Genomic DNA, 274588 nt, shown 5'->3' on the forward strand with positions numbered 1-274588 from the left:
TGTTTTCACTCTCAACTGAGAAATTCCTGTTGTCCATCTGGAAGATAAGCTTTGGACACCTCCCCCTGAGGGCCCCAACTTTTGCTCCACAACAGGCCGGTAGCTCAAAGTTCTTCAAAGGAGCCCTTTGCTTGTTTATCAGTTAAATTTAGGTCACTATGAATTACATGACATTATAATTGCTTCACGTCAGAATCTGAGCTTCCCCAGGCCTGGAGAGCCGATCTTTTATGGCCTCACGCCAAAGCAAGAACCTCTCAAGACTGCAGGGAGATCTCCCACATGATAAGACATGGTCATAATCGTTGGACCTGGACAACCAGCTATTATCTTTAGGTCTAAGTGAAAGGAAAGACATTTGTGTAACATAAAAAAAAATGCATCAGTATTCTTTTATAAAAACTTCTAATGTTGTTTGTATTGATTAATCAAACAAAATGCTTTGCATAGAATCATTCCATTTTATTGACATGTGTTCCTTGTAACTGATGTGTGTTTAAGTGTGATCTTTCTGCATTATCAATATGTTGATGGTGAAGTATTCTGTTTATCCAAAGGATGTGTTTAAGTGACTATTAATAATGTGTATCCATTCAAGTGTATTAGAACAAATAGTATACCAGAATAGTTAATGTGTTCAAATAATTGAATCATTTTTGTCTGCCTTTCTAACACCCTAAATGGACGGAGTTTAATGACGCAAGTCCTCCTTTAACAAGTTAGAACAGTGTTTTTCTCGTCCCTTCTCTTGAAACTCTCTTGAAGCACTCTGCAACTCTCTTCCTCTCTTCTTTTCTTAACTATTTTTGGGTCAACAAGGCCCTATGCTAAGCTAAGCTAACCTACCACGTGGCTTCATTGATTCATTGTTATTCCTTGACAAACTTTTAACAAAGTATTAGCCTGATGCTTTAAGGTGCGTCAAGTCTTTTGAATTTTTTAAGAGAACTTCTGAGCTGAACTTTTCAAAATAATAGCGAATTTACAGAAAAGCGACTTTCCTTTTCTGTAGGCCAATTTTACAATGCTGCTCTTAAGGTTTTTACCCTTTTTCCTAAATTCACAAAGACTTTTAATCTGGCTCCAACAAACTTTTTAAAAGCTACCAGAAACCATTTTCAACAAATGCCTTCCACCTTTGGGGCCAAGCACGCTGATGATGGAGCAGATTTCAAGCCATCAGCCATCCTGTTGGTAAAGCCAGCTGACACTGAAGCCTTGGGATCACCTGGGGAGACCACTGAGTTAACCCCTTGACCCAAGTGAGCTCACGTTGCAAAGAGCATCAACACATCAACAGACAGAGAACCATCTCTTCAACGGATCAGCTAAGTGACCCAGTTAAAGGTTCCAGAAAAAGGGTTTTGTTGTCAATGGATGCAAAGTGGCTTCTTTTTAAACATATTCATGTTTGTTTAAATTTCATCACTAAATTCTAATCAGATTTATTTACTTAAAGTCTTTAAGCTTCATCTCTCTTTCTTTCAATGTCTCATGAGTAAGCAAGTTGTGTCCATAAATGAACTTATTTAATCACTGTCTACAAAAATGCCAGTAAATTGTTCACTTCTTGTATAATTGTAAATAAAATGTCAATTTTTCTGCTGTGGTTCATTTTGTGTTCAGAAGGAAACCCTTGGTCAATCATATCGTAGAATTCAGACTTTCAGACCCGAGACTGATTAATAAATTGAGAGTGATTGATTAATTTGAGACTGATAAATTAAAGTACCTATGCTTCAAATAGATGGTGCCCCTAATAATAAGATTCTAATTAAATAATAATTATTAAACCCTAAAATTGTTAATTATGTTGGGAAGGTGTTGTGACACGGACCCACAACAGGGGGCGTTAATGAACGGACAATGGATAAGCAAAAAGTAACAATTTAATGTTGTGAATCGCACAACGAAATACAGACAATAACAATAATGTGGATTGTCAATTATACACAAGGTGACGTGTGGGCAGGCTCGAAGATAGAAGACGTCTGGCAAGAGAAGAGCCGGATCCCACACAGCTTCCACCACCAACGGATCTGAAGAACACCGGAGCCGTGTGAATACACACCCAGCAATCGTGTAAAGCTTAGTTCCTCCAGGAAGGAAAACCTCCACCTCCAGACACAGAATCACCCGTGCAGCTCCTGTCAGTCACTTCCCTGGAAGGAGTGAGAGGTGAAGACGTCACGCTCACACTATCCGCCAATCCAGCTTCAGACTGTCACCACAGGAAAACGGCTGCACACAGAACAATATTCAGTCTCAGAAAATTAACAGCAGAGAAGGTTACCTGGAACGGTAGCTGATTTCTCGGCAAGGAGGTGGAGTTGCAGTCCGGCTTATATGGTGATGAGTTGAACGAGTGACAGCTGGTGCTGATAAGTGACAGCTGTCACTCCCAGCGGCTCCAACGCCCTCTGGTGCTTGAAGCCCGCACTCCAAGCAGGGCGCCATCTGGTGGTAGTGGGCCAGCAGTACCTCCTCTTCAGCGGCCCACACAACAAATTATTTTGGTGACCCATTAAATGAGGTCTAGGCCAATCTAATTCAATTTGAGTGTTTATCAATACTTTCACTACATAAAATTGGTGCCTCGGTGTGAGGTGCCATTCATCCCAAATAATTAATTTAATTTGTTACATTTAATTTTGATGCCCGCGTGTGAAGGCATGTAATTTTGCTACAGCACGTATCATATATGTTGGATTCTTGTTCTGTCACGAAGGTCGTTTCTGTGTGTCTGGTTGCTGTGCACGTTCTCTCCCTGTCTGTGTGGTGGTGATGAGGTGCCGGTGTCCAGATCCCATCGGTTCCACCTCAGACCACAGACTTTCCTTCTGCTGCTGTGTGCCAGCTGTGTTATGTTTTTGTGTGATTTGAGCTTATGATAGTTTTTCTAAATTTGCTTTCATCCGGGATGCTACACCCTGGGAGAGGCAACATACCAATTTTTATTTGAGCATCATTTTTACACTGTTGTTTCAGATGGGTTTGTTTTATTTAATTCTTTAAAACTTACTGAACCCACTAAAAGGAAATTAGTGAGGGAAGCTGCCAAGGCACCCACTGACACTTGCTGACTCCTGTGGCTGTGGTTGGAGAAACTGCATGACTACCTTTGACTGTTGTACCGTCACAGGGGTGGATCTAGGTTTTCTTGGCCGGGGGGGGGGGGGGGGTTGACTGGGGAGGTGTGGAGGTATCTCCCCCCAGAAAATTTTAAAATTAAGGATGTATTTTCCTGCTATCTCAGGCAATTCAAGTATGTATGTTGGGCATTTGGAACAGGTAATTGCTACGATTTTATTAACAAGTTGAGATGGCCCCACCAAAGACTAAAATTCCAACACTGCCTCCAGGTGGACAAAAAGGAGGAGTGACACTTGCACATTTTGGAAATTTACAATTTATATTTGCATTATAGAAATAGTTTGTTAAACATGTTTGTGGTTTTCATAGTTTTCATTTTTTTCTATTCAGATTTTGTGTGAAGTTAGGTTCACTGTATTAATAATATATGCCAGAATGAAAGAAAAACTGTAAAGGCACAAAGGTGAAGTTGTGCTGAAAGAATGACACCAAACAAGGCAAAGTAAACAGTTTTTGAAGGTAAATTATGAAGGAAAAACAAAAAGTAGTCAAAAACAGCCAGTTATACCCCCAGAGGGTTAGGTTTTTGGCTGGCAAGTAGTAACATAGGCATTTAATTTTTGGCGCATGTTCATTGGGGGGTTTAAACCCCTAACCCCCCTTAGATCCACCAGTGCATCAGTTACAGTTTTATGGTGGAGTACAAGAGAGAAGTATTTTAAAACAAGAACAGAGTTCAAATCTAGGCGTACAGTGAGGAAAATAAGTATTTGAACACCCTGTGATTTTGCACGACTTTAGAAATCATGGAGGGGTCTGAAACTTTCATCTTAGGTGCATGTCCACTGTGAGAGACACAATCTAAAAAAAAATCATCTGGAAATCAATGTATGATTTTTTAAAATAATTTATTTGTATGTTACTGCTGCAAATAAGTATTTGAACACCTGTGAAAATCAATATTAATATTTGGTACAGTAGCCTTTGTTTACAATTACAGAGGTCAAACATTTCCTGTAGTTTTTCACCAGGTTTGCACACACTGCAGCAGGGATTTTGGTCCACTCCTCCATACAGATCTTCTCTAGATCTTTCAGGTTTGGAGTTTCAGCTCCTTCCAAAGATTTTCTATTGAGTTCAGGTCTGGAGACTGGCCAGGCCACTCCAGCACCTTGAAATGCTTCTTACAGAGCCCCTCCTTAGTTGTCCTGGCTGTGTGTTTGGGGTCATTGTAATGCTGGAAGACCCAGCCATGACCCACCTTCAATGCTCTTACTGAGGGAAGGAGGTTGTTTGCCAAAATCTCGCAATACATGACCCCATCCATCCTCCCTTCAATACGGTGCAGTCGTCCTGTCCCCTTTGCAGAAGAGCACCCCCAGAGTATGATGTTTCCACCCCCATGCTTCACGGTTGGGATGGTTTTCTTGGGGTTGTTCTCATCCTCTAAACATGGTAAGTGGAGTTGATTCCAAAAAGCTCTATTCTGGTCTCATCTGACCACATGGCTTGGCTATGGTGGACAGGTTGGCGTGTGATTGATTGAGTGTGTGAACAGGTGTCTTTTATACAGGTAACAAGTTCAAACAGGTGCAGTTAATACAGGTAAAGAGTGCAGAATAAGAGGGCTTCTTAAAGAAAAATTAACAGGTCTGTGAGAGCCAGAATTCTTGCTGGTTGGTAGGGGATCAAATACTTATTTGCAGCAGTAACATACAAATAAATTTAAAAAAAAATCATACATTGTGATTTCCAGATTTTTTTTTTTTAGATTATGTCTCTCAATGTGGACATGCACCTAAGATGAAAATTTCAGACTCTTCCATGATTTCTAAGTGGGAGAACTTGCAAAACCGCAGGGTGTTCAAAAAGTTATTTTCCTCACTGTAAGGTACCTTTGGTTACAGAGATGCAGTAAATACGGATGGAACAGACTATCTTTCCAGTAGTTTCTAACATGTTCAATTTGTTCTTCAGTTTTAAATGTTTGAGTTTTTGGATGATTTGACACTTTAGCACAAAATGTTGGGAAGGTGTCGTAGCACGGACCCACAACAGGGGGCGCAAAGGAATGGACAATGAATAAGCCAATGAGTAACAATTTAATGTTGTGACAACACACAACTAAATTCACACAAGATATAAATAGACAATTAACACCAGGTGACGTGTGGGCAGGCTCGAAGATAGAAGACCCCCGACGAGAGATGAGCCGCGTCCCACATGGCTTCCACCACCAACGGCCTGAAGAACACCGGAGCCGCCAAGTCCCGAGTCCCCAGGTGGCCTCTGTCTTCGGCTGTCGACCCTTTTACTGCTGGCAGAAAACAAAAACAGGATGGATGAGTGTGAATTCGCACACTCAGTAATCCCACAGTCTGTACACAGTCAGGAGGGAGAACCTCCACCTCCAAGTAGGAACACACTAGCAGCTCCTGTTACCACTTATCTTTACATCTTTACATAACTATTGTATGGCCTTGCCTTACAATATAAAGCGCCTTGGGGCAACTGTTTGTTGTGATTTGGCGCTATATAAAAAAAATTGATTGATTGATTATCTGGATGGAGTGAGATGCGAAGACGTCGCTTCTCTCACTACATGCCAACCCAGCAGAGTGCACCACAGGAAAAACGGCTGCAAAACAGATCAGACGTAAGTCACAGTAGGGATACAGCAGAGAATATTACCTCTTCGGTAGTTGATTTCTCGGCGGGGAGGTGGAGTTGCAGTCCGGCTTATGTAGGTGGTGTGAATGAGTGACAGCTGGTGTGATGAGTGACAGCTGTCACTTCTTCTGGGTCTGGCGCCCTCTCGTGCTTGGAGCCCACACTCCAAGCAGGGCGCCCTCTGGTGGTGGTGGGCCAGCAGTACCTCCTCTTCAGCGGCCCACACAACACAAAATCCACAATATAACTAAATTGAACAATTCCTTAAATTAATATCTTGCATAAATTCCCCTCGCAGCCATTTCAGCATCCATTTACTTAATTCATTCATTGTAAGCTGCTTCTCCAGGTATGGATTGAGATGGCAGCAGACCCAGCAGCTCCTCCCACACTTCCCTATCCTCAGCCAAACCCTGTAACTCTTCCTGGGGGATCCCGACGTGGTCCAGATCCAGTTGGGAAATATCTCCTTCATCATCACAATCCTCACTGTCTGGTTCAGACTCTGATGATGCGCTGTGTGCTCTGTCTTACTGCAATTAATTAAAAAAACTGAACTGCTTGCTCAGCATTCATAAGAGGCCTCATTTTTACAAAACAAAAACACCACCACACACGCTAAATACTCCACCAAAATAATACACAACTCCAAACATGCTAAATATTTCTCAAATCTCTCAAATACCAAAACTCTAATCGCTGTCTGTATACCCGAAATGCATGCGTACTCAGTGTTTTTACGTGTTGTTGCATTCGTAGATTTGCTTGCAGCTGTGTATGTTTGCTTTTACTGTATGTGTACTGTTGTGTGTTGCCCTGGCCGTACTCCTGCCTTTTTTTTTTGCATTGTACAAATGCGCTCCGTTCACAAAACGGTAAAGCAGATGGCGCTCAGGTTTGAATATGTACAGCGGGACACACTGCTTCTTTGTCAGGGCTGAGAACATCAGATTGCAAAGTTCAGATTCCTTCTGTGGCCCCCCAAAAAAGCCACGTACTGTGCGCTGGACGCTGTGCATATGAAGTAATTATTTAGTGGCAGCTTAATCATTTTCTCTGCAAACTGTCTGGTGAAAGCGGCTCTAATTGCTTCATGAATCACAGAGGAGGCTTCAGCTGGTGCCATACGCGTGCGCCTAACGAGGTGGTTAAAGCATTTTCAGCCGTCTAAAAAGGTAATTATTTGCCATGTTTACATTGTCATGGCTTGGTAAAACAGTTGTGTGTTCTTTCCCTCTGTGTGCAGCTGTTAAAGTAGGTTTATAACAGATTAAATTTCTTGCTATAATCGTTCAGATGAACTTCACTCTGATGTGATCCGCTGACACCATTCGCTCTGTTCACTTCATCTTTACTCCACTTGATGAGCTGCACGTCGTGTTGGAGATTAGATTGCGCCATGTAGCACGACATTTGTGCATAATTTTTTTTTTGAACATTTCGAAATTCTCTGTGCGCAATAGCATGCACCAGCGCCCCTCTCACGTTCAGTCTGCACCCATTAAAGACGACTTTACTCTCCAGCACGACACGGGTCGTGCTAGTGACTGAATCAAAGACATGCTCGTGTCGCTGCACCTTAAGGTGAGAGTGGCTCCTAGAGGGAATCCTAGGCCTTGAAGTTATCCCACTAATAATCTCATGGTTCCTAGCTCTGTTAAAGGGGAGGTAATCCACTGGGCACATGCCAGCCCATCTACTAACCATCCTGGAATTAAGAAGACTATGTGGTTAATTCACCATTGGTTCTGCTGGCCCAAAATGTCTCAGGATATTAAAAAGTATATCCTCGCATGCCCGGTGTGCGCCTCCTACATAGCATCTACTCAGAAACCGTCAGGCAAATTACTTCCCCTATCCATCCCTAAATGCCTGTGGTCGCATATTTGTGGACTTTGCCACTGGACTACCCTTACTTATCTCAAGGGTTCACTGGGATCCTCACACTAGTTGATAGGTTTTAGGTAAAAGTCCGTTTGTTTGCTGCAGCAGCTGTTTTTGCTTGTTTGTTTTTTCAGGTTGTTGGGGGGGCAACCTCCAGATTTTCCACTTCTTAACACAAACCATAGCACTGACACTTTAAACAGCAATCGTTTGCACAAATGTAAAGCTGATGTGGTGTTGGACTTTAACAAGACTGAACGGTTAATTATTGACCACGTTTATGAGCCGTTTTACTGAAGGTGTGATCCTGCTTGGTGTTGTCAAAGTTGTTACCGTTTCCTTCTGGTGAGGCCAGGCTGGAACTTACAACCTTTACTGTGTAGACTTTAGTGCTAATTCAGCGAACTCAATTCTTTGCATGTCACGTGCGTGCTCCCGGAACCTCAGTAAATAGTCAGATGTCTGCTCGTACTTTGACTGCACACCTGAACCAGCTAATCAGCTTATTGCTGAGCAGGGAAATGTGCAGGGGGTTCTCACTCCGGTCCTCAAGGACCCCTGAAATTCAGGTGTCTGTTAAGAGCTGATTGGCTGTGCACCTCAATAAGCGAAGTGCGCAGCGCATCTGCGCATGCGTGTGTCAAATGGGGGCAAAAATTCCAACTACCAAACTCACACCGCTCCCATTGAATTTGTTATACAGTAGCATTAGCGGACTGTAAAAGTTAAGGCTTTTACAGGGATTGTTTCAAAGGCTTTAAGCCTTAAGCGACACATACAATAATGACAGGGGCACATTGTGCTGTTTTCAAATGCTCAAACGGAATTTATAGGCTTGAAAGTTGGCTGAAAACACACGATTGCAAAGCTCCACTGAGTCCACCCAAAGACGGAAAGAAGAAGAAATGTGGTCGTAAACCTCCGTTCATTCTACACAATTTCCCCACAGAAAAGAAAGATCCAGATGGACGTAAAAGACGGACTAAAATTGTAAGTTTCTTGCACACATTTATTTTGTCACTATCCTGAAACTGTGCCAAATTATAATATGGGTGATGACGCCGTTTTCGTACATCGGCTTATGACTGTAATGTTGCGCCATGAAGGACATGGCACATAATATTGTAAAATTGACACATTCTATGAAACGAACTGCATGCATGCACATATCATTCATTGTATGTTCTCCACTCAGATTGCAATAGCCAATCACAGATTAGCCTTTCTGTCCATCATTTACCTGTATTTTGGCATGCTTGGCGCCAGAAAGTTATGTTGGATGCAAAAGGATCCAAAAAGGCTAGGACCAAAAGTTATATTGAATCAGTTCCCACTGTGTTAGAGCTTACTGCCAACAGCTAGCCAATCACAGCGCGGCATACAATTATTCATGAGATGACATCACTAATGACGTAGCGGAGATCAGGAACTTGCTGACAGACGCTGGTTGAAAAAAATGGCAACAAACATGTCAACAACAGCAGAAAATCATCAGCCAGTGAGGTTTGCTGAGTTCACAGAGGAGGAACTGGTGAAAATATTGAACTCCAAGGATGCCAAAAACACTAAGAAGGTAGACAAACACGCTACTGATGTTTTAGAAGCATTCATATGCTGTTCACAACAAAATAAATTGATCTAATTTACTTGACTCTTTGTTGTTTGTTTAATTTGGGAGGGGGGGTGGAGAACATAACGATGGATGGCAAGTCGTCCAACATAGAGAAATATTGGATGAAGAAAAGTTATATTGGACGAGGTGTAGCTGAGTCCAGTATAACTTTTCTTCATCCAATATTTCTCTATGTTGGACTCCTTACCATCCATTATTTGTATAATGTCTGTCAACTTATCAAAACAAATGTGACACCAAAGAGGTTATATGTGAGACCCACCTTCCTTGTCGTCATTACGAAGCCGGCAGAGTAGCGATTTCTCATCCCTGCTTAGCAAATATTCTGCAATATCCACAGTTTCAGTCTATGGACTTCGTTTAACCATCCGTCAGTTGCCTTCAAGGGGTCAGAAATTTGTTTGTCTCCAACTATCAACAAGGACCGGTCATTTTCAACAGCAGCTCTCTCTGCCTCCTTCATCGGCACCAACTGTAGTTTCTGTAACATTGCAGCGTACGCAAAGGCAGCCAGCTCTTCTTTCCGTTTCTGTCCACTGCCGTACGTAGTCCTGGTTGTAACAGGCAATCCGCGGAGCTTATAAAAACACTTTAAATCGTCAACTTTCCAGCGGTTGAAATGATCCAAATCATAGCACTCCTCACTGCTTTCCGCCGGCATAGCATGTGGGTTGGTAGCTGAAAAATTTAGCGTACCCATAATGCACCACGCGGCCTGAGATGTGCACTTCGCTTATTAACAAATCAGCTTGTGTCAGAGCAAAGAGAGATGGAAAATGTGCAGGTTCAGGGGTCCTTGAGGACCGGAGACACAAATTTGCAACAAAACATGTGAATTCATGACGGTTAGGACGTTGACTCATTGGGGAACCACAGATACAGTCACTTGCCCAGTTCCGGATCATTGCCAGTTCTGGATCACTGCTGTAGTTTTGCACCACCATTTCTCATAATCAGCACAAATAAGCTAATACTTGGTACCAATGGAAAGATTGATGTTTTGTCTACAAATGACCACAAGCTCGACCGGATCCAGCCGTCCTTGTGATCAGCAGAGGAATCAAAACGTCTGCGGTGTGCGTGTTTTTTCTGACTCACTCATTCCTGCAAGTTTTAAAGTAACGATCTCTAAAACGTAGCAAAGGTGAGTTAGCCGTTTGGTGTTTTTGGTTCTAGAGTGGAAAAATACTTACTTACTTGGGTAGAAAATGTCAGTATGTTATGTCTTGCTGTTTAATTGCTGCACGCATTTATCTCCGACACGAATATTTGTCGGTTGCGGATCACTGAAGCAGCAGCCTCGTGTTTGTAGTTGTGAGTCATGTGGACTTTGGGGATCATCTCAACATCACGAATGGACATGAATGTGGGGGCTTTTACTTTTTAATTTGGGAGAAATCTCACATCCACTCTTCATTTTTTGCTTGTAAAAATGTATAACGGCGCTTTTCAAAACAAAGTAAATTTTCATTTAATAAGTGTAATTTATATCATTTTGTGTTCAAAACACATTCTCGGGCACAGTGTGTATCATTCTGCATTAGAAGGGCTCCAGCCAGATGCCAGGAATGAACCCAAAGTCAGGCAGAGTGTCGTGATCCGGAACCGGCAAAAGTGATCCATTTCTGGCAAATGTTTGCACCACACATAATGTGGCTTCACACTTTAAGTAGAAGCGCTACTCCACCCAGACTTTATCAGCTAAATAACATCCAAATACCCAATACAACAATACACAATTAAAGGACATTCAGTTGCATTATGGCTCCGTATAGCAGGACTTTAAAAAAGGTGATCCGGAACTGGGCAACCGTCTGTATTGGTTTTACTTTTTTTCTGTCAATGGTAGTTGTCTATTTGACTCCTTCACTTCTAATAGAAGTATTTTTTCCTTTTATTTTTTTTATTGTTGTTTTTCACCAATTACTTCTTACAGAGGTTTTTTTTTATTGTTGTTTATGCGCCAGTGACAGATCAAATTCTTTGTATGTGAGAACTTACTTGGCAACAAATTCGATTCGGATTGTTTTTCAACATTGAACACAGCCTATTTATGCCTGGCAGTGAATGTTGTTTTTCCGAGGAACCCTGAACGCAGCCCATTTATGCATGACAGTGAGAATTTGTTTTTCCGAGGAACCCAGGAACGCAGCCCAGTGGTGCCCTGCAGCTACAGTTCTTGAGAAGCCGTGAACGCAGCGCTGTCGCTCCCTGCAGTCACAGTCGTTACTTTTCCGAGGGGCCTGAAACGCAGCGTGAGTTTTGACAGGCTCGTCGGTTTAGCATGACATCAGGAAGCTAACAGCAGCAGCACTTTGGTGTTTTTATTGACGGTGTCAGTCAGAAAATCACCGGGAAAAGACGTCCGACGACAGGACAGGTCTCCGTTTTTCAGTGACACAGCAGGACCGAGGACAGAAATGTGTCCGAGGTAAGAAACGCCTGAGGACAGTCCTTTGGACGGCAGCACGTCACTGTCTGAACTGGTTTTAATTCATTATTTAGGGGGAAAAAATGGTCACAAACGAAGATGAAGCAGCAGCTTGTGCGAAAAGACGTTCATTAACTGAGGGTGTCTTTAGTTCCGAGTGTTCGTCTCCGATAAAACAAAGGGACCATTTAAGAAGAACCAGACAGCTTCATTTTATTGTTCAGTACCTTTAAACTGTTTCTTATCCCTTTAAACTCATTTTCTGTAGTTGTAAAACAAACTTATTGTCTGTGACGTCATTCTTTTGTTTGCTATGATCCATGCTGGATTATGGCTCCGCCCACACGGCTGATTGACAGCCACTTCATGTTTTGTCTCAAATGTCTCAAACATGAGACATTAAAGGGGCCATATTACACACCTTTTTGCTAAGTTAATAAATGTCACCGCTACAGACAAATGACAGTTTTGACCATTTAAAAACTAAAAAAGGTGTGTATGTTTGGTCTCACTATGTTCTCCTGATGTCTTGTCATCTTTGCAAGAAATACACCAAATAAATGAAATGTCATTTTCATACACACTGAATCTATTCAAACCATAATTGTTAATTTAAAAAAAGACTGGATGTGATGTTTTGGGGGTTTTTTGTGTTTATTTTTGTGTTCTTTTTTGATTGTATATCAAACAAAGTTGGTGCAAAATTTGGAGCTTTAACCATAGAACACACAATCGCATCAGCCCCAATCAGACAGGTAATCAAAAAGCGCACACCTCCACGCCAGCCGCCGTGTCTAAAATGTGTTAGCTGTCTTGACTGGATTAGAGGCTTACGGACACAATAGCTTTGATTAGATATATGGCAGTTCTTTTAATAAAGCAAACATTTGTGTACAGTGGTCCCTTGTTTATCACGGGAGTTACGTTCTAAAAATAACCCGCGATAGGTGAAATCCGCAAAGTAGTCAGCGTTATTTTTTACAATCATTATAGATGTTTTAAGGCTGTAAAACCCCTCACTACACACTTTACACACATTTTCTCACTTTTCTCTCCTGTGTAAACACTCAGTAGAAAAAAAATAGAACGTTTTCCTATAAATAATTATGATGGCTTTTAGAACTAACGAATTTAATTTTAACGATCAACTTACGAGGTTGGACACATACAAAATTATTAATAGTGACTCACCAGTATTTCACAGTTCCTCTGACCGCGCCTCTTCGTCTTCTGCGTCTTTTTTCCACTGAGTGACACCTCGATGCAGGTGTCTTCTTCTGAGTGAAGGCCACAGTTATGGGTAGTTGTTGGCGCGCTTTTTTCTTCTGAGCGAGAAGATTCTTATAAACAGACACACGCAGAACACAATGCGCGTGCCCTTCCTTCGCGGCGATGCCAACCGGTGCCGCGACCGGCCTGCATGATGAGGACGCAGAACACAATGCGCTGTAAAAAAAAAAAAAAAAAAGCGTGCAAAACTGGACTAAAAAAATCCACAAAACTGCGAGGCCGTGAAAGGTGAACCACGTTATAGCGAGGGACCGCTGTAGTCTGAAAAAAGATAGCACTTTTATCTAGAGACCTACTTTTTGGCATTCAAAAATATTAGCGAAGGCTTTTCAAGTATGAATTATTTAACCCCTCCCACATAGAAGGCATGTTTGTGGCAATCATTGGTGTGCTATACTTACCGCCAATATGGTGACTGCCAGCGTGTGTGTGTCTGTGTGTGTGCTGTCTGACTGCTGCCTGTATGTGGAGTTTAACTTAGTGCATCGTCTGATTCTGCCTGGCCAGTGTTTTTTTTTTTTTCTTTGTTTTTTCCATTTTATCACGAATTTGGTGTTTCTGAACAACCTGATGCTTTTCAGTCTGTCAACACAGATAGCATGTGACAACCGTGTGGATACATGTGCTTTTAAACACCACAAACACACCGTCTGTGTTGCTTGTATGTGTCACAGACACAGTCCAGGTTCTGAGGCTGTAGTTATCTTATTAAACGTGTTTGATGAGGCGGAGCGGCGTTCTGTGATGGCTGAGTTCTGTCCACTTGGTTTTGAGATGGTGTGAGATGTTGTTTGCAGCCCCTCAGCCTGACATTATCAGTATTTCTCATTGGTACCTGGTAGCTACTTGACACATTGTGCAGTAAAACCGGTTGTCATTTTTATTTTAATTGATTAATTTTTTATTATTAATCAGGATCATGGCTTGGATTCCACCGAAGCCCACTTCCATTTGATTTGTAGTTTATTTGGTTTCTCTCTGGTCTCTTCCCATTGTCAAGGCGTGCACGGAGCTGGTGGCAGGGAGACTGGCTGTAAAAACAGTCAGAGGTCAAAACCACATGAGGGTGGAGACTGTGGTGTTAAGATGAAGAACCGAGCGATAGTGATGCTCACTGTTGTAAGAGCTGATTTGAATAGCCGTCCGTTTTGCTTCTTTTCTGCCGAGTGTGTTTGGATTATAGAGTTACATATTGGAAAGCTCGAGGGCGGAGTCGCGTCCGGCCGTGTACAGACAAGGAGCATGTGCTGCCATTACGTTAAGAGCTTTTTTGTCATGTGCACAGTAGAAACAGGCAGTTATATCACACAATGAGATTCTTACTCTGTTCACTCTCCCTAGAAAATTTGCATGTAGAAAGTTCAAAAAAGAAAACACATTCTAAAGTACATATTATTATACACAGTTTGGAAGATGTGCAGTTTCTGCAATATTGGCAGTTTTGTGTAGTTTTAAGCAGCATTCCTGCTGTGCAAGAGTCCTAAGGTGCATGTGTGCATAAATAGTGAACAGAGCTATTATAATAACTACTTGGAGGATGATAGTAATGATGATGGAAGAATGACAGTGAAATAACAGTCACTCAGGTGGTGGACGGATCAGTGTGTAAGAGTTATTGAGAAGCATAGTATTAGGCAGAAATTGATCTTTTGGGTGTCCCCAAAAAATTAGGGTGTCCAAAGTAGAGCCCGATCGATATATCGGCCGGCTGATGTTATCGGCCGATATAAGCCCTTTTCAAAGTACTCACTATCGGCCGAAAGTTTGCTGATAGAACGCCGATAATTTCTCATAAACAGAACAGTTACTGAAATAATGTTTGTCGGCAATGTAAAATGTCCTTGCATGGTCTGTCCAGTAGATGGAGCTCTGACTACATTCAACTGAGAGCTGCTTACACCCCTGCTTAAATGTGTTCATCACCGGCCACCGTAGTTCGAAGTCACACTGCACTGATCGGCTGACAAAAGCATACAAGTATGTTTATAAGGATGTTGTTTGTAATAACTTTGCGATTACATTCACCCCACATTTCTCCCGTTTCAGTTCAACTCAGTTTGATTAACTTAGTTTATGTAGTAATGTGTCAAATGTGCTTCATTGCGTTGGTCACGCTTTTTATTAAGCCCACGTTGTGTAGACCTTATTTCTAGCATGAAAAACTTTTGTTTACTGCTAAGACGTTGAAACATTCAGATTCACTGGTCATCCGGAAGGGTTTGGGAATTACTGCCATTCGCCATTAACCCTCTGGGGCCGACGCCGTTGTATACGACGGCTGGGACCAAGCTATACTAAATTTTAAATAACTTTTTAATGATATGAAATAGAAACTTACTTTTTTTTTGCTGAAAAGTTAACTCCGCGGACTTTCGATCCACCGTCAGCCATCTTGGTACTCCTCATAGAAGATGTGTGATGACGTGCAAAGTGTGAGTGTCCAATCGGAATTGGTTCTTCGTCACATGGTTTTCCAAAATCCAGTCGTAGGGCAGATTTACCTCACGTGATATGGCAAAGATCGTTTTCAGGAGTGATATCTTACTAGTTGGCCCATTTGAATAGCCCCCTAACTGCTCCAATTGCATTTTTGCATTTTTTTGAACTTGAAAATTCTTCTTTGTTATAAAGTTAATCCATATGAGGACAACACTTCAGCTTTTAGCTCATACCTTTTTTGTTAAGGGTCCAAAAAAGAACATTTTATTCATTAAAAAAATAATATTGGCTGATTTATCGGCTATCGGCAAATCAGCCGATTTATTGATTATGGGCATTTTTTTCATCCAAATTTCGTTATCGGCATCGGCCTCAAAAAATCCATATCGGTTCAGCTCTAGTCCAAAGTTTTAGGCCCTGACCAGCGTTGCACATACCTAACCCACTGTGGGGTGGGGGTTCCTCCATGAGAATTTTGAAAAAATAGTGCCCGGAGTACGTGTACTGTTTAAAAGACGGAGCATATTTCAGCACTTCCAAAATGCCACAAAAACCACCAAAAAATAAATAGAAGTACTTAATTTACTCATTGGAATCAGTCTGGTTCTGCGGTCTGCAACCTTTACTGTCAAAAGAGCCATTTTTGTCCCGTCTTCAACAGATAAAATTCTTCGCAAACAACAAACTCTTAAAAAAAGGAAAAAAATACATGTACAGGAAAAACTGAACAAAGGCTGATTTGACTCCCATGTTTTTTGAAAATAGTAATGCGAGGTAACTTACTTTGAAATAAATAAAATGTATAGCTGCAGCCTAATAACTAAAAAATAACATAAAAATCAGCAGCTTGTATTTTTATTCTGACTGCAGTTAATTTTTGGGTGATGATGAATTCGTGTTTTTTCTCCTCAGTCATGTTTTGTGCTTGAACATAAAACAATTACATTAAGCTCAAAATAGGTATCTTTGGAAAATAACAGTCTGTTAAAGTTCATTAAAGTTCAGAGTTCTCACCTGCCTAATGTGACGTCTGCTTCTGAAAATCACTGCAGAGTTTCTCCACATCAGTTTTTTTTTTCACACGCGTGTGATTTTTTTTATTTTTTTATTTTTTATTCTATTTATTCATGTATTCTTTTTTTTTTTAAGGGAATTTAGACCATTTATTTCATCTCATAAATTCAGTATAACTGTCACCGACGCGCACACACGGTGTGAACCGGATGTACCGCCAGAATCATGCAGGGAGAAAAAGGCAGCAGTTTTGTTTGTTTTCTTAACATGTTGCTTCACCCGTTCTGCTCTGTGTGCGCTCTCATTTCACTCAGTGGAGTGCTCAAGAAACCCCTGAGCGCTGTTTAGAAGCTGTTCCCCAGCCTAGCACTCCTGGACTTCAGCCTCCTGGAGCATCTGCCTGATGGTAGGAGTGTGAAGAGTGAGTGTTGGGGGTGTGTATTGTCCGTGGTGAGGTTGTGTGTCCTCCACCGCCAAAGAGAAAAGTGATGTCTTAACTGTTTACTGCACAGTTCAATGCTACAAGTGACAGTGTGATCATGCTGTCGTGTTTTTGGATGGATTTTACTCTGGATGGATTTTTCTTGGATTGAACGTATAAATTCATTCTCTTTAATCCCACAGTCAACTCCAGAGTGTGCAGTGAGCATTATTTTATGCTAAGTTGGAAATTTCATGTCATTAGGACTTTGGGACAACGACATCACAAGGAATTATTTGTGGATTTATTTACATTGCATGATGCACTGAGCTGTGTTTAGCGATGTTTGAGTCGTGTGTGTGTTTCCATGTCAGTATTCAAATCTTGTGTCATGATCCCGAAGCCCCACTATTCCTGTCACGAAGGTAAGAAATTGATAATATTAATTTTAAAAAATGAACCAAACAGGAAGGTATGGCATTTATGGTCTAGACTCCTCTCCTGTGGAACCAGCTACCAATTCAGATCAGGGAGACAGACACCCTCTCTACTTTTAAGATTAGGCTTAAAACTTTCCTTTTTGCTAAAGCTTATATACTCAACAAAAATATAAACGCAACACTTTTGGTTTTGCTCCCATTTTGTATGAGATGAACTCAAAGATCTAAAACTTTTTCCACATACACAATATCACCATTTCCCTCAAATATTGTTCACAAACCAGTCGAAATCTGTGATAGTGAGCACTTCTCCTTTGCTGAGATAATCCATCCCACCTCACAGGTGTGCCATACCAAGATGCTGATTAGACACCATGATTAGTGCACAGGTGTGCCTTAGACTGCCCACAATAAAAGGCCACTCTGAAAGGTGCAGTTTTGTTTTATTGGGGGGGGGATACCAGTCAGTATCTGGTGTGACCACCATTTGCCTTATGCAGTGCAACACATCTCCTTCGCATCATCCGTGAAGAGAACACCTCTCCAACGTGCCAAATGCCAGGGAATGTGAGCATTTGCCCACTCAAGTCGGTTACGACGACGAACTGGAGTCAGGTCGAGACCCCGATGAGGACGCTGAGCATGCAGATGAGCTTCCCTGAGACGGTTTCTGACAGTTTGTGCAGAAATTCTTTGGTTATGCAAACCGATTGTTTCGGCAGCTGTCCGAGTGGCTGGTCTCAGACGATCTTGGAGGTGAACATGCTGGATGTGGAGGTCCTGGGCTGGTGTGGTTACACGTGGTCTGCAGTTGTGAGGCTGGTTGGATGTACTGCCAAATTCTCTGAAACGACTTTGGAGACGGCTTATGGTAGAGACATGAACGTTCAATACACGAGCAACAGCTCTGGTTGACATTCCTGCTGTCAGCATGCCAACTGCACGCTCCCTCAAATCTTGCGACATCTGTGGCATTGTGCTGTGTGATAAAACTGCACCTTTCAGAGTGGCCTTTTATTGTGGGCAGTCTAAGGCACACCTGTGCACTAATCAGCATCTTGGTATGGCACACCTGTGAGGTGGGATGGATTATCTCAGCAAAGGAGAAGTGCTCACTATCACAGATTTAGACTGGTTTGTGAACAATATTTGAGGGAAATGGTGATACTGTGTTTGTGGAAAAAGTTTTAGATCTTTGAGTTCATCTCATACAAAATGGGAGCAAAACCAAAAGTGTTGCGTTTATATTTTTGTTGAGTGTAGTTAGGGCTGGATCGGGTGACCCTGAACCATCCCTTAGTTATGCTGCTATAGACGTAGACTGCTGGGGGGTTCCCATGATGCACTGTTTCTTTCTCTTTTTGCTCTGTATGCACCACTCTGCATTTAATCATTAGTGATTGATCTCTGCTCCCCTCCACAGCATGTCTTTTTCCTGGTTCTCTCCCTCAGCCCCAACCAGTCCCAGCAGAAGACTGCCCCTCCCTGAGCCTGGTTCTGCTGGAGGTTTCTTCCTGTTAAAAGGGAGTTTTTCCTTTCCACTGTAGCCAAGTGCTTGCTCACAGGGGGTCGTTTTGACCGTTGGGGTTTTACATAATTATTGTATGGCCTTGCCTTACAATATAAAGCGCCTTGGGGCAACTGTTTGTTGTGATTTGGCGCTATATAAAAATAAATTGATTGATTGATTGTGTAAATCCACTGTTTTTTTATGCATCAAATACAAAGAAAATAGGCACTGTCCAAATTCTTGAAATAGCTGCATACACAAAATTAAAAAGTAAAAGAACATAGAGACTTACTGTATATTATTTACACAGAATAAAAGAAAATAAAAAGTAGGGCAGCTGAACATTGACAGATCAAATTTGTAAGAAACTTGTGTTGAACCATTATTGGATTCAATCATTGATGAAGACTTATAATGTTTTAACTCATTTCTCAGTGAGTAAAGTTTGGTTTTGTCTTGAAAAAATTACATTCATGTATTTAGTTGGATAAATCTTGTTCACTAAACACGCGCGCTGTATTGCACATCTGTGTACTTTGTGTCCTTTTTGCTCTCTTTGGTAGTGGCGACCGTGCCACATGCCAGAGTTACGTTAGCGGGATTAGGAAGTGTGCACTCCGGCTTTCCTATATATAACTCCATGATGTGGATCCAACCTGATGCTGTTTAGTGCCACATCGTAATGTGCGATATATTTAATAATCTGCTCTCCACAGAGTCTGGCACAGTTCTGCTAATTCAATGCGGCAGTGCGTCACAGCTTTTGATTTGCCAGGAGTTACCACACGCATTACATCCATAGTTTAGAAATATTTGAATATCGTCAAAGTTGATATTTTTGCTCTCTGCTAAAAATCACTGGAGCTGAAAGAAAATGATGAATAGGAACTCAGCGTGACAACTGTCTGCTCTTATGTCAGAGAACGTACAGTGCCTAGAAAATGTGTTACTGCCTTTTTCACTTTATCCTGTTTCTTTTGGCAGCAGTCGTATAATCTGTGTTCTATGCATTTTGACCCATCTACTGGATGGCAGTGTGAATAGCCCCAAAATATCACACGGGGGCTGTATGTTGCACTGAATCACACTTAACAAACAGAATTTTCAGTTTTGCAAATGCCTATTTTTTTTTTTTTTTTTTACAAATTAAAAAAATGCTATATTTACGAATACACATTTATTTGTAAAAGCCAACACACACATTAACCTACAGTAACGTGTGTTGGTTTTTAAATAAATAAACCAACCAACCAGTGATGAGCAGAGGCTCATTTTCCCATAATGCCTTTTGGCATCTGCATGTGTTAGTGCTCAAACCTTCAGAATAGTGCTTTACTTTAAAACTAAAAGATGTTATATTTTCACTTTGTAAAAATAACAGAGTTGACATTAATGTCGATAAACTATCTAGATTAATTTGGTTTATAAATCAAACCATAAGTCAAACCTGCTTCGCTTTTCATGTCTACTGCCACACGGCTGTTGATTGTAAATGACTTTTTTGTTTTTTGTAGCAGCCTGGCAGCTAGACTCCTTCTGCTGGGGTAGGGTTGAGCTCAGCTCCTCACAGCTGACTGCTGCAAAACACATAACAGACAGGAACCAACAGGTATGATTTTAGGGTTTACAAACATTTTTGATTGTTTGTTTTTTACTAACTATGTCAGGAAAAAAAAAGTTAGTGGACTAAAAGTTAGCAGAACTAAATTTAGCAGAAGCTAACTGGTCCACTGATGGTTTTCAAAGTTATCTGAAAAGCTACCCTGCTAACAAAAAAAGGTTAGCCTCGGGAATTAGCGGTTAGAGGATTAGCAGAACTGTGCCCACCACTGTCACAGCTGTTGTCCAGAGAAAAGCTTGCTCTTTATTGCAGCTGAAGTTCTAGATTTCCCACGATGAGCTTGATCTTTCTTGTTGCAGTTCACCGTGAGGGGGCACGTTCATGAATGCTTCTTTCTCTGAGGACATATTGGTGCGGCAGAGTCCACCAAACACTCCTTAATGAACTCCCCCTCAGAGAATGACTTTTTTTTTTTTTTTTAGCATATCACAAAGCTGGTCTTGGCTGCTGCATCCCTGGATGTGCAGATCTTGGTAAAACAGCTTGGTTGCTTTAGCAAATTATGGCCTGGCTACATGCCATACGATGATTCCTGAACAAAGGGAAAAAAGTAAAAAAGTCACAAATCGTTGAGAAAAAGTGGACAAATGAGCTTTTGACTTTTCCCATCTCCAAATAGCCTGTGAATCAAGAACGCAAAAGGAACGAAAGAGGAACAAAATGAAACTGAAGCTAACATTTATCTCCATGCTTTAAATGAAACACGCCTGGAGCCACTGCTGGAGCAGTGTGTCTGCATCCCAGGACTCAGCGCTGGGACAGAGCTCTTTAGCGTTTGAATCCTGGAGAAGCTGCAAACAGAAGCGCGTGATCCGACCCACTGTGGAGATCTGTGCGGACGTTGGTGGATCCACCTGCTCTGGTTGCTCGTCCAGAACAAGAGTTATCATCTCCATCATCAGAATCCTCACTGTCTGGTTCAGACTGATGACGCGCTGTGCGCTCCGTCTTGCTCCAATTTATATAAAAAAAGCGTTTGCTCAACATTCATAAGACGCCTCATTTTTACAAAAACAAACAAACAAAAAAAAAAACCACCACCACACTAACCATACACGCTAATATAATTGAATATATAATCAGAGCAGTAAATTGATCAGTCCGTGTGAACGCTGCGCATTGACTCACATGTGCGGTTATTTCCACCAGCTGCAGCTGATCCACAACGTGAATTCTGCCTTCCAGAACAGCTCTTATATAATCATCTGAATCATCTACCTGTTGCCACATGTACAGAAGACACTGGAGATTCCTTCAGAACTGCAGCCTCTATAGCAGTACTCAAGTTTGTAAACTCTGACCACAGAATTGTTGTGGTTTCTCTGAGGATTCAGTTGAAGTCCAGCAGACTGTCATTTTGTGTCCCAGACATAATCTGACTAGATTTAATGATCAGATTGTTTCAGAGACATGTGCCCACGATCTGGGTGGAGGACCTACAAATGTAGACACAGCAGATAACCATGGAGTGTGTGAGTTCTGTCAGTCTTTAAAGCTACTCGTGAATGTCGTTGTCACCAGTGTTTACAGGTGGAGGTGTTTCAGCTCTGAAGGACATCTGAAAATCGTTCAGAGCAATTGTTATTCCGGTGGCCAAATTGAGAAACTACCTACAAAATTACTACTCATATGTATGTTTTGTTAAAACCTGACAACTGTTTGCCCCCCCCCCCCCCCTTTTTTTTCCATAGAAGGGGTCAGGGTCCTTAGAAAACTTACTAGGGTGGTTGTCACTCTGAAATTTGCATCTCATCACTACCCTTGTAACTTAAAATACGTTCTTGACAGTCCAGTCAAAATTGCAGTTTAACATCAGATGCAGTATGTTAAAGTTCTAATTGTATTTGGAGCTTTTTGTCACTGTCAAGTTCTTGTACGAAGTTGAACGAGCACATCCACATGCCCCGTGCAAAACAGCTGTCTTCTTCTACACAGTGCTACTTTCGCCGACTGAACGCTCCCCCCTAAAAATCAGTCCACCCTGCCTTCACTGCACATGCATCATTTCTGTGCGTCAGCGTCAGAGAGACGCTGCACACAGTTCCTTCCAGAGGAGCTTTTCTAGAACTTACAGTTCTCTTATCCACAAACCGTATAATTTTTGACTCATAAATTCACAGCAGTATCAACTTTACTTGAGGAAAATGTATTAATGTCAACAGTGACTAAACAAAATCCCCACATTTTTGGTTGTTATTTGAGATGCAGAGAAAAATCAACCTCAAGTTAGGTTTTAGAGATGAAAACCTGCCTAGAACACATCTATAAGAGTTCAGTGTTAATGTTCTATAGGTTGTCTGTTTTTGATATGAAGCATTAGCTAACTTTGCAGTAACAGAATTGGCACCCGGACTGTTTTGTGTCCAGCTTGGTGGTAAATCTGGGCTGTATGGTGACCTGAGAAAGTGGGTTTTGACTGTACTAAGGGTAGACAAGGTGGCATTTGTCAGAGAATGTGTAAATAGATGATGCATTATGGCTGGCCAAGTGACCTTTAACCTCCTTACAAAGGAATTAAAGCATTGCATTCCTCCAAACCAACACCTTGTCTAAACAGTCATTTAAAGTGACAGCACAACTGGTAAAGGTGGCTCTGCTGTACTGTCCTGTTAGGCCTGCTAGTCCAGACAGAATTCATGAAACGTGGCTTTATTAAAGTTTAACCTGCATTTTCGAGTAAAAGTATTGTTTTTTTTAACTTGTTCAAATGGTCCAGTTCAGGGAGAAATAGGATAGCAAGGTAACATTTTTATTTTTAGCTTCTAAATGGACAAGAAATGTACACAGTACACAAATTTGTTATTTGTGTACAAAGTACACAAATAAATTTTAAGTAAAGCATTCAACATTTTTATTTTCCTGAATTTCATCACGACAGAAATCATGGTACTCTTAAAATGTTGGGTAAACAGAGTGAACATCTTAATTCGTCACTTCTACATGTTCGATGCCATTTCATTAAGAAGTTATAATGGTGTTTGTAATTTGTTGGTTTAACAGTGGTCGTGGAATACCGCTTATGAAGAACAAACTATTAACAAACTGTGCATGTGTTCTGATGTCCAGGTTATGTTTTTTTAAATCATGGCCAACACATAAATGTACATTTGACCAAAATAAGAATTAAAGACAAACATCGTTCATGTCCTGCTGCTTTTGCACAAATGCAAAAGTTATTATTAGATTATTAAACCATATTTAAAATGGAGACAGCAATATAAGGTCACATTGCACATCCTGTACAATGTCATTAGCAAAGGGCATTGGCTGAAACACTGAAATACTATGAAATTTTCCCAATTTAGGAATACATTTCGACATACATTTTTCCAGTGAAAATGCTTATATTTTTGAGCTTGTTATCCATTTTGCCAAGATTCAGGAGAGATTATTCCATCCAAATAAGTGGATACCAACTTCTCAAAAATGCTGCTTCCTGAAAAAAATGGTGGTAAGTGGTCTAGACTAAGCTAGAGGGCTGGACAGTTAAAGGATGTCAAATTGGGATCAAATTTATGCCAATTTTTGTGTTGAGCTTGTACATATTTACCTGATATGGATAGCTTTGACAGCCTATCACAGAGCAGAAAGGCCCCATTTCCCACCCCAAACATTGGCGTTTTTTTTTTCTTTCTTTCTTTCAAAAGAAAGAAAATCTCACCCATATTGGCCTCTCTTCATTGGCTTCCTGTTAATTCTAGAATAGAATTTAAAATTATTCTTCTTACTTATAAGGTTTTGAATAATCAGGTCCCATCTTATCTTAGGGACCTCATAGTACCATATCACCCCAATAGAGCGCTTCGCTCTCAGACTGCAGGCTTACTTGTAGTTCCTAGGGTTTGTAAGAGTAGAATTGGAGGCAGAGCCTACAGCTTTCAGGCTCCTCTCCTGTGGAACCAGCTCCCAATTCGGATCAGGGAGACAGACACCCTCTCTACTTTTAAGATTAGGCTTAAAACTTTCCTTTTTGCTAAAGCTTATAGTTAGGGCTGGATCAGGTGACCCTGAACCATCCCTTAGTTATGCTGCTATAGACTTAGACTGCTGGGGGGTTCCTATGATGCACTGAGTGTTTCTTTCTCTTTTTGCTCTGTATGCACCACTCTGCATTTAATCATTAGTGATTGATCTCTGCTCCCCTCCACAGCATGTCTTTTTCCTGGTTCTCTCCCTCAGCCCCAACCAGTCCCAGCAGAAGACTGCCCCTCCCTGAGCCTGGTTCTGCTGGAGGTTTCTTCCTGTTAAAAGGGAGTTTTTCCTTCCCACTGTCCCCAAGTGCTTGCTCACAGGGAGTCGTTTTGACCGTTGGGGTTTTTTACGTAATTATTGTATGGCCTTGCCTTACAATATAAAGCGCCTTGGGGCAACTGTTTGTTGTGATTTGGCGCTATATAAATAAAATTGATTGATTGAAAAGAGCACTTTGCCTCTTTTTTTTTGAGCTGCAGCTTTAAGATAAAAAAAATCTCTAAGCTTTTCAGAATGGTACTGTCATCACTGCCGAGCCTTTTCACCTTCACAGAAGAAGCTTGTTTTGTTATCTCTGTCTGCAGTCACCTGATTTGTCACACAAAATCTATCACAATAAAAAAACACCTAATCTCTGATATGCACTTTAACAGATGGCCCTGCTAAGACTGAGAACTTTTATCACATACACATTATAAACAAGTCATTAGCCGTTTATCAATCACATCATTTGTGATTGTAATCACAGCTTTTAATTATTTTTAAGTTACAAGTCAGACTTCTGTTGCTTTGTTAAAACAGATAAATAGTTTTTGCATAGTTAAATGTTGTGTGGGGTTTTATTAATTTATTCATTCATTTATTTGGATTCCAAAGTTGAAAAAATAAGCCCTCTGGTTTCTTCAGACTTTAGTCACTGTATTCGTCAAACTGGCAGCATTATCGAATCACTGACTCTTGGTGAGAGGAGGTGAGATGTCTGTTGGTGGGTAAAGTTGTGGAGGTCTATAGTATTGGATCTGAACTTCAAGCAGCTGGCAGTGCTGTTCCTCTGGCATTGCAAGGCACGTTGATCCTATTTGGGAGACTACGATGAGCAGATACACATCTGCAGTTTGTAACTCTGTCTGGGGTAAATCCTTATTTGGTTATTCTGTGTACTCCAGTTCCGTCTGTGATCTCTGCCACAGTGACGCTCTACTTCATACAAAACAAACATTTATTTACAGCAGAGTATTTAACTTATCTGAGCAGGTGCTTACACATACGGGCCATTCTTGGTGGTTTAGTCTTCTTGCCCCCTCGGGTCTGGGGCGGGGCACAGAATACTAAATTACTAGTATGCCTGACTTCAGAACAGACGGTCTGTGGCAGCTGTCCAGATCAACCAGTGGTGTCTGGGCGGCGGCATTCCACATCGAAATACCAGATGTGGCAAAAGTTCCTGTCCCGGCCCTCAGAAGACGTCTTAATGCAAGCGTGTCCCTGTCCTCAGTCGTGATGTCACTCCCAAGTACATTTGCTCAAGTACTGTACAAATATCATGTGCTTGTACTTTACTGTTTTGTTCTGCTACTTTGTACTTATATTTTACTACATTTCAGAGGCAAATCTTGTACTTTTTTAGTCCACTATGTTTATCTACGATCTTGAATTGCCACTTTGTTTGTAAAACCCCAAGTCAGAAACTTGCAAAAATTGCAGTGAGCCTTACATTGACTTTGTCTTCTGCTTTCATTGCAGACAGTATGAACCCAGGATAGTTCATGTTTTGTGTTGTTAACTTCATTTAATTTGTTAATATGCATTCATTCCTGTGCAGCTGCTGTGTGTACGCATGGTCCTGTCAGATCTGAAATACTATGTAGGGCGGGTAAGCCTGGAGTTACAACAGGGAGGGCACCCGGTGTTTTTTTTTTTTTTTTTTTTAAAAAGAAGAAAAACTTGTGCCACATGCCAGTGTGGCTCTGTACTGGTTTCACTGTGGTGTCCCTGAACAAACAAAGGCAGCTGAAAGATGAACAGCAGCCTCCATTCCTGCACTTAAAGGCTGCAAAACATTAAAAACGAGCAATCTGAGATTTCTGACATCCGCCAAGTGCTGACGAGGACTCATAATAAAAGATATGCAATTCATGTCGTGACCCGGACATTACCTGGATCCGGATTCCACAACACAATGCAGTAATTGCACACTGATCCAGAATGTTCCGACTGATCAAGATGTCGCAATTTGATTTTTAATTTACAAGCTGAAACAAAGTAGTGTCTTCTTGTTTTACATTGTGATGTCATATCCGTGAAGTAGTTTTGACTTAATCCTTAAAAGTCTGCAAAGTAAAATCCGGATCCAGATCAGCTCAAACATTTAATGGAGTCTTCCAAGGTCTAACACCAATGTTTGGTGAAAATCTGTTAAATAGTTTGGAAGTAATCCTCAAAATGTTACAAAGTAAAGTGTGCAAATTGAAATCCTGATCCAGAATCTGGATCTGGATCATGTCCACAATTCAGTGGAGTCTTCCATGGCCTAATATCTGTCTTAGTGCAGCAGATAACTGAAACAATCCTTCACATGGCGATACAAGCACCAGATTTGGCATGAAGGTTCTTCATAAATCAGTGTTTGAGAAAAAAATGCTAGCCACGTGAAAATCCAATATGACAGCCAGGTAGGGGTCAATGAAGAATGACACAGGGTCAAAATGTAAAAATGCTCCAATCATATTGAAAGCTATACCAAATTATGTGTCTGATCACAAACATTCCAAAAAGGTATAGTTTGGACTATCTATGACTGAATGTTATGGGGTAAAAACAGCAAGAATGGTAAGAGCAAGAGCTGGAGCGCCTTGGGGCAACTGTTTGTTGTGATTTGGCGCTATATAAGAAAAAAGTTGATTGATTGATTAAGAGGTCAGTTTCAGTTTGCACAGGAGTCAAAAGTTAAAGTTGCTCCAATCTTGGTAGAAAGTGGTGCAAAATATTGGTTGAACTAATAGGATTAATAAATGGAATAGTTTTGACTGTTTTGAATGCTTTGTTTGCAGAGTAAATGTCAAACAATGTTGACGTCCATTGGATTCTATGACATATGATGTATGTTACCTGTAACGTCACAACTAAGCATGACACTTGGTGCAAACTATTCCTTTTTAAACCCCTATTAACTCAACCAGTAATTTGCGTCACATTTTACAAAAATTGGAGCAGCTTTAACTTTTGACCCCTGTACAAACTGAAACTGACCTTTGTCACCATTTTTGCTGTTTTTAACCTCATAACTCCATAACATTCAATTATAGATAGTCCAAATAATGTGTTATACTTTTCAATATGATTGGAGCATTTTTAAATTTTGACCCCTGTGTAATTCTTCATTGACCCCTACCTGGCCACCATATTGGATTTTGAAGTGGCCAGCACTTTATTCTCAAACACTGATTTATGAAGAACATTCATGCCAAATCTGATCCTTGTATGACCAAGTGAACAATTCTGGCCAAAAGTCATACTATCTGTGGCGCAAATTTGGTGAGAATCTGTGAAGTAGTTTTGACATAATCCTTAAAAGACTATATAAAGTGAAATCTTGAGCCTGGATCTGGATCACCTTCAAAATTGAATGGAGTCTAATATCTGTCTGTGGCGCAAATTTCATCAAAATCTGTGCAGTAGGTTTGACGTAATCATGTTAACAGACAGACAGGCAAATAAATAAATGCCAATGATTTTAGTACGTCTTTGGTGGACATAAAAAAAGAACAGTTGGGATGTGAGAAATTTATTCCAAAATATACGGAATAAATCATCCCTTCTACATCAATTTTTCTTGAGACAAATCTTGATGAGCACATGAACATTTCCAAGTCACTGACTATTCCTTGAACTTTATTTACATCAGTCAAGCAATACAAGTGCTATGGTACTGTACGGTAAATCTGTCACTTCACCAGTTCTCAAAGATTGAGTGACTACGTTGGAATTAGATTAGTGAGGGAAGCCACCAAGACAACTCTGTGAGAGTTATAAGCTTTTGTGGATGTGAGTGGAGAAACTGGGAATGGTGCGACATTTGCTTGTTGCATCCCCATTCACTCATGAGGCAACAACAAAAGTTGCACTATGTACAGTTTCTCAAACCACAGAAACTCCGTCAGAGCTGTCTGGGTATCTTGGAGGCTTCCCACACTACTCTCCTTCCAGCATAGTCACTCAGAGAACTGCCAGCTTGACACAGATTTACCACACAGTGGCAGACTGTTTGTTTGTGTTTCTTAATGGTTGAGGCAAATGTTTTGTGTGGTTTAAAAAAAAAAATCCACCCCATGCACAGCTGACGAATCAAAACCTCAGACTTGTGCATCTGTCAAAGTGTCGCACTCAGACAGTGGAAGGAGATTTTAATGTTGAACATGGTGGGTTTTGAATCTCTTAACTTTCGGTTTATCTGATTTAGTGCACGCCTGCTTGAAGATTATAGTGTTCCTGGTAACCTGCAGGTGGGTGACTGGTTCTGTGGGCTGTGAAGAACGATGGCAGCAGGAAATGAAACATAGCTCACTGAGTCGTTATCATACATCTCTGACCTGACGACACGCTTCAATACAAAAGTCAGGTTGTTTGTTTGTTTCTCTGCAGATAATCTCTTGGAGCCACACCCTGACTCCTTCCTAAATCCCAGGTGATGATGTCATCGTCACCGCCGCGGTCTTCCTCCACCTTCCCCTCTGGGGCCCTCGTGCAGCCCTCAGCGGCTCTGGACTCTGTGTCTGTGTCCTCCCTCCTCTCTGGGGATCTGGATGATGACGATGGGGACGGAGGAAGAGGAGACGGGGAGGAGAGAATGCTGGCAGAACTTGAAGTGAACCCATATGACGGTTTACCCTTCTCTTCACGTTACTTTGCACTGCTGGAAAAGAGACGGCGCTTTCCTGTTTGGAAGGTCAGGCAGAGCTTTCTGGAGCACCTGGAGAGTCACAGCATAGTGCTGCTCAGCGCACCCAGTGGAAGTGGAAAAAGCACCCAGGTAACCACGGCAATGGAGACGACCAGTACACCCTGCACAAAGTGGCGCACAGTGCAACTGTCGGTGCAGGTTTCTGTCATTTTGCACACCCGCCACTCACGTTGCTAAAATGTCAGATGTCCTCTGTAGTGCCGTGTTGAGTCTTTACCGTGACGTGTGGTCAAGCGGGCGCAAAACACTCGCTGCCCCGTGCATGTACAGTATATGAGGTCTGTCCATAAAGTATCGTACCTTTTAAATTTTTTTAAACTATATGGATTTGATTCATGTGTTTTCACGTCAGACAAGCTTGAACCCTCGTGCGCATGCGTGAGTTTTTCCACGCCTGTCGGTGACGTCATTCGCCTGTGAGCACGCCTTGTGGAAGGAGTGGTCCCGTCCCGTTGTCGGATTTTCATTGTCTGGAAATGGCGGAATGATTTGGGGGTTTTTTTCCATCAGAATTTTTTCAGAAGCTGTTAGAGACTGGCACCTGGAAACCATTCGAAAAATTTATCTGGCTTTCGGTGAAAATTTTATGGGTTTCACAGAGAATAAGGACTGTAACTACAGCTTTAAGGATGGCCCACAATGGCGCTCGGCGTGCTGTGCTCCGAGCTGCGACGACAGGCACAAACCACCGGATTATTTCTAAACGGATGGCTGTGTGGAGCTGGGACCGTCGTGTGCACTTTCTCTGGTTATCACAAGAGCTGGACATCAACCATTTTCCGGCAGGTTTCACTTTTAACGAGATTTTGTCATGGAAAGCCGCGCGGAGGCTTTGTGCGTCACGACCAATTCGCTGTTCGAGTGAGACAAAGGAACACCTCCGTTTCGGAGTGTTAGAGGACAAGTTGGGACATGCCTATCTCGGCTTTCAATGCTTACCAGTTGAGTGAGTTATAAGAGAAATTGTGGAGAGCTGGTGATTTGGGCTCATTCAGCCTCTAGTGTGATGCAGGTATTAGCATGACAGAGAATATTATTACCCTGGAAATCTCCACATCCCTCAGCCATTTTTTGTGATTGAAAGATCTTTTTTTTTTTTTTTTTTAATACCTGAGACCATCAAAATGTGGCCATCAGGTATTGAGAAGGCTTTGCGTCGGTCTGTCTGTGCTCAGCGTAAGTCCAGTCCTATTACTGCCAGGGTCTTCAAATTCACAGGGATCATTCTTGGGATACAGACCTTGGACAACTTCAAAGATGGCTAACCTTGACCTTTTTTATGAGTTGAAAAGGTCATACTCTCTTATAACCTGATAACACCTCTGGAATGATTTACGAGACATCTCACGAACATCAGTGTGCACATGCTTCACACATGGTCAAAGGAAACTTCTGGTCTTTTGAAAAGCTCATGTAGCTATGCCCACATACACGCCCTCCTGCAGACTCTGTTAAAAGGTACATGCTCGTATTTCCGAGGGTATTTTAGCATTGCATTGTATTTTTAACTTGGGGAAAGAAAATCTAGTTTTGATCTTTGAATACTATTGAACTGATTGTCATTGGTGTTTTTTGTCATTTGTTTTGTTAGATGTTTACAGATGTTTGGGTTGTAGCACATTAACATGTTCAATTGCACTTTTGTTATACTTACACATTTGTAAGAGATGTGGCAGTGTTTTATTTATTTATTTAATGAAAAAGTGATACGTAGGAGGGAGAAGAAACTGGTTAATTATGCACCAATGTTCTTAACATAAAGTCTAATATGAAGTTCTATACAAACTTTCTGTTAGTCATGCAACGTTTGACCTTTTGAAGGTAAAGTTAGCTCATTGGACTAAACTGACCAAAATCAAAATCAAATGTATTAATTTATATAGTGCCAATTCACGATGAAAATGTCTCAAGGCACTTCACACAACATAAAAAAAAACAATTAAAAATTTAAAACACAATAAAAAGACAACCATAAAAGAATACAAGAATAAAAACACATCATAACACTAATGATAAAGCAGGGAAAACAAATGAGTCTTTAAACGTGACTTAAAAGTCTCCACAGTATCCGACTGCCGAATGTGTGTCGGGAGATCGTTCCACAGAGCTGGGGCACGGTAGGAGAAAGCTCTGTGACCGGCAGACTTTTTATTCACCCTGGGAACACATAGAAGTCTTGCACCCTGAGAACGCAGTGCCCGAGCCGGTACATAGGGGCTTACCAGGTCAGCCAGATAGGGAGGTGCAAGTCCATGAACAATTTTATAAACTAATAACAGTACTTTAAAATCCGATCTTGCAGGAACAAGAAGCCAGTGCAGGGACGCCAAAACGGGTGTAATGTGGTCAAACTTTGTTTTGTGTCAAAAGTCTGGCAGCAGCGTTTTGAACCAGTTGAAGACCCCTAATCCTGGACTGTGGTAAGCCAGAAAATAGAGCATTAACAATAGTCCAATCTAGAAGAGACAAATGCATGAATCAAAGTCTCAGCGTTAGCAATAGACAGGATGGGACGAATCTTCGCTGTATTTCGCAAATAGAAGAAAGCAGTGTAATGTCTCTAATGTGGAGATCAAAGGACAACGTAGGATCAAAAATTAATCCAAGGTTCCTCACTTTATCCATATGATGTATAACACACGAACCTAAGCTCTGTTCGAATGGCAAAGCCTCACAGAACCACGTGACTTGGGTGTTGGACTTTGTAGGTCCCTGTTCTAATTGTATACCGAGTTGACTTGGGGTTGTCCTTCAAAATAGCAAAAGCTATGATACTATACCATCTTAATGTATCAAAAAACTCATGGTTGCTGATCTAAACTCGCACATAATATTGTTTCAGTTAACATTTTTCCTAACATTGTTTACTGAATTGTTGAAAAGCTTCTATTTCTAACTGTAAGCCAGAGGAAAATAAGCCGCGGCTCGAGCTCTGCCTACCACCCCGTCATTGGCCTGTTCCTCTTTAGGCTAGGCTGTGATTGGCCTGCACAGTTTGTGATGAGCTTGATGGTGGTTGTGAGAAACAGATTTCAGGCAGATGGTATTTAAAAAAAAAAAAAAAAACACTCTCTCCCCTTCAGAGGAGCAGATTTTAAAAATGCTGACAAACTGTGGACATGCAGTGTCATGTTAAAATGTGATAAACTGTGGACATGCCTCACGCCCTGTCACTCCAGCACCTCCATGACCCTTAAGCCGTGGTCACAACCCGCCGTACTTGCACGTGCGTGCAGTCTACTTGCAAAAACGTGGGCAAAATCTGGAGATCCGTACGTTGTAAGTACTGCCTCCTTACGGTTTTGGGAGCACACAGACACGCCGCAGAGGTTTTACTGCATACAGAACTTTCGCTGCGGTCGAGCTGCGGATTCACCAGGAGTACGGGGGGCGTGCGTTGACGTAGTCCCTCCTTGCTGTTGCTACTGCCGTGGTATCCGCAGAAAACGTACGGCGAAAAAAAAACGCACGGTGGGTTGTGACCAGGGCTTTAATTGGAGTAAGCGGGTATTGAAAATGGATGGACGCATCGCAACATGGTACATGCACATCATAACGTTGAAATCCGACATGGTGGCAGACGGCGTATGTATGTCGTAAGTTGAATCGAACTTTAAATGTTGAGGTAGAGCCAAGAAATGAAAAATAAAAAGCTGTATGTTTTTAAAAAAATGCAGTGAGATGTTTGCAGAGCTGATATTCACAGGACACCACGAGGAGGAGGATTAGATCCAGAGTTCAGCTTAGTTCAGGGTGGCTTAAATACTGATGTTCCACTGAGCACGGAGTTTGTCCAGCGTGTCTGTACCTAACACTCATGGTGTAGGTGGGAGTATCTATTCCAGTCGGGACACGGGTCCCTCCCATCTGCTGACCTGGTTGTCTTTATGTCGGCTATCGAGCTGAAAGGTGGCATCGGTTCACCACAATAGATTTACTCTGATCTGATGTAACCCGACCACTCATCTGACCAGCAAACGCCCTCGGCTCCCGTTTCTGGAACCTTCTTCAGTGTGCACACTTCATGCTAGTGCTGTGTACTTTAATATAGATTTTTAAACCTTTTTTTTTTCATACTGCGACAGAAGTACTCATAAGTGTATTATTGCTTTGCACTTTGCCTGCTTTACTCTCAGCTGTAAGTGATATTAAACCTTTTATTTTAACCTTCACGCAGCATCTGAGATGGTTCAGAATGAAAATGTGCTGTTAAGGAAAACACTGAAAGCACCAGAACTGCATTGGTGTGCGTGTTTTGCGTAATGTGCGTTTCGGTCACAGTAAAAAGACCTAACAGACCTTAGAGACTCCCATCATGAGACTGAGTCCCGAGTTTGATTAAATATTTATTTTAGGCCTGTGTTAGGTGCTTGTTGTCTCTAGTCATCCTGTTAATGACACTGTAGTTGTTCCTCACTGAACTTGGACACACCTACAGCAGTAGAATGTACAAAAGTACATGGATCAAAAATACACAGTGAGTCTGACACAAAAAACATTTTGACATCATCTGCTCTTGATGCTATTTATTTGTTTGATCCAGTAAAAAAAATATAATGTCTGCAGTTACCTTTAAGACCCACAAAGCTGAATTTTGCGAATCCATCACTTACCGCTGATATTATCCTTAATAGCATTTAAACTGCTGCAGTTAAACATCTTTGAAAACCATCGTTTGAGCACTGGTGTGTTGAATGAGACAAACTGCAAACTCCAGTTGTCAACTTTTGTTCAGTGTCTTTTGCTTATGTAGATGTGTAAAGGATGGACAGTTTACAACTTTGCACACATGTGCGCGAGTGCCACATTGCATTATGGTTAATTGCAAAATACCAATTTTCTGATCTAAATGATAACAGCATATCTTGCATAATAAAATACTTTGCAGTCATATGTTGAGTACCACAGGGCTTTGATCTCGGGCCCTTGTAATGTAACACCCGTTGGTCAGCTTATGGATAGTTACTTTTAGTGTTATTCTCAAGATACTCATCTTTGTGTGGATAACGTCTCTCATGTTATGGTAGAGCTTTATTTAACTGCAACAGGAAACTGGGCATCATACAACTAAATTGATCAAATAATCTTTACAGGCCCTGAAGACCATCAGGCTATTGGGTAGTGCAGCCTCGTTTGAGAGCGGGCACTAAAGGAGTAAAATATGACACAATTTCTCTACTTCCAGGGACAGAAACACGGCATGTTCTGTTTTTGTGCAAATGGCATGCAAAGAAAAAGTGATGATGTGTTGTGGTTTGTTTATGACCCGTTGCTCAAACATGTCAAGGCGGTTGTGCAGGGGATAGAACGCAGCTACTCTGGTTAGCTGTGTAGGCTAATACTTACCAACACAACATCTTCCATTTGCCTCGTCTTCCCTTCTCCACTGGGAACCAAAAAAATGGCACTTTTTGTGACTGGTTCAGTAGTTGCAGCCAAAAACAAAGCAGTACCGTTTTCCCATTAGAATTGACGCTGTTTGTGGGAAGAGACTAATACCTGGGTGGAGTGTGGGAGTGTCAGTACAAACCATTTGGAGGACGGGGGTTTCAGCGGAAACCATTTTAAACCATCATGTCTTAAACCGGCAGGTCCACTAAGTGACAGTGACTATGCTTTCAAGTTTACTGAGCTGAATGGTTTGTGCTGAAACTCCCACACTCTGCCCGGGGATTTTCTGCTGTGTTCATGCCGGCTGTCCCCATATGTGGTCAAGTCCCGCGATAACATGTAGGGGTTCAAACGAGACTGTGCTGCCCTGTTGCTTATCCATGCACACCACAGCATTTTGGGGATAAGTGTATGACTCCTCTGTCATAGGCTACTTTCCCAGCCAAAGCCTATTAACAGCTGGGTGGACTGGAGCGATGCAGTTCAAGTGACTTGTCCAAAGACACAAACGGGTACCACGAAGCAAAGGCCTGGAATAGAACTTGAATCTACACCCTTTGTGATCAGTGATGTACTAATCACTTAACAGCTGCCCCTTTAAAATCACAGCGTTGCTCTGTTTACGGTGCACCTTCCTGATATGAATATCTACGCACAGGCTTGAAAATAATAGTTTCAGCTTTTTTTTTTTTTTTTTTTTTGTTTTGTTTTTTTTTTTTTTAGACTTGCCGTGTAGAAAATGGTGTCTGCATGATTACACATCGTGTGCACACACCCAGTTGTAGGATGACACACATTCAGTGGTGTGTCGTTGTTTGATTATACGCTTATTGGCAGCCATGAACTGCACATCTGATGTTCACTACTTTTTTTTTTCTTCTCGTGCAGGTGCCGCAGTGGTGTGTGGAGTACGCGTTGTCGTATGAGTTTTCTCAGGGCCTGGTGTGTTGCTCCCAGCCCTACGCGGTATCTGCCATGAGTCTGGCCTTATGTGTGGCAGATGAGATGGACCTCAGCCTGGGTCTGGAGGTGGGCTACAGGGTGGCACATGATGACAGCTGCACAACCGACACCCTTCTCAGGTTAGGAGCCACGGACAGTGGGACACAATGGATGACACTGATCAGCTCAATCACCACCTAACGGGATGCTTTCACACCAAAATGTTACAGTATTTCAGTTGGCACACTGTTTCCTGATTACATGTATATCTCTGGGGGTTTTCATGACCATAGAAATTTCACTATCTGTTAAAAAATAAAAGTGGGGTGATATTTTGAGAAAATGTACTAGAGAAAGTCAGATTCTCTGAGCTTATGAAGCAGTGGTGTCCAAAGATGCTCCAGAAATGGCCAAGAGGGTGCAGGTTTTGGAGTCAGCCACTGACTCCAGCAGGTACCACTTGATTAACTGATTCCATCTGCTCAAAGTGATATTGATCAGTGAAATCACCCGGTGGAGTCGGTGGGTGCAAATAAAACCTGCACCCTCTTGGCCCTTTCTGGAACAAGTTGCCCACCCCTGATTTCAATTGTAGGTGACACCAAAAATGTGCACAAATAATCACTAAGAATGATTAAATGTTGATATTTAAAAAAAAGAAAAATCCTGAACAATAAAAGTCGTTAAGTGTGCAGGTGAAGGATAAACAACAGATGTCTGAAGCCTGTGCTCTGTTTCATCTCTCAGCTGCGGCCATATTGTTGCTACATCATCACAAGAACAGCACCTGCTGATTCAAGCCCAAATCAGTTGTAAACACAGTAGAGGTCGAGCTGTTTTCAGACAGTTTTTTTTTTTTTTTTCTAGTGTGGGACTTTTTTTTGTTTGTTTGTTTGATTTGTTTGTTTTAAGGTCAGTCTAAATGTGTGTCTGAAGAAACTGTGGAGGACACAGCCATATGGTTTTGAGCCTTATTTAGATGACAGTGAGGGAGACGAAGCCTTGGAGGAAAACCTTCAGTCTGACAACAGTGATTATATTGGCAGAGTTCAAAACACAAAATGGTGATTATAAATAAATAAATACTGCAGGCGATTTCGGGATGCCGGTGGAGGTGATACTTTTTTTGTTTTTTTGTTTTTTACCAGCTCTTTGGTCTAATCAACTGATTTAAAAAAAAAAAAAAAAAGATTTTTCCTGAAAAACGGGTACATTCAGATCTGAAAAATGTCACGGACTGAAAATATCTGCTATTTTTTAAAATAAATAGTTTCCTTCTTAAATAGCTAGTGTACTGTACGTTAGTAGCGTAACATGTTATTATTAAATATTAAAACCATTCACACAAGGAGTAAATAATATACTCTTACCTGTCAGTTTCAGTGAGGTCATCTGAAAACTTATCCACCTTTACAAAACGATGTCTGAAAATAATTTAATTGGTTGTCCTGGCTGAAGAAAAGTCCATGATGGTTCGAGTCTCTGTAGTCGCTGTACTGATCCACGACCGGCATAGTCAGATACATGTGTAAGCTGTTCATTGTGTCTGCAGCTATTGGATCCTCTTGTTCCGCGTGAGCTGCTTTGCGCTGCAGGTTAAAAGACTCGCAGCGCCTCATCTGCTCTTAACATCACAGTCTGCACCCGACGAAATTCCCATGATCCACAGAACAATAAAATAATGTGAAAACAGTCAGTTTTGCCTTCGTGTCGAGTGGAGAAGCTGCAGACACCGTGTGTGTGTGCGCACTCGCCAATATAAGTGTTTCCACCTACCAGTCAAAATGATTCTGCCGGTGAAAACACGGTGTAGCTCCGACCCAAACAACTCTGTGGAAACGGGGATGTCAGTAGCCTGTGAAAATCCATGAATTAATGGGGCTATTAAGATAATGGTTCCAGCGCTGATGTCACTTCCTCCTTCTTCTGCAATGTCGGGACTCGCCAGGAAGTTCAAAATCCGAATATTTCTCTCTTCAGTGACTGCACACCAGATAAATTTCAAACTGTTTAATTTTAGTCTTAAATACTGAAAAAAACATTACATGTTGTCACCTACACTTTAACTTTTAACTCTTTGTGAATTGTTTTTTTTTGGGGGGGGGGGGGGGGGGGGGGGTTTGAACCTAATGTGTTCAGGTTTTTTTTTGCTGTCCGACCATCTGTTTGTTGTTGTGTGCTTGTTTTGTTAGATTTGTCAGTGACACCCTCCTACTTGAAGAAATGATGTCGGGCCCTCTGTTGCATCAGTATGGTGTCGTGGTGTTGGATGAGGTCCAGGAGCGCACCGTAGCGACCGACGTGCTGCTGGGCCTCCTGTGCGATGTCTGCCGCCAGAGGCCAGACAACTTCCGGGTGGTTCTCCTCACTCACCCTACACTCGCACCGCGGCTCGCCGACTTTCTTGGATCCACCGTGCCTCTACTCTCTCTGGACAGCCAAATCAGTAACGCCCCACCCGGGACCCAGGAGGAGGGATCAGAGGTCAGGGTGGAAGAGCCTAGAGAACTAGGAAAGGTGGAGACAGTGTACCGGGAGCTTTCATCTGGGAAGGAACCCACTGCTGCTGCCGCCTGTCACATGGTGTTTGATCTACATCGCAGAGGCGAGGAGGGTGATGTGATGGTGTTTCTGGCGAGCACTCAGGTACACGTTTTATAATATTTACACCAGTGGTGGATGGTTACTTGGATATTGTTGTTATTATGGGGTGAGGGAACAACATCAGTTGCTGTTGGCGAATCCTGCTTTAAAACCGTTCAAGCTAAATGTAGATTTGCAGCATTTCTGTGCAAACACTGAATATGATATAGATTTTAATATTCAAACACACATTCACAGAAAGCAGCATCATGATGAAACAAAGTTACTTTAATAGCTTGGACAACAATGGAAAAACATGCTATTTAACTAAATTGCAGATTTCTGGACAGTAATCATGACTGAATGAGAATCTTTAAAGCAGTTTTTGGGTTATCTTGTCCAAACAGACACGCACACATGCAAAGTTGCATTTGTGTTTTTGCTGATTGTGTGTCAGCTCTCTAAGGAGACTGATAAAACTATACAAATCTTAAAAATGATACAAACAAACTGTATGGAATTCTCCCTGCAGACTCCAGTGTGCACACTCGCATCTTTTGCATTTGTGTAGGTGATCTCTTCTCGGAAAAGTGAATAAAATATCTGGTCATTGTTTGTGAGGCTTGTGTGAAATGTTGCAAGCGGCATCTCAAATTTGACTTGCGGTGGCCTCCAAAAGTATTGAGCCCCTTGGTATTTCACACATTTTAATTTCAAAAACAATAAGTAAATCAGGCTTCTCCAATATAAAAAAAATGTCTAAAATTATCTTCCTTAAACTCAAAGCAAATCTCTACAACTTGATATAAACTATTTTTCAATTTTCAATTTCAATTTATTTTCCTTTATATAGCGCCAAATCACAACAGAGTTGCCTCAAGGTGCTTCACACATGTAAGGTCTAACCTTACCAACCCCCAGAGCAACAGTGGTAAGGAAAAACTCCCCCTGAGGAAGAAACCTCAAGCAGACCAGACTCAAAGATGTGACCCTCTGCTTGTCTATGCTACAAACATAAATTACAGAAATAATTCACAGAACAATTCACGGACGAATATACAAGAATTGCTGTTGGTGCACAGGACAGGAGGATTGCCAACACAAACATAACTCCCATCTCTGGATGGAGCTGCACCTTAAACAGAGGAAAAAAACAGAATCAGGCATCAGAAAGACAAAAAATACTGTATAATTTGCCAGCATTAATCAACAAGAAAAACAGAAGAAATACTAAGGTGATCGCCGGCCACTAGCCCTAAGCTTCACTAAAAGACCCAGATTTTAGGTAAAGTTGAGGCCGCGGCCCACTTCAATTACTAATAACATGAATTAAGAGTAAAAAGCGTAAAACAAAACTGCACCAGTATGCTAGCCATACGAAAGGGAAAATAAGTGCGTCTTAAGTCTGGACTTGAAAGTTTCCACAGAATCTGATTGTTTTATTGACACAGGGGCATGATAAGAGAAAGCTCTGTGACCCGCAGACTTCTTATTCACCTTAGGGACACAAAGTAGTCCTGCACCCTGAGAATGTAAAGCCTGGGCCGGTATGTAAGGTTTAATTAGGTCAGCTAGGTAGGAGGGTGCCAGTCCATGAATAATTTTATAGGTTAGTAGCAGAACCTTAAAATCTGATCTCACTGGGACAGGAAGCCAGTGAAGAGACGCCAAAGTGGGTGTAATGTGGTCGAACTTCCTGCTTTGTGTCAAAAGTCTGGCTGCAGCATTCTGAACCAGTTGGAGACCCCTAATGCTAGACTGCGGTAAACCAGAAAATAGAACATTGCAGTAGTCCAATCTAGAAGAGATGAACGCATGGATGAGGGTCTCAGCATCAACCATAGACAGGAGGGGACAAATCTTCGCTATATTTCACAGGTGGAAGAAAGCAGTCCTAGTAATATTTCTAATATGGAGACCAAAGGACAACGAAGGATCAAAAATTACCCTAAGGTTCCTCACTTTGTCAGTGTGATGTATGACACACGAGCCTAGGCTGAGTGTTAACTGGTCAAATTGATGCTGATGTCTCACTGGACCAAGAACCATCATTTCAGTCTTTTCAGAGTTTAAAAGTAGGAAGTTTCTAGACATCCAACTTCTCACTGATGCAAGGCAATCTTCTAAGGATTTTATGTGAACGAGATTACCAGCAGTTATCGGCAAATATAACTGAGTATCATCTGCATAGCAGTGAAAGGTAATCCCCAAATACCGCAATATAAACTAATTAAGAATATAATGGCCAAGATGATTGTTTGCATAAGTAATTGAACGCTTTGGTATAATACCTGTCAATAATCAGTTTTATAACCACTTTTCTTCAGACCAGTCAGGGGATGGATACATGAACATTTCTAAGTCACTGAATGCGTTTTGGACTTCATTTACATAAATTATGAAGGAATACAAACAGTATGTCACTCTATGGTAAATCTGTGTGGTGCAGACACTTCTCACAAACTATCGGACTGTGCAAGAAGAAGAGTGAGGAAAGCCACCAAGACACCCAGACAACCCAGAAGTTACAGGCTTCTGTGGCTGTGATTGGGAAAAACTGTGCTCAGTGCATGTTTTGCATTTTGTATCACTAGTTACGGTGCATCCAGAAAGTATTCACAGCACTTCACTTTTTCCATATTTTATGTTACAGCCTTGTTCCACAATGGATAAAATTCATTGTTTTTTTTGTTTTTTTTCCTTCAAAATTCTACACACAATACCTCATAATGACAGTGTGGGAAAAAATTTTTTTGAGGGAGAGAGGGAGGTGGAAATTTAGTAAGAATGAAAAAAAGTTAAAAAAAAAATCACACGTACATAAGTATTCACCATCTTTGTCATTGAGCTCAGGTGCATCCTGTTTCCACTGATCATCCTTGAGATGTTTGTACAGCTTAATTGGGGTTCACCTGGGGATTGAACATCTCTGGAGAGATCTGAAAATGGCTGAGCACCAACGCTCCCCATCCAACCTGATGGAGTTTGAGAGGTGCTGCAAAGAGGAATGCCAAAAGATAGGTGCACCAAGCTTGTGGCATCATATTGAAGAAGCCCTGAGGCTGTAATTGCTGCCAAAGGTGCATCAACAAAGTATTGAGCAAAGGGTGTGAATACGTTTGTGCATGTGATTTGTTTTGTTTTAATAAATTTGCAAAAATTACAAAAAACAAAAAACAAAACTTTTTTTCATGTTGTCATTATGGGGTGTTATGAGTAGAATTTTGAGGGGAAAAATTTATTTACTCCATTTTGGAATAATACTGTAACATAAAATGTGGAAAAAGTGAAGTGCTGTGAATACTTTCTGGAAGTAAAATAAATGTAAGAATCACCACACGCGCGCATATATGTATATATGTATGTGTGTATGTATGTAAGTATGTATGTATGTATGTATGTATATATATGTATGTATGTATATATATATATATGTGTGTGTGTGTATGTATATGTGTGTGTGTATATTAATTAACTATTAATTAACTAATTAAAGTTAATTATGGAGTTCCACAAGGTTCTGTGCTAGGACGAATTTTATTCACTTTATACATGCTTCCCTTAGGCAGTATTATTAGACGGTATTGCTTAAATTTTCATTGTTACGCAGATGATACCCAGCTTTATCTATCCATGAAGCCAGAGGACACACACCAATTAGCTAAACTGCAGGATTGTCTTACAGACATAAAGACATGGATGACCTCTAATTTCCTGCTTTTAAACTCAGATAAAACTGAAGTTATTGTACTTGGCCCCACAAATCTTAGAAACATGATGTGTAACCAGATCCTTACTGTGGATGGCATTACCCTGACCTCTAGTAATACTGTGAGAAATCTTGGAGACATTTTTGATCAGGATATGTCATTCAAAGCGCATATTAAACAAATATGTAGGACTGCTTTTTTGCATTTACGCAATATCTCTAAAATCAGAAAGGTCTTGTCTCAGAGTGATGCTGAAAAACTAATTCATGCATTTATTTCCTCTAGGCTGGACTATTGTAATTCATTATTATCAGGTTGTCCTAAAAGTTCCCTAAAAAGCCTTCAGTTAATTCAAAATGCTGCAGCTAGAGTACTGACGGGGACTAGAAGGAGAGAGCATATCTCACCCATATTGGCCTCTCTTCATTGGCTTCCTGTTAATTCTAGAATAGAATTTAAAATTCTTCTTCTTACTTATAAGGTTTTGAATAATCAGGTCCCATCTTATCTTAGGGACCTCGTAGTACCATATCACCCCAATAGAGCGCTTCGCTCTCAGACTGCAGGCTTACTTGTAGTTCCTAGGGTTTGTAAGAGTAGAATGGGAGGCAGAGCCTTCAGCTTTCAGGCTCCTCTCCTGTGGAACCAGCTCCCAATTCAGATCAGGGAGACAGACACCCTCTCTACTTTTAAGATTAGGCTTAAAACTTTCCTTTTTGCTAAAGCTTATAGTTAGGGCTGGATCAGGTGACCCTGAACCATCCCTTAGTTATGCTGCTATAGACGTAGACTGCTGGGGGGTTCCCATGATGCACTGTTTCTTTCTCTTTTTGCTCTGTATGCACCACTCTGCATTTAATCATTAGTGATCGATCTCTGCTCCCCTCCACAGCATGTCTTTTTCCTGCTTCTCTCCCTCAGCCCCAACCAGTCCCAGCAGAAGACTGCCCCTCCCTGAGCCTGGTTCTGCTGGAGGTTTCTTCCTGTTAAAAGGGAGTTTTTCCTTCCCACTGTAGCCAAGTGCTTGCTCACAGGGGGTCGTTTTGACCGTTGGGGTTTTACATAATTATTGTATGGCCTTGCCTTACAATATAAAGCGCCTTGGGGCAACTGTTTGTTGTGATTTGGCGCTATATAAAAAAATTGATTGATTGATATATGTGTGTGTGTATATGTGTGTGTGTATGTATATGTGTGTGTGTGTATACAATGACAGTAAAAGCCACTTTAGATATTTCAGGGAAAAAAAAGATATTCTTGTGCTTGCATGAGGTGGTTTTTTCTTCAAATGACTTAAAAAAAAAAAAAAAAAAAAAAGTCTTTTTCAGCTGTTACAGGTCATATGACATACAGAACGCATCACATGACATTCTAGGATATATGACACTGTGTGTGTGGATGAAGTCAGACTGAGAGATTTTCACGTTATGAGGTGATTTTACAGCAACATTGGACTAAAAAACACCCCAAATGTCAGTATTTAGTGGGACTTACCTGTCCATCGCCATGACTAGAGTGACAGTTATCGTGAGATGACAAAACCCAGCAGTGGCATTCAGTTACACAATGGAAATGCTGGAGTACCTGCTGCCAAAATACACGCCACGGCTGCAAAGCAAGTACGGGTCATCTTAAATTTATGAATAATATATTTTTACAAGCTTCTGAGGTTTGAGTTAAAATCCCAAATCAGGAAAAAGTTTGGAAAATGCAAGGTCAAAAAAGGTTTGAACAATTTATTGCAGTGAAACAGCTCAGTAATACACATTTTGCGTAGGGAATCTGAAGTTGTTAAGCAGTGGGCTTGAGACCAGAGGATCCTCAGTTCAAACCCCTTGAGCAAGGTCCTTAATCCCCAAGTTGCTCCCAGTGTGTAGTGAGCACCTTTGAATGGCAGAGCCCTGACGTGTGTGTGCGTGTGTGTGTGTGAGAGGGAGGAAGAGAGGGGGAGGGAGAGAGAGGCATCACTGTAAAGGCCCAGTCCCACTGGGGAGGGTATTAATTGCGCATGAATTGAGTATACAAATGTTGGGCATTCGTTGTCGTCCGCAACAAAAGTGGCCAAAACTGACAGATGTGTCAGTATGAATTACGGATATATTAATAATGTACAGCGGATATATGACAAACAGTCACGGTTGTATAACCCATGTATTGAGCAAACGGATCGGATGCATTGAGATTATCATGGAGGTATTACAGATGTTTTGACAATGCATTGCGCATGCACGGCATCTGCGTTGCGGTCATAAATGAAGTGCACTCGGGCCTTTCGGCATCACTATTCACACCAACACCACAGCCTCTGGAGCATTTGCTGGACAAGTTGATTGGAGTAAAGAAGCAGTGAACAGGGCGAGTGGTGATGTCAGCGAAACGCATCAGAGTGCAGCTCGTCTGAACGATTATAACAAGAAGTTAATTCTGTTATAAACATAGGAATAAATACTGTAACAGCTGCAGACAAGAAGGAAAAAACATGCAACTGTTTTATCAAGCCTTGACAATGTAAACAAGTCAAATAAGTACCTTTTTATACGGCTTAACGCTTTCTGCAGCTTGTTGTGCACACGTGCGAACATGCCAGCTGCAGCCTCCTCTGTGATTCAGGAGGTGATTAGAGCCATTTTCAATGGCACATTTGCAGAACACATGATTGAGCCGCCACAAAATAATTATTTTATATACGCAGCATCCAGCGCAGAGCACGTGGCAGCCGGTAGAACAAAAAACACCGTCCAGCTGTGAACACAGCGAGTGGGGTCATCAGGACACAGGTCGTGCTGCTGCATGAAGCAAAACATGCTTGTGTCAGTGCGCATTTATGTTGTTGGATGGCCTTTTTGGGGATCCATAACTACATCTGTACATGTCCACAGCTGGACTGGCACTGACTGGCAGGTATGTCGATGTCTGCCATGGTACTTTAGGTTTACGTGGAGTGTTTGTTGTGCATTTGCAAATCGGATGCAAAGCTGACGTAATTCAACGGCTTTCGTGGCCACTCTGTATGCAATCGCTACATCTTATTTTAGTTTGTGATGTGGATGTGATAGGCACGCAATATATCCGTTTTACACACTGTCCCAGTCCGCTGCCAAACCGCAATGCCCCATCAGTTGCGGACAACGGCGGATATACAGTGCATAGATTATGTAAGGCGGATGTCATCCGCAGCCAAAATTTTGTGCAGCTCAAAAATCCTGGCAACAGAAAAACGTGCCTCTGCGGACGTGTGCGGTTGTCAGCCGACTCATACAAGCATGTTTCACGGATATTGCGAATGTTTAGCAAATATGAACCAATTTTGTGTGCAATTCATACGCAAATCATCCTAAACGCCAGTGGGACCGGGCCTTAAAGCACTTTGAGCATCTGAATCAGATCGAAAAGCGTGACATAAATACAATTTATATTAATTTTTTTTTTGTTTCGTTAAACCTAATTATGTAACCTGTAATTATCTTAATTTGATTGATTACTGCAAAACTTTCCAAAAATTACTTGATTTTTTTTTTTTTTTTCTCAGTCAAAATGTTACCACAGCTTTCCCCAACATGAATCTCATTTTAACGTTGGAAAGGAGTAAGGCTGTGGAAGGTGAGCTAATAGTGACTAACTGTATGTTTCCTCTCTCCCCTGTGTTGTGCAGGAAATAGAAGAGTGTGCGGCTCTGCTGGAGAAGGAGTGTGTAGCTTTGAGTCCTCAGCTGGGTCTCCTCCGGATCCTCCCCCTCCATGCTGGACTGGGTGCACTGACCCAGTGTGTGTATGAATCTGAGCCTGAGGAGTCGGTACTGAGGGAGAATGACGGCTCTCAGAGTGCAGGCGGTTGTCGGTTGGCGATCAGGAGGAAGGTCGTGCTTACCAGTACCCTGGCAGAGGCTTCCTTTTCCCTGCCAGGCATTCGCTATGTGATCGACACGGGCATTCAGCTAAAAACTGTGAGTGTGCCTTCGTTAATAATATTTTAATCAAGCCTCCTTGCCAAGAAGCTCATGTGATCATCTGTGTGTTTGGTGGGTTTTTTTGTTAACTGAATAATGAAAAATCTAATGAGCCAGTTTTAATCAAACCTCTTAGGGGGGTGGGACATGGGCCACGGAAGAACCCTTTAGAGTTTGGTAGGGATCTGAATCAAAGCTCTGCAATCAGGGTTGATGTTCAGTGGTCAAGATCTCAGTTCAACAGTCGGGGTCAAAGGTCAGACAAATGTATTGAGTGATCAGGATCTCAGGAACTTCTGTAGGTGTGTGTGTGTGTGTGTGTGTGTGTGTGTGTGTGTGTGTGTGTGTGTGCGCGCGCGCACGCTCCTCAAGCTCAGGTCCTCTACCAGAGGCCTGGGAGTTTGAGGGTTCGCCACAGTATCTTAGCTGTTCCTTGGACTGCACTCTTCTGGACAGAGACCTCTGATGTTGTCTGGAATCTGTTGGAGCCACTCTTCCAGTTTTGGGGGTTTCAGTCCCTAGTGCTCCAGTTACTACTGGGATCACTTTGGACTTCACCTTCCACATCTGCTCCAGTTGCTTCTTCAGCCCTTGGTACTTCTCAAATTTTTTTTTTTCCTCCTTCTTTCTGATGTTACTGTCAGTTGGGATTGATTGACACATCAGTCACAACTGCAGTTTTCTTCCTTGTCAACTACCACTATGTCTGGTTGGTTGGCCAGCAGATGTTTGTCCTTCTGGAATTTGAAGTCCCGCAGGACCTTGGCCCTGTTGTTCTCACCCACCTTTACTGGTGTCTGTCATCGGAACTTGAGGACTTCTAATCCTAGTGATGAAAGTTTTCCGGTGGTGAACGTTTCTGGGTTATTTTTGTTTTCCTGGCCCTCGTCTGATTTTGTCTATGGGCCGGTCATGATGATCGTGTCTGTAAAATCTTATGGCAATGTCTCAGATGCCACAGCCCAACGCATAACCACTAGACCATCACCTCCCTGGTTATTTTGCAATATACCGGAGCATTGTAGCCACATCAACCACAGTCTGTGGAAACAAATGCCGTACTGTCCCCACAGAGGGGATGCCGGTGATGTTTTTTTGAATAGATTGTCTACAGGCGGCTGTTAAGACATCTACTCCTCACTGATATGATGGACAGTGACTTTCTGTCTTTGCTGCAGCTCTTGTCATGTTAGTGGTGGTTTCATAACATTTGATTTCTGTTAGTTGATCCTCTAGTAGTTGCATGGATACTAGCTTCATCACATTATCCAAAACCAATCCACTAACATCATAGCTGGAGTTGGCCGCGACATTTGACTGTTGCTTTTACTGCAGTCTGACTGCTGGGCACTAGCCTGTGTTAATGTATGTATGTTATCGGTCATTTATTTCAAACAGATGTCCCACTCCGTTATTGTTCGAATGTGTGACGTGCTATGTCATAGAGAGATTACTGAACTGGGACAGTGAAGATGAAGTGTTTTCCACTCGCATATACAGGTTGCCTGAAGCACACACCTGGACTGTAGGGGTGCAACAATACAACATGCAACCCACCCCCCAAAAAATAGTAACTGCAATATTTTCACATGTGCGGAACTGAATATCTGAGACTGGGAAGACACCAGGTCATGGAGTACCTGCAGAGCTAATGAAATCCACAGGGTGGTATGGAAAAGCAGCATTACATAAGTATATGGACAAACTGTGAATGGCCAGTGACTGGAAAATATGCTGGACTCTGACGACAGCAGGTGAGAACTGGGTGCTTACTGCTGAAATGTGGTTCTATTTCATTCCTCCTGACCGCCAGAGGGCGGTGCTTTAGCACCTGGATAACTACATGTGCGCAGCACAGAGGTCGAGAATATATACCAACAAAGTCACACCATTGAATGTGACCTGGATGACATCACTGGTTGTCTTTATATACCAGACGCACCCAGCGAGTCTGCGGCTGTGAGTGCTTCACGCTCCGTGCCTCGTGCCGAGTCTGCGGCTGTGAGTGCTTCACGCTCCGTGCCTCGTGCCGAGTCTGCGGCTGTGAGTGCTTCACGCTCCGTGCCTCGTGTTACTATTTACACTGCGTGTGATTCACGCTTTGTCTTTCCATTTGTAACCATCAGGGCTTGCGTTGGCCATCTGCACGCAGTCCACAATGTTGACAGGGCCTTTGTTGCATGGCTGTAGTACCTGTTTGGCTCCCTTGAGCCCAGGTGATGGACATATGTTTTGCCCCTCCTGTCTTGGGATCGGACACCTGAGGGAAGCCCTGACTGGCGATGTCTGCCTTAATTGTGCCAGCATGCCACTGGCAGAGAGATCTGCTAGACTTGCAGCATTGGAAAGTGGAATATCTAGTGCGACTTTGGCCTCCAGCCCCAGGAAGGACCCAAAGCGCCGTAAACGCCCACATGCAGGAGCCCCTTCTGCTAAGAAGGTTACTCATGACCATGCTCTGGCTGAAAAGGTCGAAACGTTGACTTCTGAGTTTGCTCAGATTAAATCCTTGCATCTGAATCTACAGCCTAAGGATGCAGTGACAGTTCCTGCTGTCCCTAATGAGGCTGATCAGACCAATGTAGTTACTCAGCAGGAGGACGATGTCGTGTCTATTGCTGCAACTGATTCTTTGTACATGACAAGTGATATAAACTGTGTGGAGGATGAGGATGAGAGGAGTCTTTCTCCAAGCCATTCATTAGTGGGCTCTCATACCTCCGAGGCAGAGTCCATGCCGCAAACCGAACCTGGACTATCCTTTGTCAAGCAAGCTGTTCAGTTGGCTTTATCCAGGCTTGGGGTCGACAATCCCCCTGCGGAAACCACCGCTTCAAGTGCCTTTTTCAAAGTCACTCAGAAGCCTGAGTTCAACGTTCCAGTTTCACAACCATATATCGAGGAGCTCCACCGATGTTGGGCGGACCCCAAATCATTGACCCATCTGTCACAGGACTGCAGAGCCCTTAGCTCTGTGTGATTCAGCGCAGTATGGTCTGAACCGTATGCCCGCCGTTGACAGCATTATTGCGAACCTGGTTGTGGCTCCAGCTGATGCTGCTCGGCTGGATGCCCGCTGCCCACGCCCTCAGTGTAGGGTCACTGATGACCTCCTCACCAAAAGCTATGACATAGCTGCTCGCATCGGTCACCTAGGCAACTCACTGTCCCATTTAGCCCTTGCCCTCTCAAAGTCTTTGAGGGAGGCAGAGGTTGATGATGCTACGCAAAGTCTTAGTGATGCCTCACTCCAAACCTTTGCTTATATGTCCAGAGAGCTTGGCAGACTGATGTCAACCCTTACCATCACTAGACGTCAGGTGTGGCTTGCGCAGTCCCCCCTTTCCGAATCCTGCAGAGGCACACTCCGTTCGCTGCCGGTTCTTCCAGGCCAAGTATTTGGACCTGCGGCCCAACAAACTTTGGAACGCGCTGTTGAGGCTAGTAAATCTCGGCAACAGTTTGTTGACCTACACCGGTCTTCCAGACCTCAGCCAGTCAGACGTGCTACAGCTTTTCACTCTACATCCAGGCTTCCGCCGACTCCCAGAGCTGCACGTGCTTTTGCAGTTGAGGGCCAGCTTTCCCAGCAGCCTGCCTTTCGTGAGCCTACGGGCAGACCCCCGAGAACTGAACGGTTTTGCAGAGCTTCCAGTAATCGTGCCCAGAGGTCCTCAGGGATGCGAGGCAGAGGTGGTCGGGTCTGACTGCCAATGTTTGGCCCCCAGCCGTTTTTCACAAAATCAACTCAGCCACTGGGAGGCTCAAGTTCAAGACCCATGGGTCATTTCAACCTTGTTCGAAGGTTACAGAATTCAGTTCGGATGTCATCCTCCAAAGTTCAATGGGGTGAGGATGACTGTTGTTTCCAACTCGGTGCAGTCTGCTGCCCTACAACGGGAGATTTTGGAACTCCTGGAGAAGGGGGCCATAGAGCCAGTTCACAGATCAGACCAGCTCAGGGGGTTCTATTCAATTTACTTCCTTGTTCCAAAGAAGGATGGCGGCTTTCGTCCTATCCTCGATCTCCGACGTCTGAATCGTTATATCAAAGTGCTGCAGTTTCACATGCTCCGGACAGTAGACGTCCTTCAAACTATCACACCAGGAGACTGGTTCACAAGTGTCGACTTAAAAGATGCCTATTTCCATGTGCCAGTGGCGCCTCATCACAGGCAGTTTCTCCGCTTTGCTTTCGAAGGTCAGGCATACCAGTTCAGGGTGCTTCCTTTCGGCCTCTCTCTTGCCCCTCGTACATTTACCAGATGTATGGCTGCAGCACTAGCCCCACTGCAAGCTCTTGGATTAAGAATCCTACCCTACTTAGACGATTGGCTTGTCTGTGCTCCGACTCAGGAGCAGGCGCACAACGACACAGCTCTTCTACTGAACCATGTCTCTCATTTAGGACTCATAGTGAACTTTGCAAAGAGTTCTCTTGTTCCCAGTCAACAAACGACCTTCATCTGCATTGCCATCAACTCCACTGGAGTGGACGATGTAATTCGTCTTGTCTCACACATTCAATGGGCTGTGACGCTGCCTTTTGGTTTGCTGCTCCGGTTGATGGGCAAATTGACTGCAGTGTCGCTAGTGGTACCTTTGGGACTTCTGTTCTTACGTCCCCTACAGATTTGGATCAACAACCTGGGCCTCAACTCGACGTTGCATCAGCACAGGCTTGTACGACTCTCCAACCAGTGCCTTCTGTACCTCACACCCTGGGGGAACGTGGACTTCATCTGCAAGGGTGTCCCTCTAGGCTCTGTTCCTTCTCGTCGAGAGGTGGTTGTTACAGATGCATCACTCAAAGGTTGGGGGGCCGTGTGGAATCACAGGATGGTGAGGGGTGTCTGGAGTCCCCAGGAGAGACTCCAACACATAAACGTGCTGGAGCTTCGCGCTGTATGACTGGCTCTCAAGCATTTCCTCCCAGCCCTGAGAGGAAGACATGTTCTTGTCCGGTCGGACAACACGTCAACAGTCTATCACATAAACCATCAGGGGGGCACCAGGTCCAATCACTCATTGGCAGAAACTCGGAAGCTTCTCTTATGGGCGTTGCCTCGCCTTCAGAGTGTCAGAGCAGTTCATCTGCCCGGTGTACAGAACAGCGCAGCGGATTTACTCTCCAGACAGAAACCACCACCGGGAGAGTGGAGACTGAACCCGATTGTGGTCCAGATGATCTGGCAGAAATATGGTGCAGCGGAAGTGGACCTTGTTGCTTCAAGCACCTCGACACATTGCCCACGATGGTACTCCCTCTTGGAACCAGACAGCCCGCTGGGGCAGGATGCATTGGCTCACCCGTGGCCGGATTGCCTCCTTTATGCCTTCCCTCCTCTCCCGCTGCTGATATTGACACTGCACAGGATAGATCAGAGCAGCCACAGGGTGCTGCTGGTTGCTCCATTTTGGCCTGGGAGGATTTGGTTTCCCATGATTTACAAACTCCTCGAGGGAGAACCTTGGGCTCTCCCGGAGAGGAAGGATTTGTTGTCACAGCTACAGGGGAGGATTTGGCACCCTCACCCAGAACGCCTTCAACTGTATGTGTGGCCGTTGAGGGGCCAGACTCCTTGTTAAGTTCTTGTGACCAGGCTGTTGTTCAGACTATCCTTAATTCACGTGCTGCTTCTACCAGGGCTTTGTATGACAACAGATTGGAAGCTGTTTGCGCGGTGGTGTGAGAAACAAAAGTTAGACCCGGAGCATTGCCCTGTGCCTATTCTCCTCAAATATTTACAAGAACTGCTGGAGAAAGGACTTTCTGTCGCTACCTCGAAGGTTTATGTTGCTGCAATCTCTGCCTGGCACGTCTACGTTGATGGCCGGTCAGTGGGTTCACACCTCTTAGTGTGTCGTTTTTTGAAAGGTGCTCTACGTTTGCGGCCTCCAAGGTTTGCACGCGTAACTTCATGGGACCTTCCTCTAGTCCTGGAAGGTTTAAGCTTATCCCCTTTCGAACCAGTTGAAAGTGCTGATCTTAAATGGGTGTCAGTGAAGACTGCCTTTCTACTTGCACTGTCTTCGGCTAAGCGGGTGGGAGAGCTCCATGCCCTATCAGTTGCTGGGGACTGTTTGCGATGGAATTCTGACGGATCTGGGGTTACGCTGTGGCCTGATCCATCCTTTTTACCCAAGAGAATTTCAACTTTTCATGTTAACCAGCCAGTTTGGGTCGTGGATGCCATTTTACAAGTATACAGGTCCAGAGGTCTTCAGCCTCCTAAGGTTACGTGCCATTCTACCAGAGGGGTGTCCACCTCCTGGGCTGCACTGAGAGGTGTCCCTTTGAGTGATATTTGTGCTGCTGCTACGTGGGCTTCGTCCTGTACCTTCGCCCGCTATTACAGACTGAATGTGGCCGCTCCTCCTGCGGTGACTTCGGCGGTGTTGTCTGCCTCCACTCCCCACTGCTGATGCGAGGTGAGTGTGACTCTTCGTGACCTTGTTGGTATTAAGTCATCCAGGTTAAAGCACCGCCCTCTGGCGGTCAGGAGGAATGAAATAGAACGAGAGTTACGAATGTAACTATGGTTCTATGAATTCCAGATGACCGCCAGAGTTGCTTGTCACTCACTCTTGCGAGTTCATTCCGAAAAGAAGCGAGCGCTGGGTGCGTCTGGTATATAAAGACAACCAGTGACGTCACCCAGGTCACATTCAATGGTGTGACTTTGTTGGTATATATTCTCGACCTCTGTGCTGCGCACATGTAGTTATCCAGGTGCTAAAGCACCGCCCTCTGGCGGTCATCCGGAATTCATAGAACCGTAGTTACATTTGTAACTCTCGTTCTGAAGAAGAATGTTGAACATCAACTGTAAAGAGGAAAAAAGAACAAACAGAAAAATCTTTGAACCTTGTGTGAAGAGACAATTGCTTAGAAAGCTGGTGAAAAGAAAGCCAATCCAGATAAAGAGAAAGAGAGGATGAAATGATGGTTTGACAACCTCAAGGAATGATCAAGGACTGAATCTAGTGAAAACAAAGTGTCTGACTCAGAACAGAACAGCCTAGAAGAAGGAGATATGGAGATGTGTTCAGATGGTAGCCAGTCATCAATGCTGATGCGGTCGAAGAGGAAGAAGTTTTGTTCTGTATGTATGATTGACTGAATCAGAGAGGTGTGTCATTGCACTCAGGACCTGTACAGGACTTAATTCTCTACTTACTTTCATATCGTATAAAGCATGGCTTTTGTAAAACCATATCTCACCAGAGTTTACATTGTGACATTCTTAATTCATGAATCAATGAGGAAATTAATTGTCCAGCCCAAGCAAGTACCTATCTTCATGAGTTTGGTGCAAAGGTTACAAGATCGCGCTACTACTAGTTGCCCATGTGCACTCCCCCAAATAATTTAAATGTTTTTTCTGAAGCCTTGGCTTGTCCCCACAAAAATGTCAGATTAAAACTATTTATGAACTGCAGCCATTTTCATACACTCCATTCAGAAGTCACACCTAACATAATTGTGTATGAATATAAGGATTGTTGTTCATATTTGGATGAAAGTCTTTTCTAGTCAGTGACTGACTGCCTGAAATCTGGAGCCCCTCCTTAGTTGCCCTGTCTGTGTGTTTGGGGTCATTGTCATGCTAGAAGACCCAGCCATGACCCATCATCAATGCTCTTAATGAGGGAAGGAGGTTGTTTGCCAAAATCTCGCAATACATAACCCCATCCATCCTACCTTCAATACGGTGCAGTCATCCTGTCCCCTTTGCAGAAGAGCACCCCCAGAGTATGATGTTTCCACCCCCTTGCTTCAGGGTTGGGATGGTTTTCTTGGGGTTGTTCTCATCCTCTAAACATGGTAAGTGGAGTTGATTCCAAAAAGCTCTATTCTGGTCTCATCTGACCACATGACCTTCTCCCATGCCTCCTCTGGATCATCCAGATGGTCACTGGTGACCTTCAAATGGGCCTGGGCATGTGCTTGCTTGAGGAGGGGGACCTTGCTGCCCTGCAGGATTTTAAATCATGACAGCATCATGTGTTACTAATGTAATCTTTGTGACTGTGGTCCCAGCTCTCTTCAGGTCATTGACCAGGTCCTCCTGTGTAGTTCTGAGCTTTCTCAGAATCATCCTTACCCCACAGAGTGAGATCTTGCATGGAATCCCAGACCGAGGGACATTGACAGTCATCTTGTGTTTCTTCCACTTTCTAATAAATAATCATAACAGTTGTTGTCTTTTACCAAGCTGCTTGCCTGTTGTCCTGTAGTCCATCCCAGCCTTGTCCAGGTCTACAGTTTTGTCCCTGGTGTCCTTAGACAGCTCTTTGGTCTTGGCTATGATGGACAGGTTGGAGTGTGATTGATTGAGTGTGTGAACAGGTGCCTTTTATACAGGTAACGAGTTCAAAGAGGTGCAATTAATACAGGTAAAGAGTACAGAATAAGAGGGCTTCTTATAGAAAAACTAACAGGTCTGTGTGAGCCAGAATTCTTGCTGGTTGGTAGGGGATCAAATACTTATTTGCAGCAGTAACATACAAATAAATTATTTAAAAAAATCATACATTGTGATTTCCAGATTTTTTTTTTTTTTTTTTTTTTTTTTTTTTTTTTAGATTATGTCTCTCACAGTGGACATACACCTAAGATGAAAATTTCAGACCCCTCCATAATTTCTAAGTGGGAGAACTTGCAAAATCGCAGGGTGTTCAAATACTTATTTTCCTCACTGTATATCTCAACATATACATACACCCGTGATGATGACAAATACCAAAGAAAGTGTGCAAAATGAGTCAATGAACTAAAATGGACAAAAACCCAACCAGACAAACACTGGCACACACCACACAATCCCGAAAACAATAACAAAATCAATAAGCCTAAGTCTTCAAACTATAACAAGGAATTTTATTATTCTTGTAATGTCTTTTAAAGCTTACTAAAGTACCAAGTACTTTAATATTGTCAGGACAGTTATTACAGATTCCAGAAACACAATGACTTTTAGCAGTAGTTTGGATCCTTAATTTCTCAAAACATAAAATTCCTCTCAAATTATAACTGGTGTTCCTCAGTTTAAATGGATCCTGGACATGTTGTGGCAACAGTTTATTTTTAAGTTTATACATAATTTGTACTGTGATGTACTCAACCAAGTGCCAGAATTTTAGAATATGTAAACAGGCAAATAATGGATTTGTTGGCTCGCAATGTGATTTGTTACACAATTCTTATCTTTCTTTTGTGACAAAAATATTGGATTTGTATTAGTTTTATATGTATTTATGTATTTATTATATGTATTTCCCCATATCTCAATACAATAGGCCATATATGGAATGAGCAATGAATGATATAAAATAGTTAATGAGCATTGGGAAATGAAATCTTATGGTACGGTTTTCAGTTTCAGTATCATTTAATGATAAATTTCTGCAGAAATTCCTGGACTTGTTTCCAAATATGATACACTTTGTTTTACCAAAGTGGAGTGACAATTTTTTTTTGCATCAAACCATTGTTTAACCCTCTGGGGTCCGAGGGCATTTTTTTTTGGACAGTTCACTCGCCTGGCATAAATGTATTATTATTGCTGTTAACAGCTCTCCCTGCATCCCACAATCAAGTTTTACGCGTATGTCTCTTTTTTTCAGGACAGCCTGTGTTTTCAGAATATATATGTTTTTGTTGTGTTTTATAAGTGTAATAAAGGTTTACAATCAAAAATAGGCAAGGACAAAATAAATCTAAAAATAATATTCCACACACATTTATTCAAAACACACAGCAAACTATAATAAACAACTGTTTTGACACTTTATAAAGGTAATTAGAGGTCTTGTGTGAAAGGCTGTACAACAAAAAGGTTCAAACAATAAACACAAATGCACATTTTGAACAATATATACAAAAGGGTCTATGCGTTTTGTTGTCCATTGATATGGTAAACAGTGCTTTACGCAGAGAAAGCAACAGAGTTATCCAGTAACATTCACATGCAAACTAGTGGAGCAATCCTGATAGTTACACACTCTTTGCTTGAGCACGTGAGATTGTCATCAGAGGCTCTCCGTGTGCTCCTGCTTTCACTGATCGCTGTGCGTAATGGCGCAGGGTGCACTGAGTATGTACTAATAGTATGTACTCATTGGAGCACCCAGGGGGCTATTCAAACGGGCCAGCTACAACCCCTGGCAAAAATTATGGAATCACCGGCCTCGGAGGATGTTCATTCAGTTGTTTAATTTTGTAGAAAAAAAGCAGATCACAGACATGACACAAAACTAAAGTCATTTCAAATGGCAACTTTCTGGCTTTAAGAAACACTATAAGAAATCAAGAAAAAAAGATTGTGGCAGTCAGTAACGGTTACTTTTTTAGACCAAGCAGAGGAAAAAAATATGGAATCACTCAATTCTGAGGAAAAAATTATGGAATCACCCTGTAAATTTTCATCCCCAAAACTAACACCTGCATCATATCAGATCTGCTTGTTAGTCTGCATCTAAAAAGGAGTGAACACACCTTGGAGAGCTGTTGCACCAAGTGGACTGACATGAATCATGGCTCCAACACGAGAGATGTCAATTGAAACAAAGGAGAGGATTGTCAAACTCTTAAAAGAGAGTAAATCATCACGCAATGTTGCAAAAGATGTTGGTTGTTCACAGTCAGCTGTGTCTAAACTCTGGACCAAATACAAACAACATCGGAAGGTTGTTAAAGGCAAACATACTGGTAGACCAAGGAAGACATCAAAGCGTCAAGACAGAAAACTTAAAGCAATATGTCTCAAAAATCAAAAAATGTACAACAAAACAAATGAGGAACGAATGGGAGGAAACTGGAGTCAACGTCTGTGACCGAACTGTAAGAAACCGCCTAAAGGAAATGGGATTTACATACAGAAAAGCTAAACGAAAGGCATCATTAACACCTAAACAGAAAAAAACAAGGATACAATGGGCTAAGGAAAAGCAATTGTGGACTGTGGATGACTGGATGAAAGTCATATTCAGTGATGAATCTCGAATCTGCATTGGGCAAGGTGATGATGCTGGAACTTTTGTTTGGTGCCTTTCCAGTGAGATTTATAAAGATGACTGCCTGAAGAGGACATGTAAATTTCCACAGTCATTGATGATATGGGACTGCATGTCAGGTAAAGGCACTGGGGAGATGGCTGTCATTACATCATCAATAAATGCACAAGTTTATGTTGATATTTTGGACAATTGAAAGGATGTTTGGGGATCAGAATTTTGGCTCTCTGTTGGGACTGTTTACACAGAGACTGCTACCTGCTGCTTTGGACTTGAATTAACAGTCTTTTTCAAGACTTTTTTACTTTTTTACCTTTTTACTTTTTTTTTTTTTTTTTTTTTTACTTTTTTACTGTGCTCCAACGCCTAAGGAAGACCTCTAACGGTCGAAACATCGCGACGGAGCACTTTTATCAGCTAACTTTCATCAGCGTTGGCAAGCTAACTAGCTTGCTAACGCTTTCGTTTTTATTTTTTATTTTTTATTTTTTTTTAGCACTGTTGTCGTGCGTTATCTGTGCTGCTCCACAGCGTGTTTAGTCGATTTTTATTTTATTTTAGCACCGTTGTCGTGCATTCGCTGTTGTCGTGCGTTGCCTGTGCTGCTTCATGGCCTGTTTGGTGCCTTGATTGGGGCACTCCTTCTGCTGAATCACCTCTAAATTATTTACACATTATTCACTTTGTGTGTTTTTAGGAATCCGCTAGGTTGCGTAGCTACTAGCTCTTAGCCGATTTAGCATGGCGGCTTCTCCTGTCTCTCCCGTACTTTTCTGCTCTGGGTGTGAAATGTTTAGTTATTCCTCGGCCTCCTTTAGCAGTAACGGTACTTGTAATAAGTGCAGCTTATTCGTAGCTTTGGAGGCCAGGCTGGGCGAATTGGAGACTCGGCTCCCCACCGTGGAAAATTCTACAGCTAGCCAGGCCCCTGTAGTCGGTGCGGACCAAGGTAGCTTAGCCGCCGTTAGTTCCCCCCTGGCAGATCCCGGGCAGTCGGGAAAGCAGGCTGACTGGGTGACTGTGAGGAGGAAGCGTAGCCCTAAACAGAAGCCCCGTGTACACCGTCAACCCGTTCACATCTCTAACCGTTTTTCCCCACTCGACGATACACTCGCCGAGGATCAAACTCTGGTTATTGGCGACTCTGTTTTGAGAAATGTGAAGTTAGCGACACCAGCAACCATTGTCAATTGTCTTCCGGGGGCCAGAGCAGGCGACATCGAAGGACATTTGAAATTGCTGGCTAAGGCTAAGCGTAAATTTGGTAAGATTGTAATTCACGTCGGCAGTAATGACACTCGGTTACGCCAATCGGAGGTCACTAAAATTAACATTAAATCGGTGTGTAACTTTGCAAAAACAATGTCGGACTCTGTTGTTTTCTCTGGGCCCCTCCCCAATCAGACCGGGAGTGACATGTTTAGCCGCATGTTCTCCTTGAATTGCTGGCTGTCTGAGTGGTGTCCAAAAAATGAGGTGGGCTTCATTGATAATTGGCAAAGCTTCTGGGGAAAACCTGGTCTTGTTAGGAGAGACGGCATCCATCCCACTTTAGATGGAGCAGCTCTCATTTCTAGAAATCTGGCCAATTTTCTTGGATCCTCCAAACTGTGACTGTCCAGCGTTGGGACCAGGAGGCAGAGCTGTGGTCTTATACACCTCTCTGCAGCTTCTCTCCCCCTGCCATCCCCTCATTACCCCATCCCCGTAGAGACGGTGCCTGCTCCCAGACCACCAATAACCAGCAAAAATCTATTTAAGCATAAAAATTCAAAAAGAAAAAATAATATAGCACCTTCAATTGCACCACAGACTAAAACAGTTAAATGTGGTCTATTAAACATTAGGTCTCTCTCTTCTAAGTCCCTGTTGGTAAATGATATAATAATTGATCAACGTATTGATTTATTCTGCCTAACAGAAACCTGGTTACAGCAGGATGAATGTTAGTTTAAATGAGTCAACACCCCCGGGTCACACTAACTGTCAGAATGCTCGTAGCACGGGCCGTGGCGGAGGATTAGCAGCAATCTTCCATTCCAGCTTATTAATTAATCAAAAACCTAGACAGAGCTTTAATTCATTTGAAAGCTTGTCTCTTAGTCTTGTCCATCCAAATTGGAAGTCCCAAAAAACAGTTTTATTTGTTATTATCTATCATCCACCTGGTCGTTACTGTGAGTTTCTCTGTGAATTTTCAGACCTTTTGTCTGACTTAGTGCTTAGCTCAGATAAGATAATTATAGTGGGCGATTTTAACATCCACACAGATGCTGAGAGTGACAGCCTCAACACTGCATTTAATCTATTATTAGACTCTATCGGCTTTGCTCAAAAAGTAAATGAGTCCACCCACCACTTTAATCATATCTTAGATCTTGTTCTGACTTATGGTATGGAAATAGAAGACTTAACAGTATTCCCTGAAAACTCCCTTCTGTCTGATCATTTTTTAATAACATTTACATTTACCCTGATGGACTACCCTGCAGTGGGGAATAAGTTTCATTACACTAGAAGTCTTTCAGAAAGCGCTGTAACTAGGTTTAAGGATATGATTCCTTCTTTATGTTCTCTAATGTCATATACCAACCCAGAGCAGAGTAGCTACCTAAACTCTGTAAGGGAGTTAGAGTATCTCGTCAATAGTTTTACATCCTCTTTGAAGACAACTTTGGATGCTGTAGCTCCTCTGAAAAAGAGAGCTTTAAATCAGAAGTGTCTGACTCCGTGGTATAACTCACAAACTCGTAGCTTAAAGCAGATAACCCGTAAGTTGGAGAGGAAATGGCGTCTCACTAATTTAGAAGATCTGCACTTAGCCTGGAAAAAGAGTTTGTTGCTCTATAAAAAAAGCCCTCCGTAAAGCTAGGACATCTTTCTACTCATCACTAATTGAAGAAAATAAGAATAACCTCAGGTTTCTTTTCAGCACTGTAGCCAGGCTGACAGAGTCAGAGCTCTATTGAGCTGAGTATTCCATTAACTTTAACTAGTAATGACTTCATGACTTTCTTTGCTAACAAAATTTTGACTATTAGAGAAAAAATTACTCATAACCATCCCAAAGATGTATCGTTATCTTTGGCTGCTTTCAGTGATGCCGGTATTTGGTTAGACTCTTTCTCTCCGATTGTTCTGTTTGAGTTATTTTCATTAGTTACTTCATCCAAACCATCAACATGTTTATTAGACCCCATTCCTGCCAGGCTGCTCAAGGAAGTCCTACCATTATTTAATGCTTCAATCTTAAATATGATCAATCTATCTTTGTTAGTTGGTTATGTACCACAGGCCTTTAAGGTGGCAGTAATTAAACCATTACTTAAAAAGCCATCACTTGACCCAGCTATCTTAGCTAATTATAGGCCAATCTCCAACCTTCCTTTTCTCTCAAAGATTCTTGAGAGGGTAGTTGTAAAACAGCTAACTGATCACCTGCAGAGGAATGGTCTATTTGAAGAGTTTCAGTCAGGTTTTAGAATTCATCATAGTACAGAAACAGCATTAGTGAAGGTTACAAATGATCTTCTTATGGCTTCGGACAGTGGACTTATCTCTGTGCTTGTTCTGTTGGACCTCAGTGCTGCTTTTGATACTGTTGACCATAAAATTTTATTACAGAGATTAGAGCATGTCATAGGTATTAAAGGCACTGCGCTGCGGTGGTTTGAATCATATTTGTCTAATAGATTACAGTTTGTTCATGTAAATGGGGAATCTTCTTCACAGACTAAAGTTAATTATGGAGTTCCACAAGGTTCTGTGCTAGGACCAATTTTATTCACTTTATACATGCTTCCCTTAGGCAGTATTATTAGACGGTATTGCTTAAATTTTCATTGTTACGCAGATGATACCCAGCTTTATCTATCCATGAAGCCAGAGGATACACACCAATTAGCTAAACTGCAGGATTGTCTTACAGACATAAAGACATGGATGACCTCTAATTTCCTGCTTTTAAACTCAGATAAAACTGAAGTTATTGTACTTGGCCCCACAAATCTTAGAAGCATGGTGTCTAACCAGATCGTTACTCTGGATGGCATTTCCCTGATCTCTAGTAATACTGTGAGAAATCTTGGAGTCATTTTTTATCAGGATATGTCATTCAAAGCGCATATTAAACAAATATGTAGGACTGCCTTTTTGCATTTACGCAATATCTCTAAAATCAGAAAGGTCTTGTCTCAGAGTGATGCTGAAAAACTAATTCATGCATTTATTTCCTCTAGCTGGACTATTGTAATTCATTATTATCAGGTTGTCCTAAAAGTTCCCTAAAAAGCCTTCAGTTGGTTCAGAATGCTGCAGCTAGAGTACTGACGGGGACTAGCAGGAGAGAGCATATCTCACCCGTGTTGGCCTCTCTTCATTGGCTTCCTGTTAATTCTAGAATAGAATTTAAAATTCTTCTTCTTACTTATAAGGTTTTGAATAATCAGGTCCCATCTTATCTTAGGGACCTCGTAGTACCATATTACCCCATTAGAGCGCTTCGCTCTCAGACTGCGGGCTTACTTGTAGTTCCTAGGGTTTATAAGAGTAGAATGGGAGGCAGAGCCTTCAGCTTTCAGGCTCCTCTCCTGTGGAACCAGCTCCCAATTCAGATCAGGGAGACAGATACCCTCTCTACTTTTAAGATTAGGCTTAAAGCTTTCCTTTTCGCTAAGGCTTATAGTTGGGGCTGGATCGGGTGACCCTGGACCATCCCTTGGTTATGCTGCTTTAGACGTAGATTGTGGGGGGGTTCCCATGATGCACTGTTTCTTTCTCTTTTTGCTCCGTATGCATCACTCTGCATTTAATCATTAGTGATCGATCTCTGCCCCCCTTCACGGCATGTCTTTTTCCTGGTTTTTTCCCTCAGCCCCAACCAGTCTCAGCAGAAGACTGCCCCTCCCTGAGCCTGGTTCTGCTGGAGGTTTCTTCCTGTTAAAAGGGAGTTTTTCCTTCCCACTGTGGCCAAGTGCTTGCTCATAGGGGGTCGTTTTGACCGTTGGGGTTTTTCATAATTATTGTATGGCCTTGCCTTGCAATGTGGAGCGCCTTGGGGCAGCTGTTTGTTGTGATTTGGCGCTATATAAGAAAAAAGTTGATTGATTGATTGACGATATCATTTTTCAAGATGATAATGCATCTTGCCATAGAGCAAAAACTGCAAAAACATTCCTTGCAAAAAGACACATAGGGTCAATGTCAATGAGCAGATCTGATTTGATGCAGGTGTTCGAGTGTTAGTGTTGGAGCCATGATTCATGTCAGTCCACTTCGTGCAACAGCTCTCCAAGGTGTGTTCACTCCTTTTTAGATGCAGACTAACAAGCAGATGTGATTTGATGCAGGTGTTAGTTTTGGGGATGAAAATTCACAGGGTGATTCCATAATTTATTCCTCAGAATTGAGTGATTCCATATTTTTTCCTCTGCTTGGTCTAAAAAAGTAACCGTTACTGACTGCCACAATCTTTTTTTCTTGATTTCTTATAGTGTTTCTTAAAGCCAGAAAGTTGCCATTTGAAATGACTTTAGTTTTGTGTCATGTCTGTGATCTGCTTTTTTTCTACAAAATTAAACTGAATGAACATCCTCTGAGGCCGGTGATTCCATAATTTTTGCCAGGGGTTGTAGTAACATATCGCTCCTGAAAATGATCTTTGGCTTTTCACGTGAGGTAAATCTGCCCTACGATTGTATTTTGGAAAACGATGTGACAGTGAACCAATTTCTGTAAATAAAAAAATCTTACAGTATATTGCTTATTTTCAGTTGCATTTGTAATCTGTTCAACAAAATCAATTACAGCCAGTGAAGTAGTGCGTTTTGTTTTTTTTCCTTTTCCCTGAAACCGTATTGCTGCTCGCTAAGTACGTGATGTTTAGTCGTGAAATCATTTGACCTCCTTACAAATACCTTTTGAAAATTGTGGCAACAGTGAGATTGGTCTAGAATTTGAAAAGACATGTTTGTCACCAGATTTAAACAGTGGTATCACTTGAGCTAATTTCATTCTAAAAGGAATTTTCAGTCATTAATGACAAGTTACAAATGTACATGAAAGGCTTAACAATACATTCAATAATATTTTAATCAAACATATCAAAATTATCGCTATCAGTTCATTTTTTTCCCCCTTGAGTTTATGAACAATATCAATTATTTCATATTCATCAGTTTTTTAATGATTATTGTATCCTGAATTTTTATTTTACTGAAATCCAAAGAGCACATTCCAGAAAACAGAATTGAATTTGCTAAATTTTTACCCACTTTAAAGTGATCTGCTGTAGCTTTTTTCCTTAACAACTGTATCAGTATTTGTGTAAAAAAAAAAAAAGCAGGATATTCTAACACCTTTTCTCTTATTTATGATTTCATTTAAAAGCTTCCAAGTACCCTTAACATTTTCCCCAATAAATCACTAAATAGATAGATTTATTGTCATTACAAGTGCAATGAAATTTCTTCACACCGTCACCTTAGACAAAAATACAATTAATCCACAATTATTACAAGTTGAACGTAATAATGGTACACATCAGAATTAGAACAACCATACATATACATTTGATTGTTTATGTACGCTAAACTTTAAGACAGCCAGTCATCCGAATTGAGGCAGTGTGAATGTGGGGGGGTCGCAGCAGTGTCCTGTGCAGCCACGAGCTCGGGGGGATTGGCAGGGCGGAGGCAAGGGGGTGGTGGTAGGGTTGGGGGGGAGATGGGGCATGCGTCATGTGTGCACATGAGATGAGTTTGTATCGGCTTCTGTCAGTGTGTGCATAATGTCTGGAGTTGCCTTGACAACATCAGACTGTCGGGGAGGGCAGAAGATAAGAGGGCAGCCGAATGGTTCACCAAGACCGTAGAAATTCTTCTGGAGGAAAACAGCAGGGTGTTTGACCTTCAGAGGCTGATAAGCCTGCCATGTTTAGGGTTGAGCAGAGAAACACATTTGCAGCTCTTCTGACTGACCATATCCATTTTATGAGTATTCTCTGGTCTCCGACATCTTTCTTTGCAAGGCGTGCATTTGCATATCCAACTTGCGTGCATTTGCATATCCAACTTACGTCTAAGTTCAAAGGTTAACTCAGTCTGAGAATGTACCATCTTGCCCAACTCATTAATCATGACAGACAGGTGAGTGGTCGTGGTTCTGGTAGCATCCGTCTTGCCAATTCTCTGGTAGGTCAGGGCAGCACATAAATCAGTAAGTACCAGCCCTCCCACAATAAAACCAAATATAAATAAATCTTTGACGTCCTATACAAAGAGTGGTATCAAGCACGCAACACGCCACTTCTCCCAGGCATTGAGAACATAAGCCACAGGGTAGGTTCCATCTGGGCACACAGGGTCCCCCAGCCCTGATTTCTTTTTTGAAAAAATGGTGTCAATAGCGTTTAGAGACCAGCTGTTCAATTCCATGGTTAATTCAAATATAGTTTGAAGAATTCACAGTCCAGTGAAGTAGGGACTTTGAAGGTTGGAGCAGAGAGAGAGGAGAGAGGAGGAGATGTGACCGCCCTCGCCAGAGTCCCAAGCTGAAATCTATAATGCTATACTATAATACTGCCTTTTACAAGATCGCATGATGTTTGTTTTTATATGTCTTATATCTATTCTCAGCATCAAATGTCCTTTTCTTTAAAAACTGCTTATACAGAAAATTCTTCTTTTTACATGCATTTTGCAGTTTCTTAGTGATCCAAGGTTTGTCAACATTTTGCTTATTTCCAACTTTTAACACCAAAGGGCAATTATCATATAATTTGGAGATAATAGAAATGAGCAATTCGTAGGATTGATCAATGTCCTCAATATAAAAGTCACCTCAGTTTTGATTCCTTAAATCCATTCTAAAAGTTTCCAAAGTTTCCTCTTATTTTCCCTTTGAAGTTTGCAATTTCAGTATGGTTAATTTTTATCAACTAAAGAAGTGAAAACTACAAAAACTGATCACTGACGTCACTAATAAGTAATCCCCTGTCTAAATTCCCTACGGTAACGTTTGTCAATATGTTATCAATCAGTGTCTGTGTTCGCAGTTATCCTAGTTGGATGGGTAATCACTGGATACATTCCCATACAAAATACAGAATTTATAAATTCAGTTATATTTATTTAACCATGAGGATTTCAGAAGTCTCTGTTGAAGTCTCCGAAAACAAATAAAAGCTTATTATTTTTAATAAAGTTGTACATCTGTCAGCTTTTCCACAATTTTTTTTTTTTTTTTTTTTTATGTTTGATCCCGGTACTCTGTAGACACAACTTACTAGTTATGTTTTTTTGATTTTTCGTGTTTAATTTCCACAGTGACACATTCCGTGATATTTTCCAAATAAAAACACATTCTGAACAACTTCAGTGATAAGTAGAACTAACAATGTCACACTACCACCCCGTTTATTCATCCTATTCGTAGCAAAAAAAAAAAAAAAAAAAAAATCATAACTCTCAAACTGGACAGTGTCAATGTGGTCATCTTTTAATCGCAATAACTGAAAAATGTTAATTTGCATTATTTAAACAATCCTGAAAACTTCTGCTATTAAAGTGTATAATGGAGAAAGTCCTATTTAGCACCAAAAAAATTCTGAAATTTTTCTTCAGAAAAATAATTGCAATGAGGAGTAATATTTTTAAGAAAAAACAATCCGGATCTATATTATGTTCAATAATATGAAATCTGTGTTCAGTGTAATCAAAAAATTTTTAAGTTGAGCTCCTGTGCAAGAGTAAATTGGTAAGAATCAGTTGACATAAAAAAAAAATTCTAATCCACAAACCAAAGATGAGGCTAAACAAAGTCTAGCTGCTAAATATAAATACATACACGGTACACGTTTACATAAAATTTGTCCCATAACAAAAGAAAGACCAAACAAAGCAACAGTCATAACAGAAATCACTCCAAATAAGTGAAAAAGAACCAATAATGTGGTGGCATACAGAGGAAAAATTACAAAAGTCATCACTGTCCAAATACGATCGCCCTCTTTTTATTAGGAGTGCTTAAAAACTAACAGCTGTGAAATTTATTGTCCTTCTCTTGATTGATTGATTAAAGTCTTGCCTGATAGGAAAAAAACCTGTCATTTGTCATGTTTGTATGTCACTGTGCATCAGGTTTACAATCCACAAATAAGAGCAAACTCACAAGTCCTGAAGACGATCAGCAAACATCAGGCTGAAATGAGAACTCAGAGGATCAACAGCCACCTTCCAGGTTTGGCAGACATTACTCACACGGCTCCCATTCTTTAGCTCATAGCACATTCCAAAATTGACACTTTTTGAAGTGCAGGGGTTTCTTCTTTTATTCAGGCAGTATTTTTTATTTTATTTTTTTAAATCGTAGTTAGTAGAGTGATGCAGCAGAGGTCAGCTGGGATTCAAACCCATTTTCATGTCTTCACCCAGAGTTCAAATGATTAATTATTGTATGCATAACTTTACATTAGCATCCTCCAACAATAACTGCAGGTAACATTAGCATATTTCAGTTCACATCACTCTGAAAGCTGTCAAAGTAACAAATATTGTTCAACTAAAACAGTCCATACTGACTGGAGTAGGTTTGAAGATTGAAATGGTAAGACTCATTTCTTAACTTATGTTGTCGCTGGTTTGCCACTTGTGTCTCCCTGTTTGCATTTAGGTTTGTGTGTTCGTCTGTACCCAGAGTCGCTGTACGAGGACGGGATGGAGGAGGCCCACTGTCCAGGAGTGGTGGAGGAAAACCTCAGTCATCTGGTGCTTCTTCTCAAAAGGCTAGACATTGCTGACATGGGACAGTGCAAATTCCTGGACAGACCAGGTACCTTTTTAAATAACAGTATAAAGACCCCCCCCCCCCCCCCCCCCCCCCCGCACTCCATATCAATTTGAGCATTGGCTGTGTTACCACATATAGATGCCAAAATATTTCAAATGTGGTGGTGAAAGTTGATATTCACATTTTTTTTCTTTTCCTAAGCAATATAATGTTCTAGAAACTAGACACCAGTCCTCCGTGAATGAATTCTAATTCATACTGAAAATGTTCAACATACAGTAACATTTCACATTATAACCATCTTTGTACAATAGTGTTCAGAATAATAGTAGTGCTATGTGACTAAAAAGATTAATCCAGGTTCTGAGTATATTTCTTATTGTTACATGGGAAACAAGGTACCAGTAGATTCAGTAGATTCTCACAAATCCAACAAGACCAAGCATTCATGATACACACACTCTTAAGGCTATGAAATTGGGCTATTAGTAAAAAAAGTAGAAAAGGGGGTGTTCAGAATAATAGTAGTGTGGCATTCAGTCAGTGAGTTTGTCAATTTTGTGGAACAAACAGGTGTAAATCAGGTGTCCCCTATTTAAGGACGAAGCCAGCACCTGTTGAACATGCTTTTCTCTTTGAAAGCCTGAGGAAAATGGGACGTTCAAGACATTGTTCAGAAGAACAGCGTAGTTTGATTAAAAAGTTAATTGGAGAGGGGAAAACGTATACGCAGGTGCAAAAAATTATAAGCTGTTCATCTACACTTATCTCCAGTGCTTTAAAATGGACAAAAAAAACAGAGATGCGTGGAAGAAAATGGAAAACAACCATCAAAATGGATAGAAGAATAACCAGAATGGCAAAGGCTCACCCATTGATCAGCTCCAGGATGATCAAAGACAGTCTCGAGTTACCTGTAAGTGCTGTGACAGTTAGAAGACGCCTGTGTGAAGCTAATTTATTTGCAAGAATCCCCCGCAAAGTCCCTAAAAGACATGTGCAGAAGAGGTTACAATTTGCTAAAGAACACATCAACTGGCCTAAAGAGAAATGGAGGAATATTTTGTGGACTGATGAGAGTAAAATTGTTCTTTTTGGGTCCAAGGGCCGCAGACAGTTTGTGAGATGACCCCCAAACTCTGAATTCAAGCCACAGTTCACAGTGAAGACAGTGAAGCATGGTGGTGCAAGCATCATGATATGGGCATGTTTCTCCTACTATGGTGTTGGGCCTATATATCGCATACCAGGTATCATGGATAAGTTTGGATATGTCAAAATACTTGAAGAGGTCATGTTGCCTTATGCTGAAGAGGACATGCCCTTGAAATGGGTGTTTCAACAAGACAATGACCCCAAGCACACTAGTAACCGAGCAAAATCTTGGTTCCAAACCAACAAAATTAATGCCTCTCAGATGTGAAGAAATCATGAAAAACTGTGGTTATACAACTAAGTACTCGTTTAGTGATTCACAGGATTGCTAAAAAAGCAGTTTGGACATAATAGTTTTGAGTTTGTAGCGTCAACAGCAGATGCTACTATTATTGTGAACACCCCCTTTTCTACTTTTTTTACTAATAGCCCAATTTCATAGCCTTAAGAGTGTGCATATCATGAATGCTTGGTCTTGTTGGATTTGTGAGAATCTACTGAATCTACTGGTACCTTGTTTCCCATGTAACAATAAGAAATATACTCAAAACCTGGATTAATCTTTTTAGTCACATAGCACTACTATTATTCTGAACACTACTGTAGGTTTGTGTGACTTATTTGACAAAAACATTGAGTGACCAACATGAAATTAAGCCAATTTGAGAGAAAAGCTGATCAATATAGTACAGTGTGTTCCTATAGAGTGAAAGTCTCCCCAAACTGGCATCTGGTAACTGGTGTTCTGGTTCCGTTGAGTTTGGGCTCAACAAAGAAGAAACTAGGTGTCCTGGTACACTTATGAATGTCTGTAGTTCTTATACTGTAGCTGCTGCATCCAACATCAAGGTGTTGTGAGAATCATTTGAAGCAAGGTTAACATGAATTCAAATGTTTTTACAGTCATCACTGCACAACATCAAACTAATAATGTTACTGCAAAGGTTAACATTGCTAAGTTAGCATGAGATTAGCATAGTCTTTTTCTTGAAACTTGAATGGTGACATTTCATCTGCACTGTGTGAGTCCACCCAGCTGTAAATGGGTACCATCCACTGACACATTTTCATGACATTTGAATCATTATCATTTGAGTTATGCAGGTGACACACACACACACACACACACACACACACACACACACACACACACACACACACACAAAGCTGTTTACAGCAGCCTCGTATCACAGTCGAAGGTGAAAGGAGACAGTCACTCATTAATGTGTAATGCTGCATTCATGTCAGCAGTAAGCAACAGACAGAAAACTAGATGTTACATTATTTTCAAAAATCTGCCACCTCTGGTTGTAATCATGGCAGCTGCATTCCGTCACGGCACTTGCCGTCAAAAGTAAAAAAAAATTGACCTTTTGCTGCTTACGCTGGCATAAACATTAAACATTTTCAGGCACTTGTCTTATAGGACAACTAGAATGAGAGCTCCACTTGCCTGTTGGAGGGTTTGGCAACAGCAGCTTAATAACCGACCACTTTTTCTTGCATAGTTTAATATGAAGTCTTTGTTGCACGCTTCAGCTTCTGAGGGATGTTACTGAACACTCCTTCAGTGGTTCTGTATGGACACATCAGTAGTGTAATTCAGTAACAGAGACTTATGAGGAAATGTAAACCCTGGGGACAGTGGAAGCTGAAGGGCTCTCTAAGCTCTGAAATGCATTTACGAGCAATAAATTGAAGAAATTTTATGAGAAGATTTGAGAAAATGTTATGAAATACAGCAGTCTGAGTATTTATTAGCAAAGTTGCAATTACACATGTTGTGATAATCCAGTAAAAAATAATCATCTTTCCCTAACGGTGGGCCTGTTAAAAGGAATATCGCACACCAATCAACACTTATCTTTAAAAAAAAAATTATACATCTACCAGATTATGAATCATTACTTCCAGCTCTTGTGTGCTTCTGAAAAATGCACACAGATTCAGAGCTATTTTTAGCCGTATCAGTGACGTAACCTCAGGTGTTGACTGTTACCTGTCTGATGGTCCGTCCACCTCTGTCCACTTCGTGACCTACATCAGGACACAGTCAGTCTGGGCTGTTTTGTTGTGTCCAAATGTAATATGGTTTTAATTTGGCTTTCAAATCAAATTGTTGTATTTTGCTATCGACATATGTCCGTCTCCGCCTCTTTATAACCTGCAGTGTATTCAGAAAAAAAACAAAAAAACATATGTCTCAAGAAGACTAATAATGATTACATACTGTGAAAGTGGTGTCTCTGATTTCATTCCTGCTGCTTACACACACACACACACACACACACACACACACACACACACACACACACACACACACACACACACACACACACACACACACACACACAGAGTCCTGTAGAATTATTGTCCCACTGTGTGGCACTGCTGTCGTTTGTCCACAGGAAAACAGTGTTGCTCCTGGTAGCTTAGCTTAGCTGTCTGTTTAGCTCAGCTTGCCCAATAACACACACTGAAGCTGGTCCACGTCCGGCTCTTCTTTGAAGAGCAATGACTCGTCATCACATTCCGTCCGATTCCGTGATCACAGAAGCAGCTTCCTCAGCGAGACTCGCCAGTGTCCTACACCTAGCAGCTTAGATAGCATGGTGTGTTGCGACGCCGCGGCACAAACCACAAACACTTTCGGGAGAGGAAACATACTTCTCCTTGCCACGTGAAATTAAAGAATAAAATCTGTGGTAAGATCCATGTTTTGAAGACCATTGGGCTTCATTCCTGCTTGTCGGAGATGCACTATTAATAAATAAATTAATTAATTAATTTAAAAAAATCTTTGGAAAATCTGTCCACCTAATAAACAATACTAGCCATTTTCATGCATCCTCATGAAACAGAATTTAACTATTTTGACGTATTCACTGCCAAAGTCCACAAAAAACACTGATTTCACACTGTAAAAAAAAGAATCAATTTCTCCCTATTCGTTTCATTGGGGGGGGGCGTTACCGTACATGATAATCATCAAAGTCCACATTCCTGACAGCTTGACGTTTCTGAGCATTTATCAGCAGGAAGTGATTTCCCCATATTTATCGCTTAATTTCTCAGGGCACATGGCACCAAAAATAAAACGCAATACGTCAGTATTTTCATAATTCTTCATTTATTTAGAGTTCAATTCACATTTTATTTACTAATGAGACGCACTTTAAAATTCTTCAATATTCAATTGGACTCATAGGAAAAACACAGTTTGACAAATTATTATACAAAACGACTTAGCAATTAAAGGTTTATAGCAAGTCATGTTTCCAGAGTAATATTCAGTATTTGAATAGAGAAATAAGGTCATATAGCAACATCCATCTGAGAATTACAGGCTATGAAATGATATCAACACAAGTTAGTTATTCTGAGATATTGTACCAATAATAAAGACACTCATTAACAATAACTTAATGAGTAATGAAAATAAGGACCTTTTTGTCTTTGTTCCTGAATGAGAACAAGGTGTCCAGTGCTTTCCAGAACATTTTAAAATGTTTAATTGTTGAATTAAATTGTGACATGAAGAGTATTGGTGAATTAAAAAAAGAAAAGCTCCGTTTGTCGTCTTCTCAGCTCCCGAGGCTCTGATGCAGGCTTTGGAGGACCTGGACTACCTGGCAGCACTGGATGATGATGGTAACCTGTCTGAGGTCGGCATCATCATGTCTGAGCTCCCTCTAGAGCCGCCGCTGGCTAAAGCCCTCATTGCTGCGTGCGAGTACGACTGTGTGAACGAGCTGCTCACTGTTGCTGCTATGCTCACAGGTAAATGTCTGACATTATTTCTTTTGCTGTTTGGTATTTCTACCCAGCTGTGTACAGACACACTATACATCCGGCTAGGGGTGGGCATTACACCGGTGTCTGTAATCACCAGTGTGATATCGTCAACACTGTGACGTTTATGTCTTAATGATTAATTAGACACAACCACAGATTTTCTTTTCTTTTTTTGGTATACATGTAAAACTGCATAAAAAACTGAAGTCGCATATTTGAAAACTCTTGCGCAAATGAGATAATTAATGAAGGGACTTTCGGTATGGCATTTAAATGTTTAAAACGAGGGAGTCCAGCTATAACTTGAGAGGAACATTAGTATTTGATAAATTAAAGACTCAAACTACTGTAAAAAGTCATTGTGTTTCCGTAAAAGGTGTAAAGATTTGCAATAACTGTTCTGATAGCATTAAATTATCTGGTTCTTTAGTTGGCTTAAAAAGATTTTATAAAAATAATATACTTATTGTATGATGAATTAGGTTAACTGAGTTTGTTACTGTTTTTTTTATTTATTTTTTTTATTGTGCGTTGTGCACTATTGTTTGTTCTGTTGTGTTGAGATATTTTAGTTCACTGATTAATTAACCTACAGTAGTGTTCAGAATAATAGTAGTGCTATGTGACTAAAAAGATTAATCCAGGTTTTGAGTATATTTCTTATTGTTACATGGGAAACAAGGTACCACTAGATTCAGTAGATTCTCAAAAATCCAACAAGACCAAGCATTCATGATATGCACACTCTTAAGACTATGAAATTGGGCTATTAGTAAAAAAAAAGTAGAAAAGGGGGTGTTCACAATAATAGTAGCATCTGCTGTTGACGCTACAAACTCAAAACTATTATGTTCAAACTGCTTTTTTAGCAATCCTGTGAATCACTAAACTAGTATTTAGTTGTATAACCAGTTTTTCATGATTTCTTCACATCTGAGAGGCATTAATTTTGTTGGTTTGGAACCAAGATTTTGCTCGGTTACTAGTGTGCTTGGGGTCATTGTCTTGTTGAAACACCCATTTCAAGGGCATGTCCTCTTCAGCACAAGGCAACATGACCTCTTCAAGTATTTTGACATATCCAAACTGATACATGATACCTGGTATGTGATATATAGGCCCAACACCATAGTAGGAGAAACATGCCCATATCATGATGCTTGCACCACCATGCTTCTTCACTGTCTTCACTGTGAACTGTGGCTTGAATTCAGAGTTTGGGGGTCATCTCACAAACTGTCTGCGGCCCTTGGACCCAAAAAGAACAGTTTTACTCTCGTCAGTGCACAAAATATTCCTCCATTTCTCTTTATGCCAGTTGATGTGTTCTTTGGCAAATTGTAACCTCTTCTGCACGTCTTTTATTTAACAGAGGGACTTTGCGGGGGATTCTTGCAAATAAATTAGCTTCACACAGGCGTCTTCTAACTGTCACAGCACTTACAGGTAACTCCAGACTGTCTTTGATCATCCTGGAGCTGATCAGTGGGTGAACCTTTGCCATTCTGGTTATTCTTCTATCCATTTTGATGGTTGTTTTCTGTTTTCTTCCACGCGTCTTTTTTTTTTTTTGTCCATTTAAAGCATTGGAGATGATTGTAGATGAACAGCATGAATGTTTCAACAAGACAATGACCCCAAGCACACTAGTAAATGAGCAAAATCGTGGTTCCAAAACAACAAAATGAATGCCTCGCAGATGTGAAGAAATCATGAAAACCTGTGGTTATACAAATAAATACTAGTTTAGTGATTCACAGGATTGCTAAAAAAGCAGTTTGAACATAATAGTTTTGAGTTTGTAGCATCAACAGCAGATGCTATTATTATTGTGAACACCCCCTTTTCTACTATTTTTTACTAAGAGCCCAATTTCATAGCCTTAAGAGTGTGCATAAGGCACACTCTTGTCCTTAAGGCTCTGTTGAAAGCCTTAAGGACAAGTTGGAACATGTTCTGCCTGTTAAACAATTTCTCATATACTCACTCCACTGAAAGCCATCAAAAGCCGCCTGGATTTTACAAATGGTTATCAACACGGAGGTGTTTTTCCTGTGCCGCCGCACCGCGCCGGCTGCGTCCCGACGCGCGGATCCGTCCGCACGTCTTTCATTAAAAAAAATCTCCTTTAACAGTGGAATATCCGGATAAAATGCTGAAACCGACTTCTTCTGAAACTTCTCTGTTCTCTCACGACGTCCTGGATCAATAGAGCCTGAAATGTGGAGGTTTTCAGCTTGAACAGGCTGACGACGGCGCCTGAGAGCGCTGAGCGACGTCTTGCACCGTGGGAAGTCCTTAAAGCGACAGAATCACCTCAAAATCTCTCATCAGCCGTTAAAATTTTCACTGAAAACCAGCTTAATTTTTCGAACCGTGTCCACTTTGATGTGTCTCACAGGTTTAGAAAAAATTTTGATCAAACAACGCGCCTGTCTCTCAGCAACTTCTCAGACAAAGGAATTCCGACGAGGGGCTGGACGACTCCTCCCACAAGGAGTGCTCACAGGCGAATGACGTCACCGACAGGCGTGGAAAAACTCACGCATGCGCACGAGCGTTCAAGCATGTCTGACGTAAAAACATATGAATGAAATCCATATAGTTTTTGAAAAAAATAAAAGGACCGTTACTTTATTGACAGCCCTCGTATACTGAAAACCTGGATTAATCTTTTTAGTCACATAGCACTACTATTATTCTGAACACTACTGTATGTCTTTCTTATTTCTTAGATCCCTGACAAGTATTGGACCTGATTGAAATGATTGTCATGGGAGCGTGTCTATTATTATTATTATTACTTTATTTTGGAGGGCCTATGGTTGGTATATTTGTGAAGGTTCGGGTTGTGGCACATTTACCTATTTGATTGCACCTTTATTGTCTTTGCATAATAAAATGATCATATAGTGCAAAAATTGTTTTATCTACCTTTTACATTTTCATGTGTTTTGGGACTTAAATATCTCCAAAGTCCTGTAATTCTATTAGTTTTCACACATCTCCTGACATTCACCCCCCCCCCCCCCCCCCCCCCACGCACACACACACACACACACGCACAGTATTGAGAATGAAAATTAAAATTAATTCCATGTACTTAATATATTATCCAAACACATTTTTATTTGCATAAATCCATTTAGATGAGCATTACATTATACAGGTGCTGGTCATATAATTAGAATATCATGAAAAAGTTGATTTATTTCAGTAATTCCATTCAAAAAGTGAAACTTGTATATTATATTCAATCATTACACACAGACTGATATATTTCAAGTGTTTATTTCTTTTAATTTTGATAATTATAACTGACAACTAATGAAAACCCCAAATTCAGTATCTCAGAAAATTATAATGTGAAAAGGTTGAATATTGAAGACACCTGGTGTCGCACTGTAATCGGCTAATTAACTCAAAACACCTGCAAAGGCCTTTAACTGGTCTCTCAGTCTAGTTCTGTAGGCTACACAATCATGGTGAAGACCGCTGACTTGACGTCTTATCTGGGCTGAAGACAAAAAGGACTGGACTGCTGCTGAGTGCTCCAAAGTTATGAAAGTACATTTTGCATTTCCTTTGGAAATCAAGGTCCCACAGTCTGGAGGACAACAGGAGTGGCACAGAATCCACGTTGCTTGAGGTCCAGTGTAAAGTTTCCACAGTCAGTGGTGGTTTGGGGCAATGTCATCTGCTGGTGTTGGTCCACTGTGTTTTCTGAGGTCCAAGGTCAACGCAGCCATCTCCTAGGATGTTGTAGAGCACTTCATGCTTCCTGCTGCTGACCAACTTTATGGAGATGCAGATTTCATTTTCCAACAGGACTTGGCACCTGCACACAGTGCCAAAGCTACAGTACCTGGTTTAAGGACCATGGTATCCCTGTTCTTAATTGGCCAGCAAACTCACCTGACCTTAACCCCATAGAAAATCTATGGGGTATTGTGAAGAGGAAGATGCGACACGCCAGACCCAACAATGCAGAAGAGCTGAAGGCCACGATCACAGCAATCTGAGCTCTCATACCACCTGAGCAGTGCCACAGACTGATCGACTCCATGCCACGCCGCACTGCTGCAGTCATTCAGGCAAGAGGAGCCCCAACTACGTATTTAGTGCTGTACATGTTCATACTTTTCATGTTCATAATTTTCTTCCGCTTTATCTGGAGTCGGGTTGCGGGGGCAGCAGCTCAAGCAAAGCCGCCCAGACCTCCCGATCCACACACACACCTCCCCCAGCTCCTCCGGGGGAACTCCAAGGCTTTCCCAAGCCAGCCGAGAGACGTAGTCCCACATTGTTGGCCAACATTTCTATAAATTCTTTTTTTTTTTTTGCATTGATCTTAATTAATATTCTAATTTTCTGAGATACTGAATTTGGAATTTTCATTAGTTGTCAGTTATAATCATCAAAATTAAAATAAATAAACACTTGAAATATATCAGTTTGTGTGTAATGAATGAATATAATATACAAGTTTCAATTTTTGAATGGAATTACTGAAATAAATCAACTTTTGCATGATATTCTAATTATATGACCAGCACCTGTATGTAAGATAATTGAATGCTCCCTTTGATGTTTGTTTAATCTAGATTTTGTTCTTTTACCAGATGTTACATTAATAAATACTCATATTCCTAATATTAATTATAGGTAATGGCAGTTGTGAATGTGTTCCTTGTTTTTAAAAGATGTTTGTGTTTGTTGTCAGCTCCCTCCTGTTTTGTGACTGTGGAACCCAGCAGGGAGGAGGCTGCCTTCACTCGCTGGCGACCTCTACTGCACACAGAAGGCGATCACATGACTCTAATCAGCATTTACAATGCCTTTGTGAAAAGTATGTGCATGTTACACATCATTACATGCACACCACGCATCATTACACACGCACACACACACACACAGTTGAGCATTACATACTATGGTGGCTCCTTAAAGACAAAATTGATAGAAGAATGAAAGCACAGATCAATCAAATAAAATAGCAATTAAGAGCAGTACAAAATGGGAAAAATCATAGCTAATTTGTTCTGTTTTGTGTGTGTCTGTCAGCACAAACACATTTAGTGGTACTCGACATACAACATCGTTGGAAAACGCTGGAGAATTCGGCAGAACTGTAGGGTCGACAGAAGTGCTCACTTTGTGAATTAGACCACCGATGTGTTGTGGCTTCTCTCAGCAGAAATCATCATCATCATCATCTATTTTATTTGAGCAGAGGATAAGAAATGCAGAAAAACAGAAAACAGAAAAACAATTTAACAATAAATTAATCAATAAAACAATAAATTAAATTTACTATTAACTCAGGTCATTATTTCCGCTCAAAAAGGAGAAATCTCGCAGGGTTCTTTCTGCCTGCTCAGGGCTCAAGATTAAATCTGACTGGACTTCATGGTTAGACTGTTTCTTTGGAATTTGCATGCAATTTGGCTGGAGGACTTGCAAACCTGGACGCAACTGGTGATCTGAATAGGTTGTGGAAGTTTTAATTAATGATGGGATGAACAACACTGGTGCGTCAGCACTGTGCCGAGCACACAAGAGTGAAACCCCGTATTGGTGCGTGTATCGCTTTAAAGGAGACCTGCATTGAAAAAAATGTAGTCAGATGTTTTGAACAAAAAATGACTTACATTTACACATGAGATCCTTCTGAATGTAGTAAAGTAAATCTGCAAGCCCAGATCTGTCATTCAACGGAGAAATCTTCATTTGAAAATGGCAAATTTACAGCTAACATGTAGCCCTCCGCAAATTGTCCCTCTCATCATGGACGCTGCCGACACGTCACGGACAAGACCCTCTCCCAGCATGCATTGCACCAATTGTAATTTGTGGATTTACGTCAGTTTGCATCTGCACCTTTTTCTTGTCTTATACGGAAGGATCTACTTTTTTTAAAACTTCATATTGTCTTGCGGCATGTTTGGTGAGTACACATTTCTTTTATTTGTGCTTGAAAATTATTTTGGGGGACTTTTTCATACGCCCGTTTGATTGAGTGGTGTCGCAGTGAAAATCTGTCTTTCGCCTCCGGTACCATCGCGGGATATGGGGGCAAGACCCGCAAAGAATCCCAGTCATTAAAAATATGTAAACCTCTCTCAGCGTCCATGGAGCTCTGGGGCTCGGATTGCCGAGACGTGCGATGCTGTGGATTTTGCCGCAAGAAGTCTGTCCTTGCAGCAACAGGTGTACTGGCCGCTTCGCATTAAAACAGCGAGCGTAATCTCAGGACTTGTGCCAAGTGTGCTGCAGCTCCATTCAGTAGACAGAGAGGTGATGCCGGTGTTGTGCGCTGAATCTGGCACAACACCGGCTGCAAAGCAGACACGGGCGGTGTGAGTGGCCCGCGTCGGTGGTTAACGAGTTCGTTAACGAGCCTGCAGACTTAATATGCTGTCAGGTCGGTCGCCCTAACTGGACTTGGCACTTAAACTGTGCCTGAGATCGTATCCTGCAAAACACAGTTTCTCAAAGCACAATCACACATAAAGAAGACAACTGTTAGACAGAGATCTCTTTTGTGAGCTTTTTTCAAAGGGGAGAAGCTTCGGAGAGCGCGTACAAACCTAAGACCAACCTTGCTTCTCCTACTCCTCTCCACCGCCCCTCCGGCGCTCTGCTCTTTTATTAGAAAAGAAAAAAATCATAAACAATCCAACATAGCATCAGGGTACATTGTGTTTGGGGAAGGGAGGGGTGAACGGTTGCTTGTGAGTTACGGTTTCCTGTGAAACATGCTCGTTTCTTTCACCGAAAGAAGGGAGTAAGCAGTTAAATTTCGATTTCAACAGAGTCCTGAAGCAATCTTTAGTTCATCACTGTGGCTGAGCAATCATTTAGCTTAAATGCAGCATATATGAATGGGTACATAATTATTATGATTAAATGAGTCAATGAAGTATAAAAGAATATAATTCAGACAATAATAAATGTAGAATCCTTTAACAAGTCAGCTAAGACACATATTCTTTCAGTCTTGTGGCTGGTTTCACTCCCACATCACACAGATAACAGATAGTTGATACAGTTCATTTCACAAGAAACAGAAACTTAACTCAGACTACTTTTGATTACATTGAATATCATGTAAGCAGGCAATGATTAATTAAATAAATAACTCATAAAATCTCCATTTCCCTCCTCTTTTAGCATTTATTTGCAGTTAGCTAGAGTAAAAATAAACGTATTTACAGTGTATGACAATAATTGAGCGTAATTTCACTCATCCATCATGAGCACTTGTTTACACTTTTTCACTCATAACTTCATTACTTTACACTTTCAATTATCATCATAAGTGTCTTGTCCTTAGTCCACATTATCACATCCTTCCTGGGGCTCCTCGAGGTTCAAAAGTGTATAGGTTGGTGTGTGAGCCAATTGTAATTGCACAAACAGCTTGGTTGCCAGCCTGGTTGCCTTAATACAGGGTATGGCACAGCAGGAGAAAACAATCAAAACTCCAATCAAAATCAGAACCGGTGTAAAGAATTTTAGCAATATTTGCCACCAGGAGCCGGAGGTAAACCACCCCCACAGGCTCCATCGTGCTGCTGTTTCCTGAAACTCGGTGGTCATAGTACTTTGCATTTTTTCCAGGACCCTCATCGCCTGTTGTGCCGAATCAGAATTTATCTCATCAGATATATATGTACAGCACGTGGCATTTATCATTCCACATACTCCGCCTTGTGCCGCTGTTAACAAATCTAACACTAATCGATTTTGGAGGACCATCGTATGGTTTTCGGTCAACATTTTGTTTTGGGCTTTGTTGACTACGAGAGACGCGTTTAGGAATACAGCCAATCGATAATTTACTGTTTCTAATTGAAACTGTAAGTTTGGAATACCCAACCAGGGCAACACCGACAGACCACCCTTCTCCCAATCTTTCCAGATCTTAAACTCCTCGGGCACATCATCGCTCTGCCAGATGTGTTTTACCTGGTGAATCTCCACGTCGTCTAAATTCCGCCTCACCCTTTCTGGCCTTTGGGCTCGGCCGCGACGACAAAGGTGTGATCTGACACCTGGGTAGGGGCGCAAATTCCATCCCATCCCAGTGGGAGATTCGGGTACAAGCGTGTACCACAAACCCAGAACACGTCATCCACTGGCCATGTTCTGTTCCGGGCTGGTAACCATAATTTTGCTATCCTGAAGCAATTGTGATCTGTTGGACAGGAGGGTCTGTCCTGAGCCCACTTTCTACAATATAGGGTTTCAGATTTGGTTGTGTTAACTTGAATACACTCTCCAACATTTAGGCGAGTCTCTACACATCTCTTAGCAGTCAACCGTCCCACTGATACATTCCCTTCCTGATGCCTTAATCCTAGTCAAGGTTACTAATTGACTACACGGGTCATAAATTTTCCCCCAATGAGATCCATTCCATCCGCTGTATGCTTTGGACATATATACGTGATCCTCACCAGTCATTGTTACGTACATAGCTTGAACAATACAGTCAGTGACACCATAACTAAATGGCCGTGCCCATAAAATTGGTTGTGTGCTGGATATTGGGATGTATGAACAGACATAACAGTCTGTCTCATTAACTGATTGAGCTACGATTGTTGCATAATTGTACCATGTTTTGCTGTAATGGATTGTCTGTGGTATCGTCTTTTATCTCATCGAGTAGTGCTTGCATCTGTTTAGGTATGTATCTTTTATTGATTTTTGCGAACGCTTCGCTTTGTCTAGCTGTCCCTTGTAACCGGAAATGATGAAGTAAATATATTACCCCTGCTAACAGAATCAACATTATCATACAACAACAAAAACAAGAGCATTTCTTTCTGCTATGAACCTCTCGGATTTCTCCCTTACGTCGTTTAACTTTCTCTCCTCAGCAGGAGCTCTTCGTCCTTCATGTTGACTGGTACAGGCGTCATCTTTAGTGACAGTTCAAAAGGTGCAGTTTGTCTGGGCTTAGGGGCTGAAGGTGACAGTTCACAGTCTCAGTTCAGTTCAGCAAGGGACTGAGGGAATCTGAAACTTTTTTTTTTAATGTTATTTCCCTTCACTTGTAGTGCATAAATCTGTACTGTTATCAGTATGTGTAAGGCATGTTGCAAGTGGACTTAAGATAATGTGTCATATACTCTGTCCTGTGCCCTGTTCTTGACGTTTCTTTTAAACACAGGTGCACAGGATTAGAAAAGGATCGTCTTGTCTCCTGTTTTCAAAGATGCAGTTTCATCTGCTTCTGTCTCCTGGTCTGGTCACGTCAGCTTCAGTGCTCTTATTTCAAGCTTGTAGTACGTCTGCTTCTGATCCTGGTCTGAGTTGACAGGCCTCTCCTTGGTCACAGCTGGTTACTCGTCTGCTTCAGGACTCTGATATTTGCTTCAACCTTTGGTCTTTGTCTTTGTAGTGGGATAGATGCACCCAAGATGACCTTTTCCTCTGGGCTGGATGCCTTTTCCTCTGGGTTGTCCAGGAGTTTTACCAGCTTACAGTGACTTAGGTGGATCCAACTCGACCTCTCAGCGATTTTAACTGCAGTTGGTGTTAGTAACACTTGGAATGGCCCTTCCCACTTTGGGCTGGACCAGGATTTCCTTTTGATTACTTTAATGTAGATCCAATCTCCAGGGTGTACTTCCAGAGTCTGTAAGTTGTGATTGTTGTTGTTGTTCTTGTGAATTCTGCTGTGATGGTTGTTGTACAATTTGTTGTCCAGGTTGTGGTTTCGGCTGTAATGGTGGCTGTTGTCGTCCGGTCACTGTCTCATTATCTTCAGGTCTTACATACATTATCTTGTCTTTCCTTTCTGACACTTCCTGTCATTGATTGCTTTCTATCTCTTCTGTGCCTCATCTAACCATCTCTTCGCTACTTTCAATTCTTCCTCCTTTTTTAACTTACTCTTTCCTGTCTTTGTGGCTACTTGAAGTGTGACGTCACTTACAACCTTTTGACAATTTTCCACCACAAGTTTGTGAAACCATATTTCTTTTTCCAGTCTTTACAGTACTGTGTGGATCCTGGGGAGACCCTTTCCATATATTTGGGGACGCCCTCGAGTTTTAATGTACCCTGTGTGTTTCCCATTTTAGACCACTGAGGGGGTTAGGCCTAGGGCCATCTAAATCAGTGGTATTTCAAGACCCCTTTAATGACTCTGACACGTCAGCGAGGTGCCGACCAAGCTTCTACCAAATCCTTAGATTGGGCGGGTCGACCTTGCCTCTGCTTCCTTGCGGTCGCTGTTGAGTATTTGTGCGTATGGAATGTCACGCAAGCTACACTGCAACCGGAGTTACAGGAATTCGCTTACGATCGTTCCCAGTCATACATTCCATTCATTCATCATTCATTACTCCTTCAGATAAACTTGGATTTTCAGTACTTTTTAAAATGTCCAATTAGAATTTGTGAAATCATTTGGAGAAAAAAAACAATCCTGCACGTTGTCACAGTTGTCTCTCTTTTATGTAAATAATAGTCTTAGAATTGCCCTCCAGGTCAAGTGTTAACTGTCTTCCTGTGGCAAACATCACATCGGGTCAAGAATAAATCTGTCTTCCCGTCACAGGTCACGTGTTAAACGGTCTTCCTGTGTTTTAGTTACGCTGCAGTGATTAACTTAAAGTCTACAATCTCACACAAAAGACTCCTTACTTACGTCAAAATTGTGATTCTAGTGGCTTCGTAGAGCGTCGTCAATCCCTCCTCCGAGCCACAAGTCGACTTCAGTCTAGAACGCCAGCCACGTTTGAAGTGGTGGTCTTTTCCTCCGTCTTAACGGGGTTGCGGCGCGTCGTCTTCTGGTTACGGAGGGAGGATGTGTCGACGCCCCACGTTGGGCGCCAGGAAAATGTCAGGTCCGTCGCCCTAACTGGACCTGGCACTTAAACTGTGCCTGAGATCGTATCCTGCAAAACACAGTTTCTCAAAGCACAATCACACATAAAGAAGACAACTGTTAGACCGAGATCTCTTTTGTGAGCTTTGCGCAAAGGGGAGAAGCTTCGGAGAGCGCGTACAAACCTAAGACCAACCTTCCTTCTCCTGCTCCTCTCCGCCGCCCCTCCAGCGCTCTGCTCTTTTATTAGAAAAGAAAAAAATCATAAACAATACAACGTAGCATCAGGGTACATTGTGTTTGGGGAAGGGAGGGGTGAACAGTTGGTTGTGAGTTACGGTTTCCTGTGAAACATGCTCGTTTCTTTCACCGAAAGAAGGGAGTAAGCAGTTAAATTTCGATTTCAACAGAGTCCTGAAGCAATCTTTAGTTCATCACTGTGGCTGAGCAATCATTTAGCTTAAATGCAGCATATATGAATGGGTACATAATTATTATGATTAAATGAGTCAATGAAGTATAAAAGAATATAATTCAGACAATAATAAATGTAGAATCCTTTAACAAGTCAGCTAAGACACATATTCTTTCAGTCTTGTGGCTGGTTTCACTCCCACACCACACAGATAACAGTTGATACAGTTCATTTCACAAGAAACAGAAACTTAACTCAGACTACTTTTGATTACATTGAATATCATGTAAGCACACAATGATTAATTAAATAAATAACAACTCATAAAATCTCCATCATAAGCGCAGCGGAGGCAGAGAGCGGGAGAGGAAGAACGGCGCCCGCTGTCGATGTCGTTGCTGATCTGAGCACACAGATCTGTATCTCACATTCATTGCAGCTTACTTTTGGAAGTTGAAACCAGAACGTGTATAAGTAACATTACTAACAGATAAAATCAATTTCAATGCGGGATCCGACTGAAGGCGGGAGCGCGTCGTCTTGTCCCTGATATCATGGAAATGATACGGCTGTACAAACTGTTTTCACAGAGGGCTAAATTTTAGCTGCAAATTTGTCATTTTTAAATGAAGATTTCTCCGCTGAATTACAAATTTGGGCTTACAGATTTACTTTACTGCATTCACAAGGGTCTTATAAATACATATCAGCTATTTCTTTCTGAAATCTGACCACATTTATTTCAGTGCAGGTCTACTTTAAGAAAAAAAAATCATGTGACCGATACAGGAACTGTGTCGTTCGATTGTGCCGTGCCAAATTGTGTTTATAAGGAAACAAACTGTATCGACATGTTGCGGATTTGTTGGATGGAGTTTTGCTGTTGGATTTTTGATTGCCCTTACCTTGTTCCACTGACTTCATGGATCGTTCAAAGACGTTTCCCCAGTCTGGAATAATTTTGATCTTTTGACGCCAAATAAGGTCAATCTTTTTTTCCTTTGGGCATTGTTTACTGTTATTTTTACAATTAGATATGTTTCTACTCCTTTACAATACTGGAAGAATAACCAGAAAACATATCCACACCTTTATCAACTCGCACTGAAATTTATATGCTCACCATCTTCATCTGTACCCTGTGAAAGTTTTTTCTAAGGTAGGACACAGACAAGGTTTTAAGCAAATTTTAAACTCTTCTCATGAACAGCTTAACTCGACACACAAATTGAGCACATGAAATTATGCAATGATGAGATCATATTTTAAATAGAGGACTGGCAATTAACTATTTCACAGGCTGATGTTGGGTTTGCAGCACATTAGCTTTTCCATCTTATTTTCATTTTATTTACCTGCAGTGTTTTTATAACTACTGCAGGGGTCAGTATTGAGTGACCAACACAGTATCAATACAGTGCCGACACAGTTTGTGTAGTGTGTCAATACACTCCTTGAGGTATCATCATCACATCACTAGTTTTAATGCAACCAGATTCTGAAACTTGCTGAGGATTCTATTGGAGCCATTAGTGTCCACAGGAGGAGGTATTTCATATTTTAGGATACTCTAAATATTATCCAGAGGAGTCGTGGTTTTTAGGATACTCTTAAATATTATCCAGAGGAGTTGTGGTGCAGGGCTTGATGGAAATGTTAGAATGTACAGGGAGCTGAGACAGCGGGCTGTGATAGCCCTGAGAATGGACAAAGAGGACATTGTTTGATGAATCTGTGATCAGGTGGCACGCCATTTATGGTCTAGTGACCCTCGACCTGCTTACAGAGGAATCAAGGCACCTTGTTCCTCCAGACCTACACCTTATCCCACTGCAGTTATGCCAGAGGATGGTTTAGTCCTGACATATGCCTTTGCTGTACTGTCACGTTGAGACAGCTACTTTGAGCAGTTGTATACGGCTGATCCTCTTGTTGGAATGTTTGACATTTCTGGCACCAGGGATCTTAGAGCTGATTCTCCTGTCAACCGTAAGCCACCAAATCTTGGTGAGATTGCAAAGGTTGTGAAACCACTGATATGGGATTTGTGGCTTTGGAGCTGAGCTCCTCCAGGTGGGTGGAGATGTTGTTCTCCTGGTGTTAGATGATCTTTGTCAATCTGGGAGACAGGTATCATCTGTATAGACTGGAAGAAAGGACTACTTGTCCCGGTCTGGAAAGGGAAGAGTGATCATAGGAGTTGTAACAACTATAGGGGTATCACACTGCTCTCTGTGCCAGGGAAGGTCCTTGCAAGAATTATTCTGAATAGCATTTAGTTCCAGCTACTTGCTGCTGAGCGACCAGGACAGTCTGGCTTCACACCCAAGAAGCTCTGATTGCATCACTTGAGAAACTGAGGGAGGAATCAGTGTCTGGATTTGAGATTGTCCTGGATCAAGACTAAGATTCAGGCTTTTAACGACTTCCTGGACTCAGCCATCAGATGTTTATCTGTATGTTGTGAAAGAGTTGAACTTGTAGAGAAGAGACATTCACTTATCTCGGCAGTGACATACATGTCTCTGGGTCCTCAGTGTTTGAGTTCAAGAGATGCCTGGGAAGAGCGTATGGAGTTGTGAGGTCACTGGACAGAGGTGTTTGGCGATGTTTATCTTTGCAGGAGAATGAAAGTCCAAGTCTTTAGGGTCCTGGTGCTTCCTGTCTTGCTGTGTGGTCCTGAGACGGATACAAACCAGTGACCTAAAGCAACGACTGGATGTCTTTGGTACTAGCTGTTTTTGGAGGATCCTTGGGTACCACTGGATTGACCATATCAAACGAGGGGTTACTAAGAGAGGCTAAGATTAGGAGTGTTACTTGCATTGTGAGGAAGCATCAGCTTCAGCATTTTGTCTGTGTGGCCTGTTGGTCTGTGCACGATGCAGTATGCAGTGGTGAGGACCACAGTAGCTGGAGAAGGTCAAGGGATGCACATATTTCATCTGGCTGCAGCAGATAGATGGTTGTTGTACAGGTGTGGGAGTAGACCATTGCCATCCAGGACCAAAGGTGGTTCTGTGATGTTGTTCAGGTTGGATCACTAAATATTGAAGTAATAAATGTGAAATACAAAATTAATGTGGTTTTAAAAAAATGTTTGTGTCCTTGGACAAGACTGACTCTAGAGACTTTGGTCTTCTACGTCGTTTTTGTGAATTTGTATGCAGACTCTGCATAGTTTACTGAAAGCACATATCTCGTGAGAAATTCTACAGAAACATTATAACACAACTTTCACAATGAATTTCTTGATTTATTCGTGTGTTTTGAATTGAATATGCAATTAATGCTGGGAAATTTAAAGGTAGCTTAATCAGTAAATCCATAACAAAAATATATATAATATATAGAAATATTTAATGAAATATGACTTATTTCATGAGAAACGCATTTTTTTATTATGTACATTTTTTGTTTTAAATACAAAATTGTCCCTCACAATATAGCTGACAACTTTATGTCTATTAACTAATCTAGTGAATTCTAGTGTTTTTGTTGTTGTTGTTTTTTTGCCACCTGACCATGAACTCATCACTCCCCCTAGTCGCCTAGAACTTGTCATTTTGGAGCCTTTTCTTTTTCATGTTTTCCCTTTTATATATGAATGTTAGGGTTGGTATTATTTTGTATTTGATGTGAATTTCCATTGTTCTCATTTTAAAATGTCTGCTGTGTTGTCAGAATTCATTATGTATGTGAGAATTAAAACAATCGTCACAGTTTCGGGAACTCTGAATTAATAGGGAGAATTAGTAGGAAAGTCAGAGTTAGCATAAGTGCTATACAGCATTAAGGTTAGCAGAGAGTAAACATGTTGATGTTTTACACATGATATTGCAGATAATCAGGATGAAGCGTGGTGCACAGAAAACTTCCTCAGCCATGCTGCTTTACGATTGGCTGTGGTGATCAGGGCGGAGCTGCTAGAGGTGATGCAGCGAATCGAGCTTCCAGTTTCACCTCCTGCTTTTGGATTCCAAAACAACTGCACAAATATCAAGCGCGCCCTCATCTCAGGCTTCTTCTTGAAGGTAAACATCAGGTTTTGTTTTTGTCATCGTCTTTCACCCTGCCGATGAACCTCTGAGGTCACTGAAACCCAGAGTTTTCAGCGTTTATGAGGTGCAACCGACTGGTTTTACCACACGACGTGCTGTCTCGGTTAGTATGGATGGCTTTCCTGTCATTGATCTTTTTGTTGTCGTTGTTGTTGTTTTCCTTGTTCAGGTAGCTCATGATGTGGACGGCTCAGGAAACTACCTGCTGCTAACTCACCGCCATGTAACTCACCTGCATCCGTTCTCCTCATACCTGTGTCGCCAGCCGCGCCCCAACCCTCCCAGCTGGGTGCTGTACCATGAATTCACCATTTCCAGGGATAACTGCATCCGCATTGCTTCAGAGATTCACCCTCAGATGTGAGCAAAACTTTATTTATTACCTCAAATATGAATGTAGAATAACATCCAGAGCTGGGAGGTTACACAAAAAAGGACACGTGCTGTAAAGAAGACATTAATGTAATGTTAATTTGATCAGACGAGACGAAACCTTGTGTATGTGAAGCACCTTATGGCAACTTTGTTGTGATTTGGCGCTATATTAAATTAAACCTTTTTTTTCTTGACGAATACAAGACGATAACGACACTACGTCAGTGTTCTAAAACACTTACTAAGACAAAGTAACATGCATTATTGTTGACAAAAAGGATGAGACTAAAATGTTTTGCATGAAATAAAAACTGTCCTCGTTTTCGTCTTTTGAATACGCTGGACGTCCCATGCATTCAAAAATTGGCTTTTACTGTAAAATAACGTCTCCATTTTGTTGGGGGGCATCCTAGCATGTGTTTGAGCATAGATCTGTAAAGCCCACTAGAGTGGACATCAGCCTCCAAAAGGTTAACTTCTTCTTACAAACTAGGAACCTAAAAGCCAAAATATTTGTTTAATGACTGTGTGTTTAAGAAGACAACAGCACTAACTGAATTACACATCATACGATGAGTAAAAAATAAAATAAAAAATAAACATGCTGCAGAGTGAAATGGTAAATGGACTGCATGTATATAGCGCTTTTCGATCTGCATCAGATGCTCAAAGTGCTTTACAATAATGCCTCACATTCACCCTGGTGTCAGGCTGCTGCTATGCAAGGCACCCACTACACACCGGGAGCAACTTGGGGATTAAGGACCTTTCCCAAGGACCCTTAGTGATTTTCTGGTCAGGCTGGGATTTGAACCCAGGATCCTCTGGTCTCAAGCCCAATGCTTTAACCACTATACCATCACCTATAAAAAATTAAATTAATAAATTCATCTGATGCCAATGTCAAACATTTAATGAAAAGCATTTATATTTACACTGTCTGACTGTGAATAGTGTCTGATCAGCTTTCTGAGGCTCAGATTAAAGTTACTGTGTGTATATTTTTGACCATAGCAGCAAACGCTACATCCGTCCAATATAAATTTATTTTTAAAATTATTTATGACTAATGTATAACAAAATGAAATATAACAAAATATAATGTAATATAATGAAATATAACAAAAATAATGAAATCTGAACTGTGCATCATATTTAAATTAAAATGACTCAAGTTGTTGCTCTTATGATTGATAAAAACATTACAAATCTTGAATTATTTTATTTTATTCTGCTTTGCTTTAACAAATTTCCATCCAGTTCTGAGTGCAAATAGAATAACTAGAGCCAACAAATGTTTCATTTCAGAAGACCTGCACCCCTACAGCACTGTGGGTTTACAAGCAAACCAAATGTCTAAATGTATCCGATGGGAAAGCTTCCAGATTAAAATATTGGGGGAAAAACACCACAAGCTTTCAGTAACTCAATAAGTGTATTTTGTCAGGTAATGATAACATTTGGTATTTGAGATGTGTGAAATCAAAGAGGAGGCTTTTGTTGAGGAGGAGCCAAAATCCAGCATACAGTACTTGATAACATACTGGATTGATACAAACATGAAGTATGGGGAAAATATCACAGATTTATTGACTACAGTCAGACAAACCATGTCTTCCACTCAGTGCCGGCCCTAACCAATTTGGCACCCGAGGCAAGATTTTTAATGACAGCACCGCCACCCATCCCCACCCACACACAGGTGGAGACAGCAGGATAGAAACATATGGTCTCATGTGATTCAGAGTGATGTGTGATCGCAGCCCTTGAAACTTTAAGGATTTTTCGACTTGCCAGTCACCAGTGGCTGAAGATTCTCTCCAGTGGTACTTGCTGCCAACAGAACAGTGATCCTCTCTTGCTAGTTTTCCACCTTTGCAAGTGTCACCTCTGATAAAGACTTGGATGGAAGAGTCCTGAAAAACAACCCTGTTTCATCACAGCTGAAGATGTCCTTATCTCCATAACCAGCACAGACATCTTTCAAATGTTTCGACCACTCATTAACCACTTTTTCATCCATGTCAGCAGCCTTACCACTGAAAACTGAACATTTTATGTTGTGTCTGGCTTGAAAACTGAAGCCAACCATTATTTTCACTGAAATCAACACATCCCAACTCCAAAGAAATCTACATCCAGTAACTTAAGCCTGGTTCACACGATAGGATTTTAAAATTATCTTTAGGTTTCCAAAACCTGAGAGACCACACACGTGGAGATAAAAAATCATGGCTCTAACAGGTTTGGTGGTACAATGTGTGGTGTTCAGCCACACGGTAAGAACAACACCACCACACACACACACACACACACACACACACACACACACACACACACACACACACACACACACACACACACACAGATTTCACACACACACACACACACACACACAGATTTCACACACAAACATTTACAGTTCAGACAGGAAATCTCGCAAAATCTCTCGAGATTAAACGTGACTTCAGAATAAACAAACGGAGGTACTTTGTGGACTTTTTAAAACAGAAGGGAAAAAATGATACAAAAAGAAAAACAAAAGGTGTTCTTTAAAAGAGTGGAGACAGCGCAACCACTGGACTTTCTGGTAAGTCAGAACAGCTGTTTTGACTTTATTTTCCGCTCCATGCATCCGTCAACTCACTTTCTGATTGGCTGCACGTCACATTCAGCAGGCTGCGTGCTCGTTTGTGGTCAGAGGACACAACACGCGCTGCGATATCGGGCCAAAAAAATCCAACAAGTTGAATATCCCGATTTACGGTCGGAGCGCTCTTGACACCCTTCTGAGCAGATCAGAGCGCTCTGAACACACCACACACGGCAGGAATATCTAAGATTATCTTTAGGGTCATCATGATTGTCGGGGCGTCCTTAAGATTGCCGGAAGGTGAAGATCGGGTCTGATATCGGCCTAATTATCCTGCCGTGTGAACCCGGCCTTAGCTGCCATGGTTGATTTAATTTCATTTTGAACTTATGGCCATTAATAAGTATGAAATCCTCATTTACATACCACTGCGTACGTCACAGTACCACACACAGACAAATCCAAGTTTGTGTGTGTGCTTCTCTGACAGAACACACACACACAGTTCACACTTCTTCCCACATAGACCTCAAGATATGTATGCTTATTTTGAAACAAAGCCTGAAACATCAGTGACTGTAATTTTCACGAGTTGCGACAAAACAGACTCTGGTCCACCTGTTACATATGGAGACATTTATTCTTAGAGAAACAAATCCGAAGTAAATTGTTAAACTCTTTAAATGTGTCTGACGTTTACAATGAAGCATTTTTTAAGTTCTGTGTAAGAGGAGAAATTTCCCTCTGTGCTGCTGGAACAGTAGTCTGTCAAGCTATATAAATGTTCATATTTACTTGCATATCATTCCTGTAAACACTTTCTAAAAAAGATACTGGCTTGGGAGAAATTCAGGGCTACTAATTCAAGAGTCCGGTCATGTTTATTGTCACTGTGACCTGCGCTTCTGTACAGTCAGAAATGAAATATTGTTCCTCCTACCATGAAGAGTGTACATACATAATTATATAAAAAGAAATGGCTTCAGTTGTAGTAAAACATACAAGTCCCTCACACACATTGGCAGCAACATACTGAGGCAGGTAAAGTGCAAATAGCAGTGTATAAGAATTGCACCAGTGGAGTGTAAAGCACTGTGACGTATGAAGCAGTGCAGAGGAGTGCTGTGATATTGGGGGGGGGGGGGGGGGGGGGGGTTGGATGGTTCAGGAGTGGCAGGGAGAGGCCCGGAGATGGGGGAGCACAATAGTGTTCAGGATCCTCAGCCTGAGGAGCAAATCTGTTGAGGAACCTGGTGGTTCTGGTGCAGTTCCTCCTGTATCTTTTTTGTGATGGCAGGAGGAAAAACAGTCCATGTAAAGGGTGAGAGAGGTTTGAGAAGTGAGATTAAATTATATTTCTGTCAGGTGATGTCAACAGGTGATTGTATTTATAATTTCAGACCATAGAGCTCCACTTCTTTCTGACGGTCCTGCATCATGAATGGTCATTCATCAATAGTTGATATAAGCACACGGACAAAGGGTTACTTTGGGAGACCACACAAAATATGAAAAATATATTTGGTTCAAACTGGCTGCAATGAAATAGAAATCAAAGTAAATTTAAGAATGACAGGCGGGGGGCAGGGCAGCAGGTTTTTCAAATTACTGTTTCCATATTCCATACCGCCCCAAGCTTTTCAGATTCAGGAGTTACAAAATAGGATAATGTGCAGCAGGAGAAAATTGAGTTTGAACATTTTATCCAAGTTGTATGTAAACTTGTGTCCTGTGGCTGTCGTGTCTCTGTTGCAGGTTGGTTGAACTGGCGCCGCAGTACTACCTGGGAAATCTGCCATCGAGTGATGGCAAAGAGCTGCTGATGGAGCTGAGGCAGAGTCTAGACCCTCGATATGGGTCGGACCAGGAAGGAGCGTCTGAGGAGTGCAGCAGGACACACAGAGCCAGAGAGGCTGATGGGAGTTCACAGTCTTCCAATCAATCCACCACTGAGCTGTGCGTGGTCCAGTGACCTCAAGTTGTGACACAGTGATCATGTTTCACTGCATTAGACTGAACTTTGATGGTTTGTGTGATATCCCCCCCACTGGATTTAAAGTTGAAAACGATGTACAGTGATTTGTCTTTGTATATCAGATGTACAGTGGGTTTGAAAAACACCTCTTTATTTTCTCCATTGTTGTCACACTATTTTCTAAATTTTAGAATTTTAAAAGCATTTTTTTAAATCTACGTGGGGCATCTGTTGATTGTGGAGTGATACTCATAGATTATGACATACAAAAAAAAATTTAAAAAATTGTAAATTTGTTGAAAAGCTGAATGAAGGTTGGACGTATGTCACGGGCCGTGTGCCGGTTTTATCAAAACACTACTGCAATAAGTTAACAATGCATCCATGAGAGCACAGATGACTTTTAACCTCAATGTTGAAGAGCCGTGCACAGAAGTGGAGCTGTGCACTTTTTGGTGCTCACTTCTGCTCCAGTAATTACAGAAATTAGCTGTCATGCTTTTACACATGAACAATTTTCCTGCACGTTGTTTCAGTCTCCTGTGTTGGTCGTAATTCTGCGTTTCTCCTTCAACTTAATTTTGGTGATAAACACCCAGGCAGAAAAGTTAAATTTAAATAAAAAGTTGGTTTCATGTCTGAATGATCTGAGTGATGTTTCATTTTAGTGAACTTTTTTCATTCTTTGTTCATGATGGCACAAAAGTGTCGCTGCTTCATTAAGGTTTTTTCTGCCAAACCTGGTATGTGGAAGAAGGTTGGCCTTGGAATTCACCTTAAAGGGTTGATTTGGGCTAACGTCATTTGGGTCAAGTACATGGACTTGGATTTTCATCTCAATTTGGAGCAAATATAGTACACATACCTGTAGGTGGATTACAGAATTGCCCTGGCAAGGTCAGCCAGAGGTCAGTAATTTAAGGGTAGGTCAAAGTCATTTTGGGCAAAATTTGGATTTCCATCAGGCAATGACTTGTATTGTTTACAAGGAAATTATGTCCAAAGGTTATTGTGTAGCAAACTATTAGCGTTAAATATTGGAAATATCGTCAACAGCCTCTAATGGATTTTTGTGAATGTATACAGCGTATCTGAAAAATACTCAGTGCTTCACTTTCTCAACATTTTATGTTACAGCCTTATTCCAAAATGGAGTAAATTCATTTTTATGATTTTTTTTTTTTTTTTTTTTTGCAAATATGTTTAAAAAATAAAATCAATACAAATCAATAAGTATTCACAGCCTTTGCTCGATACTTTATTGATGCACCTTTTACAGCAATTACAGCCTCAAGTCTTCTTGAATATGATGCCACAAGCTTAGTGCACCTATCTTTGGGCAGTTTTGTCCATTCCAAAGAGGAATGGACAAAAGAGGACCATTCCTCCATACCTCTCAAGCTCCATCAGGTTGGATGAGTGTCAGTGCACAGCGATTTTCAGATCTCTCCAGAGATGTTCAATCAGTCAGGTCTGGGCTCTGGCTGGGTCACTCAAGGACATTCATAGAGTTGTCCTGAAGCCACTCCTTTGATATCTTGGCTGTGTGCTTAGGGTCATTGTCCTGCTGAAAGATGAACCGTCTCCACAGTCTGTCAAGAGCACTCTGGAGCAGGTTGTCATTCAGGATGTTTGTATATTGCTGCATTCATCTTTCCCTCAATCCTGACTAGTCTCCCAGTTCCTGCCACTGAAAAACATTCCCACAGCATGATGCTGCCACCAGCATGCTTTACTGTCGGGAAGAGTTCAATCTTTGTCTCATCAGACCAGAAAATTTAGTTTTTCATGGTCAGAGTCCTTCAAGTGCCTTTTGGCAAACCCCAGGTGGACTGCCATGTGCCTTTTTCCAAGGAGTGGCTTCCATTAGGCCACTCTACCATACAGGCCTGATTGGTTGATTGCTGCAGAGATGGTTGTCCTTCTGGAAGATTATCCTCTCTCCAAAGAGGAATGCTGGAGCTCTGACAGAGTGACCATTGGGTTCTCGGTCACCTCCCTGACTAAGGCCCTTCTCCCCCAGTCACTCAGTTTAAACAAGTGGCCAGCTCTAGGAAGAGTCCTGGTGGATCCAAGATTTTTCCATTTACTGATGATGGAGGTCAATGTCCTCAGTGGGACCTTCAAAGCAGCAGAAATGTTTCTGCCTTGAGACAACCCTGTCTCAGAGGTCTGCAGACACTTCCTTTGACTTCATGCTTGGTTTGAGCTCTGATATGCACTCAACTGTGGGACCTTATATGTAAACAGGTGTGTGTCTTTCCAAATCATGTCCAATCAACTGAATTTACCCCAGGTGGACTCCAGTAAACATCTCAAACAGGATGTACCTCAACTCAATTTTGAGCTTCATAGCAAGGGCTGTGAATATGTGGTTTCTTAGGTTTTTTTTTTATTATTATTATTTTTAATAAATTTACAAAATAAAAAAAAAAATTTTCATTATGGGGTGTTGTGAGTAGAATTTTGAGGGGAAGATTAATTTATTCCTTTTTGGAATAAAGCTGTAACGTGGAAAAAGTGAAGCACTGTGAATACTTTGCAGATGCCCTGTCAATCCATAAATAAAATAAAATTTGCAGACTGGGTATGATCTGAACATGGGATTCTATGTTTTTTGATGTGTGTGTGTGTGTGTGTGTGTGTGTGTGTGTGTGTGTATTTGAGTCTAAATCATTTATCACATTGTCTCATATGAAGCAAAGTTTTTCATGTTAAATATTAAATAATTTGTATTATTTCCGTTTATTATATTTATGTTTAACACAGTAGCAACATCTCCCCCAAATCACAATCCTGATTGCTCAGTTTTTTTTATTTGTATTGATTGTTTTTTTAAATAGTATGTGATTTCTTGTACTTTTTTCATACGAAAACTTATATTGGGAAAATGGATGTGTACCAAGTGGAAGGTAAGACCAGAAGCATCGGCGGTTGTTCTACCATGGGGTCTGTAATCCTGAAGGAAATGTAGGGTTCGAGGCCCACCAGCCTGCAGGTCTCTGTGTAAAGCTGTTACATTGGATCTACACACCTCACACTGCTGGTTTCATCTGTGAAGCTTTCATGAAAAACACTTGACAACAAAGGATTAATACAATACATGCAAAATGTGGACAGTCAGGATGGGAGAGAAATCACTGCTCAAATATCAGAATCGAAAATATATAGTAATTTTACACCTACAAAGAATTTGATTGATGCATAAACAATAGGAAAAGAAAGACACTTATATAAGGAGAAAAAACAGACAAAACTATATTCACTGTTAAATAAATAAAACGTAATGGAATAGAATCGAGCGTATATATTTAAAAAAAAAAAAAAAAAAAAATCACACCTGCCCAGTAGACCAACCACGTTGTCACCAGGCTCATTACGCTGCAAAAACTAGTTCTTATGCGGTTCTAATGGTTTTGGTTCTAAAATTTACTCACGTCCATGTACTACATCGTTTAAGACGCTACTCGAAACATATTGAGAACATGTATCCAAATATTCAACAAAGGTTATGTATTAAAAAATAAATCCTTGCATGCGGACTGATTTTTATCAGTGAAGAGGCCAATACATGAGTTGGCGCAACTGGTTTCGCTTTTTTTGGACGGAATCGTCGAGTGAAGTTTGTTTATCATTTTGTCTTCTTGTTAACGTGAGTACACCTGGCAAGATGTATGTAAAATATGTTGTTAAATTTTGTGGTTTTCTATTTTCTTTCTTCTCGAGTTGTAAAAAATAGCTCTAATTGACTGGCTTAAGAACTTTTTCATGTCGGTGTTAGCTGATACAGATAGTAGTAACAGTGTAATCTAATGTTAGCTGTGCAGGTTATACGGCTTTAAATGACATATTAAAATCTCAAACGTTAATTTTGCTCGCTGTAGCAGGTTTCCTAGTTTAGCGCCGGTGTGTCGCATTCCGCCATTTAATGTGCACGTGCCGTCTGCGCCATGACGGAAAGTGAAATTTGCGGGTTTTTTTTCCCGTTTCATTAAAGTCTGATGTTGAACTCAAACATTGTGCTCACTGCTTTTTAGTTTGCACAAACTACAGGTTCAAATAAGTTTATGCTTTGTATTTTAAAATTGAAAGTTTCGTAAAAAAAGAAATCACTTTGCACATCCCTTAACGACAGGTGCGTAAGAGAAGGCACAAAGGCTGCTAAACAAACCAAAAAAAAAAACAAACCAAAAAAAAACTCTCGCACACTGCCTCACTTGCAACACAACACAAGAGTGAATTTAATCAAGCAAACAAGCAAGCAACGTTTCGGCCAAAGGCCATCATCAGGCAAATAATTTCCATCTTCTTCTTTGTATTTCCCTACAGACTACGCACGGCTAGTGAAAATAATTTCCATGAATGAAAAGCCATCTTAAATAGGGTGTGGCTGATTACATCACAGGATGTTGTCATAGAAAAAAAACATAACCTTTTTAATATACACTTCCATAAAACTCATACAATAATGTATGTCACAATGAAACATATTACATAAAAAATAGATATATAAGACAGCTCAATAGACATATACATACATATATACACATACATATGCACACACATACCCATTCATCAAGAGACCTGCCTCAATAAATAAACTAGACAGAGGAAATGGAGCATATACCATAGGACTATAATAGAAAAATGTCATAAGAAGATATTGAGAATCAGTTCATCATTAAGCCCCTTAGGTGCCAAAGTTGGTAATGTTTCAATCCTGTAGGCCTCTCATTTTTTCAAAAGTTTATCATGGTCTCCCCCTCTAAAAGGAGGAGGGACCTGTTCAATGCCACAAAAATGAAGAGTACTTACGTTATGATGTGCATCATTGAAATGAACAGCTACTGGATAATTCCTGTCATTTCTGCGAATTGAACTTTTGTGTTCACTTATTCTTTGTTTTAATTGTTTTATGGTCTTGCCCACATATGCTAAACCACAAGGACAGCGTAAGAGATAAATCACATGTGTGGATACACAAGTTATTACATTCCGAATGGATATTTTTTTACCGCAGTGGGGGTGCTGGAAAAAAATAGTTTCATAAGCATTATTACATTGTGCACAATTCCCACACTGGTAATTTCCATTCGGAATAGGTGCCAGTAAACTCTGGACAGATGTAACTTTAGGGGTAACGTTGGCACGAACAAGATAGTCTCTAAGAGGGGAGGGTATCTAAAAATTGTAGAGAGCTCAGGATCAGATGTCAAAATGTGTCAGTGTTTTTTAAAAATAGTCTTGATGGTAGCAGAGTGAGGAGAATACTGTGCAATGCATGTAACAGAGAATTCCTTTTTCTGTTTCACAGTCTTTTTTAACAGTTCTGAACGTGTTTTCTTCAAAGCCAGGTCATATGCCTTCTCAACCCAAATGGATGGGTAACCCCTTTCTATGAATCTTCTTTTCATTTCCCCTGCCTGTTCGATGAAATTTTCATCAGAATGGCAAATACGCCTAAGTCTGTAAAACTGGCTAATGGGGAGACCCTTTTTGAGCGATGTAGGGTGAAAACTAGAAGCTAACAGCAAAGTATTTCTATCAATCTCCTTCCTATATAAAGAAGTGATGATAGTACCATTAGCTTTCATAACCAGCATATCCAAAAAACTGACTCTTTCAGTACTGTATTGCGATGTAAAAAATAAACTTGATTCAAAGCTGTTCAACAAGTTAAATTCATTGACCTCTTGTGGGCTGCCATTAAAAACACAAAAAATATCATCAGTGTATCTGAACCATTTAAGAATATTACGCATAAACAGATTTTTTTCCTGATTAAACACAAATTGCTTTTCAAAAAATCCAACATACAAATTTGCATAATTGGGTGCACAAATGGTACCCATACTTGTACCAGATATTTGTAAATAAAACTCATTTTCAAAGCAAAAATAGTTGTGTTTCATGATAAATTCAGTGAAATCCAAAATCAGTTCATTTGGAGGACTAGATGAACTATCTCTCTGTTGGAGGTAATGCCTTAATGCCTCTATACCTCCTTCATGGGGAATATTAGTATAAAGGTTAGTGATGTCTAATGTTAACATGAGGACATTCTCAGGTAAATCTTTAAGATCAGAACATTTTTCTATAAAGTCACTTGAGTCTCTTATATATGATGGAAGGGTGTGAACAAATGGCTTGATATAATAATCCACATACGTGGATAGAGGGGACCACAGAGAGTCATTTTGAGCCACTATAGGGCGCCCTGGAGGATTACTCAAAGATTTATGTATTTTCGGAAGAGTATATGTAACAGGGCATATGGGATATTTGAAAAACAGGAATTCAAAAACTTTTTAGACTTAGCTTCTTCAAGATAAAACAAAAGTTTTTTCTGAAAGAGCATAGTGGGATTATGGTCCAACTTCTTATAAAAACGAGCATCTGACAGTTGGAGTAGAATTTCCTGCCTGTATTTTTCATAGTCTTGAATACAGATAGCACCCCCTTTATCAGCCGGTTTGATCACAATATCTTTATCCTTCATTAATTCCTTCAGGGCATCTTTTCTTCTTTGGAAAGATTATGATTATATTTATAAGGTTTATCCACACATTTTTTTAATGTCCTGTTCAATAGCCTACAAAACGTATTAATTGAAGCATTGGATGTATTAGGACAGAAAGTACTTTTACCTTTAAACAATGACTGCATTGGAGTCGATAAACTGATTTTAGAAAAAAAATGTCTCAATTTTATTTGTCTAAAGCATTTAAAAAGGTCCACCTTTAAACCAAATGCGTTGATAGGGCTGTATGGAACAAATGATAAACCCTTATGAAGTACAGACCTCTGACTGACTATCTGACAATAGTTTGGAAGACATATTGATTACCGTGTCTGTGATTGGTACCCGCGCGTCCACGGTCGCCGCGCGGCTGGCGGTTGAGTGCCTCCCCCTCCGGGTTTTTCTTTGCCTTGTTGTAGCCGCTTCTTGCAAAAGGGTCTCTTTAAAAAGCGGGCAGAGTGCAGCATCCTTGGAAATTAGGCTAGGCAGAATCAAATCAAGTCAATTTTAATTATATAGCGCCAAATCACAACAAACAGTTGCCCCAAGGCACTTTATATTGTAAGGCAAAAGCCATACAATAATTACAGAAAAACCCCAATGGTCAAAACGACCCACTATGAGCAAGCACTTGGCCACAGTGGGAAGGGAAAAAACTCCCTTTTAACAGGAAGAAACCTCCAGCAGAACCAGGCTCAGGGAGGGGCAGTCTTCTGGTGGGACTGGTTGGGGCTGAGGGGAGAGAGTCAGGAAAAAGACATGCTGTGGAAGAGAGCAGAGATCAATCACTAATGATTAAATGCAGAGTGGTGCATACAGAGCAAAAAGAGGTGAATAAAAAACACTCAGTGCATCATGGAAACCCCCAGCAGTCTAAGTCTATAGCAGCATAACTAAGGGATGGTTCAGGGTCACCTGATCCAACCCTAACTATAAGCTTTAGCAAAAAGGAAAGTTTTAAGCTTAATCTTAAAAGTAGAGAGGGTGTCTGTCTCCCTAATCCGAATTGGGAGCTGGTTCCACAGGAGAGGAGCCTGAAAGCTGAAGGCTCTGCCTCCCATTCTACTCTTACAAACCCTAGGAACTACAAGTAAGCCTGCAGTCTGAGAGCGAAGCGCTCTATTGGGGTGATATGGTACTATGAGGTCTCTAAGATAAGATGGGACCTGATTATTCAAAAACTTATAAGTAAGAAGAAGAATTTTAAATTCTGTTCTGGAATTAACAGGGACATGGAGTTAATTTGAACATGAAACTACAGCTCTTGTAGAAGTTGATATTCTGTGAATTCTCAAATATCCCATTATTCCAATAGATTTGAAACTCTCAAAATGACTGGCCGGGCACGAGCAAGGGCAAGAGGCCGAGCACGTGGCCAAGAGGTGGCGACTCCTGGTGCGGTAAGTGACGTCTTCATCTTCACACTATTCACATTGCTTCAACACACATTTGACTATGAAATGAGCAGCTGTGGGAATCGTTCAAAATAACATTTATTATTAACATTTTATTTTAGGGCTGGGTGAGTTGTCGATGTAATCTATTATGTTGATTACATGAATGCTTTTTCTTTTTTTTTTATTATGTTTATTGAACATTTTAATTATTTACACACACACACACACACACAAAAGAAATAAACAAAAAACCAATACAGCACAGATGCAAAAACAGATAATAAAACAGGGCATGTGTATACAGTAGTAACAGCAAAAGGAAAAAGAAAATACACAAATTTCACAAGCCAGCCCTCTAATTTTTAAGAGTATCCAGTACTTTTTCCCAAGTCTTAAAATCCTGAGATTTCCCTTTAAGCCGAAATCTTATTCTTTCTAGGTTTACAACTTCCGAAACTAACTTTTTCCAAACCTGAATGGACGGGGCTTCATCCCTCACCCATTTAACCATAATTGATTTTCGAGCCAACATCAATAAAAATTGGATGATCTCTTTATTCTGGGCATTGAAGTCCCCTGGAATGTAGCCAAGAAGACACAGCAGTTGGCTGGGGAGGAGTGACTGTCCTGTAACAGAGTTAATTTCACCACATATCCCCCGCCAGAATGCTTCTATGAGTTTGCACTCCCAAAGACAATGAAATCTGGTCCCCGTGACTAATTTACATTTTGGGCATTTGGGTGACGTCCCAGGAGTATGTTTGCTATAGATATTGGGCGATATATAAACATTATGTAAGATATTGTATTGCATCTCCCTAAATCTATTACATATTGAAATCCTGGAAGGTAGCAGCACAATATCCTCCCATGATTCAGAGTCTATTGTAATTTTGAGAGTGGTATTCCATGTTGTTCGTAGTTTTTCTAGTCTGTCTTTTTTGCATGTGTGCAGTTCCGAGTAGAATCTTGAAATAAAGCGCCCGCGCTTATGACAATCCAAAATTGTGTTTTCAAGAGTGAAACACTCCCCAGAGAGCTCCAGCGATTGCATCTTTGCCTTAATATAATGCCTTAGCTGAAGATATTTATAGAAATCCCTGGCCGACGCCCCCAATTGTCAGATCTGGATTATCTACCAATGATGTTAAAGATGAAAGATTCCCATTCTGTTCAAATATTTTCCTCAGAGCCCCCCAAGCCCTAATAGTGTTAGTAATCAAATAATTATCTTTAATCTTAGGTGACAGCTCCTGAGTACGTTTATCTAGGAGATTTATTGGGTGATATGGTTTACAGGCATCTTTCTCAATCTCAAACCATGGCAAATTATGTTTTTGAGTGGCCCATATTGAAATAATTCTTGCATGAATAGACAATATATAATTTTCAACTTTTGGTAAGCCCCAGCCACCCAGGTTCTCTGGAAGCTGTAAAATGTCCCTTTTAATTTTTGGTTTCCTGGCTGCCCAGATGAAATTTGAGATTGCCCTATTTATCTCAGCCTTGGGATTAGCCTTAGTCCTTGGGATTAAGAAACACAAATAACATAGAAATTGGGTAAATTAATTTTGGGAGGATTATCATTTTAATGAGATTAATCCTACCCAAGAAAGATATAGGGAGCTTCATCCAGCATTTAAATTTGTCTTTGATATGATTAATGATAGGAATAATGTTTTCAGAATACAATTGATTAGATTTGGGCGTAATATAAATTCCCAGATATTTTAACCCTGTAGGGGCCTATCGAAATGGTTTAATAAACTCTGGTTCTCCCTGGTCACAGATATTCACAGGAATTATTTCAGATTTCCCATAATTTACCTTATATCCCGATATCTGACTAAAATTGTTGACACATTCAATTAGAGCTGGAATGGATTGTATAGGTTCTGTTAGGGTCAAAAGTATGTCGTCAGCGTATAATAATATTTTATACTGATTTGTTCCTAATGTTACCCCCCTGATATCTGCTCTTTGTCTAATTGCTATTGCTAATGGCTCTATGGCCAGGGAGAAGAGCAGAGGCGAGAGAGGATTTCCCTGAGCAGTCCCTCTTCCAAGACTGAAAGGTGCTGACAGGAGCCCATTAGTCAAAACAGACGCAACCGGTTTTTCATAAAGGAGTTTCACCCATCTTATAATTTTATCTCCAAATCCAAATTGTTGAAGTGTTTTGAATAAATAATCCCATTCAATACGGTCGAAGGCCTTTTTGGCATCCATTGAGACCAATACACCTGATGTTTTAGTGTGATGAAAATGTTGAATGATGTTAATAAGACACCTAGTATTATTTGATGATGATCTCTCCTTTATAAAACCAGCTTGATCTATCTTAACTATATCAGGTACTACCTTTTCCAGTCTAGTGGCCAGGATCTTAGACAGAATTTTCATATCTACACCAAGTAAACTAATTGGGCGGTATGAAGAACACTTTTCTAGATTCTTGTCTTTCTTAGGAATAACAATTATATTTGCCACATACATTGAGTCAGGGAGCTTCGAACATTCAAAGGAAGTGTTAAAGACCCGTTGTAAAACTTTACTTATTTTCCCTTTTAAAATTTTAAAAATTCGACGGGGTAACCGTTAGCCCCTGGACATTTACCGGATTGGAGCGATGAGATGGCTTGCTCTATTTCTAATATTGTTATAGGTCCTTCTAATGATTTTGCTTGTTCCGCAGATAACCGAGGTACGAGGTCTATTAGATAAGAAACCGACACTTTTATTTATTTTTTTAACTATATGGATTTGAATGACGTGCTATTCCACCAATCATGCTTGAACCCTCGTGCGCATGCGTGAGTTTTTTTTCACGCGTGTCGGTGATGTCATTTCCCTGTGGGCAGGCCTTGAGTGAGATGTGGTTCAGCCCTCTCGGCTGAATTCCTTTGTTTCACACGCTGCTGGAGACGGAGCGTGTTGCTTTATCAAAATTTTTTCTGGACCTGTGAGGAATATCCGAGTGGACACTATTTGAGAAATTTAGCTGGTTTTCGATGAAAAGTTTAACGGCTGATGAGAGATTATGGGGTGTTTCTGTCGCTGTTAGGACTTCCCACGGAGCGGGACGTCGCGCAGCGTTTCCAGGCGCCGTCGTCGGCCTGTTTCGACCTGAAAACATCCTAATTTAAGGCTTAATTCACCCAGGACGTCGTGAGAAAACAGAGAAGATTCAGAAGAGGCCGGCATGAGGACTTTATGCGGACATTCCACTGTTTAAGGACATTTTTTAATGAAAGACGTGCGCGCAAATTCACCGAGTCGTTTCCGTGACGACTCGGTGAATCTGTGTGCGCCGCGACAGGAAAAACACCTCCATGTTGAAAACCATTTGTAAAATTCAGGCGGCTTTTGGTGGCTTTCAACAAGTGACTAACTGAGAAATTGTTTAACAGCTTGGGCATGCTCCAACTTGCCCGTTAAGGTTTCCAATGGGGGTGTTTTTCCTGTCGCGACCCCCGCGGTCGGGTCCGGCCCGACATGCGACTCTGCCCGCACGTTCTTTCATTACAAAATGTCCGTTAACAATGGAATGTCCGAATAAACTCCTCATGTCGACTTCTTCTGAAAGTTCTCTGTTCTCTGACGACTTACTGGGTCAACAGAGCCTGAAATGTGGAAGTTTTCAACTTGAAACGGCGAGACGTTGCCGCCTCGAAGCGCAGATCGCCGTCAGGCGCCGTGGGCCATCCTTAAAGCGACACTACCAGACCAAAATCTCTCATCAGCCCTTAAAATTTTTACTGAAAACCAGCTGAATTTATCGAATGATGTCCACTCAGTTGTGCCTTAGTTTTTGAAAAAATTTTGATCAAACAAAGCAGCAGTCTCTGAGCCATTCCTAAACAATGAAAAAACGACGAGAGGGTGGGCGACTCCTCACTCAAAGACTGCCCACAGGCGAATGACGTAACCGACAGGCGTGAAAAACTCTCGCATGCCCACAAGGGTTCAAGCACGTCTGATGTAATCACACGTGATTCAAATCCATATGGTTTTTGAAAAAAATAATGAGGTCGGATACTTTTCTAACAGACCTCGTATATTCACGCCATTAAAAAAATCCTTCTATTGGTGTGTTTGGGTCAACTTCAGGTGTATATAGTTTTTCATAAAATTGCCTGAAACAATCATTGATATTTTTATTATCCATGTAACGTTGGCCCTTTTCATTCTGTATAGCTGAAATAAAACTAGTGCTTGATGATTTATTTACCAATCTCGCTAACAATTTATTTGATTAATTGCCAAACTCGAATCATTTTTGTTGTGCAAAAACGATATCCTTCTCAGCTTTCTTTGTTATTATATTGGATAATGAGACTAGATATTTTTAACTCCCTGAGCACTTGAACTGATTTAGATACTAAAAATTCTTCCTCAGGTTTTTAAATTTTATTTTCAATATTAATTTGTTCTGCTAATCGCTCTTTCCTCTTACTGCTTGAATATGATATTATTATTCCACGCATATACGCCTTATATGCATCCTACACAATCCTGGGGTCTGCTTCATCCACATTATTGAAGTGTAAATAAAGGTCTGTCTGTTCCTCCAATATTTTAACAAAATCCTCATTCAGGAGTAGCAGTCTATTCAGTTTCCATGAAACATTTCTATCCAGGAGTCTGATTGGTTGCAACACTAGATTAACAGGGGCATGATCAGACAATGCAGTTACTCCTATGTCTGACTCCTCAACTAACTGTACTAAGTGTTTAGAAATAAATATATAATCAGTACGTGACATTGATGAGTGTGGCAAAGAATGAAATGTAAATCTGTTAAGTGAAGGATTTAGATGTCTCCATATTATTAAATCTATTAAAGTCTATTAAGTCTATTAAATCCAATTCCTCTAAAATATTTTTGATTACCTTAGCATTTTTAGACTGTGTATTTTGAGGCGGATACCTGTCCATATAAGGACATAAGGAACAGTTAAAATCACCACCTATGAGCATATTTGAGCAATCCATCTCAGCAATTTGATTTGAAAGTGACACAAAAAAGTCCTCATCACTCACGTTTGGGCCGTAGACACTGCCCAGTAGAATTTCCTCCCTGTAAAGTAAACCTTTAACTAAGATAATCCTGCCCTTCGTATCTTTAAATGTATCTCTGACACTGAAGGGAAGTCCTTTGTGAATTAATATCAATACTCCCCTCTTGTTTGTCGAGAACGACGAGAAAAATACCTGTCCAACCCATTCCCTTAAATATTTTTTGTGCTCCACGTCATCAAGATGTGTCTCTTGTAAACAGGCTATTTGTAGTCTATCTTTTTTAAAGTATTCAATATAGCTTTCCTTTTCGCTGGTTTATTAGAGCCTTTAACATTCCAGGTACAGACCCTAATACTCATCTACAAAAATAAACAATTATAGCTAACACATACTGCACAACATATATAATGTTAAACATGTACCTGATCACTGCTATATTTGTTTTGTGCTGATAAATGAACGAGGTTCCAAGCAAAAACAGAACAAACAGCCTGGACGAACCTTTAACAAAAATATAAAATTACAAAATTAAAAATGTCGAATAGTTAGAAACAAAAGGAAACAGATGGTTAATGAACTTGTCATACCCTAAGTATAGGGTATAGCACGTGGGGTTTAACAAATGAAAATAATAAAATTCCTTCCTCACTGGGCCTGAATATGAATCTCCCTGATAATGCACACTTAGGTTATATCAAAATATCAAAATAGTACCTCAAGACTTAGCCTTCAGCTTTATAAACAAAACAGTCAACATTAAGCATCCTTAGTAATGTAAATAAAAATAGTCACATGGTGTACTAATAAACAGTTGTATTCTTGTTACCTCTGAGTAATGTACAGTCCTCGTTTTGATGCTTATCCTCCATTCTGCTCCACCTTGTGTCTGACAGGGGCTGGACAAAGTCATTTAGTAATTGTTTTAATAAAGTCATTTATTTCTGCCATGTTAGAGAGTGCGCGTGTCGTCCCGTTTTGATTGAAGATCTTAATCACCGCAGGGTACACAAATTTACGCATATTTAATGCATATTATTTACGCATATTTAATGCCCGCCTCTCGCAGCTGACGTCTGGCGTTCGCAGATTCTTGCCTCTTCTGCACAACCTCCGCAGAAAAGTCTGTGAATGCTTTTTCTGTAGCGTGCGTTGAGGTGTTGTAAGGAGGAAGTAATATGTCTGTGTGCTGAGTGGACAAACTCCACAGAAAATAAAGCTAAAGTGCTAACCCACATGATAATCTCAAGTGTGGAAGGGATAGGTACTGAAACTTAGTACTAAACTGGCCCGGGGATAAATGATTAAAACCAGGAGTATTGATAAGCACTCTTTTTCACTTGCTCTCTCTCTGTGTTTAGCTCTGTACTTCTGTGCAGTCTGAGAGTCACTGGTGAGGACCTCGGGCGCACGTGTAGATTTAAGAGTTACAAGAAAATTATTGTGATGTGAAACATCTGTTTTGTGCTTCCATCAGATGCAGGAGGATTGTGAAAACTCCATGGATCTGCAGAATACTGCGGATTTTGTCATGCGGGGGGGGGGGGGGGGGGGGGGGTTGTTTTGTACTCTGCTGATGGTCTGTAATAAGCAAAGTGCACATCTCAGGCTGCGCGGTACATTATGGGTAGGCTAAATTTTTCGACTACCAACCCACAAGCTATGGCGGCAGAAAGCAGCGAGGAGGGGTGTGATTTGGATCATTTCAACCGCTGGAAAGTTGATGATTTAAAGCATTTTATAAGCTCCGCGGATTGCCTGTTACAACCAGGACTACGTACAGCAGTGGACAGAAGCGGAAAGAAGACCTGGTTGTTCTTGCGTGTGCTGCATTGTTACAGAAGTGCCGACAAAGGAGGAAGGGCGTGCTGCTGTTGAAAATGACCGGTCCTTGTTAATAGTTGGAGACAAACAAATTTCTGACCCCTTGAAGGCAACTGACGGATGGTTAGACGAAGTCCAGAGACTGAAACTGTGGATATTGCAGAATATTTGCTAAGCAGGGATGAGAAATCGCTACTCCACCGGCTTCATAATGACGACAATGACGGTGAGTCTTACATACAGTAGTGTTCAGAATAATAGTAGTGCTATGTGACTAAAAAGATTAATCCAGGTTTTGAGTATATTTCTTATTGTTACATGGGAAACAAGGTACCAGTAGATTCAGTAGATTCTCACAAATCCAATAAGACCAAGCATTCATGATTTGCACACTCTTAAGGCTATAAAATTGGGCTATTAGTAAAAAAAAAGTAGAAAAGGGGGTGTTCACAATAATAGTAGCATCTGCTGTTGACGCTACAAACTCAAAACTATTATGTTCAAACTGCTTTTTTAGCAATCCTGTGACTCACTAAACTAGTATTTAGTTGTATAACCACAGTTTTTCATGATTTCTTCACATCTGCGAGGCATTAATTTTGTTGGTTTGGAACCAAGATTTTGCTCGTTTACTAGTGTGCTTGTTTAAACACCCATTTCAAGGGCATGTCCTCTTCACCATAAGGCAACATGACCTCTTCAAGTATTTTGACATATCCAGACTGATCCATGATACCTGGTATGCGATATATAGGCCCAACACCATAGTAGGAGAAACATGCCCGTATCATGATGCTTGCACCACCATGCTTCATTGTCTTCACTGTGAACTGTGGCTTGAATTCAGAGTTTGGGGGTCGTCTCACAAACTGTCTGCGGCCCTTGGACCCAAAAAGAACAATTTTACTCTCATCAGTCCACAAAATATTCCTCCATTTCTCTTTAAGTCGGTTGATGTGTTCTTTGACAATTTGTAACCTCTTCTGCATGTGTCTTTTATTTAACAGAGGGAGTTTGCGGGGGATTCTTGCAAATAAATTAGCTTCACACAGGCGTCTTCTAGATGTCACAGCACTTACACGTAACTCTAGACTGTCTTTGAGCATCCTGGAGCTGATCAATGGGTGAACCTTTACCGTTCTGATTATTCTTTTTTTTTTTTTTTTGGTCCATTTTAAAGCATTGGAGATCATTGTAAATGAACAGCCTATTATTTTTTTCACCTGCGTATAAGTTTTCCGCTCTCCAATCAACTCTTTAATCAAACTATGCTGTTCTTCTGAACAATGTCTTGAACGTCCCATTTTCCTCAGGCTTTCAAAGAGAAAAGCATGTTCAACAGGTGCTGGCTTCATCCTTAAATAGGGTACACCTGATTCACACCTGTTTGTTCCACAAAATTGACAAACTCACTGACTGAATGCCATACTACTATTACTCTGAACACCTCCTTTTCTACTGTTTTTACTAATAGCCCAATTTCATAGCCTTAAGAGTGTGCATATCATGAATGCTTGGTCTTGTTGGATTTGTGAGAATCTACTGAATCTACTGGTACCTTGTTTCCCATGTAACAATAAGAAATATACTCAAAACCTGGATTAATCTTTTTAGTCACACAGCACTACTATTATTCTGAACACAACTGTATAACCTCTTTGGTGTCACATTTGTTTTGATAAGTTGACAGACATACAGTTTGTTTATAGAACATGTCAATTTTACAATATTACGCGCCACGTCATTCATGGCGCGACATTACAGTCATACGCCGATGCACGAAAACGGCGGCACAGTTTCAGGATATTGACAAAATAAATGTGTGCAAGAAACTTACAATTGTAGTCCGTCTTTTCTGTCAGTCTGGATCTTTCTTTTCTGTGGCAAAATTGTGTAGAATGAACAGAGGTTTATGACCACATTTCTTCTTCTTTCCGTCTTTGTGTGGACTCGGCGGAGCGTTGCAATCGTGTGTTTTCAGCCAACTTTCAAGCCTATAAATTCCATTCGAGCATTTGAAAACAGCACAATGCGCCCCTGTCATTATTGTATGCGTTGCCGGGTAACGCCTCTTTGCCCTGAATTACGCCTCTTTGCCCCGACTTGCGCTGGAACCACTTCCTTTCTGCGTCGAGCACAGGACGCCAAAAAAATTAAACAGGTTTAATTTTTCGGAGCCCAACTTGCTTCCTCCTTTGCGCCCTCGCGCTGTTGTGGCGCCGAGCTGCATCGTCTCGGCACTGACTTGCTTCCACGACGCAGGAATTTCTGCGTCAGGTGCGCGCAGCAGGGGGCGGAGAGGAGGTGAGAATGCAGCCTGCAGGTTCTCTGCACAGAGAAGTCAGAGTGCACAGTTTGGCTGCAGACTGTGCACTCTGACTTCTCTTCTACTTGTGCTGAGCTGCAGGGCTGCGCTCTGAGTTCTGTTACAGTTTATCTGTGGAGATGTCTGGAGTTCTACTTGATGTTGACATGTCCTGGACTTAAGTCCTTTTTTAACTGTGATGAGAGAGTTTGAGCAGAGAAAGGAACTAACTGCCTGCAGACAATTTTTTTTTCTTTGCTTTCCTCCTTGGACCGCGAGATGCGCGCATGCGCGAACGGGCCGTCAAGCAAATGTGGAGATGTCTGGAGTTGTACTTGATGTTGACATGTCCTGTCTCAGGACTTATGTCCTTTTTTTAACTGTGATGTGAGAGTTGGAGCAGAGAACAAGGAACAAATGCCTGCAGCCAGACTTTTTTTTTCTTTTAATTATTCACATGTGCGCGTGTGAACGAACGTCCATGAGTGGACTAGAGATGTCCGGACATTTTACTGGATATTTCGGGCAATCAGTCTGCATTTTTTTCTTCAGCGTGTAGTTTTTACTGCATTAAGTACACTGTATAAAACCAATCCTGCGTGATTTATACTGCGGGAACAACGGAACACAGCAGGAATCATAAATTGGCTTCGAGTCACGCTGGGCAATGCCTCTTTGCCCCGACTTGCACTGGAACCACTTCCTTTCTGCGTCGAGCACAGGATGGCAAAAAAAGTAAACAGGTTTAATTTTTTGGCGCCTGACTTGCTTCCTCCTTTGCGCCCCTCGCGCTGTTGTGGCGCTGAGCTGCATCGTCTCAGCACTGAGTTGCCTCCACGCGGCGTCGTCATAATGACGCACGGCGCAACCGGTAGCACCCCCGGTGTGAAAGGGGCTTAAGGCTTAAAGCCTTTGAAACAATCTCTGAAAAAGCCTTAACTTTTACAGTCCGCTAATGCTACTGTATACGAAATTCAATGGGAGTGGTGTGAGTTTTGGAGCTGGAATTTTTGCCCCCGTTTGACCCGCGCACATGCGTTGCGCACTTCCCTAAATGTGATCATCACTGAGTTTGGAAAATGGCAATCAGTGTTCTTTTTTTTTTTTATATATATATATATATATGATATACAACTTTGTAAGTCCACAGACACTGATCTGTATAACAGATACAGATCAGTGTCCTGGGGATTCCATGGAATAAAATGCCTCTCAAATCGTGGGTGTTATGACAGTTGTCGTAAAGCGGTATTGGTTGGTTGCTGCAGCGATGCTGTGTGTCTGCTGCCTGTGCTTCTGCTTCTGTTGTGTATAGTTAGACGCTGTTCTTAAGCTAAAAGTAGCGTGTGGGCATCGCATACTTTTACAGCTATCAAGTTTTTAAAAGAAGAATTTTGCGGTGTTTCTGTGTCACGGACCGATGTTGGACAGAAAGACGGTGTGAAAAGTTTGATAACGAATCAAGAATCCGTGGAATTGGCAATGGATTGGCAATGAATACCTTCACGAACACATCCGAAAGATAAGCTACCAGGTAAAGCTCACTGCATCTTGTGCCCTCAGAAAACATGGTAAGAATTTTTCTCTCCCTGGAAAATCGACATTGTGCTGTTCAAACAGGATTTCACACAAGAATAACAAGTGACTTTTTATTAATGTAGACTTTCTTTCATTGGGAAAAAAGACACTGTGGGTTTTAATGGATTTACAGTAATTCATAGAAGAATGACTTGTTTTACTGTAAGGTGTTATTTATATTTTACCATGATTTTCAAAATATTCTACAAGCTTTAGCTGTGGTTTTTGAAATGCTTCTAGTCTTTTCAGTTTTCATAAATTTCTTGTAGTTTAATTGTTCTGAGTTGATGCACAATTTGGTTTACAATTAAAAGGAAAATCATTCCAGGTCCTACTTCCATGTCACATTCCCCATGGATCACGCGAATGCTGTGTGGTGGTCGTGATGACGCCGCACCATGCTGTGTGGTGCAGGGTGATCACTCTGTGCCAGGCTCTGCTATTAAGCGATGGCGCCATGCCAGGCTGTGTGGCATGCATTACGCAATGGCACAGTAGCAGGCTGTGGGGCGATCGCTCCGTGCCAGGCTCTGCTATACTCCGGAGGACATGCACATGCAGCCACAAATGGCTTGGGAGATGGACGAAGGTCACCCGCAACACTAACTTGATAGAATAGTAAATAAATTATTCTTTAATTTCCAGGTATTTGAGGGCCGGTCCGAGTCAGCCAAAGGGCCAGATACCCAGGTGTGCTCTACAGAATCTGACTCGGAGATCATTCCACAGAACAGGGGCACGATAAGAGAAGGCTATGTGACCCACAGACTTTGTATTCACCCTAGGGACAAAAGGTAGTCCTGGTCCCCGAGAATACAAAGCCCGTAGGGTTTAATTAGTTCAGCTAGGTAGGGAGGTGCCAGGCCGTGAACAGTTTTATGGGCTAGTAGCAGAAACTTAAAATCTGATCTCGCAGGGACAGAAAGTCAGTGAAGAGATGCCAGAATGGGTGTAATGTGGTCAAACCTTCTGACAGTAGCCAAGTGGAGAGCCCTAATGCTGGACTGTGGTAAACCAGAAAATAGAACATTGCAGTAGTCCAATCTAGAAGAGACAAACGCATGAATCAGGGTCTCAACATCAGCCATAGACAGGATGGAATGAATCTTCGCTGTATTTCGCAGGTGGAAGAAAGCAGTCCTCATAATACAACCCCAATTTCACAGCTGAAATATTGATTAAATGTCTGGAATAGCAAACAGCTTGAATGAATTGAATTAATGAATCTTCATTCCAACTTTGCTGAAAGTGTCTTGTTTGTTGATTCAATACACATTTACAAATGATGCACTTGTTCTGATGTTTATTTAATACAACCCCAATTCCAATGAAGTTGGGACATTGTGTAAAATGTAAATAAAAACAATACAATGATTTGCAAATCCTCTTCAACCTAAATTCAATTGAATACACCACAAAGACAAGATAGTTAATGTTCAAACTGATAAACTTTATTGTTTTTGTGCAAATATTTGCTCATTTTGAAATGGATGCCTGCAACACATTTCATAAAAGCTGGGACAGTGGTATGTTTACCACTGTGTTACATCACCTTTCCTTCTAAAAACACTCAAGTGTTTGGGAACTGAGGACACTAATTGTTGAAGCTTTGTCGGTGGAATTCTTTCCCATTCTTGCTTGATGTACGACTTAAGTTGTTCAACAGTCCGGGCTCTCCGCTGTTGTATTTTGCGCCACACATTTTCAATGGGCGACAGGTCTGGACTGCAGTCAGGCCAGTCTAGTACCCTCATTCTTTTACTATGAAGCCATGCTGTTGTAACACATGCAGAATGTGGCTTGGCATTGCCTTACTGAAATAAGCAGGGACGTCCCGTCATCCAAGCAAGACGTTGCTTGGATGCAGCATGTGTTGCTCCAAAACCTGGATGTATCTTTCAGCATTGATGGTGCCATCACAGATGTGTAAGTTGCCCATGCCATGGGCACTAACACACCCCCATACCATCATAGATGCTGGCTTTTGAACTTTGCACTGGTAACAATCTGGATGGTTGTTTTCCTCTTTTGTCCAGAGGACACAATGTCCATGATTTTCAAAAACAATTTGAAATGTGGACTCATCAGGCCACAGCACACTTTTCCACTTTGTGTCTGTCCATTTCAAATGAGCTCGGGCCCAGAGAAGGCCACGGTGTTTCTGGATGTTGTTGATGTATGGCTTTCACTTTGCATGGTAGAGTTTAACTTGACTTGTAGATGTAGCGACGAACTGTGTTAACCGACAGTGGTTTTCTGAAGTGTTCCTGAGCCCACGCAGTAAGATCCTTTACACAATGATGTCAGTTTTTAATGCAGTGCCGCCTGAGGGATCGAAGGTTCAGTGTTGGTTTTCGGCCTTGCCACTTACATGCAGAAAGTTCTCCAGATTCTCTGAATCTTCTTTTTATATTATGGTCTGTAGATGACGGAATCCCTAAATTCCTTGCAATTGAACATTGAGAAACATTGTTCTTAAACTGTCGGACTATTTTTTATTTTTTTTTTTTTTTTTTTTTTCTTCTTTTTATTTTTCTTGACAAAGTGGTAATCCTTGCCCCATCTGCTTGTGAATGGCTGAGCCTTTTGGGGATGCTCCTTTTATACCTAATCATGACACTCACCTGTTTCCAGTTAACCTGTTCACCTGTGGAATGTTCCAAACAGGTGTTCTTTGAGCATTCATCATCTTTCCCAGTCTTTTGTTGCCTCTGTCCCAGCTTTTTTGAAATGTGTTGCAGGCATCCATTTCAAAATGAGCAAATATTTGCACAATAACAAAAAGCCTGTTTGAAAATTTAAATATCTTGTCTTTGTGGTGTATTCAATTGAGTACAGGTTGAAGAGGATTTGCAAATCATTGTTTTTATTTAAATTTCACACAATGTCCCAACTTCATTGGAATTGGGGTTGTAGGTCAAATGACAATGTAGGATCAAAAACTACCCCAAGGTTTCTCACTTTCAGTGTGATGTATGACACACGAGCCTAGGCTAAGTGTTATGCTGCGTTCACACCGGGCGTGATCAGACGCCACAAATTTGCGGGGGTCGCGTGGTGACGCACACGCCACCATCGTCCGGTGTGTCGCTCTGCTTTTTCTGTGAAAATTTGCCCCGGTGCGTCATCAAATAGGAGGAGCTTCCATTCCGCTCGCCGGCTCCGGTTGTCCGTCAAGTGAACATGACGGACCTTGATCACACGGAGCGAGTTGCTATGGAAAGCTCCCAATACAGGGCGTATCATTATTTGCTGCAGGAGCTGCATCTGGATGGCAGCCGCTTTCAGCGGTCCTTCCACCTCTGCGGGACCCAGTTTGAGGACCTCCTCTCCCGTTCACGTGCGCACATGTAAACAATTAAAAAAAAAAAAGAAAAAAAAGAAACTCCGCTGCTTGCTGCGGGGCTGCAGCTCGCTCTTCACCCCAAAAACTCTGTCATAATTGTGTTTAGAAACCAGTCACCATGTGTTTTATTATATATCTGTGTAGTTAATTAATAACATTCTCCACAGACGATTCGCTCGCGCGCGCACGTAAAAAAGAAAGATAGAAACTCCACTCCCCCTGCTGCTGGGCTGCTGCTCGCTCCAAAAACTATCATAATTGTGTTTAGAAACCAGTCACCATTTATTTTATTATACATCTGTGTAGTTAATAAGTAAAATAATCTCCATGGACGGTTCGCTCGCGTGCACGTAAAAAAAAAAAAGAAACTCTGCTGCTTGCTGTGGGGCTGCTCCTCGCTCTTCCCCAAAAAACTCTATCATAATTGTTTAGAAACCAGTCACCATTTGTTTTATTATACATCTGTGTAGTTAATAAGTAAAATAATCTCCATGGACGATTCGCTCGCGCACGCACGTAAAATAAAAAGAGAAAGAAACTCCGCTCCGCTGCTGTGGGGCTGCTGCTCGCTCCAAAAACTGTCATAATTGTGAAATAAAGGACAAAAGAGACATACACTCAACAATAAATATAAACGCAACACTTTTGGTTTTGCTCCCATTTTGTATGAGATGAACTCAAAGATCTAAAACTTTTTCCACATACAAAATATCATCATTTCCCTCAAATATTGTTCACAAACCAGTCTAAATCTGTGATAGTGAGCACTTCTCCTTTGCTGAGATAATCCATCCCACCTCACAGGTGTGCCATATCAAGATGCTGATTAGACACCATGATTAGTGCACAGGTGTGCCTTAGACTGCCCACAATAAAAGGCCACTATGAAAGGGGCAGTTTTATCACACAGCACAATGCCACAGATGTCGCAAGATTTGAGGGAGCGTGCAATTGGCATGCTGACAGCAGGAATGTCAACCAGAGCTGTTGCTCGTGTATTGAATGTTCATTTGTCTACCATAAGCCGTCTCCAAAGGCGTTTCAGAGAATTTGGCAGTACATCCAACCAGCCTCACAACCGCAGACCACGTGTAACCACACCAGCCCAGGACTTCCACATCCAGCATGTTCACCTCCAAGATCGTCTGAGACCAGCCACTCGGACAGCTGCTGAAACAATCGATTTGCATAACCAAAGAATTTCTGCACAAACTGTCAGAAACCGTCTCAGGGAAGCTCATCTACATGCTCGTTGTCCTCATCGGGGTCTCGACCTGACTCCAGTTCGTCGTCGTAACCGACTTGAGTGGGCAAATGCTCACATTCGCTGGTGTTTGGCGCGTTGGAGAGGTGTTCTCTTCATGGATGAATCCCAGTTCACACTGTCCAGGGCAGATGGCAGACAGCGTGTGTGGCGTCGTGTGGGTGAGCAGTTTTCTGATGTCAATGTTGTGGATCGAGTGGCCCATGGTGGCGGTGGGGTTATGGTATGGACAGGCGTCTCTTATGGACGAAGAACACGGGTGCATTTTATTGATGGCATTTTGAATGCATAGAGATACCGTGACAAGATCCTGAGGCCCATTGTTGTGCCATACATCCAAGAACATCACCTCATGTTGCAGCAGGATAATGCACGGCCCCATGTTGCAAGGATCTGTACACAATTCTTGGAAGCTGAAAATGTCCCAGTTCTTGCATGGCCGGCATACTCACCGGACATGTCACTCATTGAGCATGTTTGGGATGCTCTGGACCGGCGTATATGACAGCGTGTACCAGTTCCTGCCAATATCCAGCAACTTCGCACAGCCATTGAAGAGGAGTGGACCAACATTCCACAGGCCACAATTGACAACCTGATCAACTCTATGCAAAGGAGATGTGTTGCACTGCATGAGGCAAATGGTGGTCACACCAGATACTGACTGGTATCCCCCCCAATAAAACAAAACTACACCTTTCAGAGTGGCCTTTTATTGTGGGCAGTCTAAGGCACACCTGTGCACTAATCAGCATCTTGATATGGCACACCTGTGAGGTGGGATGGATTATCTCAGCAAAGGAGAAGTGCTCACTATCACAGATTTAGACTGGTTTGTGAACAATATTTGAGGGAAATGGTGATATTGTGTATGTGGAAAAAGTTTTAGATCTTTGAGTTCATCTCATACAAAATGGGAGCAAAACCAAAAGTGTTGCATTTATATTTTTGTTGAGTGTATGTCCTGCTCACAGGCTGCTACCAGATACAGGACATATTCACATTTTCAGTCAAACTCCAGACATCTCCACATCACTACATATTCAGTCCATGATTGGTCATCGCGACGAGATGAAAAAGTTCAGATTTTTCAAATTGGGGAGGAGGGCAACGCGACATGATGCGACGCAATATCGCGCCAAAAAAACGTGCCAGTCACTCAGAATCGCTTCACTCGTGTCGTTTCATTCACGTCCATTGCATCGCGCTGCGTGACTTGGTGTCGATTCATAGGGATTACATGGCAACCTGTAGCTGCTGTCGCTCACATCGCGCCCGGTGTGAACGTGGCATTAGCTGGTCAAATTGATGCCGATGTTTTACTGGATCACTGGACTAAGAACTATCATTTTCGGTCTTACCAGAATTTAAAAGTAGGAAGTTGCTAGACATCCAGCTTCTCACTGCTGCAAGGCAATCTTCTAAGGATTTTATGTGGATGAGATTACAAGCAGTTATTGGCATGTACAACTGTGTATCGTCAACATAGCAGTGAAAGGTAATCCAAAAAATGCCGCAATATGTGCCCAATGGGTGCTATATAAAGGGAGAAAAGCAGGTGGTGTAAGACGGACCCCTGTGCAACCCCAAATTTCACTAAGGTTAGAGGTGGTGTTATTGTGCAAAACACAGTGAAAACAACTGGTCAGGTATGACGTCAGCCACGCAAGGGCACTCCCAGTAATCCCAAAATGATTCTCCAGCCTATTGAGTAGTATACAAATAATGAATGTTTGAGTTCAATGATATGAATATTTCATGAGGTGAAAGCTGGAACATACCATTCAGTGAGGCGAAGCAAAGTTGAATGGTATGTTCCAGCTTTCATCTTCGTTCCATTGAAAGAATGTAAAAATGTTCATTATTTGTTTTATATAATTCTTGTCTTGTCATTTGCTATTTTATTAATTTATAAACAGAAAAGGGACTTACATTTTGGTGGTACACTGCTGCTAAAGTCCAACACGAAGTTTAAATTGGAGCCCAAATTATGACGTGTCGTCTAGTGATGCTGTGCACTGACTTTGTACTTCCATTAAAAAAAAAAGATTTTGTGTAGTTCCTCAGTCCAGCCAAAAATCAAGTCAGGACAGCACTTGTGCGCGGGTGTAAATACCAAAAGGAAAAAAAAAAACTGCTTCCTCAGTGCAGCGAAAAAAAGTCCAGCTTTTCATCCTAACATCCTGCTAACAGCCTCCAGATGCTTAGTGCAGTGGATTTTTTTGTGTGTGCGCGTGCATGCAGAGTGCAGTGGTACTCAAATGTATGGAATCAAATTTGCACTCTAAATGGAACCAAATTGCACTCTCAGTGCAACACAAATGGGATGAATAATCCATGTCAGTGACATAAAAAGCATCAGTCAAATGACGAGGATCCATTCAGCCGTTGTATAAAATATGATGTTCCACGGTATCAAACACACCACTGAGATCTAACAGCATTTCCTGCATTTTAATGTGAATAATTGCATATAACTTTGTTTCTGCTACATTTTTACATGTTTTTGAAATTTACAAGTTATATTTACATTTTAAGTTATAAAAATGTTTTTTAAAAACATTTCTGATTTTCACAGTTAAAAAAAAAAAAGCTTTTTTCTGATTCGAATTTTGGAAATTTTTTGGTTTGGGGATAAATTTAGGGTCACTGATTTAATGGTGTATGTCAGAATGAACACTTAAGTACATAACACTTAACTAAACTGACAAAAACAACACTCACTGTTAAACTTACATGAACAACAATAACATTTAAAACCATGAACTCTCATGATACATTGCAGCACAATGTCCATTGTTTACTGGTTAGTTAAAATTGCTAATTTCGCAAATATTTGTCCTATCAACCTTCTGTTTTTGCAGTATTCATCCTTGACCCAAAATACAAGGGTAGTCTGAAAAGTTCTAAGGCTGACTATGATGCAGTTGTCGAATTGAACAAATTCAGGGTTATTTTTCTACATAGTCTCCCTGTAACTCCACACACTTCTTCCAGTGGTGCTTGAGTGCTTCGATTCCCTTGGCATAGAAGCTTTCATCTTGAGAGTCAAAAAAGTCCTCAACAGCAGCCATCACCTCATCATTGCTCCGATAGTGCTTCCCAGCCAAGTTTTTTTTCAGGTTTGGGAACAGATGAAAGTCTGAGGGTGCCAAGTCAGGGGAGTATGGTGGGTGATCTACCAGTTCGAAACCACACTCGTGGATAGTGGCCATGGCCACTGTTGACTTGTGAGCTGGGGCATTGTCTTGATGGAACAACACCCCTTTCATCAGCTTTCCTGGTCACTTCTTTTTGATAGCGTCGTGTAACTGTCTCAGTACGTTAGACTAGTACTGTCCATTTATGGTTTGTCCCTTTTCAAGATAGTCCACAAACACAATGCCCTTGGCATCCCAGAAAACTGAAACCATGACCTTCCCTGCAGAAAAAACAACCTTGGCCTTCCTTGTGTTGTGTGTTGGGGGGGCGTGGCTGGCTGTGTTGGTGTTCTTTTCTTTTCTTTGCTCTCCAGGTGGCATGAGGGCCGATTTGTCTGTGGAGAAAGTGCTGGCTGAGGAGTCCTCACCCTTGTTGGCGTCATGTGGAACACCTGTGGCAAGGGCTCACGTGCGGCCTTGAAGACTTGCAGCTGAAGCAGATAATTGGATGGTGTTCTGCATATAAGTCATGTGTGATTTGAGCAGAACTGCCGGGAACTCGACCTTGTGACGTTCGTTTGTGAGACGCTGAGGACCGCGCCTGGGTTTGACATATCGAGCCCGTGAAGCAGGGAAGGGTGAGGACACATGCTGTCAGCACACGCTAAAGGTAATTAAGTGATTAAGTAACTGTTGATAGTATCTTGGTGTTTTGTTACACAGTAAACTGAGATTGTGAAGAGAATTGTGCAGCTTGCTTCTCACTGCGGTGACGTGCAGGATAAGTGATCCTCCACTTGTTGTGAGAGGCTGCTCATTTGTATAAAGTTAAAAAGAAACATTGACCTGAGTGTGTTGCTGATAGCGTGTGTTATGCGAAAGATAGAGTTGTATCTGCTGACTCACCTCACCTTCTCTTTGCCCCACAGAGAATCGGTTCGTCGTGTCCACCTGGGGGGTGTTTGGCGGTGGTAGTGAGTCCAGGAGCGCCGGGCTTTAATCCTTGCGGGCGCTGGAGAACGTGCCACTTATCACTCCACCAGAGGGACGCTTTTTATGTTTTACATTTGTAAGCACAGGTGAAAAATAAATTGTTTCTGTTGGGAACCGCCTTCTGGTTATCTTTACCGCTGGGTTCTGTCAGACGCAGGTCCGCTCCTCAAACCGCGTCGACACATAACACCTTGGAGGTGGTGACCTTGGGTGTTTCCACTGCATTGATTGATTTTTTTTTTTTTTTTTTGTCTCTGGTTCAAAGTGGTGAACCCAGCACTCATCCTGGGTAAGAAAACCTTCCATGTAATTGGCTGGATCCTCTTCAAATTGCGCCAAGTTTGCCTTCGACATGAGTAGCCTGTTGCATTTCTAATCAGTCAGAAGACGTGGCACCCACTGAGCTGACACCTTTGACATTCCAAGTTCTTCGTGCAGAATGTGTTCAATTCTCTCATGGGATATTCCCACAGCATCTGCTAGCTGATTAATCGTCGATCGTCTGTCGTCCATCACCATTTCATGAACAAGGTCAATGTTTTTCTGGGTTGTGGCTGTTGCAGGCTGCCCAGACCTTGGGTCGTCTTCAAGGCTCTCTCTGCCCCTCTTAAATTCAGCTGCCCACTTCTGCACTGTAGATATGGAGGGAGCTTCATCTCCTAATGTAGCAACCATTTCCGCATGAATGTCCTTGGGATTTAACCCCTTCTTATGCAGGTACTTAAATCACACCGCGATGCCAGATTTTGTCCATTTTTGCCTTTTCCCTCTACCACAAACTTTCAAACTTGGCTATGAACCACAGACTACCTCACAACCTAGAAGAAAATAAGTTAGTCATCAGAAGAGTTGAACTTAATGCATGCCAAGTTTTATTGAAATAGCATTTCTCCTCCTTGGTGAGCCTTAGAACTTTTCAGCCTACCTCGTACATAAGCATACCAAACGGCAAATGTCAGCTCTCCCTGGTATCGCTGTGATTGAAGCCATGCACGCATGTACTCAGAAGCCACTTGGCTATTAGACTTTAGATTTTTTTTGCACATCAGGATGTGTGAAGCCAGCTCCTCAGATGGTTTAAGAAAACTTAAAAATTAAGATTGAAGAACTGTTAATTTTAACATCTGTTTATTTCATGTTGCGTTCATAAGGTTTTCTATCGCGTTTTAGCACAGACTGCAAAGCAGGATGCACACCACGCTACAAATGACATTTCTTTCCTGTGGTACTGATGGATAATGGTTTGGATTCAAACAGTGGCAAAATGATCAATATCCTTAACTGTGACATTGTTTGAATCCAACTCGGTGTATACTGTAAAGATTCAGATTTGCAATAAATACAGGAATAGAAACTAAATGTATATTCACATTAGGCATGGGCCTGTATGAGATTTGGATGGTATAACCGTGGGCAAAAATACCGCAGTTTCATGGTATTATGTATAGCTTTAAAATGTGCTTTAACAACATAATGGCTGTTTGCATATGAAGTGCGCATGATTGACACGATGTCTACTGCAACGAGCACTATACCACTGATAACTTTAGAGAAGATATCAAAATGATAGTCTCTATTTTAGACATGTAGCATTTGCCCTGTGGGAAACAAGATTTACTTGCTTAGGGAGAAACGTGGCTGGAATAAGGTCCAGAACTTTATCTAGTATGAAAGCATTATGACGTTAACTAGTTCTTTGAATGTTGAGATTTTAATTGCCTAGTCTTTGAGCCCAATCAAAAACAAACTAAATCAATAAAGTTTTTGTATGAGTTAGGTGTATTTGTAATCTATTGTTGTTATAGGCTGTATATACTCCTACAGGATGGTACGGCATGCCATATTCCATGAGATCACAAGAGAAATTTAACAGCTGTTTCAAGTCCAAATTTAATCCAGATAATGCACCAAAATGCACCACAGGGCACTTAAATTCTTAAAATTTCCTGGGGGGGGCAAACTCCCCCAGACCCCCCCTCCCGCTTCGCCGTGAATAGTTGCTGTCTTTTAATTTACCAAGACTTTGGATTGCTGTGTTTTGTTTTTTTTTTCTTTTCATCCTAAGCATCCATGTAGATGTATTTGTCCTTCTTGACATGTTTGTGGGGAGAAATTTGGTCGACCACATGCACGACTCAAGTTCACCCCTTGTACTTCTCAGTGGTTTCAAAGATGAGATAGTTTACTCCTTCCATGTAATCCTTTGCGGGTATCTTGAATCACTCCGAGTCCAACACAGGCCAAAGCTACAGTGCTTTGTTGCCACCGTTTTTTGATTTGAAGGGCTAGTCCGCGGAAAATAAAACGAAATGCAAACTTGGTTCTTTTAAATGGAGGGAAAAGTTCAATGCAGGCTTCGCCTCCTTCAGCCGTGATGCAGAGCTAGCTAACGTTAGCTGCCTGTTTGTAAACGGAGACAGAGGTGTGCGCCAGGGAGAAGGGAGGCTGCGGCTGCCTCCGCTGTGCCTGTCAAGACTGCTCATAACCTGCTCATACCGTAGGGACTGTATAAGGGAAAATTTTAGTGATTTTTTTTCATACCGCGGTATACCGTGAAACTGGTTATCGGCCCATGTCTAATCCATATTTGCTCTCCTTAAATGTGGACGGGTGCAGTACACTGCAGATGACAAACCAAACATGTCTTTAGTCTCATTCTTTTGGGCTTGCATAATAATGTTCAATACAATTTAGTTACACTGTATGTTGTAATGTCACCTATCGTTTTTAAAGGGTCTATTTTCACATAATGTTGGTCTTGATTTTCCTTATATAAAAGAATCATTATAAAACAAACTTTTATGCCTGTACGTATTAGCCAGAATTCATCAAATGCTTCAGAATTTCCCAAGAGAGTGCCCCCCCCCGCAAGCATCCCTGCACTGTCCCTGTCATGGAAATGTTGCCCAAAGAAATCATCTGTATTTTCACAATGGGCGTCTATAGATCAGAAATGAAGTTTTTTCCTCCTCGCCCCTGTAAAACCTGTTCTTCCAAATCCCCCCTTTAGAAACCAGAAGCACCAGCTGAGGTCCCACCTGCTGAAAGCACACTGGTTGGTAGAGGAAGACAGAAAGCTGCTCCAGGACCTGTTACTGCAGAAGGTACTGTCCAACCCAAAACATATTTAATGTATGTATTTGTACACTTATTTTTTTGTTAACATAATTATGTGGATTAAGGTGTGGATAAGGCATCTGCTGATGTGATGGTGGGATTCATTGAATAACAGCAAATGATTCACAAGAGACTCAAATAACCTCAGAGGAGTGTCAGAATTTTACTGAAAATGTGGACTTTCTATTTATGGTTGGTGAAGTCTTTGGTGCAGGTTACAAGCAGGATATGTGTGTGTGTGAGTGTGGGGGGGGGTGGTAACAAAACCTCAAGTATTGTATAAAAATTTGAATTTTGTGCAAATGTTAGGAGTAAAACTTACGAGGGGGGGGGTGGACCGGTTCACATTACTTTAGATTCAGTTTAAAAACAAAATTGAACCTTTAAATTTATCCGACACTAAAAGCAAGGTTTTGGATTTTAGACCTGCCAACCTGTGTGCATTTCTCATTCCATGGAAGCACGCTGGTAGCATTTGTATCAGAGAGCCCTGCTGGCAAGTAACGCTCACAGTGGCTGCTAGCTGTTGTGGACTGACTGTCCTTTGAGCACTTTATAGCAAATATCTGAGAAAATATGGCTTACTGTGTGGTTGGCTGAACTATCAGACCACGAATATAGACCAAAACACAACCTTGTGGAAGATTAACTTAAGAGAATTTTCCATACCTGCTCTAGTCTTCAGAGAAAAACTTGCAGAAGGAAACTGTTTCAACAACAAAATAGTTGTACATTATACAAATAATGAGCATTTATGCGTTCAATGGTACGAATATTTCATGAGGTAAAAAATGGGATGTTCCATTCAACGAGGCGAAGCAGAGTTGAATATGTTCCAGCTTTCACTGAATCAAAGATTCGTTCCATTGAAAGAATATAAAAACATTCATGAATTGTTTTATATAACTGCTAGAATAGATCTTTGTCATTTGACATTATATGAATTTAGAAACAACAGAAAAGGGACTGACATTTTAGTGTGTGTCACTGGTGCTTTGATGTCAAGAGTCCAACACAAGCTTTAAATAGGAGTCCAAATTGTTCTCAGTCAACTTGTAAGAAGCAGTTATAGTTCAAAAATAATTCTGACGATGGGGTCCGTGATGCTGTGCACAGACTTCATGGACTTAAAAACAACAAAAAAACAACAACAAAAAAAGATGCAAACAAAAAGGGACTATGTACTTCCTCACTCCATTGTGTCAGAAATTTGTCCAGCTTTTCATTCCACCTTCATCATCTTCATCCTAACAGGTCTTCATGCCTCCAGACAGTTTACGGCTTCATGGATTTGTTTCTTTGTTACAAGAAATAGCAACATCAGTTAGCTCATTCAAATCGTCATCTGTTAGCGAAACAAACTCTGCCATGTTTAGCTAAACACGGCTCCCACTAGTGAGTGCGTAGGCGGTGTATGGAACCAGATTGCATGATAAATGGAACCACATTTGCACACTAAATGCAATGCAACAGAAATGGGATGAAATAATCCATGTCACGTGACATACAAAGCACCAATCAAATGACAAGGATCCACTCAGCTGTTATATAATACGCTTTAATTCTTGACATGCAGAGCTTAATACAGTGTTTTTGTTAAATATCATGACCCATTTGCGGAGTGAACTATTATTCTAATGTTTTAGGCACATGTTCCTGCTATATTTGTAGAGTTTTAGATAAAAGTGGGTCCAGTAAATATTTCTGTCTGCTGTGAATATCTTAGTTTGAGGCAATAGTTAGATTATTGGCTGGAGTTTGTTGCTCAAGGCTGCGTGTTGCAGTTGTAGGTTCCTACACTAAATGCAATGCAACAGAAATGGGATGAAATAATCCATGTCACGTGACATACAAAGCACCAATCAAATGACAAGGATCCACTCAGCTGTTATATAATACGCTTTAATTCTTGACATGCAGAGCTTAGTACAGTGTTTTTGTTAAATATCATGACCCATTTGCGGAGTGAACTATTATTCTAATGTTTTAGGCACATGTTCCTGCTATATTTGTAGAGTTTTAGATAAAAGTGGGTCCAGTAAATATTTCTGTCTGCTGTGAATATCTTAGTTTGAGGCAATAGTTAGATTATTGGCTGGAGTTTGTTGCTCAAGGCTGCGTGTTGCAGTTGTAGGTTCCTTGAATTTTAAATTTTTTTTAATAGCTATCCTTCAGGTCTCAACTGGATTTCAACAAGTGAAACTGGGAGAAAGAGGTGGACGCCGTCGGGATTTTCACGATATTGGGGTTAACACCAGGCAGGCAATGGAGCATGTGAAGGACTCAAAATGTGGTCAGTCATCTTAAAATCTCAAGTGCATTGTAATTTATTCATCATGATTATGTGGTTAAATTATTAATCCCCCCCTCCCCACTGCATGTTTGTGCTCTCTCAGGAACCACTGGTTCTGCCATTCAGTTGACTGCCAACTTCTTCCGCCTCCTGTCCCGTCCCCAGTGGGTTCTGTATCAGTACCATGTCGACTTTAAGCCCCCAATGGATTCTCTTCGTCTTCGAGCTCGCCTCATCTTCTGCCACGAAGATACAATTGGCAGAGTTCATATTCTGGATGGAGATATGCTGTTTCTGCCACGCAGATTGCACGGCAAGGTACAGTGGTGTGTTAACAAATCTTGGAGAGAGAAGCAGAAAAATGTGGCCACATATCACAAGTAGAACTGCTGCAGTTGAGTAAGGTGCAGCTAATTCGTCGAAAATGAAACTGACCACATTAACAACAAAATGACCATTACATTCTTTTTTTTTTTTTAGTTAAACAGCTGCAATGCTCACTGGGATTTTCAGAAGGTTTTCTCTGATTGTCTTTCTGTACTCAGCTGTTGTTGCCTGAATTTAATTTGCATCCTCAAATTTCTACTCCCTGCTTCACAGCACATGGTTATAAGGTTTTCCACAAGCTTTGTGTTTATTCCTAATGTTCCCTTACCAATAATTGTTCTTTCACAGTAACTTTTTTTTTTTTTTGTGGGGGGGGTGTCCACGGATTCCCCACAATGTCCATAACCTACCACAAACCTTTTTTTTTTATTTCTGGACCCTGAGAGTTACAAACAATAACTGCTCAGCCCTTACTTCAGACAAGTGACTTCCTGTCTTCTCCTGAAATGTTTTAGGAAACTGTGCTACACAGCGAAACAAGGAGTGGAGAGAAGGTTCAAGTCACAGTTACCCTGACAAATGAACTGCCCCCTACATCACCTGTGTGCATTCAGTTTTACAACATCCTTTTCAAGAGGTTAGTGTGAATTCTTTAGTTGGACTAAAATGTTTGTTGCAGTGTTTTTGTTTTTAAACCATGCAAACTCATTTCTGTAGCAATTGTTTTCTTCCTCATTAAATGCTGTATAAATGTTGCATGAACTTTAAAGGCTGAGTTTTTGTGGTGTCCTGACCTCACTGCAGTAAAGCATCTTTAGCTCCTGGTTGGTCTTTAAAATTTGGTGTAAACCTTAATGACTTTTAGTTTAACACAATTGTGCATACAGCGTGATTGGTAGTGTCGTTCAACCAAACTATGGAGCTTTAACTGTGGCTCGCTTGGTTGACTTCCACTGAAGCTCAGACTCTAAAAATTCCTTTTCTTGAGGATACAGAGCCCTGCGACAGCAGACTAATTATAATCAACTATAGCAGCTTGGATGCAAGAGGAAGTTGTGTGCCTGGAAGCAGAGGGGGAAGCTAGCTGGCTAAGCTAATGCAAAAAGGCCAGTTCTTCATCTTTCTGACCAACATTTGGTCTTAATGATAAAACTGATTTGGTTTCATTGAGACTGAGCATTTATAGACAGATGAGGAATTATTTTCTTTTCACTTCACAGAAACCTGGTTAAACAACTCTGCTTTTCAACTTGATGCTCCTTTGGGTAGATGAGTAATTTATCGGAAAACTTGAGGACAACATCTGGTTGATGCACAAATGCCTTCCTGTTTAGCAGCCGCTGTTCTGAATCAGCCAAAAGTTTAATAATAACATACTCAATGATGGACATTTTCTGGAAATTCCTGGGAATCCGTATTTTTACTTGAGTGGTGAATGGTTCCTGGTTATTTTTGACAGGATAAATAATCCATTAATGCTCGACATTCAAACACTTGGTGGCGGTAATGCACCGTGTTGGTTTGCAAACTGCCACTAAACTAAAAGTTATTTTTGTTATCCGTTCACACGTCTGATTTAGGCGGTGATCTGTCATTCACAAATTGTTTGGAAACTTCTCTGAGACATCACAGTGGATATCAGGTCTCACATTTTCACATCCTGATCCAAGACTGAAGGATAATTCCATGAAGCAGCGAATGAGATGCCGTTACAGATTTTAAAATGAACTCCATGTCTAAACTTCATCAGGAATAAATTCAAATGGGCTGGTTTGAGCTGAAGGACCAAAATGCAAAAGCTTGCGCCACAAGGCGGTGCATATAGCATCCAGGTTGTCTGTTCGTCCCTCTGTCCGGCGCTTGACACCTATTGCTCACAGAAACTTCATATTTGGTGGGTACATGCCTTGGAGTACTTTGCATGGGTTCGAAGGCCAGTGACGTTGACCTACTTTTGAAGGTCACCAATGGTCACAACTGTCATATCCTTTGCTGCAACGTAGCTCGGCACCTTTTGCTCACAGAAACTTCATATTTGGTGGGTATTTTCCTTGGAGGAGTACTTTGCATGGGTTTGAAGGCCGGGGACCTTGGCATACTTTTCAAGGTCACCAATGGTCACAATTGCCAAATCCTTTGCTGCAACGTAGCTCGGCACCTTTTGCTCACAGAAACTTCATATTTGGTGGGTACATGCCTTGGAGGAGTACTTCGCATGGGTTTGAAGGTTGGTGGCCTTGACCTACTTTTCAAGGTCACCAGTGATCACAACTATCAAATCCTTAGCCTGAAATTTGTTCGCTGCAATGTACCTCGGCACCTGTTGCTTGCAAAAACTTCATATTTGGTGGGTACGTGCCTTGGAGGAGTACTTTGCATGGGTTCGAAGGCCGGTGACTTTGACCTACTTTTAAAAAAATTACCAATAGTTGCATTTGTTCGAAGGCTACCAACTTTTTATGGTCACTGTTGGCCACATCCACTAAATAAATATAATGTCAGTCTCCAGTTTATCCACTGTGTATCCCAGTTTACATCAAAGGCGTGAAGGTTCAACCAAATACCTACCCCACACATATTACTGTACTTTACATGGAAAATAGTGCTGCGCGCGGGGCATTTCGTGACGAATGGCTTTAGTTTTAAATAATTTATGCAGAAAAACCCAAGGTAAGTCTCTGATCGTACGAGGTCTGTCAATAAAGTATAGGTCCTTTTTATTTTTTTCAAAAACTATATGGATTTCATTCATATTTTTTTACGTCAGACATGCTTGAACCCTCGTGTGCGTGTGTGAGTTTTTCCCTGCCTGTCGGTGACGTCATTCGCCTGTGAGCACTCCTTGTGGGAGGAGTCGTCCAGCCCCTCGTCGGAATTCCTTTGTCTGAGACGTTGCTGAGAGACTGGCGCTTTGTTTGATCAAAATTTTTTCTAAACCTGTGAGACACATCGAAGTGGACACGGTTCGAAAATTAAGCTGGTTTTCGGTGATGAGAGATTTTGAGGTGATACTGTCGCTTTAAGGACTTCCCACGGTGCGAGACGTCGCGCAGCGGTCCCAGGCACCGTCGTCAGCCTGTTTCAAGCTGAAAACCTCCACATGTCAGGCTCTATTGATCCAGGACGTCGTGAGAGAACAAAGAAGTTTCAGAAGAAGTCGGTTTCAGCATTTTATCCAGATATTCCACTGTTAAAGGAGATTTTTTTTAATGAAAGACGTGCGGGCGGATTGCAGCGTCGGCTCGCAGCCGCCGCGACGCTCCGCCACAGGAAAAACACCTCTGTTGGAAGCCTTAAGGACAAGTTGGAACATGTCCAGCTGTTAAACAAATTTCTCATATACTCACTCCACTGAAAGCCATCAAAAGCCGCCTGGATTTTACAAATGGTTATCAACACGGAGGTGTTTTTCCTGTGCCGCCGCACGGCTCCGGCTACGTCCCGACGCGCGGACCCGTCCGCACGTCTTTCATTAAAAAAATCTCCTTTAACAGTGGGATATCTGAAAAAAATGCTGAAACCGACTTCTTCTGAAACCTCTGTTCTCTCATGACGTCCTGGATCAATAGAGCCTGAAATGTGGAGGTTTTCAGCTTGAAACAGGCTGACGACGGCGCCTGGGACCGCTGTGAGACGTCTCGCTCCGTGGGAAGTCCTTAAAGCGACAGTATCACCTCAAAATCTCTCATCAGCCGTTAAAATTTTCACCGAAAACCAGCTTAATTTTTCGAACCGTGTCCACTTCGATGTGTCTCACAGGTTTAGAAAAAATTTTGATCAAACAAAGCGCCAGTCTCTCAGCAACTTCTCAGACAAAGGAATTCCGACGAGGGGCTGGACGACTCCTCCCACAAGGAGTGCTCACAGGCGAATGACGTCACCGACAGGCGTGGAAAAACTCACGCATGCGCACAAGGGTTAAAGCATGTCTGACGTAAAAACATATGAATGAAATCCATATAGTTTTTGAAAAAAATAAAAAGGACCTATACTTTATTGACAGCCCTCGTATATCATATTTTTGAGGGAATTTATTGTCAATTGATGTTAATTCACACAAATCAAGCTGTCTTTGGGATGAATTTACTTCAGACTGTCTCCATGAAAATGTAATATGTTAGCCTGCTAAATCTGCATGTTATGGTTTCTTCTGTTTCTTCTGGCGTGAAATATTAATGTGGAGGAAAATATGATAAACATTTAATATACTTGTAGAAGTACGATATTAATGTGATAAAGGTTTGTGTCATTTTGCACAACACTTTTGAGTTTCCCAGAAATGCTGATGTCGGCACTGGATGAAAAAAATCAGTAGTTTCCCACTTATGAAAATGAATTAAAATCTAATTTAAAGCCAAATCAGTGTTCTTGAGAACTAAACATTATATTGGTGACTTGTATCAAATTTTATTTTAAGAGTTGTTATAAAAGCACAAATTGCTGAAGTAAAATATTTAGATAAATGTAGAGACAGAACAGTACCCACCCAGAAACTGAACATTAGTGTTAATTTTGTTGCCCATTTTTCAATTTAGTCTTGTCAAAGTTCATTTGTAGTCTTAGTCACATTTAGTCATTCACGTCATTTCTGTTAGTCATGTTTCAAGTCGACTAAAAGTCTCAACATTTTAGTCTAGTTTTAGTCAAACGAGAACTCAAGGTGTTTTAGTCAAAACATTTTAGTCATTTATTTCAGAGATAATTTTTGTTTATTCATTCCAGTTGACTTGTGTTCCACAGCTGAAATATTGATTACATTTCTGGAATAGCAAACAGCTTGAATTAATTGAATTAATGAATCTTCATTGCAACTTTGCTAAAAGTGTCTTGTTTGTTGATTCAATACATATTTACAAATGATGCACCTGTTCTGATGTTTTATATTTATTACAACCCTAATTCCAATGAAGTTGGGATGTTGTGTAAAATGTAAATAAAAACAAAATACGATGATTTGCAAATCCTCTTCAGTCTATATTCAATTGAATACACCACAAAGACAAGATATTTAATGTTCAAACTGATAAACTCATTTTGAAATGGATACCTGCAACACGTTTCAAAAAAGCTGGCACAGTGGTGTGTTTACCACTGTTGCAGTTGTCGTAAAACGGGACTGGTTGGTTGCTATGTGGCTATCGCGCGACGCTTAAGCTAAACATAGCATGTGGACATCACAAACTTTTAGAGCTCTCAAGATTTTAAAAGAATTGTGCAGCATGTCTGTGTCACGGAGCGACATCAGACAGAGGGGAGATGGTGAGAAAGAGTTTGATAAGGACAAGAATCTGTGGAATTGTCGCTGGCTTCATGAATGCACTTGAAAGATAAAAGAAATGGGAAAAGTGAACTGTGCCCTCAGGAAACACGGTAAGAATTTTTCTCAATGGAAAATAAACATTGTGCTTTTCAAACAGGATTTTAGAAAGATTGTGACTTTCTTTCATTCGAAAAAAGACATTGTGGCTTTGAATGGATTTACATGAATTTACACAAGAATGTAAATGAGTTTTTATTAATGTAGACTATTTTCATGGGAAAAAGACACTGTGGCTTTGAGTGGATTTACACAAGAATATGTGGCTTTTTACTATAAGGTATGTTATTTTACCATGATTTTCAAAATATTCTACAAACTTTAGCTGTGGTTTTTGAAATGCTCTAACAATCTTTTCAGTCTTCGTGAATTTCATGTAGTTTCATTGTTCTGAGTTAATGCATAATTTGGTTTAAATTAAAAGGAAAATCATTCCAGGTCCTGCTTCCATGTCATATTCTGTTATTTCAACAACATCATTGACTGTTCAAATGAAAGGTCATTTAAATATGCACTAATTTTGAGTTTTTTCTTTTTTTTTTTCTTTCAGGAGATGCTGAAAATCTGTCATTAGATAAAAAAAAATTAATTTGGTTTCTGGGGCCCCACCAGGCCTGAGACCCCAGAACCTGGGAGCCTACACCCCCTCAGACCTCCTGCAAATTTTCCTAGGATTTCGCTATTTTCATTTCAGTCCTGCTTCTTGTGTAGTAGATGAAAACAAGGAGGGAGGTTTTATTTTTTTATTTCTTGCAAAATATTTTTGTCTTGTTTTATTCATCAATAATAATGCACATTTACAGTTTGTTTTTAGAACGTTGGTGCCATCTCACGAACAGCGGGAGAAGAAGAAAACTAGAAGGGTGGAAATGAGAGTGGGGACTTTGAATGTTGGTAGTATGACTGGTAAAAGGAGAGAGCTGGCTGATATGATGGAGAGGAGAAAGGTAGACATATTGTGTGTGTGCAAGAGACCAAGTGGAAGGGAAGTAAGAGCAGGAGCATCGGCGGTGGGTACAAGTTGTTGTACCATGGTGAGGACAGGAAGAGAAATGGTGTTGGGGTCATTTTAAAGGAAGAGTATGTTAAAAGTGTGTTGGAGATTAAGCGAGTGTCTGACAGGGTGATGAGTGTGAAGTTGGAAATTGAAAGGGTGATGATGAATATCATCAGTGCATATGCCCCACAGGTAGGTTGTGAGATGAAGGAGAAAGAAGATTTCTGGAGTGTGTTAGATGAGGTGGTGGAGAGTGTGCCCAAGCATGAAAGAGTGGTGATAGGAGCAGACGTCAATGGGCTTGTTGGTGAAGGGAACAGAGGTGATGAGGAAGTAATGGGTAGATATGGTATCAAGGATAGGAATGGGGAAGGACAGATGGTAGTTGATTTTGCAAAAAGGATGGAAATGGCTGTGGTGAATACCTACTTTAAGAAAAGGGAGGAGCACAGGGTAACATATAAGAGTGGAGGAAGGTGCACACAGGTGGACTACATTCTTTATAGGAGATGCAAGCTAAAAGAAATCACAGACTGTAAGGTGGTAGCAGGAGAGACTGTCACTAGACAGCATAGGATGGTTGTAGGATGACTTTAGAGGTAAAGAAGAAGAAGAGAGTGAGAGCTCAACAAAGGATCAGATGGTGGAAGCTGAAGGAGGAAGACTGTTGTGTGAAATTTAGTGAGCAGGTGAGAGAAGCACTAGTTGGAGGGGAAGCAGTTTTGGACAACTGGAAAAGTACTGCAGATGTGGTGAGGGATACAGCTAGGGCAGTACTGGGTATGACATCTGGACAGTGGAAGGAAGACAAGGAGACTTGGTGGTGGAATGAAGAGGTCCAGGAAAGCATAAGGAGAAAGAGGTTGGCGAAAAAGTTTTGGGATAGTCGGAGAGATGAAGAAAATAGACAGGAGTACAAGGAGCTGCGGCGTAAGGCGAGAAGAGAAGTGGCAAAAGCAAAGGAAAAGGCATTGCGAGCTGTACAAGAAGTTGAATAGTAAGGAAAGAGAAAAGGACTTGTACCGATTGGCCAGACAAAGGGACAGAGCTGGAAAGGATGTGCAGCAGGTTAGGGTGGTAAAAGATGCACATGGTAAGGTGCTGACAAGTGAGGAATATGTGCTGAGAAGGTGGAGGGAATATTTTGAAGAGTTGATGAATAAAGAAAATGAGGGAGAGAAAAGGCTGGATGATGTGGTGAGAGTAAATCAGGAAGTAAAAGAGATTAGCAAGGACGAAGTGAGGGCTGCTATGAAGAGGATGAAGAGTGGAAAGGCAGTTGGTCCAGATGACATTCCAATGGAGGCATGGAAATGTCTAGGAGAGATGGCAGTAGAGTTTCTAACCAAGATTGTTTAATAAAATCTTGGAAAGTGAGAGGATGCCTGAGGAGTGGAGACGAAGTGTGCTGGTTCCTATTTTCAAGAACAAGGGTGATGTGCAGAGCTGCAGTAACTACAGAGGCATAAAGCTGATCAGCCACAGCATGAAGTTATGGGAAAGAGTAGTAGAAGCTAGGCTTAGAAAACAGGTGAAGATCTGTGAGCAGCAATATGGCTTCATGCTGAGAAAGAGCACTACAGATGCAATGTTTGCTCTGAGAATACTGTTCGAAAAGTACAGAGGAGGACAGAAAAAGTTACATTGTGTGTTTGTGGACTTAGAAAAAGCTTATGATAGGGTGCCAAGAGAAGAGTTGTGGCATTGTATGAGGAAGTCTGGAGTGGCAGAGAAGTACGTTAGGGTAGTGCAGGACATGTACAAGAATAGTGTGACGGTGGTGAGATGCGCAGTCGGAATGACAGACTCATTCAAGGTGGAGGTGGGATTACACCAAGGATCAGCTCTGAGTCCTTTCTTGTTTGCAGTGGTGATGGACAGGTTGACAGATGAGATCAGACAGGAGTCCGCATGGACTATGATGTTTACAGATGACATTGTGATCTGTAGTGAGAGTAGAGAGCAAGTTGAGTCTAGTCTGGAGAAGTGGAGATATGCTTTGGAGAGAAGGGGAATGAAAGTCAGTAGAAGCAAGACTGAGTACATGTGTGTGAATGAGAGGGAGCCCAGTGGAATAGTGCAGTTACAAGGAGTAGAAGTGGTGAAAGTAGATGAGTTTAAATATTTGGGGTCAGCTGTTCAAAGTAATGGAGAGTGTGGTAGAGAGGTGAAGAAGAGAGTGCAGGCAGGGTGGAGTGGGTGGAGAAAGGTGGCAGGAGTGATTTGTGACCGAAGAATATCAGCAAGAGTGAAGGGGAAAGTTTACAAAACAGTAGTGAGACCAGCTATGTTGTATGGTTTAGAGACAGTGGCACTAACAAAAAGACAGGAGGCAGAGCTGGAGGTGGCAGAGCTGAAGATGTTGAGATTCTCTTTGGGAGTGACAAGAATGGACAAGATTAGGAATGAACATAGAGGGACAGCTCAGGTGGGACGGTTTGGCAACAAAGTCAGAGAGGCGAGATTGAGATGGTTTGGACATGTGCAGAGGAGGGACCCAGGGTATATAGGGAGAAGGATGCTGAGGATGGAGCCACCAGGCAGGAGGAGAAGAGGGAGACCAAAGAGGAGGTTCATGGATGTGCTGAGAGAGGACATGCTGGTGGTTGGTGTGACAGAGGAAGATACAGAGGACAGGGTGAGATGGAAACGATTGATCTGCTGTGGCGACCCCTAACGGGAACAGCCGAAAGACAAAGAAGAAGAAGGTGCCGTCTCATTGTCTAAGTCATGGGAAAAGGGTTGACGACGAACATATTTCGTTTCGAAAAATGCTCAGCAGTGTTCATTTCGTCAGACGAAGCGAACACTGAGCATTTTTTGAAAGTTCATGGAATGTTTGCATAGAACATTTGCAAACATTTTCATTCTTTGTTCGTATGATGTTCATACAACATTCTGTTGATTTACAGTGGCCAAAGTCAGGGTGGTATGTCCAGGATACAGCCGCGTATAAACAGAGCGGGAAACAGTCATAACACGCACTGCAATTGAAAAGAATATGCCAGCGGTCTGCATTTTATGGAGAAAACACTCAGACCAGAGCAGCCACATCAGCGTGGTATGGCGTGGCTCCGTTGCTTTTAACGGAATGTGCAGCTCAATTCAAAATATGCCGGCGGTGTGTGAGTAACACAAACGGCAACGAATTAAACATTCATGCCACAACTGTCAAAGACAGTGCGGTATGTCTCATCTATATTAGTGGGGAAACACAAGAATCTTGATCTAAAAATATACTGGCTGTGTGTGACTAGCACAAACACAAGACTTAAACATTAATGCACAGCGGTCAAAGACGGCACAAACACTTAGTGGTAACCAGTTAAGCCACCAGTCGTTTACTCGTAAGCAGGTTTACTCACCATGAGCGGTAGCTAAGGAAAGTACTAGTTGTCTTACAGCCTCTGGAGGGCGTGTTGGCGTAGCTCCAACAAGACAAGTCATCTGAAGTAATCTTGACCTTCTTTTTTCATATGAGATGAAAAAAGGAATGACTGCTGGGTGACACGATCTCATATACTGTTGGCTGAAACCACCCAGGTCATCTAGTGGTCAGGAGGAATGAAATAGAACCGGCTTTTCTTATTTGGCCTCTACTGGTGGTTGGCTCACACTGCGGTATTGTATCACTTCCTGTTCCGGAGCACGTCGGTGTTTTGCTGTATCTGTTAGCTGTTTAATCTGCGTAGTTAGCTTGATCTAGATAACTGGATAACGATTTGTTTCACAGTGTAATCTTCACGTGCCTTAACTAAAGCACTCCCTCTGCTGAATTCACCTCTAAATTATTTACACATTATTCAGTTTGTGTGTTTTTAGGAATCCGCTAGCTTAGCGCAGCTACTAGCTCTTAGCCGGTTTAGCATGGCGGCTTCTCCTGTCTCTCCCGCACTTCTCTGCTCTGGGTGTGAAATGTTTAGTTATTCCTCGGCCTCCTTTAGCAGTAATGGTACTTGTAATAAGTGTAGCTTATTCGTAGCTTTGGAGGCCAGGCTGGGTGAATTGGAGACTTACAAAATCCTACAGCTAGCCAGGCCCCTGTAGTCGGTGCGGACCAAGGTAGCTTAGCCGCAGTTAGCTGCCCCCCAGCGGATCCCGAGCAGCCGGGAATGCAGGCTGGCTGGATGACTGTGAGGAGGAAGCGTAGCCCTAAACACAAGCCCCCTGTGCACCACCAACCCGTTCACATTTCTAACCGTTTTTCCCCACTCGGCGACACACCCGCCGAGGAACAAACTCTGGTTATTGGCGACTCTGTTTTGAGAAATGTGAAGTTAGCGACACCAGCAACCATAGTCAATTGTCTTCCGGGGACCAGAGCAGGCGACATTGAAGGAAATTTGAAACTGCTGGCTAAGGCTAAGTGTAAATTCGGTAAGATTGTAATTCACGTCGGCAGTAATGACACCCGGTTACGCCAATCGGATGTCACTAAAATTAACATTGAATCGGTGTGTAACTTTGCAAAAACAATGTCGGACTCTGTAGTTTTCTCTGGGCCCCTCCCCAGTCGGACCGGGAGTGACATGTTTAGCCGCATGTTCTCCTTGAATTGCTGGCTGTCTGAGTGGTGTCCAAAAAATGAGGTGGGCTTCATAGATAATTGGCAAAGCTTCTGGGGAAAACCTGGTCTTGTTAGGAGAGACGGCATCCATCTTCACTTTGGATGGAGCAACTCTCATTTCTAGAAATCTGGCCAGTTTTATTAAACCCTCCAAACCGTGACTATCCAGGGTTGGGACCAGGAAGCAGAGTTGTAGTCTTACACACCTCTCTGCAGCTTCTCTCCCCCTGCCATCCCCCCAATACCCCATCCCCGTAGAGACGGTGCCTGCTCCCAGACCACCAACAACCAGTAAAAATCTATTTAAGCATAAAAATTCTAAAAGAAAAAATAATATAGCACCTTCAACTGCACCACAGACTAAAACAGTTAAATGTGGTCTATTAAACATTAGGTCTCTCCTTCTAAGTCCCTGTTAGTAAATGATATAATAATTGATCAACATATTGATTTATTCTGCCTTACAGAAACCTGGTTACAGCAGGATGAATGTTAGTTTAAATGAGTCAACACCCCCGAGTCACACTGTCAGAATGCTCGTAGCATGGGCCGAGAGGGAGGATTAGCAGCAATCTTCCACTCCAGCTTATTAATTAATCAAAAACCCAGACAGAGCTTTAATTCATTTGAAAGCTTGACTCTTAGTCTTGTCCATCCAAATTAGAAGTCCCAAAAACCAGTTTTATTTGTTATCTATCGTCCACCTGGTCGTTACTGTGAGTTTCTCTGTGAATTTTCAGACCTTTTGTCTGATTTCGTGCTTAGCTCAGATAAGATAATTATAGTGGGCGATTTTAACATCCACATAGATGCTGAGAATGACAGCCTCAACACTGCATTTAATCTATTATTAGACTCAATTGGCTTTGCTCAAAATGTAAATGAGTCCACCTACCACTTTAATCATACTTTAGATCTTGTTTTGACTTACGTTATGGAAATTGAAAACTTAACAGTATTCCCTGTAAACCCCCTTCTGTTTGATCATTTCTTAATAACATTTACTTTAATGGACTACCCAACAGTGGGGAATAAGTTTCATTACAGTAGAATTCTTTCGGAAAGCGCTGTAACTAGGTTTAAGGATATGATTCCTTCTTTATGTTCTCCATTGCCATATACCAACACAGTGCAGAGTAGCTACCTAAACTCTGTGAGTAAGATAGATTATCTCGTCAGTAGTTTTACATCCTCACTGAGCACAACCTTGGATGCTGTAGCTCCTCTGAAAAAGTGAGCCTTAAATCGTAAGTGCCTGACTCCGTGGTATAACTCACAAACTCGCAGCTTAAAGCAGATAACCCGTAAGTTGGAGAGAAAATGAATGAAGATCTTCACTTAGCCTGGAAGAAGAGTCTGTTGCTCTATGAAAAAGCCCTCCGTAAAGCTAGGACATCTTACTACTCATCACTAATTGAAAAAAAATAAGAATAACCCCAGGTTTCTTTTCAGCACTGTAGCCAGGCTGACAGAGTCAGAGCTCTATTGAGCCGAGTATTGTTGGGAAGGTGTCGTAGCACGGACCCACAACAGGGGGCGCAAATGAACGGACAATGAATAAGCCACAAAGGTAACAATTTAATGTTGCGATAATACACAACGAAACGTACTATAATCTGCACAGTCAATTTAACACCAGGTGACGTGTGGGCAGGCTCGAAGATAGAAGACCCCCGACGAGAGAGAAGCTGCGTCCCACACGGCTTCCACCACCAACGGCCTGAAGAACACCGGAGCCGCCAAGTCCCGAGTCCCCAGGTGGCCTCTGTCTTTGGCTGTCGACCCTGGTACTGCTGGCAGAAAGCAAAGACAAGATGAGTGAGTGTGAGTCCACACACTCAGTAAATCCACGGTTAACGAGGGAGGAAGCACCTCCACCTCCAAGCACACACTCGTGCAGCTCCTGTTTGAGCACTTATCTGGGTGGGAGGTGTTGCGAAGCCGTCACTGAACACCTCAAATGCCACCTCCACAGACGAGTCTCACCGACAGGAAAACGGCTGCAAAGAAGAGTTTAGACAGATATACAGTCTTAAGTTCACAGAGAAATTACCTTGGTAATGATAGTCGATTTCTCGGCGGGGAGGTGGAGTTGCAGTCCGGCTTTTATGGTGGTGATGATGAACGAGTGACAGCTGGTGCAGAGGATGAGTGACAGCTGTCACTTCTTCTGGGTCTGGCGCCCTCTCGTGCTTGGAGCCCGCACTCCAAGCAGGGCGCCCTCTGGTGGTGGTGGGCCAGCAGTACCTCCTCTTCAGCGGCCCACACAACAGGACCCCCCCCTCAACGGGCGCCCCCGACCAGGCTTGTCCGGGTGTCTTGCGTAGAACTCGGCCAGGAGGGCCGGGTCCAGGATGCAGCTCCTCTTCACCCAGGAGCGTTTTTCATGTCCATACCCCTCCCAGTCCACCAGGTATTGGAACCCCCGGCCCTTACGACGGACGTCCAGGAGCCTGCGGACCGTCCAAGCAGGCTCCCCGTCGATGAGCCGGGCAGGAGGCAGCGTAGGTCCAGGTGCACAGAGTGGCGAGCGTGCGGTCCGCCACACCCGGCGGCACCTCCTGAGGTGGGCCTGGACCGAGGGCACACCGACCTCTCCCTCCACCAGTGGGAACAATGGGGGCTGGTACCCCAAACATGCCTCAAAAGGGGAGAGGCCGGTAGCAGACGAAACTTGGCTGTTGTGGGCATACTCGATCCAGGCCAGATGGTGACTCCAGGCCGCCGGATGCGCGGAGGTGACACACCGAAGGGCCTGCTCCAACTCCTGGTTGGCCCGCTCTGCCTGGCCGTTGGTCTGGGGGTGGCACCCGGTCGAGAGACTCACGGTGGCCCCCAGCTCCTTGCAGAAACTCTTCCACACCTGTGAAGAGAACTGGGGACCACGATCTGATACAACGTCCGATGGTATCCCATGCAGCCGCATGACGTGGTGGACCAGGAGGTCTGCCGTCTCCTGGGCCGTCGGGAGCTTCGGGAGGGCCACAAAGTGGGCCGCCTTGGAGAACCGGTCCACTATCGTGAGAATCACGGTGTTGCCCTGGGACGGCGGGAGGCCCGTGATGAAATCCAGGCCGACGTGAGACCAGGGGCGATGAGGCACTGGCAGGGGTTGGAGGAGGCCCGTCGTCCTCCGATGGTCTGCCTTGCCCCTGGCGCAGATGGTACAGGCCTGGACGTAGTCCCGGATGTCGGTTTCCAGGGACGCCCACCAGAAGCGCTGCTGGACTACTGCCACGGTCCTACGCACTCCGGGATGACAGGACAGCTTGGACCCGTGACAGAAGTCCAATACGGCAGCTCTTGCCTCTGGTGGGACGTACAGTCGGTTCTTGGGCCAGTCCCCGGGTCCGGGCTCCTTGTCAGGGCCTCCCGGACGGTCTTCTCCATGTCCCAGGTGAGGGTGGCCACGACAGTGGACTCGAGGATGATGGTCTCGTTGGGGTTCGACAGCCCCGCTTTGGCTTCTTCTTCGTGCACCCGGGACAATGCATCTGGTTTTTGGTTCTTGGTCCCGGGGCGATACATGATCTGGAAGTCAAAGCGCCCGAAGAACAGAGACCAGCGGGCTTGCCTGGGGTTCAGCCGCTTGGCGGTCCGGATGTACTCCAGGTTCCGATGGTCCGTGAAAACTGTGAAGGGCAACGATGCCCCCTCCAGCAGGTGTCTCCACTCTTCAAGAGCCACCTTCACCGCAAGAAGTTCCCGATTGCCGACGTCATAGTTCCGTTCAGCAGGGGTCAACCTCCGGGAATAAAAGGCACAAGGATGGAGAACCTTATCAACCTCCACGCTCTGGGACAGCACGGCTCCTATCCCTGAGTCAGAGGCGTCCACTTCTACTATGTACTGGCGATCAGGATCAGGCTGCACCAGAACTGGTGCAGTCGAGAACCGGCGTTTCAACTCCTGGAACGCGGCTTCGCACCGATCCGACCAGGCGAAGGGGACCTTGGTGGAGGTCAGGGCAGTCAGGGGGCTAACTACCTGACTGTAACCTTTAATGAACCTCCTGTAGAAATTTGCAAAGCCTAGGAACTGCTGTAGTTTCCTGCGGCTTGTTGGTTGGGGCCAATCTCTCACCTCCGCAACCTTAGCCGGATCAGGAGCTACAGAGTTGGAGGAGATGATGAACCCCAGGAAGGACAAAGAAGTGCGGTGGAACTCGCACTTCTCGCCCTTCACAAACAGCCGGTTCTCCAACAACCGCTGTAGGACCTGACGTACATGCTGGACATGGGTCTCAGGGTCCGGGGAAAAGATGAGTATATCGTCCAGATATACGAAGACGAACCGATGCAGGAAGTCCCGCAAGACGTCATTTACCAAAGCTTGGAACGTCGCGGGGGCGTTAGTGAGGCCGAACGGCATGACCAGGTACTCAAAATGACCTAACGGGGTGTTGAATGCCGTCTTCCATTCGTCTCCCTTCCGGATCCGAACCAGGTGGTACGCATTTCTAAGATCCAATTTAGTGAAAATTTGGGCTCCATGCAGGGGCGTGAACACTGAATCCAACAGAGGTAACGGGTATCGGTTGTGAACCGTGATCTCGTTCAGCCCTCTGTAATCAATGCATGGACGGAGTCCACCGTCTTTTTTACCCACAAAAAAGAAACCAGCACCCATCGGGGAGGTGGAGTTCCGGATCAGCCCGGCAGCTAAGGAGTCCCAGATGTAGGTCTCCATTGATTCGCGTTCCGGACGTGAGAGGTTGTACAACCCACTGGACGGGTACTCAGCACCCGGGACCAAATCGATGGCACAATCATATGGTCGGTGCGGGGGAAGAGTGAGTGCCAGATCCTTGCTGAAAACGTCAGCAAGATCATGGTACTCCTTTGGCACCGCCGATAGATTGGGGGGGACTTTGACCTCCTCATTAGCCGTAGTGCCGGGAGGGACCGAGGATCCTAAACACTCCCGGTGGCAGGTTTCGCTCCACTGCGTGACAACCCCGGACGGCCAATCTATCTGGGGATTGTGCTTCACCATCCATGGAAAGCCCAAAATCACTCGGGAGGTAGAAGGTGTTACATGGAACACTATCTTCTCCCTGTGATTCCCAGACACAACCAAAGTCACTGGTTGTGTCTGATGTGTGATTAATGGAAGCAGGGTGCCATCTAGTGCTCGCACCCGCAATGGTGTCGGCAGAGCCACCAGAGGGAGCCCTACTTCCTTTACCCATCTGCTGTCCAGCAGATTCCCTTCAGACCCCGTGTCTACCAGTGCTGGGGCGTGAAGGGTTAAATCCCCACAAAGGATTGTTACTGGGATTCGTGCAGATTTGCGGGGTTTTCCCGCGTGCGTGTTATGGCCCACCCTTAGCCCAGTTTCTAAGGACGGGCGTTGTAGTTTGACCGTTTGGGGCAGTCCTTCTGCATGTGCTCGCAAGAGCCGCAGACAAAACACTCCCCGCGGGCCAGCCTCCTTTGTCTGATATTTGATCTTAATTTGGCCCTGCTCGTGTCCATAGCCTCCTCAGCAGGGGGAGCTGTAGCCACACGGAGCTCTCTGGCAGTGAAGCGTGGGGACGACGTCACCTTGTCGGAACCGGAAGGGGGAGGGACGGCTCGTGCCCGGTCACGCCCCCCGGCCTGCTCCCGACGATGCTCGTTTAAACGGTTGTCTAATCGTATAACTAAATCGACAAGCCCGTCAAAATCCCGCGGTTCCTCCTTAGCCAGTAGGTGCTCCTTAAAGACCGGGGACAGTCCGTTTATAAAGGCGGCGCGGAGCGCAACGTTATTCCAGCCGGACCTTGCTGCCGCGATGCGGAAGTCGACTGCATACTCGGCTGCGCTACGGCGCCCCTGTCTCATCGACAGCAGCACGTTCGAAGCGGTCTCACCTCTGTTGGGATGATCAAACACTTGTTTGAACTCCTGTACAAACCCAGCATAAGACGTTAGGAGCCGTGAATTCTGCTCCCAAAGCGCCGTAGCCCATGCGCGTGCCTCTCCTCGAAGCAAATTAATAACATAAGCCACCCGGCTAGCGTCTGACGCATACATGACAGGGCGCTGTGAAAAGACGAGCGAACACTGCATGAGGAAGTCCGCGCACGTCTCGACACAGCCCCCGTACGGTTCCGGAGGGCTTATGTATGCTTCAGGGGACGGTCGGGGGGTTCGTTGAACGACCAGTGGAACGTCTGATACAGGCCCAGGAGCAGCCAGAGGAGTGGTTGCAGCAGCGCCCTGGTCGCGCGCTTCCACCCTGGCGGTGAGAGCCTCCACCCTCCGATGAAGGAGGACATTCTGCTCGGTCACTAAATCTAACCGAGCCATGAAGGCGGTTAAGATATGCTGCAGCTCACTCAACACGCCTCCCGCTGACGCCTGCGCTCCTGGCTCTTCCATTGGCCGTTCAAGCTCGGGTTGACGCCCCTCGGAATCCATGACGATGGCCGAGAAATCCTGTTGGGAAGGTGTCGTAGCACGGACCCACAACAGGGCGCGCAAATGAACGGACAATGAATAAGCCAAAAAGGTAACAATTTAATGTTGCGATAATACACAACGAAACGTACTATAATCTGCACAGTCAGTTTAACACCAGGTGACGTGTGGGCAGGCTCGAAGATAGAAGACCCCCGACGAGAGAGAAGCTGCGTCCCACACGGCTTCCACCGCCTGAAGAACACCGGAGCCGCCAAGTCCCGAGTCCCCAGGTGGCCTCTGTCTTCGGCTGTCGACCCTGGTACTGCTGGCAGAAAGCAGAAATATGATGAGTGAGTGTGAGTCCGCACACTCAGTAAATCCACGGTTAACGAGGGAGGAAGCGCCTCCAACTCCAAGCACACACTCGTGCAGCTCCTGTTTGAGCACTTATCTGGGTGGGAGGTGTTGCGAAGCCGTCGCTGAACACCTCAAACGCCACCTCCACAGACGAGTCTCACCGACAGGAAAACGGCTGCAAAGAAGAGTTTAGACAGATATACAGTCTTAAGTTCACAGAGAAATTACCTTGGTAATGGTAGTCGATTTCTCGGCGGGGAGGTGGAGTTGCAGTCCGGCTTTTATGGTGGTGTTGATGAACGAGTGACAGCTGGTGCAGAGGATGAGTGACAGCTGTCACTTCTTCTGGGTCTGGCGCCCTCTCGTGCTTGGAGCCCGCACTCCAAGCAGGGCGCCCTCTGGTGGTGGCGGGCCAGCAGTACCTCCTCTTCAGCGGCCCACACAACAAGTATTCCTTTAACTTTAACTAGTAACGACTTCATGACTTGCTTTGTTAATAAAATTTTAACTATTAGAGAAAAAATTACTCATAACCATCCCAAAGACATATCGTTATCTGCTTTCAGTAATGGTGGTATTTGGTTAGACTCTTTCTCTCCGATTGTTCTGAGTTATTTTCATTAGTTACTTCCTCCAAACCATCAACATGTCTATTAACCCCATTCCTACCAGGCTGCTCAAGGAAGCCCTACCATTAATTAATGCTTCGATCTTAAATATGATCAATCTATCTTTATTAGTTGGCTATGTACCACAGGCTTTTAAGGTGGCAGTAATTAAACCATTACTTAAAAAGCCATCACTTGACCCAGCTATCTTAGCTAATTATAGGCCAATCTCCAACCTTCTTTTTCTCTCAAATTCTTGAAAGGGTAGTTGTAAAACAGGTAACTGATCATCTGCAGAGGAATGGTCTATTTGAAGAGTTTCAGAATTCATCATAGTACAGAAACAGCATTAGTGAAGGTTACAAATGATCTTCTTATGGCCTCAGACAGTGGACTCATCTCTGTGCTTGTCCTGTTAAACCTCAGTTCTGCTCTTGATACTGTTGACCATAAAATTTTATTACAGAGATTAGAGCATGCCATAGCTATTAAAGGCACTGCGCTGCGGTGGTTTGAATCATATTTATCTAATAGATTACAATTTGTTCATGTAAATGGGGAGTCTTCTTCACAGACTAAAGTTAATTATGGAGTTCCATAAGGTTCTGTGCTAGGACCAATTTTTATTCACTTTATACATGCTTCCCTTAGGCAGTATTATTAGAAAGCATTGCTTAAATTTTCATTGTTACGCAGATGATACCCAGCTTTATCTATCCATGACGCCAGAGGACACACACCAATTACTTAAACTGCAGGAATGTCTTACAGACATAAAGACATGGATGACCTCTAATTCCTGCTTTTAAATTCAGATAAAACTGAAGTTATTGTACTTGGCCCCACAAATCTTAGAAACATGGTGTCTAACCAGATCCTTACTCTGGATGGCATTACCCTGACCTCCAGTAATACTGTGCCAAATCTTTGAGTCATTTTTGATCAGGATATGTCCTTCAATGCGCATATTAAGCAAATATGTAGTACTGCTTTTTTACATGTGCGCAGTATCTCTAAAATTAGAAAGGTCTTGTCTCAGAGTGATGCTGAAAAACTAATTCATGCATTTATTTCCTCTAGGCTGGACTATTGTAATTCACTATTATCAGGTTGTCCTAAAAGTTCCCTGAAAAGCCTTCAGTTAATTCAGAATGCTGCAGCTAGAGTACTGACGGGGACTAGGAGAGAGCATATTTCACCCATATTGGCCTCTCTTCATTGGCTTCCTGTTAATTCTAGAATAGAATTTAAAATTCTTCTTACTTATAAGGTTTTGAATAATCAGGTCCCATCTTATCTTAGGGATCAGCATCCTGAAGACAGACACCCTCTCTACTTTTAAGATTAGGCTTTAAACTTTCCTTTTTGCTAAAGCTTATAGTTAGGGCTGGATCAGGTGACCCTGAGCCATCCCTTAGTTATGCTGCTATAGACAGACTGCTGGGGGGTTCCCATGATGCACTGAGTGTTTCTTTCTCTTTTTGTTATGTATGCACCACTCTGCATTTAATCATTAGTGATTGATCTCTGCTGTCTTCCACAGCATGTCTTTTTCCTGGTTCTCTCCCTCAGCCCCAACCAGTACCAGCAGAAGACTGGCCCTCCCTGAGCCTGGTTCTGCTGGAGGTTTCTTCCTGTTAAAAGGGAGTTTTTCCTTCCCACTGTCGCCAAGTGCGTGCTCACAGGGGGTCGTTTTGACCGTTGGGGTTTTTCTGTAATTATTGTATGACTTTTTGCCTTGCAATATAAAGCGCCTTGGGGCAACTGTTGTTGTGATTTGGTGCTATATAAATAAAATTGATTTGATTTTGAAATTAGGCTTGATACATTGTGATACTTTTCGCATGTAATACATATTGTGTTGAAAAATGCTGTAAAACCTAAGGCATCACACATGTGAAACGGTTGACCCTCACCTGTGTGTGTGTGTGTGTGTGTGTGTGTGTGTGTGTGTGTGTGTGTGTGTGTGTGTGTGTGTGTGTGTATGTATGTATATATACGAGGTCTATTAGAAAAGTATCCGACCTTATTATTTTTTTCAAAAACCATATGGATTTGAATCACGTGTGATTACATCAGACATGCTTGAACCCTCGTGGGCATGCGAGAGTTTTTTCACGCCTGTCGGTTACGTCATTCGCCTGTGGGCAGTCTTTGAGTGAGGAGTCGTCCACCCGCTCGTCGATTTTTTTCATTGTTTAGGAATGGCTCAGAGACTGTTGCTTTGTTTGATAAAAATTTTTTCAAAACTGTAAGGCACCACTTGAATGGACACCATTCAATAAATTCAGCTGGTTTTCGGTAAAAATTTTAACGGCTGATGAGAGATTTTGGTCTGGTAATGTTGCTTTAAGGATGGTCCACGGCGCCTGACGGCGATCTGCGCTTCGAGGCGGCAGCGTCTCGCCGTTTCAAGTTGAAAACTTCCACATTTCAGGCTCTGTTGACGCAGTAAGTCGTCAGAGAACAGAGAACTTTCAGAAGAAGTCGGCATGAGGAGTTTATTCGGACATTCCATTGTTAACGGTCATTTTGTAATGAAAGAACGTGCGGGCAGAGTCGCATGTCGGGCTGGACCCGACCGCGGGGGGTCGCGGCAGGAAAAACACCTCCGTTGGAAATCTTAACGGGCAAGTTGGAACATGCCCAAGCTGTTAAACAATTTATCAGTTACTCACTTGTTGAAAGCCATTAAAAGCTTCCTGAATTCTACAAATGGTTTTCAACACGGAGGTGTTTTTCCTGTCGCGGCGCACACAGATTTGCCGAGTCGTCACGGAAACGACTCGGCGAATATGCGCGTACGTCTTTCATTAAAAAAATGTCCTTAAACAGTGGAATGTCCGCATAAATTCCTCATGCCGGCCTCTTCTGAATCTTCTCTGTTCTCTCACGATGTCCTGGGTGAATTAAGCCTTAAATTAGGATGTTTTCAGGTCGAAACAGGCCAATGACGGCGCCTTTAAGCGCTGCAGGACGTCCCGCTCCGTGGGAAGTCCTTACACCGACAGAAACACCCCATAATCTCTCATCAGCCGTTAAACTTTTCACAGAAAACCATCTTAATTTCTCGAATAGTGTCCACTCGGATATTCCTCACAGGTCCAGAAAAAATTTTGATAAAGCAACGCGCGCCGTCTCGAGCAGCGTGTGAAACAAAGGAATTCAGCCGAGAGGGCGGGACCACATCTCACTCAAGGCCTGCCCACAGGGAAATGACGTCACCGACACGCGTGAAAAAACTCACGCATGCGCACGAGGGTTCAAGCATGATTGGTGTAATCGCATGTCATTCAAATCCATATAGTTAAAAAAAAAAATAAAAGGGTCGGTTTATTATCTAAGAGACCTCGTATATATATATATATATATATATATATATATATATATATATATATATATATATATATATATATATATATATATATATATATATATAAACAAATGCTCCACTGGAGATGTCATCTCATCTCTGGGTTTTTGGAAAGTGAGGACCCCAATGACAGACTGCTCTGTCAGAGCTAAACCTTTAATGCATCTATCCCATAAACTGCCTCTGAAACTCGAGGCAGTTTTGTGGTGGTGCGGATGTTGTGAAGCACGACAATGCATGCTCCGAGACTTCTTTTTTCTTTTCTGTCATCCTCCTTCCAGGATCCTGAAGAAGCTCGACATGCAGGTTATTGGGCGCAACTACTACAACCCCCACGATCCACTTGAGGTCCCACAGCACAAGTATGTTTGAACCACCGCACACAGGCTGGACAAGGGGGTTGTTGTTGTGTTTATATATGTACTGCTCAAAATAATTAGGTTCCACAGTGTTCCTTTCATTCCTGTGAGCAGTGTGCATGTGTGTGTATATAAATGGCCATTTGTAAATGGATTACAATATAAATGAGTGATTTGTAGGGCTGCAATTTTCAGTTATTTCCATTAATCTAAATTTTGTGTGTAGATCAAAATGTGTGCCGTGCTTCTGGAGTATTTACAGAAGCATATTTATCCCATTTAAACCATATTTATTATGCTGATAGTTTTTGCACAATCATATTGCAGTTCCAAAAGACAGTCTTTATACAAATTTTGACTGACTGAACCTTGGTTTGTGCCATGACTCTCATAGGTTTCTTCGTTGACAAATGAGCAGCTTTATGAATTATTTTACGTTCTGCAGTGAAACTTGTTCCAGTTCAACATGCAGATCCACCTTGGGTTTGCTGTGGCGACCCATAGTGAAAACAAGGAAGCAGCTGAAGGGACTTGGTGTTTAACATGCATAGAGCTTTTTACAGTCTGAATTTACACATCAGTGTAGTCAATTTCGGCTATAAATGAACAGCATTCTGTGTACATGCTCTCTCCAAGGAAAATGTCTAAATCTTGGTAACCACAAGGTACAGAAAAAAAAAATCTATGCACAGGTGTTAAGGCTGGAAAAGAGAGCACTCTTCAACTACTGTATTTTATTTGGAGGTTCTGCAAAATTACCCAGGGAGCCATTTAAAGTTCACTTATTATGTATCCTTTTGAGACCCAGCAATGCATTTTTGTAAGAGATGAATTTCACACCTTTATTTCAGTTTGCTGTAGATCCTGTTGTCCACTGCATAAAAAACAAATTTTGACAGTTATTGTTGTTTTCACCCAAGACAATTTAATGCAAAAATTGCAAATTTCTTTTGTTCTCTGCATCTCAGGAGGATATTTGTTTTATTTATTCTTCACCTTAGCTAAGCTGTGTGTGTGGACAGTCGGTCAGTCAATATTCACTCATTCATTTATTTCTGGGTTATGGGCCTTTCACGCTGCACATGTTCAGGGTGTTAAACACTTTGTGGATCGCTCTAATGCCCATTAATTTCTGTGAGAAGCAACCTCCACCGGGAGCGCACATTGCGCTTGTCGTCAGGGTGCCGCAGTCAAAGTTCAGTGCAATCCACCTTTAACCACTGTGACGTAGTTTGGAACTGTCTAATGGAAACGACTGGCCAAAACACGGAGGACAAATGTATCACAGAACTGTTAATTTATACACAGCAGTTTTCTGAAGAAAATCCTCACAAATGTAGGATTAATTTCTGATTACTGTACACTTTGAAGTAATAAAAAACCCTTACATAAGATCACTAAATTTTTAATTAAAGTGGTTTTAAGTAAAAAAAAAAAAAAAAAGAATCTTTACAAATCTTTGTTCATATGCAAATTCAAACCATAACTTACTGTTGTTTAAGATGAGATGAATTCTTGATTAACATTATAAATAACTTTGGACATTTATTTTTATACATGTGGACATTTTTAAGTCTGGTAGATTAATTCATTTATATCTGCATTTTATCCAGGAAAAGAGACACTGTAAATGAACATATTTATTATAAATGCAACAGGAGATGATGTAATAATGACTGCAGTGTGTCTGTTAGGATTTCTAAATGTGACATAAACCTCATATAATTTTTTATTTAGGCATTTCAACACTTAATTACATCCTTATTGACTATGTGATTACTTTTGTTGTAATCAGGACAGAGTAATTTCTAAAATATGAATTTCACTATTTTAGTGACTGAAAGCTTTCAAATTATGCACAATAGGGGTGGGGCTGCTTCTACATATGCAAATGTATTTCTGACTGAACTTTGACTTCATGGCCATGTTTAATGATTCATTAATTTAATGTTAATATAAAGGGAAATAACCTTTTCAAATAATAAAACAGGTGCTCTTTAAAGCGCCTTTGTTTTATTTAGAAGAATAGCAGCAGGTGTTGATTTTCAGAGACGACAGGTGAGCTGGACTCTTAGGACATATCGTTATCTTTGGCTGCTTTCAGTGATGCCGGTATTTGGTTAGACTCTCTCCGATTGTTCTGAGTTATTTTCATTAGTTACTTCCTCCAAACCATCAACATGTCTATTAGACCCCATTCCTACCAGACTGCTCAAGGAAGCCCTACCATTAATTAATGCTTCGATCTTAAATATGATCAATCTGTCTTTATTAGTTGGCTATGTACCACAGGCTTTTAAGGTGGCAGTAATTAAACCATTACTTAAAAAGCCATCACTTGACCCAGCTATCTTAGCTAATTATAGGCCAATCTCCAACCTTCCTTTTCTCTCAAAAATTCTTGAAAGGGTAGTTGTAAAACAGCTAACTGATCATCTGCAGAGGAATGGTCTATTTGAAGAGTTTCAGTCAGGTTTTAGAATTCATCATAGTACAGAAACAGCATTAGTGAAGGTTACAAATGATCTTCTTATGGCCTCAGACAGTGGGCTCATCTCTGTGCTTGTTCTGTTAGACCTCAGTGCTGCTTTTGATACTGTTGACCATAAAATTTTATTACAGAGATTAGAACATGCCATAGGTATTAAAAGCACTGCGCTGCGGTGGTTTGAATCATATTTATCTAATAGATTACAATTTGTTCATGTAAATGGGGAATCTTCTTCACAGACTAAGGTTAATTATGGAGTTCCACAAGGTTCTGTGTAGGACCAATTTTATTCACTTTATACATGCTTCCCTTAGGCAGTATTATTAGACAGCATTGCTTAAATTTTCATTGTTACGCCGATGATACCCAGCTTTATCTATCCATGAAGCTGGAGGACACACACCAATTAGCTAAACTGCAGGATTGTCTTACAGACATAAAGACATGGATGACCTCTAATTTCCTGCTTTTAAACTCAGATAAACTGAAGTTATTGTACTTGGCCCCACAAATCTTAGAAACATGGTGTCTAATCAGATCCTTACTCTGGATGGCATTACCCTGACCTCTAGTAATACTGTGAGAAATCGTGGAGTCATTTTTGATCAGGATATGTCATTCAATGCGAATATTAAACAAATATGTAGGACTGCTTTTTTACATTTGCGCAATATCTCTAAAATGAGAAAGGTCTTGTCTCAGAGTGATGCTGAAAAACTAATTCATGCATTTATTTCCTCTAGGCTGGACTATTGTAATTCATTATTATCAGGTTGCTCTCAGACTACAAGCTTACTTGTAGTTTCTAGGGTTTGTAAGAGTAGAATGGGAGGCAGAGCCTTCAGCTTTCAGGCTGCTCTCCTCTGGAACCAGCTCCCAATTCGGATCAGGGAGACGACACCGTCTCTACTTTTAAGATTAGGCTTAAAACTTTTTTTTTTGCTAAAGCTTATAGTTAGGGCTGGATCAGGTGACCCTGAACCATCCCTTAGTTATGCTGCTATAGACTTAGACTGCTGGGGGGGTTCCCATGATGCACTGAGTGTTTCTTTCTCTTTTTGCTCTGTATGCACCACTCTGCATTTAATCATTAGTGATTGATCTCTGCTCTCTTCCACAGCATGTCTTTTTCCTGGTTCTCTCCCTCAGCCCCAACCAGTCCCAGCAGAAGACTGCCCCTCTCTGAGCCTGGTTCTGCTGGAGGTTTCTTCCTGTTAAAAGGGAGTTTTTCCTTCCCACTGTCGCCAAGTGCTTGCTCACAGGGGGTCGTTTTGACCGTTGGGGTTTTTCCGTAATTATTGTATGGCCTTGCCTTACAATATAAAGCGCCTTGGGGCAACTGTTTGTTGTGATTTGGCGCTATATAAATAAAACTGATTTGATTTGACATTTAACCAGATGGTCTCCTCTGCAGCTTGGACCACTTGAGTTTTTGGATAGACTTTTCTCACATTCTCATAGGTTCTCTGCACGACAAATATTGAAATGTTCCTGATGTGGGACAAGTGAAGAAATATATTTCTTGAAATATAAAGAATCACAAAACGGTGAAAAAAAAATTCACTGCATTTTATAAATATTAATAAAAGCCATAATGTAATGCCACCTAATATTTAATTAACCAAATCGCCAAAATACCACAAAAACGTAATGTGGTTATTAATCATCAGATGACAAGGTAAAACCTCTGAAATCATTTTAAAGTCAGTTTTAAGCAGAAACAAGGCAATAATCAGTGAGTCGCAACTGGCGCTTTGAACTGACGGAGTTGTAGTGAGCGCAGCAGCAGCTCTGATTGTTTCCTCAGTCTTTTATTATGAAATGATGCTGAATTTATGTGGAAATGGTTGTTGTACAAAAGCTTCAGATATCTGTTACTGACAGATGACTGGAGTGCAGTTTGAAGCAGAAACAAGTTGACACTCGGTGAACTGCGGCTGACGCACAAAAAGGACGCATGTGCAGTGAAGGCAGAGTAGGCCAGTTTGTAGAGGGGGGGCTGTTCTTTTGGTACACAGGGCCTCAAAGCCAGATAGTGACGTAGAAATCCACCCACCACCGCATACAAAGTGTCCAACGTGAGGAGAGGTGTTAAAATATGCAAATAATGTGTGTACTGTGAAAGGCCCATAAGGGGAGGGTTGCTGTTCCAAATGTAGAAGTGCTGGTATGATGGGGCGCGAGATCAACAGACCGAGGACTGCATATGAGGTCCTGCAGACGTCCCAGAATGCCATAATGAAGACAGAGCTGAGGCAGAAGGCGACACTCTCAATTTATTGTGCGATTATGGTTACCAACTGAGGTGGTTTGGTCATCTGGTTAGGATGATCCTTGGTTGTCTAGCTAGGGAGGTCTTCAGGTATTCCCAACTGGGAGGAGCTCCCAGAGAAGACATGGGGCATGATAGAGGGATATTTCCCAACTGTTTCAGGAATGCATCTGGATCCACTTATGAAATGAATGGGCCATTACAGATGTTTTCCTTTTGATGCAGTAACAGTAAAGTTGTCAACTTGTATGTTTTTGATTTCCTCCCAGGTTGACCATTTGGTCAGGTTTCAGTACTGCCATCTTGGAGTTTGAGACCTCCATCATGCTGACTACTGATGTGACCCACAAAGTCCTACGCAGTGAGACAGTTCTCGACATTATGTGCAATCTCAGACAGCAGTTTGGAAACCAACGATTTGCTGAAGTCTGCACAAAGGAGCTCATTGGAGTCACAGTCCTCACCAAGTAATATCTGCTTTCACTACACATTTTGGCTTTTTCTGCAGATGGTGTGGAGATTGGTGCAAGGTTTGTTCGTTTGATTAAAATAATAAAAGTTGGCACACTGTTTGTTGGGTTAAGGCTGTGAGAAATTTTAGTCTCTACAGAGCTGGACCTGATTTCCCTCTTCAAATGGTTTGCACTTTTCTGTGGCTGTCTGTTGAAAGCACAAAAGAACATGGTACAACACAAAAGAACATGGGGAGGTGATGGTCTAGTGGTTAAGTGTTGGGCTTGCGACCAGAGGATCCTTGGTTCAAATCCCAGCCTGACCAGAAAATGACTAAGGCCCCTTGGGCAAGGTCCTTAATCCCCTAGTTGCTCCTGGTGTGTAGTGAGTGCCTTGTATGGCAGCGCCCTGACATTGGGGTGTATGTGAGGCATTATTGTAAAACACTTTGAGCATCTGATGCAGATCGAAAAGCGCTATATGAATGCAGTCCATTTTACCATGTACCTTTTACCAGTGGTGGGCACAGTTCCGCTAATTATGGAAGCTAATATTTTCATTATCAGATTTGCTTTTCAGGTAACTTTGAAAAGCATTATCGGACCAGTTATCTTCCGATCTTCCAGCAGTGGGCAGGACTCACAGGAACAGAAGTGCTGACTTATTGTTTGGGTCTTATTGTTTGCAGCTTGTTAGTAGTTGCATGTGTACCGGAGACAATACTGAAAGTTATTGGTTAGCTGTAGCTTTTGATAAATTTTTGGGTGGTTTATCGGTTTAGCTTTATAAAAGATCATTTTTCAGTTAGCTAATTATCTGTTACCGAAGCTAACTTTTTGGTTAGCTATGCCCACCACTGCCTTTTACCATGGTGAAAACTGGCACCACTTGCATATTTGCGGAGTGTGATGTACAGTGAGGAAAATAAGTTTTTGAACACCCTGCGGTTTTGCAAGTTCTCCCACTTAGAAATCATGGAGGGGTCTGAAATTTTCATCTTATGACCCAGTCACACGGCACACGACGATTCCTGAACGAAGAGAAAAAGCAAAAAACGTTACAATTCGTTGAGAAAAGGTGGACGAAAGAGCTTTTATCACCGAACAGTCTGCGAAGCAAGAGCGCAAAAGGGACGAAAGAGGAACTTAACAAAACCGAAGCTCACGATCTCAACTAAACCACTCAGCGCTGGAACGGAGCTCATAGCCCCTGAGCCCTGGAGAAACTGAAAACAGAATCTGTGGAGATGTCGATGGACCACCTGCTCTGGTTCCTTGTCCAGAACAAAAGAGGGATCATCTACATCATCATCAGAATCCACAAAAAAAAAGTATTCCGTGGTCACTGCTGTATCACAGTATTATGTTCTAAGACATATATATTGATTTATAACAGAAAACTGTCAAAAGGGAGAATAAATATGTAAAGATGATTGAATATATCAGAACAGTAAATTAATCAGTGCATGTGAATGCGCGCATTGACTCGTGCTGTTATTTCCACCAGTTAATCACTGATCCACAAGGTGAATTCTGTCTTCCAGAACAGCTCTTTATATAATCATTTTGATTCATCTGCCTGTTGCCACATGTACAGAAGGACTGGATTGTCATTCCTACACTCAGATTGTTATATTTAATACAAAATAATAAGCGCATGCAGGAGCTCCTGCTGATGCTGCATTCAAGTACCGTCGGAAATTACACAACTTTTTCGTTGTTTCAAATTCAACAGTTGCTTGTGGCAAAATAATTAATTATCCATCCATCCATCCATTTTATTCCGCTTTATCTGGAGTCGGGTCACGGGGGCAGCAGCTCAAGCAAAGCCGCCCAGACCTCCCGATCCACACACACCTCCCCCAGCTCCTCCGGGGGAACTCCAAGGTGTTCTCAAGCCAGCCGAGAGATGTAATCCTTCCAGCGTGTCCTGGGTCTTCCCCGGGGCCTCCTCCCAATGGAACATGCCCGGAACACCTCTCCAGCAAGGCGTCCAGGGGGCATCCGGAAAAGATGCCCGAGCCACCTCAACTGACTCCTTTCGACGTGGAGGAGCAGAGGCTCGACTCCGAGCTCCTCCCGAGTGACCGAGCTCCTCACCCTATCTCTAAGGGAGCGCCCAGCCACCCTGCGGAGAAAACTCATCTCAGCCGCTTGTACCCGCGATCCCGTTCTTTTGGTCATGAGCCAAATCTCATGACCATAGATGAGGATCGAAATGTAGATCGATCGGTAAATCGAGAGCTTTGCCCCCCTACTCAGCTCTCTCTTCACGACGGTCCAATACAGCGACCGCATCACTGCAGACGCTGCACCGATCCGTCTATCGATCTCATGCTCCATCTGTCCCTCACTCGTGAACAAGACCCCGAGATACTTAAACTCCTCCACTTGAGGCAAGGACACTCCACCGACCTGAAGAGGGCAAAGCACCTTTTTCCGGTCGAGAACCATGGCCTCGGATTTGGAGGTGCTGATTTTCATCCCGGACGCTTCACACTCGGCTGCAAACCGCCCCAGTGCATGGTGAAAGTCCTGATTTGACGAAGCCAACGGAACCACATCGTCCGCAAACAGCAGAGACGAGATTCTGTGGTTCCCAAACCAGACCCCCTCTACAACCTGGTTGCACCTAGAAATTCTGTCCTTAAAAATAATGAACAGAACCGGTGACAAAGGGCAGCCCTGGCGGAGGCCAACGTGCACTGGAAACAGGTTTGACTTACTACCGGCAATGCGAACCAAGCTCCTGCTGCGGTCGTACAGGGACCAGATAGCCCTTAGCAAAGGACCCTGGACACCGTACTCCCGGAGCACTCCCCACAGGGTGCCCCAAGGGACACGGTCGAACGCCTTCTCCAGATCCACAAAACTAATGTGGGCTGGTTGGGCGAACTCCCATGAACCCTCGAGCACCCGATGGAGCGTGTAGAGCTGGTCCAGTGTGCTGCGACCAGGACGAAAACCATACTGCTCATCCTGAATCCGAGGTTCAACCATTGGTCGAATTATCCTCTCCAGTACTCTGGAATAGACCTTACGGGGGAGGCTGAGGAGTGTGATCCCCCTATAGTTGGAACACACCCTCTGGTCCCCCTTCTTAAACAGAGGGACCACCATCCCGGTTTGCCAATCCAGAGGCACTGTCCCCGATCACCACGCGATGTTGCAGAGGTGTGTCAGCCAAGACAGTCTCACAACATCCAGAGACTTAAGGTACTCAGGATGGATTTCATCCACCCCAGGAGCCTTGCCACCGAGGAGCTTTCTAACCACCTCGGTGACTTCTGCCTGGGTAATGGATGAGTCCACCTCTGGGTCCCCAGTCTCTGCTTCCTCTTCGAAAGACGTGACGATGGGATTGAAGAGATCCTCGAAGTACTCCTTCCACCGCCCAACAACATCCCCAGTCAGGGTCAACAGCTCCCCACCCGCACCGTAAACAGTGCCGGTGGAGAGCTGCTTCTGCCTCCTGAGGCGTCGGACGGTTTGCCAGAATCTCTTCGAGGCCGACCGATAGTCCTCCTCCATAGCCTCCCCGAACTCCTCCCAGACCCGAGTTTTTGCCTCTGTGACCGCACGGGCTGCGGCACACTTGGCCTGCCGGTACCTGTCAGCTGCCTCTGGGGTCCCACCTACCAACAAAGATAAGTAGGACTCCTTCTTCAGCTTGACGGCATCCCTTACTTCCGGTGTCCACCACCGGGTTTGGGGATTGCTGCCGCGACATGCACCAGAGACCTTGCGACCACAGCTATGAGCGGCCGCATCAACAATGGAGGTGGAGAACATGGTCCACTCGGATTCCATGTCTCCAACCTCCCCCGGGATCTGGGAGAAGCTCTCCCGGAGGTGGGAGTTGAAGACCTCCCTGACAGAGGGTTCCGCCAGTCGTTCCCAGCAGACCCTCACGATACGTTTGGGCCTGCCAGGTCTGACTGGCTTCCTCCCCTCCCAGCGTATCCAACTCTCCACCAGGTGGTGATCGGTCGACAGCTCTGCCCCTCTCTTTACTCGAGTGTCCGAGACACGTGGCCGAAGGTTAGATGATACGACTACAAAGTCGATCATCGACCTCCGGCTCAGGGTGTCCTGGTGCCACGTGCACTTTTGGACACCCTTGTGCTCGAACATGGTGTTTGTGATGGACAAACTGTGACTAGCACAGAAGTCCAACAACTGAACACCACTCGGGTTCAGATCAGAGAGGCCGTGCTTCCCGATCACCCCCTCCAGGTCTCACTGTCGCCGCTCACGTGGGCGTTGAAATCCCCCAGGAGAACAATGGAGTCCCCAGGCGGAGCGCTATCTAGTACCCCTCCCAGGGACTCCAGGAAGGTCGGGTACTCTGCACTGCCGCTCGGCCCATAGGCCGAGACAACGGTGAGAGACCTGTCCCCGACCCGAAGGCGTAGGGACGCGACCCTCTCGTTCACCGGAGTGAACTTCAACACATGGCGACTGAGCTGGGGAGCAATAAGCAATGCAACCCCAGCTCTCCGCCTCTCCCTATGGGCAACGCCAGAAAAATGAAGCGTCCAGCCCCTCTCCAGGAGTTGGGTACCAGAGCCCATGCTGTGCGTGGAGGTGAGCCCGACTATCTCTAGTCGGTATCTCTCAACCTCCCGCACAAGCTCAGGCTCCTTGCCCCCCAGCGAGGTGACATTCCACGTCCCAACAGCCAGGGGCTGTGAGCATGGTCCGGGACGCCGGGGCACCCTCCCTCGACCGCCACCCAATCCTCTCTGCACCCGACCCCCATGGCCCCCTCTGCAGGTGGTGAACCCACAGGAGGGCGGGCCCACGTTGTTCCTTCGGGTTGAGCCCGGCCGGTCCCCAGGGCTAAGGCCCGACCACCAGGCTCTTGCGCGTGAGCCCCAGGCCTGGCTCTAAGGTGGGACCCCGGCTCCGCCATACCGGGCGACGTCTCGGTCCTTGATCTTTCACTGTTCATGGAGGTTCTGAGCTGCCCTTAGTCTGACCCGTCACCTAGGACCTGTTTGCCTTGGGAGACCCTACAGGGAGCACAAAGCCCCCGACAACATATCTCCTAGGATCATCCGGGTACGCAAACTCCCCCACCACAAGGTGGCAGCTAGAGGGGAGATAATTAATTATATCCACACAAAATATCAATTCTGGCCTATGTAATGTGCCTGAGCCCATTGAAGCTGCCCCCCCACAGATAAAAAAAAAAATCCAAGCAAGCAGGCTGAGTTTGCCCTGTAATTTCCGATGGTACATGAACGCAACAGCAGCCTCAGCGCTCACAAACCGGCTTCTGCACTGTGTGAAAATGTTCAGCTGCTCCAACGAAGTCAAATGAAACAATAACGTTACAAAAACTACACAAACAATTAAAAAACGTCAAGAACGACAGCAAAACGAAACACAGACGAACTGAGGTTTTCGTTGCCCTTCGTTCAAATTTTTCAACAGTTTAAAAATCCTGACGAAGCGCCCGCTGCAGGAACGAAGCTGCGCGAAGGTTAAATGATGTCAATGACAGTCAACGAAAGTCCAGATTTCTTGTTTCGTCAGGGCTTCGTCACCCTTTGTTAAGTGCCGTGTGACTGGGCCATTAGGTGCATGTCCGCTGTGAGACACAATCTAAAAAAAAATAAATTCCGGAAATCACAGTGTACGATTTTTTTTTAATAATTGATTTGTATGTTACTGCTCAAAATAAGTATTTGAACACCTACCAACCAGCAACAATTCTGGCTCACACAGACCTGTTAATTTTTCTTTAAGAAGCCCTCTTATTCTGCACTCTTTATCTGTATTAATTGCATGTGTTTGAACTTGTTACCTGTATAAAAGACACCTGTTCACACACACAATCAATCACACTCCAACCTGTCCACCATAGCCAAGACCAAAGAGCTGTCTAAGGACACCAGGGACAAAACTGTAGACCTGCACAAGGCTGGGATGGACTACAGGACAACAGGCAAGCAGCTTGGTAAAAGACAACAACTGTTATGATTATTTATTAGAAAGTGGAAGAAACACAAGATGACTGTCAATCTCCCTCGGTCTGGGATTCCATGCAAGATCTCTCTTTGTAGGGTAAGAATGATTCTGAGAAAGCTCATAGCTACAGAAGAGGACCTGGTCAATGACCTGAAGAGAGCTGGGACCACAGTCACAAAGATTACATTAGTAACACATGATGCTGTCATGGTTTAAAATCCTGCAGGGCAGCAAGGTCCCCCTGCTCAAGCCAGCACATGACCAGGCCTGTTTGAAGTTCACCAGTGACCATCTGGATGATCCAGAGGAGGCATGGGAGAAGGTCATGTGGTCAGATGAGACCAGAATAGAGCTTTTTGGAATCAGGTCCACTTACCATGTTTAGAGGATGAGAACAACCCCAAGAAAACCATCCCAACTGTGAAGCATCGGGGTGGAAACATCATACAACCCCTGGCAAAAATTATGGAATCACCGGCCTCAGAGGATGTTCATTCAGTTGTTTAATTTTGTAGAAAAAAAAAGCAGATCACAGACATGACACAAAACTAAAGTCATTTCAAATGGCAACTTTCTGGCTTTAAGAAACACTATAAGAAATCAAGAAAAAAAGTTTGTGGCAGTCAGTAACAGTTACTTTTTTAGACCAAGCAGAGGAAAAAATTATGGAATCACTCAATTCTGAGGAAAAAATTATGGAATCACCCTGTAAATTTTCATCCCCCAAATTAACACCTGCATCAAATCAGATCTGCTCATTGACATTGACCCTATGCCATGACATTGACCCTATGTGTCTTTTTGCAAGGAATGTTTTTGCAGTTTTTGCTCTATGGCAAGATGCATTATCATCTTGAAAAATGATTTCATCATCCCCAAACATCCTTTCAATTGTCCAAAATATCAACATAAACTTGTGCATTTATTGATGATGTAATGACAGCCATCTCCCCAGTGCCTTTACCTGACATGCAGCCCCATATCATCAATGACTGTGGAAATTTACATGTTCTCTTCAGGCAGTCATCTTTATAAATCTCATTGGAAAGGCACCAAACAAAAGTTCCAGCATAATCACCTTGCCCAATGCAGATTCGAGATTCATCACTGAATATGACTTTCATCCAGTCATCCACAGTCCATGATTGCTTTTCCTTAGCCCATTGTTACCTTGTTTTTTTTCTCTTTAGGTGTTAATGATGGCTTTCGTTTAGCTTTTCTGTATGTAAATCCGATTTCCTTTAGGCGGTTTCTTACAGTTCGGTCACAGACGTTGACTCCAGTTTCCTCCCATTCGTTCCTCATTTGTTTTGTTGTGCATTTTCGATTTTTGAGACATATTGCTTTAAGTTTTCTGTCTTGACGCTTTGATGTCTTCCTTGGTCTACCAGTATGTTTGCCTTTAACAACCTTCCCATGTTGTTTGTATTTGGTCCAGAGTTTAGACACAGCTGACTGTGAACAACCAACATCTTTTGAAACATTGCGTGATGATTTACCCTCTTTTAAGAGTTTGATAATCCTCTCCTTTATTTCAACTGACATCTCTCGTGTTGGAGCCATGATTCATGTCAGTCCACTTGGTGCAACAGCTCTCCAAGGTGTGATCACTCCTTTTTAGATGCAGACTAACAAGCAGATGTGATTTGATGCAGGTGTTAGTTTTGGGGATGAAAATTTACAGGGTGATTCCATAATTTATTCCTCAGAATTGAGTGATTCCATATTTTTTCCTCTGCTTGGTCTAAAAAAGTAACCGTTACTGACTGCCACAATCTTTTTTTTCTTGATTTCTTGTAGTGTTTCTTAAAGCCAGAAAGTTGCCATTTGAAATGACTTTAGTTTTGTGTCATGTCTGTGATCTGCTTTTTTTCTACAAAATTAAACAACTGAATGAACATCCTCCGAGGCCGGTGATTCCATAATTTTTGTCAGGGGTTGTACTCTGGGGGTACTCTTCTGCAAAGGGGACAGGACTACTGCACCGTATTGAAGGGAGGATGGATGTGGTCATGTATTGTGAGATTTTGGCAAACAAACCTCCTTCCCTCAGTAAGAGCATTGAAGATGGGTCATGGCTGGGTCTTCCAGCATGACAGTGACCCCAAACACACAGCAAGGGCAACTAAGGAGGGGCTCTGTAAGAAGCATTTCAAGATCCTGGAGTGGCCTGGCCAGTCTCCAGACCTGAACTCAATAGAAAATCTTTGGAGGGAGCTGAAACTCCAAACCTGAAAGATTTGGAGAAGATCTGTATGGAGGAGTGGACCAAAATCCCTGCTGCAGTGTGTGCAAACCTGGTGAAAAACTACAGGAAACATTTGATCTCTGTAATTGCAAATAAAGGCTACTGTACTAAATATTAGCATTGATTTTCACAGGTGTTCAAATACTTATTTGCAGCAGTAACATACAAATAAATTATAAAAAAAAAAATCATACATTGTGATTTCCAGTTTTTTTTTTTTTTTAGATTATGTCTCTCACAGTGGACATGCACCTAAGATGAAAATTTCAGACTCCTCCATGATTTCTCAGTGGGAGAACTTGCAAAATCACAGGGTGTTCAAAAACTTATTTTCCTCACTGTATTTGTACTGTAACTGACCAACACATACACATCATGCACAGGCGGTAGAGCTGGTCTTGGGAGCTATACACACAATAGAAAATCTGAAATACGAGGTCTGTCCATAAAGTATAGGTCCTTTTTATTTTTTTCAAAAACTATATGGATTTCATTCATATGTTTTTACGTCAGACATGCTTGAACCCTCGTGCGCATGCGTGAGTTTTTCCACGCCTGTTGGTGACGTCATTCGCCTGTGAGCACTCCTTGTGGGAGGAGTCGTCCAGCCCCTCGTCGGAATTCCTTTGTCTGAGAAGTTGCTGAGAGACTGGCGCTTTGTTTGATCAAAATTTTTTCTAAACCTGTGAGACACATCGAAGTGGACACGGTTCGAAAAATTAAGCTGGTTTTCAGTGAAAACTTTAACGGCTGATGAGAGATTTTGAGGTGATACTGTCGCTTTAAGGACTTCCCACGGTGCGAGATGTCGCGCAGCATTCTCAGGCGCCATCATCAGCCTGTTTCAAGCTGAAAACCTCCACATTTCAGGCTCTATTGATCCAGGACGTCATGAGAGAACAGAGACGTTTCAGAAGAAGTCGGTTTCAGCATTTTATCCGGATATTCCACTGTTAAAGGAGATTTTTTTAATGAAAGACGTGCGGTCGGGTCCTCGCGTCGGGACGCAGCCGGCGCGGTGCGCGGCACAGGAAAAACACCTCCGTGTTGATAACCATTTGTAAAATCCAGGCGGCTTTTGATGGCTTTCAGTGGAGTGAGTATATGAGAAATTGTTTAACAGCTGGACATGTTCCAACTTGTCCTTAAGGCTTCCAACAGAGGTGTTTTTCCTGTGGCGGAGCGTCGCGGCGGCTGCGAGCCGACGCTGCAATCCGACGCTGCAATCCGCCCGCACATCTTTCATTAAAAAAAATCTCCTTTAACAGTGGAATATCCGGATAAAATGCTGAAACCGACTTCTTCTGAAACTTCTCTGTTCTCTCACGACGCCCTGGAACAATAGAGCCTGAAATGTGGAGGTTTTCAGCTTGAAACAGGCTGACGACGGCGCCTGAGAGCGCTGCGCGACATCTCGCACCGTGGGAAGTCCTTAAAGCGACAGTATCGCCTCAAAATCTCTCATCAGATGTTAAAATTTTCACTGAAAACCAGCTTAATTTTTCGAACCGTGTCCACTTCGATGTGTCTCACAGGTTTAGAAAAAATTTTGATCAAACAAAGCGCCAGTCTCTCAGCAACTTCTCAGACAAAGGAATTCCGACGAGGGGCTGGACGACTCCTCCCACAAGGAGTGCTCACAGGCGAATGACGTCACCGACAGGCATGGAAAAACTCACGCATGCGCACGATGGTTCAAGCATGTCTGACGTTAAAACATGAATGAAATCCATATAGGTTTTGAAAAAAATTAAAAGGACCTATACTTTATGGACAGACCTCGTATAAGTTGCATTAAAAAGTCAAGTTTTGTAATGTTATTTCTACCTGGTTCTTCTTATGTAAAATTCTGCCCCTTACCAAAAACCAAACCATTGTATTCCTCATTTTGAGTTTATTCAAGGTCACGTTAGAAACCAGGCCTGGGATCCTCACAGACAGTGTCCATCTTGTGAAGAGCCCCTAAAATTAGTCATACAACACTTTTTATACCTTGTGGGTGTTAACATAGGTGTGGTTTAGTCTCACATTTCTAATGTTACTGTCTCCCACTAACAGGGGGAGCTCTCCTCATGTCTGAAACTTGGACAGATGATAGAGTAAAACTTAATAGCTAACATAAAACAGAATTAGCACAGATATTATCTAACAACTCCCCCTCTTGACATGAATCTGTCATGTCAACAATAAAGACCATTTTGGCATAATTCAATTTCCATGTATGATTCGATATTCCAATCAAATCAATTTTCTGCCAAACGTATAGGCACATAGGCAACCATCAATTGACCCCATCCTGATGCTCCTTCAGAACGCCCATATAATACGTCAGGGTCTCTCTGAGACATCGACGTAATCGTGACGTTGTCTCTTAGGTCGTCCCGGGTTTTGAGGTGGGATCTTACACTTCATAAGCCATCCCGCCTTCCATACGCTCCTGACACAACATGCCATCTAGGCAGGGGCAGCAAGGTGTGAGAGGGAACTACCGTTCAACGTGTCACATCCAAATTGTCATTAACCTTTAAATTTTCTAAGACCATTGAATGTGAATTCGATTATCTCCCCAACAATCCCCAAAGATTAATCTGTTATATAATTCTGCACTCAACCAACAACAAATGATTACTGTATTCCCATATCAAATGAAATACGGAAAAGACCACATACAAAAGTTATAAAGACAATAACAATGAAAATAGGGAGCTCACTCGTAGTGTTCATCATAAAATTATCCACACATCCATAATAAAACACAAATATTCTGGATATCCACGTTGATGGAGTGGTCATCAGTTGCTCTTAACGTTTTCCTTGGTCAGTTGCAACATGTTATCATGTAGCAAAAAATAAGTCAGTCTCTCCATGTACGGACAAATCAAATTATAGGCTCTGCAATACCTATATCAATAGCACAAATGATGCATACAGGACTTCATTACCCGACTATATGCAGCAAGGATTCTTCATCGCCCAGTGTATCATACAAAAATCTAGTCACCATATCAGTGAATCAAAATTGAAAAATTAATTGATTTAACAAAAAATAAACACAGAAGACATCTCCACAAAGAACTGTGGCCTATATGTGTTAACACTTAGCATCACAACATTTTAAACAGGCAGTAAAAATACATTGGTCTTCTTTCTTGACTTCTTCTCGGGTCCTCTTTCAGGGTCTTCTTCATCAGCGGAACTTATGGGTATCACTTTGTTAAGAGTGTTGTAACATTTGATGGGGGAAAGATGCCCCTAATTTGGTCTCAGGCAGTGGTGATGCATTTAAAAAAAAAATTCTTATACAGAGGACCAGTACAGGTACTGCTATAGTCAAGTCAGTTTGAATGTAATAATATGAAGGTACCAGCCCAACCATCTGCCAAAATATTTTTACCAACTCAATCAACTATTAGATTGATACCAAATTCATAGCCAATCCCTCAGCACGTCTTTAGTCCTGTCAGGGCTCTGGTTACAGGGCCGTCAGATACAATATTGTTTGGAAGTAAGTTAGAACACTCTTAACCATATGAAATACTCAATTTTATTTTGCTAAAATATATGAGCCATCCATGAGATGGCTACGAATTATTCATATAGTCCAGTCATAATGTCTCTGGTCAGATAATCCGTCTTTGCACATTGAAATAAACATAATGATTCCATCCACCTTTTTGCAATTTAGAACCACCAATTTAGATGTGTCAGGCACCCCTTAAGTACTGAACTGGGATATAATCCAACTATTATATGTGAAATACTGACAGGCCTCCTTCTTACTCTACAATCCCTAAAATACTGAATTAAGTCCCTTCCCATAATATTAATAGAGCAATAAAGAAATGATGGTGGATATTCCATGCCAACCTTCTGGAAGGGTATACATCTTAATGTATGTCCCCCTCAGTACCAATTTAATCAGCACAAACCTTCACTATCTTGGTGGTATAATCCCCCTGAAATTCCATCCACTATTTAGTGTCCCAGGCTAAGTGTTAACAAGGTCCTAAGCATCCCCAATAATTTTAAAATCATACTGAGTCTCATAAGTTATTTTAGCTATTGTAAAATTTGGACCTCCAGCGGTGAAGTCTGCATATTATATCCACCGAAAATATAATCTGGATTTTTCCATCCAGTTTGACGTGTGCCTTTTATGAAGCCAATTTGCAACAAACAATAAAATTAATATAAATATGTGTAAATAGCTATTCTACACCTCCCCCTTTTAGCCACATGGATACTGTGTGGCTAACCACATCAGGTACTTACCAAGGGACCGTACACATCAAGTCACAGAAGCCAACGCCCATGACATTACAAAGGAGCATTGGACCCAAATCCATACCGTGCACACCTCCATGTTTAACGGCGTGTACCAAAGCATAAACACATCAGTTTAAATTCCACAGTGGAGTTTGCATGGTCGCACCCCAGAAACAAATACAATGAAAATTTACACTAAAAAATAACCGTGAAACACAGGCACGTCCCCAGGTACCACAACACCGATGTTTAGGACGTACAACAGAAATGTAGTTACCCTGCCATAGGCACCACAGGCAGACCAATACGCCTTGTCGATGTCCACATAAGCAAGAATAAACACAACAGCTGTCCAACCATGACAACGAGCAGTCAGTCATGTTGTTCACCCTAAAAAAGTAAAATACAAACAAATGTATAGTTAAGAAGAACCGCTCACTGGTAACAATGCCCTCCGGAAGTCGCCCTGAAAAAAGAATACAGAATAAAAGATGTCCACCACTCACATCACACCTCATCCAAACCATCCAAGACAGCGGGAACCATCCACAGTGTCTGCCATTAAAACCAAAACTAAACAAACCCTGAAAAACCCGAACTCCCCTACATGAAATGCATGTTCAGCATCTGGAAACATATGGTCCATAAAGTACCACATATACCCAAATTGCCACGGTATGTCATATTTTTCATCTCTTTCCAGCCTATTGTATTTCTTTTCAAATATGATATATAATTCACTTCAACACAATCCAAGCTAATATCTGTCAGGCAGGCTAAAACAAGTCAAATACAAAATAAATCTGAAATCTTAAACCTGATTCGTACAGTTCTACAAAATACTCACATGTCTCATGGGAGTCAAATTTACAGAATATGTAAAAATTATGTGCATATTGTAAAGCACTAAAGCAGGCCAGTTATTGTAGTATAAAATCCTAGCACATCCAAGAAAGTCCAGCAACAAAAAATGTGCATCAGTCACCATGTCTCAAACCCACTAAACTGTAACAAAAATCCATTAAAACCAAAACACATATCATGTCTTGGTGGTCTACATCATATAGGTCAGCCTCTTTGAGGCTGACCTGTATAACCAAGTGAAAAAAATCTATAAAATCAACACAAAATCCTTATAACCTCCAAATCGCACTAAAATCAGTTTTATTACACTACACACAACCGCATAGCGGTATCGCATAACTGCGTTTTTGTCCACATTTTATGAGTCGCCTCAATGACATTAAAGTCAGGATCATTAGTATTTCCTCAACAGTTGAACTTCAAAACAATAGAGATCTAGTATTCATAACCGAAATAAGAACTGTGTGTCATTAATGGAAAGACAATAAAATCATGAAAAATAAATCAAATATAATGAACAAAATAAAACTCAGAACTTCATCATGTGTATCGAAAATCCCCTGTGAGGTGTTTGAGATGGCCTTTATGATTTGGCGCATTATAAGCCAACTAAATTGAACATTTTATGGAGTCTTAGAGTAAATAAATATGAACTCGATCACTGGATCCTTAAACTTTGGACATAATATCTCTACATGGTGGATCCTAGACATAAACAGGAATAAATAAAATCTGTAGTTTTTGTCCACAACATTTCTTTTCAGACATTATTGGCTTGAATGTCTTTCCATACATCTGAGCTGAGCTCAGTCAGCTATGCTGCACATCAGGATGTAATTCATAAAGAATGCAGCACGCCTTATTTTGGGAGATCGAAAACATTTTAGTCAAATGTAGTTTCTTGTCTGTAATATAACGGTTTAAAGAGGTGTCATTTTATTTAAAGCAGCAATTCATTTTGAAGTTATTAATTACGACCGGACCATCTCGGCCAGAGAGCCGTGCAGCGGTTCGGCTGTGTGAACGGAACGGAGGATGATTCTCATTTCTTAACTGCAACAAGAGTCCCAGTTAGTGACTATAATCCACACAAAAGTGACTCACAATATAGATAATCATATCACCACATCATAAATGTTATGCCGACATACAGAACAAAGTCCGCGCGGATATATCTTAACTCAAACTGAGATCCTAATTACATGACTCTAAGATAATCCTAAGAGTGACCCCCAAACACTGCGAAGCCCACAAAAAATAGTCATAGTTTGAGGGGAAACAAACTGCTATTATACCAACCTTTGTCCCTTCTAGGCAGATCTTTTATTTTACTCCCCCCGTGTCCCCCAACTCTCATTACCTTTACCCTAACTTTCTCGTTGTTTGATATGTTACATTTGACTATAGGAATTCTGGGTTGCGCTATCTTTGCGCTAGCCTCATCCAGGCATTCTGTCTCATGCATATCAACAAACTAAGGTGCCCTGTTCCTCTTATTGTTCCTCTCCGTCTGTCCCTATCATAGATTTCCTTCCACCCAGTTTAAATGGAGGCCCTGAAAAGAATCACAACATCACATCAGTAGTCACATAAAAAAAGATGGAAATCCTGCAGTAGCTCTCTAATACAGGTTAGCCATATCACTTGATTACTCATCTATTGTCATTATTACCTGTACAGGAAAACACCACAAATCATCTCACAAGATCTGAACGTAAGTCAGTTTGTCATACGATTTCCACTGCAATATACGCCATAACAATTTCCAAAGAACATCACCTAGTATTCTACATAATTTCACCTCAATTAATTATTCATCTACTCGGAATGCACTACAGAAGATACAACCAATATCACTACATAAATACTCATATTATAGACAAACAATTTCATTGGTGTGACAAAGGTCGTAGAAGTCCACAACATGTTCCAATACAACTAAATCTACTATTGAGCTAATGTTTTATGACAACATAATGTGCAGGTAAGTCCAATCCAAAATGTCAATGATCCTCCAAGATCTCTGCTGATTTATTTTAGTATGTTCTGTTCTTCAGGAAGAATCAAAGAGTCCCCGTCTCATCCAGACTCCACACTGCAGTCGTCCTCCATACCTGAAATTAAAAACGAAACAAAATTCTCCACTTCCACCTGGCTGGGAGTCGCAGGGCCACTGAGAGGGCGTTTTTCTGCCACAGGAGACAAAGGCGTTTGGCAATCCCCTGATGAATGAATTCAACAAATTAAAACAGTCAGTCCCAAAGAATACCAGGTACTAGTTCACTGGTTGAATTTAATACATTGCAAAGTTCCCCTTCAAATTCCTTGCAAAAAGAAGTTCAAAATCTGAAAAACAAATATGAATGTTTAGTCGAAACATTAACATCTAGACGACACCCATAATTCAATTAAGCTAAAAATTTAGGCATTTCATGCTTTCAATTAACTTAAATCTTTGACTTATTTTTTTCTCAAATAAATTTGTCTTCATCAATTCCACTCAGAAAAGTCGATTACATAATCACTACAATGCCAAAAGCTGAGTGATACAAGTAAGAGATTAACATGAAGAATCAAAAGATAGCAAAGGCCAATTATTCATTTTTTCATTCAACTGTTCCCGTTAGGGGTCACCACAACAGATGAATCGTTTCCATCTCACCCTGTCCTCAGTATCTTCCTCTGTAACACCAACCACTTGCATGTCCTTCCTCAGCACATCCATAAACCTCCTCTTACACCTCCTTCTTCACCTCCTGTCTGGTGGCTCCATTCTCAGCATCCTTCTCCCTATATACCCTGGTTCCTCTTCTGCACATGTCCAAACCATCACAATCTGGCCTTTGACTTTGTCTCCAAACCGTCCCACCTGAGCTGTCCCTCTGATATGTTCATTCCTAATCTTGTCCATACTCATCACTCCCAAACAGAGTCTCAACATCTTCAGCTCTGCCACCTCCAGCTCTATCAAAAGAACAAAATGGAATATAAACAAATTTAATTTTTAATATATATACGAGGGTAGGCTGAAAAGTTCTAAGGCTCCCCATGAAGGAGTAATGCATTAACTGCATTATAGTGAGCCTTAGAACTTTTCAGCCTACCCTCTTACACATACACACATTCACATACTTGCCAAACCAAAGGAGACACAATAAATCAAATTTAAAAATCAAAAATGTCCCTACATATGTATTATAAAAATGTTTAAAAGTCATCGAACGATTAAAACCTAATAAAATGCAAGAGTCTGCCTGCCGATAGATGGCAGCACCTCCCAAAATGCTTGGAGACTCGGAAGGGAGGGATTTCCTCCTCCCCTTCTTCTCGTTTATCGGAGCCGCAACCTCGAGCGAGCAGTAAGAAAGGTTAGGTTAGCTTAACCCGCATGGCTTTGCGCTAATTAAGTTTCAAACGTGTTTTAAAATTTAAAAATTGATGAAATAATTCGATGAGCCAATCCGCAAAAGTTTTGTGACTCAATCGGTACCTATATATACAACCCCTGGCAATAATTATGGAATCACCGGCCTCGGAGGATGTTCATTCAGTTCAATTTTGTAGAAAAAAAGCAGATCACAGACATGACACAAAACTAAAGTCATTTCAAATGGCAACTTTCTGGCTTTAAGAAACACTATAAGAAATCAAGAAAAATAATTGTGGCAGTCAGTAACGGTTACTTTTTTAGACCAAGCAGAGGGAAAAAAAATATGGAATCACTCAGTTCTGAGGAAAAAATTATGGAATCGCCCTGTAAATTTTCATCCCCAAAACTAACACTTGCATCAAATCAGATCTGCTCGTTAGTCTGCATCTAAAAAGGAGTGATCACACCTTGGAGAGCTGTTGCATGAAGTGGACTGACATGAATCATGGCTCCAACACGAGAGATGTCAATTGAAACAAAGGAGAGGATTATCAAACTCTTAAAAGACGGTAAATCATCACGCAATGTTGCAAAAGATGTTGGTTGTTCACAGTCAGCTGTGTCTGAACTCTGGACCAAATACAAACAACATGGGAAGGTTGTTAAAGGCAAACATACTGGTAGACCAAGGAAGACATCAAAGCATCAAGACAGAAAACTTAAAGTAATATGTCTCAAAAATCGAAAATGCACAACAAAACAAATGAGGAACGAAAGGGGAGGAAACTGGAGTCAACGTCTGTGACCGAACTGTAAGAAACCGCCTAAAGGAAATCGGATTTACATACAGAAAAGCTAAACGAAAGCCATCATTAACACCTAAAGAGAAAAAAACAAGGTAACAATGGGCTAAGGAAAAGCAATCATGGACTGTGGATGACTGGATGAAAGTCATATTCAGTGATGAATCTCGAATCTACATTGGGCAAGGTGATGATGCTGGAACTTTTGTTTGGTGCCGTTCCAATGTGTTTTACGTTATTTTAAGATCAGTTAGCATTTTAGCAGCTAACGCAAATAAAATGGGACCTTGCTGAAAACCCCGCGCCGAACCGATCATAAATTATCTTCCGACAGGACAAAGAACAGACCACGCTACCAAGCAACAACCCCGTTTTCTCCCAAATATACTCATTTAAACAGAAAAGACAAAGACTGCAGTACGTAACAAACATTAAAATTAACTTGTTAGTCAGAATGCAATGAAAAGTTTCAAACATATAACACCACAATTAAACAGATCAACATGGATCCAAACCAACCTCACGTGAGTAGAATTTGACATGCATTAAAAGAAACAATCAGAACATCATAATTCATTACTACACAATACTATCAAAAACTAAACTAACCTCGTTGTCCTACACCCAATTTTAACTCCACAGAACCGCACAGTCGCCCCTGTAACATAAGCCACCCCACATTTATGAAAAATAACAAACATTCGAGGCTCATTACCGAGGCGAATCACTCCTAGTAATAGTCTCTCGTCGTACAAGACGGCATGGGGGACCCGCCCTCCCCCACGTCGAGCTCTTCTCCTCCGCATCAGCTGGACAACAAACAGCTGGACTTATTCCCCAACTACTAAAATAACCATAAATATTAGAGGAAAGGAAAAAACATTTCCACCGTGACCTTCAACAACTCCTCAAGTTAACTACAGAAATTTCAGATGGAAACCATCACTTTGTGCAACCAACCTTAATGTTTATAGTATTCAATATTGCAGAAATTCAATTATAACAGGTTTCTTGCTTACCTAAGAAAGGTGCTTTTCTGTTGGTTGTAAAAAGTTCACATGGATCGTCGGCATTCACCGGGAACAGATTACATCCCGAGTTTCGGCACCAATTGTTATTTCTGCCTGGTTGTTTTTATGTAAAATTCTGCCCCTTACCAAAAACCAAACCATTGTATTCCTCATTTTGATTTTATTCAAGGTCATGTTAGAAACCAGGCCTGGGACCCTCACAGTGTCCATCTTGTGAAAGGCCCCTAAAATGAGTCATACAACACTTTTTATACCTTGTGGGTGTTAACATAGGTGTGGTTTAGTCTCACATTTCTAATGTTACTGGCTCCCACCAACAGGGGGAGCTCTCGTCGTGTCTGAAACTTGGACAGATGATAGAGTAAAACTTAATAGCTAACGTAAAACAAAGAATTAGCACAGATATTATCTAACAGTAATTAGTTTGTTGTGTTGTCTGCCTAAAGTCCATGCAGCAGTCTCGTACAGGGTCAGTGATTCAGTATAAATACGGATCGGTACACTTTTGCATAGATTGCTATTTTTGGTGCAAAAGAAGTCAACAAATTCCATTGGTTCTTACAAACATTCTGCATGGAATAATGCAGTTACTTCAGCTTGCTGGCTCACTGCTGCATGAGCACCTGATGGAGTGGGCTGAGCCCTGCCTCCTACAGAAAGCAGGAGACAAGAAGGCCAGAATTATTACGGGTCACCCCGCTGTGTGTTTGTGTCGTCGCTGTAACGACACAGCGACCTCAGTGCAGAGGATTCCAACATATTTTTAACCTTTTCTTTTCTTTCAAACTCTGCTCTGAGTGTCCTTGCTGTGGTTAAACTAAAAACTGTGGCACATCTCCCCCCCCCCCTCCCCCCCCCAAAAAAAATACACCCAAAATCTTTTCCTGAGGATGGCATGACTTAAAATATGCTGACAAAACCTGATTACTTTTCAATCAGGTCATGCTTTCCAGATAAATACACAAATTCCTGCTTGTTCTTGCTCAGAGTGTGTAATAAAAAAGTAGAAAAAGATGTTTTGGACTTTGGAGGGGGGGGTCTCTACCTGAACTCCTGTGTACTCGCCCCTGGAGCCTGCTGACTGCTGGGACAGTGTGTGTCTGCACCCTGCACCAGGACTCTGCACTGGAGCAGACACGCAGTCTATATATATATATATATATATATATATATATATATATATATATATATATATATATATATATATATATATATATATATATATATATATATATATATGAGGTCTGTCTATAAAGTATCGTACCTTTGTATTTATTTTTTTTAAACTATATGGATTTGATTCATATGTTTTCACGTCAGACAAGCTTGAACTCTCGTGCGCATGCGTGAGTTTTTCCACACCTGTCGGTGACGTCATTCGCCTGTGAGCACGCCTTGTGGAAGGAGTGGTCCCGCCCCGTCGTCGGATTTTCATTGTCTGGAAATGGCGGAATGAAAAGGATTTTTTTTCCATCAGAATTTTTTCAGAAGGTGTTAGAGACTGGCACCTGGAAACCATTCGAAACATTTCCCTGGCTTTCGGTGAAAATTTTACGGGCTTCACAGAGAACAAGGTCTGTTAGTACAGCTTTAAGCACAGCTTGTGATAACCAGACAAAGAGCACACGACGGTCTCGTATCCACAGAGCCATCCGTTTAGAAATGGTCCGGTGGCTTGTGCCGCGTCGTCGCAGCTCGGAGCGCGGTGCGCCGAGTGTCCTTAAAGGGGTCCTTAAAGCTGTACTAACAGACCTTATTCTCTGTGAAGCCCCTAAAATTTTCACCGAAAGCCAGATAAATTTTTCGAATGGTTTCCAGGTGCCAGTCTCTAACAGCTTCTGAAAAAATTCTGATGGAAAAAAGCCCAAATCATTCCATTTCCAGACAATGAAAATCCGACGACGGGGCGGGACCACTCCTTCCACAAGGCGTGCTCACAGGCGAATGACGTCACCGACAGGCGTGGAAAAACTCACGCATGCGCGCAAGGGTTCAAGCTTGTCTGATGTGAAAACATATGAATCAAATCCATATAGTTTTAAAAAAAATAAAAAGATACGATACTTTATGGACAGACCTCGTATATACCACATTATTTGTCTGATCATAAAGATTCCAAAAAGGTATAGTTTGGACTATCTATGACTGAATTCCATGGAGTTATGGGGGGGGGGACAGCGAAAATGGTTGACAAAGGTCATTTTCAGTTTGTACAATTATTGGTTGAGTTAATAGCATTTTAAAAAGGAATAGTTTGCACCATCTGTCATGCTTAGTTATGTTACAGGGTAACATGTCATAGAATCCAATGGACATCAACCTTTTTGACCTTTATTTTGGAGACCAAACATTCATCATGGTCAAAACTATTCCATTTATTAATCCTATTTAGTCAACCAAAAGATGCAAAACATCCTGAAGTGTGTTTGGACCACATTTCTCTTGATTTGTTAAAGAACCTTTACTCAGACATTTTATATGGTCCAAAGCATATATGCATCTTCCTGTTTATTAGGTACAATAACAGAACCTACAGGATTGATGACATCGCATGGGACCAAACACCCCTCAACACATTCAAGAGGGGAGATACTGACATTAGCTTCAGCAACTATGTCAAGAATGTAAGTGTCACTTAACTATTTGTGTAACTGAGATGAAACTGTGAAAAATCATTAGTGGCGTCTTTTGGACAAAGCGTCCTGTACAGGCATTCCAGCAAGGGACCACATTAGCAGAGACTACACCTCAGTTGGATCACTTGCCAATTCCCCATACCGGATTTAAGGAAAAATTGACTCCGAATGCATTGCTTTATCAACGTCCACTGTATTTTGGTAGTCGCCCAAATTACCAGTCCCATTGTTTAGTATTTGACTTTTATTTTTACACGTCTACAAGAAAGCCATGCAAATTTGTCTCATTTTTGCAAGTGTGTGACCATGAGGGGGGACTTTGAAGCAGTTACCAGTGTCCATGCTTATTGACTGTGCCAAGACAAATGAAAGAATCAAAAGGGCCAAAGGTGACTATAGCAATCGGCTGGTTAATGAGTCATATAAAAAGTGTAAAGAAGCCAGACTCAACAACAGCATATTTCTGTGACTGCAGTGTCAGAAGTAAAGTAATCAGTATGTGGTTGTTGCAAGGTATGTATTTATTTAGTTTGTCCAGTCACATGGGGTGTGTAGTCAGTACATTGAGTGCCGGTGTCGCAGACCGAACGGTCCCCCTAAAAACTTGTCCACCCTGCCTTCACTGCACATGCATCATTTCAGAGTGTCGGCAGTATTTCACCGACTATCTCCTCGTTTCTGCTTAAAACTGTACTCCAATCATCATCTATCTCAGCGACAGATATCTGAAGCTTTGTACAACAATCATTTCCACATAAATTCAGCATTATTTCATAATAAAAGATGAAGGAAGCGATCAGAGCACAGCAGCCATGACGAGCTGCTGCTGTGTTCACTGCTCCTGTCATTTCAAAGCATCACCGATTATTGCCTCGTTTCTCCTTAAAAGTGACTTTAGAATGAGAGGCTTTACCTTATCTAATGGTTAATAAACCCATTATTCCCTTTGATCGCTTTGGGTGAAGACACTATCTTGGATAAGCTACTGAGCTCTGAAATGACACATGCGCAGTGGAGGCAGGGCGGACCAATTCATAGGAGTGGACCGTTCGGTCTGCGACACTGGTCCTAAGCCCGGATAAATGTGTAGGGCAGAAAAAAATCTCAGCCACACGGGTTGTGCAGTCAGTACACTGAGTGCCGATCTCAAGCAAGGATAAATAAGTAGGGTTGCACCAATAGGGCAGCCGGCACAAAACAAGCCAACCCAACCATGTAGACTAAAAATCGCTTAACAAACACGGTAACACAAATAAAATAATAATAATAAAAAAACCTGATTGCAAGGCTTGTGTGTTCAATCTCCAGCTGAAATGCATGGGCTGAATCGCAGAGAAAGAGGGTTAAAAAAAAAAAAAATCACGCAGGGACCCAGTTCACCAACTTCAAAAAAAAAAGTTCAAATGGTTAAATTTTGCAAGTTCGGGAAAACCAAAACAAAGTCACATCCCATCGCCATTTCAGCAAAATGTGAAGACTTTGGCTTGACTTTGGCTGAGCTCCTGACACCAGGAAAGATCCAAAACTTGTAAAGATGTGAAAAAATAAATGATTACCCAGGAAAACAGAAAAGGATAAACTAAATTTGACAATCTGTGATGATGTGGTGACATTGTTGCTTAGGGAGAGCCCTGGACTGTTGATGCAAAAAAACACAAAAGTACTTTTATCCAATTACTCGATTAATCACCAGAATAATCGACAGAATACTCTATAATTAAAATAATCGATAGCTGCAGCCCTAGTTGGCAGCATGACTGGTAAAGGGAGAGAGTTGGCTGATATGATGGAGAGGAGAAAGGTAGACATTGTGTGTGCAAGAGACCAAGAGGAAGGGAAGTAAGAGCAGGAGCATAGACGGTGGGTTCAAGTTGTATCATGGTGCTGGAGAAATGGTGTTGGGGTAATTTTAAGGGAAGAGTATGTTAAGAGTGTATCAGACAGGGTGATGTGTGAAGTTGGAAACGGAAGGGGTGACAAATATCAGTGCATATGCCCCACAGGTAGGTTGCGAGATGGAGAAAGGACACTTTTGGACTGAGGGAGTTGGTGGAAAGTGAACCCAAGAGTGACAGCACAGGATGGTGGTTTGTTGGATGACTTTAGAGGTAGAGAGTGAAAGCTCAAAAATGGATCAGATTGTAGAAGTTCAAGGAGGAAGATTGTGCGAAATTTAGTGAGCAGGTGAGAGGCACTGGATGGAAGGAAAGCAGTTTTGAACAACTTGAAAAGTACTACAGATGTGGTGAGGGAGACAGCTAGGAAGGTACTAGGTGTGACGTCTGGAAGGAAGATGAGGAGACTTGGTGGTAAAACGAAGATGTCCAGGAAAGCATAAGGAGAAAAAGGTCAGAAGAGATTAGTAAGGATGAAGTCGAGCACCTACAAAGAGAATGAAGAGTAGAAACGCAGTTGGTCCAGATGACATTTCATTGGAGTTACACGGAGTAGAAGTGGTGAAAGTAGATGAGTTTAAATACTTGGGGTTAACTGTCCAAAATAATGGAGAGTGTGGTAGAGAGGTGAAGAAGAGAGTGAGGCAGGGTGGAGAAAGGTGGCAGGAGTGATTTGTGATGAGTAAAGGTGAAAGTTTACAAGACAATCGTGAGGCCAGCTATGTTGTACGGCTTAGAGATGGTGGCACTAACAAAAAGACGAGGCAGAGCTGGCAATGTTGCGATTGTCTTTTGGAGTGATGAGAATAGACAGGATTAGGAATGAGCATATCACAGGAACAGCTCAGGTGGGATGGTTTGGAGACAGAGAGGTGAGACTGAGATGGTTTGGACATGGAGGGACCCAGAGTATATAGGGAGAAGGATGTTGAGGATGGAGCCACCAGGCAGGAGGAGAAGGCCAAAGAGGAGGTTTATGGATGTGCTGAGGGAGGACATGCAGGTGGTTGGTGGAACAGAGGAAGATGCAGAGGACAGGGTGAGATGGAGGTGATTGATCTGCTGTGACGACAACCCCTAACAGAAGCAGCCGATAGAAGAAGAAAGTTCAGTCTGGTTTGCACATATTTGATGTATTTTTAATTCTGGCTGTGCCAGTTAACAGCACAACCGGAAGAACGGCTGACTGTATGTCTCTTCAAAATCAGGCAAATAATGGCATGTGATGTCTGGAGAATTATCAGTGTTGTTGGACAGAGATGCTGAACCTCAAAACTGCTCATGGGGATAAAGATGTAAAGAAAATATTATTGACCTAAAAGTTGAAATTCCTGCACAACTTTAAGGGAAATAATTAGTCTTCAAGATATTATTTCAGTGTACAGTACAAGGACATAATTGTACCTTAATTCATGGTCATTTGGTGTCTGATTTTTCATGAATATCTCTAATTTCTTTTCAGCAATATGGGTTGGAAGTCACTGATCCAAATCAGGTGTTGCTGGCCAGCCAGTTGAAGAGGAGAGGTCCTCCTGGCTCAGCTCCTCTTGGCCCAGCACTGCTCATTCCCGAGTTTTGCTACCTTACAGGTTAACGTCCAATTTCTTCAATCCAATGTTTAAATGCTTCCAACTTCTATGACGTAACACGTTTCCAAGTTAGGTAGGACTGGTAGGATTACACATCACATTGGTGTAAGTTGGATTACACTTTTTGCATTTAATATTTATATATTTAATATGTTGCAGATTTATATATTGTATTTACATGTTTAATAAGCAGGAAAAACCCTGTAGATTTAAAGGATGGCATTCTGATAAATGAAATTGGAGAGGCTCCTCAAGGCTGGTCTGAGCTGAGGAACTACTGTCCCACATATGGTGGGAAATGACTACTTTTTTTTGGGGGGGGGGGGAGCAGTGCAGGCTGTAATTATTAAAAATTTCCAAAAGATTTGAGACATTTATATGTAGTTAGTCTCAACTAGGTTTTCACCTTGTGCAATATCTGACAAAAAATACTTCCATGTGTCACCAAGACCTATCACAATTCATAGATGATGCTTCTTTTTCAGTTCTTTATGGATTTTGTTTCAGGTGATTTTGTTTGCTTCATGAAAAACCAGTGTTCACAATTCTATCCGAGTTTTGAAATTACAATTTTTTTTATTTATATATATATATATATATATATATATATATATTTTTTTTTTTTTAGCAAATATGGACTTTTATGGTGGTGAACATGAATTTCACCCAAAACGTGTGTGCGCGCGTATGTATGTGATTCATCTTTACCCCATCCCCCCAATTTTTTCCTGCAAGTTCTTGATGGATTCTGATAGTTTTGATCGATTCACCTTAGTATTGTTGGCAGTTCCTCTTAACAAAATTTACAATTTTTGGGAAAATGTAGACCAGGGGTCTCCATCCTTTCTGGGGCTGAGGGCTACATGAAGGATGAGAAACTACATGAAGGGCTACTCCATTTAAAAAATTTTCTTAAATTATAGAAGTCTTAACATCTCTATGAAATGTAGGATTATTTACTTTTAATGAAAAACAATCTAAGAATATAAACTGAGATTTAAACATGAAATTTTTTATTATGACAATCATGAGCTCAACATATCAATACTGTTGAGGATTGCCAACTTTTTTTTTTGTTAGTGTCAAATACGTGCTGCATGATTGGTTTGTCTTTCAAATGTCTAAAGCATTTCTGTACTTGAGGAAAACTGCGGAAAACTTTTTATAGGATATGATGGAATATTTACTGCTGTATAGGCGCACAGAATTGGTATTATTGCAGGTAACCTCAACAGATTGTTCTGTAAAAGGTAAACGTTGCTCACGTTTCCTCAAATGAGAGTGTGCAGTCTGTGAAATTGACCTGTTCAGATTGGACTAAAATCACAGCGAAACTTGTCTAATTGCCCTCTTTCCCATATGGATCAAATCTTGTCCATCTAGGACTGAACTACTTATCTTGCCATTATTTCTTGCCACATCAGTCGGTATCATTTTCTCAAATCTTTTCAGACCAAAGACCACTTAACCAGTAAAAGAAGTATCACCTGTATCAACTTCCCTGATATCCAGCAAGTGTTACATTATAAATTACAGTCTAATACTGATTATGTGTTACAGTAGACTTTGGAGTCCTTTTTAAACAATTTTCAAAACACTTTAGAATATTCACAAGCCACTAGGGGTCAGTGATGAGAATTTTCTGCAGATCAGCGGGTTTCAGAGTTTTGTGGGCCATTTCTGAGATCAGTGTAAATCCGTTGAAGGCTAGTTTTTTGGGGGGTGGGGGTGGGGTTGCAGCGAGGGTCATCTGTGCGAGTTAAATCTTTGTTCATATGCATGGTAAACAAAATAGCGCTGTCGAAATGGCAAAAGTTAAAATGAGCAACATCATTGGTTATTTTTTGTACAACAGCGAACTTTAAGCCAATCAGAATCTTTAATATCTAAAGTCACTGAAAGTACCTGGATGTGGGCGTTTTGAGTTTCTGCAAGTCTGGTCTGTCGAGTTACGTCTGTAACATGGCCAAAATTACTGAGAGGACGAAGACCGCGTTAAAGACATCGGTAGTGGTGTTAAAAAGAAAAAAATGTTTGTGAACATGGTTGGAGCGGGGACATAGACAAAGGCAAGAGCTCCCCGGTAAAGCTCTGTGCACGTTAGGTTTTGATTTCATTAACAAAACCTTGGATGAACACAAGATGCAAGATGAAGAAACATGTCATCAAATTAATATTAAATGGACTAATCTACCCGGGTCCAGAGCATGGATTAGGAACAGCAAGCCCCAAAGCCCACGGCACTTGTACTGGCCAGTGACATCCAGTGCTCAGGTGTGTGTCCAGTAATTCTATTCTTGGCCTTGCTAAGTTGGTTTGTTTATATTACAATAATTCAGTTTTAACAAACACAAGATCTGATTTCACCATAAAATTGTACTCAGAATGATCAGAAATTGTCTGGCTTTTTAAAGTTATTTTACACACTGCTAAATGGCATAAACTGGACTTTGTCAGAGGGATGCACCACTATGAGACATTGTGAGATAAATTGGCTAGTTACAGGGAAATACAATAATTCTTTAACTAGTGCAAACATAAATTTCTGTTATTTTTGGGTGGATATTTTAGGTGAGAAATCTCAAATATTAAAGTAGTAATGTGTGTGAAATTAACACATGCTTCAGTAGAAGAATGACTCATGCTTGTAACAAAACTGTTGCAAGTTAAGTTATTTATATCCATCATTTGGGTTAATGTTGGGGCCTGCAGTTAGCCTGGTATTGTCATATCTGTAGGTAGTTTCAAAGACAAATATTTGCCATTTACTAGAACTCTATTTTGTGACGAAGCATAGTTTAACCAGTCGTAGCTAAAAGTGTGCCAAGCATCGAATTCAAGGCAGTAACCAAGGAGCTAATTGTTCCTCCCTGAAAGACAGATTAATAAAGCGTCTGACAGATATTTAGCATGTAAGGGCATGTTTATTCAAATTTACAATTCATGGATCTTTTGTATAAGAGTTATATTGTAGCTTGCAGTCTTTTGATAGCAATTTCAGGGGCACTTCTAAAATGTAAAAACTAATAATAACATAATAAAAAATGGCTGTGCAAAATTTTGTGGATTGTTTTGGGGGGGGGGCTTGGAGGGGGTCTCGCCCGGGGAGTAATTCCGTGTAGAACCGCCACTGGGAAGGCTGATCTGTATTCAGTTTGTACCAATCCTTTGAAACAACCCATCCTTTCAGCATTACCCAGGAGTCCACATGAAAAAGACCACTTAGCAACCTGCTGGACATTGACACTTAACGGACTGTTCAGGATTTTGTCATGTCAAATTGAGTTTCATATTGAAAACGACAGTCAGGGCACAGTCTGTAGGTACGCAAGCGCATATAATGCTTGTTAATTTAATATTGAAAGTTTTTCATATATGACTTAATCAGTGTATGTTGTCACTCGAATTTGTTTTGATGTCTGTCTTGCTTACGCTTGAAAAAATTCAGTTCTACATTACTGTCATAAAATATGTGAAGTACCCAGGAGGGGAAAACAGAAACAACTCCCCTTGGATACCACCATTGTTGTATTGTCCACGTTAACCAAATAATCCACCAGTACTTGTAGTAAAATAAAGTGTATTCCCCTCCACCCCACCCGCAGGTTTGACTGACAAGATGAGAGGTGACTTTACCATCATGAGGGACCTGAGCTCCCACACGAGGCTGAACCCAGACCAAAGAGAGACCCGCCTGAATAGATTTATCACTAATATACACAAGTAAGTGAAATCAACATGTCACAAACTGAAACTTATTGTTATACCACATGGTTAACTGGCAGAAAAGCTGCAAGCACGGTTTTATATAAGTTGAGATATTTGTGCACAAAAGGAATTGGGAATCCAAGCCTTTTGCCTTTCAGACACAAATAGAGACAATTTCCTGTTTGACATAGTCACAAAGTACATGTGTCTCAAGAAATCAATATTGCAGGGATGAGAATCTCCTGCCGATCAGCAGGTCACCTGTTGATTAAAATTTCAAATCTGATGGAAAAAAAACACGTGGAATGTGATGTTAGTGAATAAAATTGGGTCCGATCCGGAATCGGCTTCCGATACCAACGTAACTCAAGTATCGAAAAATACCTGCAGCGTCTTCCGATACTGGAGAGAAGCCACGTCTGTGAAACCTCTCAACTGCTGCTGCATGCTCTCTGCTGTGTTTACTGCTGAGCATGAGGAGGCGAGGGTGGAGGGGAGGTTTCTGAGCTGAAGCCCGGCTGTTTCTTCCGCACCACAACCAAGAGTTTTAAGCCACTGTAGTGGCAAATTTCTGCTCGTCTCTCGGGTTCAAATTGTCTGTGCCGCCCGGTACGGATTTTCCAAAAAATGAACTGAATTGGTACTGAAAAATCAGCGACTTCAATGTCCCGAGGCTGAATGGGGGAGTCCATCAAAATCCTTTATTAATCCAGAGTTCCTTGCTGAGAATTGCTGATAATACATTTAGAGATTTACGGTTTATTTTACAGCTGAAAGGCTTTGTGTTTCCAAAAACTTACAAGTTTGCACAGCAGAAAAACAGCAAGAGAGCGAACAAGAGAGGGAGACAACTTTTTTGCCTCAACACTTGCTTTAACAGTGTAAACGTGTTTCTATTTCATTCCTCCTGACCGCCAGAGGGCGGTGCTTTAGCACCTGGATAACTACATGTGCGCAGCACAGAGGTCGAGAATATATACCAACAAAGTCACACCATTGAATGTGACCTGGGTGACGTCACTGGTTGTCTTTATATACCAGACGCACCCAGTGCTCGCTTCTTTTCTACATTCTAGCATGCTTTAAGGTTGAGAACGCATTTAGCTGCGATTGCTGCTCTCGCTTGTAGCCTCGCAACCCACCTTCAGTTGGAGCTACGTGCACTGCACACGTCCTCCAGAGGCTGCGAGACACGGCTTCACCGTTTTTTTTTTTTTTTATTCTTTGATGCCTGTCGTGAGTACACCTTCCTAAACGCCGGGTGCGCGTCTTTGCCGCTGCCCTGCTGGGTATTTTCCTCTGTGCACATTAGCTGTGTTGTTTCGATGAAAGCTGGCTATTTGTTTAGCTGTGTCACTAACCCCGTTAATTACGTGGTAGTGTGTGTATCAGAACCAGTATAGTGTACTGTGTTGGGCTTGCCGTGAGTGTTTTCCACTCCTTGAAGTACTTCGTCTGCACTGCCGCCATTTGCTAAGTTTAACAGCTCCGCTAGCAGCTAGTGTTGTCGTCGTTGCTCTAAGTAACTTAGCACTTGGGCTGTGAGTTTTTCGGCTGTGTGCATCATGTTATTACTGTGGCTGTGAGTGTTTCACGCTCCGGGCCTTGTATTAGCTTTTACACTGTGAGTGTTTCACGCTCCGGGCCTCGTGCCGAGTCTGTGGCTGGAGTGCTTCACGCTCCGTGCCTCGTGTCGAATCTGCGGCTGTGAGTGCTTCATGCTCCGTGCCTCATCGAGTCTACGGCTGTGAGTGCTTCACGCTCGTGCCTTGTGTTACTATTTACACTGCGTGTGATTCACGCTTTGTCTTTCCATTTGTAACCATCAGGGCTTGCGTTAGCCATCTGCACGCAGTCAACAATGTTGACAGGGCCTTTGTTGCATGGCTGTAGTACCTGTTTGGCTCCCTTGAGCCCAGATGATGGACATATGTTTTGCTCCTCGTGTCTTGTGATCGGACACCTGAGGGAAGCCCTGACTGGCGATGCCTGCCTTAATTGTGCCAGCATGCCACTGGCAGAGAGATCTGCTAGACTTGCGGCATTGGAAAGTGGAATATCTAGTGCAACTTTGGCCTCCAGCCCCAGGAAGGAACCAAAGCGCCATAAACGCCCACATGCAGGAACCCCTTCTGCTAAGAAGGTTACTCATGACCATGCTTTGGCTGAAAAGGTCGAAACGTCGACTTCTGAGTTTGCTCAGATTAAGTCCTTGCTTCTGAATCTACAGCCTAGGGATGCAGTGACAGTTCCTGTTGTCCCTAATGAGGCTGATCAGACCAATGTAGTTACTCAGCAGGAGGAAGATGTCGTGTCTATTGCTGCAACTGATTCCTTGTACATGACAAGTGATATAAACTGTGTGGAGGATGAGGATGAGAGGGGTCTTTCTCCAAGCCATTCATTAGTGGGCTCTCATACTTCTGAGGCAGAGTCCATGCCGCAAACCGGACCTGGACTATCCTTTGTCAAGCAAGCTGTTCAGTTGGCTTTATCCAGGCTTGGGGTCGACAATCCCCCTGCGGAAACCACCGCTTCAAGTGCCTTTTTCAGTCACTCAGAAGCCTGAGTTCAACGTTCCAGTTTCACAACCATATATCAAGGAGCTCCACCGATGTTGGGCGGACCCCAAATCATTGACCCATCTATCACAGGACTGCAGAGCCCTTAGCTCTATGTGTGATTCGGCGCAGTATGGTCTGAACCGTATGCCCGCCGTTGACAGCATTATTGCGAACCTGGTTGTGGCTCCAGCTGATGCTGCTCGGCCGGATGCCCACTGCCCACGTCCTCAGTGTAGGGTCACTGATGACCTCCTCACCAAAAGCTATGACATAGCTGCTCGCATCGGTCGCCTAGGCAACTCACTGTCCCATTTAGCCCTTGCCCTCTCAAAGTCTTTGAGGGAGGCAGAGGTTGATGATGCTACGCAAAGGCTTAGTGATGCCTCACTCCAAACCTTTGCTTATATGTCCAGAGAGCTTGGCAGACTGATGTCAAACCTTACCATCACTAGACGTCAGGTGTGGCTTGCGCAGTCCCCCCTATCCGAATCCTGCAGAGGCACACTCCGTTCGCTGCCGGTTCTTCCAGGCCAGGTATTTGGACCTGCGGCCCAACAAACTTTGGAGCGTGCTGTTGAGGCTAGTAAATCTCGGCAACAGACTCTTCCAGACCTCAGCCAGTCAGACGTGCTACAGCTTTTCACTCTACATCCAGGCTTCCGCCGACTCCCAGAGCTGCACGTGCTTTTGCAGTTGAGGGCCAGCTCTCCCAGCAGCCTGCCTTTCGTGAGCCTACGGGCAGACCCCCGAGAACTGAACGGTTTCACAGAGCTTCCAGTAATCGCGCCCAGAGGTCCTCAGGGATGCGAGGCAGAGGTGGTCGGGTCTGACTGCCAATGTTTGGCCCCCAGCCGTTTTTCACAAAATCAGCTCAGCCACTGGGAGGCTCAAGTTCAAGACCCATGGGTCATTTCAACCTTGTTCGAAGGTTACAGATTTCAGTTCAGATGTCATCCTCCAAAGTTCAATGGGGTGAGGATGACTGTTGTTTCCAACTCGGTGCAGTCTGCTGCCCTACAACGGGAGATTTTGGAACTCCTGGAGAAGGGGGCCATAGAGCCAGTTCACAGATCAGACCAGCTCAGGGGGTTCTATTCAATTTACTTCCTTGTTCCAAAGAAGGATGGCGGCTTTCGTCCTATCCTCGATCTCCGACGTCTGAATCGTTATATCAAAGTGCTGCAGTTTCACATGCTCCGCACAGTAGACATCCTTCAAACTATCACACCAGGAGACTGGTTCACAAGTGTCGACTTAAAAGACGCCTATTTCCATGTGCCAGTGGCACCTCATCACAAGCAGTTTCTCCGCTTTGCTTTCGAAAGTCAGGCATACCAGTTCAGGGTGCTTCCTTTTGGCCTCTCTCTCGCTCCTCGTACATTTACCAGATGTATGGCTGCAGCACTAGCCCCACTGCAAGCTCTTGGATTAAGAATCCTACCCTACTTAGATGATTGGCTTGTCTGCGCTCCGACTCAGGAGCAGGCGCACAACGACACAGCTCTTCTACTGAACCATGTCTCTCATTTAGGACTCACAGTGAACTTTGCAAAGAGTTCTCTTGTTCCCAGTCAACAAACGACCTTCATCGGCATTGCCATCAACTCCCTGACTATGACTGCATCGCCATCCCCGCAGAGAGTGGACGATGTAATTCGTCTCGTCTCACACATTCAACGGGCTGTGACGCTGCCTTTTGGTTTGCTACTCCGGTTGATGGGCAAATTGACTGCAGTGTCGCTAGTGGTCCCTTTGGGACTTCTGTTCTTACGTCCCCTACAGATTTGGATCAACAACCTAGGCCTCAACTCAAAGTTGCATCAGCACAGGCTTGTACGACTCTCCAACCAGTGCCTTCTGCACCTCAAACCCTGGGGGAACGTGGACTTCATCTGCAAGGGTGTCCCTCTAGGCTCTGTTCCTTCTCGCCGAGAGGTGGTTGTTACAGATGCATCACTCAAAGGTTGGGGGCCGTGTGGAATCACAGGATGGTGAGGGGTGTCTGGAGTCCTCAGGAGAGACTCCAACACATAAACGTGCTGGAGCTTCGCGCTGTGCGACTGGCTCTCAAGCATTTCCTCCCAGCCCTGAGAGGAAGACATGTTCTTGTCCGGTCGGACAACACGTCAACAGTCTATCACATAAACCATCAGGGTGGCACCAGGTCCAATCACTCATTGGCAGAAACTCGGAAGCTTCTCTTATGGGCGTTGCCTCACCTTCAAAGTGTCAGAGCAGTTCATCTGCCCGGTGTACAGAACAGCGCAGCGGATTTACTCTCCAGACAGAAACCACCACCGGGAGAGTGGAGACTGAACCCGATTGTGGTCCAAATGATCTGGCAGAAATATGGTGCAGCGGAAGTGGACCTTTTTGCTTCAAGCACCTCGACACATTGGCCATGATGGTACTCCCTCTTGGAACCAGACACCCCGCTGGGGCAGGATGCATTGGCTCACCCGTGGCCGGATTGCCTCCTTTATGCCTTCCCTCCTCTCCCGCTGCTGATGTTGACACTGCACAGGATAGATCAGCGCAGCCACAGGGTGCCGCTGGTTGCTCCATTTTGGCCTGGGAGGATTTGGTTTCCCATGATTTACAAATTCCTCGAGGGAGAACCTTGGGCTCTCCCGGAGAGGAAGGATTTGTTGTCACAGCTACAGGGGAGGATTTGGCACCCTCACCCAGAACGCCTTCAACTGTATGTGTGGCCGTTGAGGGGCCAGACTCCTTGTTAAGTTCTTGTGACCAGGAACAAAAGTTCCAGCATCATCACCTTGCCCAATGCAGATTCGAGATTCATCACTGAATATGACTTTCATCCAGTCATCCACAGTCCATGATTGCTTTTCCTTAGCCCATTGTTACCTTGTTTTTTTCTCTTTAGGTGTTAATGATGGCTTTCGTTTAGCTTTTCTGTATGTAAATCCGATTTCCTTTAGGCGGTTTCTTACAGTTCGGTCACAGACGTTGACTCCAGTTTCCTCCCATTCGTTCCTCATTTGTTTTGTTGTGCATTTTCGATTTTTGAGACATATTGCTTTAAGTTTTCTGTCTTGACGCTTTGATGTCTTCCTTGGTCTACCAGTATGTTTGCCTTTAACAACCTTCCCATGTTGTTTGTATTTGGTCCAGAGTTTAGACACAGCTGACTGTGAACAACCAACATCTTTTGCAACATTGCGTGATGATTTACCCTCTTTTAAGAGTTTGATAATCCTCTCCTTTGTTTCAACTGACATCTCTCGTGTTGGAGCCATGATTCATGTCAGTCCACTTCGTGCAACAGCTCTCCAAGGTGTGTTCACTCCTTTTTAGATGCAGACTAACAAGCAGATGTGATTTGATGCAGGTGTTAGTTTTGGGGATGAAAATTTACAGGGTGATTCCATAATTTATTCCTCAGAATTGAGTGATTCCATATTTTTTCCTCTGCTTGGTCTAAAAAAGTAACTGTTACTGACTGCCACAATCTTTTTTTCTTGATTTCTTATAGTGTTTCTTAAAGCCAGAAAGTTGCCATTTGAAATTACTTTAGTTTTGTGTCATGTCTGTGATCTGCTTTTTTTCTACAAAATTAAACAACTGAATGAACATCCTCCGAGGCCGGTGATTCCATAATTTTTGCCAGGGGTTGTAGAACGAGAGTTACGAATGTAACTACGGTTCTATGAATTTCGGATGACCGCCAGAGTTGCTTGTCTCTCAGAGTCTTGCGAGTTCATTCCAAAAAGAAGCGAGCGCTGGGGCCGTCTGGTATATAAAGACAACCAGTGACGTCACCCAGGTCACATTCAATGGTGTGACTTTGTTGGTATATATTCTCAGCCCCTGTGCTGCTCACATGTAGTTATCCAGGTGCTAAAGTACCGCCCTCTGGCGGCCATCCGGAATTCATAGAAACGTAGTTACATTCGTAACTCTCGTTCAATTGAAATTGAATTGCGAGAGAGACAGAGGCCTTAATTTTATTTTTACTGTAACACATGCTTTGACAATGTCGCTGTTATGCTGAGCAGTGTGGTGTGCACTAGAGGTTTGCCAGAAGTGCTGAAGATGAGCTTTAGGCTAAGTGCTAAACAGGTTCTGTCACAGATCATTGTTTCCAAAATGCACAATGCATCCTGTAATACACAGTTCTTGCATGTGTGATATGGCAGCAAGCGAAAAGAGACAGATGAATGGAACTTCAAACTTGGTGACTTTTTTCTCACAAGTTGTTGCTGCAAGGCTTGGATCTGCAACTTTTGCTGAAATCAGACTGTGAATTATGCACCAAGAGGAAGTGCTGAATAATCATGTTCTCACAGCAAAACAGTGTCCAGGCGGCTTGAACGCACTGAAAATTCAGCAGCAGTTAATAACAAAGCTGGTCTTGGAACAGCCTGCAGCCCTGCAACTGGCTACTTTGATGTCTGACCATATATCTACTGCTGAAGTTAGTACTTACTTAAAAAAAAAAACAACAACAAAAAACAAACAAACAAATGAACTACCATATTTCCTTGAGTAATGTGCCCAGGTTTTTTTTTTTTTTTTTTTTTTCAAACCGTGTGCAGATCCGGTGTCGCAGTCTGATCGGTTCAAAGCTGGCGAGTATTAACAAAATGCTGCTTGCTACCTGCTCTATATTTTATAAGTTGTACATGTATATCCCTGGGTGTCTAGCTAGATGCAGGGATGAAAAATATCTCTTTTTTGGTGGATTTCCACTTTTTTGCCAATTGCCTGATGTCATTTCTTTTAGATCGGTGTGTAGTGATTTTCCATCAGGCATGTTTTGGGCAGCTAAAAAGCCCTCAGAGGCCGTATATATATGTCTGAGTAATATTTACCTTTTTATGTTAAACTGACTTGTTATGGACTTCTGAAACATTTGATGTATTTTATAACTTAAATACGGGAGCGATGCTAACGCCTTAGCATGTCTATGACATTTTCAATGTTAAAGTTGCCATTCAGCTGTTCACATCTTGGCACGTTTATGTGCATTTGTTTTCTGTATAACAATTAATGACTCAGTTTGTTGTTGTAAAAGAGTCAAATTCATGACACATTGCAATTTTTTTATTTATTTTATATATACGAGGGCTGTCAATAAAGTAACAGTCCTTTTTATTTTTTTCAAAAACTATATGGATTTCATTCATATGTTTTTACGTCAGACATGCTTGAACCCTTGTGCGCATGCGTGAGTTTTTCCACGCCTGTCGGTGACGTCATTCGCCTGTGAGCACTCCTTGTGGGAGGAGTCGTCCAGTCCCTCGTCGGAATTCCTTTGTCTGAGAAGTTGCTGAGAGACTGGCGCGTTGTTTGATCAAAATTTTTTCTAAACCTGTGAGACACATCGAAGTGGACACGGTTCGAAAAATTAAGCTGGTTTTCAGTGAAAATTTTAACGGCTGATGAGAGATTTTGAGGTGAGACTGTCGCTTTAAGGACTTTTCACGGTGCGAGACGTCGCGCAGCGCTCTCAGGCGGCGTCATCAGCCTGTTTCAAGCTGAAAACCTCCACATTTCAGGCTCTATTGATCCAGGACGTCGTGAGAGAACAGAGACGTTTCAGAAGAAGTCGGTTTCAGCATTTTATCCGGATATTCCACTGTTAAAGGAGATTTTTTTAATGAAAGACGTGCGGACGGGTCCGCGCGTCGGGACGCAGCCGCCGTGACGCTCCGCCACAGGAAAAACACCTCTGTTGAAAGCCTTAAGGACAAGTTGGAACATGTCCTGCCTGTTAAACAATTTCTCATATACTCACTCCACTGAAAGCCATCAAAAGCCGCCTGGATTTTGCAAATGGTTATCAACACGGAGGTGTTTTTCCTGTGCCGCTGCACTGCGCCGGCTGCGTCCCGACGCGCGGATCCGTCCGCACGTCTTTCATTAAAAAAATCTCCTTTAACAGTGGAATATCCGGATAAAATGCTGAAACCGACTTCTTCTGAAACTTCTCTGTTCTCTCACGACGTCCTGGATCAATAGAGCCTGAAATGTGGAGGTTTTCAGCTTGAACAGGCTGATGACGCCGCCTGAGAGCGCTGCGCGACGTCTCGCACCGTGAAAAGTCCTTAAAGCGACAGAATCACCTCAAAATCTCTCATCAGCCGTTAAAATTTTCACTGAAAACCAGCTTAATTTTTCGAACCGTGTCCACTTCGATGCGTCTCACAGGTTTAGAAAAAATTTTGATCAAACAACGCGCCAGTCTCTCAGCAACTTCTCAGACAAAGGAATTCCGACGAGTGGCTGGACGACTCCTCCCACAAGGAGTGCTCACAGGCGAATGACGTCACCGACAGGCGTGGAAAAACTCACGCATGCGCACGAGGGTTCAAGCATGTCTGACGTAAAATGAATGAAATCCATATAGTTTTTGAAAAAAATAAAATGGACCATTACTTTGACAGCCCTCGTGTATATATATATATATATATATATATATATATATATATATATATATATATATATATATATATATATATAATCATAGTTTTACACTGATCCTCACAGAAAATATCTCAAACTTACCTGGTGCCTCCCCTCTTGATCCCTGAACAATTTCTATATGTTTTTTGGTAAAAAGTTTTTTTGCTTTGTACAAGATCTGTGCTATTTGGAATTTTACTGTCTGTTATGCGCCTATAAAATTTAAGATCTGTAATATGAAACTGTCTTTAAACAGATCCCATGAATTTCTTTATTAATAGCCTAAATGACCGTGTTCTCTCCAGTGGACAGGAGAATACACAAAGTCAATGCATTTCTATTACTGTGTGCTCAGCGTTTTGTGGGTGTGAATGGACACACCCATTACGGGAGTAGGTGGGACTGTAACACATGTTGCGGGTGTGGGCTGGAATAGTCAGAATTTCAGCGGTAGCTGGACAATAATATACTCCCGTGCAGGGCTCTACTCTACATATCCTGACTATTTTCGTTGTTACAACATCACGCTTGTGTAAACTTGGGAATTAATGTGTGCCTCAGTTCTTAACGTTAGCAGATACATTCCATTGAAGCGCACGCCGGGATGCTCCTAACACCTATGTCACATGTCTGAAACCCCCGAGTACTCAACGAGTAGTTTATTTTCGGAAGTCTCCGTAGCTGTTTGCTGCGAATGCCGTATACTTTGAAACCGGTCACGGAAGTGCACAACGTAATCTCGGTGGATCATCGGATGGTCACTAACAGCCTAATCTAACTTGTGATTTCAGTGTGACATTCACCAGCATAGCTCGTTTAAAGTGTGAAAAATTCCGAAATCCCCCCCCCCCATACCCTTACTCACCTACCAGTCTTTTTCCTTCCTGACTCTTATCCCTCATATTGTTAAAGTTGTATGCCAAAAATCAAACAAAAAATTTCAGAGTGAAAAATATATATTTTGACTAGGACTGGGCGATATGACCTAAAACTCATATCGCAGCATAAAATTGAATCCCTTCATGGTAACGGTATATATCGCGATATAAACTTAAGTGTAAAAATTATAATGAAAGTGTTTCTGAATGGGTCCCTTAGCAACGGTAAATTGATAAAAAAAAAATAAAAGATGACGACAAAAAAAAAACAGATATAATGTAATTTTGGGAACATTTATTGTGCAGATCTCAAAACTACAGCTGTAATTTGCCAGAAGGTACATCTAAGGTGCAAGCTTAGATTGAATGTTTTGGTGAAAGAATTTAATTTATTTATTGTTGGGGTCAGTGACTGAAGTTTCATCTCTTGAGCACTAGATAGCACACCCACTCTGAATACATGAACTGTTTTCAGGATGGTCACTGGTGCTTTCTTTCATTTACCAAACTCAACACGACAAAAAACCCCCAATAAAAATACTCAATTTACTCATATTTGAAGTCAGCCTGGGTAAATGGTTATTACCTGGCTGATTTTGTCTTTCTAATCTGGTTAAAAAATTCTTGTTATTAAATGTGGATTTTCTCAAATGTTTGATTCAGGACGCGATGGAGGTTCTTCCTCTGCCCGGCGCGTCCGCTGAAATAAACAGCTTTGAAAATATCAGTGACAGAACTGTTGGACTAAAATACAAATAGTGCATCCAGGTGGACAACAAGAGTGACACTCCTGTGGGTGTGGCCTGTGTCCACGGTCTTGTTTTGGACATGAATTGTTTTTTTTTTTTTTTTTTTTTTTTTTTTTTGAGTTGCACATATTTGTCATCTTATCCTGCATTTTAGTGTAAATAATGCAAATAGTATATTAAGGTGTGTTTACACATAACCAAGACGCGTTATGAATGTCGTTTTTTTTGTCATTCGTGACACATTCCAGACATTCTTAATGTGACTTAACGCAAATGAATAGGTTTTTTTTAATAGTACGTGTTGGTGCGTGATATTCTTTATTCGTGGAGCATGTTTTGCCTGTCAAAAAATCTTCCACAAATGTCACACACCACCCTCATTTCGTCTCACGTCATGGAGGTCACAACTGAGCGTATTGATCCGTCTTGATGAGTAGTGATCCTTAATAGAATGTGACGACATTTGTAGTGGTTCCTGTGATGGTTCTTGGAGCCCAAACTGTCACCCATTATTACGAAGTTTTGACACGACTTGTAACGCGGCGTCACATTTCACTGTGCGCCACGACGAATCAGTTTTCTGTCACGTGCGCACAATTAAACTCGGCTCCAAGTGTTGTTCCACAGTTCCTGCTGAAGCTCCTCAGGACGCTCCTGCAGGTGTTCCACCTGCTGTTGTAACCGATGAGCAGGAAAACAAGTCGGAGTGAGAGGAGACTCACGTGCAGCCAAACATCTCTGCACCTCCTCCAGTCTGGCGGAGGAAGATGCGCGCGTACAATTAAACCCCGCTGCACCGCATTCAGTTTGACTGCTGACACCAAGTTGGCTAAAAGTCTAATTTCAGTGCTCTTCAGCGCGCTCCTGCAGGTGTTCCACCTGCTGCATGTGCCTGATGTTTTGGAGCCACATGAAGCCACACATCTGGCTCTGTCCTCCTCCTCTCTGCACCACTCCATGGCATAGAGCCCAACTACGCATGCAGTCACAAAATTCTTCTGAAAAACTGGAGCGATCTGAATTCGGTTGGATGAATATGGGTGTGTGTGTGGAGACAATTCACCTCGTTCACAACGTGACAGAACTTAACTATGTGCTGTTATGCACAACAACGCGCAACAATGTGGAACACTATTCTTGACTGTACATAATGGTTGTTGATAATTCTCCAGCAACACGTGCCATTAATTGTAACGTGTGGTAACAGGTTGCAGCAGTTCCTGAGGACACCTGACGCCTCTGCCCCGAATCATCACATTCATGATCAGCGGCCAAGAATGCACTTCGTGGCATTCGTGACTTGTCGTTGTTATGTGTAAACGCAGCATAACTTTGCTGTTTGCTACATTTGTACATATGTCTTTGAAATTTAAATTTATATTTGCATTCTAAGTTATAAAATGATTTGTTAAACATGTTTGTGGTTTTCAGTTAAAAAAAAAGTTTTTCTATTTGGATTTAATGCTTGTGTGAATTTAGGTTCATTGTATATCAGAATGAAAGAAAAACTGTAAAGTCATACAGGTGAGATTGTGCTGAAAAAAAGACATCAAATGAGGTAAATTTAAAAGTCAAAAACAGCTAATTATATACCCTGGACTCCTGATGGCTGTGCATTGGGCAATATTGATAACGTCTTGACACAGTTGCCCACCCTTGATTAATTTAAGATGAACGTGTTGACATTGATGACATCTTTGTTAAATATGACATGATGCTAAAATACCCTGAGCTGTATGAGCATTAAACTAGGAAACAAAATGTGACCTTTTGACCTCTTAATAGGTCAAGGTTAGCCATCTTTGAACTTGTCAAAGGTCTATGTTCCAAAAAAATGTTCCCTGTGAATTTGAAGACCCTGCAGTAATGGGACTGGACTTGCACTGAGCACAGGCAATAAAAATGGATCCTCATCATGTATCTGGCCTAATTTCTACTTGCTCTGACAGGTCAGCACGGTGAATTTTGCTCACAGGAGGAATTTACTTGACCTGAAATTTCTTTTGTTCTGTAAAACTGTCTGATCTCTAACCCTGATAGGAGTATTCTTTTTTGCAGAAATGCAGATGCTCAGGCAGAATTGGACACTTGGGGCCTCAGCTTCGACAGACAGCTCTTGAATCTGAATGCCAGAGTTCTACCAGGAGAGAGGATCTTGCAGGGACAAAGATCGGTGCGATGTTCTGCAGGAATTTTGCACCGTTTAATGTTCTTAATTGAGACACTGTTTTAACTGTCTTTAAATTTATTGTGTAGTACGAGTACAACCCCTGGGCTGCCGACTGGTCGAAGGAGATGCGTGGGGTGCCTGTGATCAGTTCACCCCCCTTGAGTAGCTGGCTGATATTCTTCACTCGCCGTAATGGTAATGAAGCTCAGGCACTGGTGCAGAGCCTCCACAAGGTCTCAGGACCCCTCGGCATCCGCATACAGAGGCCTGTGATGTGAGTTTGAGCCAAAGCATGATCTTTCCAAACAGTATTTGTTGGGGTGCTGTCTGTCTGTCTGTCTGTTTGTTTTAATACAGTTCTGATCAAAGAAAAAACATCCACAAAGACTAAAACATGCAACATTCCAGCCTGAACTTTGTTCATGATTTATTTTTTCATCTGCTTACATGCAATATTTATGTAATGTGCAATATTTGTTCATTTCCAAATTTGGAAAATTAAGATTGTGCAGGTTTTGGTTGAGCCTTCTACAGTGTTGGTCCTAATAAATGTGAGTAGGAGGCTGAACTCCACAGGTTACCCAATGACCAACTAAACCAAAGACAAACCAGCAGGTGATCTTTACTCATAATCTTTGACCACAGAGAAAGATTCATCATCATGATCTATTCCATTTTTTTTTTTTTTTTTTTTTTTTTTTTTTTAGAACTGCTGATTATTATGAATTCGGTTTCTCGTGTGTGTGTGTGTCTGTAGTACATGTAAATTTTTATTTCATTCATGTTAACTGTGATGAGGGACTGATGAGTTGCTGTGGATCTGTGGGCTGCACTTTTGTGTGGGCCCTTAACCCTCTGGGGTCGATGGACGCACCGGCACATCTGGCTCTGTCTTGTCATGTTTCGTTTAATAGATCAGTGACCATATGCCAGACTTTATTTCACCACTTCCTGAAACTGCCGTCCTCTTGAAGACGGACCCTCCCACTAACCTGTGTGCCTCATAGAGAATCCCAGATATTTGAGAAGATCACGTCGGTCTCGTCTCCTTTCAGCAGATTTCTCAAGCCTGATTTATGCTTCCACGACTCTAACTCTGCGGACATGAAATCATGTCCACTGGGCATGTCCGTTTCAAAGTTCTCCATCGCGTTGGTGGGCGTCACAATGCAGTTTACCGCCAGTATAGGCAGGGCATGAAGTGAAGAACGAGGCAGGCACTTTGTTTCCGCCTGCATCACCACTGCAGTTATTATTATTTTTTTGACCAATTTTTCCATCAGCAACCTCCACGTCTTTATACAGTCATTAACCTCCAAACTGTTACATCCAATTTCTTTCCATGAATTGCTGGTCACTTGAGCGTCTCTGTAGCTTTTCTATGTTGTAATTGTAATGGTGGCCATATTTGCTGACTTCTGTCAAATGTTCATCTATTCATAATCAGTGTAATCTGTGTGCGCATTTCAAAACCATTTAAATATGATGGGAGATGAGGGAAACCGCAAAAGTGGCCAATCAGCCCGTGCAGTCTCCGTTAATTTGCCGTGTAGTTTCAGTTTTTGGGAGTTGTACATGAGGGACTTGGAAAGGGTTCGCTGCGACACAGAGGGCTTTGTGTGGCTGCGGAGACGGAGTAGCATAAATCGGGTTTCAGTTTGACTCAGAAGGTTGCAAATTTGACAGAACACTGGAAGGAATTCTTATAATTTCAAAATGGTTAAAGTCTACTCAAGTACTTCAAAACATTTTCATTTTTGTTCAGTCTTAAACAAAAGTAAACATGGGAAAACGTGACCCTACACACACACACAGTCACAAGAGGCGCTTTGCGGAAAAATGTGTGGCACACAGGAAATACTAAAATTAAGTCAGGTGCTCGATATTTGTTTTTTTAAATGGCTATTTTTCTGAGCAATACAAGTATTTTTCATATTAAAGAATACTAAGACTATAATCACCCTTTACTAACCACACCAATAATGGCATAGTTGCAGATATATATTTCAAAGAGAAAAGCATGTTCAACAGGTGCTGGCTTCATCCTTAAATAGGGGACACCTGAGTCACACCTGTTTGTTCCACAAAATTGACAAACTCACTGACTGAATGCTACACTACTGTTATTGTGAACACCCCCTTTTGTACTTTTTTTTTTTTTTTTTTACTAGTAGACCAATTTCATAGCCTTAAGAGTGTGCATATCATGAATGCTTGGTCTGGTTGGATTTGTGAGAATCCACTGAATCTACTGGTACCTTGTTTCCCATGTAACAATAAGAAATATACTCAAAACCTGGATTAATCTTTTTAGTCACATAGCACTACTATTATTCTGAACACTACTGTAAGTGTGATGTTGTGTTATGATGACTCGTTCTTTAGTGATAGATGTTGATGTAGTCATGGTTAAAAGCTGCGTCTCCAAGAAGGTTTCTGTGCACCTGCAGCCATGAGTCATAAACACAACCTGTCACTAATCATCTCTGCTCCAGGCTCAGCTTTGTGCACAATTCAGGGTTATCAATAAAATCAAAAAAAAAAAAAAAACTGCTGCTGGTGGAAATTGAGCGTCAGCTGCACACACATAAACACAGCGAGGTTCACAGCACATAGATACACACATTCCAGCTCCAAATTCACACTCTCAAAGAAAAAAGAAATTTTGCCACAAAACACAAAAGCGGTAAAATCCTGAACATGACAGACTTACGATCGCGTTATGGATCGTGTTATTCAAGTGTGATTGTTCCCCGCAGATCTGTGTATATGCCAAGTTGCATGAGACTGACAAAGGTGTGCACGTGAGATTGCCGGCTGCAGCTCTGCCTCAATTGTGGCACGTACTTTCCATTAATTCCTGGAAATAATGTATTCTGACTTTTTTCAATCTAACAAATCCATCTCTGTGTCTAGGTAGTCTGTTATAAAGAGTGTCAGCTGTCTCAATGTCCACATCAGCTTCAGTAACCAGCATCCACACAAACAGCGCGTCACCACACTTTATGCTCCAAAATCTGACACTCTGAAAATGTTGAGTTTCGAGGTGAAGCATGTGGTCTCCTCTCTGTAAATCTGAACCATCACTTTCAAACAGCAGCACAGAAGTTTCATTTTCAGAGGAGCAGGTTTGTTTCCCTCTGTCAGTCAGTCATTGGGATGTTTCTGTTTGCTAATAAGAACGTCACACACTGAAAAATGCCGAGAATTGCAGAGTGAGACGCTTTCCGGAAATGCACCTGCTAGCGCTCAGAGTGAGAGGAATAAAATACATCAGCAAGCACTAATTATTAGCATGTGTGCAGAAACACTTAAAATATTGAGTACTTTTTGTTGTCTTGCTAACTGAGGCGTTAAACATGAGACGTGTCCTTTAACTCCATAGGAAGTTTGCTTTCACTTAGCGGAACTTGGCGTGCACACTGACTAGCATTTTCAGTTTTGTTTGTTTCTCACTATCTTTTACATGCAGGGCTGTACAGTGCGAGCGTTTTGCTCGCATATTGCGCCTAAAATTTGATTGTGCGAGGAAAAAAAATAAAACGGGCGCACGTGTGCGAGAATGCATTTCAACCCTTTCATTCGCATTTTGCTCCTAAAATAAATACAGTGGTCCCTCGCTAACGCGGTTCACCTTTCGCTGCCTATCAAGCCATCCTGCCGTCATTTGAACGTTCAAACTTGGATAAGACGGCTGATTAAAACGGTGGCCGTCTTGTTCAAAGCCGTCTAAAATGCGCAGTTTACCGGAGGAGGGGTGTGTGTGCGTGTGTGCGCGCGCGCGAAGTCAACTCGCTGCAGACTGCGAATGGGGGCACGAGACATTACATTTTGCTGAGTACCATCAGTGCACGTGACACAGGGAGAGAGGATTTTAACCCGAGTGAACATAAAAAAAACAAAACAAAAAAAAAAACTACTTTTCTTTTCTCTGCTCTTTCTCTACCGGTGTGTTTCTGACGGCACCGTCCTGTTTACACCATGTGCGCGTCGTATACTGAATTTATGAGATCATGAGATGAAATAAACGGTCAAATATCCTTAAAAACATCCTTTAAAAAATGAGAATATATGAATGAACTGAGGAAAAATTTCACAAACACTGGATAAAAAAATAAAACCCTGCTGCAGTGATGTTCAGAGGCAGAGATCACAAAAAGCAGGTGAGAACTCTGAACTTTAACAGCTGCTATTTTCCAAAGGTATTTATTTGTTTAATCTTAAGCGATGAGGAGAAATAAATGACTTCATCACACTAAATGAACTAGTCAGAATAAAAATACAAGCTGCTGATTTTTGTTATTTTCCAAAGTTATTATAAGCTGCAGCTATATGTTTTATTCATTTCAAAGAGGGTTACCTCTTATTTTATTCTGATTTATTTATACAAAAATATGGGGAGTCAAATCAGCCTGCATTATATCAGTTTTCCTGCACATGTCCAGGTATTTTTTCCTCTTTAATAGAGTTCGGTGTTTGCATTTGCGCCACAAAGTTTTAAAACACAATAAAATGTTCACACTTTTCTTTAAAGCATTTCTGAAATTACAGAACTGAACAGAAACAACCACAAATCAGAAAAAGTTGGTACTATAAGTAAAATGAAGATAAAAATAAAAACGTTGTGTCTTGGTGGCTTCCCTCACTTGTCTCCTTCCAGCATGGACATTTAGTTTTTGAGAACTGCCTACCTGACACAGATTTACTATAAAGTACCACACTGTTTGTATTTCTGAATGATTGATGTAAATGAAGTCTAAGAAATAGTCAGTGATTTGGAAATGTTGATGTTTTCATCCCGATGTTTCTCTGAAAATGCTGCAGACCTTAATTTAGGAAATTGTGTATGATCCGATCGTTGACTAGTTGACTATCAAAATAGTCCTTTGTGGCAGCCCTATTTTCAAGCCATCTCCCGAGATTTTCAAAAAAAGTAAAAAATAAAATTATAAAAAAAAAAAAAAAATCATGCAAAAAAGCCCATGATAGGGGGGTGATTGTCTGAAGGTTTTCCCTAGATAGGGGGTATATTTTCAACATGGGGAACAAGCATAGGTACCCCCTTGAATTGGGGAGTGGGGGGCCGGGATTTTTCTACTCAGGTTTGAACTTTGAGAGTGTTTACACACGAGAGAAAAGTGAGAAAATGTTCATGCCTGATTGAGAAAAGTGTATAAAGTGTGTAGTGAGGGGTTTTACAGCTTTAAAACGTCTATAATAATTGTAAAAAATAACGCTGGCCACATCGCGGATTTCGCCTATCGCGGGCTATTTTTAGAACGTAACTCCCACGATAAACGAGGGACCACTGTATATCCCATAGAGAAAACCATTCCCACATCTGTACAAATCGACAAGTCTGTATGTGTGTGAGTGTGTGTGCTGTGGACCGTTGGTTGAATGTAGCTAAGCGTAGCAGGCGACCTGAGTATAAAAAGTGGGACGGGGATGTTATGTGTGTGTGAGGGTTTAAAATAATACAAGAAATACACAGCAAAAAGTAATGAAATGGACAAAAGCAATGATGTAAATAATGATAGAAAAGGAAGTAAAAAACAATGAAATAAATACATTAGAATCATATAAAATGTGCATGTGTGTGTAGAAAAGGTACTCTCTGTACAGTATGTGTCTTTGCGTTAATAATAAAATTGTATCAAGAAATTTCACAGTGCTCCTAAATTTTTATCTGTGCTCCTAAATTTTTTCATTTCATGCTCCTAAATGAAAAAGCTAAGTGTACAGCCCTGACATGATATATGACAGAGGATGTAGTTACACACCAACGAAAGTGTTTTGCAGCTAGCTACCAGCTTGTGATGTCACCATGCTAACGTCCATGAAATAAGTTCAGAGGTGTTATTAGGTTCCAAAATGGCATTTTCGTGTTTTAGAAATGTTTATTTCTCTGTAGCTTTTACATAATAGATGAGAGACATGCATATAAACACAAAGCAAAGTGGTTTTGAAGAGACCAGCCACTGATGTCATGGTGCAGCTCTATTCTGATTGGCTGTCATCCCCTGCTCAAAAACAAAGCAGAACAGATTCAAACACAGTGTGACCTTTTAACCTCTTAACATCACTGCTCTGTATATAACACTGGATCACTCATTGGCCAATACTATTGAAGTAAACCGGCCGCCATATTGACACTCGCATGTGCTGCTCCTGAACAGTCTTTTCTGTTGATCTTTAACCAGGCGCAGGCAACTTTATTCTTTCTGATTTTGTAAAAAAAAAAAAAAAAGCCTATGTGCAGCTATAAACTGCACAAATTGCCAGTGAGTATGATTGAAATGGAAAGCAATGAACAATAATTTGAAGAGTTCTATCCCTTATTCCAGCATATAGACATAGATAATAATAAGTGGCTTGTGTGTGGCTGAAGCCACGTTTTATGTTGGACGAACTATTTTAAGACATTTATTAGGTGAACTTGTGCATAGTTTTGGAGCTTTGGGTGTTGTAATTAACTTTATTACTAATATTAGGTTGAAGCTCATAGAACTGTGTGGAATAAATAGTCATTGCAAAGAAAAACCAACTCTCCTGTAGCTTAAGTGGTGTTTTACTATTAAACTAACAAAAACACTATTGCTATGTTATCCATTCAATTTTGGTCTTGTTCACTTTTGTTAATGTGTGTGTGTGTGTTTATATATGTATATATACTCAACAAAAATATAAACGCAACACTTTTGGTTTTGCTCCCATTTTGTATGAGATGAACTCAAAGATCTAAAACTTTTTCCTCATACACAATATCACCATTTCCCTCAAATATTGGTCACAAACCAGTCTAAATCTGTGATAGTGAGCACTTCTCCTTTGTTGAGATAATCCATCCCACCTCACAGGTGTGCCATATCAAGATGCTGATTAGACACCATGATTAGTGCACAGGTGTGCCTTAGACTGCCCACAATAAAAGGCCACTCTGAAAGGTGCAGTTTTGTTTTATTGGTGGGGGGATACCAGTCAGTATCTGGTGTGACCACCATTTGCCTCATGCAGTGCAACACATCTCCTTCGCATAGAGTTGATCAGGTTGTCATTTGTGGCCTGTGGAATGTTGGTCCACTCCTCTTCAATGGCTGTGCGAAGTTGCGACGACGAACTGGAGTCAGGTCGAGACCCCGATGAGGACGACGAGCATGCAGATGAGCTTCCCTGAGACGGTTTCTGACAGTTTGTGCAGAAATTCTTTGGTTATGCAAACCGATTGTTTCAGCAGCTGTCCGAGTGACTGGTCTCAGACGATCTTGGAGGTGAACATGCTGGATGTGGAGGTCCTGGGCTGGTGTGGTTACACGTGGTCTTCAGTTGTGAGGCTGGTTGGATGTACTGCCAAATTCTCTGAAACGCCTTTGGAGACGGCTTATGGTAGAGAAATGAACATTCAATACACGAGCAACAGCTCTGGTTGACATTCCTGCTGTCAGCATGCCAATTGCACACTCCCTCAAATCTTGCGACATCTGTGGCATTGTGCTGTGTGATAAAACTGCACCTTTCAGAGTGGCCTTTTATTGTGGGCAGTCTAAGGCACACCTGTGCACTAATCATGGTGTCTAATCAGCATCTTGATATGGCACACCTGTGAGGTGGGATGGATTATCTCAGCAAAGGAGAAGTGCTCACTATCACAGATTTCGACTGGTTTGTGAACAATATTTGAGGGAAATGGTGATATTGTGTATGTGGAAAAAGTTTTAGATCTTTGAGTTCATCTCATACAAAATGGGAGCAAAAACAAAAGTGTTGCGTTTATATTTTTGTTGAGTGTATAAAGCTTGCTGATGATTACACAAAACTTGTATAAACTTTGATTAAAGAATGATCATTTTTATGCTTGCTCTGCGAGGCGGGGCATATAGCATCTGGGTTGTCCGTCCGTCCTTCTGTCTGTCCGAAATTTGTTCGCCGCAACGTAGCTTGGCACCTATTGCTCGCAGAAACTTCATATTTGGTGATACACGCCTTGGAGGAGTACTTCACATGGGTTCGAAGGCTGGTGACCTTGACCTACTTTTCAAGGTTACCAGTGGTCGCAACTGTCCAGTCCTTCGCCGCAACGTAGCTTGGCACCTATTGCTCGCAGAAACTACATATATTGTTTCTGCGAGCAATAGGTGCCGAGGTCTGAAAGGTCTTAATTTCCCTTCCTTTTATTAATTTACTAAACATAGTCAGTCTTCTGTTTCGATTGCCTTGGAGGAGTACTTCGCATGGGTTCGAAGGGTGGTGACTTTGACTGACTTTTCAAGGTCACCAGTGGTCACAACTGTCAAATCCTTCACCTGAAATTTGTATACCGCAATGTACCTCAGCACCTGTTGCTTGCAGAAACTTCATATTTGGTGGGTACATGCCTTGGAGGAGTACTTCACATGGGTTCGAAGTCCATTGACCTTGACCTACTTTTTAAAAAATTACCAATAGTTGCATTTGTTCAAAGGCTACCAACTTTTTATGGTCACTGTTGGCCACATCCTCTAAATAAATGTCAATCTCCAATTTTTCCACTGTGTATCCCAGTTTATGTCAGACACATAAGGGTTAAACCAAATACCAACCCCACACATGTACATATTACTGCACTTTATATGGAAAATAGTACTGCACACGGGGCATTTCGTGACAAATGTCTCTAGTTAGAATTGAGTATTTGTCCCAGTGAGATGAGTAATTGAGAATAGAAGGGAAGAAAATGTCAAAGTACTAAAAGAAAGGAATGAGTAGCTAATCTTAGGAGGCATGAAGGTTAGATTATCTGGATAGTAAAAACAAGGAAACGAGAGAATCAGCTCAGTTATTACTCCAAATTGTTGACGTTCTAAGTCTATGTGTGGTCCGCGTAACTTGGAAATGGTAAGATGGCCGCCAGTTTGCTTCAGCGGTTTGTACGTAGTGTGTGGGCCACTGAGCTATCCAATGTTAAATACAGATCAGTACTTAAAATATGTCAAGGTTAGCCATCTTTGAACTTGTCCAAGGTCTGTGTCCCAAGACTGTTACTTGTGAATTTGACGACTGTGGCAGTAGCGCTGCCACATCACTCTTAAATATATACTCCATAAAATATTTTGCGTGAAAGAATGCCATAATCCTATTTCTGGCCTGGTGTGCGTTTCCTTTGTGCATCGAACTGAACAGGATGCCAACAGTTTGGCTAGCCCATCACAACATAAATAATAATAATAAAAACACATTGGACTGGCAGTAGGCGCACGCCACGACACGTAGTACATGATCTCTGTGTGGACACACAATCAGGACATAAAATAAAATGTCCACACTTTCCGGAAAAAGAAAAAAAAATACATCTGGGGAAAAGGTGACAGATGTGGACATTGTGCAGTCAACAAGAGATGCACGGTCAGGGTGCATGCGGGGGGAGGCAATAAGCGTGTGCGTAGGTGAGGGGGGCAGTGACTCACATTTTGAATTAATAAATGGACAATTGAATAACTGTATAAATGTATTTGGTGCACACAAACATATGCAACACAGACAAAAGGTCCTTGTAACGGCGGAAGATGTCAGGAACACATTTAACACACGTGATATGTTTCCAGTCTGTTTGCATGTTTAATATCTGGTGTGTGTGCAGGTGTTGTGACGAGTGTATCTCGACATGGAAATAAATAAAAAGGTGCTAATGACTTTTGCGCAGCCCCACATTGCAGCTGACTGCTGCCTCAGCGCTGCAGAAATCTGGGGGACACATATTGTAATATGTGCAACATCTAGCCCTGTCCAAGGCATGAGGGTGTGATAGTGTTGCCAAGTGACTGGACATGGGGGAAAAATAAAAACCTATATGTCCATGTCATGCGGTGTCATTCGGTGCGCTGTATGTCAAGCGGTCAGGGACAGCTGGACGCGCGGCCCGTCCGTGCTGCAGGCTGATGCATTCATGATGTGAGCCCATTGGACACTTGGCGTCCGTGTGGCTCAGAGATGCTCCAGGCAGGTGGCCCACAGCAACCGTGAACTTTGCTGGACTGAGCACCGGTCACTGCGCACAAGGGAGGCAGGGAGGGCTTTTTTTATATATATATTTATCGATTTATCGTTTTTATTTTTCATTATAACAGGGGTCGGCAACCTATGGCTCTTTTGATGACTGCATCTGGCTCGCGGAGAAATCCTTAAAAAAAAAAAAAATGCATCGTGCATTTTAATCCACCTGTTTTCTACCGGTCCTGTTGAAGGTTGTGTGTGGCTAGAGCCAGTCACAGCTGTCCTTGATGTTACAGGCGGGTCCAACATCAAAACTCTAATTTTATTGGATAATGTGTGACCTACACAGGTCAGTGTGAGGTCAAGAAGTAAACTTCCCTCCATTTTGTTTCTTCTGTTTAAAGCTAGCTTTTGTAGAGCAAACACGAAGAACATGGCTAAAAGAAAAAAAAAAGGATGAAGAGTACCGTAAATTTCAGCCGGAATGGGCAGAGGAATTCGCCTTTGTGGAGAGAGCAGGTTCTGCGGTGTGCTTAATTTGCAATGATAAAATTTCTTCGAAGAAACGGTCCAATATAAAGCGGCACTTCGACACACGCCATGCTACGTTTGCATTGAAATATCCGGTGGGGGACAGCAGGAAGAAGGCCTACCAAGAGCTACTGTGCAGTGTGCAAGCTAGTCAACAGCAACTCCGTGTGTGGACCCAGCAAGGTGATTGGAATTCCGCTAGCTTTGCTGGTTCTTTAGCAATAGTGAGGAATGGAAAGCCTTTCACCGATGGCGAGTATGCCAAAACATTCATGCTTGACGTCGCCAATGAACTTTTTGATGACTTTTCGGATAAAGATAAGATAATCAGACAAATCAAAGACATGCCTCTGTCAGCAAAAACTGTTCACGATCGTACCATCATGATGGCAAATCAAGTGGAGGAAACACAAGTGAAGGATATAAATGCAGCGCCATTATTTTCCCTCACTTTGGATGAGTCAACAGACGTAAGCCACTTATCCCAGTTCAGCATCATTGCCAGGTATGCTGTTGGTGACACACTCCGTGAGGAAAGTCTGGCTGTTTTGCCAATGAAAGGGACTACAAGAGGGGAGGATTTATTCAAGTCTTTCATCGAGTTTGCTAATGAAAAAAAGCTACCGATGGATAAACTTATTTCGGTGTGTACTGATGGCGCTCCTTGTATGGTGGGGAAAAACAAAGGATTTGTAGCACTTCTTCGTGAACATGAAAATAGACCCATCTTACGTTTTCATTGCATTCTACATCAGGAGGTGCTTTGTGCTCAAATGTGTGGCGAGCAGCTTGGTGAGGTGATGTTGCTGGTCATTCAGGTGGTCAACTTCATTGCTGCCCGAGCTTTAAATGATCGCCAATTTAAAACACTGCTGGATGAAGTTGGGAATAGTTATCCCGGTCTGCTTTTGCACAGCAATGTGCGTTGGCTGTCGAGAGGGAAGGTGCTCAGCCATTTTGCGGCTTGCCTGAGTGAAATCTGGACTTTTCTCGAAATGAAAAATGTTGAGCATCCTGAGCTAGCCAACCCCCAGTGGCTCCTGAAGTTCTTCTATCTTGTTGACATGACTGAACATCTGAACCAGCTCACTGTTAAAATGCAAGGTGTTGGAAACAGTCTTAACCCTTCAGCAAGCAGTGTTTGCATTTGAAAACAAACTGGAACTCTTCAGGAAACGGATCGTTTACTCCACTTCGAAAAACTGTGAGAATTTAAAGATGCATGCGCAGCAAGTGACCCCACTCAACATCTTGATATCCAGCAGCTGGCTGGCTTCACATCTGATCTCCTGCAGTCATTCAAAGCTCGCTTTGGAGAATTTTGTGAGCATACTCGTCTTTTTAAGTTCATCACTCATCCACACGAGTGTGAAGTGGACAAAGCCGACCTGATTTACATTCCCGGTGTCTCCATCAGAGATTTTGAGATTGAAGTTGCTGATCTGAAGGCCTCAGAAATGTAGGGTAAATAAGTTCAAGACACTTAATGAAGACTTGGAGGGACTTGCACGACAGCAAGCAGAGCTGGCGAGCAAACACAAGTGGACAGAAATGAAAAAACTTAACCGGCAGACCAGCTGATTGTAAAAACTTGGAACGCGCTTCCAGTCACATACCGTACACTGCAGCGTGTGAGTATTGCCGTACTGACCATGTTTGGCTCTACGTATGCATGTGAGCAGTCTTTCTCACATCTAAAAAACATTAAAACCAACCTACGATCACGTTTAACGGATGGAAGCCTCAACGCATGCATGAAGCTTAACCTCACCACGTATCAACCGGACATCAAAGCTATTAGCAAAACTATGCAGCACCAGAAGTCGCATTAAAGGTAAGAAGTACTTTATTTATTATTGATTAGCTTCAGAGGTTTATTATGCTCTAAAATTGTTAGTCTTACTCTAAAATGCACGCATTCAGTGGTATTTAGTGTCAAAAAATAATATATGGCTCTCATGGAAATACATTTTGAAATATGACGCTTTCATGGCTCTATATATTCTGGCTTCATTATAACATAACAAATCACATTTAAAAGAACAATATCACAACAAAACAGTGACGTGACAACATATTACTTATTCACGTAGAAATCTTAGATCGTAAATTTCTTCACCGGTTTGAATTCTGTCCACTTTTTCCACAGCTCTTCATATTTTGATAGCTGTAGTTTTGTATAAGTCTTTCAATGCTATAAATGTCATCCACTATTTCTCTCCAATTGTCTGAGGTGGGAGTGGTGGCCTTGTACCACTTTCGTGTAATTGCTTTTTTATGACCGCCAAAAGAAACTTCAACAAGCATCGGTCTTTAATTGGGATTGCGATGTCTGTTAAATATCCTAAATACAATACTGTACACATTTTGGGTAGCTCATATCCACGTATCTCTTTTTATTCTTTCCAAACATTATTCCAGTAACTTGTCAACATGATACAATGCCAAAATATGTGTGTGATCAACGTCCTGCTCTCCACAAAATCTCCAGCAAGGTTGATGTGCCGACAATGGACTCATCTTTATCTTTGGAGTAATGAAAAAACATACACTATTTTTCCAACAGAACATTTTCCACATTTTAGAATTCGATGTGTCGTGTTGCGTTTCACAGATGTCATACCACGTCTCATCACTTTATCTTCTATCTTTAGTTCTTTATTCCATTTATCTCTTATGTATAATGTTGACATTTTACTGTTATCTATCAAGCCTTGATACAATTTTGAAATCAGTTTTCCAGACATATTCTTGTAAGCATTACTTAATACTTCTGTGATTGTATTTATTTCCAAACTCCACCCATTTAGGGTATGTAACATCACAGAAGACTTCTACTCAGAGGGCAGACCAAAAATGATTAAATTATTTAAACACGTTAACTGTTTTGATATACTATTGTTCTAAGACACTCGAATGGATACACATTAATAGTCACTTAAACACATCCTTTGGATAAACAATACTTCACCATCAACATATTGATGATGCAGAAAGATCACACATCAATTATATCGACATGAAGCCATTATAATGTCATGTAATTCATATTGACCGAAAATTCAACCATTAAACCAGGCAGCGGCTCCTTTGAAGAACTTTGAGTTACAGCTGTGTTTTGCTGTGAAGCACAGTGTTGGCCCATGGGGGATGTCTCCATCTCATCTCCACATGGCACAGGAATTTCTCAACTGGGAGTGAAGACACAGTTCAAAACTCAGGTGTTTGTTGAGACAGCATTAATGTATTTATTTAATTAGGGCGAATCGAGGCCATGCGCTACAATAATAATAATTACTCACAAACTTAAAACTCTACTTATACTTTAATCTCATATTTAAAAAAATATATTTTTTGATATTTTAGTCAGTAATACCTGTGCTAACGATGTCTGCTTACAACTAGCTCCCTTTCTTTATGTTCCACCTCATCTTCGAAACTCCTGAAGCCTCTCTTGCTCTCTGACTGGCTCCTCTCCTCGCAGATGACTCCTGGTTCTTCTCCCATGGAAACACTTCTTTGATCCTTTTGTCAACTGCATCCTCTTGTTCTCCTATCTCCACGTCAAGTCCTCTCTCCTGCATCTCTTTTGCTGCCTTCTGTGGGCTGCCATAGGTTGTTGGCCTGTCTTGCCAGTGGATTCTTGTCAGTGGTGTTTAGACTTTAATACTGTGTGTCCTCAGTACCTTTTTGATGCCACTGTATGCTTTGCGTTTTTTAACTACCTCACTGGGGTAGTCATGGTCAAAAAACAGTGGTTTGTTTACTTGTATTCATTTCTTCCATGCTTTCTTAAGAAGGGACTCTTTAGTATCAAATTCCAAAACGTTCACAATGATCGACCAGGGCGCTCAGCTATTGCCCTGTGTGCTGGTTGAATTGAGAGACTGGTCTCAAACGGTAGCTCCAATTCCCTCTGCAGCATGTTCTCCATGTAGCGGGGACTGAGTCCCCCTCTGGTACCCTGAAGATTCGGATATTATTTCTCCTTGATCTTCCTTCCAAGTCACTTAACTTCTTTCATATCCCGTTGCACTTCCAAAGCAGAGAGGAGTGCTTGTTTTCACTCAGAACTCAAATCTTCCAGTTCTTATATTCACTTTTGCGCCTCTTCCAAAGCTTGTTTCTGCTCTGAAAGTTCTTTTGTGTTTTCCGACATCTGGTCAACCTGTTCTTTAAACGCACTGAATTCCTGCTTTCTGACTTAATTTAATCTTTGAGCATTGCAAAGTTGCTTTTCATTTCTTGTTTAAGTTCTTGTATTTCTTTTGTTATGCTATGCAGCCCATTCTGCCATGTAATAGGTGTTAGCTTAGCTACATTAGCCGTTAGCTTGTCCTCTCGAGTGATATCTTCTTCCTCCATTTCTGAATCATTTTTGGCTTTGTTTTGAGGGCTCTGTTTTTGTTGTCTTTCTCTTTTCTGTTCTCCGCTCATCCCCACTTGTCCTTCAGTGTTGAATTTCAAGTTGTCTCAGTTTTGGGGATAAGTGTGTGACTTCCTGGCGAGAGCTCTGAGTTAAGCGCCCATATCGCTTGCCGCCGACCGGAAACCTCGGGAGGGATGTTTATATTTAATTTTATTTCATACATGTAGTTTCATTAAAGTCCTTGCTCACTTCTGTAGGCATGAACAAAAAGGAACAGACTGACGATGCGTCCTGTATTTTGTGGTCTATGCTTCCCTGCTGCTGTGTGACATGCAATCGCACATCCATTTCTGTATGTTTGTGCGCACGACTGCGCACAAATTCGTCTGCAACATTCTTGCCGGTTGCACGGCAGCCGTACTCACCTGTCTGACCGGGTGGTTCCCCCGAGTGCGTCATGAAGTCTGACATTTTCCCCCATTCGGCATGAATCAGCCTCATTCATGCTCTTTCATGCCAAGTGTGAAGGGGTCTTAACATTCACAGTGCTTATGTCACTGTCACACTGTGTAGTTGACAGGTAGAGAAAAGGGTAATGTTTTGAAGGTGCCTCTGCTTTGCAGTGGTTTTGAAGATCAGAGATACATGCAGATCTTGTTTGTAGTACCAGCAATAAGCTTTGGAGTCATCTCCAGCTACAAATTTTATCTTTTTTTTTTCAAATTTGTTTAAACGTGTATATGAAGATCTGTCTTACTTTTTCCCCTCCCACCCCCATCTTTTTGTAGGGTGGAGTTTGATGACAACCAACAGTCTCTCCTTAGATCACTGCAAAACCACGTTGGACCACAAACACAGATGGTCAGTGACTCAAAACTTCTACATGCTGAGTTTGTAGTTGCAATTTATCAGTTTGTTTACATACACACACACACACCATGGCTGGATTTTTATGAAATGATTTTATCACTGAAATGTTGTCATTTTTAAATCCATTATTAAATTAAATGCCATCTTGCATGACTTACAGTTTCATTAAGCTGTAAGAAGCAAGTCAGCAGTGCCACTAAGAACAATGGGTCAGTCGAGTCGGGTGCCGAACTTTGGTTCCAATGTGGCACCGGCTCTACCGGACCAAACCAGTGACATGTTAGCTAGTTAGTTGGTCTTTAGGCAATAATGTAAGCAGTGAGAATCTGACATACGTCATACAGGAGATTTTCTAAATTTGGTAACAGATTGCTCCCTTACAAAAAAAATGTCAGTTTAATGATGAAAATCAAGGGGAAATTCAGTAAACACTGAACAGTCAGTGATGCTGCAGGTAGTTTTTGGGAGCATGGACTAAATGGACCCCCACTGTGCAAGGCAGTCTAAACACAAGGGATAAGTGTAATAAATACCCAATCTTTAATCTTCACATTGTGAGCAAAATCCACAAACAAAGGAGTTGAAAGAGAGACCAACAAAAATCAGGGGTGAGTATTTTCTGCAGATCCGTGGGTTTCTCACTCTTTCTGGGTTTCTGGGCCATTTCTGAGATCAGCGTAAATCTGTTGAGAAAAATTGGGATGGAGGGAGGTGCAGTGGGGCCAGCTGTGTTTAAGAGCTAATTTTTATAAAAGAGGCAGGCTGTGATAGTGACCAACTCAGATTTTGCCCAAGCTTTGGTAACTGAATGCACCCTCCACCAAACGAACATACTCCAAAAAGTTTGGCCAATTTCCCTAAGGTGACCTTGCCAGGGGTCATCAAAGTTCACACCCAGTATGGCCTAAAACTGGAATTTGGGAACAAGGAAGTTTGACAGCTCTTACATGAAATGCATTCAATCCCCCAAAGTGCTTTTATGATCTAAGTATTATAGGAGGACAGTTCTTCAAAATATCACTAATTTGCGTTGGGGGATTGAACGCATTAACTATAGGGGGCGCTTCAAGTTGGCAAATTTCCATAAATACTCATATTTGGGAAGGCTATTACTCAATACACGTTTAATCCCCCAGCAAGATTTTTATTGTATTAGAAAAGGCAAGACTTACCCTCTTTTAAAACAACAAAAAAATCAGTGGGGGGGTTGTATGCATTGGCCAAAGTGGTCAAATTTATGTTTTCATACAACTTTGGCGCCCTCTGGTGGCCAACGCATTAAATGAATAATCATAAACTGCATTTTTCAGAAGATTAACATGTATTGTGTATTAGTGAATTTGTCTGCAAGGTTAAGCTGCCCGGTAAAGCCCTCTGCACACTGTGTTCGGAATTTATCAACAAAACCTTGGAAGAACATTGCAAGACGAAGAAACATTTCACCAAAGTTAATAGTAAACGGACTAATCTGCACGAGTGTGGAAGAGGCACAGCGAGCCCCAAACCCCACTCCAATTGTACCGTTGATATCAAATCAATTTTATTTATATAGCGCCAAATCACAACTGTTGCCCCAAGGTGCTTTATATTGTAAGGCAAAGCCATACAATAATTACGGAAAAACCCCAACGGTCAAAACAACCCCCTGTGAGCAAGCACTTGGCGACAGTGGGAAGGGAAAAACTCCCTTTTAACAGGAAGAAACCTCCAGCAGAACTAGGCTCAGGGAGGGGCAGTCTTCTGCTGGGACTAGTTGGGGCTGAGGGAGAGAACCAGGAAAAAGACATGCTGTAGAGGGGAGCAGAGATCAATCACTTAAATGCAGAGTGGTGCTGTCAGCACTCTAGCTGCAGCATTTTGAATTAACTAAAGGCTTTTCAGGGAACTTTTCGGACAACCTGATAATAATGAATTACAATAGTCCAGCCTAGAAGAAATAAATGCATGAATTAGCTTTTCAGCATCACTCTGAGACAAGACCTTTCTAATTTTAGAGATATTGCGCAAATGCAAAAAAGTAGTCCTACATATTTGTTTAATATGCGCATTGAATGACATATCCTGATCAAAAATGACTCCAAGATTTCTCACAGTATTACTAGAGGTCAGGGTAATGCCATCCAGAGTAAGGATCTCACTGGTAAGGATTTCACTGATGAGCTCATCCCATCTGCTCATATCAGTTGCTGCAATGAAAACCTGCACCCTCTTGGCCCTTTCTGGAATAGTTTAGACACCACTGGCTTATGGAGTCATGAGGTCTGGACAGAGGAGTTTGACAATGCTGGAGAACGATGGTCCATGTCTTTGGGCTGCTAGTGCTGCCTGTCTTGTTGTATGTTTGTGAGACTTGGACACTAACCAGTGTCCTAAGGTGGTGATTGGATGCCTTTTTGGTACACAGTCTCTTTGGAGGAACTTTGGGTACGACTGGAACGACTTTGTAGCAAATGAGTGGTTACTGAGAGAGACTAGGATGAGGAGTATCACTTGCATTGTGAGGGAGCGTCCGGTTTGGTATTCTGGCCATGTGGTCTCTATATCTATACGTGATCCAGCATGCAGGTGCCTTAGTGTTGAGGAGCCCATGAGCTGGAGAAGACCAAGGGGATGCCCATGTTTCACTTGGCTGCAGGAAATAGATGGTTATTTTAGAGATGTGGGGATGGACCGGTTTCTCTGCCTGGGTGACAGCCATCCGCGACCCAAGGCGGTTCTTTGTGATGTCACTCCCAGACTGGACTTGAGCTTGCATGAGTGTGTGTGTGCGTGTAAACTAGTAGACTTCTGGTGGAGTTTTGCACTGAATCGCTCTGTAAGCTTCACAATTGTGACTTACAAGACAACCACAGACCTCTTAAACATTTAAAACTATAAAGGTGTTGTGTGGGCCACCAGAAGAGGAGGTACTGCTGGCCCACCACCAGAGGGCGCCCTGCCTGAAGTGCGGGCTTCAGGCACGAGAGGGCGCTGCCGCCACGGACACAGCCGGGGTGACAGCTGTCAAGAGGTAATGAGCGACAGCTGTCACCCATCTACTCAACATCATCTCACTCCATAAAGACCAGACGTCATCTCCACCTCGTTGCCGAGATATCATACTTCATAGGAGGTAATACTCTCAGCCTTTTTGTGAGATTTGTAACTCTGTTATTGTGAGAATTTGCAGGAGAACCGGTCGTTTGTGAGGAGGCTGTGCAAGACGGCGCTCCTTTTCAGCTGAGACCGCTGCAACATATTGAATGAGAGGTGGAGGTGGCATTCCCATCGTTGTTGTTACTGGGTGTACACACACCCACACTTGACTGTCTTTGTTCTTCGCCAGCAGTACCAAATCCGACAGTCGGGGACGGTGATCACCTGGGAATTCGGGACTTGGCGGCTCCAGTATTCACCAGGTTCTGGGGCGGCGGAAATCGTGTGGTTCCGGCTCTTCTTGGGACAGACGTCTTCTATCCTCGAGCCTGCCCACACGTCACCTCTGTGTATTGACTGTAATGATATTCTGTGATTGTCTGTATGTTCATTGTGCACATTCACAACATTAAATTGTTACTTTTTGGCTCATCTATTGACCGTTCATTTGCGCCCCCTGTTGTGGGTCCGTGTCACTACACTTTCCCAACAAAAGGTGTTTGATTCATGATTGTTTGTAATATTCATTGAGTAGTTTTAAAAATGACAACATTCTTGATGAGTTTTATATGAAATCACTCTCGCATGCTTTCATGTGTTGGATGTTTAATGTTAAACATCTCTGAAGTCCCACAATTCTGAGTCCTTTTCACAGACACGGCAGTTGTATTGGATTTTAGTTATGTGAAATTGTAATGTGAAATTACTCATAACCATCCCAAAGACATATTGTTCTCTTTGGCTGCTTTCAGTGATGCCGGTATTTGGTTAGACTCTTTCTCTCCGATTGTTCTGTTTTCGTTAGTTACTTCCTCCAAACCATCAACATGTCTATTAGACCCCATTCCTACCAGGCTGCTCAAGGAAGCCCTACCATTAATTAATGCTTCGATCTTAAATATGATCAATCTGTCTTTATTAGTTGGCTATGTACCACAGGCTTTTAAGGTGGCAGTAATTAAACCATTACTTAAAAAGCCATCACTTGACCCAGCTATCTTAGCTAATTATAGGCCAATCTCCAACCTTCCTTTTCTCTCAAATTCTTGAAAGGGTAGTTGTAAAACAGCTAACTGATCATCTGCAGAGGAATGGTCTATTTGAAGAGTTTCAGTCAGGTTTTAGAATTCATCATAGTACAGAAACAGCATTAGTGAAGGTTACAAATGATCTTCTTTTGGCCTCAGACAGTGGACTCATCTCTGTGCTTGTTCTGTTAGACCTCAGTGCTGCTTTTGATACTGTTGACTATAAAATTTTATTACATAGATTAGAGCATGCTGTAGGTATTAAAGGCACTGCGCTGCGGTGGTTTGAATCATATTTATCTAATAGATTACAATTTGTTAATGTAAATGGGACAGCATTGCTTAAATTTTCATTGTTACGCAGATGATACCCAGCTTTATCTATCCATGAAGCCAGAGGACACACACCAATTAGCTAAACTGCAGGATTGTCTTACAGACATAAAGACATGGATGACCTCTGATTTCCTGCTTTTAAACTCAGATAAAACTGAAGTTATTGTACTTGGCCCCACAAATCTTAGAAACATGGTGTCTAACCAGATCCTTACTCTGGATGGCATTACCCTGACCTCTAGTAATACTGTGACAAATCTTGGAGTCATTTTTGTTCAGGATATGTCATTCAGTGCGCATATTAAACAAATATGTAGGACTGCTTTTTTGCATTTGCGCAATATCTCTAAAATTAGAAAGGTCTTGTCTCAGAGTGATGCTGAAAAACTAATTCATGCATTTATTTCCTCTAGGCTGGACTATTGTAATTCATTATTATCAGGTTGTCCTAAAAGTTCCCTGAAAAGCCTTCAGTTAATTCAAAATGCTGCAGCTAGAGTACTGACGGGGACTAGAAGGAGAGAGCATATCTCACCCATATTGGCCTCTCTTCATTGGCTTCCTGTTAATTCTAGAATAGAATTTAAAATTCTTCTTCTTACTTATAAGGTTTTGAATAATCAGGTCCCATCTTATCTTAGGGACCTCATAGTACCATATCACCCCAATAGAGCGCTTCGCTCTCAGACTGCAGGCTTACTTGTAGTTCCTAGGGTTTGTAAGAGTAGAATGGGAGGCAGAGCCTTCAGCTTTCAGGCTCCTCTCCTGTGGAACCAGCTCCGAAATTCGGATCAGGGAGACAGACACCCTCTCTACTTTTAAGATTAGGCTTAAAACTTTCCTTTTTGTTAATGCTTACAGTTAGGGCTGGATCAGGTGACCCTGAACCATCCCTTAGTTATGCTGCTATAGACTTAGACTGCTGGGGGGTTCCCATGATGCACTGAGTGTTTCTTTCTCTTTTTGCTCTGTATGCACCACTCTGCATTTAATCATTAGTGATTGATCTCTGCTCTCTTCCACAGCATGTCTTTTTCCTGGTTCTCTCCCTCAGCCCCAGCCAGTCCCAGCAGAAGACTGCCCCTCCCTGAGCCTGGTTCTGCTGGAGGTTTCTTCCTGTTAAAAGGGAGTTTTTCCTTACAGGGGGTCGTTTTGACCATTGGGGTTTTTCCGTAATTATTGTATGGCTTTGCCTTACAATATAAAATATAAAAATTGATTTGATTTTAAATTGTGTATATTTCTGTAGATCTATGGTGTTAATGCAAAGAAAAAAATCAGTTTAGCACAGATACTGCAAGAAACCTAAGCGATGTACAGCCCCGGTGGTCACTTGATCTGTACAAACTGTTTTCCACCAACCGTTCCCACCGCATTCCCCCATTTCATGATCTTTGTGTGGGAACAAGATGAGTTTGATCTTGCTCCAAGTGAATGTAGCACATCTATCAGAAGTTATTTTACAAATTTCAACATTAGAGACAAACGAGGAACATCTGCACCTGTGTAGCCTTGTGTAGTTTTGACGACGAAGACCTGGATTGCTTGTTTGAAGATAACTGGTATTAAAGAGTTTGTGTGCCTCTGTGTGTTAGGCAGTCATTGTCCTTCCCAGCAACAGGAAAGACAAGTACGACAGTGTGAAGAAGTACCTTTGTTTGGACTGTCCCACTCCCAGCCAGTGCGTGTTGTCACGTACTCTCGGCAAGTCCCAGGCCCTCATGACCGTGGCCACAAAGATTGCCCTGCAGATGGCTTGCAAAATGGGAGGGGAGCTGTGGAGTGTGGAAATCCCTGTAAGTCATTTTTACCCCCCCCCACCACCACACACAAAATAAAACTAAATAAATCTTGTTCTTGTAGTTTCTCTCTGTAAGCTGAACTAACAGAGTTTGACTGTTACTGTAATTCCACAGTTGAAGCAGCTGATGATTGTGGGCATCGACTGCTACCATGATACTGTTGCTGGAAAAAGGTCTATTGGCGCTTTAGTGGCCAGCCTGAACAGCACCATGAGCAGGTCAGCGTGTGCCAGAGGGAATAGAAGACCGAGTGAATCATTTCATCACTGCAGAGACACTTTGAATAGCGATGGAACATACGAGGTCTATTAGAAAAGAAACCGACCTTTTTATTTTTTCAAAAACTATATGGATTTGAATCACGTGTGATTGCGTCAGACAAGCTTGAACCCTCTTGCGAATGCGTGAGTTTTTCCACGTCTGTCGGTTGCGTCATTCGCCTGTGAGCAGGCTTTGGGTGAGGAGTGGTCCACCCTCGGTGGATTTTCATTGTCAGGAAATGGAGGAATGATTTGGGCTTTTTTTTCATCAGAATTTTTTCAGAAACTGTTAGAGACTGGCAGCTAGAAACCATTAGAAAAATTTATCTGGCTTTCGGTGAAAATTTTACAGGCTTCACAGAGAATAAGGACTGTTACTACAGCTTTAAGGACGCTCGGCGCGCCGTGTTCCGTGCCGCCATCGAGAGCCACAAACCACCGGATCATTTCTAAACGGATGGCTCTGTGGATCCGAGACCGCCGTGTGCACTTTCTCTGGTTATCACAAGAGCTGGACATCAACCATTTTCCGGCAGATTTCACTTTTAACGAGATTTTGTCATGGAAAGCCGAGCGGAGGCTTCGCGCGTCATGACCGATTTGCTGATGGAGCGAGACAAAGGAACACCTCCGTTTTGGTCTCACAGGACGGCTTTGAGATGGCGTTCAGACAGCTGTCGGTGGTTTTTCCATCGAGTGGTTATCCAAGAAACTGTGGATGTGCCTGGACATGCCAGAACATGTCCCGTGAGGCTTCATCACAGCGTTGCTGTGCGCCATGCGGCATCGCCGTGACGCGCGAAGCCTCCGCTCCTCTTTCCATGACAAAAACTCCTGTAACAGTGGAATGTGCCGTTCATTTCCAAACTGGACACTGTGTTTTATCCGGGACGTCGTCTGACTAGCACAGGAATTGTGAAAAGACGTGGACATCAGCACTTTTTCGGCACATTGAGACAGACATGCGGAGGAATTCCGCGCGTCGCGGCGGTGCCGCATGGCGCAAAGCAACGCCGTGATGAAGCCTCATGGGACATGTTCTGGCATGTCCAGGCACATCCACAATTTCTCGGATAATCACTTGATGGAAAAACCACCAACAGCTGTCTGAATGCCATCTCAAAGCCGTCCTGTGAGACCAAAACGGAGGTGTTCCTTTGTCTCGCTCCATCATCAAATCGGTCGTGACGCACTAAGCCGCTGCTCGACTTTCCATGACAAAATCTCTTGTTAAATGTGAAGTCTGCCGGAAAATGGTTGATGTCCAGCTCTTGTGATAACCAGAGAAAGTGCACACGACGGTCTCGGATCCACAGAGCCATCCGTTTAAAAATGATCCGGGGGTTTGTGGCTCTCGATGGCGGCATGGAAGGCGCGGCGCGCCGAGTGTCCTTAAAGCTGTAGTAACAGTCCTTATTCTCTGTGAAGCCCGTTAAATTTTCACCAAAAGCCAGATAAATTTTTCTAATGGTTTCCAGCTGCCAGTCTCTAACAGTTTCTGAAAAAATTCTGATGGAAAAAAAGCCCAAATTCCGCCATTTCCTGACAATGAAAATCCGATGAGGGGGGTGGACCACTCCTCACACTCAAAGCCTGCTCACAGGCGAATGACGCAGCCAACAGGCGTGGAAAAACTCACGCATGCGCACAAGGGTTCAAGCTTGTCTGACGCAATCACACGTGATTCAAATCCATATGGTCTTTGAAAAAAATAAGGTCGGATACTTTTCTAATAGACCTCGTAAATGATCTCAGCTTGATTGTGTTTAGTCCTGTGTTCATGGTGTTTATTTAGAGGATCTGCTGTTCATTCAAGGTGACAAATTTGAAATGTTTGTCTCTGAAGGTGGTACTCAAAGTGTGTGCTGCAGCAGAGAGGTCAGGAAATTATGGATGGTTTGAAGGTGGCCTTGACTGGTAAGTTTAGTCTTCAATGTTTACATTTAGTGCATCATATGGTTTTGTTTGACTTGAGGCTTGTTTGCTTTTCAGGTGCACTGAAGGACTACGTGAAATTCAATGGATCTTCTCCCTCACGCGTCATTGTTTACAGAGATGGAGTGGGAGATGGACAGCTGCAGAGTGTAGTCAGCTACGAGGTCCCTCAGATCATGGAATGCATCGCGTCCATTGGTAAAGACTACATGTGAGTTTTGGAAACCTCTTCCCTTTTTGACCAGACCAAGCAGTAAGTCTGATATCATCCCTGAGACCTGTTGGTACTGAACTCCAGATTCTATAGCATCAAGTGGATGAGAGTCCTCCCACTGCCTCTGGAAGGACTCCAGTCTGATGCAGGTCACTTCCTCTTAGCTGAGGTTGGTAGCCATGTACAGCTTGGTAAATCTGAACCCAGGTCTACTTATTGGTAGGCTACCTGCTCTGCACAGACCAAAGTAAACATCATGTATCTGGGTCATAAAGATTTCATGACTCCGTGTAAATGGGTTGTTGTATCACATGTAATCGTAGACTCTCATCCGCCTCATGCTGTGGTATCCGGGGATAAGCCGTGGCCTGATGGACCTCGGGGCCTGTGTAGGACATTATGCTTGCTTCTAAATTATGGCAGTGGAATCATCAGAACGTGAATGTGAAACTCAACTTCACATGTTGAGCCTCTTGTGTGTCGGCCCCAGGCCCAAACTGACTGTGGTGGTGGTGAAGAAGCGCATCAGCAGCAGGTTCTTTGCCCACGTCAATGGCAAAGTCACCAACCCTCCTCCAGGAACCATCATTGACACAGAGGTCACTCGTCCAGAGTGGTAGGTCCCAATGGCCGTTACTGGTTTTGTCGTTGCTTCAGTATGGCGTAGTAACTATTTATCCCCTATTCCCAGGTATGACTTCTTCATTGTGAGCCAGGCTGTCCGGGGTGGGAGTGTCTCTCCAACTAACTACAATGTGATTTATGACACCAGCGGACTGAAGCCGGATCACATGCAGCGGCTCACGTACAAGCTGTGCCACATGTACTACAACTGGCAGGTCAGCCAGCTTTGACTCTAGTGACTTATTTATGGATTTATTACCTCATTAAAGTTCTGCTTTAATGAGTTCCAGCTCGGTCGTCTGATGGTTGGTTTTCATCTCTCAAAAACCAATTGCGTATCTCCATACAAAATGTGTTGTACGACCATCCACATACACAAAAGCACTTTAAGAGAGATAGAAAATGTATTGGGTGAGACTCATAGTTCTCAAACTGTGGCACATTTACCACTGGTGGCACTTGAGCTCCCTCTGTTGGTATACTGAGTTATGGAGATTTATTTATTTTAATGAAGATTTTTAAAAAGTACTCGACACACCAGTGGGCACAGCTAACCAAAAAGTTAGCTTTGTTAACCATTAATCAGATAACTGAAAAGTTAGCTTTTGTGATGATAAATGGATAAACTGCTAAGAAATGTCTTTATTACAGATAACCGATAACTTTTAGTATTGATTTGGATGCGGCCACATCAGACTACACTGTCGGCTTCTGATAAGCCAATTTCACTTTAAGTGCCACAGGGGCTGCTGGGTAAATTCAAGGATCACAAACACACAAGAACGCACGAAAAATGAATGAATAAAAATAAAACCCCAAACACTGTCATCATCTTTCAAAAGCAGTAACACACAGTATTAGAAGTCACAGTTTCTCGGTATTATATACACTGTCATTTAAGAACTAAAGCTGCTGCTTTTTTCACACGCTTTCAACCTTGCAGCTTAAACAACCGAAATATGTCCATGAATGCATTGATTGGCAGAATAAAATACACGTGTAAATATAAATTCTTACCTGTTAGTTTCAGTGGGATTCATCTGAATAAATAATCATCCTGAGATTATCCAAAATGGTCAAAAAGGCGAAGAAACTCCCCAGTCTGAACACAGCTGTGCCGTGACAGCTCCTCTCTCCCAGCTAGTCTTGGCGATACTGTCAGCCACAAATTAGTCCCTTTTGTTTTTGTGTTGAGTGGACGATAACACTTCTTTTGGATCAAACGGCGGACGGCACCAGCTTAAGGTGCATTTACCGCCACCTACAGGGTTGGCGAATGATCGCTGAGATTTTACAAAACTTTAACTCCTGGCAGCTATAGTCATTTATTTAGATGCAATGAAGTAATCCAGTGTCTTTTCAAATATTTAAATAATTCATTTTGCACGATGTGTGATGGGTTTTGCAGACGATTTCCAAGGGACAAGTGACAGAAACACTGTAACATCCAAAGTGAACCTGAACTACACTACTACAAGTGTTTTGGGTCTTAGAATTAGAAGGCTTCATTTTAAAATATTAGACCTCCAAAATAATCTTGATAGTCTTCACAAAAGGTTAGAAACCTTAGTGGGGGAAGAGGCCCATAATAAGATCACAAAGTTCATAGTTAAAATTCAAATGGCTGAGCATTTAAAAAGTAAGGAGCGACAAATCAGGAAGTTTCACAACCTTTTAGTGCAGAAAAGGCTTACTTTCAGTGGGAGTAGTTTTAAAGATACACCCAGACAAATTAGTGACAACAGGGAAAATTGGGTTAAGAATCTGTCCGACAGGGTTCTTACACAGACAGAAAAGGATGTGCTTGCTAAAGGACTAAATTTCTCCGTGACCCCTAAACGTATACCGACAGTAGATTACATCACTGCAGTAGAGTCAGCCATTAAACATAACAGTTTGTCAGAGTCAGAAGCTGGGGACCTACGACTAAGAGTCACAGCAGTGCTTAACAGTGCTAAGCCTCCTCCGTCCAACATCACAGGAGAAAAACAGAAAGCTTTGTCAGCACTGCAGAAGGACCAAAGCATCCTTATCCTGCCAGCAGATAAAGGCAGATGCATGGTGGTCCTGAACACATCGGACTACGAGGCCAAGATCAACAACTTGCTCAGTTACTCCAGTACATACGAACGTCTGAAGAGAGACCCCACGAGCGGCTATAAGAAGAAAATCATCAGGTACCTCCAAAACCTGGAGAAAGAGGGACTCATCGAAAGGCAGACATACTACAGACTGTACCCTGGGGACGCCACTCCATGCATTTATGGACTGCCCAAAATCCACAAACAGGACGTGCCACTCAGGCCTATTGTATGTAGCACAGATTTCATCACATACAATTTCGCCGAGCACCTCAAGTGGATTTTGGCTCCTCTAGTGGGTAACTCAGACCACCATGTGGAGAACACACAAGATTTTGTGAACAAGATCAAGGACGTGAAGCTGGAGGCAGATGAAACTATGGTATCATTTGATGTGACATCATTGTTCACCTGCATCCCCACCGCTGAGGCCATCTCAGCTGTGAGGCAGAGACTGCTGGAGGATGTGTCTCTACTTGAAAGGACCAAACTCACACCAGACCACATCTGCCAACTCTTGGAGATCTGTCTTAACACCACGTATTTCCTGTTTAGGGGGAATTACTACAGGCAGATCCATGGTTGTGCGATGGGGTCTCCGGTATCCCCCATTGTGGCCAATCTGTATGAGGTCTGTCCAAAAAGTAACGGACCTTTTTATTTTTTCAAAAACCATATGGATTTGAATCATGTGTGATTGCATCAGCCAAGCTTGAACCTTCGTGCGCATGCGTGAGTTTTTTCACGCCTGTCGGTTGCGTCATTTGCCTGTGGGCAGGCTTTGAGTGAGCACTGGTCCACCCCCCTCGTCGGATTTTCATTGTCAGGGAAATGTCTGAATGATTTGGAGCTTTGCTGCATCAAATTTTTCCAGAAACTGTGAGACAGCCAGGTGGACACCATTCGCTAAATTCAGATGGCTTTCAGGGAAGATTTTATGGGGATCACACAGATTGAGGAGTGTTACAGCCAGTTTAAAGACCGCCCACAGCGTCTGAGAGCGTGCCGGCTGTGTTCCGAGCGGCGATCGACAGGCTCAAACGACCAGATCATTTCCAAACTGAACGCTGTGTTGATCCAGGACGTCGTCTGACTACCACAGAAATGGCAGAAGACGTGGACATCAAGACTTTACGGCACATTCCACTGTTACAGGAGTTTTTGTCATGGAAAGAGGAGCGAAGGAATGCGCCACCGTGCCGCGAATGGCGCGGGACAAAACCACAGGAATTCGCGTGTCGGGACGGAGCCGCATGGCGCAAAGCAATGTCGTGATGAAGCCTCACAGGACATGTTCTGGCATGTCCAGCTAATCCACAATTTCTCAGATAGTCACACGACTGAAAAGCCGTCTGAAAGCCGTCCTGTGAGACCAACATGGAGGTGGTTTTGTGCCACGCCATTCGCGGCACGGTGGTGGCGCATTCCTCCGCTCCTCTTTCCATGACAAAAACTCCTGTAACAATGGAATGTGCCGAAGAAGTCTTGACATCCACGTCTTCTGCCATTTCTGTGGTAGTCAGACGATGTCCCGGATCAACACAGCGTTCAGTTTGGAAATGATCTGGTCGTTTGAGTCTGTCGATCGCCGCTCGCAACGCGGCGCGCTCTCAGCCGCTGTGGGCGGTCTTTAAACCGCCTGTAACACTCCTCAATCTGTGTGATTCCCCATAAAATCGTCCCTGAAAGCCATCTGAATTTAGCGAATGGTGTCCACCTAGCTGTCTCTCACAGTTTCTGGAAAAATTTGATGCAGCAAAGCTCCAAATCATTCAGACATTTCCCTGACAATGAAAATCCGACGAGGGGGGTGGACCAGTGCTCACTCAAAGCCTGCCCACAGGCGAATGACGCAAACTGACAGGCGTGAAAAAACTCACGCATGCGCACAAAGGTTCAAGCTTGGCTGATCCAATCACATGTGATTCAAATCCATATAGTTTTTGAAAAAAATAAAAAGGTCTGTTACTTTTTGGACAGACCTCGTACATGGAGCGAGTGGAAAAGACAGCCTTGATGTCTTTCACAGGCATCTCTCCCAGTCACTGGTTCAGATATGTGGATGACACATGGGTTAAAATCAAGCAACAGGAGCTTGAGGACTTTACAGAACACATCAACTCTGTGTATTCCAATATCAAGTTCACACGTGAGGATGCCAGAAACAACCATTTAGCCTTCTTGGACTGTGATGTTACGATTGGAGAGAACAGGCAGCTCCAGACAGGGGTTTACAGAAAACCCACTCACACTGACCAATATCTGCTCTTTGACTCAAACTACCCCCTTGAACACAAGCTCGGGGTGATCAGGACTCTTCAACACAGAGCCCTACAGGTGCCCACAACTGCAGAGGGAAGGGCTAAAGAACAACTTGTACGGAAAGCCCTCACAGTATGTGGGTACCCACGATGGTCCCTGGACAAAGTGCAGAAGTCCCAGAAAACAAAGAGACCAGATAGACAGGAGACGGAGACAAGAAGAACAGTGTCTCTCCCTTATTTAGCAGGAGTAGGAGAAAAACTACAGAGGATCTTCAGACAGCACAAAATCCCAGTTTACTTTAAACCGGTTAACACCTTGAGATAGAAATTAGTTCACCATAAGGACAGGATCCCTAGTTACAAACAGAGCAATGTAGTGTATTCTATCAGATGTCAGGAAAACTGTAATGAACACTACATAGGTGAGACTAAGCAACCTTTACACAAAAGGCTATATCAGCACCGCAGAGAGCGCGCAAATGGACCTCAGTCTGCAGTTCATCTCCACCTGAAAGACACTAACCACACGTTTGAGGACAAGGAAGTTAAAATCTTAGCCAGAGAGAAGAAATGGTTTGAGAGAGGTGTCAAGGAAGCATTGTATGTGAAACAGTTGAAACCCAGCCTTAACCGGGGAGGGGGTCTGAGACACGCTTTGTCCCCTGTTTACAATGGGGTACTCAGGTCAAAGCAGTTTCAGTCTTTTGTTCATGGTAATGAGTCATTCACGTCATCAGGAGAGTCGTCAAGGGAGCCATCAGGAGAGTCTTCCGTCCCATCGTTAGGAGGGACAGCTGCCCTGTCATTAGGAGGGTGCTAACTAGAGCACAATAGGTGCTAATTAGAGCTATTGTGTAGTCACTAGCCTATAGCAGTCGGCCTCTCGGTAGGAGGGGTCTGGTTAGGTTTAAAAAACTCCAGCTTTTGTTGGCTTCTGTTTATTCTTCTCTACAAGAGTCAAGACAGAAGTCAGACCACCAGAGCAAGAATTTTAGCTGAGGAAGCTTCTGCGATTTGAAGCGAAACGTCCTCGCGTCAAGCAACCCAGTCCAGTCGAAGATTCAAGCTTCTCTACTATGTCATTTGGAAAATTTAACCACACATGCGTGCGCACGTGGTGTCATGCGTGTTTTGGGGCCGAAATGATTGTCTCACTGTCAAAGCAACATCCCATTCTGCGCTAATCAAAACAGCAGCAATGTCAGCGTGGACTGCGGAGGAAGGGACTGGGTGAATTTTCACTCCTTTCCGCTCTGTTTACTGCTTGCTATGAGCCAGGGTCCTTCTCCTCTGTCTTCGTGGGAACATTGGCAGACACTCCCCAAGTAGAGCGAGGCATCGCTTTGCTTTGAACCAGTGAAGCAATCCGACTCTGCTTCGATGGTTTGTCGCATTATCTTAATTTTCCCCCGCTAAAACCCTAAAGAGCATATGTCTGTGAGTAATATTTACCTTTTTTATATTAAACCGACCTGTTATGGTCTTCTAAAACAGTTGATGTATTTTATAACTTAAAAACGGGACTGATGCTAACACGTTAGCATGTCTATGGCGTTTTCAATGATAAAGTTAGCATTAAGCAGTTCGCATCTCAGCACAGTTTGTGTGCATGTTTTCTGTATAATAAATAATGGCTTAGTGTTTGTTGTTGTAAAAGAGTCAAATGTATTACGAATTATAATTTATTTATTTTTATTTATATATTAATAATCAGAAGAATCAGAATCTCCTTTATTGTCATTGTAATTTCCATTACAACAAGATTTGAGTGCAATTCCAAAAAGGTGCTTTCCGTGGTGCGAGTAATTTTTAGCCAAATGAAAGATCGTAGTATGCACAACTAATATAAACATAAGGTAAAATAAAATGAAATGTGGACTAAGTAATGTAAAATAAGAATTATATACAACTGGTTAAGTTTAATGACAATTTGTTTCGGTCAAACCACATCTAAGCTGTGTTTTTACACAAAAAATAAAATGCAGTAAATTGCACATTTGTGTCTTTTTCATGAAAATAACTTATTAAAGATCACATATTACACTTTAGTCAGGCCTTTAAAATACTTTTGTGGACACTTGCTGTAATATGTTGTCAGTGGTTGAGATAGTTTCTGTAGGCATCTAAAAAATGCTCATAATCTGATGAAACCTGATGGAAGCCCAGCTAACAATGGAACTTTGCTTGAACGTTATATCAAAGTGGCAGTAACGTTGCATGACAACGTTGTAGGAACGTTCATTTGTAGACTCTCCAGAACGTTCCAGGGATGTTGCCAAGAACATTGCCAACCAACCAACCAAGAACGTTCTCAGGAGGTTGTGACACAACATTGCTGCAACGTTGTTGCAATGTCCCCCAACACGAAGGAACACTGTGAACACTGCATGAGTCTGTAAATTGCAAGTTTATTACTTTAGAAGTATTATTACAATAGCAATGCATTAAGCCATGGACAAGTTCTCAGTAACTTGATTAGTTCTCATCCGCCCTCCAGTATTATTACAATTACAATAGCATTAAGCCAGGGATCAGTTCTCATCCGTGATGTGTGACCCATGACTAAGGTTCAAAGATTTTGTTGTTATTTTCACTGTGCAATTGTATACACTAGAAAACGAAATTTCTTTTCAATCAGTAACTTCAGTGCAATAAAACTTCAATAGAATAATTTACCTTACATAAATAAATAAACACATAAAATAATACAGTCATAGAAACAGGTAAAATACACTCCAATCTCTCAGGTACTAAGCCAGGTGACACCATCCAGTATTATTACAGTTACAGTAGCATTAAGCCATGGATAAGTTCTCAGTATAAAATGAACTAGAAGGGTCAACGTTAAACAAAAACTGAAGATGTCTCCACTGCCCAAAGCAGCAACATCAGTCCCGGATCCAGACCGGTTTGGACCGATGTAGTTGCATCGGTCAGATTTTTTTTTTACTCATTGTTGATCATCGGTAAAAAAAAAACCCTCAAATAATCCGGAATACTGCCGAACGTGTCCCCGTGGTGAACACAGCTTTTGATTTGTTCCCACAATAGTGGGTGGATCACAAAGGTGGATCAAAACAAACATAGCGTCAGTCCAGTCGAGTTGATGATCATGTCATCCAGGAAAAAAGTTGTGCAAGGGAAATTGGGCACTTATTTCATGTCTCCCCCGCACCTTACAGAGGGGGAGGCATAAGTTCTCAGTATAAAATGAATCACTTCTCATCTGACCCATGACTAATTGTGGCATCATCACTCATGGCACTGCCGTCCACGGCGTCATCATTCACTACACAATGGTCCATGGCATCGGCATCCACATCGTCGCCCATGGCTTCATCCACCCCAGCATCTGAGTCAGCATTAACACCAGTACCAATTGTTTCATCCTCCTTCTTTGCCTAAAAAAACAAAGAAAACCATTCATAAAAATACTATACAATAACTTCTACAACCCCTGGCAAAAATTATGGAATCACCGGCCTCGGAGGATGTTCATTCAGTTGTTTAATTTTGTAGAATAAAAGCAGATCACAGACATGACACAAAGCTAAAGTCATTTCACATGTCAACTTTCTGGCTTTAAGAAACACTATAAGAAATCAGGAAAAAAAAATTGTGGCAGTCAGTTACTTTTTTAGACCAAGCAGAAGAAAAAAAATATGTAATCACTCAATTCTGAGGAAAAAATTATGGAATCATGAAAAACAAAAAAACATTACAACACATCACTAGTATTTTGTTGCACCACCTCTGGCTTTTATAACAGCTTGCAGTCTCTGAGGCATGGACTTAATGAGTGACAAACAGTACTCTTCATCAATCTGGCTCCAACTTTCTCTGATTGCTGTTGCCAGATCAGCTTTGCAGGTTGGAGCCTTGTCATGGACCATTTTCTTCAACTTCCACCAAAGATTTTCAATTGGATTAAGATCCGGACTATTTGCAGGCCATGACATTGACCCTATGTGTCTTTTTGCAAGGAATGTTTTCACAGTTTTTGCTCTTTGGCAAGATGCATTATCATCTTGAAAAATGATATCATCTCCAAACATCCTTTCAATTGATGGGATAAGAAAAGTGTTGAAAATATCAACGTAAACTTGTGCTTTTATTGATGATGTAATGACAGCCATCTCCCCAGTGCCTTTACCTGACGTGCAGCCCCATATCATCAATGACTGTGGAAATTTACATGTTCTCTTCAGGCAGTCATCTTTATAAATCTCATTGGAACGGCACCAAGCAAACGTTCCAGCATCATCACCTTGCCCAATGCAGATTCGAGATTCATCACTGAACATGACTTTCATCCAGTCATCCACAGTCCACGATTGCTTTGCCTTAGCCCATTGTAACCTTGTTTTTTTCTGTTTAGGTGTTAATGATGGCTTTTGTTTAGCTTTTCTGTATGTAAATCCCATTTCCTTTAGGCAGTTTCTTACAGTTTGGTCACAGACGTTGACTCCAGTTTCCTCCCATTCGTTTCTCATTTGTTTTGTTGTGCATTTTCGATTTTTGAGACATATTGCTTTAAGTTTTCTGTCTTGACGCTTTGAAGTCATCCTTGGTCTACCAGTATGTTTGCCTTTAACAACCTTCCCATGTTGTTTGTATTTGGTCCAGAGTTTAGACACAGCTGACTGTGAACAACCAACATCTTTTGCAACATTGCGTGATGATTTACCCTCTTTTAAGAGTTTGATAATCCTCTCCTTTGTTTCAATTGACATCTCTCGTGTTGGAGCCATGATTCATGTCAGTCCACTTGGTGCAACAGCTCTCCAAGGTGTGATCACTCCTTTTTAGATGCAGACTAACGAGCAGATCTGATTTGATGCAGGTGTTAGTTTTGGGGATGAAAATTTACAGGGTGATTCCATAATTTATTCTTCAGAATTGAGTGAGTCCATATTTTTTTCCCCTCTGCTTGGTCTAAAAAAGTAACCGTTACTGACTGCCACAATTTTTTTTCTTGATTTCTTATAGTGTTTCTTAAAGCCAGAAAGTTGCCATTTGAAATTACTTTAGTTTTGTGTCATGTCTGTGATCTGCTTTTTTTCTACAAAATTAAACAACAGAATGAACATCCTCCGAGGCCGGTGATTCCATAATTTTTGCCAGGGGTTGTATAGTGCCAGTCCCCTCAGCACAGTGAAGTTCAAGGGCGCTCAACCAGTCCATGTATTAATATGCAGAATCCTTAATTCAATATCTCAATTTTTACAATTCATATTTTAATTTTTCAGAGGATACTATTCAATGGTTTCAATCCTATCTTTCCAACAGAAGGCAGCGTGTTGTTGTGGATGGTGCCACATCCTCGTATCCCTAGTTATGTTGGTCTTCCACAAGGCTCAATATTAGCCCCTCTATTATTCTTTCTGTATAGAAATGATCTCCCCGATGTGTGCTCTGAACTAAATATGCAAATGTATGCAGATGACGCAGCAATCTTTACCCAGGGAAAGAGTGACAAAATATCTGTAGACCTCACAAATGCACTATGTAAAATACACAAATGACTACATAAAAATTGTCTTCTGCTGAACACCAAAAAACTGTATGTATGATGTTCACCAAAAGACCAATTAAGCTAGCCAGATCCCATGTTTTCTTGGAAGGGGAAGAACTGTGCTTGTGAACCAATTCAAATATTTCTGAGTGATATTAGACCCAAATCTTACATTCAAAAAACATATCAAAAAGGTAAATCACACTGTAAAGTTCACTCGATCTAATTTTAAACAGATAAGACCGTTTATTACAATAGATGCGGCCAAATCTTACTTAGACTTCATGTCACATATAGAGTATTGCATTACAACATGGTCCTTTGCAGGAACAACTGTACTGAAACCAGTAGAACAATTGTACAAAAAAGCCATAAAAATATTGGACCAAAAAAAAAAAAAAGATTTCTCATCACCGTCCAATCTTAGAAAAATATAAACTTTTAAGTTTTGAGAATTTCATGCTATTTAAAATGTGTTGTGCTGTGTACATGCCCTACACAATTTGGCCCCACTCCCTCTGAGGAACTATATTAACAGGAAAAGTAACAATGAAATTAACACCAGATCCTCCGCTAGGTGTGATTGCGAGATCAAATTTTGAAAAACTGTCTTTGCTTAAAATGTACTCTCTATTAGGGGCAATAGCACATGGAATACTCTGCCAACGACAATCAGGTTCAGCCCTACATTTGCTTTATTCAAGACACAGCTTAAAACATGGCTGAAAGATAACCAAACCTGTAATCATTACGAGTTAGACATGCGAAAGCAATATACTTTCATATACATGCACACAACAATACATAGGTAAGCTTATGCACACCATCACTTTAAAGAGATACTGCAGCTGTATCAATCACTTTACTATTGCGACAAAGCACTTTAATTCAGCATCTTATAATAAAACTGACTGTACCTGTACATACCTACAACTGAATTCTACCTCAGTACTTTCCTGCACTTTATATTGAGACAACAGCATTTTAACCTCCATCTTGACTGGAACAGATAACTCCTCCTGTATATGGCTCTGGGTTGTAATAAAATATGACAGTGTATTATATTGTAAATTATCAATGTTTTTATGCTTGTTAAATGCTCTGTGTTTTATATTTTATGTCTGGAGACTACGGATGGAAATTAATATTATGCTAAAACTGGCATATTTACGTTAAAGTGTGTGCCATATATATATATATATATATATATATATATATGTATGTATATATGTATATGTATGTATATATATATATGTATATGTATGTACGAGGTCTATTAGAAAAGTATCCGACCTTATTATTTTTTTCAAAAACCATGTGGATTTGAATCACGTGTGATTACATCAGACATGCTTGAACCCTCGTGGGCATGCGAGAGTTTTTTCACGCCTGTCGGTTACGTCATTCGCCTGTGGGCAGTCTTTGAGTGAGGAGTCGCCCACCCTCTCGTCGATTTTTTTCATTGTTTAGGAATGGCTCAGAGACTGCTGCTTTGTTTGATCAAAATTTTTTCAAAACTCTAAGGCACAACTGAGTGGACACCATTCGATAAATTCAGCTGGTTTTCGGTAAAAATTTTAACGGCTGATGAGAGATTTTGGTCTGGTAGTGTCGCCGTAAGGACGGCCTGCGGCGCCTGACGGCGATCTGCGCTTCGAGGCGGCAGCGTCTCGCCGTTTCAAGTTGAAAACTTCCACATTTCAGGCTCTGTTGACCCAGGAAGTCGTCAGAGAACAGAGAACTTTCAGAAGAAGTCGGCATGAGGAGTTTATTTGGACATTCCATTGTTAGCGGTCATTTTGTAATGAAAGAACGTGCGGGCAGAGTCGCATGTCGGGCCAGACCCGACTGCGGGGGGTCGCGACAGGAAAAACACCTCCGTGTTGGAAACCTTAACGGGCATGTTGGAACATGCCCAAGCTGTTAAACAATTTCTCAGTTACTCACTTGTTGAAAGCCATCAAAAGCCGCCTGAATTTTACAAATGGTTTTCAACACGGAGGTGTTTTTCCTGTCGCGGTGCACACAGATTCGCCGAGTCATCACGGAAACGACTCGGCGAATTTGCGCGCACGTCTTTCATTAAAAAATGTCCTTAAACAGTGGAATGTCCGCATAAAGTCCTCATGCCGGCCTCTTCTGAATCTTCTCTGTTCTCTCACGACGTCCTGGGTGAATTAAGCCTTAAATTAGGATGTTTTCAGGTCGAAACAGGCCAATGACGGCGCCTGGAAGTGCTGCAGGACGTTCTGCTCTGTGGGAAGTCCTTACAGCGACAGAAACACCCCATAATCTCTCATCAGCCATTAAACTTTTCACCGAAAACCAGCTTAATTTCTCGAATAGTATCCACTCGGATATTCCTCACAGGTCCAGAAAAAATTTTGATAAAGCAACGCACGCCGTCTCGAGCAGCGTGTGAAACAAAGGAATTCAGCCAAGAGGGCGGGACCACATCTCACTCAAGGCCTGCCCACAGGGACATGACGTCACCGACACGCATGAAAAAACTCACGCATGCGCACGAGGGTTCAAGCATGATTGGTGGAATAGCACGTCATTCAAATCCATATAGTTAAAAAAAAATAAAAGGGTCGGTTTATTTTCTAGTAGACTTTGTATGTATGTATGTATATGTATGTATGTATGTATATATACGAGGGCTGTCAATAAAGCATAGGTCCTTTTTATTTTTTTCAAAAACTATATGGATTTCATTCATATGTTTTACGTCAGACATGCTTAAACCCTCGTGCGCATGCGTGAGTTTTTCCACGCCTGTCGGTGACGTCATTCGCCTGTGAGCACTCCTTGTGGGAGGAGTCGTCCAGCCCCTCGTCGGAATTCCTTTGTCTGAGAAGTTGCTGAGAGACTGGCGCTTTGTTTGATCAAAATTTTTTCTAAACCTGTGAGGCACATCGAAGTGGACACGGTTCGAAAAATTAAGCTGGTTTTCGGTGAAACTTTTAACGGCTGATGAGAGATTTTGAGGTGATACTGTCGCTTTAAGGACTTCCCACGGAGCGGGACCTTGTGCAGCGCTCCCAGGCGCTGTCGTCAGCCTGTTTCAAGCTGAAAACCTCCACATTTCAGGCTCTATTGATCCAGGACATCGTGAGAGAACAGAGAAGTTTCAGAAGAAGTCGGTTTCAGCATTTTATTCGGATATTCCACTGTTAAAGGAGATTTTTTTAATGAAAGACGTGTGGACGGGTCCGCGCGTTGGGACGCAGCCGGTGCCGTGCAGCGGCCAGGAAAAATACCTCCGTGTTGATAACCATTTGTAAAATCCAGGCGGCTTTTGATGGCTTTCAGTGGAGTGAGTATCTGAGAAATTGTTTAACCGTTGGGCATGTTCCAACTTGTCCTTAAGGCTTCCAACAGAGGTGTTTTTCCTGTGGCGGAGCGTCGCGGCTGCGAGCCGATGCTGCAATCCGTCCTCACATCTTTCATTAAAAAAATCTCCTTTAACAGTGGAATATCCGGATAAAATGCTGAAACCGACTTCTTCTGAAACTTCTCTGTTCTCTCACGACATCCTGGATCAATAGAGCCTGAAATGTGGAGGTTTTCAGCTTGAAACAGGCTGCCGACAGCGCCTGGGAGCGCTGCGCGACGTCCCGCTCCGTGGGAAGTCCTTAAAGCGACAGTATCACCTCAAAATCTCTCATCAGCCGTTAAAAGTTTCACCGAAAACCAGCTTAATTTTTCGAACCGTGTCCACTTCGATGTGCCTCACAGGTTTAGAAAAAATTTTGATCAAACAAAGCGCCAGTCTCTCAGCAACTTCTCAGACAAAGGAATTCCGACGAGGGGCTGGACGACTCCTCCCTCCCACAAGGAGTGCTCACAGGCGAATGACGTCACCGACAGGCGTGGAAAAACTCACGCATGCGCACGTGGATTCAAGCATGTCTGACGTAAAACATATGAATGAAATCCATATAGTTTTTGAAAAAAATAAAAAGGACCTATACTTTATTGACAGACCTCGTATATATACTGTCGATAAACAATTGTACGTTTGTTAATATGCACTGTCCCTGTCAAATAAACCAATAATGAATGAATGAGTTCCGAGTGACAGTTACACTATGGAGGGAAGGTGAGCCCACACAGATAGGTTTTAAGATGTTTGCGGAAAGAGAATACAGAATGTGAGGAACGGATTGAGAGAGAGAGATTGCTCCAAAGAGCTGGGGTGCATGTCAGCCTGTCACGGTCTTCACTCTTGAAACAGTCAACACTGGAAGGGGATTTGATTGAAGGGAATGACTAGGTGTGACCATGGTGCTAGTACAAGTCACCTGTGAGTTGCTGATGCCATAAAAGTTTAACTACACTCAACAAAAATATAAACGCAACACTATTGGTTTTGCTCCCATTTTGTATGAGACGAACTCAAAGATCTAAAACTTTTTCCACATACACAATATCACCATTTCCCTCAAATATTGTTCACAAACCAGTCTAAATCTGTGATAGTGAGCACTTCTCCTTTGCTGAGATAATCCATCCCACCTCACAGGTGTGCCATATCAATATGCTGATTAGACACCATGATTGGTGCACAGGTGTGCCTTAGACTGCCCACAATAAAAGTCCACTCTGAAAGGTGCAGTTTTGTTTTATTGGGGGGGATACCAGTCAGTATCTGGTGTGACCACCATTTGCCTCATGCAGTGCAACACATCTCCTTCACATAGAGTTGATCAGGTTGTCAATTGTGGCCTGTGGAATGTTGGTCCACTTCTCTTCAATGGCTGTGCGAAGTTGCTGGATATTGGCAGGAACTGGTACACGCTGTCGTATACGCCGGTCCAGAGCATCCCAAACATGCTCAATGGGTGACATGTCCGGTGAGTATGCCGGCCATGCAAGAACTGGGACATTTTCAGCTTCCAAGAATTATGTACAGATCCTTGCAACATGGGGCCGTGCATTATCCTGCTGCAACATGAGGTGATGTTCTTGGATGTATGGCACAACAATGGGCCTCAGGATCTCATCACGGTATCTCTGTGCATTCAAAATGCCATCAATAAAATGCACCTGTGTTTTTCGTCCATAACAGATGCCTGCCCATACCATAACCCCACCGCCACCATGGGCCACTCGATCCACAACATTGACATCAGAAAACCGCTCACCCACACGATGCCACACACGCTGTCTGCCATCTGCCCTGAACAGTGTGAACCGGGATTCATCCGTGAAGAGAACACGTCTCCAACGTGCCAAACTCCAGCGAATGTGAGCATTTGCCCACTCAAGTTGGTTACGACGACGAACTGGAGTCAGGTTGAGACCCCGATGAGGACGACAAGCATGCAGATGAGCTTCCCTGAGACGGTTTCTGACAGTTTGTGCAGAAATTCTTTGGTTATGCAAACCGATTGTTTCAGCAGCTGTCCGAGTGGCTGGTCTCAGACGATCTTGGAGGTGAACATGCTGGATGTGGAGGTCCTGGGCTGGTGTGGTTACACGTGGTCTGCGGTTGTGAGGCTGGTTGGATGTACTGCCAAATTCTCTGAAACGCCTTTGGAGACGGCTTATGGTAGACAAATGAACATTCAATACACGAGCAACAGCTCTGGTTGACATTCCTGCTGTCAGCATGCCAATTGCACGCTCCCTCAAATCTTGCGACATCTGTGGCATTGTGCTGTGTGATAAAACTGCACCTTTCAGAGTGGCCTTTTATTGTGGACAGTCTAAGGCACACCTGTGCACTAATCATGGTGTCTAATCAGCATCTTGATATGGCACACCTGTGAGGTGGGATGGATTATCTCAGCAAAGGAGAAGTGCTCACTATCACAGATTTAGACTGGTTTGTGAACACTATTTGAGGGAAATGGTGATATTGTGTATGTGGAAAAAGTTTTAGATCTTTGAGTTCATCTCATACAAAATGGGAGCAAAACCAAAAGTGTTGCGTTTATATTTTTGTTGAGTGTACTTACCCTCTTTGCTGCATGGCGCAGTGTTTCAGTTAACGATCATCGATAGCATCTGGTAAAATTTCCATCTTGTTGCTGAAGGCTTCTGTCACAAAAACAAAATAAAAAACGGTCTTGTATTTTTCTCTTTTTTAACTGGAGAAATGATAAAATTCTTTTTAATTGCTAACTAAAATTAAATGATGCAGTAAGACACCTTGATAACTTACTCTTCAAAACTCTAGAGAGTGAGAGGCTGCAGGGCTTTCTTCCCATCCTTTGAGGCTGACGCCAGCCCACAACCGCCACATCCCAATTTCGCCGAGCATCGTCCTGGCAAAGGTGTTCAGCATTGATCCAGATAGCTGTTTCAGCAGATTCACCTATGACAGAGTAAAAAGAAGTATGTGTGCAATGGCAATATGCAACTTTTATGAAAATAACCACTTCTGCAAAAGTGTTAGGAACAATAATTTACCACTGTCCTCCTAAACTCCTGGTTCTCCAGCATTTTGCTGAATTGGACCAGCTCCTCCATTGTTTTAAGTCTGGCCTGCATTATCTCCAATGCAGTCAGCTTCTTCAGCACCCTGATTCCTCCACAGTAGTTGTAGTATGCGGTCCACCTTTGACTCCAGTCTGTCGAGTCGTTGCTGCGTACCATCTGTTACAAAGTTGCTTCAAGTTTAGTATACATGAAACAGCTACAATGCTGCTGAAAGCAGGAACACGTATATAAACACTACAGAACTACTCGATCAGTTAATAGGCCTCTCATGCAATGAAATTTGATGACATGGTTGTTTGTATAAATACATTATTAAGATGGCATCGAGCTGGCAGCTCGGTTATAGAAATGAGTTTGTAGAGGGGCAGCTGGCTCTTATTAACAAATTCCATAAAAACCTGAAACATCTGTGCCTCTCCTGTGGCCTTTCAAAGGTAAAATTCTCAGCAGCTCTTCTTTTACATTCATGTTGTCAAAAAACATTCTAATAAAAACACATAGCTGAGCCACGTCCACAGTATCAGTGGATTCATCGAATTGCAGAGAAAAACACTCATATACCTCAATATCATTCCTCAGTTGCCGATTTAATATCCTCCGCCATTAACTCGCATCGTCGTGCAACAGACTTTCTTGAGAGCTGCACATCCTGCAGACACGATCTCCTTCTGATTATTTTAAAATCGGCAAAGAGCACATCTGCAGCTTCCATGAAAGCTTCTTTCACAATTTCACCATCCTTGAATGATTTCTTTCTTTTTGCCAGAACACGGCTGGCACGATAAGAAGCTGTGGTTGCAGTCTTACTGGTGGTATTTGGCTGGGGGAAAACGGCCTGTTGTGCTGCAAGCCGGCTTTTAGCCGGGAAGCTAGCATCGTAGCTCTTGTGGCTCATCTTAAAATGCCGCTCCAAATTCCCTTTCTTCTGTAATGCCACGTTTGCATTGCAGATAAGGCAGATGGATTTGCCATTTGAATAAATGAAAAAATAATCTTCCTCCCACTCTGGATGAAAATGATAAGTTTGGGATCATTTTCCTCCGCCATTATACGCTCGCGTCACTCTCCACTGTAGCTCCTCACGACCTCTTGACCCTGCGCATGCGCAGATAGAATGACCCGCGGGAGTCCCTCCCATGCGATCGACCGGTCAATCCGGACTAGACTATCATCGGGACGGTAGGCCTACTAAAGTATCCCTGAGAATGAAAACTTTTGGAAAATTAAGTAAGTTATAAAATATAAGTGTTAAGAAAGAAAATACAGGAATCACTTTATTTAAATTTACAACAATACCAATTCACCAGCCTTATCAATCAATATATAGATTGATAAGGCTGGTGAATTATGTAGTTAATAGAACGTCCCCTCAACGTAAGTACAACGTTCCAAAGAAACATCCAAAAACTGTAACAAGTAAATGTTCCTGATGGAAGTTGCCAGGAGGTGGACAGAACGTTCCCAATTGTGCAACGAAAATGTAACCTCCCAGCAACGTTACAAGGACGTTCCGTGTTAGCTGGGAGTCTCTCAAAATAAAACAAAACATTATTCGAGGTATGTTTTTGATGAGAATATAACATAACTTTATTACAAGGTCAAACATTGATGTTGCGTGATAAAGGCCTTTTAATAATAACTCACTTCAAGAAATAATGGCAAAACTCACATGTAAGTAAAAAAAAAAAAAAAAAATGATAAATCAATTACTAAAATAATCGTTAGTTGCAGCCCCAGTTTGTTTTAGGAGTGAGAGCATTTTACAGATTTAAATGAATAAGCCAGTTTTGAGTTTCTTAGTGCGCATGCGTTTTCAAAACTGGTGACAGTGTTACTTTGTGCACAGCAGAACAACGTTGTCAGTTGCTTTAGGCCCTAATTTTGTATTTTATTGACTGTACAGCGACACAGCACCCATTTGGTGCATTCACCGGATTAGAACAAATCAAAATACTACAGAAGACAAAGAAATTTTACTTTACAGTTTGAAGTGCATTTTCTTTGTTTCAGAAGACTTCATACCCATTAAAATTCACCAGAATATACAAAATTTGACTTGCTTTTTTAAAAAAATTCTGTGGGAGATCCCCCAGACCCCCATAGTTTGAAGTGAGTTTTCTTTGTTTCAGAGGACTTCATACCCATTAAAATTCACCATAATATACAAAATTTGACTTGCGTTTTTAAAGAAAATTCTGGGGGAGATCCCCCAGACCCCCCATAATCAATACTGTGTTTTTACTTAACAGTTTGAAGTGAGTTTTCTTTGTTTCAGAGGGCTTCATACCCATTACAATTCACCAGAATATACAAAATTTAACTTGCTCTTTTAAAAAAAATTCTGGGAGGGATCCCCCAGACCGCCCATAATCAGTACTGTGTTTTTACTTCACAGATTGAAGTGAGTTTTTGATTCAGAGGGCTTCATACCCATTAAAATTCACCAGAATACACAAAATTTGACTTGGTCTTTAAAAAAATGTTCTGGGGGAGCACTCCCGGACCCCCCATAATCAATAGTGTGTTTTTACTTCACAGACTGAAGTGACTTTTCTTTGTTTCAGTGGGCTTCATACCCATTAAAATTCACCAGAATATACAAAATTTGACTTGCTCTTTTAAAAAAATTCTGTGGGAGATCCCCCAGACCCCCATAGTTTGAAGTGAGTTTTCTTTGTTTCAGAGGGCTTCATACCCATTAAAATTCACCATAATATACAAAATTTGACTTGCGTTTTTAAAAATAAAATTCTGGGGGAGAACCCCCAGACCCCCCATAATCAATACTGTGTTTTTACTTAACAGTTTGAAGTGAGTTTTCTTTGTTTCAGAGGGCTTCATACCCATTAAAATTCACCAGAATATACAAAATTTGACTTGCTCTTTTAAAAAAATTCTGTGGGAGATCCCCCAGACCCCCATAGTTTGAAGTGAGTTTTCTTTGTTTCAGAGGGCTTCATACCCATTAAAATTCACCATAATATACAAAATTTGACTTGCGTTTTAAAAAAAAAAAAATTCTGGGGGAGAACCCCCAGACCCCCCATAATCAATACTGTGTTTTTACTTAACAGTTTGAAGTGAGTTTTCTTTGTTTCAGAGGGCTTCATACCCATTAAAATTCACCAGAATATACAAAATTTAACTTGCTCTTTTAAAAAAAATTCTGGGGTGGATCCCCCAGACCCCCCGTAATCAATACTGTGTTTTTACTTCACAGATTGAAGTGAGTTTTTGATTCAGAGGGCTTCATACCCATTAAAATTCACCAGAATACACAATTTGACTTGGTCTTTAAAAAAATGTTCTGGGGGAGCACTCCCGGACCCCCCATAATCAATAGTGTGTTTTTACTTCACAGACTGAAGTGACTTTTCTTTGTTTCAGTGGGCTTCATACTTATTAAAATTCACCAGAATATACAAAATTTGACTTGCTCTTTTAAAAAAATTCTGTGGGAGATCCCCCAGACCCCCATAGTTTGAAGTGAGTTTTCTTTGTTTCAGAGGGCTTCATACCCATTAAAATTCACCATAATATACAAAATTTGACTTGCGTTTTTAAAAATAAAATTCTGGGGGAGAACCCCCAGACCCCCCATAATCAATACTGTGTTTTTACTTAACAGTTTGAAGTGAGTTTTCTTTGTTTCAGAGGGCTTCATACCCATTAAAATTCACCAGAATATACAAAATTTGACTTGCTCTTTTAAAAAAATTCTGTGGGAGATCCCCCAGACCCCCATAGTTTGAAGTGAGTTTTCTTTGTTTCAGAGGGCTTCATACCCATTAAAATTCACCATAATATACAAAATTTGACTTGCGTTTTTAAAAAAAAAAATTCTGGGGGAGAACCCCCAGACCCCCCATAATCAATACTGTGTTTTTACTTAACAGTTTGAAGTGAGTTTTCTTTGTTTCAGAGGGCTTCATACCCATTAAAATTCACCAGAATATACAAAATTTAACTTGCTCTTTTAAAAAAAATTCTGGGGTGGATCCCCCAGACCCCCCATAATCAATACTGTGTTTTTACTTCACAGATTGAAGTGAGTTTTTGATTCAGAGGGCTTCATACCCATTCAAATTCACCAGAATACACAAAATTTGACTTGGTCTTTAAAAAAATGTTCTGGGGGAGCACTCCCGGACCCCCCATAATCAATAGTGTGTTTTTACTTCACAGACTGAAGTGACTTTTCTTTGTTTCAGTGGGCTTCATACTTATTAAAATTCACCAGAATATACAAAATTTGACTTGCTCTTTTAAAAAAATTCTGTGGGAGATCCCCCAGACCCCCATAGTTTGAAGTGAGTTTTCTTTGTTTCAGAGGGCTTCATACCCATTAAAATTCACCATATTATACAAAATTTGACTTGCGTTTTTAAAAATAAAATTCTGGGGGAGAACCCCCAGACCCCCCATAATCAATACTGTGTTTTTACTTAACAGTTTGAAGTGAGTTTCTTTGTTTCAGAGGGCTTCATACCCATTAAAATTCACCAGAATATACAAAATTTAACTTGCTCTTTTAAAAAAATTCTGGGGTGGATCCCCCAGACCCCCCATAATCAATACTGTGTTTTTACTTCACAGATTGAAGTGAGTTTTTGATTCAGAGGGCTTCATACCCATTCAAATTCACCAGAATACACAAAATTTGACTTGGTCTTTAAAAAAATGTTCTGGGGGAGCACTCCCGGACCCCCCATAATCAATAGTGTGTTTTTACTTCACAGACTGAAGTGACTTTTCTTTGTTTCAGTGGGCTTCATACTTATTAAAATTCACCAGAATATACAAAATTTGACTTGCTCTTTTAAAAAAATTCTGTGGGAGATCCCCCAGACCCCCATAGTTTGAAGTGAGTTTTCTTTGTTTCAGAGGGCTTCATACCCATTAAAATTCACCATATTATACAAAATTTGACTTGCGTTTTTAAAAATAAAATTCTGGGGGAGAACCCCCAGACCCCCCATAATCAATACTGTGTTTTTACTTAACAGTTTGAAGTGAGTTTTCTTTGTTTCAGAGGGCTTCATACCCATTAAAATTCACCAGAATATACAAAATTTGACTTGCGTTTTTAAAAAAAAAAAATTCTGGGGGAGAACCCCCAGACCCCCCATAATCAATACTGTGTTTTTACTTAACAGTTTGAAGTGAGTTTTCTTTGTTTCAGAGGGCTTCATACCCATTAAAATTCACCAGAATATACAAAATTTAACTTGCTCTTTTAAAAAAAATTCTGGGGTGGATCCCCCAGACCCCCCGTAATCAATACTGTGTTTTTACTTCACAGACTGAAGTGAGTTTTTGATTCAGAGGGCTTCATACCCATTCAAATTCACCAGAATACACAAAATTTGACTTGGTCTTTAAAAAAATGTTCTGGGGGAGCACCCCCAGACCCCCCAGAATCGAGACTACACCCCACCCCCACCACCCTTTTATGTACCTTTATGCTCAGGTTTTGCATTCTTTTTATGCTTTGTCTGTCTCTCCTTAGACGCTATTTAGAATTGATTTGTATGCTGTATAATGTATTTATTGAGGAAAAACAGTGTGTGCCCCCACTACGGCACTTTTTAGGGAATTGCTGGCATTGATTTTTGCCAGGAAAAAATTTCAGTCAGATGAAAATTTATTGCTTTAACCCATGCAGTAATTACACTACCGTTACGCCTATGTGCAAGTAAACATCCCCCCAAAAAACTAGGATGTTTAGAAATGCTGATCTGAAAATTTGATACTGTAAAAAAAAAAAAAAGCACTTGGGAAAATTTTAAGAAAATGTTAGTCAGTAAAAAAACAGGGTTTCACCAGTAACCCTGATCCTGCAGACCACCTGCCCTGAAAACAGTTGGTGTAACTCTTGAAATAAACTCTGTTTAGCAGAAATAAGGTAAAGTATTTTGTGCAACATGAACAGATGGCAGAGCTGGAATATTTCAGTTCAATCAACAAATTTAAGCCAAATGTATCTGACCTTGTACCGTGTTTGATTTAATTTTGTCTGTGTGTCTTTCAGGGTACCATTCGTGTGCCGGCACCCTGCCAGTACGCCCACAAGTTGGCCTTCCTGGTGGGTCAGAGCCTCCACAAAGAGCCCCACGTGTCTCTGGATGACCTGCTCTTCTACCTGTAAAGCCTGATTTAGGCGCACGTTTGCAGCAAGTACCTGCTGTTCATGTTATCTATTTGTGTTTTCAGGATTCATCTGCCCTCCATTGATTGGCTTCTAGTTACATTCATGAGTATTTACAGTGACAGTTGTTGAGACACTTTAATTTCAATGTACTCTGTGCTGTTTTGTTTGGAGTGCCGTGTTTATTTTCACCACCGTGGGGCGCAAGCCTGTGGGACAGGGGCTCTTGATGTTTTGTGTGTGTGGTCCCCCCACGGAAGAAGTTCTCCCTGCTATGACTGAGAGAGTGCGCGTGGTCGGGACATTCATTAAATAAACATGTCAAAAGGGCTAAAGAGGATCACTGCCTCCATCAGTTTATTCCCAGAGTTCAATGCTGGTGAAGCTTAAAAGTTCAACAGGTTATTGGCCCAGAAGCAACTCTGAGGAGAGAGCCTGTAGAAAGTCATGATGGATAGCATGCTAAAGGCTAACAGAGAGCATCATGGAGTTGAGAGGAGCAAGCAGGCTGCCTTGATAAAGATACACTATATTGATCTCAGAGGAGAAATTCATGTTACGTCAGCTCTTAAAAAAAAAAACACACACAAGATGGGTGTAAGTAGAGGAAAATGTTCATCAAACAGCATGTGCAAGGATAAGCAATAATAATACTTGTAACAGTACAAGACATAAGAAAATGAGGTAGAAATAGAATATATATATATATATATATATATATATATATATATATATATATATATATATATAATTGGGATTGAAAGGGAGATAGGAGCATCTTTACAATATGTGACATGGAGTTTAGATGTGGTAAGGTGACATTAGTGCAGGGATTTGTAAACGAGTTGTTATTGCACATGATTTGTGGACACATTAATATTACACATGATTTGTGGACATATTATTGCATGTGGTTATTTCACAGTGTTATTGTACAGTCTGACAGCAGCAGGGAGGAACGACCTGCGGTATCGTTCCTTCTTGCACTGAGGGTCTCTCAGTCTGTCACTGAAGGAGCTGCTCAGCTCCACTACAGTCTGGTGCAGCGGGTGAGAGGAGTTGTTCATGATGGATTTGAACTTGGTTAACACCCTCCTCTCAGCCACCTCTTCCAGAGAGTCCAGAGGACAGCCCAGGACAGAGCTGGATTTCCTGACCAGGTTGTTCCGTCGCTTTCTCTCCTGCTCTGTGCTGCCCACGGCCCAACAGACGACAGCATAGAGGAGAGCAGAGGCTACAATGGTCGTAGAAGGTCTTAAGCAGAGGCCTGCTCACTCCAAAGGATCTCATTCTCCTCAGGAGGTGGAGGCGACTCTGGCCTTTTTTTTTTACAGGGCGTCAGTGTTGTGAGTCCAGTCCAGTTTGCTGTTGAGGTGAACACCCAGGTATTTGAAAGTGTCCAGGGTATCTATGTCCTCCCCCTGGATGTTCACTGGTAGGTGAGGTGGTAGTTTCCTCCTGAAGTCGATCATCTCCTTAGTCTTACTGGTGTTGAGACACAAGTGGTTGGGCTCACACCAGTCCACAAACTCTGTGATGACAGACCGGTACTCCAGCTTGTTCCCCTCAGACACACGACCCACAATGGCAGCGTCATCAGAGAACTTCTGGAGGTGGCAGCTGTCTGTGTTGTAGGTGAAGTCCGAGGTGTAGAGGGTGAAGAGGAAAGGCGAGAGGACAGTGCCCTGGGGGGCCCTGGTGCTGCACCTTACCATCTCAGACTGACAGTCGCGCAGCCGCACGTACTGCAGACGGTTAGTGAGGTAGTCGATGGTCTAGGCGGCGAGGTGTCCATCCACACCTGCGTCCTCCAGTTTCCCCCGCAGCAGCGCCGGTCTGATGGTGTTGAAAGCACTGGAGAAATCAAAGAACATGACTCTCACAGTGCTGCCGCCGATCTCCAGGTGGGTGAGCACGGCATGACGGTGCAGAGGTGACAGGATGAGCCATTCCATGGTCTTCATGAGGTGGGAGGTTGGCGTTAACTGGTCTGTAGTGGGCCGGTTCCTTGGCGTGCGGCGTTTTGGGAACCAGGATCACACAGGAGGTCTTCCACAGAGTGGGGACCACCCCCACGCTGAGGCTCATGTTGAAGATCAATCAATTTTTTTTTATATAGCGCCAAATCACAACAAACAGTTGCCCCAAGGCGCTTTATATTGTAAGGCAAGGCCATACAATAATTATGTAAAACCCCAACGGTCAAAACGACCCCCTGTGAGCAAGCACTTGGCTACAGTGGGAAGGAAAAACTCCCTTTTAACAGGAAGAAACCTCCAGCAGAACCAGGCTCAGGGAGGGGCAGTCTTCTGCTGGGACTGGTTGGGGCTGAGGGAGAGAACCAGGAAAAAGACATGCTGTGGAGGGGAGCAGAGATCGATCACTAATGATTAAATGCAGAGTGGCGCATACAGAGCAAAAAGAGAAACACTCAGTGCATCATGAGAACCCCCCAGCAGTCTAAGTCTATAGCAGCATAACTAAGGGATGGTTCAGGGTCACCTGATCCAGCCCTAACTATAAGCTTTAGCAAAAAGGAAAGTTTTAAGCCTAATCTTAAAAGTAGAGAGCTGTGTCTGGTCAACAGTATCAAAAGCAGCACTGAGGTCTAACAGAACAAGCACAGAGATGAGTCCGGTCAACAGTATCAAAAGCAGCACTGAGGTCTAACAGAACAAGCACAGAGATGAGTCCACTGTCCGAGGCCATAAGAAGATCATTTGTAACCTTCACTAATGCTGTTTCTGTACTATGATGAATTCTAAAACCTGACTGAAACTCTTCAAATAGACCATTCCTCTGCAGATTGTTGGGAAAGTGTAGTGACACGGACCCACAACAGGGGGCGCAAATGAACGGTCAATAGATGAGCCAAAATATAACAATTTAATGTTGTGAATGTGCACAACGAACATACAGACAATCTCAGAATATCACAACAGTCAATACACAAAGGTGACGTGTAGGCAGGCTCGAGGATAGAAGACGTCTGTCCTGAGGAGAGCCGGAACCACACGATTTCCGCCACCGCAGAACCTGGTGAATACTGGAGCCGCCAAGTCCCGAATTCCCAGGTGATCACCGTCCCCGACTGTCGGATCTGGTACTGCTGGCGAAGAACAAAGACAGTCAAGTGTGGGTGTGTGTACACCCAGTAACAACAACGGTGGGAATGCCACCTCCACCTCACACTCAGCGCGTTGCAGCGGTCTCAGCTGAAAAGGAGCGCCGTCTTGCACAGCCTCCTCAAAAACGACCGGTTCTCCTGCAAACACTCACAATAAACAGATTTACAAAAGGCTGAGGATATTACCTCCAATGAAGTATGATATCTCGGCAACGAGGTGGAGATGACGTCTGGTCTTTATGGAGTGAGATGATGTTGAGTAGATGGGTGACAGCTGTCAAGAGGTAATGAGCGACAGCTGTCACCCCCTGCTGTGTCCATGGCGGCAGCGCCCTCTCGTGCCTGAAGCCCGCACTTCAGGCAGAGCGCCCACTGGTGGTGGGCCAGCAGTACCTCCTCTTCTGGCGGCCCACACACAACACAGATGATCAGTTAGCTGTTTTACAACTACCCTTTCAAGAATTTTTGAGAGAAAAGGAAGGTTGGAGATTGGCCTATAATTAGCTAAGATAGCTGGGTCAAGTGATGGCTTTTTAAGTAATGGTTTAATTACTGCCACCTTAAAAGCCTGTGGTACATAGCCAACTAACAAAGATAGATTGATCATATTTAAGATCGAAGCATTAAATAATGGTAGGGCTTCCTTGAGCAGCCTGGTAGGAATGGGGTCTAATAGACATGTTGATGGTTTGGATGAAGTAACTATTGAAAATAACTCAGAACAATCGGAGAGAAAGAGTCTAACCAAATACCGGCATCACTGAAAGCAGCCAAAGACAACGATACGTCTTTGGGATGGTTATGAGTAATTTTTTCTCTAATAGTTAAAATTTTGTTAGCAAAGAAAGTCATGAAGTCATTACTAGTTAAATTTAAAGGAATACTCAGCTCAATAGAGCTCTGACTCTTTGTCAGCCTGGCTACAGTGCTGAAAAGAAACCTGGGGTTGTTCTTATATTCTTCAATTAGTGATGAGTAGTAAGATGTCCTAGCTTTACGGAGGGCTAGAGCAACAGACTCTTTTTCCAGGCTAAGTGAAGATCTTCTAAATTAGTGAGACGCCATTTCCTCTCCAACTTACGGGTTATCTGCTTTAAGCTGCGAGTTTGTGAGTTATACCACAGAGTCAGGCACTTCTGATTTAAAGCTCTCTTTTTCAGAGGAGCTACAGCATCCAAAGTTGTCTTCAATGAGGATGTAAAACTACTGACGAGATACTCTATCTCACTTACAGAGGTTAGGTAGCTACTCTGCCCTGTGTTGGTATATGGCATTAGAGAACATAAAGAAGGAATCATATCCTTAAACCTAGTTACAGCGCTTTCTGAAAGACTTCTAGTGTAATGAAACTTATTCCCCACTGCTGGGTAGTCCATCAGAGTAAATGTAAATGTTATTAAGAAATGATCAGACAGAAGGGAGTTTTCAGGGAATACTGTTAAGGCTTCTATTTCCATACCATAAGTCAGAACAAGATCTAAGATATGATTAAAGTGGTGGGTGGACTCATTTACTTTTTGAGCAAAGCCAATAGAGTCTAATAATAGATTAAATGCAGTGTTGAGGCTGTCATTCTCAGCATCTGTGTGGATGTTAAAATCGCCCACTATAATTATCTGAGCTAAGCACTAAGACAAAAGGTCTGAAAATTCACAGAGAAACAGTAATGACCAGGTGGACGATAGATAATAACAAATAAAACTGCTTTTTGGGACTTCCAATTTGGATGGACAAGACTAAGAGTCAGACTTTCAAATGAATTAAAGCTCTGTCTGGGTTTTTGATTAATTAATAAGCTGGAATGGAAGATTGCTGCTAATCCTCCGCCTTGGCCCGTGCTACGAGCATTCTGACAGTGTGACTCGGGGGTGTTGACTCATTTAAACTAACATATTCATCCTGCTGTAACCAGGTTTCTGTAAGGCAGAATAAATCAATATGTTGATCAATTATTATATCATTTACCAACAGGGACTTAGAAGAGAGAGACCTAATGTTTAATAGACCACATTTAACTGTTTTAGTCTGTGGTGCAGTTGAAGGTGCTATATTATTTTTTCTTTTTGAATTTTTATGCTTAAATAGATTTTTGCTGGTTATTGGTGGTCTGGGAGCAGACACCGTCTCTACGGGGGTGGGGTAATGAGGGGATGGCAGGGGGAGAGAAGCTGCAGAGAGGTGTGTAAGACTACAACTCTGCTTCCTGGTCCCAACCCTGGATAGTCACGGTTTGGAGGATTTAAGAAAATTGGCCAGATTTCTAGAAATGAGAGCTGCTCCATCCAAAGTGGGATGGATGCCGTCTCTCCTAACAAGACCAGGTTTTCCCCAGAAGCTTTGCCAATTATCTATGAAGCCCACCTCATTTTTTGGACACCACTCAGACAGCCAGCAATTCAAGGAGAACATGCGGCTAAACATGTCACTCCCGGTCCGACTGGGGAGGGGCCCAGAGAAAACTACAGAGTCCGACATTGTTTTTGCAAAGTTAAACACCAATTCAATGTTAATTTTAGTGACCTCCGATTGGCGTAACCGGGTGTCATTACTGCCGACGTGAATTACAATCTTACCAAATTTACGCTTAGCCTTAGCCAGCAGTTTCAAATTTCCTTCAATGTTTTGAAGATGTGGCTGAGGACCTCACAGCTCATCTGCACAGGTCCTCAGCAGCCTCGGGGAGATCCAATCAGGTCCTGCTGCTTTCCTCTGCTTTAGCCGAGGGAGCTGGCCTCTCACCTCGGTTGGAGTTACTGTGAGGGGGGAGGGGGGGATCTGAGGTGGGCTGGTGCTGAATACAGTCGTGGGGGAGGAGGGACAAAGTCCGGGGTGCAGTGGAGGGGACCGGGGTGGGTCGGAGGTGGAGGGTCGGAGGTACTGGAGGGCCGGAACAGGCAGGGGGGCAGGTGTGGAAGAGCCAAAACGGTTAAAGTAGCTGTTTAGCTCCTCTGTGAACCGAGAATCTCCATCTGCAGTCCGGCTGGCACCCTTCCCCAATCCAGAGGCAGTCTTGAGGCATCTCCACACATCTCTGACGTTGTTCCGGGCCAGCTGCTCTTATCTTCCCTCCATACACCTTCTTGGCTGCACGGATCTTCCACTGGAGCTCCTGTTGGACTCTATGTTGCTCCTCTCTGTCTCCCAAGTTGAAACCCCTTCTGGTTCATCAGGACCTTCAGCTTGGGGGTCACCCAGGGGTGGTTGTTGGGAAAGCACTGTACCCTCTGGGTGGGCACAGCATTCTCCACACAGACGTTCATGTAGTCAGTGACACACTAGGTCAGGCCGTTGATGTCTTCACCATAAGAGTTTTGAAACATGCTCCAGTCTGTGGTTCTGAAACAGTCCCTCAGCCTCTGTGGCCTCTTCAGTCCAGAGTTTCACTGACCTTTTGTGTATTGGTTCTCTTTTCAACCTGGCTGTGCATTGGGGGAGCAGAGATGAGATTGTGATCAGAGCGTCCCAGCGGGGGGGGGGGGGGGGGGGGGGGGGGGTGTAAGCGTCCTCCACATTGGCATAAAAGCGGTCCAGTATTCTATTGTCCATGGTTTTACACGTGACGTACTGGGTGAACGTGGGGAGGGTGGCGGATAGGGAGGCGTGGTCAAAGTCCCCGTTGATGAGTAGGAGGGCGCGGGGGTGTTGCGTCTGCAGCCGCATGACTGTACTGTGAATCTGCTCACAGGCAGTGGCTGCGTCTGCAGAGGGAGGAATACACGCGCAGAGCATAATCTCACTTCCAAACTCCCATGGGAGATAGTACGGCCTCATGCTCACCGCGAGTAGCTCCACGTCCGAGGAGCAGATCTGGTCTTTGACGTGAACATGAGTTGTGCTGCACCATCTCTTTCACATAAACAGCGAGCCCCCCCCCCCCCCCCTCTTTTTTCACCTCTCCGCCAGCGTCCTGTCCGCGCAGATGAGTATGAAGCTGTCCATGTTAAAGAGTCTGGTACATGTTCATCCATCCCCATCTCCATGAAGCGCATGAGACTGCAGTCTTTATACAGCTTCTGGAAATGGGTTAGCGCTACTAGCTCCTCGGTCTTGTTGGGGAGGGACCTTACATTCCCCATGACCACAGAGGGAATATAAGTCCTTCTCCGCTTCGTCCGTCCACCTCTGCAGACCAAGCATTCATGATATGCACACTCTTAAGGCTATGAAATTGGGCTATTAATAAAAAAAAGTAGAAAAGGGGGTGTTCACAATAATAGTATCATCTGCTGTTGACGCTACAAACTCAAAACTATTATGTTCAAACTGCTTTTTTAGCAATCCTGTGAATCACTAAACTAGTATTTAGTTGTATAACCACAGTTTTTCATGATTTCTTAACATCTGCGAGGCATTAATTTTGTTTGTTTGGAACCAAGATTTTGCTCATTTACTAGTGTGCTTGGGGTCATTGTCTTGTTGAAACACCCATTTCAAGGGCATGTCCTCTTCATCATAAGGCAACATGACCTCTTAAAGTATTTTGACATATCCAAACTGATCCATGATACCTGGTATGGGATATATAGACCCAACACCATAGTAGGAGAAACATGCCCATATCATGATGCTTGCACCACCATGCTTCACTGTCTTCACTGTGAACTGTGGCTTGAGTTCAGAGTTTGGGGGTCGTCTCACAAACTGTCTGCGGCCCTTGGACCCAAAAAGAACAATTTTACTCATCAGTCCACAAAATATTCCTCCATTTCTCTTTAGGCTGGTTGATGTGTTCTTTGGCAAATTGTAACCTCTTCTGCACATGTCATTTATTTAAAAGAGGGACTTTGCGGGGGACTCCCCCTCTAGCTGCCACCTTATCGTGGTGGGGGAGTTTGCATACCCGGATGATCCTAGGAGCTATGTTGTCGGGGGCTTTGTGCCCCTTGTAGGGTCTCCCAAGACAAACAGGTCCTAGGTGACGGGTCAGACTAAGGGCAGTTCAGAACCTCCATGACCAGTAAAAAAAAAAAAATCAAGGGCCGAGACGTCGCCCAGTATGGCGGAGCCAGGGCCCCACCCTGGAGCCAGGCCTGGTGTTGGGGCTCTCGCGCGAGCGCCTGGTGGTTGGGCCTTAGCCCATGGGGCCCGGCTGGGCTCAGCCCGAAAGAGCGACGTGGGCCCGCTCTCCTGTGGGTTCACCACCTGCAGAGGGGGCCATGGGGGTCGGGTGCAGAGAGGATTGGGTGGCGGTTGAGGGCGGGTGGCCCGGCTGCCCGGTCCATGCTCACAGCCCCTGGCTGTTGGGACGTGGAATGTCACCTCGTTGGGGGGGGAGGAGCCTGAGCTTGTGCGGGAGGTTGAGAGATACTGACTAGAGATAGTCAGGCTCACCTCCACACACAGCTTGGGCTCTGGTACCCAACTCCTGGAGAGGGGCTGGAATCTTCATGTTTCTGGCGTTGCCCACGGGGAGAGGCGGAGAGCTGGGGTCGCATTGCTTGTTGCTCCCCAGCTCATTCGCCATGTGTTGGAGTTCACTCCAGTGAACGAGGAGGTCACGTCCCTTCGCCTTCGGGTCGGGGACAGGTCTTTCACCATTGTCTCAGCCTACGGGCCGAGCAGCAGTGCAGAGTACCCGACCTTCCTGGAGTCCCTGGGTGGGGTACTACTACAACCCTTACAACAGTTGGAGCCAGATTGATGAAGAGTACTGTTTGTCACTCATTAAGTCCATGCCTCAGAGACTGCAAGCTGTTATAAAAGCCAGAGGTGGTGCAACAAAATACTTGTGATGTGTTGGAGCGTTCTTTTGTTTTTCATGATTTCATAATTTTTTCCTCAGAATTGAGTGATTCCATATTTTTTCCCCTCTGTTTGGTCTAAAAAAGTAACTGTTACTGACTGCCACAATTTTTTTTTTCCTGATTTCTTATAGTGTTTCTTAAAGCCAGAAAGTTGCCATTTGAAATGACTTTAGTTTTGTGTCATGTCTGTGATCTGCTTTTTTTCTACAAAATTAAACAACTGAATGAACATCCTCCGAGGCCGGTGATTCCATAATTATTGCCAGGGGTTATAGATAGCACTCCGACTGGGGACTCCATTGTTCTCCTGGGGGATTTCAACACCCACGTGGGCGGCGACAGTGAGACCTGGAGTGGGGTGATCGGGAAGTATGGCCTCCCCGATCTGAACCCGAGTGGTGTTCAGTTGTTGGATAAGTGCACGTGGCACCAGGACACCCTGAGCCGGAGGTCGATGATCGACTTTGTAGTCGTATCATCTGACCTTTGGCCACGTGTCTCGGACACTCAAGTGAAGAGAGGGACAGAGCTGTCGACCGATCACCACCTGGTGGTGAGTTGGATCCGCTGGGAGGGGAGGAAGCCGGTCAGACCTGGTAGGCCCAAACGTATCGTGAGGGTCTGCTGGAAACGACTGGCGGAACCCTCTGTCAGCGAGGTCTTCAATTCCCACTTCCGGGAGAGCTTCTCCCAGATCCCGGGGGAGGTTGGACACATGGAGTCCGAGTTGACCATGTTCTCCACCTCCATTGCCGATGTGGCTGCTCGTAGCTGTGGTCACAAGGTCTCTGGTGCCTGTCCTGAGTACCTTAAGTCTCTGGATGTTATGGGACTGTCTTCGCTGACACGCCTCTGTAACATCGTGTGGCGATCGGGGACAGTGCCTCTGGATTGGCAGACCGAGATGGTGGTCCCTCTGTTTAAGAAGGGGGGCTGGAGGGTGTGTTCCAACTATAGGGGGATCACACTCCTAAGCCTCCCCGGTAAGGTCTATTCCAGAGTACTGGAGAGGAGAATTCGACCGATGGTCGAATCTCGGATTTAGGAGGAGCAGTGTGGTTTTTGTCCTGGTCGCGGCACACTGGACTACACGCTCCATCGGGTGCTCGAGGGTTCATGGGAGTTCGCCCAACCAGTCCACATGTTTTTTGTGGATCTGGAGAAGGCGTTCGACCGTGTCCCTCGGGGCACCCTGTGGGGGGTGCTCCGGGAGTATGGGGTCCGGGGTCCTTTGCTCAGGGCTATGTGGTCCCTGTACGACCGCAGCAGGAGCTTCGTTTGCATTGCCGGTAGTAAGTCAAACCTGTTTCCACTGCACGTTGGCCTCCGCCAGGGCTGCCCTTTGTCACCGGTTCTGTTCATTATTTTTATGGACAGTTTCTTGGCGCAGCCAGGTTGTAGAAGGGCTCTGGTTTGGGAACCACAGAATCTCGTCTCTGCTGTTTGCGGACGATGTGGTTCTGTTGGCTTTGTCAAATCAGGACCTTCAGCGTGCACTGGGGGGCGGTTTGCAGCTGAGTGTGAAGTGTCCGGGATGAAAATCAGCACCTCCAAATCCGAGGCCATGGTTCTCGACCAGAAAAAAGCTGCTTTGCCCTCTTCAGGTCGGTGGAGTGTCCTTGCGTCAAGTGGAGGAGATGCGGTCGCTGTATTGGACCGTCGTGAAGAGAGAGCTGAGTAGGGGGCAAAGCTCTTGATTTACCGATCGATCTACGTTCCGATCCTCACCTATGGTCATGAGATTTGGCTCATCACCGAAAGAACGAGATCGCGAGTACAAGCGGCCGAGATGGGTTTCCTCTGCAGGGTGGCTGGGCGCTCCCTTAGAGATAGGGTGAGGAGCTTGGTCACTCGGGAGGAGCTCGGATTCGAGCCGCTGCTCCTCCACGTCAAAAGGAGTCAGTTGAGGTGGCTCGGGCATCTTTTCCGGATGCCCCCTGGACGCCTCACTGGAGAGGTGTTCCGGGCATGTCCCATTGGGAGGAGGCCCCGGGGAAGACCCAGGACACGCTGGAGGGACTACACCTCTCGGCTGGCTTGGGAACGCCTTGGGGTTCCCCCCAAGGAGCTGGGGGAGGTGTGCGTGGATGGAGAGGTCTGGGCGGCTTTGCTTGAGCTGCTGCCCCGCGACCCGACTCCGGATAAAGTGGAAGCGGAAGAAAATGGATGGATGGATGGATGGACGGACTTTGCAGAGGATTCTTGCAAATAAATTAGCTTCACACAGGCGTCTTCTGTCACAGCACTTAAAGGTAACTCCAGACTGTCTTTGATCATCCTGGAGCTGATCAGTGGGTGACCCTTTGCCATTCTGGTTATTCTTCTATCCATTTTGATGGTTGTTTTCCATTTTCCTCCACGCGTCTCTGTTTTTTTTTGTTGTTTTTTTTGTCCATTTTAAAGCATTGGAGATCATTGTAGATGACCAGCCTATAATTTTTTACACCTGCATATAGGTTTTCCCCTCTCACATCAACTTTTTAATCTAACTACACTCTTCTTCTGAACAATGTCTTGAACGTCCCATTTTCCTCAGGCTTTCAAAGAGAAAAACATGTTCAACAGGTGCTGGCTTCATCCTTAAATAGGGGACACCTGATTCACACTTGTTTGTTCCACACTACTTTTTTTTTTACTAATAGACCAATTTCATAGCCTTAAGAGTGTGCATATCATGAATGCTTGGTCTTGTTGGATTTGTGAGAATCTAATGAATCTGCTGGTACCTTGTTTCCCATGTATCAATAAGAAATATACTCAAATCCTGGATTAATCTTTTTAGTCACATAGCACTACTATTATTCTGAACACGACTGTAAAGTAGTGACAGTAACAGTCTAATTAGTGAAGGTCCATACACTGAATCCAGCACACCAGTCTTTATTCCCTTCGGAACACCCAGAACCAGATGGTGGCAACTGCACCGAACACGGGACCATCCACATATAGAGACCCAGATCACAGCTAAATGTCCGGTCACTACTGTGGATGTTGGGCCCAGACCTAAATACAGAACCTTACCATATGCCATGGATCACTCCGGTACACAGGTGAGCGCATGAACCTAGACTGAAAAGAGTCCGGGACGGAGAGCAGCAAGGGAAACCAAGACAGCGTTAGTGACCAGGGAAGGCGCCCAACTACGATCACTGGACAAACCGCCAGGGAAGCAGCTCACTGCACCCCACTCTCACCTCGAGGAGGAGCCTGTGCAGGTGGGGCGTCCCCATCTGACTCCAGAGGAGCATATTTGCAGAATCGGAGCAGGTGAGTCCATTTACTGTGGCCAAACGGGCTGCAAAGCCCATTAGTAAAGTGGGGGTACTGGTGGGCCAGACAGTCTTACTCATTTTAGCCACAATTATTAATATGAGCAAAGTGTGTTCATAGCACACTGTCCCAAACAGGAAGTGCTTAATTTTGAGCCCACAGTGAAACAGGAAATGTCAAATGTTGAACACTTAGTGGCACTGGACTCCCCTGAAATCTGATTGGACACCCCAGGTGCCACCCCAGATGATTGGCATGTCACAGCGTGGCACTTCTGGTTGAAAACGGCCAGCTGGATTTTGAAATCGGTGACCAATACTGACTGCTAGGTCCCTCCTCTACAGTAGTTGGTGCTGTGTATTGCAATAAGATCTAATCCACCTTAGAAAAAGAAAAATGTACAACCCCTGTCAAAAATTATGGAATCACCGGCCTCAGAGGATGTTCATTCAGTTGTTTAATTTTGTAGAAAAAAAGCAGATCACAGACATGACACAAAACTAAAGTCATTTCAAATGGCAACTTTCTGGCTTTAAGAAACACTATAAGAAATCAGGAAAAAAAATTGTGGCAGTCAGTAACGGTTACTTTTTTAGACCAAGCAGAGGGAAAAAAATGTGGAATCAATTCTGAGGAAAAAATTTTGAAATCATGAAAAACAAAAACGTTCCAACACATCACTAGTATTTTGTTGCACCACCTCTGGCTTTTATAACAGCTTGCAGTCTCTGAGGCATGGACTTAATGAGTGACAAACAGTACTCTTCGTCAATCTGGCTCCAACTTTCTCTGATTGCTGTTGCCAGATCAGCTTTGCAGGTTGGAGCCTTGTCATGGACCATTTTCTTCAACTTCCACGAAAGATTTTCAATTGGATTAAGATCCGGACTATTTGCAGGCCATGACATTGACCCTATGTGTCTTTTTGCAAGGAATGTTTTCACAGTTTTTGCTCTATGGCAAGATGCATTATCATCTTGAAAAATGATTTCATCATCCCCAAACATCCTTTCAATTGATGGGATAAGAAAAGTGTCCAAAATATCAACGTAAACTTGTGCATTTATTGATGATGTAATGACAGCCATCTCCCCAGTGCCTTTACCTGACATGCAGCCCCATATCATCAATGACTGTGGAAATTTACTTGTTCTATTCAGGCAGTCATCTTTATAAATCTCATTGGAACGGCACCAAACAAAAGTTCCAGCATCATCACCTTGCCCAATGCAGATTCGATATTCTTCACTGAATGGCTTTCATCCAGTCATCCACAGTCCACGATTGCTTTTCTTTAGCCCATTGTAACCTTGTTTTTTTTTTTTTGTTTAGGTGTTAATGATGGCTTTTGTTTAGCTTTTCTGTATGTAAATCCCATTTCCTTTAGGTGGTTTCTTACAGTTCAGTCACAGACGTTGACTCCAGTTTCCTTCCATTCGTTCCTCATTTGTTGTGCATTTTCGATTTTTGAGACATATTGCTTTAAGTTTTCTGTCTTAACGCTTTGTCTTCCTTGGTCTACCAGTATGTTTGCCTTTAACAACCTTCCCATGTTGTTTGTATTTGGTCCAGAGTTAAGACACAGCTGACTGTGAACAACCAACATCTTTTGCAACATTGCGTGATGATTTACCCTCTTTTAAGAGTTTGATAATCCTCTCCTTTGTTTCAATTGACATCTCTCGTGTTGGAGCCATGATTCATGTCAGTCCACTTGGTGCAACAGCTCTCCAAGATGTGATCACTCCTTTTTAGATGCAGACTAACGAGCAGATCTGATTTGATGCAGGTGTTAGTTTTGGGGATGAAAATTTACAGGGTGATTCCATAATTTATTCCTCAGAACTGAGTGATTCCATATTTGTTTTCCCTTTGCTTGGTCTAAAAAAGTAACCGTTACTGACTGCCACAATTTTTTTTTCCTGATTTCTTATAGTGTTTCTTAAAGCCAGAAAGTTGCCATTTGAAATGACTTTAGTTTTGTGTCATGTCTGTGATCTGCTTTTTTTCTACAAAATTAAACAACTGAATGAACATCCTCCGAGGCCGGTGATTCCATAAATTTTGCCAGGGGTTGTAGAATGATTTCAAACTGAGCACACTGTCCGAACCACGGACTCCTAATGACACCAAAGTTATATCGGTGCGTAAATGACTATCTCATGCCAGAAAGGAGGTCCAGGTTGTTAAAAGCAGCATTTTTCCTTTAATTTGTCTTGCCATTGCAAGACTAAAAATGCATATATATACATATATATGCATTTCTCTGGTGATTTTAGATGAATAAAGCTAGCCATCATGATGCTGTTGTGAGAGCGGTGAGCAAAAGACGGTGAATTGCATTCGTAACAGTTTCGCAGCAGTTCCTATCAACAACACAAGACTAGAAGTCGAGTCTTTAACAAGATGTATCTTGTTAAAGACAAGATACTTTCATCATGTAGCAAGACGAACAGGTCTTGATTATTTTCAGCTGTTAACCACTTATGTTTCTGCATTGGACCTGTGCTTTGATTAAAGTTGATTTCAGTGGGGAGTTCCCTGGGTGAAATTCCCAGGGTGGTGTCAGAAGTTTGTGATTTTTGTTGGCAGCAGCGTCATCCGTGCAAGTTAAATCTTTCTTCATATGCATGGGAACCATAATAAAGCTGCAGACACTGCAAGCTAAATCGCGCTACGTCATTGGTGACTTTTTCTACAACAGAGAACTTTGAGCCAATCAGTACCCTAATGTGGATTTTCTTTAAGTTTCGGCCTGTGGAGCTGCGCGTTTAACATGGCGAAAGTTATCAAGAGACAAACATCTTTTCAAAAATATCCCAGGGGAAGATAAACTGTTAAACCGGGCTAAAGACAGACAGTGGTGTTAAATAATAAAGTTAAGTGGACATAGTGGGAGCAGGAGACATGGACAGAACCAATGCAAGACTTGGTGAATTCGTCCGCAAAATCGAGCTCCCCAGTAAAGCGTTCTGCGCGTTATGTTCGGGTTTTATCAACTACAGATCTAGAGGGGTGAAAACGTTGGAAGAACATTGCACGAAGAAGCATGTCACCAAAGTTAAAATTAAACACTAATCATGCTGCCTGGGTCCACTGTCCCAAGCGACCCAGCGTATGGATTTGCAACCGTTTCGTTTTTCAAGAAGAGCGCGGAGGAGGCACAGCCAGCCTTGAAGCCCACTCCACTTGTACTGGTCAGTGACCGAGCAGCCAATAATTCCCTTCATGAAATTGAAATGTTTACAATCAGATGTGTGGTACAATAATTTATACTGCAGACATACTGAAGTGAAATTACCACAGCGCCCCTGAGTGGCCATTTTTTTGTAAGTGAAACGTGCCAAACTCTATAAAAAATACATGTATTTTGGTCACTTTTCAAAGGAGTCAAACTTGTCAAAGTTAATTTCAGGTCAGCAATTAATAATTGTGTGTGTTGGCCTGTTGGGTTTTCCTAATGACCGGCTTAAGAAGTTAGGATCCAAACTCACATGGTGTGACTTAGAAATTTATTAAGGGGCAATAAATTTTAAGTATACTTTAGGATATGTGCTGTGTTCATGGTATTTAAAACTTGAGGTGAGCCTCAGAATAAAGTTTAAAATACATGGCCTTTTGGTTTATTCTGTCAGGCCTGTGTCATGGACTTCTGGCAAACAATATTTTTCTTTCTTTGTCAAAGGAAAATCATAAATAATTCAGCTACATATTCATCCAGGCAGACGGATAATGAGTAGTGATAACTGAACATCAACTCTGTAGATCTGTGTATTCTGTATTCATGTAACATGAATTCATATTGAAACAGGTTTTTTAGGGGGGGCAATGGTCCTCAGCATCATAGCAGAGCACTCATTGCCAGTAACTATGGCCCCAGTCATAATGTGTGTGGCAAAGTAGTTGGCCTAAGACAAAAAGACTCTTCTCAGTTTGTCAATGGACCATACCACTGCATCATACAAACTGCAGTATGGATTTGAAAATTTGACTGTATTAGAAAAAACACTAACATCAGACAGTGTCTGTTTTCACTAAATATCGATGAGCACCAGCAATAATCATAAACGGGTCCTTTCTATACTCGTGCGCTATTTTTCTTTTGAAATGCGACAGTTGTGGTGGAGCATCTTAGCTCATTGGAGATGACAAAGGTTGATTCAGAGACACGTGTGAACTTGATGATCGCTTCAAAAGATGTGACATCATCCCTTAGTTATGCTGCTATAGACTTAGACTGCTGGGGGGTTCCCATGATGCACTGTTTCTTTCTCTTTTTGCTCTGTATGCACCACTCTGCATTTAATCATTAGTGCTTGATCTCTGCTCTCTTCCACAGCATGTCTTTTTCCTGGTTCTCTCCCTCAGCCCCAACCAGTCCCAGCAGAAGACTGCCCCTCCCAGAGCCTGGTTCTGCTGGAGGTTTCTTCCTGTTAAAAGGGAGTTTTTCCTTCCCACTGTCGCCACGTGCTTGCTCATAGGGGTCGTTTTGACCGTTGGGGTTTTTCTGTGATTATTGTATGGCTTTTGCCTTACAATATAAAGCGCCTTGGGGCAGCTGTTGTTGTGATTTGGCGCTATATAAATACAATTGATTTGAAAATTGATCCTTTGGAAGAACCTGATCGCCATTCTTATGGATTCATGTGCTGTCATGCATGGACCAAAGTCAGGTTTAGAGAAAAGGATTCGTGATGAGAGGGCACCTCACATGCTTGATATTGATGGCGATATTTGCCACCATGTGCATAATGCAACCAAGCAGTTTTGCAGTCCTTGTGATGGATGGGCAGAGAAGCTGTTTGACATCCACAATGAGTCCCAAGTGGTCTGCTGATCTGAGAGAAATCTTGTCAGAGATATGCAAGCTGATTGAAGTTCACTATGTCAGAACATTTCTTCTATTACAGGTGGTTGTCCAGCTGTGATGTATCAGTCAGTTCCCTCAGGATGATGGATGCATACCAGCTGTTTTATCAGGCCTTCATTCCCAAGGACCTGAAGTTTGCATACCAGCCTGTGATGTTGATTATCTTCAGAAGGTGTAATGTCAGTACACAGGCCAGGGGCAGGGTCAAGGAGCTGCTTCAGTCAATGGCGAAGACGTTGACTGAGGATGGAAAGAACAGAAGGAAGAGGATCCTAGAGAAAGTTCTGTACCAAGCCAAAAAGAGCCTGCTGATCATGAACTTTTATCAGTCGGTCCAGCCAATGATGAAGTGTTACCTGTGCCTCTTCCAAACAAACGAGCCACTAGTTCACAAGCTGCATGACAAACAGGAGCAACAATTCAGAGAGTTATTGGCAAGAAAACATTATTGGGAAAATCAGCTAGGCGGCTGAAAGAATTGAACCCTGGCAGAGGACAATGGACAGTTCTTGAAGCAGCAAGATGTGTTTTGTGGTGATGGTGTGAGGCAGATTGTGAAGGATAGCCAGAGAGGACAAAACTGTCAGTTTTTCAAGCAAGCCTGTGCTGCTTATGTAAAGTGTGGACAGAATCTGCAGAAACAATTAAGTCGCTGTCTGCAATAGACCCAGAAGCTTGTGGGCATCAGGTCAGTTGTAAGGCACTGAAGGAATTAAGGATGGTTTGGTGCCCCAACAAAAAGTACAGTACAAGCCCAAGAATTCCAGGTGGATGCTTCTAATTCTCAGGTATCATACCTTAGAAGAACTTTGATATCTTTAAATTGACATTTCTTTCCACCATAATGGACAACTGGGACAAAAGAGGTGAAAAGTGACATTTTGTTGGTGTAGGGGTTTTCACATTGGCGTATTCAGAGCTGCTCATTGCAGTGTTGTGGTTCATTTAAATACGCCCAAAATACGTGCATACTCGCGTTTTAATGTGCACACAGTCGCATGTGCCATGCTGCACCAGTTTCAGTGCTATTTTCTGCCTCTGTGGAAGTGCGCTGTTCTCTACTGCATGGTGTGGTGCGGATTAAAAACAGTCATTTAACATTATTATTTATTTATTTTTTTTATGCAGCGAGTGCGAGTTTATTTTAGTCACAGCTCTTTTCAGCTTTGATCAGACTGATCGATCAGGGCGTTTGATGAGCGCACCGACATGCAGCGAGTGCGCGTTTATTTTAGAGTCACAGCTCTGATTAGACAGAGAGAGAGAGACAGTGAGGGAGGGAGAGCGCTTATGCAACGATGCGACAGAGTGAAACAGTCCTCATATAATGAATCCACTATGATAAAGTGAAGCAATGATCTTGCAGTATTTATAGCTCCAGAAGAACAACAGGGAGATGTGAAGTGGCGTACAGTACAGTTTTGAAGCGTGGGCTGGCTCACAATAGCGGACAGTAGCACGGCGCTGCGTGTACCCGCGTGAAGGCTCCATGCTGTGCTGTACGCCGAAGAAAATTAAACAGGTTTGATTTCTTCCATCGTAGCCCTCAACATACTGCTGCGTATTGAGAAAAAAACTCCACGTGAAGTGGGTGGAGAGCTGCTCATTACAGCATAGATGATACGCTGTAATGAGCAGCTCTACGAATACGCCACTGTGAAAGCCCCTTCAGTGGTTTCCATGATGGTTGTGGTTCCATTCAACTGTTCATATTAAAAAAGGGCCTATTTGAATGCAAAAACTCAACCTGGTAGAAGTACTATATGATTTAGACTTCATTTTACAACAACAACAAAAAAACAGTCTCAGAAGTCTGAAAAATAGGATTTGTGTTGTGTGGGCCGCTGAAGAGGAGGTACTGCTGGCCCACCACCACCAGAGGGCGCCCTGCTTGGAGTGCGGGCTCCAAGCACGAGAGGGCGCCAGACCCAGAAGAAGTGACAGCTGTCACTCATCCTCTGCACAAGCTGTCACTCATTCATCATCACTACCATAAAAGCCGGACTGCAACTCCACCTCCCCGCCGAGAAATCGACTACCATTACCAAGGTAATTTCTCTGTGAACTTAAGACTGTATATCTGTCTAAACTCTTCTTTGCAGCCGTTTTCCTGTCGGTGAGACTCGTCTGTGGAGGTGGCGTTTGAGGTGTTCAGCGACGGCTTCGCAACACCTCCCACCCAGATAAGTGCTCAAACAGGAGCTGCACGAGTGTGTGCTTGGAGTTGGAGGCGCTTCCTCCCTCGTTAACCGTGGATTTACTGAGTGTGCGGACTCACACTCACTCATCATATTTCTGCTTTCTGCCAGCAGTACCAGGGTCGACAGCCGAAGACAGAGGCCACCTGGGGACTCGGGACTTGCCGGCTCCGGTGTTCTTCAGACCGTTGGTGGTGGAAGCCGTGTGGGACGCAGCTTCTCTCTCGTCGGGGGTCTTCTATCTTCGAGCCTGCCCACACGTCACCTGGTGTTAAATTGACTGTGCAGATTACAGTACGTTTCGTTGTGTATTATCGCAACATTAAATTGTTACCTTTTTGGCTTATTCATTGTCCGTTCATTTGCGCCCCCTGTTGTGGGTCCGTGCTACGACACCTTCCCAACAATTTGTTTTTTTTTGTTGTTTGTTTTTTAACCAGTCCTTCCATATAATTCTACCAGGATATAATTATTTTGTCAGTTTTGTATTGATTTGTAGTGTTTTGTTCAACTTCAACAGTTTTGCCTACTATGGTAACCAGGAAAATAAGTGATTTGTTGTTTCTGAAATGTTTAGTCCATCAACAGACCCAATGACTAATTTAAGTGTTTCATACTATACAGGAACTTTACATAAATAAATTAATTACAGAATGCCAGACATAAGCTATGGTGGATATAGTTAAAAATGCAAATGAATAAAGTCACTGTTTTATACCATATTGTTTTGATATGTTTTAATCTCTTTACATTTTAAAGAGATAAATGATTATGTATGAAGTTCCAGTATATTTCAGAGTTCGTTGCAGGTTCAGGAAAGGCACTTAAGGTTTTGGCATGTTCATTGATATCTGTCCAGTGCTCTAGCATTTATAAGTACATATGCTACAGCACTGAGCAGGTATTGCTAAAAGATGATCTACATCAACAGATTCTTTAGTCAGGTTTCCACATACCCCAACATACAAAAAATATAAAATGGAAATTCATGGAATTAGGTCTCTCTGGTGGCCCTGAAATGGCTCTGAAATGCTCAAAACCTGTGAGCCTCCACCAGGGGCACCACCCCTGGACCACGCAGGAGGCTTACGGTAGCCCCTGGGCCCCCTGGAGGTTTTCAGTTTTTTTTTTTCTTTGACCATTCTCATGTATTGTACCAAAGCGTAGCTTTACTTACACAACCATCATCTTGGCTTTTATATTTAATTTAATTTAATTTATATTAAGTTTTAGAGATTTGCTTTCACTTTGAGTTTTAAGATAATTTTAGGAATGTTTTCTTATACATATGTATTTCTTGTATTTGAAATGGCATAAACAAATTACAATGTGTGAAATACCAAGTGTTGCAATATTTTTGTAGGGCACAGTATCCTAACTTTATGAGTGTGGTATTGTTATTGTTAATTTTCACTTGCTGCACTTTGTGTGAAATCAGTCATATCGATAGAGATACAATAATTTGGCCATATTGTGCAGCTCTACTGTCAAGTAGCTGAAAAGTATGAATATTAACTTACATCTACATTTAAAAAAAAAGGGGGGTTAAAGTGGCAGGAGGTTAAGAGGGCTGTAGTTAGCGGGGGGATCTGTGGGGGTGAAGCATTTACTATTTACTGAAAAAAGTCTGAAGGCCCTAAATGACCTGGTGAGATGCTGAAGAGCTTCGCTTGCTCATGTCCGTGACATATACATACTAGGTTTTAAAGGACCATTATGTTGTTGTTGTGCAACCATTTGGCTGCTCCCATTTTTGTTTGTTGGGGTTGTCACAGCGGATACAGCCAGATCTGTATTGGCATTTGGCACCAGTTTACACTGGATGCCCTTCCTGACGCAGCTCCAGTGTAACCTGGAGAAAAACACACAGCTGCTGGTGTTTCAAAGAGGTCTCCCATCCAAGTACTAACCAGGTCCCGCACTGCTTAGCTTCTGATATCTGACGGGATCAGGCTGACACAGAGCAGATCTGCTACTAAAGGACCATTATGCATTTTTACAAGTATAAATATGTTATTGATGCATTTTTTCCAGTGCACATTTTAACCAGTTTTAGTATTATGATCTTCTGGTGGGTCCTACAACTATTTACATGCTGTTGCTGATTTTATGCGCTGTAGTCTGAATAATTTTAGACACATAGCACATCTGTGCAATAATCATGCTGTCTTTTCAGCATCTTGATATGCCGCACCTGTGAGGTGGGATGGATTATCTTGATAAAGGATCTGTTGTGTTATATATGTTATATATATATCAAATCAATTTTATTTATATAGCGCCAAATCACAACAGTTGCCCCAAGGCACTTTATATTGTAAGGCAAAGCCATACAATAATTACAGAAATACCCAACGGTCAAAACGACCCCCTATGAGCAAACACTTGGAGACAGTGGGAAGGAAAAACTCCCTTTAACCAGGCTCAGGGAGGGGCAGTCTTCTGCTGGGACTGGTTGGGGCTGATGGAGAGAACCAGGAAAAAGACATGCTGTGGAGGGGAGCAGAGATCAATCACTAATGATTAAATGCAGAGTGGTGCATACAGAGCAAAAAGAGAAAGAAACAGTGCATCATGGGAACCCCCCAGCAGTCTAAGTCTATAGCAGCATAACTAAGGGATGGTTCAGGGTCACCTGATCCAGCCCTAACTATAAGCTTTAGCAAAAAGGAAAGTTTTAAGCCTAATCTTAAAAGTAGAGAGGGTGTCTGTCTTCCTGATCTGAATTGAGAGCTGGTTCCACAGGAGAGGAGCCTGAAAGCTGAAGGCTCTGCCTCCCATTCTACTCTTACAAACCCTAGGAACTACAAGTAAGCCTGCAGTCTGAGAGCGAAGCGCTTTGTTGGGTGATATAGTACTATGAGGTCCCTAAGATAAAATGGGACCTGATTATTCAAAACCTTATAAGAAGAATTTTAAATTCTATTCTAGAATTAACATGAAGCCAATGAAGAGAGGCCAATATGGATGAAATATGCTCTCTCCTTCTAGTCCCTGTCAGTACTCTAGCTGCAGCATTTTGAATTAACTGAAGGCTTTTCAGGGAACTTTTAGGACAACCTGATGATAATGAATCCAGCCTAGAGGAAATAAATGCATGAATTAGTTTTTTAGCATCACTCTGAGACAAGACCTTTCTAATTTTAGAGATATTGCGCAAATGTAAAAAAGTACTACATATTTGCTTAATATGCGCGTTGAAGGACATATCCTGATCAAAAATGACTCCAAGATTTCTCACAGTATTACTAGAGGTCAGGGTAATGCCATCCAGAGTAAGGATCTGGTTAGACACCATGTTTCTAAGATTTGTGGGGCCAAGTACAATAACTTCAGTTTTATCTGAATTTAAAACTGAAGTTATATATATACAACCCCTGGCAAAAATTATGGAATCACCGGCCTCGGAGGATGTTCATTCAGTTGTTTAATTTTGGAGAAAACAAGCAGATCACAGACATGACACAAAACTAAAGTCATTTCAAATGGCAACTTTCTGGCTTTAAGAAGCACTATAAGAAATCAGGAAAAAGAATTATGGCAGTCAGTAACGGTTACTTTTTAGACCAAGCAGAGGGAAAAAAATATGGAATCAATTCTGAGGAATAAATTATGGAATCACCCTGTAAATTTTCATCCCCAAAACTAACACCTGCATCAAATCAGATCTGCTCGTTAGTCTGCATCTAAAAAGAAGTGATCACACGTCGGAGAGCTTTATGGAATCATGAAAAACAAAAGAACGCTCCAACACATCACTAGTATTTTGTTGCACCACCTCTAGCTTTTATAACAGCTTGCAGTCTCTGAGGCATGGACTTAATGAGTGACAAACAGTTCTCTTCATCAATCTGGCTCCAACTTTCTCTGATTGCTGTTGCCAGATCAGCTTTGCAGGTTGGAGCCTTGTCATGGACCATTTTCTTCAACTTCCACCAAAAATTTTCAGTTGGATTAAGATCCGGACTATTTGCAGGCCATGACATTGATCCTATGTGTCTTTTTGCATGGAATATTTTCACAGTTTTTGCTCTATGGCAAGATGCATTATCATCTTGAAAAATGATTTTATCATCCCCAAACATCCTTTCAATTGATGGGATAAGAAAAGTGTCCAAAATATCAACGTAAACTTGTGCATTTATTGATGATGTAATGACAGCCATCTCCCCAGTGCCTTTACCTGACATGCAGCCCCATATCATCAATGACTGTGGAAATTTACATGTTCTCTTCAGGCAGTCATCTTTATAAATCTCATTGGAACGGCACCAAACAAAAGTTCCAGCATCATCACCTTGCCCAATGCAGATTCGAGATTCATCACTGAATATGACTTTCATCCAGTCATCCACAGTCCACGATTGCTTTTCCTTAGCCCATTGTAACCTTGTTTTTTCTGTTTAGGTGTTAATGATGGCTTTCGTTTAGCTTTTCTGTATGTAAATCCCATTTCCTTTAGGCGGTTTCTTACAGTTCTGTCAAAGACATTGACTCCAGTTTCCTCCCATTCGTTCCTCATTTGTTTTGTTGTGCATTTTCGATTTTTGAGACATATTGCTTTAAGTTTTCTGTCTTGACGCTTTGATGTCTTCCTTGGTCTACCAGTATGTTTGCCTTTAACAACCTTCCCATGTTGTTTGTATTTGGTCCAGAGTTTAGACACAGCTGACTGTGAACAATCAACATCTTTTGCAACATTGCGTGATGATTTACCCTCTTTTAAGAGTTTGATAATCCTCTCCTTTGTTTCAATTGACATCTCTCGTGTTGGAGCCATGATTCATGTCAGTCCACTTGGTGCAACAGCTCTCCAAGGTGTGATCACTCCTTTTTAGATGCAGACTAACGACCAGATCTGATTTGATGCAGGTGTTAATTTTGGGGAGGAAAATTCACAGGGTGATTCCATAATTTATTCCTCAGAATTGAGTGATTCCATATTTTTTCCCCTCTGCTTGGTCTAAAAAAGTAACCGTTGCTGACTGCCACAATTTTTTTCCTGATTTCTTATAGTGTTTCTTAAAGCCAGAAAGTTGCCATTTGAAATGACTTTAGTTTTGTGTCATGTCTGTGATCTGCTTTTTTCTACAAAATTAAACAACTGAATGAACATCCTCCGAGGCCGGTGATTCCATAATTTTTGCCAGGGGTTGGATATGAGGTCTGTTAGAAAAGTATCCGACCTTTGGCCGGGGAAAAAAAAACTGGCTTACCTGGAGCATTGGAAACCTAATCACCCTCGAAGTAGTCTCTGTGGGACTCCACACACTTCTCCCAGCGGTGTCGCATCTGTTGGAAGCATTCCAAAAAAGCCTCTTTCGGAATGGAGTGCAGCTCCGCCGTCGTTGCAGCCATAATGTCCTCTCTCATCTCAAAATGCGTTCCTTTCAATGGCCTCTTGAGTTTTGGGAACAGCCAGAAGTTGCAAGGGGCCATATCAGGAGAGTAAGGAGCCTGTTGAACCACAGGAGTTTGGTTTTTAGTCAAAAAAAAGTCTGAATTAAGTTCGAGGAATGTGCTGGAGCATTGTCGTGATGAATGCGTCACGTTCCTGTGGCCCACAATTGCGGTCTCTTGTGCCGTAAAGCATCACGGAGACGACGGAGGACATCCCTGTAGTACTCCTTCGTTATTGTTTGACCCTGTGGTGCGTACTCGTGTACCACACTGCAGGAGTAAAAAAAAAACAGTCAGCATGACCTTAATGTTGCTGCGCACTTGGCGCGCCTTCTTTGGTTGTGGCGACGTGGAATGCTTCCATTGTGACGACTGGAATTTGGTTTCCGGGTCATCACCAGTGATTATGGTGTCCATAAAGCTGGGATCACTTTGTATGGAGTCCAGCATGTCCTGTGAGACTTCAACACGGAGGTGCTTTTGCTCCGCCAACAAAACCAACAAAATTGTTTAAGGACCTGTGGCCCACTGTTGGGCCAACTGTGCTGGAAATTATTGTTATTATCTGTTCCGACATGTTTTAAATCAGCAGTGATTAAACCATTACTTAAGAAATCTAATCTTGACCCTAGTGTATTGAAAAATTACAGGCCGATATCAAATCTATCATTCTATTCCAAAATTTTAGAAAAGGTGGTTTCATGGCAGCTTGTAGACCACCTTACTGAGAATGATCTTTTTGAGCCGCTGCAGTCTGCTTTTAGGAAATATCACTCCACAGAGACAGCGCTCACTAAAGTTGTGAATGATCTTCTGTGAGCAATGGACTCAGACACCACTGCGGTTTTGGTGTTGTTAGATCTCAGTGCTGCGTTTGATTCCGTGGATCATCATATTTTGCTCAATAGGTTGGAGAATTTTTTTGGAGATTACTGGGAGTGCCCTTGCCTGGTTGACGTCATATCTGTCCAGTCGTTCTCAATGTGTCTTGTATAATGGCACTACCTCTGACCTTGCTAACGTGAGATTTGGGGTTCCACGGGGATCTGTTTTAGGCCCCTTGCTTTTCTCCCTGTATGTGGCACCCCTTGGGCATATACTGCGGGGTTTTGGGATTGCCTTTCATTGTTATGCTGATGATACTCAGTTGTACATGCCGATAATTGTGGGAAATCTCACTCCCATAAAATCCCTGGAGGACTGTCTTCTATCAGTGAGAAGTTGGATGTCTAGTAACTTCCTACTTTTAAACTTTGATAAGACTGAAATGATGGTTCTTGGTCCAGCGAGACATCGGCATCAGTTCGACCAGCTGGCGCTTAGCCTGGGTTCGTGTGTCATACATCATACGGACAAAATGAGGAACCTTGCGGTAATTTTTGATCCCACGTTTTCTTTTGACCTCCACATCAGGGATGTTACTAGGACTGCTTTTTTCCATCTGAGAAATATAGCGAGGATCCGCCCCATCCTGTCCATGGCAGATGCTGAGACCCTGATTCATGCTTTTGTTTCTTCTAGACTAGATTATTCTAATGTTCTATTTTCAGGGTTACCACAGTCTAGCATTAGGGGTCTTCAGCTGGTTCAGAATGCTGCTGCCAGACTTCTGACACGTAGCAGGAGGTCTGAACATATCACACCCATTTTGGCATCTTTGCACTGGCTCCCTGTCTCTGTGAGAGCAGATTTTAAGGTTTTACTATTGACTTATAAGGTTGTTCATGGACTGGCGCCATCTTATTTGGCTGATCTGGTGAAACTCTATGTGCCGGCCCGGGCTTTGCGATTGCAGGATGCGCCTTCTCTGTGTTCCCAGGGTGAAGAAGAAGTCAGCAGGTCAAAGAGCCTTTTCGTATCGTGCACCCACCCTATGGAACAGCCTTCCTGCGACCGTGAGGCAGTCAGAGTCCATGGACATTTTTAGGTCAAGACTCAAAACCTATTTTTATTCTCTTTCGTATGGATAGTTTTTATTTTTATTTGTTTTATTCTTTTACTTCTGTTTTTATTTATGTATTTGAATTTTTTTTTTTTATCATTTTTAATTATTTATTCAATTTTATGTTGACTTGTTTTATGTAAGGCGCCTTGAGACAGCTTTTGCTGTGATTTGGCGCATTATAAGCTAATTAAATTAAATCATGAAATTTGCATTGTGGTCCTTTGGCCTGTAGAAATCAATCAATCAATTTTTTTTATATAGCGCCAAATCACAACAAACAGTTGCCCCAAGGCGTTTTATATTGTAAGGCAAGGCCATACAATAATTATGTAAAACCCCAACGGTCAAAACGACCCCTGTGAGCAAGCACTTGGCTACAGTGGGAAGGAAAAACTCCCTTTTAACAGGAAGAAACCTCCAGCAGAACCAGGCTCAGGGAGGGGCAGTCTTCTGCTGGGACTGGTTGGGGCTGAGGGAGAGAACCAGGAAAAAGACATGCTGTGGAGGGGAGCAGAGATCAATCACTAATGATTAAATGCAGAGTGGTGCATACAGAGCAAAAAGAGAAAGAAACACTCAGTGCATCATGGGAACCCCCCAGCAGTCTAAGTCTATAGCAGCATAACTAAGGGATGGTTCAGGGTCACCTGATCCAGCCCGAACTATAAGCTTTAGCAAAAAGGAAAGTTTTAAGCCTAATCTTAAAAGTAGAGAGGGTGTCTGTCTCCCTGATCTGAATTGGGAGCTGGTTCCACAGGAGAGGAGCCTGAAAGCTGAAGGACACATGGACACACAGTCAGTGTGTGTGTGACCTCACGGCTGTGTATGTGTGTACGTGCGCATGCTGCTCACATCACTTGCAACAATGCTGTGATTTAATTATTTTATTGTCCTAAGTGCCATCATGTGGGATGAGTTAAAATGCACACGATTAGTCTGTGTGTGTCCTCTGTCCGTACGTGGACTACCGTGAAGACGGAGAGAAAACCTGTGCGCTTACAGTAAGACTACCGTGAATGGAAGAAAAATTCAGCAGCTTAAAATAGAAATGGTCCTGCAAAATCTGATAGATCGGTGTCCGCATAGAACGGTACCTGCATCCAAACCTGGACCACAGTCTGCCTGCTGGTGGCCGCGGCCCTACGTGCTATAATTCAAAGTAAATTTGGTTCTTGAGAATTTTTAAAATTCTTTTCAATCACAGGATAAGATCTGTTTAATAGCCAGTCCACAGTTCAAGCTTCCATGAGTGCAGAATCACAAATTTGAGTCAGCCTTTTATGATTTCAGTCTGATTTTAACATGGAGCATTAGCTGCTGTGGATGACCCTGCCCCATGGGTGTGGTCTTCTTTTCATGAACCAAAACACAGTCCCACCATGTTACCACCTCTTTTATTGGACAAACATGAACAGTCATATTTCAGAAGACCTTTGCACGTTTATTTGTTCTTTTCCTCATTAGAGGACTTCAGAGCGGCATCCCTCAGGGCGTAGTACCCGTGCTGGTTCTGTTTAAAGACACGCAACTCCATCTCAGTCTGCGTGCGTATGGTCTGGAAGAAAAAAATAAAATCAATGTAAATATGAAGGAAAGAAACAACTTTAAATTTGTCAAATGTCGAACCACTGCGCCGCAGTACCTCCAAGTCCCTGGTGATGGAGTGGTTGGGTCCATGGGTGATCAACAGGATGGCGTAGGCCTTACAGATCAGTCTGTGGCCTACCTCAATGTGTCCGGCGTGCCAGTGGGTGACACCCGCTCTCATGATGGCCATGCCCAGCTGGGCGTTGTTGGGATGGTACAACTTCCTGTTACAGACAGGAAGAAGCTCTTAAACTGACACGGTATCACTAAGGAGCACTTGTTTTAGTAGCATAACAAAAAAAAAAAACCTTTATTTAATTTCAAAGTGAAAACAAACCTCTGCCACATGATCTGGATTAGCCTTAATTATAAAACCAAACAGAACATTCATGTTCTCACTCTCTGCCTTGAATAAAAAATGTAAGAAAATTTCAGTTAAATTATTACACTCAGCCTTTAGCATAAAAACTCAAACATCCCATTCACAGACATTTTAGATGTGATCAATAGTCAACAATTCCAAATCACTGAAGGTGAGTGGGTAACTGTTTCCAGCGGAGGTTCCTCACAAACTTAGTTGCCATGCTTGAAGATGACTGGTGAGGAAAGCCACCAAGAGGCCAGTAACAGCAGAATGTAACTGAAGAAGGTAAATCATTTTGACAAAACAAACAAGGATACTGGGCTCAAGTTAAAAGAAGGCAAAACTAAGTTAGTCAAGTCCATAAGTATTTGGACAGTGGTGGTTTTTGTAATTGTGTAGATTTGTAGCCTTAAACTGTTAAGAAAAATATCACATCAACCACTTAAGAATGTGGCCATTTTTATACACGGGGCCTCCATTTTCTGAGCTCATAACATGTTTTTGTTCAACCCATGACAAGAACATCTTGTTCTCCATTGGGGTGGTGAACAAATGCAAAATCACAAAAACGGTCTCACTGTCCAAATACTTGTGGATGTGACTGCATTTAGGTGCACAAGTGTTCCTCCTCCTGACATCACAAAGATTGTATTAATTACACCTGAGTGTTTCCAGTAACAGCATGGCTGGAGTGTCTTTCTTGGTGCCACTCGGCCATGTTGTCACATCTCTGCATCTCACTTGAAGTAAGCCCCAGGTTTGGTTCCACCAAAGACCAGCTCTTTTCTTCATGGACCTCAAAATGTGCAGCCATGAGCAAAGCATCCATGTTCAAGAAACCTATGCAATCAAATGATTCCTACATCAGACAGCCTCCCTGTCATGTGAGGTCTGTGGGTCTGCCCATGACAAAGATCAGTGTTGTACTCACTCGTATCCGTCCACCATCTTGGCGACGCAGTCTGCAGCCTTCGAGAAGGACTTCAGGTAAGAAAGAGCCTCGCTAGCAACGCTGAGTACCCGTAGTTTCAAGAGGTGAGTGTCAGCCAGGACGTTCTCCTGCTTCTCCAGACATTCCTGACACAACTTGACCACCTGAAGCAGACAGCAGAGTCAGCCGACAGGAGGACAGATAACAACCGCCGTGAACGTGGCTGCAGCGAACCTCGTGGTAATCACCGTCAACACAGGACTTCTCAATCTTCTCCAGACACTCTTTACTGAAGGCAGTCACCTCTTTCACCTGCAGACAAACAAAGCAAAACCATCTTTTTACATTTTATTTTAATTATAAATTCACTCAGGAAACAACATGGGACCATACAGCAAAGAGACCAATAACAAAAGACCAAAACCAACAAAACACAGCAAGGTGTCAGTGTTTTAGTTTCATTTGGTTGTTCTTCATTCTCCCATAGCTGCCAACATTTGTACCAATGTGGGCTACCCCACGTGGGGGTCCGGGGACGTGTCTGGACCTACACAACTGCGGGACTAATGGGTGTCCCATACACCTTCATGTGGGACACAGGGGCAAATACCGCCCAGTGTGGGATGGTTGGCAGCTCTGTTCTCCTTGTTATCTGGTTAATGCTCCCTTGTGGTTAATAGTCTCTGTCTTACTATCATTTCTGGGTTTCATTAGTCTGGAATCTCACTATTCCTGTGTTGCAGTACTCCTTGGCTTGGTCACTGATACCTCTTGCTGACTCTTTTTGGACTCATGTGAGTTGCAGCACATTGCTCACGTGCCGCTTGATGTTTAAACAATTAAAAAAAAAGTTCCTCAACAAACAGTCATATGACCATCGCAAACCCTTCTGAATGTAGTCACCGCATCATGTGAGGTAACGTGTTAGGGGGTGACGGCGCACATTTCCTATTATATGATTGGAGAGCTTCTGGAAGTGGTTGAGCGAGCCCAGCAGCCATGACCTGACCAGCCTGCTGGATCTCACCTGTGTGGGGGATGAGGACCACACCAATGCTCTGGCTTCATTCTTTTATTTTATTTAAATTGAGGACCACACTGGAAATAAGTTGAAGGCTCTGATCCACCATGGCCTGTGCACACACAGACAGCGTGCTGGACAAGACCTGTCTGGCGTTAAGGAGCTGCACCATCAAGTGGAAGTAAGTTTTTTTTTTACTTATTTCCACTTCAGGGGCACTGCACTGTGGGGACTCGGGCTCCCGTGTTTGTGTCTTTTAACTCTTAAATACTTTGTACTGCTCTGTGGATGTGGCGAAAGGTGATACGGACAAAGGTCAGTATATTCTGCACAACCAACTTTGAACGGATCGGCGAAGATCACAGACTGGTGAAGATCCAGGAACTCTTGGACTTGTTTAGCGGCTAGGCTAATAATAGTACACCTGGCACTATGTGGCATGTCCCTATCGTGCGAGAGTAGGCTGCTCACTAGGTGTTCACAGGAAACAGTTATTTATTTCTATATGTATTTATTTCTTTTCATTGTTAGATGGTTTTATCTTTTCTGTTGTGTTTTGTTTCATTAGGTTCTTTTTGTGCCTTTCTCTAAAATTGTATTGTAACATTATTAGTCTATTATTATTGTCTATTATGTAGACTATTATTTTTGTTGCTATTATTAATATATGAATAAAAATAAATGAAAAAAATTAAAATTTGACAACGAACGCTGAGCCATTAATTATACAGAAAACAAATCAACACAAACGTGCTGATGTGAACAGCTTAATGCTAACTTTAACATTGAAAATGCATAGACATGCTAATGCGTTAGCATCTGTCCCATTTTTAAGTTATAAAATACATCGATCAACTGTTTCAGAAGACCAGAACAGTTTGGTTTAACATAAAAATATTAAATATTACAGACATATGCTCTTCAAGGTTTTAGCTGGGAAAAATTAGGATAAAGCGAAATAAAACAATGAATCCATGAATCGTAGATCAAAGCACTGCTTTGATCTGCAAATCACTACTTCGATCTGTGAATCACTGCTTCGATCTGCGAATCACTGTTTCGATCGGTTCAAGGTTCAAAGCAAAGCCGTGCTGCAGAAAAGTTGATTACAGACCCGCTGCAGGTCTGTAGTCAATGTAGAGAAATTAGCATTTTCCTGACAAGTGTGCAACTGCAAAAACGCCTACCGGACATGCCTCATGACAAATCGGCCTGCCTTCGTTGCAGTCACTAGTAATCAGTGGTGTCTCTGGGTGAAAACAAAACTTTTTTCGTGTGTGTGTGTTTTTTTTTTTTTTTTTGGGAACGAGTAATGGCATGGCGCATAGAAAATGTATCGGAGTAGAAGTACACAGTTGAGGCCTGAAATGTAGTGAAGTAAAAGTGAAAGTAAGCTGATTAAAAAAATTCAAGTAAAGTACAAAGTCTCCCAAAACGTACTTAAGTACATGTAGTGAAGTATTTTTACTTTGTTACTATACAACACTGCAGTGGAGACAATAATATTGACAAGAAGCAGCTCCTGGACGTCATTCTGCAAGTCAGTGAGTGTGCTGTCTACACTTCCTGAACTTCCTGTTTTTTAAAAATTATTATTTATTTTCACAGTCTTTTCACAAAATAGCAATCGAATTGCAGTCCACAGCCATCCTGAGCACTTTGTGCACAAACGTGCCGTCATTTCAGCCATAAGAGTGACACTTGACATTTGAGAGTGCAGTGTGGCATTCAAGTGGCACTCATACATTATGTATGTGGAGTACTCGTGTTTTTTGGCCCTATTTTTGCCACCAGTCCATGTGACATTTAGCCCATGTTTGGGCAACTTAACTGAGAAATAGTCGCTAATTCATGTGAGCTACTACCATTAACAAGACAGTCATGAGACCAGCTATGCTGTATGTTGTACAGATAGTGGCAGTAACAAAAAGACAGGATGCAGAGCTGAAGATGGTGTTAATTTTCTTTGGGTGTGAGGAGGATGGACAGGATTAGGACTGAACATGTGAGGAGGACAGCACAGATAGGATGGTTTTGACACAAAGTCAAAGAGGCGAGATTGAGATGGTTTGGACATTTGCGGAGGAGGGACACTGAGCTGAGAATGGAGCCACCAGGCAGGAGGAGAAGAGGGAGGGCAAAGAGACATTCTGAAGGAGGACATGCAGGTGGCTGAGGTGACAGAGGAAGATGCAGAAGACAGGGTGAATTTAGAGACAGTTGTTCTGCTGTGGTGACTGCTAATGGGAGCAGTAAAAAGATGATGATGATTCAGTGAAGCTTGAGGACTCTGTCCTCTTTCAAGATCTTTTGGCTGACTTCAACCAAACTTGAGATGCGGAAGAAGGTTGACTTTGGAGTTGCCCTTAACCCCCTACCACCTGCCTCATTTAGGCTTGTCAGTATCTCACAAATAAAAAGTGAAATTTCCAGTGGCGGCTGGTGAAAAACAGTCTTGGTGGGGCTGCTGTGCCAATATATTCCCTTGTCTTGTCCAGTACAGGCATTCAAGAGAACAGTCAGAAAATTACTACAACTCCACAATAATCATTTCATGGCCTTCTCAAAATCAGCAGTTTTACAGATAAAGTTAACCATTTACAGCTATATTAGGCCCCATTTCTACTTTGGAAAGGAAAAGTATCAAATGCAATACAACACTCAAGTTCTTGAGCAAAGAACATTTCACCATTTGACACCAATTACACACATAGTACACCAAACTGTACTGCACTGCCATTATCTTCAGACAAACAGATCATGGGGTTCACAATGACACCCCCTTAACAAAATAGAAAATATCACCAAATTTACACTCTTTCAAAATATGGAAAAATTCTTCAATTGACAAAAGAACATTATGTACATACGGCAATGTTCACACCACCGAGAGTGAGAGAGAGAGAGTGTGAGAGAGAGAGGGAGAGAGAGAGAGTGTGAGAGAGGGAGAGAGAGAGAGAGAGGGAGAGAGAGAGTGTGAGAGAGAGAGGGAGAGAGAGAGAGAGACAGAGAGTGAGAGAGGGAGAGAGAGAGAGACGGAGAGAGAGAGTGTGAGGGAGAGAGAGTGTGAGAGAGGGAGAGAGACAGAGAGAGGGAGAGAGAGAATGTGTGAGAGAGGGAGAGAGAGAGACAGAGTGAGAGAGAGACAGAGA

The 274588-nt window shown here is 42.3% G+C and overlaps 3 protein-coding genes across 4 annotated transcripts in view; 2 read left to right on the top strand and 1 right to left on the bottom strand.

Annotated features, from left to right (window-relative positions):
• Positions 1–11439: 11439 nt before the first annotated feature.
• On the top strand, positions 11440–92449 carry dqx1 (DEAQ box RNA-dependent ATPase 1). 2 transcript variants are annotated; one of them, XM_034192188.1, is made up of 12 exons: positions 11440–11711; positions 29060–29516; positions 35658–35851; positions 37904–38357; positions 45657–45947; positions 66107–66206; positions 66639–66797; positions 71499–71690; positions 76429–76554; positions 86810–87000; positions 87197–87387; positions 91751–92449. In XM_034192188.1, exons 2-12 carry the CDS (start codon positions 29106–29108, stop codon positions 91965–91967), a joined length of 2526 nt encoding a protein of 841 aa, XP_034048079.1. In that variant the 5' UTR covers positions 11440–11711; positions 29060–29105; the 3' UTR covers positions 91968–92449. The 2 variants fall into 2 exon arrangements, with proteins under 2 accessions (XP_034048079.1, XP_034048080.1); XM_034192189.1 differs by having other exon boundaries at positions 11442–11711; positions 29060–29447.
• Positions 92450–99811: 7362 nt separating this feature from the next.
• On the top strand, positions 99812–241001 carry piwil1 (piwi-like RNA-mediated gene silencing 1). The gene is made up of 20 exons (XM_034192708.1): positions 99812–99890; positions 122367–122460; positions 124638–124766; positions 124870–125084; positions 125609–125730; positions 146980–147060; positions 152090–152287; positions 173346–173454; positions 176824–176950; positions 180556–180673; positions 193337–193451; positions 193535–193722; positions 209106–209178; positions 215282–215482; positions 215603–215706; positions 217595–217665; positions 217741–217894; positions 218388–218513; positions 218589–218736; positions 240863–241001. Exons 1-20 carry the CDS (start codon positions 99822–99824, stop codon positions 240977–240979), a joined length of 2559 nt encoding a protein of 852 aa, XP_034048599.1. The 5' UTR covers positions 99812–99821; the 3' UTR covers positions 240980–241001.
• A 27954-nt stretch (positions 241002–268955) lies between these two features.
• Positions 268956–274588, bottom strand: part of smyd1a (SET and MYND domain containing 1a) — a 42767-nt gene continuing 37134 nt past the window's right edge. Inside the window, exons 7-10 of the mRNA XM_034192792.1 lie at positions 270650–270727; positions 270416–270579; positions 269176–269344; positions 268956–269088 (exon numbers count right to left, since the gene is read on the bottom strand). Of these exons, the coding sequence (XP_034048683.1) occupies positions 268975–269088; positions 269176–269344; positions 270416–270579; positions 270650–270727 (525 nt within the window). The 3' untranslated portion in view covers positions 268956–268974. The remainder of the gene's footprint in view (positions 269089–269175; positions 269345–270415; positions 270580–270649; positions 270728–274588) is intronic.

Source organism: Thalassophryne amazonica, chromosome 17 (assembly GCF_902500255.1).
Source record: "Thalassophryne amazonica chromosome 17, fThaAma1.1, whole genome shotgun sequence".
Taxonomy (NCBI): domain Eukaryota; kingdom Metazoa; phylum Chordata; class Actinopteri; order Batrachoidiformes; family Batrachoididae; genus Thalassophryne; species Thalassophryne amazonica.

Excerpts from the sequence above, each read along its gene's own strand:
- piwil1 (XM_034192708.1), top strand. The coding sequence starts at position 99,822 with ATGACTGGCCGGGCACGAGCAAGGGCAAGAGGCCGAGCACGTGGCCAA. Across the intron at positions 125,731-146,979 it reads TACAACATCCTTTTCAAGAG|GATCCTGAAGAAGCTCGACA; the intron begins GTTAGTGTGAAT and ends TCCTCCTTCCAG. Across the intron at positions 217,895-218,387 it reads TCCATTGGTAAAGACTACAT|GCCCAAACTGACTGTGGTGG; the intron begins GTGAGTTTTGGA and ends TGTCGGCCCCAG.
- dqx1 (XM_034192188.1), top strand. The coding sequence starts at position 29,106 with ATGATGTCATCGTCACCGCCGCGGTCTTCCTCCACCTTCCCCTCTGGG. Across the intron at positions 38,358-45,656 it reads TGTTTCTGGCGAGCACTCAG|GAAATAGAAGAGTGTGCGGC; the intron begins GTACACGTTTTA and ends TGTGTTGTGCAG. Across the intron at positions 66,207-66,638 it reads GATCAACAGCCACCTTCCAG|GTTTGTGTGTTCGTCTGTAC; the intron begins GTTTGGCAGACA and ends GTTTGCATTTAG.